We start from the raw sequence: 245717 nt of genomic DNA on the forward strand, positions 1-245717 counted from the left end.
AGGAAAAATAGACACTTTTCTAGCTCTTCTCAGCCTTGGCTCTCTCCCACTCTGAATTTTTCCTGGATAGGTGCCCGCCCCAGTGGTTGCTGGGCCAAAGCCCCCAACCCCAGGAACCCCTACTGGAAAACGGTGGAGGGAAGCAACTGAAAGCCTCAGTTTACCCCAACGAGCTCAACTTCTGCCCTTGCTTCCTGCTGCCAGGTGTCTGAGAAAAAATGGGCATCACTGGGACTGTCCCTGGGAAGTGCAGATGAGATTTTAAGCCCAGAGGTGAGGATTACTGGGTTGCTGAAACTTTCAGATCCCCAAACTTTGGAATCTTCCTTCTTTCTCTTAGGAAACATATAGGACTTCTACTTTGTGTTGGATGCTGGGAGGCTGGCAGGACCAAGGCAGACAGTTCAGACTTAGCCAGGGCAGTCAGGTGGGCTTCCTGAAGGAGGCGATAGGAGCTGAGTCCAAAGGAGGATGAGAGAGATGGGGAATGAAGAGCCATGTTGGGGAGGAGGCTGAGGGGAAGAAGTTCCGAGTCCTCTTGGGTTCCTCCCTCTTCCTCACTCCCCAAGTCCTGTGTCATTGCATCCAAAATGCCTCTCAAGCCCTTCTATTGCTCTCCAGCTCCACAGCCCCTGTCCTGGTCCCGGGCCCCATGTCGCTCTCCTAGTCTAATGCAGTCATCTTCTCCATGGTCCCCCTGAGCCATTCCTGTCCAGAGTGCATCATTCTCCACAAGACAGTCAGAGGGATTTTTTTTTATCCTCACCTGAGGACATTTTTTGCATTTATCTTCAGATAGAGCGGGAGGGAGAGAGGGAGGAAGAGGGAGAGAGAAACATCGACGTGACAGAGACACATGGAGTGGTTGCCACCCACACGACCCCAACCAGGGCCGGGGAAAAGCTGCAACCGAAGTACGTGCCCTTAGCAGGAACCAAACCCGGGACTATCTGGTTTGCGGGCCGATGCTCTAACCGCTGAGCCAAACCGGCCAGGGCAGAGGGACCTTTTTAAAGGTTAAATCAGATCATCTCACTTGCTGACTCATGACCAGCTTGGTCTTGGTCACTGCTGTGTCCCCAGCACTGCATAGAACCTGGTACACAGTAGGTGCTCAATAAAGTTAGCTGAATAAATAGGCCAATGAGAGTCAAGACCCATGAGCTCAGTTCTTCTTGGGGGTTTGGAGGTTTGGTAGCTGGAGCTGAGCTTGTCCCAGGAAGGGCAAGAAGGGTAAAAGGAGCATAGTGTGGGGTCTGTGAGCGCAGTGCCCGCCGTCAGCACCTCCACACACTGGCGACAGCATCACTTGAGTTGCTAACCCTGGTGGCAATGATGGAATTGCCACTGGCTGAGGTCATTCACACACCCCTCCACTGTCGCCATCTGGTTTTTCCTCCATAACAGTTTTTCTTTTCTTTTTTTAAAAAACTGCGGTAAACTATACATAATGATATTTATTGTTTCAGCCATTTGTGAAACACATTCACATTATTGTGCAGCCGTCCCCACCGTCCAGCTCCAAAACTTTCTTATTTTCCCAAACTGGAACTCTATCCCATTAAACTAACTTCCCATTACACACCCCCACCCCAGCCCCTGGCACCCACCATTTATCTCCTGTCTCTATGGATCTGACTCCTCTAGGGACCTCCTATGAGTGAAATCACACAGTATTTGTCTTTTTTTTTTTTTTAATCATCCTCACCCGAGGACATTTTTCCATTCTTTGTTCAGATAGAGTGGGAGGGAGAGAGAGGAACAGAGAGAGAGAGAAACATCGATGTGAAAGGGACACATCGAGTGGTCGCCACCCGCACAACCAACCAGGGCCGGGGACAAACTGCAACCGAGGTACATGCCCTTAGCGGGATGGAACCCGGGTCTCTCCGGACCGCAGGCCGATGCTCTAACCGCTGAGCCAAACCGGCCAGGGCCAGTATTTGTCTTTTTGTGTCTGACATATTTCACTGAGCATAGTGTCCTCAAGGTCCATCCATGTTGTAGTGTGTGTCAAAGCTTCCTTCCTTTTTTTTTTTTTTTATCCTCTCCCAATTGCATTTATCTTCAGATACAGGAGGAGGGAGAGAGGAGGGAAGAGAGAGAGAGAGAGAAACATCAATATGGTAGAGACACATCGACTGGTTGCCACCCACACGACCCCAAGTGGGGCTGGGGACAAACTGCAACAAAGGTAAGTACCCTTAGCGAGAACTGAACCCAGGTCTCCCTGGACCGTGGGCCAATGCTCTAACCGCTGAGCCAAACCGGCCAGGGCAACTTCCTTCCTTTTTAAGACTGAATAATATTCCATTGTCTGGATGAATCACGTTGTGTTTCCACCTTTTTTTATCCTCACCTGAAGATAATTGTGGATAATGCTGGTATGAACATAGGTGTGCAAAGATCTGTTTCTGACATACAAGTATCTGTTCTAGCTGTCTGCTTTTATTCCTGTTGACAACACCTTGAACAATGTCAAGAGCATCAAAGCTCCTCACAACTTCTAAGAGAGGACTAGGGTTGGAGGGAAAGCGTTCAGAGGAAGAAATGTGGATTTTCAGAACCTCAAAGGAAGTGAGAAGGAAACCCATCTCAATTAAGTAACCTGAATGTGCCAGGCCCTGGCATCTTTTGAAACATCCTCACATTATACAACTTGCTCACAGCTGGGAAATGACAAAGCTGAGGTTTGGACCCCAGCTTGCAGAGGGCACCTAGTCCACCACCTGCTTGTTTGCCTCTAATGACGGGCAGCTCACCACTCCATCACCAACTCAAAAATGAATTAATAAGATAATCTTTGAAGACAAAAGCTGGGTGACAAAGAGCTGCCCTCTTGGAGAAAGGGACATTGGCCAAGCACAATAAGGATCTTTCCAAGCAGAAGGAGCAGCAGTGTAAAGGCTCTAAGGCTGGACTGTGACTTACTGGAGGAACAGAGAGGAGGCAGAGATCTGTGTGGCTGAAGCAGAGTGATGGGGGCAGAGGGTGGCCCTGAGGGGACTTCTGAATGAAGGGGGCAAAGGACCAGCTCATAGCCTAGGCTCCTAGACACACGCACTGAGACAAAACTACCATTGGCCTTCCCCATGGCTGCTTCTGCCCTCCAGCCCCCATTCATGCTTATGTCCCTGAGATTTCTGGATAACAAACATTTACTGAGTACCTACTGTGTGCCAGGGTTGTTCTAGTTCATAGGAATCCAGCAGGGAACAAATGGTGCTGTGGGAGAGACAATATACAATGTTTGAGTGTGGAAAATAAAATGAAGAGAAACGAAGCAAGATAAGAGGAAAGAAAGGATGAGGTGTTGCTGTAGATGCAGAGGTCAGGGTGGCCTCCTGCAGAGGTGACATTTGAGCTGAGACTTGGAGGAAGTGGGGGTTATATTAAAATTTGTGGGGAGAGCATTCCAGGCAGAGAGAACTGCAAGTGCAAAGGCCCTGGGGCAGGACAGGCTCAGTACAAAATTATACATTCAGAGACTCCATTAAACCCTTAACAGCTGTATTTCCAACACTTCGGAGTGATGCCTCCTCCTTTAGGATGCCCCCCTAGAGATTCTCAGTGCTTCCAGATGAGAGTGGCACTCATGGTGGGGCTAAAGAAACAAGGAAGGAAGGGTCCATCCCAGATTCGGATGTGCCTAGAAAGGGGGGCAGGAAGGAGGTCGCTTAGACCCCATTCACTCAGCCAGGTCCCAAGTCATGAGCCTTCCAAGCTAGAGGGTCCCTGAAGCCATGGAAATATAAAAAGTGTGGGGTTCGACCCTGGCCAATATGCTCAGTGGTTAGAGCATTAGCCCATGCACCAAAAGGTCTTGGATTCGATGCCCGGTCAAGGACATGTACCTGGGTTGCAGGTCTGAGATCCCTGGCCCTGGTCAGGACATATGTGGAAGGCAGCCAATCACTGTGCCTCTTTCACATCAATCTCTCTCTCCCTTTCTCTCTCTCTCTCTCCCTCTCTCTCTCTCTCCCTCCCTCCCTCTCTCTCTCTCTCTCTCCCTCCCACTCTCTAAAAATCAGTGGAAAAAAATATCCATGGGTAAGGATCAACAACAAAAAGTATGGGGTTCCAATTCCAGCTTCATTTCCTGGCTGAATAGCAAAGCCGTTTCTCTCCAGGCCTCAGTTTCCACACCTGAAAATGGGATAACAGTAGCTTTGTTCAAGGATTCTGGGGCTGCATATCGTAGATGCTCCATAAATGTTAGCTCAACATGCGGCATTTTCTGGGCAAGAGGCTTACGGGTACTGTGTAGTCTCTGGAAAGGTCCCCATCCACTCTGGGCACCAGTTACACGGAAATCCTTCAGGAACTCCAGGAGAGTATTTGAACTTGGGAAAGGGTCCAAGAGAAAACCCCCGTCTCCCCTGCGAAGATGCAAGGGTAAAGGGCAGGGGCACTAACGGGTAAGGACCCAGAGGCACACGCAAACCTACCCCCCATTCCCCCTCCACACACACACACACACATACACCGCGGACTCCAGGCGGTTAGCTCTGTGGAGGGACCAGCTGGGCGGATTTAGCCGGCGCATCTGCCACCCGAGCAGCTGCAGTTCTGGGGGGGCTGGAGGGGGATTTGGGACGAGGGAAAAATCTGTCCGAGGAGAATCGTGTCTGCGCCGCCCAGCTGCCAGCTCAGGCTGGGAAGACACCCCAAATCCACCAGGACCCGGGACCCTCCCCTACGGCGGCCGCCCCCACGTGCCTTTGGGGAAGGGGGCATCCGGGAGGCCCTGACGTCACAGGAGGCCTCAGCCAATCGGAGCTGCCTTTTCTGAGCCCCAAGGGGATTCCCGGGCCACAGAGGGACTTGGGGCGCGACCCAGCAATGAAGACCCTCAACCTGGGATTGAAAGAGGGCCAGCACCTGGTCGGGGAAACCGAGGCTGGGACCTGCCCGAGAGGAGGCGGACCCGGTGTGCCGCTGCCCACGGGCCAGGCTCCAGCAGGGCCCAGAGAGGGGCAGGGATAGGCGGGAGTCACACAGCGGGGCAGCGAGGCGGGGAGCACGGATGGGTGGCGCGCAGGCAGCGGGGCAGGGTTTTCCTTCCCCGCTGGCGCCAGGCACCAGGGACGGGCTCTGCCTCGGCTCATCTTGGGGCCCCAAGGCCTTCTGATCCCCTCCAGGTCTCTCCCGGCCCCCTCCGACCCCGGGCCGCAGCAGGGCTGCGCTGGGCTGAAGGTGTCAGTGGCCGCGGACGCCCGCAAAACCTGCACTGGAGTCCTCCCGGGTCGGAACAGGACGGAAGTGCAGTGCTGCCCAACCGGCAGCTCAGGTGGGGAAACTGAGGCCCAGAGGGGCGGAGCTTTGCTTAAAGTCACACAATTAGTACGGTGCTGCTGGCTCTGGTGACCTCGGGTGAGGCCCTGCCCCTCCCCGGGCCTCCTTGGCTCGCCCGGAGGGGGAGTTGTGAACTTCCTGCCACTGTCCTCCAGGTCAGGGCTCAGACAATCAGGAGCCCAGGGCGGGGGAATGAGCAGCCGGGCCTGACCTTGCCTTGGTCCAAGGCATGAAAGACCCATTCATGGCGGCTGAAGACTGAGTGGCAGCTGAGCTGGCCCTCGGGGGTGGGGCATCCTTCAGGGCCTTTTTCCAAGCAGGTCCCTCTGCCTAGTATTCCCTTCCCACCCCATACCCCATATGCTTTGCCAAATCCATCTATTGTCCTTCTATGCTTCCCCAAATCACCTTCTCATGGTCCTCGTGGCCCCACCCAGCCACAGTGCTTTCGTCCATCTCAGCCTTGGTTCCTCCATCTCCCCTGCCAGATTGAAGGCAGGCAGCTGTTCTGTCTTGTTGACTGCTCAGCCCAGGGCCTGCTACGCAGTAGGTGCTAAATAAAAATTTGTTGAAGGAATAGGCTGCAGGAGAGGGAGGGCATGTGTGTGTGGGGTGCACAGCACAGGTAATGGTGTGGAGGTGGGAAGGGGAGCAGAGCCTGGCTGCCACCTGGAGATGCTGTGTCTTAGCCCCCTCCTTTGGTGACAGGCCTATCTCCCCAGATGGGCAGGACACAGGGGTGGGGCTGGATGCTGGCAGGTGCAGGCCGATTTGCCTGGGACCTTGGCTCTGCCGGAAAGGAAAGCGGGTCAGGACAGAACCACTGGCAAGAAGGCTGAGGTTTGTGGTCACCAGGATGGCCTCTGGGCAAATGCCTAAGCCCAGGAAGAACTGGGTTGTTCAGGATCCCGTGTGTCCCAGGGGGCAGGGTTCAAGTTTTGATGCCATACAGGGAAACCAGACAGCCTGTGTGAACCCCAGGACTGTTGGGGTCCATGGATGGCATCACATGGGTAAGGCCCACATAAAGGGTGCTTTATAACCCGAAGCAAGAGGACAATGCTCTCTTCCCATCTGCCTGTGCCCTTGGGCAAGCTCCTTGGCCTCTGTGCTTCGGTTTCCCATCTATGGGAGCCTCATGGGGCTGCCCTGAGGAGTGAATGAGGTGACTTATGCATCAAGGCTCAGAAGTGGCCCCAGCATACAGTAGGTGTGCAAGATATGTCTCTAGATAAATACATAATACTAAAATGTTTATTGAGCCCTGGCCGGTTTGGCTCAGCAGTAAAGAGTGTTGGCCTGCGGTCCAGAGAGACCCAGGTTTGGTTCCTGCTAAGGGCACGTACTTCGGTTGCAGTTTGTCCCCGGCCCTGGTTGGGTCGTGCAGGTGGCAACCACTCGATGTGTCCCTTTCACATCGATGTTCCTCTCTCTCTCTCTTCCTCCCACTCTACCTGAACAAAAAATGGAAAAATGTCCTTGAGTGAGGATAAAAAATAATAATAATAAATAAATAAATAAAATAAAATGTTTATTGAGTGCCTGCTGTAAACTGGAGATGCTGGAGGGACAAATGGGGGAGACATACATGGTCACACCCACATAGGGAGGTACTTTAGACAGACAGGGACACTGAGGCCCTGAGAGGGGCTCCCACTGTCCTAGGGTCATAGAGGGTCGGGGAGGTCTGGACTCAGAAAACCAGTTTATACTGAAGTCCCAAAGGCAGGAGGCAGGAATGCTCCTCATGGGTCCAGGGGGAGCTGCAACCCTCTAGGAACCCCTTTCTGTGCCAGGCCCCACAGGACGCTGTGACAGAGGACAGCCTATGTATCATGATCACTGCAGCCAGCTGGCTCGGGTTCAAATCCCACTTTCTTACTAGGTGACTCGTTTTCCTCACATGTCTGCTGAGTGTTAAACTTAATGCTTGTATATTGAATAAATGACTTCTTATGAAGGAGGCCATGTGGACCACAGGGGTTTCTGACACCAACCCCGTCATCCACGGTTGTGATTGGGGATGGATCCTGGGAATGTGAATCTATCTGGCCAGAGTGAACCCGAACAGGAAGTCGGGGGGTAGAGGGGGTGCGCAATTAAGCGTCCCACCCGGACAAAATCAGGGAGCCTTCTCTTGGGTCTCTCTCCCACCCCCGCCCCTGTCCCCAGCGCCTCGGGCCGCCCACCCGGCTCCGCCCTCCGTTCCGCGCAGCCTTGGATCCGGGCCGCATTTTGCGCGGCTCCGGCCCGGTTTTGGGGGGGGAGAGGTGGCCGGCGGGGGGCGGGGGGCGGAGGTGGCTAGCCGCGAGTCGCAGCGGCCGCCGCGGCTGGCGGAGAAAATGCGGCCGCGGCGCGCCCCTGGTCCGGCCACCGCGCAGCGCCCCCCCGGGAGCCGAAGCCAGCGCGCGGGGAGCCGGGGCTGAGCCCCCTCCCCCAGCGCAGCGCCGCGGCTCGGGGGCGGGGGAGCGCGCGCCCCCAGCCCCCTCCCCACCCGGGATGCCCGGCTGAGCCGGCTCCGCCAGGACAGGTGCGTGCACCGACCCCCCCTTCCCCCCACCCGCACCCTCCCGCCCTCGCGCTCCCTCCCGCGCACTCGCGTCGGCCGCCGCTCCGAGGTAAGCGCCCTGGGGCTCCAGCGAGAGGGGGCTGGGGAGACACTGCCTTGGGGGTGTCTGTCGGCACGCAGCTGGGGGGCTGAATTGTTGGCTGGGGCGGCCCGGTCAGGCGCTATAATTTGGGAGGGCTGAGGACCCCGCCACTGGGAGGGTGACGGATTTGGAGCCGGGAGGGTGTTTGTGAAGCACCATAACAGGAGGATCTGTCAGCAAAGCAACTGGGGAGGGGGCTAGATTTTAGAGGTGGTCGCTATATGGAGGGTTATAGTGGGGTTCAGTAGCAACGCTTTGAAGAGGCCGGATTTGGGCCTGGGGTGTTGAATGAGGCTCCATAATGGGGGTGTCCAGTAACACCGCAGCTGGGGGGGGGGCTGGATGTTGACTGGGGGCCTGTATGTGAGCTATAATGGGGGTTCTGTTGGCACTGCAGCGGGTGGAGATTTTGTTCAGGGGGGTGGGCATAGGAGACAATAATGGGGGCTGAGGGCTGCGCCGCTGGGAAGCTGGATTGGGCCCAGGTTGGGGGTTCAGGGTAGGCAGGGGGCCTGCTGGCCAGGGAGGGGGGCTGGGGTAGGGGGGGCGGAACCCTGAGGGCCAAGTCGAGGGCCCCCCAGGGCTGGGGTGGTGATCCCAGCGCCCGTGAGGCCCCTCCATCCCACTTCACCATCAGCCACCGCACCTTGGATGCCCCTGAGCACCTCTCCAGCCTTCTTCCTGGCCCAGATCGAGTCCAGGGCCCCGGCCACATGGGAGGGACCGTGGTGGGCAGAGAGAGCCGGTCTGGATACCCCTCCCTGCAGTGGGAACCCTGAGAGTTCAGGGGGACCCCCAAGAGCTGACAAAAGGACAAAGAAAGCATCTCTCTCTGAGAGTGCCAGGCAGGGTGGAGGGCACCGAGTGTGGCCCCCCTCCTGCTGGTGCTAATTGCTCCCCAGGGCGGGGGTCACGTGTCCCTCTGTCCTGCTCTCTACTTCCCAGGCATCCTCTATTTGGAGCCACCTCCCATAGAGGGGTGCCATAGGGAACCCCTGTCCCTGCCCGGGATGTATAGACACTGAAGCTTGAAGTATTTGCAAGAGTCCTGGGACTGGGTCAGTTCACACACTCTCGGCCCCTTTTAGGCCCCCTCTGGCTGAGATCTTTGGCATCCTCCCCGTGAGGTTGTCATCTTTGACCCCCAAACCCAAAGGGAACGGGGCTTAGGGTTCAGGGGTCTGGATTTGGATTTAAGGAGGAAGGAGGGGGAAACCAATGGCTGGGGCTACAGAAGGGACTCCTATCTCATTTGCAAAATTACATTTCTCTGGGTTCCCTCAGCTTCTCAAGGGGTCCAAAATCAAAGTTCAGTACCCTCTGAAATCCCCTCCCCCGTAAACTCCCTCTGCCCCCATTCCCTTCCCCATATCCTAGTAAACACCGTTTCTTTCAAGGATAACAATTTCAGATGTATCTGGGCAGTTGCTGAAACTCTATTTTGAGAGAGTACAGGATGTGGGGAGATGGATGGGGGTCGAGGTGGGATCAGGACTCACCTGAGGGGAGGACCCAAGCTCTACAGGAAGGCTAGGGGTCGATGGGTCCCATAGGATGCTGGGTAGGTGGCAGCCAGCCAGAAGCCTCATTAAACTATAGTGTGTCCACCCTGTACTGGCTCATTCCCAAGAGCAGATTGGGAAACTGAGGCCCAGGGAGGCAGCAGAGGGAGAAGAGAGAAGCCAGGCCTCTCTGCTCCTGGGATTGCTAGATGGGGTCAGAGGAAAGGTGTCCCCACATGAAACCCAAATGCTCTCCCAAAGGTTACCCTGAAGCCCACTCCTCTGTCCACCCTGGACTATACAGAAATTAGATCTGGAGCTTCCAACACCCCACCCCTCTCAAAAAAAAAAAAAAAATTCATCATAGAGGAAAAGGCAGGAGCCTGAGAGGTGTGGCCTTAGACGGGTCTCCAGCCCTCTCTGGGCTGCAGTGTCCCCGGGAGATGCTCTTTGGATTTAGGAGCTAAGTGGAGGGAGATGAGGCAGAAAGAGGTCACATAAGAATGCCCTGGATTTGTAACCTCTCCACTCTCCTTCCACTTTCCACAGGTCCTCAGGGTCCTGTCGCCTTCCCTGTTTGAGGTGAGAAGGTGTCTGAGCCAGCTGAGGTATTGAGTCACCTAGGAGGGGCCATTCTTCCTCTAGGCTTCAATGTTTGCCTCTGTCCACTAGGCGAAGAAGGTGCTAGAGATTTGCACTGTAGAAGAGTTTAGTATCTGAGTGGCAGCCCAGGGCTTGTGAAAGGAGTTGCTGGGGTTACCTGGGGCTGGACCTGCAAGATAAAAATCAAACTGTCCTTGGAAAGGTGACCCTGACGTCATCTGGCGGGACGAAGAGCTGGGTCCCAAGGGGCTGAAGGACATGCCGGTTGCTGCCCGTCTCCTGGGATGGAGGGTGTCCCTAGCTGAACCTAGGGTATGGCCCTGTACTCTGTGACTGGCCCTTTGCCAGGTGATGCTGGGGACCCAGAGAGGACTCAGCCAGGGTCATGACAGGTGGAAGCAAGGAAGGCTGCCTGGAGGAAGGGATGCTGGCACTGGGCTTGAAAGATGAAAAGGATGTTGCCAGAAGAAGAGGGAGACAGGGATTCCAGGTGGAAGGAGCAGCAAGGATAGCCACTTCATGGTGAGTTATGGGAGTCCTGAGTGGCTGGACTATTTTAAGGGTGAGAGACAATGAATAATGAGGCCTGAGAGGTGGCAGGGGCTGTGAATGCCAAGCTGAGGAGCAGGCTTTGTCCCAAAGAGAAAAGGGAGCCATAGAAGGTTTTAGAGCAGGAGGGTGAATGGGCATCATTTCAGAATTTAAGCAATAGTGAGGAAGAGTAGTTAGCATGAGACAGGCTCCTGGAAACCAAGTTAGCTGCTTGGAGCAGTGGTAAACCACCCGTCCTGGGAGGCAGGCTAGTGGAGTTAGATAGCCATCTTTCCAGAATCCTGGAAAAATAATTCTGGTATTGGTTAGGCCCAGGTGACCCTCCAGATTTCTTCTAAATTTCCAGGTAGTATGGGTTTTCTGAACTGGAATGTTTAAGATACCATGATTCTGAAATCCTAAGTCATTTAACGGGCTGCAGATTCTCAAACTGATTCCTCTAAGACCTAGCAGCGACTGGGGTTGATTGTGGGTGGAGCCTCACTTAGCAGAAATAGAGAAACTGAGGCTCAAGGCAGCCCCCAACAGACACAGGCAAGAGCCAGGATTTGGTATATGGCCTGAGGTCTGGACCTGAGCCACAAAATGATCTTTTATTTTCATGGTCATTTGTCACCTGTCCTTCAGGAATGTCCAGATAAAGTGGCAGGCATTAAACACTAAGGAGGTGACTTGGGAGGACAGGACCCTCTATTATTGCTTTGGGCAAGGATATGGGCCCCCCATCAGCCGCACTCCATGACCCTTCACTGTCTGGCTCCAGGGTCCAAAGGTGGCTACCCCAGGGCCTGCAGGAAGGGAGGTGCTGTCTAGTAAGGACTACATTTCCCAGAATCCACCTTGGTCCAGGCTGAGCCAGCATTCCAAGGGCAGACCTAGGAGAGAACTTCCCAAATGCAGGAGTCCAGTAAGGATTGTGTTCTCCGGCAGCCCTGTCCAAGGCAGATGGGGAGATCAGTCACTCAACAAATGCCTCCAGTGGCCTCCATGCACTGTGTCTCATGCTGGGTGACACTGGGATCACAGAGAGGGAGGCTTTAGCTCTGGTTGGCTCTGGTGGGGAGGAGACAGGCAGGCATTGGCCCTCTGCACATGGGGTCAGGGCCTGGGCAGGATGAGCAAATGGGACTGGTGAAAGCAGGTTCTGCCCAGTGGATTGAAGATGATGCGCTTTGGAGGGGCATTGCAGCTAGGACCATGATGAATGTGTAGGAGTTCACCAGGTGACCACATATTCTCTGATAGTTTCAAAAGAACCTTCTTCCTTCTCTAGAGTAAGAGTCTTTGGGCAGTTGAAATAGCCACTCTGAAGTATTGCCCTTAGAGATTGCCACAGCAGTCAGGTCAAACTTACGTAAGTTCGAGTCCATCCCTTCACTCACTCACTCACTCACTCATGCCCCCTTCTCTGAACCTCAGTTTCCCCATCAGTAAAACACAGATGCTATTCTTTTTCTCTTTGGGTTCAACATTTAAACAAGAGGATGCAGGCAAAATGCCAGACATAGTCCTGTTGTTGTTGTTTTTACCCCAGAAAAGGGAATTACTTTGAAAAGCAGAAATTGTGGTCTCTGGCCCTGACTGCAATGGCCCTGACTTGCTTTCATTTGATAAGGTGACAGATGTGTAATGTGCACCTACTATGTGCCAGGCACTAGGGACCCAGCAAAGACCAAGGCTGACTGGGCCCTGCCCTTGACATGCTCACAGCCCAGTGGAGATATGGACACTAACTAGAGAGAGAAAGTAAATCAAGTATCATGAGTGCTCTGAAGACAGTAATATTGGATGTCATAGCTGAGAAGGGCAGAGCTGATGGAGTAGGGAGGGTGTCTCTGAGAAGGTGGCATTTGAGCTGAGACTTGGAAAATGAGGATCCAGTCATTCAGAGATCTGGAGGAATAGCATTCCAGGAAGAGGGCACAGCCTGTTCAAAGGCCCTGGGGCAGGCATGTGCCTGGCACGTTGGAGGAACAGGGAGAAGATCCATTTGGCTGGAGCAGAGTGAGTGAAGGGGAGAGAGGGAGGAGGTAAGAGCAGGGAGGGGACAGTGTGGGGATAGGATGTACAGGGTCTTGTGAGGGAGGTGGGAGCCCTGAGGGCTGTGGGCAGAGAAGAGTGGAACCTGACTCAGGTAACCACAGATGCCTCTGGCTGCTGCAAGAACTACGGTGGGTAGCAAGGGCCAGCACTGTGGGTGAGGTTGGGGTGACTGCACTGGTCCAGGTGAGTGATGATGGGGGCTGGCCGGGTTGAGGCAGTAGAGGGTGAACGGTGGTGGATGTGGTGAGGGACTGAGAGCCCCTTTCTCTGTGGGCTGGTAGTGCTATGATTAAAAGTGTTGGGTCTGGACCAGATGATCTGGGTTTAAATTCAAGCTGGCCATTTCCTAGCTGTGCAACCTTGGGCACATCACTTACCCACTCTGGGCCTCAATTTCCTCACCTGTAAAATGGTGAGAAGAACCCCTCTCACCTACCCCAACGGTATTGGAACACAGTAGATGCTCCATAAGTTTTGCTGTTATTTCCCTTTGACTGTCTAATCCCCAGGGTCCGGGGAAAGACATGAGGTACACATTGGATGGCAAATTCCCTGAGATCCCCCAGTAAAACCTGGGCCCCCAATGTTTTTCTCCATTGATCCACATTTCTCATGACCCAGAGCCCATGTCGCTCTGCCAATGATTCTGCCATTCCTGAGCTGTGACTCACTAGGACTTGTGGTTTGCTCTGACCCCAGGGCCTTCCCTGGGGACCTATTTCCCGCTTTTGTCTTCTTCAAGTTCATTGGCCAGGTCTTCCGTTCCCAGCAGCACTTGACATAGCCCTGCCTGCCTCCAGCCCAGCATCTCAGTGGTATCCCCCTGCCTTTCTGCCTGTCACATTTGGGAACCCCTGTGTCCTGCCAGGCAGGGCCTCTGAGAGAGGTGGTGACTGGAGGAATTCTGGGTGGGGGCTCAGCCTGGGGTAGAGGAGGGCTCCCAGAACCACAAGTGAGAGGGGCTGAGGTCTCCACCTTCTGCTCCCCGATGGAGGACACCAAGGGCAGGGACCAGATCTCTGTGTTCTCCCTAAAATGGAGCCCTGAAAGCCAAGTCTTCCTTCCTTCCTCGGTCTCCCAAGACTGGTCCCCAAGAGCAGGGCCTAACTGTATTTCTTCCAAATTGGGGCTGAGGGCAGGGCCCATCTTCCCTCAGGCCTGCCCAGGGCACCCCCCCCACTTGGGAATCTGTGGGTGTCCAGACCACCAGCCCCAGCCTGGATTCCCTAGGAGCCCCCTGCCTCCCTGGGTGGTCTGTTTCCGAGCCCCCTAATGACTCCCTGGGTTTAATGACACTTTAATTTCCTTGAAATGGTCTCAGCATCACCAAGAAAGCATCCCCCTCTTCCCCATTCCTAATTACAAGTTGCTGCTTCCGATTTGCCTCCTGGTGGCCCAATTTCCAAACAGTGATTAAAATTAATTACCCGGGAGTACCCTCTCCCCATCTGGACCGAGAGCCCAGGGACCTGCCCATGCCCCCCATTCGAGGTCCTGCCTCTGCCACCTGGTCTCCTCTCTGGTTCCCTGAGTGGCCTGGGGACAGGACAGCCTCTCTGGGTCTTCACTTGTTTATCCTCAAAATGTTCATTCAGACTGTGCGGCCTCATAGACAGATGGCACGTTGTGGGCGCTCAGTAAATGTCAGCAAGAGGCAGTATAACCACATGCCTGGGTTCAAATGCTGGCTGTATCCTTCTGTGCTGTGCGACCTTAGCCAAGTGACTGAGCCTCTCTGAATCTGTTTTTCATCGGTAAAACAGGGGTGATGGAGTTCATAATGTGAAGGGCTTGGCCCAGTACCATGCACGTGCATAGTAGGGGCTTCATAAAATCTTAGTTTAAATCCCTGCTCTGCTGGGCTGCTATAGGATAGATATGCTCAGGTACTCTGAGTACTATCCTCTTCAAAAGATGCTCAGGCTCTGGCCAGTTTGGCTCAGCGGTTAGAGGGTCAGCCTGCAGACCAGAGAGTCCCAGGTTCGGTTTCCGCTGGGGGCACATACCTCGGTTGCAGTTTGTCCCCAGCCCCGGTTGGGGTCATGCAGGTGGCAGCCACTAGATGTGTCTCTCTCACATCGATGTTTCTCTCTCTCTCCCCCGCTCTATCTGAAGATAAATGCAAAAAAATATTTGGGCGAGGATAAGAAAAAAACAAAAACAGAGAGATGCTCAGCAACCTGGCCAGTTTGGCTCAGTGGTAAGAGCGTCAGCCTGTGAACCAATGAATCACAGGTTCGATTCCGGTCAAGGGCATGTACCTCAGTTGCGGTTCATCTCTGGTCCTGGTCAGGTCATGTGGGAGGCAACCAGTCATTGTGGCTCTATCACATCGATGTTTCTCTCTGTCTCTCTCTTTTTCTCTCCCTCCCACCCTATCTGATGAGAAATAGAAAAACATCCTCGGGTGAGGAATAAAAAAAAAGAAATGCTCAGCATTAATTGAATGCAGACTGCATGCCCAGCTTGGTGCCAAGCTCTTGACACACAGTCCTGGTCATGGCTCAACCCCTGGCCGTGTTGGCACACAGTCGGTGCTCAGGAAATAAATGTATCCTTGCAGCTCTTTTATAAGATGTTTATGGGACATTCAATCAGCCAGTGTTTGTTGAGCACCTACTCTGTGCCAGACCCCTGCCATCATGGAGCTGACATTTTCATCCTGATTCACAGAGGAGGATGCAAGTCCGAGAGGGGGAGGATGTAACCCAAGGCTGCACAGCAGTCAGTAGTTTATTGAGCACCCACTATGTGTACCTTATTTACTCCTCGTGATAACCAGATGGTGATGGTTATCATGATGGAGAAACTGGGAGGAGGGTAGAAGATGGAGTAGGATGCTGGCCGCCTCCCCAGGCTGGGGAGACCTGAGTTAAGAAAGAGCGTATTCGGTGTCAAGGGGGTCTCTCCACAGCCGCCCCACCATGCCCAGGGCCCCAGGAACACTCTCTGGCTGCTCAGCCAAGTTCCTAGACAGCTCCAGAGCCCAGCTAGGCTGCAACAGGGGCGACTGAGGCAGCTGGAAGAGGCAGCTGTAAGCAGAGCCGGTAACTGGACCTGGATGGTGCAGGGGTCTGGCTGCCAGGCCAGGTTACTCGATCTCCTCGATCTCCTCGGGCGACGCCGGCCCCGGAGCTGGAATCCTGGGATGGCTGGGCTGACAGGAGCTCCTTCTGTGGAACTGGAGATGGGCGTCTCGCCCCAATCTTTGCCGTGGCAAATGGAGAAATGGGCTCCGAGGCTGACCTGGGGTCACTGAGTTCCTGCCACGATACAGAGGCCCAGGCAGAGCTAGCTGCTGGCCCAAGGTCATCCAGCAAGGTCACTTCATATAAAGTGAACATGTGGACCAGGCCCTGTTCTAATGCCTTATTTTACAGAAGGGGAAATCGTCTTGCCTGGAAGAGGGAGAGGATCCCAGGAGTCCTACCCCCGCCCTCCGGGACCTTTTTGCTGTTTCTTTGGTGGTCCCGTTACTGTGCACTGGTCACGTGACCAGACGTTCATCTAGAACTGGACCACTGCTCTAGATGTGGCCACTAGGAAATTTAAAAGGACACGTGTGTGTGCATGGTTTTCTGTTGGACGTTGTTGGTCTACGATATGTTCTTTCAACCCTGAAGCAACATTTAAAAGTTGGACTTACAGTCACCCATAGTTTATAGATGGGGAAACTGAGGCCCAAAGAGGGGAAGTGACCGTCAGAGGTCTTGTGACTGATAAAAAGCAGAGCCAGGATTTGAACGTAGACCATGTATTTTGGAGACGGGGCTGTTACCCTGAGGCTCTTGGCTGGCACTGTTGTCTGTCCAGCCCTCATTCGGGGCCTGTTTCCCCACCGGGCAGTGAGAGGGGGCTGGGCTGGGCGGGGCGGGGCAGGAGGGCGGGCAGATGGCCTGTGAACAGTTCATTGGGGCCCTCGGAAATGGACAGCCAGAAAGTCATCAATATGGGGTGCAGACCAAAGCCCTCTGGGCGTGTGCACACACTGTGTGGGCTGCTCACCACTGCTGGGGCACATGCCTGTTCTGGGGTTGTGTCCATGGATATGTGTGAACACAGACACCATAACATGTGCTGCACTTCAGGGCCTGTGGACATGTGCGGGGGGACCCACCTGCCTGTGGACACCTGTGCATGTTGCGGAGGTGATGAACGAAGTGGAACCAGGCAAGAGGTCCGATTTGGGTTCAACTCCTTGTGCTGACACTTAGTTCATCAACATACAACAAGCCATAATTGAGCACCAATGGTGTGCCAGACACCATGGGGACATGTCACTGGCCAGGATACACACAGGCCTGCCCTCACTATTTAGGGGGGCAGAAAGGCTCGGAATGAGCTATTACATGGGTGATTATTTTATTTGGGAGAATCTGTGCATAAGTAGATTCTCTGAATTATGGCGCACACAGGTCTCTGGAGATCTTGCTAAAATGCAGGCTCTGGTTGGGCGGGTCTGGGATGAGGCACAGGACTCTGCATTCTAATAGCTCTCAAATGAGGCTAGGCTGCTGGTCCAAGGACCATATTTGGAGAAGCAAAGGGTCTAAAGGACCCTTTGAAAGTGTGACACCAGTTGGGGGCAGGGGTGACATGGGGAGGGGAGAGGCTGCTGGAGTCCGGGGTGATGGGTGTAGAGGGGACTCTCTGAGGAGGCAGCATTTCAGCAAAGATCTGAAATAAAGAAGGAGTCTGTGGGTATCTGAAAGAAGAGGCTTTTGGGTGTGGGGGGACATCCTGTGCAAAGGCCCTGGGGCAGAGCTGTGCCTGGCATGATGGAGGAATAGCAAGGAGGCCCTGTGGCTGGAGCAGAGTGAGCAAGGAGGAGTGAGGGCAGGTAGGGGCAGATGAAGGCAGGTCATACAAGGCCTTGTGGGCCACTGGGAGTACTTGGGCTTTTACCCTGAGGAAGGTGGGAGTCCTGGAGGGCTGTGAGCAGAGAGGTGACATAGCCCTGACATAGGTGCTCACATGAGCCCCCTGGTGACTGCTGCAGGGAAAACAGGCTGGGGGAGCAAGGGCTGGACCAGGGTGGAGGATACTACCCTGGTCCGCGGGAGATGATGGGGGCTAACCAGGGGGTGGACTGAGAAGAGGGGAGAATTCTGGATAAATTTGAAGGCAGAGCTCACAGGACTTGATGGCATTGGATGTGAGGGTCAGAGAATGAGGCGGGGGCGGGGGGGGGGGTGAGGAGGGGAGAGCAGCGGGGGCGGGGTGTTGGAGGGAGTTGGAGAGTGATTCCTGGGTATGGCCTGAGCCTGCAGCTGAAACAGCCAGGGCCAAGGAAGCACCGGTAGGGGTCAGTCAGGAGTTCAATTTGATCTGTATGTTCAGCACCTTCCAGTGAAAATCCTGACAGGGTTTCTGTTTTATCTGTTGTTTGTTTTGGAACGTAACAGCTCATCCTAAAATTTGTACTGAAGCCATGGGCTTCAAGAGTAGCCCGGTGTGGCTCAGTGGATTGATGCCGTCCCAAAGACTGCGAGGTTGCCAGTTTGATTTCCAGTCAGGGCACATGCCCAGGTTTCTGGCTAGATCCCCAGTGGGGGGCATGCAGGAGGCAGCTGATCAATGCTTCTCTCTCACATTGATGTTCTATCTCTCTCTTCCTTCCTCTATCTCTAATTAAAAAAAAAAAAAAAGAGCAGCCCAGACCTGCGGGCCAGAATTAGTGGGAGAAATGTTCCGGAAGGGAATTCAAACCTATGACAGAACTTATAGTAACTAAGGCAGTGTAATACCTGAGAAGTCGCTCCAGAGGCCACTTAATGATGGAAGGAGATGAAGTAGGATGGCCTTAAGGAATTTCCATCTCTGCCTCAGTTTCCTCATCTGTAAAATGGGATTGCCCGCTAGGAGTTGGAGTGATGGATGAGGGTTCAAGCTGACAGGCCCAGCCACAGCCTGAGCCCTTCTGGGTAGGAGCTATTGCTTTATCAATTTATGACCATTCTTCTCCCCCCCGGGCATGGATGCCTACCCCAAGGCTGCAGGCCGGAAGCATGTCCCCTCTACAGGCATGCAGACATGTGGGTGCATGGGTGCCCTGCATGCTATAGGGTACACATGCTGGCCACACACTTCCCTGCCTGGTGGCAGCTCCCGGTGACCAGGTGCTGGGGCAGGTGGTGGGGCGGCTTCCAGGCAGGCGGGCGCCAGGCGGCTGCTCGCAGAGGCTCCTCGAGTTTCATGGAGAGAAGCAGATGGTCTTAGGGGAGCTGGGGGAGGTGCTGAGGCCTCCAGTAACCCCAGGTGGGGGGGGGTAAACTGAGGCCAGGTGCAGTGGGTTGGCCCTGAAGTGGTCCAGACTCCCCCAAAAGAGTATGTGGGGTTCAGTTCTGTATTGTTGTCAGTATAACTAACATGAAAAGACATAAAGCATCACCTCACATTCATTAAGATGGCTATTGTCAAAAATCAGACAATGAGAAATGATGGCAAGGATGTGGAGAAATTGGAACACGATGCACTGTTGGTGAGAATGTAAAATGGTAGAGCCACTGTGGAAACAGTATGGCATTTTCTAAAAAAAAAAATCCCCAAAGAGAATTACCATACGATCCAGCAATTTCACTTCTGGGTACATACCCAAAAGAATTGGAAGCTGCCCTGGCCGGTTTGGCTCAGCGGTTAGAGCATCGGCCTGCGGTCCTGAGAGACCCGGGTTCGGTTCCCGCTAAGGGCACGTACCTCGGTTGCAGTTTGTCCCCGGCCCTGGTCGGTTGTGCGGGTGGCAGCCACTCGATGTGTTCCTTTCACGTCGATGTTTCTCTCTCTCTCTCTGTTCCTCTCTCTCCCTCCCACTCTACCTGAACAAAAAATGGAAAAATGTCCTCTGGTGAGGATAAAAAAAAAAAAAGAATTGGAAGCAGAGTCTCCAAGAGATATTTGCACATCCATGCTCACAGCAGTATTATTCACAGTAGCCAAGAGGTGGAAGCAACCCAAGTGTCCATCCACAGATAATGGATAAACGGAATATGATCTATTCACATGCTGTTGTTATTCAGCCTTAAAAAGGAAGAAATTCTGATGTGCTACAACATGGACAAACCTTGAGGATATTATGCTCAGTGAAATAAACCAGACACAGAAGTATAAATACTGTGTGATTCCACTCATAAGAGGTCCCTAGAGGAGTCAGATCCATAGAGACAGAAAGTAAATGGTGGGTACCAGGGGTGGAGCGCAGGGGAGGGGATTGGAGTTAGTGTTTAATGGGGACTGAGTTTTAATTTGGGAAGGTGGGATGGATGGTGGAGACAGCTGGACAACATTGTGAATGGACTTCATGCCACATAACAGGACACTTAAAAAATGGTTATGATAAATTGTATGTTATATATATTTTATCACAGTGTAAAAAATGTTTCAAAAAAGGCACAGAGCAGACAGAGCACCTGAGAAGTCAGTTACCTGGGCTGGTGTAGGGGAGGAAGGTGGGGCAGGCAAGAGTGGAACTGGCAGTAAAGTTGGGGGGGCGTGAATGCCAGGCAGTGGCCGGGGCCTGGATCTGGGGTCATTGAGAGCCAAGGGAGACTGAGGAGCCGGGGAGGAGCCAGGGAAGGAAACTCTTAAGGAAGGAATGCCGTGTCTGTGCACACGTGGGATCAGGATGTCCTCTGAGTCACAAATCCTGGAAGTTCAAAGTCATGGAGAGGAAGCTCTGATGGTCCACACAGGCCTTCCTGTTTTGGCCCTGAAGGCAGGCACTCCAGGGCCAAAGCACCTCCAGGGGCTCAGAGTTTCCTATGAGGCCCCAGGCAAGGCTGAGAAATGTCCCTGCTGCGGAGATGGGGAAAGTAAAGCATGGGGCTGTCCAGGACTTCTCCGAAGGACAAGGCCGGGAGTTTCTTATTCGGGGGGTCCGGACTGCACCCCTTTCTGGAAGGGGTATGGAGGGCTAGATTCCAGAGGGTGAGTTCTACAAACACTTCCACCAACCAGATTAGTGTGGGGAGAGCGGGCTCCACTCCACATGCCTGAAGGTTCTTTAAATTCCTTTGAATGGGAGGGGGACACAGGCCCCTGGAGAGGTAGCGAGGCACCTGTCACGGGGACTGGAGCAGAGGACAGAAAGGCGGAGTCCAGAAGGAAGTCAGACTTACCGGGGCCTCTGAGGTCCCTGGCCAGCTGGAAGATCCTGTGATCTAAAGTACCGCAATTCCCAGGTTGTGGTTTATATACTTAAGACCTTGAATTTCTTTGAGCCTTTTAGTTTAAGATATTTATGTTTTAATTTTAGCTTTTGAGGCTAATTTTTTAAAATCTCTTTTGAAATGTATCTATCGTCATTATTATTAATTTTTAATTATTTAAAATCATTTAATTTTACCATGATTTAAATATTCTTCTTATTAATTTTTGTTAGAAACAGTTTCCTGAGTTTTCACTGATATATGGTAAGAAGATTGTTCTGGTAATTAAACAAGCACTGGTATTATTATTGTTAGTGCCAAGATTGCTGTTATTTTAAATGATTATCCCAACGGGGAATTTTTCTGGGAATTGAAAATCCAGGCCGCTGCGACTCACAAGCGCCATCTGGCGGCGGATGCAGACCATGCCGCTCACCGTCCCACCCCTCGCCCGCAGGTGTCACCTCCCGTCGCCCCGACCTCGCCATGCGGACCCCGCGAGTGCCCCCTCCCCTCCTGGCTCTATTGCTCCTGCTGCTGCTACTGGGGGGAGCCCACGGACTTTTCCCGGAGGAGCCGCCACCGCTTAGCGTGGCCCCCAGGGACTGTAAGTGGAGATCCTGAGGGAGGGGGCGTCCAGAGGGAGGGTCTTGTTCACCAGCTGAGCCTGCTTTCCCCCCACGCCCCAGGGACTCACTAGGCCAGGCTTACCCTGGCCCTGAATCACACTCCTCTCTTCCCCTTCCCTCAGACCTGAACCACTATCCCGTGTTCGTGGGCAGTGGGCCAGGACGCCTGACCCCGGCAGAGGGCACCGAGGACCTCAACATCCAGCGGATCCTGCGGGTCAACAGGACGCTGTTCATTGGGGACAGGTATGGGGTGTGTCTGGCAGAGTGTGCAGAGGGTAGGGAGCAGGTGGAAGCTTTCAGGGGAGTTTTCATGATGGGGCCTACTGTTTGGCTGGAATGTGAATGTGTGTACCTGGGGTGGGACTTTTAAGGGTGCTGAACTCTGGGTGTGGTTGGAGCTGGGTGCCTGCTATGGTGTGTTAGCAGATGGGGACACTGGTCAGAATTCACTGGGTGACTACAGAGGGTGCTGAGGAGGTGACATTTGATTTGAAACCTAAATGGTGAGGAGTCAGCCGTGAGGAAATTTAGAGGAGGGGGAGACATCCATGCAGAGGACACAGCATGTGCAAAGGCCAGGAGTATACCTGGCAGTTAGAACAACGGGGAAGCCTGCACAGCTGGAGCAGAGTGAGTGAGGGGAGAGGGAGGAGGTGAGGGTAGGGAGGAGACAAAGGCAGGTCTCCCGGCCTCCTGGCTTGAAGGGAAGACTTGGAGTTTTACCTGGAGAGATGTGGGAGCCCTGGAGGGCTGTAGGTAAAGGGAGGGAACTGATTTAGGTGCTCACAGTCAGCTTCTGGTGGCTTCTTTGGGGAGGACAGACTGTGGGTGGGGGCAAGTTGGAGGAGCCTGAGCTGGTCCAGATGGGAGACGATGGGGCTGGAAGAGGGCGGTGGCCATGGAGAGGGTGAGAAGTCAGTGAATTCTCAATAGACATTAAAGGCAAAAGAGACAGCTGATGTGTTGGATGTGGGAGGGGAGGAGAAAAGGGGAGTCGAGGGTGACTTCCAAGTTATGGTCTGCACCCCTAGAAGGACAGAGGAAGGTCAGAGTTGGAAGACAGAGGGAGGAGGGGTAGCAAGTTTGCGGGAACAGTTGGGCTCAGAATGACCACATTGAATGTGAAATGCCTGTGAGACCTCCACCTGGCAATGTTGAAGAGCAGCTGGGCCCCCGAATCTGGAACTCAGAGGAGGCCCAAGCTGGAGACAGGACTGGGCATTGTCATGAGGGGCCACCCAGGAGGGGTGTGGGTAGGGGAGAGAAGAGGCTAGAGAGAGTCTGAAAGGTAAGAGGGAAGCCTGGTGAGTTTGGGGGCGGGGCCCTTGTGAGAACTGAGTTCCCAGGAACCTGCAAATCAGACACTGTAGAGAGGGGGAGGAGGACAGAGAAGTGACTGCTGTACTTCATACCAGTTGGGCAATGACCTTGGCCAGGGCAGGTTTCCGTGCCATGAGGGGAAGAGGGTGAGCCTGGAGTAGACAGGTGCTGAGTGAGGCAGTGGTGTAAAGGTATTGGACCATTCATCATTGTGCGTGTAGCCCCCAGGCTGTTGGGTGTGTAAGCCGGAGGTGGCGTGTTAAAGTATAAGGGTGTGCTAGGACTTATGAGTCTTTTTAGAGCATGAGGACATGTGTTAGGGCATGTGCAAGCATGTGAGGCCATGTTCAGTGTTGGAGTTGCTCTTGGCAGAGGCGTTGTAATGCCCCTAAATGTTATGTGTTGGAGACCATGCCTGCCACCAGGGAGATGGAACGTGGGGAGGGTGAAGCCCCCCAATCTCACCGTCTGCACTCCTCCCTCAGGGACAACCTGTACCGGGTAGAACTGGAACCTCCCACCTCCATGGAGCTTCGGTACCAGAGGGTGAGGAGGGGGAGCAGGTGTGAGGGGAAGGGACAAGCCTTGAGGCTCCCACCATAGGGAGTTGGCATTGCTGTGGGGTGCAAGGTGGATTCGGGCCTACCTGGCGGGGATTCCTAGGGCTGTTGGAGACCCCTTACCCCTCACCAGCTTCCTGTGCCCACAGAAGCTTACCTGGCGCTCCAACCCCAGCGACATCAACGTGTGTCGGATGAAGGGCAAGCAGGAGGTGAGTGGGCCCTGATCACTCCCCCAATCAGCCACGCCCACGTGCAAGCCACGCCCCAACTCAGCCTAGCCCCACCCAAGGCAAAATCCCCCTTCATCCCAGGCCTTGGCGATGCCCAGAGCTTGGCCACGACCCCCAAATGGTCCTCAGTCATGGCCACGTCCGTAGACCAGGTCTTCCCATAGCCCCACCCCTTCAATGGCAGATGAAAAGTAGGTGTTTCCCAGTTCTGGCCCCTCCTTTAGTCATGGCCATGCCCCGACCCTGTCCTATTTTAGCTGTGACCACGCCCCTGATGTGGTCCCAGACTTAGACACGCCCACATCCCTGCCCCTCCCTGTTAAGTCCTCACTTCAGTTCTAGCTCTCCCTCTGCCCTAGCCACGCCCACACACATGACCACGCCCACTTTGGTTTCTCTTCCCTACCCAACCCAGGGCGAGTGTCGAAACTTTGTTAAGGTGCTGCTACTTCGGGATGAATCCACCCTCTTTGTGTGTGGTTCCAATGCCTTCAACCCTGTGTGCGCCAACTACAGTGTGAGTCTCTTACCTTTGAAGTCCTGGCCACCCAGGTCCAATTTACGGAACTTTGGTCACCTGCTCTCCACTAGCTGTGCCCTTTCCCCAGCCCACATAACCTCCTACAGGAAGCCTTACTGGACATGTCCTCCTGGCCTCCTCACCCAGAGCTCAAGAGGAAGCATCCAAAGGAGGCTGTATGGGATGGGGTTAGGAAGCCCTAGTTACTTCACCTGTGACCCAGTAACAGAATTACCTAGAATCAACTCTTAGACTCATTTAGAGATCAACAGACTGAGCCCCAGAGAGAGTTAAGTGATCAAGTCACTTGGCATCCAAGATAAACAGGATTCCCCTTGGAGTGGGGTTATGGGGAAGCCAGGGGGCTGCCAGGCGTGGCCAGGAGCTATGTCACTCAGGCCCTGTCCCCCTGCAGATAGACACACTACAGCCTCTGGGGGACAACATCAGTGGCATGGCCCGCTGTCCATATGACCCCAAACATGCCAACGTCGCCCTCTTCTCTGGTGAGTGCCCCCCCAACTCTGACCATCTGATGGGGATACAGCCCCAAGCAAGGCATGGCATTTTCCACTCTTGGAGTTGGGGTCATTTTGAAGGTGGCTGGGAGGCTGTCTGTTGAACTGTAAAACAGGCAGCATCTCAGTCTGGGGTCAGGGCTCAGTGGGAGTTGGGGTTCAGCTGGGCTCAGGGCCTCAGCAGGGTTGGGACTCAGCCTGGGCTCAAGGTTTAGATGGGGTCAGGGCTCAGCCTAGAGAAAGGACCTCACTTGGGCTCAGTGAGGTAGACTGAGTCTCGGAAGATGGAGTACTGACCTACACAGCCTCGGAGGTTGGGCTCCGAGACCCAACCTCACCTGCTTTCCCCCATCACTCCCATTCAGAAGGAATGCTCTTCACAGCTACCGTCACCGACTTCCTAGCTATTGACGCTGTCATCTACCGCAGCCTTGGAGACCGGCCCACACTGCGCACCGTAAAACACGACTCCAAGTGGTTTAAAGGTGGGATGGACATTCATTGAATCCCCCCACCGTCCCACCAGAATAAGAGTCCCAGAAGAGACAGGGAGGGGACTCCCATCTCATCTTTGGAACCTACTGGCCTTTTTTAAAGATAAAGCTAGAGGGAAGAGTGGCCCTGGGTGGGTAGTTCATTGGTTAGAGCATTGTCCCTATACGCCAAGGTTGTGGTTTTCATCCCCCATCAGGGCACATGCAAGAATCAACTGAATGCATAAATAAGTGGAACAATCTATTGGAATTTCTCTCTCTCTCTCTCTCTCTCTCTCCCTCCCTCTCTCAGTCTCTTTCTCTCCCTCCCTCTCTTCTTCCCTCCCTTCCTTCTCTCTCTCTAAAATGAAATTTAAAAGCTGGAGAAAAGATAGAAGTTGGATCTAAAGTAGAACTTGGAGGGAATGGGTGACTTGGAAGCCCAAAGTGCAACCACTGGAGGGGTATAGCAGGACCCCAGCTCTTTAACACATGAGCGAGATGGGGACAAAAATAGTAGATGTTGTTTGTGGAGAGTAGACACCTGATTTTAGGATTCTGACACTCACCCCTCGCCTCAGAATCCCAAAACTTTGAGCCTATTTTCTTTTGCCTGGGTATGTGATGTCCCCCCTTCACCATAAAAGCAGCCACGCAGCCTGATGTGTTCCCAGCTCCAGACGCACCTTTCTCATGTCGGGCTGGGTTCTGACCCCTCCTCTCCCACAGAGCCCTACTTTGTGCATGCAGTGGAGTGGGGCAGCCACATCTACTTCTTCTTCCGGGAGATCGCGATGGAATTTAACTACCTGGAGAAGGTAAAGCCCTGTTTCCCCTCCCAGAGCGGCCCAGGCGGGGGGGCATGGAGCTGAGAGGCATCCATTCATCCACACATCCATCTGTTCATTATCTCCTTCAAATCATTCATGTATCCACCCACCCACTCATTCTTCCATCCTCTACCTACCTATCCATTGCAGCAGCCAGACAGTTAAGTGCAGAGACACATATTTACCACTCATGTGATCTTGGGCTGGTCACTTCCTTTTCTCTGTGCCTCAGTTTCTCCATCTACACAATGGGGATACCAGCAGGCCCTCCTTTACAGAGCTTTGGGAGGAAAGTAAGAGATGATGAGAATAAAGTGCCAGGTGCACAGTGGATGGTCTGTAAGTGTATATGACTGTGATTACGACTGTCGCATTGCTGTGATCCTCCCTGTCATCCTCACATTTCCACTGGGGAATCTGGTGCCCAGAGGGGTACAGTGACCGGCCTGGACCCTGCAATGAGCCTGGCCCAGGCTCCCCATCCCAGCCTGGGTGGTGGGCAGTGTGGCCTTCGGAACACAGGGCTCAGGCTCCGTCTGTCCACTGTCATGCCAGGTGGTGGTGTCCCGCGTGGCCCGGGTGTGCAAGAATGATGTGGGGGGCTCCCCTCGCGTGCTGGAGAAGCAGTGGACATCCTTCCTGAAGGCGCGGCTCAACTGCTCTGTGCCTGGGGACTCCCACTTCTACTTCAATGTGCTGCAGGCTGTCACGGGGGTAGTCAGCCTGGGGGGCCGGCCCATGGTCCTGGCCATTTTCTCCACCCCTAGCAACAGGTCAGTGGGAGTTGACGGGACTGAACTGGGAGCACCAGGTGGGCATACGTGGAGAAGCCCCACATTCACTCGTCTATTCCCCGGGTCTTGGGCTGGGCAAGACTGGGCCCCCAGGAGGCCTCGGCCCCAGACTGCAGTAGGACAAAGCCACATTGACCCTCCAGGATCCTTTGGTCAGAACTGGGCAGATGGGGGACATCAGTACCCACTGTCTTTGAAGGAGGGGGTCAGAGAGAGCTACCTGGAGGAGGGGGCATTGGAACCAGGCTTCAGTGGGTGTGAGATAGAAGAAAAGGGAAGAGCATTCCAAGTTGAAGGAACAGCATGTGCCAACCCGTGAGGCTACAATGAACTTGGTGTGTTTAAACAGTCGGGAGGAACCCATGTGGCTGGAATGGAGGGAGCAAAGGGGAGAGTGGACAGTACAAGGGCAGGGAGGTGACAGGCTGCAGGGAGGAGCCTGAGTTTTATCCTAGGAGTACTAGGGAGCTATGGGAGAGTGAGGAGCAGAAGAAGGAATGGGTTGTAAGGGGCAAGAGTGGTGTCTGGGAGACTGAACATTCAGGCAAGCAACAGTGGAGGCCAGGACAGGGGTGCTTGTGGAGGAGCTGAAATAGGATCCCGTCTGAGCCCTGTTCAGGAAGCAGAGTGACCAGAGGGGGCAGGTGGGTGACATCTCTGGCCCAGAGAACCAAGCATCTGACAGCTCTGGAGGACAAGGACTTCTCCACACTTGCCTGAGACGGGGTCCTGCTCACTGCTCCCTTTCATCTAACCTCCCCAGCATCCCTGGCTCCGCAGTCTGCGCCTTTGACATGACACAGGTGGCTGCCGTGTTTGAAGGCCGCTTCCGTGAGCAGAAGTCCCCTGAGTCCATTTGGACACCTGTGCCAGAGGATCAGGTGCCACGGCCCCGGTGAGAGCCCCCTCCATCCTGAGACAGGTGCCTCGGTTGGGTCCTGTTCCCACAGCTGAAGGCCAGGGACTCCCAGCCTGTTATTCAGCTGTTGCCGAGTTCAGCTGTACCCATTACACAGATGAGGGAAGCTGAGGCCCTTGGAGCAGGGTAGTGGGTCCCATGGAGAATCAGAGCCCCTATATGGGGACCCGCAAACTGCCTGACCACCCCTTCATTCCCACCCAGGCCTGGGTGCTGTGCAGCTCCCGGCATGCAGTACAACGCCTCTAGCGCCTTCCCTGATGAGATCCTCAGCTTTGTCAAGACCCACCCCCTGATGGACGAGGCAGTGCCCTCACTGGGCCATGCGCCCTGGATAGTGCGGACTCTGACACGGTCAGTTCCCACATGTGGCTGAGGTCCTAGTGGGGCAGAGGGTGCAGATGAAAGCCCAGGGCAGGGTGGTGGGTAGGGAGGGGGGCGGGGCTGACTGTGGAATGAGGGGAGGATGGAGAGCAGTATTGCTAGAGACAGTATGCAGCTCTGAGGACTGACCAGGGAGGGCACAGAGGGATGGAGAGACAGACAGACAGACAGGGAGACAGAGAGAGACACAGAGAAGGAGACAGACACACAGAGAGAGACACAGAGACACAGATATACATACAGGGAGACAGAGACAGAGAGACACAGGAGACAGACACAGAGAGGGAGAGAGACACACAGAAAGAGACAGGGAGATACAGGGAGACAGAGACACAGAGATATAGAGAGGGAGAGAGAGACACAAAAGGAGACAGAGACACAGAGAGGGAGACAGACACACAGAAAGTCTGAGAAGTTCAGGGAGAGAGAGACAGGCCCAAGTGAGAGCCCAGTTTGGGGTTCTGTTTTCTAGAGGAGGGTGATGTATACTCATGTAGCCACACATGTGCCCACCTTGCTTAGTATGGGTGGTGTCTCTGTATCTGTCTGGTGAAGGTGGACCAAAAGGGCTGTGGGGCCAGACTGACCCCTCCTGCCCTGGCCACAGGCACCAGCTGACTCGAGTGGCTGTGGATGTGGGCGCCGGCCCCTGGGGCAACCAGACTGTCGTCTTCCTGGGCTCTGAGGCAGGCACCATCCTCAAGTTCCTCGTCTGGCCCAACGCCAGTGCCTTGGGCACCTCTGGGCCCAGTGTCTTCCTTGAGGAGTTCGAGACCTACCGGCCAGACAGGTGGGGCCAGCAGAGGTCAGGAGGTTGGGCCAGTGGACGGGGAGATGGGGCACAACCCTTGAGTCTTACTGATCTCACCCCCAGGTGTGGACGGTCTGGTGGCAGTGAAACAGGGCAACGGCTGCTGAGCCTGGAGTTGGATGTGACCTCAGGAGGCCTGCTGGCAGCCTTCCCCCACTGTGTGGTCCGTGTGCCTGTGGCCCGCTGCCAGCAGTACTCAGGGTGCATGAAGTGAGTGCCCCCTGGGCCCACGGCTGGGGGGGTGTCGGGGGAATTGAGGGGAGATGAGCATGGAATGAGGGGAAGAGCTGAGTTTGAGTTAAGGGCCCATCCTGACTTGTTGAAAGATGCGTGGGGCAGAGGGCACAGCATGTGCAAAGGCCCTGGAACAGGACCATGTCTGAGGTTTTAGAAGTATAGTGAGGAGGCCCATGTGGCTGGAGAGGTGTCAGTGAAGGAGGAGGAGAGGGCAGGGAGAGGTTGGGGGCAGGTCATGCAGGGCCTTGTGGGCCATCGGGGAGACCTGGGCTTTTACCCCAAGGAAGGTAGGTGCCCTAGAGGACTCTGGGCAAAGCAGGAGTGGGACCTGAGTGACATGTTTAAGAGCAGCAGGAGCAGAAGCTGAGGACCAGGGAGGTGGCTGTTTCCCTACCTCTAAAATGGGTGGAAAGTCAGATGCAAAGCACTGGCACTCCTGAGCTGTATGAGCCCTCCACAGAGGACCATGCCCGTCCCCACCGTCCTGGCAGCAGAGATCCATTGCACAGGGCTGGGACACAGACCCTGGGCAGGCCCCCTGGGCTCCACTCCTGCTCTGCTGCTCAGGCAAAAGTGAACTTCCCCGAGCCTCAGTCTTCTTATCTGTAAAATGGAGACTGAATAGCCTGCACCGCAGAGATGTGTGGCCAAGACTCCCGAGCTGACACTAGGAGGCACTGTGCAGGCTGTGGTTGATGGATCTTCCGGTCCCTTTGCTCTAGGAACTGCATTGGCAGTCAGGACCCCTACTGCGGGTGGGCCCCTGATGGTTCCTGTATCTTCCTCAGCCCTGGCACCAGGTACTGGGGAAGGGGAGGGTGGAGGAGGTGTCTGACCTGCCTGATGATCGGGGCTCCCCCTGCCCCCCTCAGTCTCTATGAGAGGGGCTTCTGCTGACTGTGTCTGTCTTACCCCCATTAGGGCCACCTTTGAGCAGGACGTGTCCGGGGCTAGCACCTCAGGCTTAGGGGACTGCACAGGTAAGTGGGGGGAAGGGAGGAGACCTGGGGACCCTCCCCTGGGGTTCTCATGTCCTTTGCAGCACATGTCCAGATGGGTGAGGGGAGGGGACTAGCTTTGGAAGGGCAGGGGGGTCCATTTCCAGGTAGGGAGATAGTTGAGAGACTAAGAAAGGCCAAGAGACAGACAGATGGACAAACTGGGGACAAACAGATGCCAGGGACAGACAGATGTATGGACAGGCTTTGAAATAGAGATAATGAGAGACAGATGCTGGAGACAGATGCCAAGAACAAATGGACAGAGAGGCTTTAAGGTGACAGAGATCACAGGACAGACAGATGAACAGACTTAGAGGACAAACCCCAGAGAAACAGAGATGCTAAGAGACAGGCTTTGGAAGGAACAAGAGACATCACGGGAAGACAAACAGACTTCGAGAGGACAGACAGATGGGCAGACAAGCCTAAGGTGGCCAGAGGTGTGGACACTGCTGTCCCCCAGCTGGCCCCTCTCACACAGCCCTCTTGGCCAGGACTCCTGCGGGCCAGCCTCTCGGAGGAACGCGCCGGGCTGGTATCAGTGAACCTACTGGTGACATCGTCAGTGGCAGCTTTTGTGGTGGGTGCTGTGGTGTCGGGCTTCAGCGTGGGCTGGTACGTGGGCCTCCGTGAGCGGCGAGAGCTGGCCCGCCGCAAGGACAAGGAGGCCATCCTGGGCCACGGGGGCAGCGAGGCCGTGCTGAGCGTGAGCCGGCTGGGCGAGCGCCGGGCAGGTGGCCCTGGCGGCCGGGGCGGGGGTGGTGGTGGAGCTGGGGGACCCCCTGAGGCCCTGCTGGCCCCCTTAATGCAGAATGGGTGGGCCAAGGCCACACTGCTGCAGGGTGGCCCCCATGACCTGGACTCAGGGCTGCTACCCACGCCGGAGCAGACGCCACTGCCCCAGAAGCGCCTGCCCACCCCGCACCCCCACACTCTGGGTCCCCGCGCCTGGGAGCACAGCCACCCCCTGCTCCCCGCCTCGGCCTCCTCCTCCCTGCTGCTGCTGGCCCCCGCCAGGCCCCCGGAGCAGCTGCCCGCGCCCGGCCGGGCCTCCCACGGCGACTTCCCGCTCACGCCCCACGCCAGCCCGGACCGCCGGCGGGTGGTGTCAGCGCCCACGGGCCCCTTGGACCCAAACACAGCCTCTGACAGCCTCCCGCGGCCCTGGAGCCCCCCGCCCACGGGCAGCCTTCGGAGGCCCGGCCCGCACGCGCCAGCGGCCGCCGCCCTGCGCCGCACGCACACGTTCAACAGCGGCGAGGGCCGGCCGGGCGAGCACCACCGCGGCCGCCACAGCCGGCCCAGCACGGACTTGGCCCACCTCCTCGCTTATGGCGGGACAGACAGGACTGCACCCCCTGTGCCCTAGGCTGGGGTCCCCAGATGCCTCGGCTGCGCCAGCCACCGGAACAGGAGCGAAAGATCCGGCTTAACTCCGAGTGGGTGCTCAAGACCCCCACCCCGGTGCACGGGAGGAGGGCCTCCCCACACGGAAGCACAACGGCTCGGCCTCCCACCTGACCGGCCGCGGGACAGGAGGCGGTTTTGGGGGGGCGGGAGGATGTGCTATGGATTTGAGGTTGACCTTCTGTGCGTGGGTTTGGGTTTGTTTCCAATTTACGATTTTTTTTTTTTTTTTTTGCAGTTTTCTACCCAATTGCACAACTCCGTTCTTGGGGTGGTGGCTGAGGGCTTGGAGGTGGTGGGATGAGGAGGGGGCCACAGCTGCAGACCCAAGTGCCCCCCCTCCAGGTCCCTCCTTGACCTAGGCTCCTGGCGTGTGTGAGTGTGTGTGTGTGTGCATGCAATGTTCGTGTGCAAGGGGCCGGGAAGGAGAGGGAGGTGTGCGTGTGGATGCCCACAAGGGCTGCTGCCTGCGTGTGCCGGGGGGTGGGCACTCATGCAGGGTGCGTGTCTGTGTGTGAGTGCGGCAGCCCCAGCGGCCTGGGCGTTGGCTGAGCCAACACAGGGGCTTCCAGAAGGCCAGGGGGGCCTACAAGGTGCCGGTTAGGAATTTGAGGGGAGACAGATAGGAGGCTTCAGGGAGAGGGGCTAAGAGGGCCTGCCCATAAGTCACACTGGCAACAGCTTTGTAAAAGCCTGGGAGACAGCAAAGGTGGGTGGGCCCCCCTGTAAATATGGCCCTAGGGTGGTCAGAGGGTCCCACACCACCTGTCCCCTTGTGACCGTCCCTTTGATCTCCAGCTGACCATGCATGCCAGCTGAGTGGCCAGCTGAGACCTGGACCCTCTCTGGAATTTGCCTCCCCAAACCCCTCCCCATCAATAAAACTGTTTACAACCACCGGCCCCCAAGGCTCTGGGTCTGCTCTGTCTCCCAGGGGTGGGACCTGGGCAGTGGCATGGCCCCGCACAGTTGCAAGATCACGGCTGGGTCACAGCAGCCAACAGAACTCTGGGGCACTGATTGTGGGAATGCAGAGAATTGGAGGGGGGTCTCTGTCTTCATATGGATGGGGGCTAGTTTCTGATTGGTCCTTCAGCAAATATTGTGCATCTACTATGTGCCAGGCACTGGGGACAAAGACCCCCCTGTCCTCATGGAGCTCACAGCTTAGTGGGAGATTGACCACTTACTAGTAAATTAGGACTTGATTTGAAGTAGTCATATGTGTAATGAAATAAAAGCCAGATAATGTGCTAGGTAGAGGTTACTGGGGGAGGGGAGAAGGGGTGGTCAAGGAGGTAACATTTGAGCTGAGACAGGTGAGAAGGGACAGCCCTGGGGAGATGTGCAGATAGAGCCTTCCAGGCAGAGGGAAGAGCCAGTGCAAAGGCCCTGAGGTGGGAATTCACTTGGAGGAATAGGGAGGCAGCCAGTGTAGCTGGAGCAGTCGGTGAAGGAAGATCAGGTGGAGATGAAGAGGGAGAGGAGCATAGGGCCCCAAGTTGGCAGGGCCTCACAGGTGAGGAGTACATTTTTTAAACTGTGGTAAAATATGCATAAATGCACATAAATTCAAATGTGCCATTTGAGCCTTTTTAAAGTGTTCAGTTCAGTGGCATGAAGCCCATTTACACTGTTGGACAAGCCCCACCATCCATCTCCAGCACTTTCTCATCTTCCCAAACTAAAACTTCATCCTCATTAAATACTAACTCCTCATCCCACACCCATTTGCACAGCCTTATGAATTTTATTTCATTAAACAATTTATTTATTGATTGATTTTAGAGAGAGAGGGAGAGAGAGAAACATCAATGAGAGATAACATCGATTGGCTGCCTCCTGCATGCCCCCCACTGGGTATCAGACCCACAACCTGGGCATGTGCCCTGACCGGGAATCGAACCTGCAACCTCTTGGTGCATGGGTTGATGCTCAACCACTGAGCCACACTGGCCGGGCAACAGCCTTATGAATTTTATTTTAAGTTGGACAGGAAGCCACCAGAGGGTTTTAAGCAGGGAATATGATCTGATTTCATTTTAAGATATCACTTTAGTGTTATATCATTATAGTTCACAATCCTTCCTTCCAGCCCATGTCAATTAAGCATCTACTGTGTTAACAAGACAGATTCTGTTTCCTCTGGTCACGAAGGAAACTGATAATAAACAAAGAATTCACAAAATATTATGACAGCATCTAACAGCTCCTCCTGAATCTGTGTGTGTCTGTTTTTTTCACCTTGAGATATAATTGACATATAACATTGTGTATGTTTCAGGTGCACAATTTGATGGTTTGATATACATGTATATTGCAAGATGATCACCTCTATAAGATTAACATATCCATTAACTCACACAGTTACCTTTTAGGATATGATCAGAACATTTAATATCTACTCTCTTAGCAACTTTCAAATATACAGTAGTTTTATCAACTGTAGTCACCATGCTGTACATTAGATCCTCAGAACTTACTCATAATTGCCAGTTTGTATCCTTAGACCAACATCTCCTTATTACCACCCCCCCAGCCCCTGGCAAAAACCATTCTATCGGTTTCTACAAGTTTATTCTTTTTATTTTATTTATTTATTTTATTTATTTATTTATGTTTATCCTCACCCGAGGACTTTTTTTTTTTTTTTCATTTATCTTCAGATAGAGCAGGAGAGAGAGGGAGGAAGAGAGAGAGAGAGAAACATCAATGTGGGAGAGACACATCGACTGGCTGCCACCCACACGACCCCAACGGGGGTGAGGACAAACGGCAACTGAGGTACATGCCCCTAGCGGGAACCGAACCCAGGTCTCTGGTCCACAGGCCGATGCTCTAACCGCTGAGCCAAACCGGCCAGGGCAATTTTATTTTTTTCTTTATTGATTTTAGAAAGAGAGAAAGGGAGAGGGAGAGAGAGAAACATCGATGAGAGAGAACATTGATTGGCAGCCTCCTGCATGCCTCCCACTGGGGATTTGGCCCACAACCTGGGCATGTGCCCTGACTGGGAATTGAACTGGTGACCTCTTGGTGCATGGGTCAACACTCAACCACTGAGCCACACCAGCAGGGCAAGTTTATTCTTTTTAGATTCCACATATAAGTGAGATCACATAGTATTTGTCTTTCTCTGTCTGACTTATTTCACTTAGCATAGTGCCCTGAAGTTTCATCCATGTTGTTGCAAATGGCATGCGTTTCATTTTATGGCTGAGTGATATTCCTCTGTGTGTGTGTGTGTGTGTGTGTGAGAGAGAGAGAGAGAGAGAGAGAGAGAGAGAGAGATTAATGCTGCAGTAACTATGGAGGAGCAGATGTCTAAAGATAGTGATTTCATTTACTTCGGATGGTATGGCAGCTCCATCTTTAATTTTCTGAGGAACCCCCATATTGTTCTCCACAGTGGCTGCAGCAATTTACATCCTCAACAGTGCACAGGGTTCCCTTTTCTCTACATCCTCTCCAACACTTGTTATTTCTTGTCTTGTTGATAATAGCCATTCCAACAGGTGTAAGGTGATAGCTCATGGTGGTTTTTTTTTATCCTCACCAGTGGACATTTTTCCATTTTTTTGTTCAGAGAAAGCAGGAAGGAGAAAGGGAGGAAGAGAGAGAGAGAGAGAGAAACATTGATGTGAGACGCATCGAGTGGCTGCCTCTCACATGACCCCAACCAGGGCCGGGGAGAAACTGCAACAGAAGTACGTGCCCTTAGCGGGAACCAAACCCTGATCTCTCCAGACCACAGGCTGATGCTCTAACTGCTAAGCCAAATCGGCCAGGGCTCATGGTGGTTTTGATTTGCATTTCCCTGCTGATTGGTGATGTTGAGCCTCTTTTCATATATCTGTTGGCCATTTGTATGTCTTCTTTAGAAAAATATTTATTCAGGTCCTTTGCCCCTTTTGGTGTGTGTCTTTTTTATGTGGCTGTTGCTGTAGGTCTGCCATTCTGTCCTGTGTGTTCTGCTCTGTCGGTGTCTCTGTTAGGTTCTGTCTATGTATGCTTGCCTTCTCTGGGTCAGTATCTATGTCTGTGGATTCATTTGTGTCTACCTGTCATTCTTTATCTGTACCTGTCACTGTCAGCCTGCATGATTGTCTCTGACTGAGCCTGTGTGCTCACTAAGACAGAACTCAGTCATTCTCACAGCTGAACAGGGAAAAACCCTTCAGAGATGGGACAGGAAGAAAAGGCCATAGCCAGGTGTGACAGATAAAAATAACAAAACACACCTGAATTTTCACTTTTTATTTTTTTAATCCTTACCCGAGGATACTTTTTTTCCCGTTTATCTTCAGATAGAGTGGGAGAGAGAGAGAAACATCAATGCAAGAGAACCATCAACTGGCTGCCTCCTGCACGACCCCAACCAGGGCAGGGGACAAACTGCAACCAACGTATGTGCCCTTGACCAAAATTGAGCCTGTGACTCTTTGGTATGTGGGTGAACACTCTAACTGCTGAGCCAAACTGGCCAGGGCCACACCTGAATTTTTAGAACTTGACCAGAATGAAAGTCCCGAATAGCCAAATCCATGAGATGCAGCCAAAACCATTTTTAAAGGGCAATGTGTAGCTTCTGAATGCATTCATTAGTAAACAAATGATCCAAAACAAATAGTGCATCCACTTAGGATGAAGAAAGAAAAAGCAACACCTGAAACCTATATAATTTTACTAAACCAATGTGATCCCAATAAATTCAGTTTTTTTAAAAAGCACCTGGCTGACATGGCTCGGGTTGAGCATCGACCTATACACTAGGAGTTCTTTGGTTCGATTCCTGCTCAGGGCACATGCCCGGGTTGCCGGCTCGATCCCCTTATAGAGGGTGTGCAGGAAGCAGCCAATCGATGTTTCCCTCATCATCGATGTCTCTTTCTCTCTCTCCCTCTCCCTTCCTCTTTCTGAAATCAATAAAAACATTTTTAAAAAAAAAAAAAAGATCAGATGTGGCTTTTGGACATTGAATTCAACTTCACAGATGGGGAGACAGAGGCCAAGAAAAGTTAAGCTACTTGCCCAGTCACAAAGCATAGCAGTCCTAGCACAGCTTGAATTCAGAAATAGATTTCGTCTCTCCCAGCTCATTGTTCAAAGACTGCGAAGAATTCTGGCATCACTCGCGTTTAAACTCTATTTTTAAAAAATTATTTCAATAAAAATATATCCAACAACATGTCATAAATTCAAGAAGTGTTTTTTGTTCTCTTCACTGCACTTCCTGGTTGGTCAGATGAGTCATAAACAATACCTCTTGCTCAAATACCTGTCCCCATCCTCCAGGACCGGCACCTTGCAAGCCTGACCCAAGCTTGATTCTGGGATTAGGCCGGGAGAGTGGGGACTCAGCTCCAGAGACTCTTGGTGCCCTCTTCCCAGTAGCAGAAATCAGGGGAAGGAAAACTGGGCAGAAGGGAGGACTAAAGGGGTGAGCAGCCCCTCTGCTGTCCTCCCCCTGCCAGGAAACAATTTTGCAATCCTGACCCCTCCCTTTCCCATGCCTGGCTCAGGTTCAGCCCCTATCAGGAACAGGATGTGGGTGGGGACTTCCCTGTGGTTGGTGCCCCTTCCTCTAGCCCAAGCAGGTGTAAGGCCAACTCACCAGACCAAAGGAATCTAGATGGAAAAGAGAGAGGCCACCATGTCCTCTTGGAGCCCAGAGCGAAACCAGAGGTAAGTCCCCACCCTGCTGTTCCTGGGCAGGCTTAGACAACAGGCAGCGCATGGACATTCCGTCTGACCGCTGAGATCACAGGGCCGACTAGGCCTACTGGCTGGAACAGACCAACACTAGGCTCTAACTAGACCAGCTTGCTCCCATACACACACTTACCTGCAGACGCCCCAGGCAGGGAGTGGGAGCCCATCCCCCGACATCAGAGGTCTGCTGGAAGTGGACGGGAAGGAACAGAAGCCCCAGCCCTCCAAGGGTTACAGTGCCAACTGTAAATCTCCCAATCTCAAGGCCAGATGCCCGCCCCAGACCTGCTTTGGGCACTTCCCATGTTCAGAGTCCTGTTTGCTCCTGGAGCTCTGGTTTGTACCCAAGTGCTTGAAGCAAGGTGGAGCTGGACACAGATAATGTAACCTGGTTTAGTCAGGGCCGGACAGAAAGAGCAGGAGCACAGAGGGGGAAACTGAGAGTTCTACTTGGGAAAGTCAGAGAAAGCTTCATGAGAAAGGGGGTATTGGAGTTGGGGGCTTTGCAGGATGGGTAGGAGTTCACTGGCTCTTCCTTTAAAACAGGAAGAGGAGGAGGAGGAGGTGACTGCACTAGTCCAGAGGCGCATTGAGGAGGCATGGTTCTGGGGGGTGAAAGTGGATGGAAAGAAGTGGGCATATTCTGTGGATATTTTCGCTGAGCTGAGTATATTTTTATTTCGGCTCATAAAACACCTTCTGTCATTGCTTGCAGCCCAAGGGGCCTGGACCCCCATTTTTCTAGAACCCTGTTCCTTCTGCTACTAATTGTGGCCCCCTTAGCCCAAGGGGTCACCCCAGACCCTGAAGCCTGCCAAGTGTTCCAGTCAGACAACGGCAGCTCCATCAACTGCCACCCACCTGCCAAAGTCCCCCAATACTTCCCAGCCGACACCATTTACCTGTCTGTGGAGTTCTTCAACCTCACCCAGCTGCCACCTGACACCCTCCAGGGCATCCCTAACCTCCAGGAACTGCACCTTTCCAGCAATGGGCTGGAGAGCCTCTCAGCCAACTTTCTGTTGCCTGTGCCTCAGCTGAAGGTGCTCGATCTAACCCACAACGCCCTGACCAGGCTGCCCCCAGGCCTCTTCTGGGGCTCAGCCGCCCTCCACACCCTGGTGCTGAAGGAAAACCAGCTGGAAGTCCTGGAAACCTTGTGGCTGCATGGCCTGAAAGCCCTGAGGCATCTGGACCTATCCGGGAACCACCTCCGGACACTGCCCCCCGGGCTGCTGGCCAATTTCACCGACCTACGCATCCTTGACCTTGGCAATAACCAGCTGGAGACTTTGCCCCCTGACCTTCTGAGGGGCCCAGTGAAGTTGGAACGGCTGCATCTGGAGGGCAACAGATTACGAGTACTCGAAGAGGGCCTGCTGGTACCCCAGCCAAACCTGCGCTACCTTTTCCTGAATGACAACCAGCTGACCATGGTGGCGGCCAGCGCCTTCCGAGGTCTGAAGCAGCTGGACATGCTGGACCTCTCCAACAACTCACTGACCAGCGTGCCCAAGGGGCTCTGGACATCCCTGGGGCAGCCTGGGGCAGCCCGGGATATGAAGGATGGTTTTGACATCTCCGGTAACCCCTGGATCTGCGACCAGAACTTGGACGACCTCTATCAGTGGCTTGTGGACAATAAAGACAAGATGTTCTTCCGAAATAACACATGCTGCACTGAGCCTACAGCTATGAAGGGCCAGACACTCCTGGCCGCAGCCATGTCCCATGTGAAGCCTACGGCTGGGGTAGAGATGGGTGGGAACAGCCTGGCAGAACACTGCACCCCACTAGGCAATTAATCCTCTTGTAAGGGTGAGGCAGGCTTTCCATCATTGCCAGACCCATTTTGCCCATGCTTCCCAAAACACCTCTTAGGCTTGCCAACATCCTTGCCTTTGCTCAAGCTGTACCCTCTTCCAGGAGTGCCCGCCCCATTTCCCAGATCTCTGGGAGATCTCTGGTGTCCCAAGTCCCTCAGCTCCCTTTCCCTCTCTCTGGCACAGTCCTGACCACACTGAAGCTGTCTCTATCTGGCTCTGCCTCCCCCAGTTTGGGGGGCTCTTTAAGTACAGGGCCTGGGGCTGAGTTGCCTCTTACTCATCACTCAGTTAAGTGTCGGACCTGAGGAGTTTAATAAATAATTGTCAAGCAGAATTGGACAAATTGGCATTCACTGTATTCCTGCACCTCCCAAGTCAACTTCCTAAGTCTCCAGGATGGACGTAGAAAAAAAGGGTTTGGGGTGCTGGACTTGAAATCCAAAATGGGTGGCAACTGGGATCTAATGGCCCGTTGCTGCTTCTCCTTCTCCCTCCTAGTCTGAGGCTTAACTGGGAATAAAACCCTGACCATTGCCCAGTGTATCATTTTACTGGTGGATTTCTGCCAAAGCTTGTGCCCTGGGGAAGGCTTAAATTAAACCAGATTGCTTCAGGTCTCCAAACAATTTGTCATGCTGGCCAGTGATAACCCAGGGGGCAGCCACCCAGGGCAAGTGTGGGCAGGCTGGATAGGGCTGAACAGATGGGGAAGAAGCCCAGGGGGCTGTGTTCTCACAACTCAGAACCTGGAGCCACCCGCTAACACAATGCTGGGCATAGTGAGGGCCAGGGTCAGATCTGGGGGCCTGGGGATGTTTGGGCCATGATCAGTTTTTTCAGCCCCCTGGAAGGAGTGTCATGCCCACACTAGTGATCATTCCAGGTGTGATGATGAAAAATCCAGGGTCTGGAGCCTGGCAGAGCTAGGTTTAAATCAAATCCCTCAATCACTGTGGGATCCAGGGGTTGAAGCATTCTGAACCTCAGTTTGCTCATCTGTAAAACAGGGATCTGAGGGAATGGGCTGGCCTGGCTCCTAGTTTAGTTAAGTGGCAGATTTTTAAAAATAGAAAGAGCCCTGGCCAGGTAACTCGGTTGGTTAGAGCATCGTCCTAATATGCCAAGGTTGGGGGTTCGATCCCTAGTCGGGGCACATGCAAGAATCAACCAATGAATGCACAGATGAGTGGAATAACAAATCAAAGCCTCTCTTTCTCTCTCTCTTAAATAAATATATATATTTTTAAATAAAAGGACATGAAGGACTTGCCCAAGGTCACTGGGGGAGGAGCTGGGGGCTGTGATCGCCCTCCACTGTCTCCGCGGCAACAGCCGCAAGGGTGACAAATGGCCAAACCTGGCCCACGGAAGTAGCTCAATCCTTGGGCATCCGGCGTCCCCAAGTTGCTTTGGCAACCGCAAAGCGCTCGGGGAGGACCAGGGAACAGTGGGGGTCCCGGAGCCCCGCCCCTAGGACACGCCCCCATACAACCTCTCCCCATTGGCCGGCCCCCGGAGGCTCCGCCTCCCGAGCTACTATAAGGCGGGCGGGGCTGGCAGGGGGCGGAGACTGGAGCGGGAGTCTGGGGTCCGCGGCGGTACCCGGGGCTGAGGCGGCGTGCGGCCAGGTGAGTGTCAGGCGGGTGGAGTCAGGAGCACCCCGTAGGTTCGGCGGCCCCGAATTGGGTGGACAGGCGAAGGTCCAGTGGCGTGGGGAGAGGAGTGGGGTGACAGGCCAGAGCAGGTGGATGAGACCCTTCGCCCAGTTGGCTGAAGCTCAGGACCCAGTTGGGCGGGGACCACAGCTCTGAAGGCCCGGGGTGGGTATGAACAGCAGGCAGGGAGTGTGAGGTCGAACTCCCTACTCTGAGTCAGCTTAAGCTGAGTGACCTTGGGCCCAGCGTGGACCGCTGTGTGCATCCGTTTCCCTGTCAACCTGACTTGGTTTATTGGGATTCTACAGTAACCACCTGCATCTCGGTGGGGGGCTGCTTGTGCAGTTCTGTCCCCAGAAGGGGCCACAGGGACCTCCCCTACTTTGCAGAAGAGGAAACAGCCCAGAGAAGTGAAGGCACTTGCCCAAAGTCACACAGCAGGTAGTGTCAGAATTCAAACCCTGAGCCCATGCTTTGAATCACTACAGGGCCCCCACCGTGCCAGAGGCTCTCTAGTGTGCACCTACTGTGTGTAGAGTCCTGTGCATGCACTGTCTGTGCTCCTCATGACATTCTGAGGTAGGTATCATTTCCTCACTTTTCGGATGAGGAAACTGAGACCCCAAGAAGGAACAAGACTTACTGGAGTTACAGAGGCCAGCCAGCCAGAACCCAGGAGGGAGCTGGGTGGGCTGGCCCCCCTCACTCTGTCCTGCCCCCCAGGGTGATCCTGTTTGCAGCAGGCATGTCAGAAGATGAGGCAGCTCAGGCCCACAGACCCAGCTTGTGTGAGCAGGACCAGCAGGTGAGAGGCTGCACCTCCTATGGAGCAGGACAAGGGGAAGGAGGGGGGAAGTCCCTCCCTGGACAGCTGCAGGCTGGGTACCCCTCCCACCTCTATCTTCGCTACAAGTGCCTCACTCGTAGGATGTTTTGGACCATGGAGGCTGGCATCTCTGCACTTCCTACCCATTTCCCAGAGAGGCACATCGAGGCCCAGGTCGGGGAGCGTTTCTCCAAGCACACCCAGCTGGCTTACCTGGCCTCTGCCCATCTTTCCCTCTCCCACCTCTGGGTCTCCACCTACATCTCCCTGTTTCTGTGTCCACCACCATGGCACTCAACAACAATAGAGTATTCACAGCATCTACTCTGCATCAGTCACTGTTCCAAATGCTTCACATACATTGGCTCCTAGAGGTCCTATCACAGCCCTAGAAACCCTTTGTACAGACGGGGGACCAAGGCACCAAGCAGTTCACTCGCCCAAGCTCTCACAGCTCAGAGGTGGCTGAACCAGAACTGAATGCAGGAAGTTTTGCCCCAGAGGCTGTGTGCCACCACTCTTTCAGGATACACTCTATGTATGCTATTGAGAACAGGAACCTGTGAGCACCTTCATGTGGGTTTCCTCTGCTGGACACTGCCAAGTGCTCAGTACACTTTCCCCAATCCTCGGGCCAACACCTCATTCTGGCCCATAGAGAGGAAATGGGCAAAAGTGTGACTGAGCCTTTCTCCTCCCTGGAGGCCCTTCTGATGCTGTCCCTTCCTACAGAACGTCGTACACCGAGTTGTGGCCCTGCCCCTGGTCAGGGCCACGTGCACTGCTGTCTCTGGTGCATATAGCGCAGCCAAGGATAGACATCCGCTACTGGGTTCTGCCTGCCGCCTGGCCGAACACTGCGTGGGCAGCCTCACCACCAGCGCCCTGGACCATGCCCAGCCACTGCTCAGCCACCTGCAGCCTCAGCGTGAGTCCCCCTGGCCGGAGAGTCCTGTGGTTGCCTCATGGTTCCACCCTCTCACGCTCCATCCACATGGCATGCCCTAGGGTGGACTGCTTGACCTGGGTGTCCCTCCTCAGTCTTACCTACCCTCTGTGCCTTTGGTCTGCCTGCCTGTTCTCCCCGCCAACCTGTGTCATCCTCGTTCAGTGCTTCCACCGGTGCCTTCCCAATCCCTCTGTCTGTCCCACCTCCCCTCTACCTGTTGATGTAACATGTTTTATTGCCCGGCCATCATCTGTCCTCAGAGGTTTACTTGTGGCCCCCTCCTTCTGTCCTCAATCCATCTGTCTTGAAGTCCTTCTCCATTGTTGGTTAGGTTGTTATGCCTTGGGTCCCCTTTGCCTGTCCAACCTCCCCAATCTATCCGTCTCTGCCTTCACCTGTTCTGAGCCCTGTATCTTTCTAGACCTGTGACCAGCTCAGGAGTCCAACCTGACAACCTGATGGGGTTGGGGCAAAAAGACTCTTGACTGAAGAATAGGGTCGCCTGAGGATCTCAGCCTAGGGCCTCCCCGCCTCCTTCTTAGCTAGCCTGAATGACTTTGAGCCTGCTCACTAGGGCATCTGAGCTGAGCATGAGTGTGGAGTCACCTTGGTGCTGGCAGAAGCCTGTGACAGGCAGAGGTGGGGAAAGCAGAGGAGGCAGGGAACAGCCAAATGGCCCACCCATACCCTCAGGGGCTCCTGTCCCTCAGGGAACCAGCCAGGTCACCCCTGCCAGGAAGGCCTTTGGTCTCTCCCTTTCTGTCTCTCTCCCTTCCTCCTTTCTCTCTTTTTCCCCTGCTTCTGCCTTTAGCACTCCCTCCTTCTATGTCCCTCAGTGTCCCTATCTCCCTTGTCATCTCCCAGATTCTCACTCCCTGCCTTTCTTTCTCTCTCTCTCTTTCTCCAGTCGCTACAATGAATGATCTTGCCTGCAGGGGTCTGGACAAGCTGGAGGAGAAGCTACCTTTTCTCCAGCAGCCTTCGGAGATGGTACAGCACCAGACTATGGGGACCTGCAGGGTGGAAGGGGGAGGAAGGAGGGCCGCCTCCTCCCAGACCTGGCCTGAATGCCTCTGCCAGCTGGACTCTGGGACCAAATCAGGCCTTGGTCAACTCAAAAAAAAATCAGCCAGATTAAAATAATCGGCACCCAGCCTTGGGCCGTATGGCCCAGACAGGGCACACACCTGGGTTGCAGGCTCAATCCCTGGTAGAGGGCATGCAGGATGCAGCTGATCAAAGTTCCACTCTCACATCGATGTTTCTCTCTCTCCCCCATCCGTGCCTCTCTCTCTCTAAAAAATCAATAAAAATATTTTTGACAAATCAGCACCCATATTTATCAAGAACTTAATATGTGCCAGTAGTTGCTGGTAATGCCCTCAACCACCCTGTAAGAGAGAAATTTTCTTTTCCTCCAATTTATAGAGGGGAAATTGAGGCCCAGAGCTGGGCAGGGACTAGGGATCCTTGACCCCCAGCCCCAGGGACCAGGGAAGAGAGCCAGAAATGGACAGCACCTGGATCAGGGGTCCCTCCCTCCAGGTCGTGACCTCAGCCAAGGATGCAGTGGCCAGCAGTATGACAGGCGTGGTGGGCCTGGCACGGCAGAGTCGGCGCTGGAGTGTGGAGCTAAAGCGTTCCATGAGCCATGCTGTGGACGTCGTGCTGGGCAAGTCAGAGGAGCTGGTGGACCACTTCCTGCCCATGACCGAGGAGGAACTCTGTGAGGCTGGTGCCCTCCCCACCCCGCCCCTGAATGTTCCTGCCCAGTCCCCATCCCCGGAGGTTACAGATTAGAGAGGTTCAGAACTCACTCAAGGCCACAACAGACCAGCAGGAAAGTGCAGCAGGAGCCCAGCCCTGACCTCCCTTTCTGCTTCCATGGCCCCTAGCCCACATCTACTAGAAACCAGGCCACCCAGATCCCAAGGGCGAAAGTGGCTTAAAGACTCGAGAGGGCCATGGTCTCAAACTGGTAGCCTCCGAATTGTATTATCTGACCTGTACAATGCCTTTAAAATGGTTTAATTCATTGCATGCATTTAACAATTAGATTTTGCCCTACGAATCCCAATTTCTGGCTTGCCTTGAAAAACTGAACACTTGGGTTGAATAATGTCTTAAAGCTCACCTTTCTCCAATGTTCTAATATTGTCTGCTGGCCCTGGAGCCAATCTGACGTCTTAACCCCTGCTTTATGGCACTGGAGGAACATGTTGACGTACTTCCTCCTCAGCAGAAAGGCTGTGAGGCAGTTATGAAGCACCTACTGTGTGCCAGGCACTTGTGATATCTTCTTTAAAAGGCAGTCTATTAGAGTGGTTAAGAATAGTCTAGAGCCCAGCCGGTGTAGCTCAGTGGTTGGACGTGGTCCCGTGCACCAAGAGGTCACTGGTACCATTCCTGGTCAGGGCACATGCCTGGGTTGCTGGCTCTATTCTCAGTAGGGGGTGCGCACGAGGCAGCTGATGGATGTTTTTTCTCATCAGTGTTTCTCTCTCCCTGTTCCTCTCCTTTCCTCTTTCTAAAAATCAATAAAAACATATTTTTTAAAAGTTTAGAGCCAGAGTGCCTAGTTCTGGTTCTGGCATGCTGTGCAACCTCACCGCTCTCTGCCTCAGTTTTCCCCGTCTGTGAAATAGAGCTAATAATAATGCCTACATCATAGGGTTCAAGGAAGACTGAATGAGTTGCCATTGATACAGGGAAACTATAAATCTGGGAGCCCATGGGCTTGTCCACCCAGAAGGAAGGTGAACAGATGTGGAGATGGTGTCCACACTGATCCCCTCTCCCCCATCCTGTCCTGCAGTGGCGCTGGCGGCTGAAGCTGAGGGCCCAGAGGTGGGCTCGGTGGAAGAGCAGAGGAGACATCAGGGCTACTTTGTGCGCCTGGGCTCCCTGTCAGCACGGCTCCGCCACCTGGCATATGAGCACTCTCTGGGGAAACTGAGGCAGAAGAAACATCATGCCCAGGACACACTGGCCCAGCTGCAGGAGACACTGGAGCTGGTGAGAGCCCTGTGTCTGCCCCCCCCCTCCCCATAATGCAGACCAGCAAGCTTGGATTCAATGCCAGCTGAGTACCTGGTCCCGTGCTAGACTGAAGCAGGAGGCAGAACTGGTCTCAGCTGCCTCTAGCTGTGTGTGTTCAGGGCTGGGGAAGAGGGGTGCCTGGGGCTGGGGAAGCTCAGGGGGTGCTAAGACAGCCTGGGGAATAAGGAAGGGGTTTTGTGGAGAAGTAGGAGCTGGAATTTATAGGCAGTTAAGGGAGGTCTGGAAAGGGACCTGTCATCAGTTCCAATTCCCTCCATCCTTTAGGTTCCAGCTCACACCCAGCCTCTTCCCTCATTGTCCATCCCTCCCTGCTCCAAAGGCACATGACCGCTCCTGCTTACTGGGCTAAGTTCAGATGTCCCAATGTGCTTATCCCACATCCTCTCTCCCCATCTCAACTGCCAGCAACTCCATATTCTCAAACCCTCCCACATCCAACATATCAGCCATACTATCAGCTCTGCCCTCAAAGTCTATCCTGAATCTGCCCACATTTCCTCCCTCCTCTTCCTCCATCCACCTGGGTCCAGCCTCCACGCTTGCTCATCTGGTCCCCCAGCTCTCCTCCTAGACCTGTCTGTCCTTCCCACAGCAGCCAACAGAGGGCGCCTGTGAGCACCTGAGTAGGTTTATTTCATGGGCATAATGTCCTCAAGGTTCATCCATTTTGTAGCAACGTCAGAATTTCCTTCCTTTTTATGGCTCAATAGTATTCCACTGTACAGATGGGCCACAATTAATTTCCATTAATCTTTTAATACACTCCCTGGCCTGGGTACTGAAGGCACAGTGCTTCTTCAGGACACTCACCGTCCAGTCAGGGGATCAGGGTCATCATGGGGGGAACAGGGTAGGTGCTGTGGGACCCAGAGGAGGGATCTACCCAGCCAGGAGGGGAGGAGGAAAGGCTTCCTGGGGGTAGGGGGTGGAGGGTGACGTCTACATTGAGACTTGAACTGGCGTGAACCAGGAAAGGAGATGAGGTGGAGGGAAGAGTGTACCTGGCAGAGGGACCAGCATGAGCAAATGCCTGGTCTGAGCTTCATGGGAACCACAAGTCACAGGATCTGCCAGAGATCAGAGGAGACAATGAACAAGCTGGTGAGGCTGGATCAGCAGGTGCAGAAGATTGCTCACAGGAGGTGTTCCCTAAATGCTTATTGAGGCCAAGCTAGGATTGGTCCTGGCTCCTCCGGCCCCCCAAATCCTTCACCTCTGATGAACACTTCTCCGGTCCCCACAGATTGACCTCGTGCGGTGTGGGATGACCCCCACTGCCCCGGCTAACCCTGGGAAAGTGCACGAGCTGTGGGGGGGCTGGGGTCTGAGCACCCTGGAGAACGGCCGCCGTCGCAGCCAGGTAAGATGGTAGGATGGTAGGGAGTGGTTCTGGATCTGCATGGGTTGCCAGGGGCCAGGCCTGAACTGTGTCTAACCAACTGCTGAAGTCAGCTGGTTGGAGTGTCCATGGGGAAACTGAGGTAAGTTGACAGTCCTATTGTGTGCCCACAGGAGAAATTAAGGCAGGGCTTGGTCTCATTGTGTGCATGGAGGAAACTGAGGCAGGATGATGCAGTCCTATTAGGTGTCCGCTGGATAAACTGAGGCAGGGAAAGTCTCATTGTGAGTCCTGTAGGGAAACCTTCCCCCGATTCCAGCTTTTGGGGAGGCAGGGCTGTCTTGCTGTGTCCATGGGTGAAAAAGAGGCAGGGCTCAGTCCCAATGTGTGCCTGCGGGGGAAACCACTGCATGGTGACAGTTTCATTGTGTGTCTATGGGGAAACTGAGGCAGAGTGACAGTCCTGGTGTGTCCATGAGTAAACAGGAAGGACAGAGGTCTCAGCACCTGTCCATCTGGAACACCGAGGCCCCACCTTGCCCCTCCCCTCCCCGCAGGCAGAGCTGGAAACGCTGGTACTGTCCCGAAGTCTGATGCAGGAGCTACAGAACTCGGTGGACGCACTGGAGACCAGTGTGCGGGGCCTGCCCCCAGGTGCCCAGGAGAAGGTGTCTGAGGTGCGGCGCAGCGTGGATGCCCTGCAGGCTGCCTTCGCTGATGCACGCTGCTTTGGGGACGTGCCGGCATCAGCGTTGGCTGAGGGCCGGGGCAGAGTGGCTCGGGCTCATGCCTGTGTGGATGAGCTGCTCGAGCTGGTGGTGCAAGCCATGCCACTGCCCTGGCTTGTGGGGCCCTTCTCGCCCATCCTCATAGAGCGGTCAGAGCCTCTACCTGACCTGGAGAACCTGGTGGACGAGGTCGTGGGGAGCCCGGACCCCCGCTGGGCACATCTGGACTGGCCCGCCCAGCAGAGAGCCTGGCAGGCCCAGCACGGGAACGGGACAGGTCTCCCAGAGGACATTCCAGAGGAGCCTGAGCCCCCCAGCTGCCCCAAGCACACCTTGATGCCAGAGCTGGACTTCTGACAGGATGGAGCCTCGCAGCCACAGAGGCAGCAGGAAGCTGCCCTACACCTCCATGTCCTGCTGGCCCCTAGTGGCCATGCAGAAGCACTTACAGCCAATGCCTTGACCTTGGCGCAGGCTCGGAGTTGGGGGTTCTGGTGGAATTCTGAATCTAGATCAGCTTCACTGATATCAGACCCTCCCCATCTTTCCCTTGGACATATGGGGACATGAACCTAATTCAGGTCTGACTAGTCCCCAGTTGGGTTCATCTATCTTTGGTCACCTGTTCCTTTACCCCAAGAAGCTGATCAAAACTCCTCAAAACACAAGCATTTTGCCAAATGCTTCTATTTGGAGCTTTGAAAAGTGAGCATTCCCCCTGCTCACCCAGCTTGTACATCCTGGACTGAGGGATCCCCAGAGAGTCTATGTTGCACCAGCTGAGCCTGCCAGACCCACTTGCTTTGCTGTTTGGGGTATGCTCTCCAGAATAAAGGTGCTTCGTGTTGTCCAAAGGCCCATGGCCTCTGTTCTGGCTGGGGTGAGTTTCAGTTGCAGGGTGCCTGGGGGCCTCGAAGGTGTGTGACTGCATGGAACAGCCAGGGTCTGAGATTTGAAAGAAGCCCCCCTCCAACCTGCCATCCTGTCTGCACTCCCACCTTTAGTGCCCAGCCCACCTGGGTTAAGCATTGCCCCTTCCGATGTAGCTTCCTGGAATGCAAGTTCACACTTCGGCATAAATGAATGTCTTGGAAACTACAGGCAGCAGGATCTTGAAGAGAGTTAGATGAGTCAGCCCCTCATATGCTCACCTCCCTGGACCCACAGTTGCTGATCTTGCTGTTGGTTGCTCCATTCGTCAGGATTGGTAAGACACAGGCAGGGCAAGGGCCACGGGCCAGTCTCATGGGGGCCCTCCTATCCTCTGACCACATTCTTGGCTGCCCCTCAGACACCCTGGTGGCCAGGCAGGGTGTTGGGAAACCACAGCGTGATTCGGTGAGGTCAGGGTGGCCCCTGGCTTCCCTGGAACCCAGCCCAGGGGCAACTCTGGGAGCCCTGACTACTCCCCACTGATTGAATTCACTTCCCTGCCCCTGCTCCCCGTTGCCCTAGGATTGAGTCCCAGCCTTGCCTACAGGTGGGTAGGCAAGTGACTTCTCCTCTCCGAACCCCTTTTCTCTGCAAAATGGGCAAGTCATGCTTAATCCTAGTATAACCTCACCCACAGAAGCTATTATTCACCCATTCGACAAATATTTATAGAGCACCTGCTGGGTGTCAGGCAGTTCTCCACCTTGGGGACATGGCAGTGAACAAAATGGATAAAATTCTTGTCCTCTATGACCTGATAACACAGTAAGAGACAGGCAAGTAATAAAAATAAGTAAATTATTTTTCTTAGTGTTAGTAGAACGATAAGAAAAATAAAAGGGAAGCACAATGGGGAGTCTGTGGGCATTCGAGGAGAGATGTATATTTTTAAATAGGAGAGGGGGTCCAGGAAGGCCTCTCTGAGCAGGTGACATATGAGCAAAGACTGAAGAACATTCCAGGCAGGAGGCACAGCCTGTTCAAAAGCCCTGGGGCAGGAACTTGCCTGGCCCATTGGAGAAACGACGAGGCCTGTGTAGCTGAAGCAGAATGAGGGGGAGAAAGGGAGAACATGAGAGCAAGGAGAGGACAGGAGCAGGTCATCCAGGGTCTATGGGCCTTTACCCTAAAGGAGGGGGGAGCCCTGGAGGGCTATGGGCAGAAAGGGGATGAAACCTAATTTGATGTTTATGATCATTTTTATTATATATTTTTCTTTATTGATTTTAGAAAGAAAGGGAGAGGGAGAGATAGAAACATTGATGAGAGAGAACATCGATCGGCCACCTCCTGCATGCCCCGCCACTGGAGATTGTGCCCACAACCTGGGCATGTGCCCTGACCGGGAATCAAATTAGCAACCTCTTGGTGCATGGGTCAATGCTCAACCACTAAGCCACACTGGTTGGGCCATTTTTGATGGGTTCCCTGCCTCACTGCACTGTGGCAGCCCTGAGGGGAGGGACATACCCATTGGGAGGGTCCAACCCCCCAACATCACCTTTAGGAAATGTTGACTGGAAGAGAGAGGTTGGGGGATCCCTTCTGTTCCTTGTCTGGCAAACACAGTGACAGCTCCAAGGAGACAAACTAGGGGTCATCAGACCCAACAACGGGACCCTTCCTTCTCCCAGCTCAGAGCCCAGAGCTACCAGCTGGGTCTCTCCCCAATCCCCACCAGCAACAACTGTGGTTCCCAAGGGGCAGGCTGTGGGGAAAACAGCCCAGGGAGGGCATGGCAATCACTCCTCTGCTCATCTGTATGTATACCCATCCACAGACAGCCCGCTCTACACACAGGCTCAGGGTCTGGGTCTGGGTCTGGATCTTGTCTGCCATTTCCTGGCTCTGTGACCTCAGACACAAAATACACCCTCCAAGAAGCCACCTTAGATTGGCCAGAGCTTACCAAGTCTGTTTCTCACTCTTAGGATGCCCCCAACTCTATTGGTGCTCTGTTTTGATCTGTTTTGTCCCCTTTGTCAAGGGAAGTCCCTTCCAGAGAGTGACATGTCCTCTCCTTGCTGAGGATAGACGTTGCTCCTCTCTGCCTACACAATGTTAACCTAATGTCTGTTGAGCACCTGTTGGGTGCCAGGCACAGGGATAAACAGGTCACATGTGTGACCTCATTTCACACTCACAACCATTCTATGAGTCGGCCCATTTAACCAAACATTTAGTAAGTACCAACTGTGTGCCAGGTACTGTCCTATTGCAGGGAACATGGGGAGGGAGGGAGGAGGTGTGTGGATGTCTGGGGAAATGTGCTGTAGGCAAAAGACATAGCCCATGCAAAGGCTCTAAGGCAGGACCATGCCCAGAGGTTTGGAGGAATAGCAAGGAGGCCCCTGTGGCTGGAGTGATCGAAGAGGAGAGAGCCAGAGGAAATGAAGGGCAGAACATTGTGGGCCCCAGTGAGGAGTCTGGAGGGAAAACTGAGGCGAAGGCATCTCAGTAGAGCTGAGATATGAACTATGCCCATCTCATGGATGGAAAGAGTGGGCCAAGAGGGCACACTGGCTGTGTCTCAGGGACATAAGACGGCCCATGAATCACTCAGCTTGGTGGGGGAGGGTGCTGTGGGCCGAGGTAGCCCAGTACTGAGAGCAGGGCAAAGGTGCTGGGCCCGGGGCCCACGCACGCTGGGCTGGACAGGCAAGCACGTGACCCTCCAGGGCCCTCCCTTAGCAGGCTGGCTGCCTGCCTCTGCCGGCCAGGCCTGCGCCTGCCCCAGACCCTATAAGGCCTGGGAGCGGAAAGCAGAGCCAGCTGCCAGCTGCGCCGCCAGTCACTCCAAAGGACCCTCACACAGTCCAGGTGAGCAATGCCAGGGTGAGGCAAGGTCTCCAGGTGGGTGTCTGGGAATGTCTGGGGATATCGGTGTGGGGCAGGAAGTAATGGAGCCCCCATTTATGAACCATCTCTGCCCCCTTTCAGCTGCTTAGAGTATTAACATGTCTGCTCAAGAGGAAAGAGGCCGGGAGTCCTCCAAACCCAAGGGCAAGGTGAGAAGTACGGGAGGTGGGGATCCTTGTTAAGGCCTGGAGACCCCCTAGAACCTTGGGAAGGTGACCTTGGGTCTGGGAGGCACTTTCCAGGTGGGGTGGAAGGGCGCTGAGAGCCCGGGTGCTAACTCTTCTCTCCGGTCCCAAGCTGGGGGCGGGGGTGAGGTCTTCATGCAGACCTCAACTTCTTTCCTACTTTGTGACTTTGGGCTAGCCACAACCCCTCTCTGAGCCTCAGTTTCCCCAGTTGTGAAATAGAGGCTGTGGGAGAAAGCCTTGGAGACTTGAAGGATGACCTTTTCCTCCGTCCATGGGAGACCGGCTGCATCTGCCCATTGTCCGGACAAAGAAACTGAGGCTTGAAACTCGAGGTCACCCAAAAACAAGGGCCTGAGGAGGTGTAGGCCAGGGTTGTCCAATATTTCCCCCACCCCACCCCATCCCACTATGGCCTGGCCCAGCTCATGCTGCCCCCTCCCCACACAGACCCTGAGCAGCTTCTTGGGGTTCCTGCCTGGCTTCAGTTCCTCCCGGAACCAGGTGGCCAACGCTCACAGCTCAGCAAGAGAAGCCCAGCCTGCAGCTGATCCCACAGGTGCTCCCACCCCCAAGACCACCCATCCCCAGGCCCAGAGTGAGTACACAGTTCCGTAGGGTAGGGGACCCCAGCAATAGGAAACCCCCTAGCAGGGACCTCTGGCCACTCTGAGATGTTTCATATGTGCCTGTGTCATCTTAATAGACACTATAAAACTGGCAACACTCATTTAGCACCAGATGGGGAAACTGAGGCATGAATATGGTGGGTGAGTGGCCCAAAGTGGCATAACCAGCAAAAGTGGGGATGTGAACACAGCCGAAGTACCACCCATGCTCTCCATCACCCCCACCTCCCATCAGCCGTTTCTGATACCCGTGGACCTGGGCCTGGGTGTTCTGCACGCAGACCTTATTGGGGATGGTGATCCTGGTTCCCAAAGAGGGACAGGGGCTTCCCTGGGATGGCAGAGCCCGGGGGTCTCCCCACCCTCCAATTACTCAGCCAGGGTACTCAGGGCACATAGGGAACTGGTGCAGGGGGCCCAGAGTTGAGGTGGCTGCCTGGGCTGGGCGTCACTCTGGGCCCAGAGCCCTTGGCAGCTGACTTCTGCTCCACATACCCAAGCCTGACAGGCAACAGCCAGCTGTAGCAGGGGTGGGGCAGCACCCTGACTCCTCTCCCTGCAACCTCCCTGGGTGGGCTGGATCCAGGACCCAGGCAGAGGAAAACACCAGGGAGCCCCTTGGTTCCAGGGGGCTGAGGCCTTGGGGGGGTCAAAGGGAGCCAAGCCTATGGCCATAGATGTCACCTCCTGCTGTCCCTGGCGGGGTGGCTGGGACATTCCTGGCCTTTCAGGCTGTGCCTGACAATTGCGCAATGGGCACCAAGGCAGCTGATGCCAGCCCGCTTCCATCGCCTTCCCTGGGGTGCCTGACCAGCTCCTGTCCCCACAGCAGCTACTGACCCGAAGCAGATGGCCAGGGAGGTGGAGGAGCTGCCGTCGCCTTCAGACAAGGTGAGTGGCTCTCAGAGCCTGGTCGGATGGCCTCTGTCTCCCTCAGGGATGTTTTGGTTCCTGCCCAAGGAGAGCGCAGACACCCCTGTATGTCCTACTATGGGATTCCAGACAGATCCTCCCCTTCCGAGCCTCCACTTCCACATCTGTGAAATGGGTGCAGCACCGCCCTACTGCCCAGCATGGTCAGGTTCCAAACAGACTACAGAGAGCCCCTCGCTCTCTGTCTAGCATGATGCGACCCAAACAATGGCAACTCACTCACCATATGTCAGGTTCTGAGCACTGCTTTATACATGCTGCTCAACAGTTAATCCTCCCAACCACCCTGTGAGGGGATAAACAGTATCCCACACAAGAGCTGAGGCACACAGAAGTGGAGCCACCTATCAAAGGTCATATAGCAGGATGTGGCAGCTTGGGATTTGAACCCAGGGGCAGTCAGAGGCTGAACTACACCAATGCCACATCCACCCCTGGTCCTGAATACATGGGGACCAACATGCTATTCTGTCCCCAGGGGCTGACAGAAGCCAGCTGAGGCCACAGCAGGGTGGCAGAGCCCTGACAAGAATTCTGCCACCGAGCACATGCCCCCACTCTGGTCTTCCTAATCTCCCTCTGCCCTCAGCTCAACCAGATCTTAGTATTTCAGAAGGCAAAGAATCTCGACGTTAAAACAGACCCTTTATCCCCTCTTCATTTATGTACTTCTCTGCTCCTCTCCGCTCATGCTGAGTGCCTACTACCTGCAAAGTGCTTTAGGTACCTTGATTCGTTTCCTCCACAATCCTTGAAGGAGGTGCTGTTTTAATCACTATTTTTCAGAAATTGGCTCAGAGAAGGGATGTGGTTTTCACATAGCAAGTGCAGGAAAGAGCTGGGATTTGAACCTGGGTCTTTGAATCCCACCTCCCACCACCCACAGAGCCCAAGGTGCCCACTTGATTCAATAGTGGGCTGGAGGCCCTGGCTGGTTTGGCTCAGCGGTTAGAGCGTCAGCCTGCGGTACGGAGAGACCGGGTTTGGTTCCCGCTAAAGGCACATACTTCGGTTGCAGTTTGTCCCCCGCCCTGGTTGGTCGTGCGGGTGGCAGCCACTCGATGTGTCCCTTCACGTCGATGTTTCTCTCTCTCTCTCTTCCTCTCTCTCCCTCCCACTCTACCTGTACAAAAAAAAAAAAAAAATAGTGGGCTGGAGGCAGGTAATGAGAATAAAATTCAGAGCTTCTCAATGTCAGTATTGTGACCATTTGGGGCAGGATCATTCTTGGTTGTGGGGCTGTCCTGGGCACTGTGGGGTGCTGCACAGCATCCCAGGTCTCCACTCAATCAATGCAAGTAACGCCCTGTCATCTCAGTCACAACAATCACAGATGTCCCCAGACATCAACCAACATCCCCCGAGGGGGCATGATTGCCTGAGTGAGAACCACTGAATTAAAAATAGCACACTCATGTCTGAACCTGAGTGGTGGCAACCCTGAGGCCATCACAACCCTTTGGTAGTGTGCTTGACTAGAGACAACTGCTATCGGGTAGGTTAAAAATATGAAAGCTATCAACAATTTCCTATGGCTTGAACCCAATACGTGCCACTTGCCCCTTAAGTTTTTGGTTACTACTTTTCTTTTCTTTTTAATCTTCACCCGAGGACATTTTTCCATTTTTAGTTCAGACAGAGTGGGAGAGAGAGAGAGGAAGAGAGAGAGAGAGAGACAGAGAGAGAGAGAGAGAGAGATTAACGTGAAAGGGACACATCGAGTGGCTGCCTCCCGCACGACCCAACCAGGGCCGGGGACAAGCTGCAACAGAGGTACATGCCCTTAGCGGGAATGGAACCCGAGCCTCTCTGGACCGCAGGTCAACGCTCCAACCGCTGAGCCTAACTGGCCAGGGCTTGGTTACTACTTTTCCAAATGTTCATCTCCTTCTCTTAGTAACTAATAACAATTTGGTCTCTCCACTATAATGGGGAAACCAGGCTCAAATTCTGATAAAAATGAACAAATATATGTAATTCAAGCTTGCTGGTCCCAAGCCAAGGCACCTTGTCTGTCCAGGGTTCCAGAGGTGTAAGGACCCACTGTCAGCAACGGGGATCTTGCATCAAGGGAGTAATCTGACAGCGATGGAGCTTGTTGAGGCTGTGTCCTGGAAGGCCATGGGTACATCAGGGGTGGGAATGAGGAGGCACAGCCTCTGCTGATAGATACTACTTACCAGGTCCATCAGGAACCAGGCTGGCAGAAGGCTGCCTCCCAGCTCTGCTCTGACCACACATGTCCTTTCTCCTCAGATGATCTCTGGGGCGAAGGACCTGGTGTGCTCCACGATGACCAAAACCAAAGACGCCATCTCGTCCGGAGTGGCCAATGTGATGGACTCAGCTAAAGGTGTGGTCCAGGGAGGTCTTGACATGACCGGACCTGTGCTCACGGGAACCAAGGAGGCTGTGGCCAGTGGGGTCGCAGGGGCAGTGGGTATGGCCAAAGGGACCTGTCAAACTGGTGTGGACACCACAAAGACTATGCTGACCAACACCAAGAACACAATCTACAGTGGAGTGACAGGTGCAGTGAACATGGCCACAGGAGCTGTCCAGGGGGGCTTGGACACCTCAAAGGCTGTCCTCACAAGTACCAAAGACACAGTGTCCACTGGCCTCACTGGGGCAATGGGTGTGGCCAAGAGTGCCGTCCAGACAGGTGTGGACACCTCCAAAACCATCCTCACTGGCACCAAGGACACAGTGTCCACTGGCCTCACTGGGGCAGTCGGTGTGGCCAAGGGTGCCATCCAAACTGGCATGGACACCACCAAGACTGTCTTGACTGGCACCAAAGACACTGTGTCCACTGGCCTCACCGGGGCGGTGGGTGTGGCAAAGGGTGCCGTCCAAACTGGCATGGACACCTCCAAGACAATCCTGACTGGCACCAAAGACACCGTGTCCACTGGCCTCACCGGGGCAGTGGGTGTGGCCAAGGGTGCCATCCAAACTGGCATGGACACCACCAAGACCGTCTTGACTGGCACCAAAGACACAGTGTCCACTGGGATCACTGGGGCAGTCGGTGTGGCCAAGGGTGCCATCCAAACTGGCATGGACACCACCAAGACCGTCTTGACTGGCACCAAAGACACAGTGTCCACTGGCCTCACTGGGGCAGTGGGTGTGGCCAAGGGTGTCGTCCAGACAGGTGTGGACACCTCAAAGACCATCCTGACTGGCACCAAAGACACAGTGTCCACTGGCCTCACTGGGGCAGTGGGTATGGCCAAAGGTGCCATTCAAACTGGCATGGACACCACCAAGACCATCTTGACTGGCACCAAAGACACAGTGTCCACTGGCCTCACTGGGGCAGTGGGTGTGGCGAAGGGTGCCATCCAAACTGGCATGGACACCACTAAGACTGTCCTGGCCGGCACCAAAGACACAGTGTCCACTGGGATCACCGGGGCAGTGGGTGTGGCCAAGGGTGCCGTCCAGACTGGTGTGAACACCTCCAAGACTGTCCTGACCGGCACCAAGGATACAGTGTCCACTGGCCTCACTGGGGCAGTGGGTATGGCCAAGAGTGCCGTCCAGACTGGTGTGAACACCTCCAAGACTGTCCTGACCGGCACCAAAGACACAGTGTCCACTGGCCTCACCGGGGCAGTGGGTGTGGCCAAGGGTGCCATCCAAACTGGCATGGACACCACTAAGACTGTCCTGGCCGGCACCAAAGACACAGTGTCCACTGGGATCACCGGGGCAGTGGGTGTGGCCAAGGGTGCCATCCAAACTGGCATGGACACCACCAAGACCGTCTTGACTGGCACCAAAGACACAGTGTCCACTGGCCTCACTGGGGCAGTGGGTGTGGCCAAGGGTGTCGTCCAGACAGGTGTGGACACCTCAAAGACCATCCTGACTGGCACCAAAGACACAGTGTCCACTGGCCTCACTGGGGCAGTGGGTATGGCCAAAGGTGCCATTCAAACTGGCATGGACACCACCAAGACCATCTTGACTGGCACCAAAGACACAGTGTCCACTGGCCTCACTGGGGCAGTGGGTGTGGCGAAGGGTGCCATCCAAACTGGCATGGACACCACTAAGACTGTCCTGGCTGGCACCAAAGACACAGTGTCCACTGGGATCACCGGGGCAGTGGGTGTGGCCAAGGGTGCCGTCCAGACTGGTGTGAACACCTCCAAGACTGTCCTGACCGGCACCAAGGATACAGTGTCCACTGGCCTCACTGGGGCAATGGGTGTGGCCAAGGGTGCCATCCAAACTGGCATGGACACCACCAAGACCGTCTTGACTGGCACCAAAGACACAGTGTCCACTGGGATCACTGGCGCAATGGGAGTGGCCAAGGGTGCCGTCCAGACTGGTGTGAACACCTCCAAGACTGTCCTGACCGGCACCAAGGATACAGTGTCCACTGGCCTCACTGGGGCAATGGGTGTGGCCAAGGGTGCCATCCAAACTGGCATGGACACCACCAAGACTGTCTTGACTGGCACCAAAGACACAGTGTCCACTGGCCTCACCGGGGCAGTGGGTATGGCCAAGGGTGCCATCCAAACTGGCATGGACACCACTAAGACCGTCTTGACTGGCACCAAAGATACAGTGTCCACTGGCCTCACTGGCGCAATGGGAGTGGCCAAGGGTGCCGTCCAGACTGGTGTGAACACCTCCAAGACTGTCCTGACTGGCACCAAGGACACAGTGTCCACTGGCCTCACTGGGGCAATGGGTGTGGCCAAGGGTGCCATCCAAACTGGCATGGACACCACTAAGACCGTCTTGACTGGCACCAAAGATACAGTGTCCACTGGCCTCACTGGGGCAATGGGTGTGGCCAAGGGTGCCGTCCAGACTGGTGTGAACACCTCCAAGACTGTCCTGACCGGCACCAAGGACACAGTGTCCACTGGCCTCACTGGGGCAATGGGTATGGCCAAGGGTGCCATCCAAACTGGCATGGACACCACTAAGACCGTCTTGACTGGCACCAAAGACACAGTGTCCACTGGCCTCACTGGCGCAGTGGGTGTGGCCAAGGGTGTCGTCCAGACAGGTGTGGACACCTCAAAGACCATCCTTACTGGCACCAAGGACACTGTATCCACTGGCCTCACTGGGGCAGTGGGTGTGGCCAAGGGTGTCGTCCAGACAGGTGTGGACACCACCAAGACCGTCTTGACTGGCACCAAAGACACAGTGTCCACTGGGATCACCGGGGCAGTGGGTATGGCCAAGGGTGCCATCCAAACTGGCATGGACACCACTAAGACCGTCTTGACTGGCACCAAAGATACAGTGTCCACTGGCCTCACTGGGGCAGTGGGTATGGCCAAGAATGCCGTCCAGACTGGTGTGAACACCTCCAAGACTGTCCTGACCGGCACCAAGGACACAGTGTCCACTGGCCTCACTGGGGCAATGGGTGTGGCCAAGGGTGCCATCCAAACTGGCATGGACACCACCAAGACCGTCTTGACTGGCACCAAAGACACAGTGTCCACTGGCCTCACAGGGGCGGTGGGTACGGCCAAGGGTGCCATTCAAACTGGCATGGACACCTCCAAGACCATCCTGACTGGCACCAAAGACACAGTGTCCACTGGCCTCACTGGGGCGGTGGGTTTGGCCAAGGGTGCCATTCACACTGGCATGGACACCACTAAGACCGTCTTGACTGGCACCAAAGACACCGTGTCCACTGGCCTCACTGGGGCAGTGGGTGTGGCCAAGAGTGCCGTCCAGACAGGCGTGGACACCACCAAGACCATCCTCACTGGCACCAAGGACACTGTGTCCACTGGGATCACCGCGGCAGTGGGTGTGGCCAAGGGTGCCATCCAAACTGGCATGGACACCTCTAAAACCATCCTGACAGGCACCAAAGACACAGTGTCCACTGGCGTCACTGGAACAATGGGTGTGGTCAAGAGTGCTGTCCAGACGGGTGTGGACACCTCCAAGACCATTCTGACTGGCACGAAGGACACCATACAGAATTGGTTACCTGGAGCCGAGGAAAGCTCCTGTGGTGGACTCATCAATGACTGGGACATGGACAAATGTGGGGAACAAACTGTACTAAGCACCCTGCAGGCTTCATCCTGCAATGTCTCCAGCCTCCCAGACACACACTGTGCAGGCCACGACCGTGCCAGAGAAGCCACTGCCAGCAGCCAGGGCCTTGTTTCCACTGTGGTACCATTCCAACAAGGCTCCACCCTGGGCCCGGAGGATGTGGGCTGCATGGCCACCATATGCGGACATGAAGGTGTCACGGGCTCTACAACACTGCTGGAGGAGCTGGGGGAGATCTTCCACCCAATGAATGCCGAGGAGCAAGGTGAGAATAGGACAAGCAGGGTCCCAGGTCCTAGTGGGGGCTGGCATCTTCTAACCCAAGACCTGGATGTTCTCAGTGTCCTCTTGGGTTAAGTAAGTCCGTCTTCCCTTCCAGCTCAGTTGGCGGCTTCTGAGCCTGGGCCCAGGGTACCCGCAGCAGACCAGAGCAGTTACTTCGTGCGTCTGGGCGACCTGGCCCACAGCTTCCGCCAGCGGGCTTTTGAGCATGCCATGAGCCACCTGCAGCACAGCCAGTTCCAGGCCAGGGCCACACTGGCTCAGCTTGAGGACTCCTTTAGGCTGGTAAGTCTTCCCCTCTCCAGGGTGCCTTTCTCAGAATTATCTCCCCATGGCTTCCCCATGCCAACATCTGTCAGCCACTAAGACAGCTACAGACTGCTCTCACAGGGCTTATGTCCCAGAGAGGGAGACAGACAACCAAACCAAATATAGTAGTTCCCCCTTATCTTTGGGAGATACATTCCAAGACCTCCTGTGGATGCCTGAAACCAGGGATAGAACCGAACCCAATATACACTGCTTTTTCCTACACATACATATCTACGGTAAGGTTTAATTTATAATTTAGGCACAGTGAGAGATAATAGTAAAATAGAACAATCATAACATATTGTAAAAAAAAGTGATATTAATGTGCCATTAAGTAAAATTAAGTAAAGGTGACTTGCCCTGGCCAGTTTGGCTCAGCGGTTGGAGCGTCAGCCCACGGACCAAGGAGTCGTAGGTTTGATTCTGGTCAAGGGCAGGTACCTCGGTTGCAGTTCAGTCCCTGGCCCTGGTCGGGGTTGTGTAAGAGACAACCAATCAGTTTGTCTCACTCACATCAATGTCTCTCTCACTCTCCCCAACTCTGTCTGAAGATAAATGAAAAAAAAAAGTATCCTCGGGTGAATATTTAAAAAAATAATTAAACAAGGGTAACTTGAACATGAGCACTGTGATACCCCAATGGTTGATTTGGTAACTGATATGGCTACTGTGTGACTAACAGGCGGGCAGCATCTCCAGAGTGAAGACACTGGACAAAGAGATGTCATGCCCCAGGTGTGACAGAGTGGGGCCATGCGAGATTTCATCACACTATTCAGAACAGGAGCCATTTAAAAATTATGAATTGTTTATTTCTGGAATTTTCCATGTAATATCTTTGGACTGTGGTTGACCGCGGGAACTGAAACTGAAGATAGGAGGGACTGCTGTAGGATTACTGTAAGAGGGGATGCAAAGAAGGAAACAAGACAACCATGCAGAGGGTCTGGGTTGAGCAGGACAACGTCCCTTTGAGCCACATCATGAATATCAAGGAGAGAGCCATGCAGAGTTGGGAGAAGTGGGGACCATAAGAACAGAGTGCCTAGCCCTGGCCCCGTAGCTCAGTTGGTTAGAGCATCATCCCGATACGCCAAAGTTGCAGGTTTGATCCTTGGTCAGGGCACATACAAGACTCAACCAATGAGTGCATAAATAAGGGGAGCAACAAATCAATGTTTCTCTCTCTCTCAAATCAATAACAAACTGGGCTCAAGGAGCAGAAAGGCAGCTGGAGTGACAGTGAAGTAAAGGTGGGGATAGGGCAGGAAAAGCCCAGGGATCTAGGGTTCAGGGATGTGCAGAAATTGTGACGGAGTGTCAGCAGGAGATGAGGTCTGAGACACCCTGGGGGCAGACCATGCAGACCATGGTGAGGTGTTGGTTTCATCCAACAGGCACTGGGGAGGCATGGAAGGGCTTTGAGCTGGGGGGTGGGTGACAAGATCTCATTATCTGTTATTTGATCTCCCTGAAGACTTCATTGGGAATTTGGATTGTTGCCACTTGACAAGAGAAGATAAACCCATCATGGCACAGCTGACTCTAAATTTGTGGCCTTCCCATCATGCCACACAAAGGTCTAGACATGAGGCTCCAGGCCAGGCCAGGGAGTACCCACCCCAGCCCCTTGTGCTGCTCCGGGGGAGTGTGTGAAAGGTCCCTGCCAAAAGCCTTCATTTCTCTGGGCTCTTTACAGATTAAAAAGATCCAGCAGGCTCCAGAAGGACAGCTGTGGCCAGAACTGAGTCTCAGAGGTGGAGTGGAGAAAGCCAGTACCCAAGAGGTATGTACAAGTGGCCAAGGCTCCCAAGGTCTTCTCCTCTCTGACCCCCGCTCACCTCTCTCCCTCCTCCCACAGGTGCCAGATGTGGGGGCTCTGTCCAAGGCCTGTGGACTCATCCAGCAGCTCCATGTGGCCTACAGCACCCTGGCCTCTGGCCTCCAGGGCCTCCCAGCTGAGCTCCAGCAGCGGGTCCGGCAGGCGCGGCACAGCCTCTGTGAGCTCTATGGCGTCGTCTCCTCTGCCAGCTCCATCGCAGAGCTGCCAGCTGAGTGCCTGGCCCAGAGCCATGAGAGTGTCGGCCAGGCCTGGCAAGGGCTGGAGAAGCTGCTGGAGAGCGTGCAGCACAGTCCCCCGCTCAGCTGGCTGGTAGGGCCTTTTGACCTGCACCCCAGTGGGCAGAAACTATAGGTCCTCCTCAGAGCCTCCCCAGCCCCAAACCAGCCCCAACTCCCCGAAACTCTGGACCCTGCTGGCAGGTGTACGAAGGACTTTCTGCATTAAGCACACTATGCTCACAGCTCTGGGACTGCACCATCCACCCTTCTTCCCAAGCACAGCTGGCCCTAGGAGCCCAGGGTTGCTAAGACTACTGACAGAGGACCTGCACTTGAAGATCCTGAGCAAGCATTCCAGTTAGGAAAGAAAAGTGAAATGTGCCTGAGTCTAGAAGATTCTCCACTCAGGAGCCCCCACTAGGAGCCTGATTTATCTTTGTGGGGGGTGAGGGTCTTCTGCCCGTCTGGGCCTTCAGCTACCAGCTTGGCAGGTGGTCCTGCTCCTCGATCCTTGCTCTGAAAGCATCTACCCCAGACTTTAGCAAACACCTTGCACCAGAATATACCAGAATGCCACCACCATCCTGAGGCAGGGTCCCACTGCCTTTGCTGACCCCAGTGTGGCCAAAAGAAGGGGCTTCATGAAGACATAGTCACCAGCAGCCACCCCATCCCCAAGTTTTGCGGAAGCCAGCCTTTGAGGACTACATTGCTTCGGGGGTGGCGGGGGGTTTACAAATCAAGCCCTTTCCTGCTTGATCCGCTTGCCTACCTGCCCAGCCCTGCAAGCAAATCACATCACAGAGCTGAAGTTCTGGTCCCAGGGCCCAGAGACTTCCCATGGCCAAATAAAAGGCTTCCCCACAGGGGACAGGGCCCTAGGAAGTATGTGACAAAATGTGCTGAATGATCCTTCAGGTCTTGGTAATGTGCTCCAGGCTGGAGACCAGGGCCTGCAATGGTTTGGGAGTGTCCCCTGTAATCCCAGCCACAGATGTCCAAGCTCCCTGCCCCTGTACCCAGATGTGAAAACTCAGGATGTTCATCCAAGAACTACTCCCTCATTGGCCTCGGCCTCTTTCCAGCTGGGAGCTACACGTCAGAATACCATCAGCCCAAGCCATGTCGCACTCCCACCTTCCCAGAACCTGCACCATGCTGACAGCACACCCCACACTGCACCCTCTTCTCAGAAATTATCAGGTGCTCTGAGCTCAAAGATGAATGAACCAGCTCTCCCCAAGGGTTACCAAAGGCTGCCAGGATCTGGGAGGGACTCTGAACTGGGGTGCTGTGTCTGGCTCGACAGGAACAAGTCGGGGAACCTGCCGAGACTTTCTTTCCTTGGCCTCCATCACATAAGGTTATCAGAGGTGAAGACACTGGGAATTCAGCTATTCACAGAAACTCAGCAAAGTGACTTGACTGCAAATCCGGCCAAACCAAATAGGGGGTGGGCAGGGCTCAAGAAGTCTCCCACCACACCACGGTCTCCCTCTCAGCTAGGATGGGGGGACTCACACAGGACAGGGGAACACAAGAGAGACCACTGTTTAACCAGACACTACTGTGTGCAAGTACCCGGCTAGGAGCCACACATGCACACCCCCGCCCCCATCTAAATCCACAACAGCCCTGTGAGGCTGGAGTCATCCCCTATCCAGGTGAGAAAAGAGAAGCCCAGGGTGGGGGTACTACTTGCCCAAGGTCACACAGTGAGGCCTGTCCCCGGTGTTTATGCTCTCTGAACGTGCAGACAACAGACAGCCCACAGAACCCTTCCTGGCCTGAATGCCCTGAACTGGCAGTGCCAGGCACTCAGAGTCTTGCCTTGCGGGGTGGGGTAGGGGGTGTGAAGTGGGCGAGAGAGAAAATGATTGAGTCAGTAAAGCAAGACAGTGGCTTTTGGGGGAAACATGGTAGCCACTGTCCCGGACCTACCCTCCCAGCCTCTGCTCCTCCTTCCTGGGTACTGGGCAGCCAAACCCAGGACATCAAACCACAGCCTCCGTTTGAGCCTCAAAGTTCAGAGTTTTATTTTCCTTTATTATTTTTGGAAAGGCCTTGCTCCCACCCCACTCCTTCACCATCAGCCCTGCGGGGCCGGGAACACCATTAAAACCAAGCTCACATTCACTGTATAGGGTGACACTATGGCTTAAAACCCTTCGTCCCCAAATGGGCCCCTGACAGCTACAGACATTTCCCCAATTCCAGCCCAGCTGCACCAGTAACACTAGAAAACCAAGCCAATAAAAGTGATTTTTTTTCATTAAAAAAACCCTTTATAGTCATTTCATGTCGGTTGGAAATCACAGAAATTGGACAGAAAAAAAAAAAAACCCGAGGGACAAATACAAATGAAGAACATAGCATTTCCCCAACAGTTTTCTGCTCCCTGGGCGGCCGGGAAGGAGTGGGGCAGGCCTACGGGCATCTACATGACGGGCGGGGCCTGGCCGCCGGGCTGCCCGGGGCTCAGCTGTCCTCGTCGTCCAGGGACTCAGAGTCCACGTGCGCCCTCTGGCGCTCCTGCCGGTCCTTCCCGGGCCCGTCCAGGTCGGGGCCCTCCCTCGTGCTGCTGGTGAAGCACAGCACGATGGGGGTGAGCAGATTGCCCTCCTGTCTGTCTGTCTATGTCCATCTACCACTGACAGTCTAAAAGCCCTATGTTCCTCCCGCCGTGCCCAGTGCAGTGGGTTGTATTGTATAGTCTGGGGTTCTCAGCATGGCCATATAACAGACTCAAGGGTGCTTGTGAAAGAGACTGCCTGCACCCACTCCTGGGGAGTCAGGAGGAAGCCAGTCCCTAGGGTCTGACCCAGGGCAGCTCAGCTCCCTTGATTGGGGGTCTGGGGATCTGCTAAGGTGGGGGATGGGAGGCCAGCACATGGGGGCCAAGTCCCTGGGACCATGACCAGGACAAGCAGCCCATGGGGAGCAACCCAGACATTAGGGTGCTTTCTCAGCAAGTCACCCACCCTTTTTTTTTTTTAGAAAGTCACCCCCAATGCCACAGCCCCCAGGGACACTTACTCATTGTGTAACAAGTCTTCAGAGGAGCCCCCCACCGGCCCCTCTTCCGAGTTCTGTCCTTCCTCCTGCTCCTTGTCCTCTGTGTTCCCACTCTTCTGGGATGTGGCCTCACCATTCACTGAGGCTGAGAGATCTGGGGGAAGAAAGGGGATCGTAGGACAAATGTGGTGCTATCAACTGGGACCCCTATCCCCTTCCCATTGAGACTGGGTGGGAGAATAGCCAGCTTTTGGACAGGGGACCCTCGAACCTCCTGAAGGGTCCTGGCCCCATGTACCAGTCACCTCTACCTCTGTGCCTCCCAGTCACATGGGGGTAGTCAGCTCCATCAGGCCACAGCTGGCTGCAAGTGCTTCTGCAGCCGGCCCAGGCCCCTGAAGAAGGGAGGAGCCAGGAAATGAGTGCCAAGGCTGGGTCAGAAAAAAGGAAAAAGATGCCCTCTCTAGGCTATCCCTGAGGCTTCTTCAAATGAGCCAACTTGATGCTAGTCTGAAGGGCTGCTCCAAGCATTCGAGGCCAATGTCCCTGTCAGAAACGTCCTTTTTCTCCTCTCAGCTCATCCATGACCATCCAGCTCCAGCCCAAGGCCTGTGCCCCCTAGGCATGCTCACACACTCTCAGCCAGCACACACACACACACAGCCTCCTACACTACCTGGCTCTGAGGGCCCAGAGCCCGTGAGCAACACAGGTGTGTGTGTACCAGACACCAGCTGCCTTGGGGACATGACCAGGCTTGCGCAGAGAGCACCAGCAGGACACACCACCATGGTCATCAGGGGAAGGGCCCAAGCAGCTCCTCACCAGCACTGGCCTCATCCTCTGCCCTCTCTGATGGGACCTCCTCTCCAACCAGAGCCTCCTCAGCCTTCTCTGCTTCAGCCTGCTCCTTCTCTGCTCCAGTTCTGGCCGCCTTCTGGATGGCCTCAATCTTTGGTCCCAGGACCCGTGACTTCAGGCGGGTATAGACTTCCGCAGCCTTCTCCATTACCTCCTTGTTGGCCTTGTAACGGCGAATCTGCCCACCAAGAGGCCTGACTCAGACAGTGCAGCTGGCCTTACCCCCCACCCAAGACCCTCCCTACTGCTGCCACCACCTCAGCACCTCCCATGGAGACTGGCACTTCCCCTAGCCAGTCCACCGGCTTTCTCCTCACCAACCAAGGGTAGCTGTGGCCAAGAACACAGGTTCCCCAAGCAGACTCCAGCCTTCTTGGATCCACCTGCCCCTAGTTTCTTGCACCCCTGGGCTCCAACCATACCTTTTTCAACGTGGCCACCACATCAGTGTTCTTCTGGAGGATATGAGAGGTCACCTGCAGGGTCCCAAGCTCCTCTAGTGCATTCAAACACCTCTTCACATCCTGCAGGGTGGGAAAGTAAGAAGGAGGGACAGCACCTAGGCAACCCAATAGGTCAGAGGAGGACACCCTGGGGTTTTTCCTGCGGGGAGAGCTGAGTGATGGGGAACCCCAGGGGCAGCAGAAAGACCCAGATTGGAGGATTCTTGGAGTCTACCCACAGTGCCACCTGGCGGGGATGCCAAGCAATGCACCCCAGGATGGCCCTAGCTAGGTGACAGACAATAGAAACAAGAACCCCTGGGCCCCATCCATCCTGAGGAACCCTGGATTTGTCTCAATTTCTGGAGACGTCTAAGGGAGCTCCAGACATGAGAGGGTGGCAGGGACTGCTTCACTTAGGAAAATTGGCTCCCCATGACCCCAAGGTGGGTCTTACCGGATTATCAACTTTCAGGGCGAACTTGATCTCGCTGTGTAGTTTCTGAAGCTTCTCCTCCACGGAAGGTTCTGTGGCCAGGATAGAATGCACTGCCTGGGCCTAAGCCCCCACACCCAGATGTGGCCAAGGACCTGCCTAAGTACTGCTATGGTGACAGAAGCAACCTTCCCTCCTCCCGACCTCAGCAACCTTGGGCTGCAAGACCTCAGGCAGCGACCGGGACAGCTGGGCCCTCACCTTTCTTCTTCTCAACCTTCCTGTCCGGTGGGAACCCTTCTGACCGCTTCCGGGTTCGTTCCACCTTCACGGGCCTGTGAAGACTCACTCCCCTTAGGCCTCTGACCAAAATCCACAAAGCCACCCTGCCCCAACCACTGCCATCCTCCCCAAGGGGCTGGAGCTGCAGAAGGAAACCTGGAAGCTGGGAGGAGGGGGTCAGGGACCATCATGACTTGGTCTAAGATAGGCACCTAGGACAAACCGTGTAAAATTCCAAAATTCTCTATTTTTTTTTTAATCCTCACACAAGGATATTTTTCTATTTATCTTCAGACAGTGTGGGGGTTGGGGGGAACATCAATGTGAGAGACACACATCAATCGGTTGTCTCCCACATGACCCCAAGTGGGGGTGGGGCCCTAACCAGAATCGAACCTGTGATTCTTTGGTCTGTGGGCCAACACTAACTGCTGAGCCAAACCAGTCAGGGCATTTGTTTATTTTTTTATGTGGCTGAGGGTTAGTAGCTAGTATGTAAAACCTAGTGAATGAGTTACTAAAAGGCCCTCCAGTTGGACACTCATAGACAACAGCAACACTCATTAACATGATTCCAGTTCTATACTCTACTCGGCAGTCAAGCTGCCAAGTTCCTAGCAGGCAAATTCCAGCCAATGACTGGAATTCCACTTAAAAATGTCAGGGAGATGCACCATCCCCCCACCTCACTGGGCCTAACTTAAAAAGCCTGAGAAACATTGGTCTGAGGAGAGTTCCCACCTTTGGCCCTCCTGACACTGGGGCCAGGTCACTCTCTGTGGGGGACATCCTGGACACTGTGGTGTGTTGAGCAGTATCTGTGGCCCCCACTCCCTCTATGTCACCAACACCCCAGTCAAGGACCACAATCCTAAACAGGTGACATTTCAACTGGATCTTTCCACCAAACTAAATTTGGAAGCTGGGCCCCTCCCATGAGGAGTGAGAAGTCCCTAGGAGGCTGAGAACCTGGGGACCAGAACAGGTCTTGGGGAGCTGTAGTGGGACAGGCTAAGTGAGTGCTGACCTGGATCGGGGCTTCTCCTCAGGGCGCCCTTTCTTCTCTTTCTGGCTGGGTCTCTTCGTGGGCTCTGCGCTTTGTGGCTGTAACTTCTTAGCTGATTTCTTCACCTAGAGCAGCAAAACAGAGGGGCTGGAGTGGCAGGGACTTGCTCTGAACTCCTGAATTGTCCCCATTGGATAATACAGCATGACACTTCCTCCTACCACTTTCACACTGCTGGGAGCTGGTGGAATGGACAGGGTGGAATGGGAAAGATCCCTGTGTCCAATCCATCCCCCAGCAGCAGATCTCAGGCTCTGAAAGGACTGCCCAACAATGGGGCAGCCCTACAAATTCCTCCTCCTGAGCAGGACACTTCCTGAGGCAGGGAACTTGGTTCCCCCTTTGCGACAGAGAGAGAGAGACTAGGAGAGAATGGGGTGTTGTTAGGCTTTCCCCATTCCCACATCAAGTGGGATCCTTGAGTCAGTCTAGAACGCGATGGGCCTTGGAAGTCAGACTCTCGGATTCAGGCCCACCACATATGGTGCTTGATAGTCACCACTGCCCCTTGCTGGCATCAGAGTCCTCCTAACTGCTCCCACGCCCACCTCACAAGCCATTACCCCATTGTGACCAGAGGACACATTTGGACATCTGAGTCAGGTCCACTGCTTGTCTGCATATAGCCCTTTGGGTCTCCCACCTCCCCCAGGGTAAAAGCCCAAGTCATCCCCAAAGCCCACAAGGCCCTGCACAGCCTGTCTCCATTCCTCCCCTGCCCTCACCTTCTCTCTCCCTGGCTCACTCTGATCCAGCCATACAGGCCTTGTTCTTCCTCCAACCTGCCAGGCATGGCCCTGCCCCAAGGCCTTTGTACAGGCTATGCCTGCAGTTTAGGATGCTCTTCCACCAGGTATCTTCCTAGATCACCTCTCACTTAATTCAGATCCCTACATAAGTGTCACCTTCTCAAAAGAAGCCTTTAGGGTCTATCCCATTTAAAATAGAAACCCTCCCACCCCAACATTTCATGTTCTTCCCATTACCTTCTTCTTCTTCTTAGCACAGAACGCTCTGGAATAGTACCATGTAACATCTTAATGTTGTCTACTCTCCCCCTCCCGCGGATGTCACCTCCTTAACAGCAGGGGTTTCTATGGCACCCATTGCTTTACTGCCATACCCCTGACACCCAGAACAGTGTCTAGAACACAGTAGGTACTCAATAAATGGGCTGAACAAAGGAATGGACTTGCCTGAAGGGGTGGGTGTTAGAGAGAAGCCTCCTCAGTCACCCGTGTTTCCCCACCACCCTCCATAGGGCCCCCATGACCCCTGCCAGGCTGGGCACACCTCTCTCTCCAGCTCAGCCTCGGGCTCTGAGTCGGAGGAGGACTGGGGCCCCCGTCCCCGACCCTTCCGGCCGCGCTGCTTTCTGACGGGCTCTTCTTCATCCCGGACTTCATCGCCGCTGCTGCCTCCACTGCCCCCGTGCAGGGCCTCCCCGCGCTCGGCCCGCTCTCGCCTCCGTTCCTTCTCCTCCTTCTCCTGCTCCCGCAGACGCCGCAGCTCCTCCTCCTGCTCTCGGCGCCGCCGGGCCTCCAGTTCACGTCGCCGTTCCTCGTCACGGCGCTTCCACTCACTGATTCGGTCTACCTCCTCACTGTCACTGGGGGTGCAGGCCAATTAGGGTGGTCCTGGGCCTCAGGAGGCACTGCTCCAGACCCACCCACAGCCTGGCTGAGGACGCTGCTAGACACAACCCAGTGCTGTCACCTACCTGTCACTGCTTGAGCTGCTCGGAGGCCGTTCAGGCTTCGGTTTCCGCCCACGGGGTTTTGGGGGAGGCTTCTCAACTACAAAAAAGGAAGGGGGGTGGCCTTCTCCCGCATCATCCTCCAGGTGGAGAAGGGGAACTCCACAGACCAACCCAGAGGCAAGGGCCCATGTGAACCCAAGGAACCAGGTGGGGACCAGTGCCAGCAATCCTACCTGGTTTCCTGCTTCTGGGAGGTTTCTTTACTGACACGTCGGAATCCGAGGAGGATGAGGAGGCCAAAGAGGAGGAGGAGGCCGACCTGGTCATGGCCACTGGCTCACCCTTAGCCCCTTCTGATTCTGGTTTGGAGTCTGAGTCAGAAGCCGAGGGTGGCTTCTGGGAGAGGATGAGGTGTGGAGGTGAAAAGGCAAAGCTCAGCATCTCCTGTAGCCTCCCAACCCATGAAAATTTGCCTTCCCCAAATTAGGAAAGCTTCTTTTAGACCTAGAGTCACAGGCAGCCCTGGATATGCCTACAGCTGCCTGATCCTTCACCTTGGTCACAGTGTATAATCTCCCCAGACCACCCTCTTCCTGGGTGAAGTGTGTGTGGGGGGGTCAAATGAGATACATGGGATTTTTCCCAGTGGCAAGAGGCTTTTATTATTATTTTTTTTTTTTTTTTATCCTCACCCGAGGATATTTTTCCATTTTTTGTACAGATAGAGTGGGAGGGAGAGAGAGGAAGGGAGAGAGAAACATCGACGTGAAGGGACACATCGAGTGGCTGCCACCCGCACGACCAACCAGGGCTGGGGACAAAATGCAACCGAGGTACATGCCCTTAGCGGGAACTGAACCCGGGTCTCTCCGGACCGCAGGCCGACGCTCTAACCGCTGAGCCAAACTGGCCAGGGCGCAAGAGGCTTTTAAATGCCACCAAATCCTGCCTGGAGGTCCAACCAGATGAGTTGCTCTCTTCCACTATCTCTGCCTCTGAGCAATCCTGGGCCCTGGCACACACTTGTACATGCATATTCATCCACATGTACATGCACATACAACACATACACTTGTACACAACTTGCACATAACTCTTACACATGCCAAACACACTTGTACACTTGTATACACTACACATGCATGCTCATACAGGCATGCACATGTTCATACATGCACAAGCACACACAACACAAACACAACACACTCATAACACACAATACAGCTGTACATACATGAGACACACTCATACATACATGCACATAAAACACACACAGATTTCTCCCTCTCTCTCTGTCTCTCATACACACGCTCAGGTCCCAGGAAAGGCCTCACATACTTGAGTTGGGGCCAAAGTTATGTGCTCAGGGTAACATCCTAAGGCATGGACTCAGGCAGATCTGGTGGCCCCTAAGGGTGATTGCTGGTCAGGGAGCCACATGCACCCGTAAAACATGAGCCTGTTTTGTGGGGCCCCGTGTCCCCAGAAGAGGCAGTGAGGTGTGCTGAGGGTACAGGGGTGCAGTCCTGGTTTTGCCCCAACCTGTTACATGGAGCACCTAACAGTGCTTCACTCCCTTCTGATGCCAACACTCCATCTTGCTTTCCAAATAGGCCTGTAAACTCTGGTCAAGAGCAGTGGCAGCCAGGTCATCTCCTGCTCAGGGAAGGGCTCTGCACACAGGGTACTCAGAAACTACAGGCTGAAGGCCATCAGTGAAGCCAGAAGTCCCCTGGGGTCTCCTGTGGCCTATGTCCTATCCTCCCCCAAAAAAGACCAACTCTAATCATGGACAGTGGTTGGTGACCTTGGAGAGAAGCTCTAAGAGTTTCTCCCAGGTGAGTATGAAAAAACAAACAAACATACCTCTACCTTTTTCTTCCGTCCAGCCAGGGGGCCCCGCTTTGGCACCCGGACCATAGCTTTCTTCTCAGGGGTGAAGTCCTGGGCAGAGAGAAGGGAACTGAATAGGGTCCCACTGGCTGGCCACTGCTCGGTTCCCACCTGTGCATCTCTCCCCTATCCACCCAAGGAGCCAACCACCTGCTCACCTGATCACTGGTCTTTTCTGACTCAGATGAGCTTTCAGAGTTCTCCTCCTCGGATGGAGACACACTAGCTTGATCCAGGTCACTGGAGGCCTTCCGGGCTCGTTTTGAGACTGACATCTGGAGGGAGAACAACCCAAACAGATCAGGAACCAGGAAAGTGCATGTGCTCAGCAGAGCTGTCTCCCACCTGACCCCTCTTAGCTCAGGGAAGAGCTGAGATTCTAGAACCTTTGTAAGAGCAACAGAGACCCTTCAAGAATCTGATAAAAAAACAGGAATCTTAGCCCAGCCGGTGTGGCTCAGTGGCTGAGCACTGACGCATGCACCAAGAGGTCACTGGTTCAATTCCTGATCAGGGCACATGCCCAGGTTGTGGGCCAAATTCCCAGTGGGAGCATGCAGGATGCGGCCAATCAATGTTCTCTCTCATCGATGTTTCTTTCTCTCTCCCTCTCCCTTCCTCTCTCTATAAAAACAATAAAGAGCCCCGGCCAGTTTGGCTCAGCAGTTAGAGCGTTGCTCTGCAGACCAATGAGTTGTGGGTTCGATTCCAGTCAAGGGCATGTACCTCAGTTGCCTCTCGCATGACCCCAACCAGGGCCAGGGACCAAACCACAACTGAGGCACATGCCCTTGACCAGACTCAAACCCGCGACTCTTTGGTCCCGGCCCAACACTCTAACCACTGAGCCAAATCGGTCAGGGCAATAAGGGCTTTTTATTTTTTAATTTTTTTTTCTTTATTGATAATTGAGAGAAAGAGGAAGGGAGAGGGAGAGAGAGAAAGAAACATTGGTGAGGGAGAAGATTGATTGGCTGCCTCCTGAATGTCCCCCACTGGGAATCAGGCCCACATTCTGGGCATGTGACCTGACCAGGAATCAGTTGATGCTCAACCACTGAGCCACACTGGTCAGGCAATGGGGGCTTTTAAAAAATATATTTTTAGGTTGATTTTGAGAGGGAGAAAAAAATCAATAAAGGGAAAAAAATTAAAAACAAAAAGTCCTTGGGTGAAGATTCAAACATAAATAAATAAAAACCACTATCAAGTATAAATAAAAAAGTTGGGGGGAAACTAAATGCTCCAAATCTTTTTGTTAATCCTCACCGGAGGACATTTTTGCATTCATCTTCAGATAGAGCGGGGGAGAAGGGGGAAGAGAGAGAGAGAAACATCCATGTGAGAGAGACACACCGAGTGGTCGCCACTCACACAACCCCAACCTGGGTCAGGGACAAACCGCAACCAAGGCACATGCCCTCAGTGAGAACCGAACCCGGGACTCTCTGGTCCACAAGCTGACGCTCTAACTGCTAAGCCAAACTGGCCATGGCTAAATGCCCCAAATCTTTTTTTTTTCTTTTATCCTCACCTGAGGACATTTTTCCATTTTTTGTTCAGATAGAGTGGGAGGGAGAGAAAGGAAGAGAGAGAGAAAGTGAGAAACATCAACATGAAAGGGACACATCGAGTGGCTGCCTCCCGCACGACCCAACCAGGGCCGGGGACAAACTGCAACCGAGGTACGTGCCCTTAGCAGGAACCTCTTAACAGTTTTCAGTACAATTCGGAGGTGTACCTGCCCCACCCCATCCTTACCTTCAAGGCTGATGCCTTTCGCTTCAGGCTGCTGTTGTCACTGCTCTTGTCTGAGTCCGAATCACTCTCCATCCTGTCGCTGGTGGCTGCAGCAGTCACAGCTGTGACAGCCATTACTCCTCTGTCCTCGTCGTCCTCACTCCTGCCTGCCGGGTCAGCCTCAGGGGCCTCACTGTCAGAGGAACTCACCGGCTGGGGCACAGGGGACAGACACAGTGAGTCACCCCCCGGCTTGGGTGGATTTCCTAACTAGGACAGCGACCCAGAGGACAGCACCCACCAGTGGCAGTGTCTCAAAAGCCAGGGCCTCCTCACTTTCCCAGTGGGGTAACTGAGGCCCAGAAAGCCCTGAGAACTGAGGCAGGGGGTTGAGATGGACAAAACTAGGATTCGAGCACTGTGGAATTCAAGATCAAACCCTGGGCAAGTGACTTAAGCTTAAACCTCTCTGTGCCTCAGTTTCCACATCAAAGCAATGAGGATGCCACTGTTTTGGCCTCACAGGACTATGACAAGGATGAGACACAAGTGATATGTGACATACTTAGGACAGTGCCCAGACTGGCAAGAGGTCCATCAGGCTGACTTTTTAGTAGTAGTAGTAGTAGTAGAATTAGTATTCTCCTAATTAAGAGAAGATAGCTGACCTAGAACAGGACCTCTGGGCTTGAACTTAAAGGCACTGTGATTTCTGTTTTAACCCAAATTCCCACTCAGGCAGTGTCAGCCTCAAAGATAGTAAATGCTTATATGGCACTTCGTCTGTACGAACCACAGGCCAGGCTCATTTACAACTCAGTCACTTTTGGGAACAGGTGCTGGGTGCCAGGCACTGTACTAGGTAGGTGGTGAGCACACAGATATGAACAGGTCATGGTCCCTGCCCCTGAGGAGCTTACAATCTAGTGGTGGAAACATAGCCACTTGGACAGACCAATGTCACACTGTGGTGATGGTAGTAAGGAAAATATCAGCACATGGGTGGGAAAGAATTGAAGAGAGGTGAGTGTCAAGTGGTGGGAGTATTTTGCACTGGGAGGGGGACCCTCAGAGGACATGACATTTTAGCTGAGGGGTCGTCCCAAGCATGCAAAGGGATAGAGGACAGACACATTTGGGAAGAAAGGATTGGCATAAGTGAAGGTTCCCATAAGGAACCTGGACAGGTAGGGGGCACAGCGAAGGAGAAGCAAACAGCAGCAGAGAGGCTGGGAGGTTAGGCCGGGCCAGATCATGCAGGAGTTATCAAGGCTCGAGATCAGGCAGATGGCACAATGATAGTCAGGCCACAAGGCTTTCTCGGGTCCCTTTTTAAACTTCTTCTGGATGTTTTATGTTTGTGGGAGGAAAATGGATGGGCCCCGGTCGTATTCAGCCATCATTCATTCATCCAATGAACGTCACAGAATACCTACTATGTGCCCGGCCCTGTGCTGGGTGCTGGGGCTAGAGATGAGTAAGACAGTGTCCCTGCCCTTGGGGAGCTCATAGTCTAATGGGGAGACAGACAAGTAAACGCACAGTTACAACACAGCATGAGGGGGGCACCCAGCCAAGTCCAAGAGTAAAACCTGACCAGGTTTTTTTCATGGCAGGTACCTCTTTTCTAAATAACTGATTATTTTTTTAAGAACAAAATTTAGAGTCTTAAAAGCCACATTCTCTGGAAATAACCCAAATGTCTATATACTGATGAATAAATAAAATGTGGGATAGCTACAGAATGGAATACTGTTCAGCCATAAAAAGGAATGAAGCTCAGATACATGCTAACCAACATGAGTGAACCCTGAAAGCATGCTGAGAAGCCAGACACAAAGGACCAAATATATGATTCCATTCACATGAAATGTCCAGAACACACAAATTCATCAAAACAGAAAGTGGGTTAGTAGTTCCTAGGGTTTGGGGGAGCAGAGAATTGGGGGTGGCTGCTAATGAGGAATGAAGTTTCTTTGTGAGGTGATGAGAATGTTCTGGAATTAGATAGTAGTGATGGATGCACAACATTGTGAAAGTAGTAAAAGCCACTGTAGTGTATGTTTTAAAATTATGAATTTTATGCTATGTGAATTTCACCCCAATTAAGAAAAAAGGACATTACCCAAAAAAAGCCACATTCTCTTGGTGTGGTGATAGTTGGGGTTCAATGGATTAGAGGAGGGCATGCACGCTGGCCAAGAAAAAAGCAAGGAGGACCAAAAGGGCATGAGAGGACGGGAGAGGACTCTCCAGGGCTGTACCAACAGGACATACTAAGTAAGACTAGAGTGAGGAGCAAGAAGAGGCAGAGGTTAGTGTGGCTGGGTGGCCAGGAGGAGATAAGAGGGGTCATGAACAGCTGGACAGAGGTAGAGGCCAAGTCTTGGCAGCATATCAAAATGGAAACGTGAAGAGAATGAAAATATAAGTGTGGGTGCCAGAGCTGGACCAGGAATAGCAATAACACAGGAGGGGCCAAGCAGAGTAAGTGGCTGGGAAGGGACTCAGTCCATCATTACTCCCCACTCCATGCTCACTCATGTATAAAGCCCATTCTTCCCCCACCGAGAAATTGAAGCCCTCACAGCCTTCACCACAATCCCTATTTAACAGAAGACAAAAATGAAAATCAGGTGTTGATAGGACTTGGCAGCTCAGCATCAAACACCTTTTACCTCCCTTGGGTCATTGTGCCCAAGGGCCTTAAGCAGGTCTGTATGTCTGACAAGATTAAAAAGTACAATATTAAGTAGATCAAGGTCCAAACCTAAAATGCTAGAAGAATCACGCCTTCACGGTGGGTTTCTATCACACCTGTCCTCTAAGACTAAGGAACACCACTGATGAATACAGAAGAGAGATGCTTGCCCTGGCCGGTTTGGCTCAGCGGTTAGAGCGTCGGCCTGCGGTCCGGAGAGACCCGGGTTCGGTTCCCACTAAGGGCACGTACCTTGGTTGCAGTTTGTCCCCAACCCTGGTTGGGTCGTGTGGGTGGCAACCACTCGATGTGTCGCTTTCACGTCGATGTTTCTCTCTCTCTCTCTCTCTCCCACTCACTCTATCTGAACAAAATATCGAAAAATGTCCTCGGGTGAGGATAAAAAAAAAAAAAAAAACAGAAGAGAGATGCTATCCCATTTTTGCCTCTTGGAGAGTAAGTGACTGACTGGCTGGTCCAAAGAACTTTTGCAAGCGTTAGTTCAGTGCAAACCACCCGACACTGAACTCATCACTTCTCTCTCTCTGTATGTGTAATTTATGGGAGCTGTCATCCTATTTTGCAGGTGAGAAAAAAGGCAGTTTGACAAGATCACACAGCAGGTAAGTGACAGAGATGGTTGCAAGGCAAGTCTACCTTGGCCACTAAACCTGGGTCCTGCACACAGCTAGTGCTTATTAGATCCTTCCTTGCTTCTAAGGAGCACTTGATCAACTGTGATCCGATTTGTGCCTCCATGGCCCATCAGGTGATTGGGATGAATGGACATGGTCCACAATTAGGGAAACCAAGTCTCTGGGAAGTAAGTGACTTGTCCTACATTCTGCTTGAGGGTAAAGCCAGGAACTCTGATCTGGGTCAGCCCATTGGATCTGTGTGCCTGCCAGCAAAGATTTTGGGAACTCTGATACATGTGGAGAAGTTTGGGGGACATCTCCACACCAAGTGGCTGAGTGAGATGAGCATTCATTTCTCTGTCTTTTCTTTATTTTTTTAATCCTCACCAGAGGACATTTTTCCATTTATCTTCAGACAGAGAGGGGGAGAGAGAGGGAGGAAAAGAGAGAGAGACACATCGAGTGGTTGCCACCCATACACCCCCAACCAGAGCCAGGGACGAACTGTAACCGAGGTATGTGCCCTTAGCAGGAACGGAACCCAGGTCTCTCTTGTCCGCGGGCCAACATTCTAACCGCTGAGCCAAACTGGCCAGGGCTCTCTCACTGTCTTAATGGATCTGGAGGTGAATGAGGTAGAAAGGGAAGGTCAAGCCCTGGCCAGTTTGGCTCAGCGGTTAGAGTGTCGGCCTGCGGTCCGGAGAGACCCGGGTTCGGTTCCCGCTAAGGGCATGTACTTCGGTTGCAGTTTGTCCCCGGCCCTGGTTGGTCGTGCGGGTGGCAGCCACTCGATGTGTCCCTTCACGTCGATGTTTCTCTCTCCCCCCCCCCCCCCCACTCTATCTGTACAAAAAATGGAAAAATATCCTCGGGTGAGGATAAAAAAAAAAAAAAAAAGAAAGGGAAGGTCAAAACCAGTCTGGCCTCCTCATTCCCAACTACTATCTTGCACTTACTATATGACTGCTAAGTACCTGATACGCATTTGCTCACTTGAACCCAAGTCCAGATGCCCACACAGCATGACTCTTAACCTCACATCCCACCATGTAGAGGTTATTCTCGGGGCACTCCTCCTTCTCCAGGCCCTCACTTCCATCTGCCAGAGGGAAAAGAATTTCACCCTGGGAGGCAGTAGGCCTAGGTATTAGTTCCAGCTCAGCTCTGACCAGCTTGAGAATCCTGGAGAGATCCCCTTACCTCTTCCTCTATTGGAGACCAGATGTATTAACTGGAATCCTTCTAGGTTTTTTTTTTAATCCTCACCCGAGGACATTTTTTTCATTTTTTGTTGTTGTTGTTGTTGTTCAGATAGAGTGGGAGGAAGAGAGAGAGAAACATCGACGTGAAAGGGATATATCAAGTGGTTGCCACCCACATGACCCAACCAGGGCCGGGGACAAACTGCAACCGAGGTACGTGCCCTTAGCGGGAACCAAACCCAGGTCTCTCTGGACCACAGGTCGACACTCTAACCGCTGAGCCAAACCGGCCAGGGCGGAATCCTTCTAGGTTAATAGTGTTCAACCAGCAGTGATTTTGTCCCCCACTTGGTAATGTCAGGAGACATTCTGATTATCATGATGGGGTGCTCCTGGCATTCAGTGCATGGGGGCCAGAGATGCTGCTCAACACCCCATGGTGCCCAGTACACCCCCACAAAAAATGATATGATCCGAATGTTGAAAAACCCTGGTCTGGGTTTAAGTGGTCTCAGATTCCATCTGGGTCCTTCTGGGAAATCAAGTGAACTCTCTGAGCCTTAGTATGTTCTTCTGTAAAATGGAAAAAATGCCACTGGCTCACCCCACTCTCAGGATTACTGTGTGGACCTAAAGACAAATGAAGTTGGAACCATACCAAGATACCATTTTCCCCCTCCCGGCTTGGCAAGGGATGTGGAACAGGCCTTGCCATATACTCCTGGTAGGAACACCAGATGAGTTGAGATTGAAAAGAATCAGGCTATTCTCAGCATGTTGCAGTAGACTAGTCGTCAAGACATATTATTGCGGGGGATAAAGCAAAGTACAGGACTATATACTTTAAAAAAGAAAGCTAGCCCAGCTGGTGTGGCTCACTGGTTGAGCATCAACCCATGCATCAAGAGGTCACTGGTTCGATTCCCAGTCAGAGCACATGCCCAGGTTTCAAGCTCAATCCCCAGTAGGCAGTGGACAAGAAGCAGCCCAATGAATGTTTCTCTCTCTCATAGATGTTTCTAACTCTCCCTCCTCCTTTCTCTCTAAAAAAAAAAAATCAATAAAAACCTATTTTTAAAAAAAAGAAAACTACATAGGGTTTTATGTGAATAAAGAATCTTGGAAGAATATATAAGAAGCTAGTAGTTATGACTGTCTTGAGAGGAAATGAAAACAGAGTGACCAGGAGGCAGGACTGACTTTTCACTATACGCCCCTTTTATACCTTTTCAGTTTTGTACCACATGTCTGTATTCCCATTCAAAATGTAAAAATAGCCCTGGCCGGTTTGGCTCAGCGGTTAGAGTGTCGGCCTGCGGTACAGAGAGACCCGGGTTCGGTTCCCGCTAAGGGCATGTACCTCGGTTGCAGTTTGTCCCCGGCCCTGGTTGGTCGTGCGGGTGGCAGCCACTCGATGTGTCCCTTCACAACGATGTTTCTTTCTCTCTCTCTTCCTCTCTCTCCCTCCTGCTCTATCTGAACAAAAAAAAAAAAATGTAAAAATAAACTGCATCTTAGAGGATGAAAAACAAGACTGCTCGGGTATCCATAAAGCAATGATTCTAAAAGTCTGTCTGTGAACTGGCTCTATGAGAAGCATTTAGGATGATGCATGGGAAGAAAAACCCCAAGGTCCCCACGCCTCAGCCCTAAACTAGTACACCTAAACCTCGAGGGGTGGGGTCCAGAGATCTACATTTTAAACCGATGTTCCACCTATAGGCATAGACTGGTTAGAGAACCAAATAGCAGTGTTAAGCTCTCACACTAGGAGCTCCTTCCTAACTTGGGGAGCCTGTATGTTTAATGTCAAGGTCACATCATTTTTGAGTTCTGTTTCCTCGAGGGCAGGCATCCACACAGTACTTCGCAAGCTGTGGGTGTGCAATAAATATTAAGTAGAGTGATGATTCACCAGGCGGCAATAAGCTTAAGATGTAACAGAACAGAACTTGAGGTGGGGCCAGAAAAATGTCTCATGAAACTCAACTACCTTAAAGACTTTCCTATCCTTTTACCTGAGATAGGGACATGCAAAGCACCAGAAAATGGTGGGTATCAAAGAGGGGAGACCTCTGTCTCCCAGACCTATCATGGGAGGTAAAAAGTCAAATGCCCCCCAATATGCATTAAATGTGAGCCTGGTCTATCTATTGAGTGAGCCCTGAATTCTGGGCCATGAGCTCCTGGGAGAAAGAAGTGTACCTGAGTCATCCTGAATTCCTGGTCCCTAGCTGTGTGAAGGTGTCAGTACAGGAGTGTCTGCTGGATCAGTGGGTGGACTGAACCACATGAGAGGCACACCCAGACCATTTCAAGACCCGAAGTTCTCAAGCAGAACCAGGCCCCACAGAACTACTCAATCCTTTGCTCACACAAACCAAACCCTCTCCGACTCCTGCTTCCCTCCCTACAGACCTTGCCGGAAGTGCTTTTCCTCCCTACAAGCCATGCTCTGCCCGCTTTGGTCAATTCACTCCCAGTCAACCTTAAGTCCACCCCTCCTGAGACTGGGCTAGTCCACCTTCCCATACCACCCACAGAAACCCCAAAAGCAGTGGTTAACAGCAGGGTGGAGAACCTCAGACCAGCCTCCCCTCATCTGCATCTCACCTGAAAATATCCAGAGCAAGGCACTCCCCTGCCATCCTTCTGCAGCCTTCCATGTCTTTTTATGAATTTAACTTCAACTTTTCTAGATCCTTCCCTTTCCCTGAATGTTTCCAGATACCGACTCGCCACTAAGATGTCATCTTTATGATTTTTGGCATTTTTTTTCCCACCCAAACAACTCTCACATCTACTAACTGCTGCCTTTTTCCGAGTCTAAAATCTGGCAGTAATGGAAAAATTGGGAGTTATTATTTAAAAAAAAAAAAGTTTTCCTTAGAAAACAAAAGGTTTTATAGGAGCTCTAACAACATTATTATAAATTCACACTAATCCTAGAGCAGTGGGTCTCACAAGGGGTGAGCCCGCACCCCTCCAACCCACCCAAGGAACACTAGGTAATATCTGAGGACATGCTTGGTTGGACAAGTGGTCTGGGGAGGATGCTCCTGGCAACAAGTGGGTGGGAGGCAGAAATGCTGCTTAATACTCCACAGTGCCCAGGACGGCCCCCCAAAGAGAATGATCCAGTCCAGATTGTCAATAGTACCAAGGGGCAGGAGCCCTGCCCCAGAGGCCTCTCCTTTTTCTATAAGACAAGCTAAGGCTACTTCTAGTCTCCAATGAATATGAGCACTGCCTGTCTTGGCTCTGCAGACCCCGCGCCAGTTGTCCCCAACCCCCAGGTACTCACCAGAGGGGCACTGTAACTGGCGTGGGGATTGTTCTGGATCTCCCACAGTCCCTCATTGAAGCCTTTCCTCTTGTTTGGTTTCCCGTACTTATCTTTCCACTTGTCGTAGGGAAACAGATCCTTGGGTCCCAGGAAGGCTCTGGAGAGAGAAACCACAGCTGGTCCCAGGTGAGCCAGGCCACCGTAGGAGGCACCAAAGGGGGAAAAAAATTAAGCCCAGTGAGGGACACTTACGTTTCATGTGTACCAAAGAAGAAGATGGGGTACTTGTTGGGTGGGGGCTTCACAGCACCATCAGCAATGTCATCGATCTGCAGTGAGAGGCTGGTAAGGGGGTGGCTGAGGAGCATGGCAGCTTCACCCACTAACCCAGAAAATAGCCAAGTTATTTAAGGGAAAGCATGCTGGGAGAAGGGAAACTGTCAACCTAGTAGGATGCATCACCTTCCTGTTAGGCATCTGCATTCCTCTGTGTACCCTTCCCCCCATTGCATTTCTATCCCCTCCTCCACACACAGGATACTCTCTCTGCCCCCCAAGGTAGGTGCTTCACCTGAGCAAAGCCAAAAATAGTCCTCTGAGCAGCCAGTGGGTGGGGCCAAACTCAGCTTCTATGAACTACCAGGATCCTCCCACAGGACCCCCTCCCTCAAAGAGGGATTGGGGTGGTGGGATGGTTGGTTTCTCAGAGGCTGCAGCAGGCAGCTCCAAGGATGCAAGGGAGGAGGGGGGCTGCAGGAGACAGGCCCTGAGCATCCAGGAAGTCCCACCCTCTCCCTACAGGCCCATGGGCTCCAGCAGCTGTCAGTCACCTCCCCACAGGAGGCTAGCTGCCCCTTCACTTCCAATCAGGTGCTTGGAAATGGTCAGGGCTTAAGAGAGCAGGCTGGAGGGGGGTTGGAGAGGGAGAAGCTGGTACTCTAGAAAGAAGGGAAGTGGCCATAAAGTTTCATTGCTCTGGTGTCCTCTAAGAAAATAACCTTGAGCAAATCAGGTTAAAATGGGTTCTTTGGTCCCCATTAATTTCATAACATCCCCTTCAACTCCTGGGGGCTGCTGAGATCTTCGCTGGTCCCCTCATCCAGCTTCCTTCTCCAGCTTTACAGGCCACTTTTCAAATCCTTGGCCCTGGGCTGTAGGCTGTGGATCTGTGACATCCATCCCAAGCATCACACTCCCACACAGAAGCATCCCCAAACTCCATCACCCTGAGCTGATGCCTGGCTCAACATGCCTTCCAGGCCATCTTCGGCTCTGGCCTCACCCAGGACCCACCTCTGAGCCTGAGGCCCAGACATCCTAGTAGCAGCACCAGCTCCAGTCTGCTCTCTGGGCATTGGTCCCTGAGCCTCTCCTAACATCCTATGGTGGCCTCCCTGCACCCAAACACTCAGCTCCAAGTGTTGACCTTCTGCTTACTTCTGCCCAGAGGGAAAGAGGGTCCAGGCTGAAATCTCCAGCCATCCTATAGGACTGCTCTGGCAACTCCTGCACTCCTACTCCAGTCAAATCTCTAGCCTCATCCTTTCACTGTCCCCTGCTGCAGCCTGAGCCTCACTCCCCACCCTCAAATTCCTTCAGTCCTACCAAACATATCCCAACGATATCAGCCCTGGGGCAACCTTAGCCCTAAGATCTGGGGTTGACAATAACCTCTGGATCCTCTTCCACACTGACCTGCCCTGGACAATGCCTGGAACTCCACTCTGCCTATCTGATAAGGGACCCTAGGCTCAGGACTCCCCTTCAGATCTCAATGGAACCCTTAGACCATCTGGGTCCTTGGGATCACAGCTTCCTCCAAAAGGGATCCCCTTGGCCCAGCACCCTTCCCTCATATGCTCTCTATTTTTGGACTGCTCCCCCTTTGCAGGAGGCCAGTCTCTGATTCAAACATCTGGGAGAACCACCCCACCCTAAGCTCTCCCTCCATCCCAAGCCCCAACCAGCCTCTTCCACCAGGCTTTGTCTGGGGTGGAGTGATCCCGCAAACAAATCTTATTCCAACCTCTGGTACCTGATGTCCCAGACATTATTAGATCAAGTCCTCTCAGCTCCAGTGACCTTATGAACAGAGCCCCTAGCTCTATTTCCAGCCCTCACCTCCCTCAGCCTTGACCCTCAATCCTCCTTTACTGCACCCCTCATCTTTAGCCACCCTCACACATGGCCCCAGAGCCCCCGCCCCTCAAAACTTGGCTTCTCAAGGAGTCCCCAATCTTTCAGTGTGACATCCCCTTTCCATCAGTTTGATCCCTCTCCTCAAATCTCACGTTCCTCAGCTTCCCTCACACTCATGGACCTCCTTCAAACTTGAACCACGTCCGCTCAGGGCCCAGATCGCTCAAACACAACGTCCCTCAGCTATGGGATCCCCGGAGTGCAGGTCTCCCAGCCTGGGGCTCCCAGACCCCTGCCGCACTTTCTTCAGGCCTGGGACAACCAGACCTCAAGTTTCGCGGGTCCCCGAGGCTCGGGGGCCCCAGAACACCAACGCGCAAGTACCTCAGGCCTGGGATGCCCCGGACTCCACACGCGGGTCCCTCACGTCAGGGGACACCCCCAGACCCTAGACGCGCGGGTGCCCCAGGCCCATGGTCCCTTAGACCCCCCCACCCCAGTACATAAGGCCCGAAGCTCCCAGGCACCCGACGTGGGGGTATTTCAGGCCCGGGACATCCAGAAATCCAGGAACGCGGGTTCCTCACCATGGGCCTCCCAGAACCCCGGCGCGCGAGTCCCTCAGGCCCGGGTCCCCTACTGCCCCACCCCCCGCCTGGCACATCTCCCGCGCGGCCTCACCCGGGCCGGCCAGTGCGGGTAGCCCTTCATTTTGGCAAACACCAAGTCCCCGGGCTTGAAGGCGTGCGGCATGCTGGCGGCGGGAAGCCAAGCCCGCGAGAGGCAGCGGCAGCGGCGGCGGCGGCGGCAGCGGCGGCGGCGGCAGCGGCAGCGGGAGGCGAAGCCGGGGGCGGGAGCTGGAAGCGAAGGGGGCGGAGACGGTCGCTTGGGCAGCGGGCCGACGCGTGCTTATTGGGCTGCGCTGTGCCGCCGGATGTCCCACCTTCCTGCCATCACCGGCGGGAGACGCGGTCGCTCATAACCACGTGCCGGGATAGAGGAGCGCGGGGACCAATGAAAACAAGGCTTGGAGAACAAGTTAACGGGATTGGATAACGGGTAAAGCCAAGGGGCGTGACTCAGGGGCCTAATAGAAGGGGGAGGAGGTTATGGGAGGTGAGAGGGGAAAGGGGGAAGGAGGGAAACGAAGGCGGTCAGGGAGCCTAGAGAAGAGCTGCTGGGCTCCTTCTGGGCGGAGCTTAGGGTAGAGGAGCGGACCATGGACGGCCACAGTAGGAGGGGTCTTATGTAGGAGGCAGGCCATTGGATACCACAGAATAGATGGCCCAATCAGTGTAGGCGGCGGGTCATTTGATAGCCTCTCGCTCTCATAGGCAGGGCTTGAAAGAGAGCTGCAGGCCATTGGATACCATAAGAGAAGCGTCTCAAGGTAGGGGGCGACCATTGACTACCACAGGAGGCGTGGCTTAAGCATCTGTCCGCCATTGGATCTCCTACGAGAGGAGGGTAAGGCAAAATACAGAGGTGCCACGGCCTACCCCCCCAGGGGGCGGGGCTCAGGAGAAGGAGCGAACCCAGAAGGGGGTTCATAGGTTTAACAACCATAAAATGTGCAGAACTTAGGAAAAGTTTATTGAACACCATGTGCCAGAGCTACAAAGTACTCAATATAGATATTAATTTATTCAAGAAAAGTGTTTTGAGCATTGTGTGGCCAAGTTACTGAATGTCTCTGTGCCTCAATCTCCCCACCTGTAAAATGGAACTCATAATGTTAGTGATCTTATAGAGGCACTAGGATTAAATAACTTCATGCCTAAGGCGCTGGAAACTGTCTGGCATTAGGTAATACTGGGAGCATTAGATATTGTTAGCCTGCCCTTAAAGAATTCAATATAATTAGGATCCCTGTGTTAAACAAAATATGTAATTTCCATACCTGAAAGTCTTAACAGAAAAGGTTTAGTCCTGGCCAATGTGGCTCAGTTGGTTGGGCAGCCTCCAGAGCACCAAAAGGTTGCTGGTTTGTTTTCTGGTCAGGGCACACAGGTCAGGGCTCATGTCCTCCCTGGTAGGGGGCCTGCAGGAGGCAGCCAATCGATGTTTCCCTCTCACATCAATATTTCTCTCTCTCTTTCTCTCCCTTCCACTCTCTCTATAAATCTTTTTTTTTTTTTAATCTTTAAAAAAAGGAAAAAGAGCCCTGGCCCGTTTTCTCAGTGGTTAGAGCATCAGCCCACACACCAAAGAGTCATGGGATTGATTCCTGGTCAAGGGCACATACCTGGCTTGCATGTTCATCCCTGGAGGAGGCATGCAGGAGGCAACCAATCTATGTATCTTTCTCTCACATCAATGTTTCTCCCTCTCTTCTTCTCTCTCTCCCTCCACTCTTTATTGATCAATGGAAAAAATATCCAGTAAGGATTAACCAAAAGAAAGAAAGAAAGAAAGAGTTTATTAGACCATTGCTAGTAAAAAAAAAAAAAAAAAAAATAGAAGAATTAGAAGGAGGAGGAAAAAGAAGGAAAAGGAGGACGATAAGGAGAAGAGGAAGAAGAAGAGAACCATCTTGGGTATGGAGTCTAAACCACCAGCAGCACAGATAGGTAGGAAAGACAGGACAATCCATTTGGAGTCTGCAAACATTTTTATGCATCAAGTAGGGAAAAGGGAGAAGAAAAATGAAAGAATTTACATTAGTTTTAGGCAAAAGGGTGGGAGAAAGTGAAGCAGGACTCAGGGCTAGTTCTTGGATAGACACAGCAAAGTCCTTAAAATTCATGTGTAAAGAAGAAGCAGGGGCTCCTAGGGTTCTATTATCTGGCTATTATCTCTTTTATAGATAATCTGAAAAATATCCTCCTGGAAGTTAATAATTCCAACATACACTAAGGAGTGTGAGTAATCTTTCCCTTCTCCATAGTCTTCTATATCTTGAAATGCCCAGAAAGAAAACAGATTGGAAAATGGGGCTCCCTGGGCACCCTTGCTAGGTTTCTTTGAATCAAGAAAGCCAGGGGACCCTGGCCGGTTTGGCTCAGCGGTTAGAGCGTCGGCGTGCAGTCAAGAGAGACCTGGGTTCGGTTCCCGCTAAGGGCATGTACTTCAGTTGCAGTTTGTCCCCGGCCTTGGTTGGGTCGTGCGGGTGGCACCCACTCAATGTGTCCCTTTCACGTCAATATTTCTCTCTCTCTCTCTCTCTCTTCCCCTCTTTCCCTCCCGCTCTGTCTGAATAAAACTGGAAAAATGTACTCGGGTGAAGATAAAAAAAAAGAAAGACAGGGGGTCCGGCTGGTGTGGCTCAGTTGACCCATGCACCAAGAGTACATTCCCGGTCAGGACACATGCCAAGTTGTGGGCCAGATCCCCAGTGGGGAGCAAGCAGGAGGTGGCCAATCAATGTTCTCTCTCATCAATGTTTCTATCTCTCTTTTCCTCTCACTTCCTCTCTCTCTAAAATCAATAAAGGAAAACAAAAATTTTTTAAGAAAGGCAAAGGGTGTAGCTTAGTGGTTAAGCATCAACCCATGTACCAAGAGGCTGCCGGTTCGATTCCTGGTCAAGACACATGCCCAGGTTGTGGGCCAAGTCCTCAGTGGGGGGGCATGCAGGAGGCGGACAATCGATGTTCTCTCTCATTGATGTTTCTCTCTCTCTCCCTCTCCCTTCCTCTCTCTCTAAAATCAATCAAAAGGGAAAAAAATGTTTAAATAAAAAATAAATAAATAAATAAATAAATAAATAAAAGAAAGGCAGGGAAGCCCTGATCAAATAGCTCTGTTGGTTAGAACATCCTCCCAATACGCCAAGGTTTTGGATTTGATCCCTGATCACATGCAAGAATCAACTTATGAATGCATCAATAAGTGGAACAACAAATCAGTCTCTCTCTATTCAAAATCAAAATCAACAAAATAAAATTAAATTGAAACATAATAAAATAAAGTAAAATAAAATAAAGAAAGACAGTCCCGCTGGTGTGGCTCAGTAGTTGAGTATCGACCCATGCACCAAGAGGTTGCTGGTTGGATTCCAGGTCAGGGCACATGCCCAGGTTGTGGGCCCCATCCCCAGTTGGGGGCATACAGGAGGCAGCCAATCAATGTTCTCTCTCATCGATGTTTCTCTCTCTTTCCTTCTCCCTTCCTCTCTCTCTAAAATCAATACAGAAAAAAAAATTTTAATTACACATAGACTTACCATATGACCAAGCAATTCAATCTCTACCCAAGAGAAATAAAAATGAACATTCACACAAAAACTTCTACACTCACAGTCATAGCAGCATTATTTATAACAGCCCAAAGGAGGAAATAACCCAAATGTCCATCAATGGCTAAATGAATAAATCAAATGTAGTATATTCTTATGATGAATAATACTCAGCAATAAAAGAAAATGAGCCCTGGTTGGTTTTGCTCAGTGGTGAGAGTGTTAGTCCATGGACCAGAGAGTCGTGGGTTCCCGGTCAGGGTATGATTCCTGCCCTGGTCAGGGTCATGAGGGAGGCACATCTTTCAAGATAGAATAGATCGGTGGTTGGTTGTCTTGGGCTGGGAGCAGGAATCCAAAGTGACTGCAAATGGGTATGATGTCTCTGTTTAGGGTGAAAAAAGTGTTTTAAAATTAGATCGTGATGCCCTGGCTGGTTTGACTCAGCAGTTGGCCCACAGACCAGAGTCGCAGGTTCGATTCCAGTCAAGGGCACATACCTCGGTTGTGGTTTGTCCCTGGGCCTGGCCCGGGTCATGTGGGAGACAACCAGTCGATGTGTCTCTCTCACATCAATGTTTCTCTCTATCTCCTTTCTTTTTTTTTTATCCTCACCTGAGAACATTTTTGCATTTATCTTCAGATAGAGTGGGAGGGAGAGAGAGAGGAAGAGAGAAACATCAATGTGAGAGAGACACATTGATTCGCTGCCACCCACACAACCCCAACCAGGGCCGGGGACAAACCGCAACCAAGGCACGTGCCCTTAGCGGGATCGGAACCTGGTCTCTCTGGTCTGCGGGCCAACACTCCAACTGCTGAGCCAAACTGGCCAGGGCTCTCTCTATCTCCTTTCCTACCTTTCACTCTGACTAGAAATCAATGGGGAAAATATCTTTGGGAGAGGATTAACAAAAACAAATAAAACAACTTTATAAATAATAATAACTAACATTTATTGAGCAGCTACTATGTTCCAGACCACGCTATATAGTTTGTATTTAACATGGTTAATTTTATTCCCACATCAGTTGTTATTTTTCACCCCTACTTTCCAGATGGGGAAACTGAGGAAGAGGAGTAGCATCAGTAGGGGTTGGAACTGGTGAGTGTCAGACTCCATCTTCCCTAGAGCTCCTCCCCACCTGAGCTATGAGGGTAACATGTTAATTTATTGCAGGCTTGCTCAGAGCCAGGGGAAGTTCCCATCTCATTTATTCTCCCCAGGAGCTAGTCAGAAATGTAGAGTCCCAGCCTCCTCAAGAAAGGATGCATCATCATCTGCATTTAAACAAACTCTCCATAGGATTTGAAAAGCACCTCACTGAAGTGAGATTGGGGTCTGATGGTCCTGGGCTGGATTTCTACCCCTGCAATCTGTGAGGATATGTTTGAAACTTTACAACTTTTCGTATAAATTGGAACAAATATCAGTACTTCTTTTCTTTTCTTTCTTTCTTTTTTTTAATACTCACCTGAGTATATTTTTCTATTTAGAGTGGGAAGGAGAGCAAGAGAGGGAGAAAGAAATATCAATCTGACAATCACACATCTACTGGTTGCCTCCTGCATGACCCCGAGCAGGGCCAGGACAAACCGCAACCGAGGTACGTGCTCTTGACCGAAATCGAACCCGTGCCTCATTGGTCTGAGGGCCAACGCTCTAACCATTGAGCCAAACCATCCAGGGCTAATAGCAATACTTCTTTTTGAGGGTTATTTGGCCTAGGGGTTGTAATAATTTCTTACTGTTTCTGTAACTAATTACCATAAACTTTTGGCTTCAAACAATGAGCATTTATTTTTACCCTTATGGAAGTCAGAAGTCCAAAATGGGTCTCACTGGGCTGAAATCCAGGTGTTGATAGAATTGCAGTGCTTCTGGAGGCGCTAGGGAAGAATCTGCATTTGCCAGCTTCTAGAAGTTACCTGCATTCCTTGGCTCATGGCTCCTTCCACCATCTTCAAAGCCACAACAGTGAGTGCAGTCCTCATATCTTTTCCATTTCCATCTTCACATCTCCCCTTACCCTCCTGCCTCCTCCTCATAAGGACGCTGTGATTACATGGGGCCCATCCAAATAATCCAGGATTATCTCAAGGTCCTTAATCACATCTGCAGCATCTCTTTTGCCACAAACATTACCATATTCCCAGTTTCTCAACTTTAGGGGCCACTATTCTGCTGACCACAGAGGTTTTATGAGTATGGACCCTATGTAGGGTTGAAGTCCTAGCTCTGCTGCTTAAAAGTTGGGTGACCTTGAGCATGTGACACTATTTCTCTGGGCCTCGGTTTACTCATCTGAAAAATGGAAGTCACAACCTTGCTTAATTTATAAACAGAGCTGCTTGAAGACTGTGAAAATTACACATAGAATATGTGCCAAGCCCTCAGCAAACTGCCTGGCACGTAGTATGCACTCAGTAACTATTACCAATGATTATTATAAGAGAGAGAGAGGCTTCAGGCTCAAAATAAATTTCATCCAGCCCAGGAAATTAATCTGGGAGGGCTTCCTTAAAGAAGAGGATTGAGTTAGACAGACGGGGAACAGGTCTATTCCAGCTGAGGGGACTGCCTGGACAAGGGACTTGAGGTGAGCTATAAATAGTTCCAGGTAGAGGCAGAGAGGGAAAAGTGGGTGGTGACAAGGATGAGGCTTCTTAGACCCTCAGGAATCTCAGGATCTTGAATGCCAGGCTGAGAAGCCCTATAGGACTTCTCTCTCAGGGAAAGGGATGGGTCCTGACCACTGTCTGGCTATGTGACTTTGGGCCAATCTCTTTACTATCTACTTGAGATTATAAAGGATATGATCCTTTATTTCACAGTGCTAAACTGTAATTTTCAATATTTCAAACATTTCAAAAAGATGAAAAGTATAGCCCTGGCTGGTTTGGTTCAGCAGTTAGAGCGTCGGCCTGCAGTCCAGAGAGACCCAGGTTCAGTTCCCGCTAAGGGCATGTACCTTGGTTGCAGTTTGTCCCCAGCCCTGGTTGGGTCGTGCAGGTGGTAACCACTCGATGTGTCCCTTTCACGTCGATGTTTCTCTCTCTCTCTCTCTCTCTCTCTCTCTCTCTCTCTCTCCCTCCCACTCTATCTGAACAAAAACAAAAACAACAGAAAAAAAAAAAAAGTATAGCACAATGAACATGGTATGTCCTTCTGTTAGTTAGCTATTGCTGCATAACAAATTACCCCAAAACATAATCGCTTAAGACAACAAACATTTGTTATCTCACAAATTTGTCATCCTGAGAGTCAGGAATCTGGGCATCCTGGCTCAGGGTCTCTCATGAAACTGTAATCAAGATATCTGCTAGGGCTGCCTCATCTGAAGGCTTGACTGGGACTGAAAGAAGCCCTTCTAAGGTGGCTCCCTCACATGGCTGGTGGCAGTAGGCCTGAGTTCCTCACCAATGGACCTTTCCACAGCACTGCCTGAGCCTCCTCACATGACAACTGGCTTCCCCAGAGTGAGTGATCCCAGACACTGAGCTTGTCTTTTTTATCTAGTCTCAAAGCTCTACACTATCACTTCTGCCCTTTTCTATTTGTTAAAAGCAAGTTGCTAAGTCCAGCCCACACTCAAGGGGAGGGGAATTAGGCTCCACCTTTGGAAGGGAGGAGTGAATTTATGGACATATTTTAAAACTACCACTACCCTAGCCCAGCCGGTTGAACACTGGTTGAACATTGGCCCATGCACCAAGAGGTCGCTGTTTCGATTCCCGGTCAGGGCACATGCCCAGATTGTGGGCCAAATCCCCAGTGGAGGGCATGCAGGAGGCGGCCAATTAGTGATCTCTCTCGTTGATGTTACTATCTCTCTCTCTCTCTCAAAAAAAAATCAATAAAGGAAAACAAAAATGACCACTATCCTAAAAATGTGCTTTATATGTGTGTGTATATGAGCACATATATAATATATATAATAGATACACACAGTTGACCCTTGAACAATGTGAGAGTTAGTGGTGCCAACCAGCCAAGCAGTCAAACTTCACTAATAACCTTTTTAAATCCTCACTTGGGAACATTTTTTGCATTTATCTTCAGATAGAGCGGGAGAGAGAGAGGGAGAGAGAGAGAGAGAGAGAGAGAGAGAGAGAGAGAGAGAGAGAAACAGAAACATCGACGTGAGAGAGACACATTGACTGGCTGCCACCCACATGACCCCAGCCAGGGCCGGGGACAAACTGCAACCAAGGTACACGCCCTTAGCGGCAACTGAACCCGGGACTCTTTGGTCCACGGGCTGTGCCAAACTGGCCAGGGCCATGAATAACTTTTTTAAAACAGATTTTTTTCTTTATTGATTTTAGAGAGAGAGAAAGGGAGAGGGAGAGAGATAGAAACATCAATGAGAGATAACATAGATTGGCCACCTCCTGCATGCTGCCTACTGGAGACTGGGCCCACAACCTGGGCATGTGCCCTGACCGGGAATTGAACCGGCAACCTCTTGGTGCATGGGTTGATGCTCAACCACTGAGCCACACCAGCCAGGCCTCCATGAATAAGTTTTGATTCCCCCCAAACACTTAACTATTAATAGCTTACTGTTAACAGGAATCCTTAATGATAACAAACAGTTAATTAACACATATCTTGTAAGTTACATGTGTTATGTACTGTATTCTTTTATTTTTACATACTGTATTCTTATAGTAAAGTAAGCTAGAGAAAAGAAAGTTTAAAAAATTATAAGAGCCCTGGCCAGTTTGGCTCAGCGGTTAGAGTGTCTGCCTGCGGTCTGGAGAGACCTGAGTTCGGTTCCCACTAAGGGCACATACCTCAGTTGCAGTTTGTCCCCGGCCCTGGTTGGGTCGTGTGGGTGGCAACCACTTGAAGTGTCCTTTTCACATCAACGTTTCTCTCTCTCTCCCTTTCTCCCACTCTATCTGAACAAAATATCGAAAAATGTCCTCAGGTGAGGATAAAAAAAATTATAAGAAAAAATACACTTACAATATTTACCCCCAAAAAATATATAAGTGGACTTGCACATTTCAAACCTGTGTTGTTCAAGGGTCAACTGTATGTAGATTTTTTGTTTTTGTTTTTGTTTTTGTTTAAAATCCAATTTTTAAACATGTTTCTATTGATTTTTTTTTAAAGAGAGAGGGAGGGAGAGATAGAAACATCAATATGAGAGAGAAACTTCAATCAGCTGTCTCTAGCACACTCCATACTGGGGATCGAGCCTGCAACCCAGGCACATGCCCTGACTGGGAATCAAATTAGGACCTCTCAGTCCACGGGACGACTCTCAATCCACTGAGCCACATCAGCCAGGCATTTTTTTTGTGTGTGTAATAGTAGTTTACTTTTATTCACATCTTGTTGCCATTAAAGTTTAATTCATAAAGACATTTTTGCGATTCTAACATCCTTTGCCTCTCATCATCTCTTACAAATGAATTCCCACCACATAGCAGAAGTATTAGAAGTTATATTTGCAGCCCTGGCCGGTTTGGCTCAGCGGTTAGAGCCTCAGCCTGCGGTCCTGAGAGACCTGGGTTCGGTTCCCGCTAAGGGCGCATACCTAGGTTGCAGTTTGTCCCCGGCCCTGGTCGGTTGTGCGGGTGGCAGCCACTCGATGTGTTCCTTTCGCATCGATGTTTCTCTCTCTCTCTCTGTTCCTTTCTCTCCCTCCCACTCTACCTGAACAAAAAAAAATGGAAAAATGTCCTCGGGTGAGGATAAAAAAAAAAAAAAAGAAGTTATATTTGCAAATGGAGCATATTAAGCATTTTTAAACCTTTAAAATATGGCTAATGAACAATTTTACACAGCAGGGTACCTATTAATATGTTACATATTAACAGATCGATGGTACCATATGGACAATCAGATTTCCTTGATATTAAAGATGGAGTTGGCATTTTTGTCAAGTCCTTTTAAACCTATTAGCAGAGTTCCTATAGTATGGAATTTCACTTTATAAAGTAGATCTTAACTATATTATTTTTAAATCAAACCAGAAACTAGAACCAGCTCTGGGCAAACACTAATCATTACTGTATGCATCACGTAAACTGTTTGCTAATGAGTGTCTATACAGATACTCTTAACTAAGAAAAGTAAAACAAATTCTTATTCTGGATATACATCAAAATCTAGATGATTTTTGTATAGTAACATTTATATAAAAAATTTTCAGCCAGGCATTTTTTTAAAATGTTTTTTCTTTATTGATTTTAAGGGGAGAGGAAGGGAGAGGGAGAGAGAAATAGAAACATCAATGAGAGAGAACACTGATTGGCTGCCTCCTGCATTCCCCCCACTGGGGATCAGACCCACAACATGGGCATATGCCCTGATCAGGAATCAAACCAGTGACCTCTCAGACCATTGGATGACGTTCAATCCACTGAGCCACATTGGCCGGACTAGATTTGTTTTTAAACATTTGAAAGTTTCATACATCATGACACTTCACCCCTAAATATTTCAGCATTTCCTAAGAATAAGAACTTTTTATTATATAAGCACCAAATCTTTAATACACCAAAGAAAATTCATAGAGCCCTGGCCGGTTTGGCTCAGCGGTTAGAGCGTCGGCCTGCGGTCCCGAGAGACCCGGGTTCGGTTCCCGCTAAGGGCACGTACCTCCATTGCAGTTTGTCCCCGGCCCTGGTTGGTCGTGTGGGTGGCAGCCACTCGATGTGTCCCTTTCACATCGATGTTTCTCTCTCTCTTCCTCTCTCCCCCTCCCACTCTACCTGAACAAAAAATAGAAAAATGTCCTCAGGTGAGGATAAAAAAAAAAAAAAAAAAAACAGAAAAAAAAAAAGAAAATTCATAGTTATTCCATGATACTGTTTAATATTCAGTCCATTTCAAATTGTCATCATTGTTCTAAGAAGTCTTTTTAGCTTTTTTTTTTTTAACCGGGATCAAATCAAGGTTCACACATTGCATTAAATGCTATGTTTCTCTAAAGTTTAGAGAAAACTGTGGGTCACTTAAGACATAGCAAAATTACAGTTATGAATTAGCAACAAAAATAATTTTATGGTTGGGGGTCACCACAACATGAGGAACTGTATTAAAGGGTCGCGGCATTAGGAAGGTTGAGAACCCTTTTAATTAGAGTGTTTTTATTTCACAACATAGACTTAAAATTTTTTTTTATTGATTGATTTTCAAGAGAGAGAGGAAGGGGGGAAAGAGAGAAACATCAATTTGTTGCTCCACATATTTATGCATTCATTGGCTGATTATTGTATGTGCCCTGACTGGGGATTGAACCTGAAATCTTGGTGTATAGGAATGACACTCTAACCAACTGAGCTGCCCATCCAGGGCACAACATTGACTTTTTGTTGTTCCTCACCCAAGGATATTTTTTTAGATAGAGTGCAAGGAAGGCGGGGGGGGGGGGGGGAGAGGGGGAGAGAGAGACAGACAGACAGACAGACAGACATCGATGTGAGAGACATCAATTGGTTGCCTCCCGCACTACCCCTACTGGGGGCACTACCCCTACTGGGGTACTACCACTACTGGGGGCAGGATCAAACTCACAACCCAGGTATACTGCCTGGACCGGAAATCAAATCTTCGACCCTTTGGTCTGTAGGCTAACGCTCTCACCGCTGAGCCAAACTGGCCAGGGCACAAATTTGACTTTTTTAAGGAACCAAACCAATTGGCTTAGAGAATGTGTCACATGCTGGATTTGTCTGTTTCCTCATGATGTGTTTCATTTGTTTCTTCTCCCCTTGTAGTTCCTATGACTGAGGCCTAGAAGTTTAATCCAATTGCCTTGTGTTTTGTTTTTTGGTATTTTTTTTTTGGTGGTATGTGCCCCTAGTGGGAACTGAACCTGGGACTCTCTGGTCCGCAGGCCGACGCTCAACTGCTGAGCCAAACTGGCCAGGGCTTGCCTTGTATTTTTAAATATTATTTTCTTTTAAAAAATGTTTATAGCCCTGGCCGGTTTGGCTCAGCGGTTAGAGCATTGGCCCGCAGACCAGAGAGTCCCAGGTTTGGTTCCCACTAAGGGCACATATCTCAGTTGTGGTTTGTCAGCCGGTCGATGTGTCTCTCTCTTTCACCCCTCTCTCCCTCCCACTCTATCTGAAGATAAATGCAAAAAATGTCCTCGGGTGAGGATAAAAAAAATGTTTATAAGTGATTTTAGAGAGAGAGGATGCAAGAGGGAGAGCTAGAAACATCAATCTGCTGCCTCCTGCATGCCCCCTACTGGTGATTGAGCTTGAAACCCGGGCATGTGCCCTGACCAGGAATCGAACCTGAAACCTCTTGTTGCATGGGACAATGCTCAACCCACTGAGCCACAATGGCTGGGCTTAAATATTATTTTCTATTATAAAAGGCACAGAGCTCCATTCCATAAAATATATTCCATAAAATTTGGAGACTAGGGGGGAAAAGGGAGAAAATTCCCTATGATCCTCCCAACCCAAATAATCAATGTTAGAATTTTGCCCCTTATCCCCGTCTTGTTTTTCCATAGCAGGCTTTCTACATACTGTAAACAGGTGGGCAGACAGCATCATCTATTGAAATTTTACCCAGTGCTCTAGTGTGGTAGGAAGCCTTCAAGGTGGGTCCCAGTGATCTTTGCCTCCTGGTATTGACATTATTGTGAAGTCCCCTCCCACACTGTACCAGGGTGAGTCTGTATGACCAATACAAATGGCAGAAATTATTGTATGGCAAGTTTAATATTAAATTATAAAAAGACTGCAGCGCCCAGCTGGTGTGGCTCACTGGTTGAGCATCGACCCATGCACAAAGAGGTCGCTGGTTTGATTCCCGGTCAGGGCACATGCCCAGATTGTGGGCCAAATCCCCAGTGGGGAACATGCAGGAGGCAGCCAATTGATGTTCTCTCTCATTGATGTTTCTATCTCTCCCTCCCTCTCCCTTCCTGTCTCTCTAAGATCAATAAAGAAGAAAAAAAAAGAAATAAAAATCATCTGTAATTCTATTTAAAAACAAGAATACTGTAGCGCGCTCTCTCTCTCTCTCTCTCTCTCTCTCTCTCTCTCTCTCTCTCTCGGAATCCAGCTGCCATGTTGTAAGGACACTCTAACCCTCTGTAGAAAAGTTCATATAGCATATAGAAAGGACTCAGGAATCTAGTCAAGAGCCAGCAAGGAACTGAAGCCTGCCAACAATCATTTGAGTGAGCTTTGAAGTAGACCCTCCTTCAGTCAAGCTTTTAGGTGAGACTGTAGCCCCAGCCAACAGCTTGAAAGTGTTGAGCCAGAACCACCCAGCTAAGCCACTCCTAAGTCCTGATGCACAGAAATTATGAGATGTTTGTTATTGTAAGATGCTAAATTTGGGGATAATTTGTTATGTAGCAATTACTATTATTCCTGTATTTAGTTCCCATATTCACATTTTCTGGTGGTTATAGAATATTCCATAGAGGGGATGATCAGACATTACTTGCTTTTAGCAAAGAATCTACTCTCAGACCCTTCACTCACCCTGCTCCAGCCATGTTCCTTGAATAAGCCATCACCTTAAGACCCTTCCCTTTGCTCTTCCCTCTGCCTGGAATGATCTTCTCCCAGGTATCCCTGTGGTTTGATTCCTTGTCTCCTTCACGGGTCTATATTCAAATGTCAGACCTTACTTAGCCTATCTAAAAGAGAATTCCCGTAACTCTTGATTCCTTTCTCCTATTGTACTTTTTTCCTACTGTATATTTCTTTTCTTTTTTAATTTTTTTTTTTTTTACTGATATATTAGAGAAACAGAGGAAGGGAGAGGGAGACAGAGATGGAAACACTGATGAGAAAGAACATCGACTGGCCGCCTCCTGCATGCTCCACACAGGGGCCCTGATCGGGAATCGAACAGGCGACCTCTTAGTGCATGGGTTGATGCTCTACCACTGAGCCACACAGGCCAGGCATTTTCTTTTTTTTTTACCCTCACCCGAGGACATTTTTGCATTTATCTTCAGATAGAGCGGGAGGGAGAGAGGGAGGAAAAGAGAGAGAGAAACATCGATGTGAGAGAGACACATCGACTGGTTGCCACCCACACAACCTCAACAAACTGCAACCGAGGTATGTGCCCTTAGCAGGAACTGATTCCAGGACTCTCTGGTCCGCAGTCCAATGCTCTAACCACTGAGCCAAACCGGCCAGGGCAGTTTTCTTTTTTTTAAAGATTTTATTTTATTTTTTTTATCCTCACCTGAGAATATTTTTCCATTCATCTTCAGATAGAGTGGGAGGGAGGAAGAGAGAGGGAGAGAAATATCAACATGAGAGAGACAAATTGACTGGCTGCCTCCTACAAGACCCCGGCCAAGGCCAGGGCCAACCACAGCAGAGGTACATGCCCTTGACCGGAATCGAACCCGAAACTCATTGGTCTGCTGGCCAATGCTCTAACTGCTGAGCCAAACCAGCCAGGGGCCTACTGTATATGTCTTTTTTTTTTTTTTTTTTTTTTTTGGTACATGCCCCTAGTGGGAACCGAACCCGGGACTCTCTGGTCTGCAGGCCAATGCTCCAATGGCTGAGCCAAACCAGCTAGGGCATGTATATTTCTTAATAGAAGTGAGTACTACCAGGCACTATTTACTTGTTTAATAGCTGTGTCTCTATTTGACTGTGAGCTCCTCCAGAGCAGGATCCTGCCTGTCTTGTTCCCTGCTATGACTCTCCTGGCCTGACACATAGTAGATACTCAGTTAATGTTTGGGGAATGACTGCTCTCACATTCTGCCACATGGAGAAAATACTGCCATTACAATTGCTATCTAAAGTATATATGTGTGAGTACCTGTGTATACTTTTTTTGCTGGGGTATTTATTTATTTATTTTAAATATGTTTTTGTTGATTTTTTTTTTTTTAGAGAGAGAGAGGAAGGGAGAAGTAGAAACATCGATGTTAATGAGACATATAGATCGGCTGCCTCCTGAAAGCCTCCTGCTGGGGATCCAGCCAGTAAGCCAGGCAAGTACCCTGACAGGGAATCAAACCTGGACTCTCAGTCCATAGGAGGACGCTCAACCCACCGAGCCACACTGGCTGGCCTGCTGGAGTATTTATTTATTAAAATTTTTTTTTTTCTGCCCTGGCCGGTTTGGCGCAGCAGTTAAAGTGTCAGCCTGTGGTCCAGAGAGACCTGGGTTCGGTTCCCGCTAAGGGCACGGACCTCGGTTGCAGTTTGTCCCTGGCCCCAGTTGGGGTTGTGCAGGAAGCAGCCATTCAATGTGTCCCTTTCACGTGGATGTTTCTCTCTCTCCCTCTCTTCCTCTCTTTCCTTCCCACTCTATCTGAACAAAAATGGAAAAATGTCCTCGGGTGAGGATTAAAAAAAAATTGTCTTTATTCATTTTTAGAGAGAGAGGAAGGGAGAGGAAGAGAGGGATAGAAACATTGATGAGAGAGAACATCGATTGGTCACCTCCTGCATGCCCCCCACTGGGGATCGGGCCCACAACCTGGGTATATGATCGAGGGGATCAAACCGGTGACCTCTTGGTGCATGGGTCGATGCTCAAACACTGAGCCACAAAGGCCGGGCATGCTGGAGTATTTATTTAAAAGCACATCTCAGATGTCATTCCACCCATAAATACCTCAGAATACATCTCTAAATAAAGCATACTTAAACATGGCTACCATGACATGATCACCGTTAGCAAAATTAACAGTAGCTCCTTTATATCATCTAATGTTCAGACACATTCAAATGTCCGTGGTCTCAAAACTGTCCTTTTCCTGTGCCTGACCCTCTTATTTGATGTTGCAAACTGCCCTCACTCTGTCTTCTATTCCTGTTTTTCACTTTTTCTCCATAGCACTTAACACCATCTACCCTACCATAGATTTTATTTATCATGTTGTCTGCCCCTCCCCAAGCCCATAGAAAACATCATGAGCTCTGCGAGGTCAGGGACTTTTGCCTGTTTTTCTCATTGATGATATAGAGCCCACTCTCAAGAAATATTAAAGGAGTAAAACATAAAGCCGGCCATGTATTGAGCCTTCCAGTTGCATTATCATGCGTACAGTCTTCCTAGAAAACGGGTGGTATTCTTATCCCCATTTCATAAATAGGAAACTGAAGTTCAGGAAGGTTAAGAGGGATGGCGGGATACTGGAATGACCACGGAGCTGGGTTGTGAGGGCCTTGAATGCTTCCTACAATTGAATTGGGACTTTATCACATAAGCGCTGGGGAGCCAGGGAAGGTTGTGAGCAGGGCCAGCGCTTCTTCCGTGGGGTCAAGTCGGCCTGTCCCTCCTCTCCTGTTACCCCTTGGGGAACGCGGTGGAAGGTGCCCAAGCACAGCCAGCATCCAGAAGCGCGCTCGTCGCCCCTGGCAACAGAGTCCGGGGGGAAAAGCCACCGAGACGGAGCCCGGGAGTGCAGAGCGGTCGCCGCAGGCCAGGGAAGCGCGAAAAACTGAGAAGGCGTGCCAGGCCGATTGTCACGTGTTGGGGTCCGGGGAGGCGGGACTTCCGGTAGTGCCTTATGCCCTCCCCCTTCCCCCCTGGTTGTTGGCTCTTACCAACTCCACTGGGCCCTGCGCCCCCCGCCCCCCTCCGCGGCCCCGGGCCGCCGAGCCTGCCGCCACCATGAAGAAGTTCTTCCAGGAGATCAAGACTGACATCAAGTTTAAGAGCGCAGGTTCCGGACAGAAGCTCACGGAGTCGGTGGGGTGCGTGACGGCGTCTGGGACGTGAGGCCCGGGGTCGGAGACGGCCTCCGAAGGCCAGAGAGGGCGAGGGGGTGAGGAGGGCAGGCCGGGTAGGGGAGAGATCTCTAGGGCAGGGGCACAGGGAGCGAGCGGGTGGGAGTAAGGGAAAGGGGAGACCTCCGGGGGCGGAGTGGGAGGGGCGAAGCCTTAGCGGGCGGGGCAGGAGGAGGGGACGAGGGGGCGGGGCTGCAGGGTGAGGTGGGTGAACCCGGAGACCCAGAAAAGGAGACACCAGGGGCCGAAGAAGGACCCCAGTGGAGGCATGTAGATTTGGGGGAATCTAAGTGACGGGGATTGGGGCCTGAGCCTGGAGAAGCAGAGTCCAGAGGCTTAGTGACCATGGTGTAAGGGGTCTGGGCCCTGATTCTGGAACGCAAGGGAGGACTGGATGAGAGCCTGGGAGGCCAGGGAGTCTGAGGCATTGTTGAAAGGGTAGGCAGGGATTTTGGAGGTCTCAGTGAATTGGAAAGGGCTACGAGGGGCCTAAGAAGGTCTGGGAGGAGAATGGAGGCTGGGAGTGGGGTAAGTCGTGTGTGTGTGTGTGTGTGTGTGTGTGTGTGTGTGTCTCTGTCTGTGATGGGAAGGAGATGGGGGCCTTGTGGGTGATGGTTGAGTTGAGTTAAAAGGGGGGCTCTTGGGAGTTCTGTAAGGGTAGGGGAGGTGGTGCGCACACCTTTAGGCTGTTGTGAGCTTTCTGGGGAGGACTTGGAGATGGGAAGAGCCAGTGCCATGGAGGGGACAGTGAAACAGTGGGGCAGGTGAGGATGCTAGACTGTCAGGGCTGGTGAGCTGAGAAGGAAGCTCCACTGGGTATGGAATTAGCAAAAGGAATCTGGGAAATGCTGGGGCTGCTGCAGGGAGCTACAGGGGGATCTATGGGGACTGGGGGGGTGGTGATTGAGAAAAGACCCCAGCCAGGGCAGGGGTCTGTGAGGAATAATAGAAGGGATTGTGAAGAGTTAGGGGCTGGGAGGGTAGGAGGAGAGGCATGGAGAAGGACAGGAAGGGGTGGTGAGGGAATCATGAGGTGGGTGAGGGAGAGTGGGTGCAGGACAAGGACCTCAGGGCATGTCATAAGTATTGGGGGTTCCTGAGATTCTTGAGAGGGGAGCACTGAATGGGACCAAGGAGGCCCATGAGGGCCAGGTCCATTAGTAAGGGAGGAAATCACAGCAGACAAAATCAGGTCCTGGGAACCTGAGTGGGGTATGGGGGGCCAGGGAGAGTGGTGGACAAGACAAAGGGGTCCATTCATTTAACAAGTGGTAGGTGGAGATTGGGGCTGGGGCAGCTGGCACTGTGTGACAGGAAGAAAGTAGGGGCCTTGTGGGTGATTGTTGTGCCAGACTGGAGGCCTGGGAGGAGAGGGGAAGGAAGTAATTTGTAGTTGCAGGTTTTTGTGACATGCCTGGAGTGGGATGGGAGAATCAGGGTGTGCTGGAGGGTGTGTCAGGCACTGTCAGTACCAGGGAGACAAAATTCCCCTTCTCTCAGCGCTTGCCCTCTAGTGGGGGAAGATGGAAAAAGAAACCAATACATGAATGATGAAAGATTAGGTGGTGCATGGGGCCATGAAAAGAAGAAGCAGGGGCAGGGGATAGTGAGTACTGTGGGGGTGAGGGGGTACCTTTATATGGTCTAGGAATGCCTCTCTGAGAAGGTGACATGTGAGCCAAGAGCTGGATGAGGTAAGATTTAGCCATGTGGAAATCAACCCCCCCCCCTTTCTCTCTCTCTCTCTCTCTCACACACACACACGCACACGCACACGCACACGCACACGCACACAGCTTCTTTACCCTGTCCCAGACTTCCTTTCCTCATCCCACCCCCAGATGGAACATTCTGGACAGAAGGCACAGGAAGTGCAAAGGCCCTGTGGCAGGAACAAGTTAGCCCTGTGTGAGCAACAGCAAGGAGACCGGTGTAGATAGAGAAGAGTGAACCAGGGAGATGGGCAGGTTGTGCATGGCCCGTGGGGATGTGGGTGGCTTTAGGATTCTGTTGTACAGGCGTTGGGAGGACTTGGTGCAGAGGTATGATAAGCACTGACTTAGGTTTTAGAGAGATCCCTCTGGCTGCCCAGCGGATCCATGAAGGGGGTGGGTGAGGTATTTTGGGAAGTGGCTTTTTTATATATGTTTTGTTGATATTGTTTGTTTGTTTGTTTGTTTTAAAGACAGAGGCCCTGGCCAGTTTGGCTCAGCGGTTGAACGTCGGCCTGCGGACCAGAGAGTCCCGGGTTCGGTTTCTGCTAGGGGCACGTACCACCAAAAAAAAAAAGACAGAGGAAGGGAGAGGGAGAGGGACAGAAACATCGATGAGAGAAAAACATCGATCAGTTGCCTCCTGCACACCCCCTACTAGGGATTGAACCCACAACCCAAGCATGGGCCCTGACCAAGAATTGAACCGGCAACCTCTTGGTGCATGGGACAGTGCTCAACCAACTGAGCCACACTGGCTGGGTAGAAAGTGGCATTTTTATAGAAAGATCAGAATATCACATGGGACTCAGGTGCATCTATGTGATTCATTTTTTTCTTCAACATGAGGTTCTTAGCTGTGGGGAGGACTGACAAGAACGGCAGGAATGGGCAGGAAGCAGGTCCCAGAGGCCTTGGAACAAGAGGGGCTGCCCGCCCGCATATCTGAAAAGAGTGGGAGGATTGAGGTCATGAACTGAGAGCCTTGGCTCCTTGGAAGGTGTTACAGACTTAGCACAGATGATCCCAATTACTGGGTCCTGGAGACTTAAGGAAGAAGGTAGGCAAGGTAGGTAAGACCAGGGTGGGAGGAATGCTTTCTCTGCTGGGACATTCAAAACCAGCTCATTTTCCTGCTAAGTAGATTATGAAGCCCTTCATCCCCAGGGGTTATCACAACACTGTTTCCCAGGGTAGAGGTGAGATTAAACCAGATCTTTATACCATGCTTAACCCAGGGCTTATGTGGTATCTGAGCTTCTGTGACCCTATAGGACTTGCAAAAGAAGATCTTAAGACCACCCTCAGGGGGATGTTGGTATGAGGAATAAACACTATGTGCTACCTGGCACACAGTAGGAGCTCAGTTAATGAAATTGCAAGTGTGCCCTGGCCAGTGTGGCTCAGTTGGTTGGGTGTCATCCAATGCACCGAAAGGTTGCTGGTTGGATTCCCACTCAGGGCATATATACAGGTTGTGGGCTTGGTCCCTGGTAGGGGACATACAGGAGGCAGCTGATGGATGTTTCATTCTCACATAGATGTTTTTCTCACTCTCTTACTCTTTCTCTAAAAATCAATAAACTACTGTTTAAAAAAGGAAGAAAGAGCCTGGCTGGTTTGGCTCAGCAGTTAGAGCATCAGCCCGTGGACCAATGAGTCACAGGTTCAGTTCCGGTCAAAGGCACGTACCTTGGTTGCAGTTTGTACCTGGCCCCAGTTGGGGTCGTGTGGGTGGTAGCCAGTTGATGTGTCTCTCTCACATCAATGTTTCTCTCTCTCTCTTCCTCCCTCTCTCCCTCCCGCTCTATCTGAAGATAAATGCAAAAATGTCCTCGGGTGAGGATTTAAAAAAAAAACAAGAAAGAAACTGCAGCTGATAATATGGGTCAAGATTCTTACTTAGGAGGGAGTGAGGAGAGGAATGACACCTTTGAGTCACATCAGTTCCTGAAGACATTAAGGTGCTGTCACACATGCTTTACCAAGATGGCCCCCATGTGGGCATGGGTGCTGTAACCCGTTGCCCCTATTTAACAGATGATGCCTCTGAGGCCCAGGCCAGTGCAGGACTTGCTCAAAGGGGAGAGCTGGGAATGAAATTACCATCTGCCTCCAGGGCTTTCATGTGTTAGAACCTTATGGTGGCCATGGGGGAGTGGGGATATCCCTGGGAAAAAGGGACATACCTGGCTGAGGAGGCAGGAGTAGAAATGGGAGAGGGGCAGAGGTTCTTCTGTCTGACCTCTATCACCTCACTTTCCCTATGTCTCTCCCCAGGGAGAAGGCCCCCAAAGAAAAGTCCAACCAGCTGGCGCTCCGGCAGCCCCGCCAGGGACCCACCAATGAGGCACAGATGGCAGCCGCAGCGGCCCTGGCCCGGCTTGAGCAGAAGCAGCCGAGGGCCCGGGGCCCCACATCACAGGACTTCATCCGGAACCAGGGTGAGCTGTGCTGTCCTTGGGCTGCAGTGGGGGCAGGTGAGGGGAGGTGGAAGTGAGGCCTCTGCCCCTCTGTCTTTGAAGCCTGTCTGTGGCTGTTCACAGGCCCCAGATCCTGTGCTTAGCCTTGGATGAAAATAATTATATAACCAATGACTTCGAGGGGCTTTAAAATCATAGTAGCGACAGTGGGGAAATTCAGGGTGAAAAGGAGCAAGGGTCTGATGTGGTCTGGGTGATGAGGTTGAAGAGGGGAGGGAGGAGAAGGAAAAAGTCAAAAGTAATCATCAGATGGTCAGGTGAAGCCTGGGGGCGTGAAGCATTGTTGCAGGAAGATGGGCCAGGACCTAAAGCTAGAAAAAGGACTAGAACTTGACCCACTTGAGGGCCACTCCCAGAGGAGCCACACGCTGACCCATTTCTGCCTCTCTCTCCAGTGAGAAAGGAACTTCGAACTGAAGCCACTGTCAGTGGGAGCTCGGAGGCCCCAGGGACTAACATGGTAAAAGCATCCACGTGGCAGCATGACACCCCAAGGGGTGGCCTGGAGCAGGGGAACTGGGACCCCGCCCCCCAAGTTCTTGCTTGCGTTTGTCTAATTAGTCATTTCCTCATTACCAGCCAAGTGCCCAGCCCTGGGCTGTAAGCACCTGGTGGTGGGAGCAGCAGGGAGGAATGCAGAAGAGAATCAGGATGGATAGAGGTTGCCATTGGCCTGGGGGAACCCTGCCTTAAAAGGTGGTGGTGGGCTGCGGTTGAGTGCAGTGTTGACTGGAACCTCCACGCTCAGCACCTAATGATGCCAGGCTTGGGTGCCAAGGGTAGGACTGGACCCCATTAGCTTGTTGGTCCCCCCGCCAACTCTGTAACTGAAATGTCTGTTATAGTCATACTTTTCAGAAGAGGAAACAGGTTCAGGGAGGTGAAGGCAGTTGTCCTCATTCATGCATCTCAAAATCGGCAGGGGCAGAATGGGAACCCCAGTCTGTGGGACTTCAAAGCCAGTACCCTTAGCACTGCCCTCCGCAGCCTTCTTGGGCGGTAGGAGGGCTCTGTGGAGACCAGTGTAATCAGAGGCCATCCTGAAGGAGAGCTCTGCAGAAAGGGTATTCCTAGCATTTTAACCCTCGAATTGTCACTAGATTTTAGAGGGGAAGAGATCCTAGATATTGCCTAAGATTTGAGGCTCAGAGAAAGGCCAAACTTGTCCAGGGCACCATGACTTGATCCTCACCACAAAGCCCCTTCTCTACCAGGTAGCAGGGACAGGAACAGCAAACGCCATTGATTGAGCACTGTGTTCGAAGTGCTCAATGCCTTGTTTCATGCCTTGTTGAATTCTGAGCTAGTACTGCAGAGACGTTTCACAGACCAGAAAACAGCCTTAGAGGGGCTTGCTCATGGGCCAAGGTGTTTAATGGTAAAGGGGACAGCGTTGGGATCAGGGATGTTTGACTCCCAGGCCATGCTTTCAGGGCTGTGGCACTCAGTGAGTTGGGGTGGCCTCTGTCCACACTCTAGGCTCAGATACTTTCATCCCCATCCCCCCAGGTACCTGAGCCCAAAGAGGAAGTCTCTACTCACCTGGTGGTGCCTGGAGTGTACTTCACCTGCCCGCTTACAGGGGCCATCCTGAGGAAGGACCAGCGAGACACCCGAATCAAAGAGGCCATTCTCTCAGTGAGTGGAGGCCCCATGCTCCTGTCTCTCACCTAGAGGTTGCAGGGTCAGAGCTGCCTTCAATAAGCCCCAGTAAGGCCGGTGGTACAGATGCTAGTGTATATCACCTGTGTATATTGTGTCTGTTGTCACTTCTTCAAATAGGTAATGCTTACATGTGGTAAGCAGAATCCAAAAGGGTAGTCAGACAAAAGCCGCCTTCTACCCACCTCCCAGCCACCCTCCCAGGAGGCAACCTCTGTGGGTGGTTTAAGTCCCTCTTCAGAGACATTTCAAATACGTACAAACTACTGACGTACTTGTATATCCTTCACTTGTTTTGTTTTTCATAAAAGGTAACATACTGCTCATGCTTAACGTAGGAACTGCCAGCTATTATATCAGTACAAGAAGAACTCCAATGTTATATTTTTCTCCTAAAACTGAATTTGGAAATAATTTCAAACTTAAAGAAAAATTGCAAGAACAAAAAGAACACCCGGATATCTTTGCCCTGGGTCTGGGTTTCTCATTAACCATCATAACAGATTACTACAAACTATGGGCTTTAGATGCACATGTCTAGTCCCTTAGAATTCTGGAAGTCACAGCCTGATGTGACTCTCACTAGCGGCAGGAGGGCTGTGCTCCCTTTGGAAGCTCTGTGACATTCCATTTCCTGTCCTTTTCCGGCTTCCAGGCCACCTGTATTCTGTGGCTCCTTCTTTCATCTTCATAGCCATGGTGCCAAACCAAGTCTTTGTCCAGCTACCATCTCTCCTGGAGGGCTCTTGTGATTACCCTGGGCCCACCTGGATTGTCCAGGCTAATGTCCTATTTTAAGGTCTGCTGATCAGTAGCCATAATTGTGTTGCATAATCTGGGCTGTTGATAACTCCCTCTTCCCTAGAGATGAGGGCAGGGCTGAGGCCCAGGATGGAGTCATTAAAGAGCTTTTCTCTGTCTTTTCTGCTGAGCACATATAGTTGAGTTCCCTTCAGTTAAATGCTACCGGCCAGTCCACCATGAAACCATTATTAGTATTATTACTCCTGCCTCCTGAGCAGTAAGGCCTCCAGGCTGTGAGGTAAGCACTTTCTCTTATGCTTTCCTCACTCCTCCCAGCACTTCTCCACTGACCCAGTAGCTGCCTCCATCATGAAGATCCACACGTTCAACAAAGACAGGGACAGGGTGAAGCTGGGCGTGGACACCATTGCCAAGTGAGTTGGTGCCCTTTCCCCCACTGGGGTGCCAGGCCTTTGGGCCTTTAGCATGACCTGCTGAGAGGGCCCTGAAGGAGCCTGGCATGGGGAGTGAGGCCTGGCCCCACCCTTCACTGCCCCTGAGCCCATGAGGAAGGGGCTTGGCTTATTTGGACCTCCGTTTATCTGTCTGTAAAACAAAGGAGTTTACTGAATTGGGGATTTCAAACCCTGGCTTCGCTTTGGGATCATCGGAGGAATGCACAGGAGGTGGGTTCCCACCCGACTCCCCTGACTGAACACATCTGGGGGTGCTGGAAGTCCCATTTTGCTCACGAGTCCCCAAGCCAACACTGGTGGCCCATTGGCCCTGGTGGCCTGTTATTCTGACTCTGTCCACTTCACCCTGCTACTGTGGTCCATTGGTGTGCTCCAGGGGAAGAAGGACCCAGGAACAGGCACAGCAGTGGGCTCCAGGTGGGCAGTGGTGGGGGCATGGGTGTCCTATGCTGGCCCAGGCTGTTGGCACCAGGGATCAGGCTCCATGAGGTGTCCGGTGTCCGAGATGTGATGGCATTCCCCTGCCCTGCCACCTATCACTCTTACCACCAACTTAGATGTGGCTCTGAGCTGCTGTAGGAGGTAGAGAGGAATCAGACAACTCTTTCCCTGTTCCCCAATTCCCAATTCTGCCCTAGATACCTGGATAATATCCACCTGCACCCCGAGGAGGAGAAATACCGAAAGATCAAGCTGCAGAACAAGGTGTTCCAGGTGAGAGCTGTGTTGAGTGACTTTTAGCCTGCATCGCCAGTGTGGCTGGGCCTCCAGTCACACAGGGCCCAGTCTGGCGGTGAGCCAGGGGGCCGGCTTCTCCAGGGGCTTCAGGTTGGGCAGAGTGGCAGGTAGAGAGGGGATTTTATGAACATAGATCATACATGATATCTATATTTAATATGCATTCTCCATCACCTGTGATGTGTTTTGACTTTTCTATAGTTGGGATCATATCAGCACTGGGGAGATTTCTTACACAAACACAGACTTCTGGCTTCTGTGGAGAAATCAAGGAGTACCTCTACCCTGGCCCATGTTACCTGTGCTGCTGGCAGGGCACCCACTGCCCTCCCAGCATCATTCGCAGCCCTGCTCTCATTTTTGGGACACCCCTCCCTGCTGTTCTTTGGCTCTTTAGTTCTTCTGCACCCCGGTTGTTGACCTTTGGGGTCCTACACCGTCTGTGACCAGCTGTGACAACCTCTCCTTTAGGCAGCTTTGGTGGAGTTCATCCTGTCCAGTGAGCAGCAGCCACTCCAAAACGGGATGCTGGGCCTGGTGGGATGGGTTAGGCAGTGATGCTGGTGGGGCTTGAGGAGGCCCAAGGACCCTGCATGACTTCTGGCTCTGCTTCCAGGAGCGTATTAACTGCCTGGAAGGGACCCATGAGTTTTTTGAGGCCATTGGCTTCCAGAAGGCATTGTTGCCAGTTCCAGATCAGGGTAAGCTGGGTAGAGAAGGACCTTGGCTAAATCAGGTGGTGCGGGTGTGAGGGCCTAGCTTGGGGTCTTCCTGCTGTAGTACAGTGACATCACAGTGACAATCCTGTGTGTCCCAGAGAGCCCCGAAGAGTTCTACGTGCTAAGCAAGACCGCCCTGGCCCAGCTACAGAGCCTGGAGAGGCACAAGGAGCAGCTGCTGTGTGCCGAGCCTGTGCGGGCCACACTGGCCCGCCAGCGCCGTGTCTTCCAGCCCTCGCCCCTGGCTTCCCAGTTTGACCTGCCCTCTGACTTCTTCAACATCACAGCCGAGGAGGCCAAACGAGAGCAGAAGCTCAGGTCTGAGGCAGTGGAGAGGCTGAGCATGCTGCGGACCAAGGCCATGCGGGAGAAGGAGGAGCAGAGGGAGATGCGCAAGTACACTTACACACTGCTGCGTGTTCGCCTCCCAGACGGCTGCCTCCTCCAGGGTGTGTGCTGCCTGCTGGGCAGGGAAGGGCCTGGGAGGTGGTGTCTGTGCTGATTTGGCTGATCTGGGTGTGGTGTAATAACTGCATCTGTGGGTTTGCTGTGCCTTCAGCAGGCGTGGAAGGCCTCTCTGGTCTAGACTCATCTGGGCTCAGCTCAGCTTGTCTGGGCTGAGGGGTTCCCATGATCTCCAACCCCATTCTGACTGTTCCATTCCTCAGGGACCTTTTATGCCCGGGAGCGGGTGGCAGCACTGTATAGCTTTGTCCGGGAGGCCTTGCAGAGTGACTGGCTGCCCTTCGAGCTGCTGGCCTCGTGTGGGCAGAAATTGTCAGAGGACGAGAACTTGGCCTTCAATGAGTGTGGGCTGGTGAGTGACAAGCTACCGTATGCTGGATCTCTGGGTTCTCATTGAACCCACATATACTCTCCATGAGGGCAGTGCTCTTCAGTATGGGGTGGTGCTAGAAGGGATCCCAGGACCAGGCTCCCTGGGTTTCAGTCCTATCTTTCTTTTTACTAGCAGTGTGACCTTGAGTAAGGAACTTCTCCGTGCCTCAGTTTTCCACCTTTGAAATGGGAAGGAAGGTGGCAAGTGTGTTATTTCCAGTCCTTTTCGGAGCAGGACCTAGATGGGATTGGAAATGTGGGGATTTACTAATGCAGGGAGACCAGGAAGGAAGGTGGCCTGGGCAGGAGGTCCTGATTGCTGCCCAGCACTGAGAGCCTTAGCCAGGTCAGGAGGTGTCCCTGAACCCAGGTCCTCTGTAGGAGGGGCCACTGCTTCAGGAATGGGCTGTGTGATGGCCATCACTGGTGTCACTGGTGGGGAGTAGCCCTGGAAGTGTGGCCCTGGCTCCAGCACAAAGATTTGAATGTGAAGACATGAGCTCTGTCAGGTAAAGGCCAGAACAAGTCTGAGGCTTCTCGTCCCACCACAGGTGCCCTCAGCCCTTCTAACCTTCTCGTGGGACATGGCGGTGCTAGAGGACATCAAGGCTGCAGGGGCTGAGCCAGACTCATCTATCCTGAAACCCGAGCTCCTGTTGACCATCGAGAAGCTCTAGTGAAATAAAAGCAGGGTTGGCTTTAGCCCCCATAGCTCTGTCTCATGCTCTCCTGCTTCCTCCACCACTACTCATGTCCTCATTCTTCCTCCACTACAAGGCCTCCCAGCCTCCTCTGGGACTGTTTGCTCAGCCCTTGGGCAGGAGAGAGCCACCGGTTGACCTTTGACCGCCACCCAGAGGGCTTTCAGGGGACAGCTGCTGTGCTGTCCTTGGTAGCACTGGGTCTAAGCCTTTTCTAGCTGCTATTAACCTAGTTAGCAGAACCCCAGACATGACAGACTTGGGTGCCTCTCTGGGCAGGAGAGTGGGCTTGCAGCATGGGCCTGGGCCCCATGTGCTATGGCACAGGCACCCACGGCTGACCCTGAGGCTGCCCCGTGGGGCTCCTGGCGATGGTGGCATAAGATGGAGATGCTGAGCTTGTCAGGACAGAGTTCTGTAATACTAAATTCTGAATCCAAATAAACAGGCTGTTTGACTAGTCTCCTGGTGGTGAATTCCAGCTGTGTAAGGTAGGTCAGTAGCTATAGTCACCCAGCGGATGGTCCACCTTGCTGAGGGAGGGTGCCCCAGGGACCCTGGGCTGTGGGGCCAGGACCTCTTAGGCCCTGCAGAAAGTTCCCATAGACGTCCATCCATGTCCTCACCCCTGGAACCTGTGTGTGTTACTTTATGTGACAAAAGGAACTTTGTGTGTGATTAAGGACCTTGAGATGGAAGATTGAGGTTTTCTTAGACAGGCCCAGTGTCATACAGGAATTCTTATATATGGAAGGAAAAGCAGAATAGATGGGAAGAACTACACTGAAGGTTTCAATGATGGAATAAGGAGCCAAGAGCCAGTGGCCTCTTAAAGCTGGAAAAGGCACAGAAATGGATTCCCCCTGGAGCTTCCAGAAGGAACCAGCCCTGTTCACACCTGCATTTTAAAGTAGTGAGATGCACCTGGCCAGTGTGGCTCCGTGGTTGAGCGTCAACCCATGCATCTAGAGGTTGCCAGTTAGATTACTGGTCAGGGCACATGCCCAGGTTGTGGGCCCAATCGCCCTGTGGGGGGCATGCAGGAGGCGGCTAATCGATATTCTCTCATCGATGTTTCTATCTCCCTCTCCCTTCCTCTCTCTCTGAAATAATAAAGGGAAAAAATTTTTTTTTAAATAGTGAGATCCATGACAGACATGATACCCAGAACTGTAAGAACAAGTTTGTTGTTTTAAGCCACCATTTGTAGTGATACATTACAGCTACAGGGAACTAAAACAGGGAAACCCAGGCCTGGAGCCTCCAAGGTACTCATCCCTGGTCATACCCAGGCTGGGAGATGCCCCCTCAACCATTCACCTGGATTGTCCCCTCCCTCTCACCACCAGGTGGGCTGCTGGCTCCAGTTCCTGCTAGATTCTTCCCTGCTTGGAGGCCTGGCAGCTGGTCCTCTGGCCACTGCCAGCTGAGTGACAGACTTGAAGCTTCAAGGCCCCAAATGTAATTTTTTTAATCCTCACCTGAGGATATTTTTCCATTTATTCTTCAGGTAGAGTGGGAGGAAGGGAGAGAGAGAAACATTGACATGAGAGAAACACATTGACTGGCCTATTCCCTCATGACCCCAACCAGGGCCCAACACTAAACCACAACCGAGGTACGTGCCCTTGACCGTAATCAAACCCGCAACTCTTCTGTCCAGGGCTGACGCTCTTAACTGCTGAATCAAACCGGCCAGGGCCCCAAATGCGATTTTACTTTATTTTTATTTATTCAAATTTTTTTTAATTGATTTTAGAGAGAGAGGAAGGGAGGGACAAAGATGGAAACATCGATGAGAGAGAACATGAATTGGCTGCCTCCTACATGCCCCTCACTGGGGATGGAGCCCATAACCTGGGCCCATGCCCTGACTGGGAATTGAACTGGGGACCTCTTGGTGCATGGGTCAGTGCTCAACCACAGAGCCACACCGGCTGGGCCCAAACGTGATTTTAAAAGCTAAAGTTCTTTGTAAGCCCCTCAGCAAGCAAGTTGCCTCCATTCATTCCCTTGCCTCACACATGGCCACCAGAAGATGTTGGACCCAGGCCCATTTCCTTTGCTATTGTATCTTGGGAACTCAGTATGGCCTCGTCCTGTTACTTAGGTATTACGTCCCCTTCCTGTCCCCAACTGCTGCTAGAACTCAACTGCAAGTTGTCAGATACCCAACTAAAACAGGCTTATGGGGACTTAACAGTCATGTCACAGGTGTAACACACATGCCTCTATCTATCCTGTGCACATGCCTGTATTCAGCTGTACCCTGCCTCCAGCAGGAGGTCCTGGCCAGGGCTCATGTCCTCACTCTGCAACTAGGATGTTTCTCAGCCCCACCCCTATGGGGCCCCTGAAGAATCAGGGTCTTTGTGGGAGCTAAAAACCTAGGAGGGAGTCTTGGCGGCCACACAGCAACAGGGCTGAGTTGCTGTCTGGCTGTATCCAGCTGGTAAGAACTGTTCTGCACACTCATATGCCTGTTGGCTCTTTACCTGTAGGGGAAGTAGGAACAAAACTTAATATGAGCCCTGGCCGGTTTGGCTCAGCAGTTAGTGTCAACCTGCAGTCCAGAGAGACCCGGGTTCAGTTCCCGCTAAGGGTGCTACCTTGGTTGCAGTTTGTCCCTGGCCCTGGTTGGTTGTGTGGGTGGCAGCCACTCGATGTGTTCCCTTCACGTCGATGTTTCTCTCTCTCTCCCTCCCACTCTACCTGAACAAAAAACCCCACAAAAACATGAGGGGTGGGTAGGACAGGAGTCCCAATTGGAGTGTGTGAACTTTGCCAAAATCTCAGCTTCCTGAAGCCTTCGTGTGCTCAAATGCCTCTGTTGGGCTATCAGTGCCCCAATGTGGGGTCGCTCCAGGACCTCGAAGACCAGGGCTCCAGCATCTTCAGCTGGCCCCACTCAGTTTCAGTACTCTCCTGTGGTGTGTGTGGCTGACCCAGAAGTCCATCTGGAAGCCAGGATTCAGGTCTTTGAGATGGAGAAATGCCCTGCTCACCTCCCAAGGGGCAGGAGGAACTGATGGGCACAAGCACCTGCTAAGAAGCCACACCCTGAACTAGGTCATCAGGGAGGTGGATTTCACAACAAAGAGATGGGACAGGGCTTTTGTAAGGTGGAAAGCTTGATACACATGCCACAGTACCACACATGGGGTATAAGGAATGGATACCTAACAGCACAGCACAGGGCACCAGGCTCAGGCCACAGCTGCAGGCACACACACCCACTCACAGAAACGATGTGTTGAAAAGATGACAGACACACCAGGTCAGGGCTAGACAATAAGTTTATACACATCCATATCAGTCCCGGTGCCACATTACACCAGCAGGGCTCCAATTCATTTATAAACATTTCATTTCATCATAGTGCCTGCTCAGGATCCTTAGGGCACAATTAGGATTCCCTGTACAGGCTAACATATTGCGATAATGCTTTATTAAAGGGAAGATTAATACACAGCTTTGGGGAAAATTTTTACAAATATCAGAAAGAATAAATCAAGCATCCTATATACTTTCCAACCCTTGAGGGGGCATATGCGAAGCAGGACAAAGTGCTCTTTACACAGGAATCGTAGGACTTTCAAGTATCTGGGAAGCATCTGAGAAAACCCTAACCATTCTATACACATACACATATACACACACGCACATATACACACACACACACACACCAGCCAGTTGGGGTACTCAAGAGGGGCTGAGTGAGCTGCAGGGTGTGGAGTTCTTGCTTGCGTCCATTCCCATAGGCCTTCCAGCTTCAGGAGTGGATCCACACGGGTCCTGGACCTCTGCAAAGGCAAGAGAGGTAGGGGCTTTAGTGGCTGTACCCCTGTCACTGGAGTCTGAAACAGTTCTGGGAGTTTTCTTAGGGTAACACCTCCCAATCCAACTGTGGTTAGAGAAGGGGCATGGCTGTAGTCACCAGACCCATCCCCCTTTTCTTGACAGATGTCCTCCCTCACTGCCCTCAGCCAGAACCTGTCCCCTCTTCAGCTCATTCAGGAAGAGAGAAATCTGGCCCCGAAGCCTCATGGCAAAGGGGAGGAAACTAGGATACCAAGGCCAAGTGGCTCTGTCAAGGATCACCAGACTTAAGGCTCCCTGAGCCTGGCATCACTGATACCTTCCTTTTCCCTGGCGAAGCTCAGTTCAGAGGCACCTCACTGGTGCCCGGACCCCACCTTCTGGACTCTTCCTCCCTGACACCTCCCATCCACCTCAGCGGCAACGAACATTCAGTTCTTTGGTTTCCTAAATGTAGCTGAGAAAACCAAGTCAGATCCTGGACTGGACCCAACTGCCCACCTCCACGGTTAGACTAGTCCACCAAGTACCTTTCAGAGTCTTAACTCCCATAAAGTACAAAAGAGAGCCAGTGAAAGTGAGGGGGTGTGTACTCTTCCTCCTGCTGACAGCCTGCATGAGGAGGGTTCTGGGGCCATTCTCACCAGCAACATCCGAGATATCCATCATCACACAATCACCATCCTCTTCTTCCTCTTCCTCTGTGTCTGCCTGGAAGCCATCCAGGTCCTCAGCTCCAACCTGAACAGACAAGGGGGCACAAGCCGTCAGCATGGGTGCTTCAGGGCAGATCAATATGTGACCCCTCCCACTACATACATACACACTTCTGACCTCCTTTACCATTTTAGGCAACACTCTGGAGGAGTCCATTTGATAGCGGATGACCAAAGGAAACCTTGGGGAGTTTCCTCCAATGAACCAATTCAGAGCCTCTAAAAACTATCACCATCATATTTACCTTATTACAAAAATAATTTGTGAACTGTTTTTCAATTAGAAAGAATTCCGGTCCTGGCCGGTGTGGCTCAGTGTTGTCATGGGTTCGAAGGACACATACCTGGGTTGCAGGTTCAATCCTCAGCCCCACCCAGGGCATGAGTGGGAGGCAATCAATCAATATGTCTCTCTCACATCGATGTTTTTTTCTCTCTCTCTAAAATAATCTTAAAAAAAAAAAAAAAACCCTCACCCTAGCAGCACTATTTACAATAGCTAAGATCTGGAAACAGCCCAAATGTCCATCAGTAGACAAATGTATAAAAAAGCTGTGGTAAAAGAAACAACCATCAAAATAGAAAGGCAACCCACTGTATGGTAGAACATCATTGCCAATGATACATAAGATAAGGGGTTAATTTCCAAAATATATAGAGTACTCATACAACTCAACAAAAGGAAGACAAAGAACCCCATTAAAAAATGGGCAGAGGAGCTGAATAGACACCTCTCTAAACAGGAAATACAAATGGCCAAAAGACATATGAAGAAATTCTCAACATCACTAATCATCAGAGAGATGCAAATTAAAACAACAATGAGGTATCACCTCACACCTGTCAGAATGGCCGCCATCAACAAACTATCAAACAAGTGTTGGTGAGGGTATGGAGAAAAGGGGACTCTAGTGCACTGCTGGTGGGAATGCAGACTGGTGCAGCCACTATGGAAAACAATATGGTGTTACCTCAAAAAATTAAAAATTGAACTTCCATTTGATCCAGTGATCCCACCTCTAGGAATATACCCTAAGAAGCCTAAAACACCAATCAGAAAGAATATATGTACCCCCATGTTCACAGCAGCACTATTTACAATAGCTAAGATCTGGAAACAGCCCAAGTGTCCATCAGTAGATGAATGGATAAAAAAGCTGTGGTACATATACACAATGGAGTACTATGCAGCTGTAAGAAAGAAAGATGTCTTATCCTTTGAGACGACATGGAAGGACCTGGAAAGTATTATCCTAAGCGAAACAAGCCAAGCAGAAAAAGACAAGTACCACATGATCTCACTTATTTGTGGACTATAATACACATAACAGTCTGAGGAATAGGGTAGACCCAGAAACATGGAAGTAGGGTACAGACTTACAATCCCCAGAAGAAGGGAGGGAGAGGAGAGGGAAGAGATAAACCACAGAACTTATATGCATGTATGCATAACCAATGGACATGAACAACAAAACTGGGGATGGGGCGGGGGGAATGGGGAGGAGGGTGTCAATGGGGTAAAAAAGAAACAAAAATAAAATTAAACATAAAAAAAAAAAGAGAGAGAGAAGGCCAAAGTATGGACAAACTTCTCTCCAATAATAAACAGAAGTGGCTACCATGTGCCAGGAACTCTTAAAAAAAAAAAAAAAAAAAAAAAAAAGCTGTGGTACACATACACGATGGAGTACTATGCAGCTGTAAGAAAGAAAGATCTCTTATCCTTTGAGACGACATGGAGGGACCTGGAAAGTATTATCCTAAGCGAAACAAGCCAAACTGAGAAAGACAAGTATCATATGATCTCACTTATTTGTGGAATATAATGAACATAACAGTCTGAGGAATGGGATAGTCCCAGAGACGTGGAGGTGGGGTACAGACTGACAATCCCCAGAAGAGGGGGTGGTTGGGAGAGATAAACCACAGAACTTATATGCATGTATGCATGAACAATGGACATGGACAACAAAGCTGGGGACAGGGCGGGGGAAGGGGGGAATCAGTGGGGGAAAAAGGAGAAACATCTCTAACAAAAATAAACAAACAAACCCCCTTACCCGAGGATATTTTTCCATTGATTTTTAGACAAGAGTGAAAGGGCGGGGTGGGGGTGGGGGTGGGGAGAGAGACACATCCACTGGTTGCCTCCTATAAAACCCTGACCAGGGCCAGGGATCGAACCTTCAACCCAGATACATGTCCTGACCAGGAACTGAACCTGTGACCTTTCAGACCATGGGCCGATGCTCTAACGGCTGAGCCAAACCAACCAGGGCAACTCTCTCTAAAAGTCAATGGAAAAAATATCCTCGAGTGAGGATTAACAACAGCAACAAAAAAAAATCTGGGTTTCTGCTTTGGTTTGAAAAAGAAATAGATAATGCACACACTTTCTCAGAATTTATTATTTGAAATAAATGACTGAGAGCCCAGTCAGTCAGTGCTTTCTCTGTCCCTTGTACCTTATACTTGACAACTCTCAATTTATGCTTAGACCAGTTTGGCCAGTGAGGGTACCATCTAGATAACTGTGGACAGAAGTCCGGAGGGACAGGGGAGAGAGCAGGAAGGCCTCTACTGGGGCTAGAATTTCCAACTAGATTTCTGGGCCATTTTCATAGGCATTCAGCAGAGGGGACAAAGACAAGGTGGAAAAGTAGTAGGACTGATTTTAAACATCAACTATCCACACAAGTGTGTACTCTCTCTGTACATGAACAAAGGGAAGCAGTAGAGGAGGAAGGAACAGACTTTTCAACAGACAGGCTACTTCTAAAAATACTTAAAAATTCCTCTGCTACAAAAATCTCCATTTGCCTAGAAAAGAGACGACAGAGCAACAAGGTTTGCACATTGGCTTCCTGGCCTAGCCAGCAGACTGGGCTCAAATTTGTGGCATCATCAGTTCCTGGTGTGTACGTTCCACACCAGGGCTACTCAGTGGCTGGAGCATCACTGAGACAGGAATGGTCCCCAGAGCCAAAGCAGCAGCTGCCACCAGAGGATCCTGAGGGTGATTTCTAACAACCTGTTCTAAAGAACTGATTGACTGCCTGGCTGGTGTGGTTCAGTGGGTGAGCGTCGACCCATGCACCAAGAGATCGTTGGTTGGATTCCCAGTCAGGGCACATACCCAGGTTGTGGGCCTGATCCCCAGTGGGGGGCATGCAGGAGGCGGCCAACCGCTATTCTCTCTCATGAATGTTTCTCTCTCTCTCTCTAAAAATCAATAAAGGAAAAAAAAAAAAAAAACATAAAAAACTGATTGACTAAGAAGAGCAAACAACCCAGGTCACAGCTATGAGGATGTGGGGGTGCTCATTTGGATCTGTTAAGCAAAGGAAGAGAGGGATTTCTTCATAGCCTCCCCTAGTCACTGGGCCTTCCAGACAGGAAACAAAAGTATAGAGGAACCACTATCTATAACCCTCCAGACATAGGACAGGCTATAAAATATTTTACAGTGGAAATTTAGGATAATGCCCTGAATCTACTGTGCTGAGCTGTCAGCAGCTTATTGTAATGGGAAAGCTTGTCACCCCACTGTCACTGCTGCATGTGGTGGATGCAGAGATGGAAAAGGGGGAACATGTGAAACGGGCAGGAGTTAGAAAGATATTTAGCAACTGCCAAGAACTACAGCAGTGTAACACCTGTTCTTTTAGTTTTGTTTTGATCATAGATATATTTGACTGGAAAGTGGAATTAGAACCTCTCCCCATTTAAAATAAAACTAAGGCTCACAGATCTGAGTCTCCCTGGTGCCAAAGACACTTGGTGGCAGAGCTGATCTCTCACCCTAGGCTGTTCATCTAACTAGATCATAATACGTTATAAACCTAGGGTTTATGATGATTTTTGAACTCTAAATGAACATTTAAAAATTATCAACAACAGCCCTAGCTGGTTTGGCTCAGCAGTTAGAGTGTCAGCCCATGGACCGAAGGGTCTCAGGTGCGATCCCTGGCCCAGGTCAGGGTAGTGCTGGAGGCGACCAATCGATGTGTCTTTCTCACACTGACGTTTCTCTCTCTCTCTCCCTCCCCCTCCCTCCCTTCCACTCTCTCTGAAAATCAATGGAAAAAAATATCCATGGGTGAGCATTAAAAAAAAAAAAAAAAAATCTTGACAACAAAGCTTAATTCACTTAAGATATTCACACACATTTATAGTTTAGCCTACAACTACTTCTGACGGTGCAGAAATACCAGTCAGCAGCTTTACCAAAATGTAGGAGGAAGCATTCCACCTGCTCCTCCAATCTTCCCTTCTAGAAAGTTGTAACTGTCTCCCACTTTGTGTAGGCCTTCCTCATGCATCCCCCTGGGCCAAGATGGTGGTGGTCAGGTCTCACTTCACAGCCTCTCTTGCAATTCACAGTGGCTGTGCTTAAGCATTTTGGTGAGAAAGATACAGGTGGAATGTGGCTGGGATGGGTGTCCCTTTCCAGCCAAATAAATAGGTTCATCCATCTTCATCCTGCTGGCTGGCCACACACTAAGGAGGAAGCAGGAAAAAGGAGGACCTGGCTACTGGACTGGGATGTTACACGAGCTCAGGACTTGTTGCTAGAGACAAACCCCCAGAACACAGAGGCTCTGTTACCTAAGCCTGGACATAGTCCTGGGGACCCAGGGCTGTTAAGCAGGGTGTCCCAGCTTGAGCATTCCAAGGGGCAGCAGTGAGGCTGCCTGCCCAAAGAACCCCTCCCAGTTTCCTGGAGCCTTTCCAAAGGACTCCCTGAGAAGGGGCTTTAAAATGCAGACTTGAGCCCCCTACCACTTACTGAACTAGGGTTATGAAGGCCAGCATACCCAGATCTCCTAAGGTTTTATTATTATTATTTTTTTAATCCTCACCCGAGGACATTTTTGCATTTATCTTCAGATAGAGCAGGAGAGAGAGAGGGAGAAAGAGAGCGAGAGAGAGAGAGAGACATTGATGTGAGAGAGACACATCGAGTGGTTGCCACCCACATGACCCAACCAGGGCCGGGGACAAACTGCAACCAAGGTACGTGCCCTTAGCGGGAACCGAACCTGGGGCTCTCCGGTCCACAGGCCAACGCTCTAACTGCTGAGCCAAACCAGGCAGGGCTCTCCTAAGGTTTTAACCTCCTCCTGGGCAGTGCTTCTGCAATAGGGAATGGAGTCCGTACCAATTGCATAGGACTGCTGTAGCGTATGTATCATCTGGTGACATGCCCTGTTTCACTGATTCCCAAGCACGCACTTTCTGACCTAGGAGAACACACCCTGACTTAATTTCTTTCCTGGAGGCTCAACTAGTGAATGAAGTTTCTTACCAACGAAATGCAGGAATTCACATAAAGTGCCTAGCATAGTGCCTGGTATATAATGGGCAAAACCACCGTTTTCCATGTAGGGAAACACAGGCTATGAACACAAACAAGGACAACCATGAAAGAAGCGAAGCTCAGGAATACAGCTGTGCCCCCACACAAAACCATGCAGAATTCCACACCACCCCAATGAAACAGACAACAGCACAGAGGTGCCTGAGGGAGGGCTGATGAGGCGGAGGGCTGCGAACACTACTTAGTTCACACAAAGGGTGTCTTCCAGCACTACCCATTTTTAAATCGGGGGTCCCCACCTTGTTTCTACCAGAATAGCCACATAAGGGTTCCTTCTAAGACTGGGTTAACAATAAGATTAACCACAAAAGGTTCTGTGTGGCTCAAACACCTAATGGATCTAATGAAGCCCATTATTTCAGGCAGAGGCCCAGGGAGGAAAGTGTTTGGCGGTCTGGGGCCTGTCTCCTCACCCAGCGGGCTCCCCACGGCACTAAGCTGCAACCACAGGCAGAGCTGTGCACACAAGTGCACATGGACAGCCCTGGGCAGTGTTACACAGTGTTAGAGCATTGGCCCATGCACCAAAGGGTCGCAGGTCCAATCCCTGACCCCTGTTAGGGCACATGCAGGAGGCAACCAATGATGCCTCTCTCTCACATCGATATTTCTCTCTCTTCCCCTCCCTACATCCCTTCCACTCTTTTTTTCTTTATTGATCTCAGAGAGAGGGAGGAGAGAGAAACATCAATGAGAGAGATCATCGATTAGCCACCTCCTACATGGCCCCCATTGGGATTGGGGCCCACAACCTGGGCATGTGCCCTGACCTGGAATCGAATCGGCAACCTCTTGGTGCATGAGTCGACACCAAGTCACTGAGCCACACCAGCCAGGCCCTTCCACACTTAAAAAAAAAAAAATCAATGGAAAAAATATCCTTGGGTGAGGATTAACAACAACTAAAAAAGTACACAAGGACAGCAGCTCTGGAGAGTGACAGTTGACATGATGGTCCTCTTGTGACAATACAAAGGCCAGACAAAATTCCAGGAGCTATTTCTCTTGCCCCCTCGCCTTCATAGTAACTCATGTCAGAGGATCAGAGGGCAGAAGCAGGGAGTAAAAAGGGCGTACACAGTCTCTCCTCTGTCACACTGCTATAGCCTTCAGAGCTCAGCTCCCAGAGCAACACCACCCTCTAAAGAAGGCTCTGGATATGAGCGGGAGACACAGCTCTTATCACACCTTCATTAAGATCTGTAACTGTGAGATGCCCACCTAAAGTGAGGACCCACCCTGGCCGGTTTGGCTCAGTGGTTAGAGCATTGGCCTGCGGTCCAGAGAGACTCAGGTTCGGTTCCCACTAAGAGCAAATACCTCAGTTGCAGTTTGTCCCTGGCCCTGGTTGGGTCATGAGGGAGGCAGCCACTCAATGTGTCCCTTTCACGTCAATGTTTCTCTCTCTCCCCTTCCCACTCTATTTGAACAAAAAGTGGAAAAATGTCCTTGGGTGAGGATAAAAATAAATAAATAAATAAATAAAGTGAGGACCCTAAACTGAGGGAGCCATCAAGCCACAAAAAGATACGGAGGAACCTTAAATGCATATAAGTGAAAAAGCCAACTTGAAAAGCCTACATATTGTTGAGTCCAACAACGTGACATCTGGAAAAAACAAAACTATGGAGATAGTAAAAGGATCAGTGGTTGCCCTGGCTGGTTTAGTTCAATGGCTAGAGTGTTGACCTGTGGACCAAAGGGTCTCAGGTTTGATTCCTGGTCAGGGTCACGTGCCTGGGTTGCAGGTTAGGTCCCTGGCCCCAGTCGGGGTGCATGTGGAAGGCAACCGATCGATGTCTCTCTCTCTCTCTTAATCAATAGAAAAATATCCTTGGGTGAAAAGTAACCAAAAACACCCAAAAGAGCCCTGGCCGGTTTGGGTCAGCAGTTAGAGCATTAGCCCATGGACAAGAGAGTCACGGGTTCGATTCTAGTCATGGGCACGTACCTTGGTTGCAGTTTGTCCCTGGCCCTAGTTGGAGCCGTGCAGGAGGCAGCCAGTCGATGTGTCTCTCTCACATCAATGTTTGTTTCTCCCTCCCTCCCTTCCCACTCTATCTGAAAATAAACAGAAAAATATCCTCAGGTGAGGATTAAAAAAATAAAACAAAACCCCAAGATTAGTGGTTGCCAGAGATTAGGAGGGTGGGAGGATGAATAGGCAGATCAGAGGATTTTTAGGGCAATGAAACAGATCTGTATGACACTGTAATGGTGGATTCATGTCATTACACATTTGTCCAAACCCATAGAATGTACACCAAGAGTGAACCGTAATGTTAATTATGGACTTTGAATGCTAATGATGTGTCAATGTGAGTTCATCAACTCCAACAAGCACAGGGTTCTGGTAGTGGATGTTGATGGGGGAGTAATATGAGCAACCTCTGTACCTTTCCCTCAATTTCAGACAAATTTATTCCCTCAACTTTGCTGTGAATCTAAAACTGCTCTAAAAAACAAACTTTATTAAAAATAGAAAAATTACTTTGGGGGGCCCTTAAGCACTCCACTGCTCACCTGCCCATCATGCCTGCGCTTCTTCATAAACTGGGTGATGCACATGCTTCCTGCTGACTTCCTCTTCAGGGAGATGGGTGTTCCCTGGCTGGGGCCTGCAGCGGGGACGCTGCCACTGTCCTCCTTGGTGGCTGAAGGGACCATGGTGATGTAACTCCACTGGCAGGGCACAGGCAGGTGCTCCTGATCAAAGCTCTTCAGCACTTGCGAGTGGACATACCAGCACATCCTGAAATCAGGTCTCTTCTCATACACTGAGTTCTCGGAAATAATACGCTTGAGCCTGGCCTTGGAGGGGACAGCATTGTCCTCGCCGGTGGTGGGGGTTTGTGGGCGGGAAGAGCCTGGGCTTGGAGGGCTGGCGGAGCTGCTCTCAGGACTGCTAGTGTCCTTGCTGAGCAGTCCTTGGCGGCAGCACTCCTGGAATTCCCGGATGATCACTTTGCTTCCGTTCACATTCCCATGCAGCAGCGGGAGCAACTGGGCCAAGACTGGCAGAGAGAGAGAAGGGGACATAGGTGGGTGTCAGTCATGGGGAGAAAAGCAATAAACACTGTACATGTTTCCTGAACCTGTCACCAAGATTGTGGGACACAATCTGCTTCAAATGGCTTTTTAAGGATAGATTTAAGACACATGAACTTGCTCCAGAAGAGATTCTGTGAAGCCCAAACCTCACAAGGCAGATTCATTCAGATACATTATCATGTCTGACTTTATACACTTGTGTTTCCTTAGTAATGGTCATCATGCTCTCATCTGAGTCACTGGTCACTTCCAGCTCTGAAGAGTGAGGAGGCACAGGAGTTAGAGATGACAGTGAACCTGAGCCAAGCACTGTGGGCTGTGTCTCTGTTGGTAAAACGGGCTAATTAAACTCGATGCCTTGTAATGCTGCTGTGACTATCAGAAAAGGAACAAATGTGCCCAGCAAGTGCTGGCCTTTGTGATTTGTTGAAAGAACTTCTACATTATTAATTCACTTGACTAAAAAGTCTCCTGCCCTCAGCCTTGGACTGACCTGGGCTTTGGAGCAAGTGGGAGCCTGACCCCTTTCCACCCCTGCCCCAAGCCAGCACTCACTGTGCTGGTCCCTCTTCTTTCTCTTCGAGGCCTTGGGTGTCTGTTCCTCCTCGGAGAGGACTGTCTCTAGAAGGCATGCCGTGAACTGCTCTAACACCTTCAGGTCGGCGCTGCCATCCCTGTCTGCCGCCCAGACGCAGCCGATCTTCACGGGCTGGAGCACCCGGAACCGCTTTCCCTTGGCTAAAAACTCATCCCACTCCTTGGCCTTCAGCTTCTGGCGGACCTTGTGGTTCTCGGGGTCGGCACACTCCTTGCAGATGAGAGAGCAGATGCTTACACAGGGTTCCTCCTCCCCTCCTCCCTAGGCTCTGCAGTCCCAGCCTTGGGGACGGTGAAGGAAAGAGCATGTGGGTGCAGTTATTCACAGAGTCAGGGCCAGGACAGAAACATCTTCATGGCTCCCACTGTGTCCTAGTTGTCCCTTTTCTAACATTACAGGAGATGAAACATAGATATTTTTTTCTAGATTAAATGGTAACTGGCACATTTGGTGTTTTAGAAGCATCTATCTTGTCTGATTCTGACTGATAAGTCACAAGTATTCAAGAGGCCTCTCATCTCCACTCTTGATTTTCAGGTTAACAATGTTATCTCGGGAGCTGTTGAATTAACTAGAAATCACATGCCCAGTTTAGCCACTGGGCCGGGCATCTCCCACACCAGATGATACCACTAAGACTGATGTGCTTATGGGTATGAGACACCAGCCTGCCTCATTGGCCAGAAATGTATACAGGACACATGCCCGTCAAATCTGACTGAGAGAAAATCATTCCCAAGTGTATCATACCTATCACTGTTTCTCCACTATCCCAACACCACAATTGACAGGCCTTTGGAACCCTAAAAATGGCTTACTCAAAAGTGCAACGTTTGTGGCAAAATTTAAAATGTTGCTGTTGGTGGTGGTGGAGTAAACTCCAAGGCAAATGGAGGAACATTCTGGAGAGAGAGAAACGTCTGTATTTTACATGGGGTGGTTGTTTCACAAATGTTGCCAATTATTAAAACGCAAACTAATTAAAATCTATGTTAATTACACTTCAGCTAAACAAATGTTTAAAAAAAAAGTTTGATGAGCTGACCCATGAACCAGTCACTTTCTGAAACGAGTTTCTTCTCACACCCTCCCATGATTGTGAATTTTCTCTCACCTTTGCAAATTCTCCCACCCTTTCAGACAAACTCCAGCTCAAGGCCTAGAATTCCCACAAACAACCACACATTGGGGCTCACCTTCATGGCTATGAAGAATGAGATACCTGTGGGATCGGCCATGGATGGGCTGGGACCCATCGGCACAGTCCCCAGGTCAGCAGCCACCTAGTTCCGGCCCCTAACTGAGCTTGTCTCTTAGCTGGTCACCTCCTCGTGCACCTACTCACCTCAGTCACTCCCTCATCCTCAGATAGGTACCCATGGGGCACAAAAAAACCATCATCATCATCTTCATCTTCTCCTACTTCATCGTCATCATCCTCAAAAAAAAAAAAAAAAAAGTATGTTCAGATGTGGACACAGAATACATGCTGCATTAAAAATTTAAACCTGACCCTGGCCAGTTTTTCTCAGTGGTTAGAGCATCAGCCTGCAGACCAAAGAGTTGCAGATACAATTCCAGTCAAGGGCACATACCTCAGTTGCAGTTTGTCCCCAGCCCTGGTCAAGGTTGTGCAGAAGGCAACCAGTCGATGTGTCCCTCTCATGTAGATGTCTCTCTTTCTGCCTCCCTCCCACTCTATCTAAAGATAAAATAAAAAAATATCCTCGGGTGAGAATTGAAAAAAAAAAAAATTTAAATCTGTGTATGTCTAAGGAAGGAAAAAAAGCCATCTACCGATCTGTTGTTCCTAGACACTATGAGGATCAACCCAAACCCCATGAACGAATCCCATTATATTGCAGTGTGTGTGGTGGGGGATGGTGGTGAGGGCCAGGCAGAATGCAAACAAGTAAAGTTGCTCAGTAAGGCAAAAGGGAGTAGTGAGGACCTGGGTGAACCAGACTGTGGGTGTGCTCCATCTATAAAGTGTGACAATGCTCGGTAACAACCCGCTACTGCCAAGTGGGCACGTTAGTGTTGCCAAATAAGGTATTTCAAGAGAAGTTGTGAATCCAGATGTGAACCATTGGCCAACATTTTTAGACAACTCTGCAGGTGACACAGAAACTGTATAAATGAATCCAGCCTAGGGCTGCTGCAGTCCTCTGATGGAAGCTGCGATCATTCCAGGTCTACACTCACCCCTTCACTGTGAGACAGAGACTCTCCTGGCTCCTCCTCTTCCCATTCATCATCACTGTCCACCTCGTAGTCCAGGAGCTTCTGGGAAAACAGACATGAAGTGCGTCATTGCCATCTCTTAGGGTTGGGAGGAAAAGGCAGAGCAGATAAGCTAGAATACTTACAGAATGAATGCAAACAGTGTCAAGGCAAACTGAGGAAACATGTAAAGATAGGAGGGTCTAGACCACTGGCACTTCTGCTTGCATGCTCACCCTGTCTTGGGCCCAGGGGTCCCTTGGATGGATGACTGTTGTTGTCTTATTCCACGTCCCCCAATATGCTGGTCGGTGATTCTCAGAAAACTGCAGGAGCTTCATCCTACCAAACCTCTTCCTCTCAGGAACACCATCTGCTTTGCTGCTTTCCACAATCACCATGTCACTGAGAAGTAAGATACTGCGCTCAGTTATGTGCGTCCCCGGCAACGCGGTCACCCAGTCTTCCCAGGGAAGCAAGCCACCTACAGTCTACAAAGGCAGGTAACCAGCCCTGGCTGGTTTGGCTCAGCAGTTAGAGTGTCAGCCTGCGGTCCAGAGAGACCCGGGTTCGGTTCCCGCTAGGGGCATGTACCTTGGTTGCAGTTTGTCCCCCGCCCTGGTTGGGTCGTGCAGGTGGCAACCACTCAATATGTCCCTTTCACGTCAATGTTTCTCTCTCTCCCTCCCACTTTATCTGAACAAAATAATAAAAAATGTCCTCGGGTGGATTAAAAAAAAAGGTAGATAACTATTAAGCAGCAGCACCACCTGCTCCTGAAGAAGGCTAAGGAACATTTACTCCAGAGACACAAAGCAAGGATGAGGGAGAAACAGAAGTGCCACCACACTGCTGCCCCATGGCATGTCCGAGAGCAGGGTCATTGAGAGAGTAAGTGAATCAGCAAGAACAAGGGGAGTACCCCTCCAGGGAGGCCAACATGGAAATGGATCCCTCCCAGAAAAAAATGGGACGCTGGGACAGGCAGTCTGCACTCCAAAAGCACACCAGAGAGATTTTGGAGGCCCACAGGAATCCAGGAAAGGTCAGACAAAGCACTGAAGTTAGGGCCTGAGACCTGGAAGGGAGACGACTGGCCCAAGGCCACAATGGGTCAGCAGTGGACCAGAATCCAGAGCTTCACCAACTATGCTCTGACTTCACCAATGAGCAAAGGGCGGTCTTCCCGGTCACTAACCTGTTAAAAATGTCCTCATTCCGGTTAGAAACCACAGTGGGTCCGGACCTGAGGGGCCGCCGACCTTTTAGATCTTTCAGGAAGGAGAAGTCACCACTCTGTTGCTGTAGGAGCTGGTCTAACTGATCACAGAGGTCTTGGTCAAAGGTGGTCCGACAGCGAGGGGCAAGGACCATGTTCTCTTTAATTTCAAAAGGGGCAAACTTCCCACAGGAGCCGGCAAGGGTCTGAAATGGAGAGAGGTGATGGCACACCTGGGTTAGATGCCACTCAACAGAGGCACGAATGAGCACAGCATGTTGCATTTTAGATTCATCCAGGCGATTAAGTCAAAGGAGAGATATTGTGTGATTACATTACCACGAGTTTCTGGAACAGGCAAAATTACAGGGACAGAGCAGTGGTGGTCAGGGACTGGTAGGAAAAGGAGGAAACCAGCTACATGGGAACCATCAGGAATAGTGGAAACACTGCCAAAACTCATTCAACAGTACACCTGGAAATGGCAAATTTTACAGTAAATTATACCTCAATAAATATGACTTTTTCTTTTTTTTGTTAATCCTCATCTGAGGACATTTTTTCCATTGACTTTTAGAAAGAGCAGAAGAGAGAAAGGGAAGGAGAGAAACATCGATGTGAGACAGACACATCTACTGGTTGCCTCCATGCACCCCAACTGGGCTGGGGTTGAACTTGCAACCCAGGTACATGCCCTTGACTGAGAATCAAACCCGCCAACCCTTGGTTTGCGGGCCAATACTCTAACCACTGAGCCAAACCGGCCAGGGCTCTAACTTTTCTTTAAAAAAAACACACACAAAAAAAAACAGTGAAACCTGAGCTCTGAGGTGAGGAAACCAAGATCTGGAGAGTGACCAGCTTACTGATAGCCACAACCATGACGATACAAGATGAACTTCAACACAGGGCCAATTTCAACACTAAAGGCGGACATAAACCTGAAACACTGATGTCTGTGTCCTAAGAACCACCACTGTAAATTCTGGGAGGTTTGAGTTCCCTGCTCAGGCTCCTTCAGCGTCTTTAATGTCTGTGTCAGTGGGTCCCAAAACTGGCAGCACATGAGGGCATGGGATGTCAGAAGGACAGTCAACATCTATGAAATTCGACGTAAAAGCCAGCATTTCACCTCAGCAAGGAAAGAAGAGCTGGGGCCAGTAGCCCACATCAGGGCTCCACAACGGGGTAAACCAGGGACTGTCAGAAAATCTGACACCCATAGCAGGCCTGTGGTGTTCTCTAAAGCTCCCTGGCGATGCCATATGCATCCGAGGCCAAGAACCAGCTGACTGTTCTCACTAATGAGCAGGTACTGGGAACACTGGGCATCCATATGGGAAAAAGGGCCATGCCCCACGCCACAGGCATAGAGAATTCAGCTAGGCTAAAAAATTAGACATAAAAAAAAACAAAACCTGCTCTTTCTGCCGCCATCTTGGTTCCACGTTCACTGCACAAAATGCCCGGTGAAGCCACAGAAACTGTCCCTGCTACAGAGCAAGAGCTGCCACAGCCCCAGGCTGAGACAGGATCTGGAACAGAGTTTGACAGTGATGAATCAGTACCAGAGTTCAAGGAACAAGATTCCACACAGGCAACCATGCAATAAGTCCAGCTGGCGGCGGCAGCTGAAATCAATGAAGAACTAGTCAGTAAAACACAACAGAGCCAGAGTGAAAAGAAGGCACGAAAGGCTATGTCCAAACTGGGTCTTCGACAGGTTACAGGGGTTATACTAGGGTCACTATCCAGAAATCGAAGAACATCCTCTTTGTCATCACAAAACCAGATGTCTACAAGAACCCAACTTCAGATGTCTACATAGTTTTTGGGGAAGCCAAGATCGAGGATTTATCTCAGCAAGCACAGCTAGCAGTTGCTGAGAAATTCAAAGTTCAAGGTGAAGCTGTCTCAAACATTCAAGAAAATACACAGACTCCAACTGTACAAGAGGAGAGTGAAGAGGAGGAGGTTGATGAAACAGGCGTGGAAGTTAAGGACATAGAATTGGTCATGTCACAAGCAAATGTGTCGAGAGCAAAGGCAGTCCGAGCCCTGAAGAACCATAGTAATGATATTGTAAATGCTATTATGGAATTAACGATGTAACCACCTAAAAAGGACAACCTCTTTGTGTGTGTGTGTGTTTCTAGAGAGTTACTGCAGCTTGGTTTGAAATTTGTACTGTTTCTATCATTAATAAAGTTATGACTTCTTGTGGGATGAAAAAAACAAAAAAAACAACAAAACCTAAAACCAAAACAAATAAGCTGCGCCCCCCCAAATTAGAATGCATCTACTATTATAGGGTAGCTAAGACTTTCCAACCAAAAGCCAATTACCATAAAAGAATAAAAACACTGACATTAAAACAAAAAATTAGCCTGGCCGGTGTGGCTCAGTGGTTAAGCGTTGACCCATGCACCAAGAGATCGCTGGTTCGACTCCCGGTCAGGGCACATGCCCAGATTGTGGGCTAAACGCCCAGTGGGGGGCATGCGGGAGGCAGCCAATCGATGTTCTCTTTCATTGATGTTTCTCTCTCTCTCTAAAATTAAATAAAAACAAATTTAAAAAAACAAAAACAAGCGCCCTGGCTGGTTTGGCTCAGCGGTTAGAGCGTCGGCCTGCGGTCCAGAGAGACCCGGGTTTGGTTTCTGCTAAGGGCACGTACCTCGGTTGCAGTTTGTCCCCAGCCCTGTTTGGGTTGTGTGGGTGGCGGCCACTTGATGTGCCCCTTTCACGTTGATGTTTCTCTTTCTCTCTCTGTCCCTCCCACTCTATCTGAACAAAAAATGGAAAAATGTCCTCGGGTGAGGATAAGGAAAAAAAAAAACCAAGAAATTACAACAAAAGACACCATACAAGTTGAAAGACTAAAATATTTGTGGTGTATATCACCAAGGACAAAAATCCTGGTTATATAAATAACTCCTAGAGATCAGGGCAAAAAGCCAAACCTGTAAAGAAATAAAATGGCAAACAAACTAAAAAAGATGCTCAACTACACTAGACATCATGGAAAAATGTAAAGTGAAACAAAAATATCAGTTTTTTACCTATCAGTTGGCTAAGTTAAAAGAAAAGTCATGCCCTGGCCGGCATGGCTCACTTGCTTGGGTGTTGTCCCATGTACCAAAAGATTGCCAGTTCGATTCTTGGTCGGGACACATACCCAGGTTGCAGGTTCAGTCGCCAGTCGAGGTGTTTACAGGAGGCAGCCAATTGATGTTTCTCTCCCTCCCACCCTCCTTCTCTAAAATCAATAAAAAACATATTTAAAAAGAAAAAAAGAAAAGTGATCATATCCAGTACTAGTGGCAGGTAGGGAAGATTGTATTTTTGTTTGTTTGGGGGAATGTATTTTTGTTTGTTTTGTTTGTTTGGGAGGGCACTTGGACAGTAACTAATATAATCTCGCTAAAGTGTGTACCCTTGGACCTAGCAGCAAGCCTACCTCCGGGTGGTTGTCCTAAAGAAAGGCACCCAAGCCCTGGCCGGTTTGGCTCAGCGGTTAGAGCGTCGGCCTGCGGTCCTGAGAGACCCGGGTTCGGTTCCCGCTAAGGGCACGTACCTCGGTTGCGGTTTGTCCCCGGCCCTGGTCGGTTGTGCGGGTGGCAGCCACTCGATGTGTCCCTTTCACGTCGATGTTTCTCTCTCTCTCTCTCTCTGTTCCTCTCTCTCCCTCCCACTCTACCTGAACAAAAAATGGAAAAATGTCCTCGGGTGAGGACCAAAAAAAAAAAAAAAAAAGAAAGGCACCCAAGCAAAGAGGCAAGTGAGTGACATTCACAGCACGAAGGACCGAGATCAACAGGAGAATGGATCTATACATTGTGATACCATGCACATTATGAAACATTATGCAGCAACAAAAAAGATTAAAGTAGCTCTGGCTTGTTTGGCTCAGCAGTTAGAGCGTCAGCCCATGGACCAAAGAGTCAAGGGCACATACCTCGGTTGCAGTTTGGTCCCTGGCCCTGGTCAGGGTTGAGAGGGAGTCAACCAATCGATGTGTCTCTCTCAGGTCAATATCTCACTCTCTCCCCCTCCCACTCTATTTGAAGATAAATGGAAAAGTATCCTCAAATGAAAAAAAAAAAAGATTGTAGTAGACCAAAATGAGCCGACCAGGCAAGAATCCAAGTTACAGCAATGCAAACAAAGCAGTAACATCATAAATTCAGAGTTATCCTGATTTATGTGTATACAAATACACAAATATAAAAAGGGATCTACATGCAAAAAGATCTGAAAGGACACCCTTACACTGAAGGAGATGGATTACCTCTGGAGCATGGAGGATGGAAGGAAGGGGGTCCCCTGGGATCTGCACAAGCAGATGCTAGTTCAGAGGGTGACTGGATGCTAGACTGGGAAAGTGGAATTCTAGGCTCTTGTTTTATGCTTAATCTTGCTTCCCCCTCTTGTGCATAAAATCCTGAGGGTAAGGACTAGATCTTCTTTTATACCTTTTCACACAGCTCCTCACACAAAACTGTTCACGAAGCAATTCCTAAAAAGGTCCACTTTTTGCCTTTTCAAGGACATAGCAAGAACCTCCAGGTTCTATCAGAAATAGAAACTCCCTGTGTAAGTGAAGGCCCCTGGTCAGAAGACACCCTTTTATTTTTCCAAAGGGAAGAGCCTGACAGACAAAAAGCAAGGCCAAATAAAACTGCTGCTCACCTTGGGGGCCTGTGGAGTCTTTGGTTTCTGGAAGAACCTCGTGATTTCTGCTTTCTCTGCTTTAATGCGCTGCAATTTAATAGAAGATGAGGAAATGAAAAAAATGGTGTGTGTTTTCAAACACGCAAAGGCCCCTAGAACTTAAAGCCCAAGCATTTTTTCATTGAAAGCATTATTTTGATGTTAACTCTCAAAACCCATCAACTCCCACCTGGGACCCAAGCAAATTCAAAGGATGAGGCTCTTGTGGACCGAAGGGCTAGGGCATTAAGCCAGCAGGCACATGACATGTCAGCAAGACAACAAGCTATAGGAGCACATGTACACACACATGCCAGTCCCTGTAGGACCACTGGGCATCCCATGACCTAGGGAACATGGGCAACAATAGGCAAAAACCCCGTTTATGACAATTCCAGGGTCCATTTCTCCAACAGATTGGAATATGGAGGTTCTAGGAGGATGTCTACCTTTTCTTCTTCTCTCAACCGTTTCTCCTCTTCCTTTTTCCTCTTCTCCTCCAGCTTAGCCCTGTGGGACATGAAATTTAGTTTCAGCCAACCAGAGCCCAGTGCACACAAAGCCTGTGTTCCCACATAAGAACCCAAGAGTCAGTTAGGGGTCTACACAGATGTCCCTGGAAGACAGAGGCAGGAGAGGGGAAGAGGGCAACAGGACAGAGGTTCTTTCATCCCTTCCTTGGGGAAGATACAGAAAGGGAGGGAAGGGGGCAGAGGCCTGTCCCAAGTGCTCAGGCTGCCCTGAAGAGGACACTCACTCCAGGGCCTCCTGCCGCTCCTTACGCCGCTCCTCCTTGAGCCGCTGCTTCTCTGCCTTCTCCTTTTCTTCCTTCTCCCTTTTTTCACGCCTCTCCTTCTCCTTCAGCTCCTTCTCTTCCTCCCTCCTCTTTCTGGCTTCTTCTTTGGCCCGCTTGGCCTCCTCCTTCAGCTTCTCCTTTTCCTCTTTTTCAGCCCGTAACTTTAGCTGCTTGCCCAAACGCTCCTTATCCTGCAGTCAAGAGACAATTCAACAGCTGTGTCCCCCGAAGAACTCCCAGGAAAGGTCAGGTCAGCATCATGGGGATGATGAGTTCAAACAGAAAGGGGAAGAATGAAGGAACTGGCTCTAGAAGCCTGATGGTTAACATCCTTACATGGAAGTGCTTTTTTCCATCACATTTCCTTCTGTTGTGAAAACTAACTTTTGTCATAAGACCTTATGGGCCATTCAAAATAAGATTCAGTTAAAATACCTTCTTCATATGTGAAGCAGAGTTAATTTTTTACTTAATTTAAAAAGGTTAAATAAGTACCCCTGGGCTGCATATGCAGGATGCCTGCTATTCATTTGAGTTCCAGTGATTTAATGAGAAATCTGTGATAAAACCCTGGCCAGGTAGGTCAGTTGGTGAGAGCGTCTGCCCAATACACCAAGGTTGCAGGTTCGATCCCCGGTCAGGGCACATACAAGAATCAACCAATGAATGCATAAATAAGTGGAAAACAAATCGATGTTTTGCTCTTTCTAACCCCCCCCCGAATCAATCAATACTTTTTTTTTTAAATGTGGTAAAATAAAGACACGGAAACACTGACAGGTTTTACCTCCTTGCCTTTATAACAAAAGCATTTTTCTTCCATACCCCCCAATACCATACCAGATGACAAGGTTTGCTTTATTTCTTTTTTCTCTATTGGTTTTAGAGAGAGGAAGGGAGGGAGAGAGAGATATAGAAACATAGATGAGAGAGAACATCAATTGGCCACCTCCTACATGCTCCCCATTGGGGATTTGGCCCACAACCCGGGCATGTACCCTGACTGGGAATTGAACTGGAGACTTCTTGGTGTATGGATCGGTGCTCAACCACTGAGCCACATCAGCCAGGCTACTTTATTTCTTTTAAAATAGATGACTGGATGAGGCAAGGATAGGGAACCTGATAGGTAGAGTCTTAAAACAATGGCAAATAGATGAGAACACATAAAAAATAAAAGAAAAAAATTATTTTTAATCTTTAAAACAATTTCCCAGAATCTCAAAAGGATAAATGTGAAGAATGGACAAAGAGCAATTCGCATTACTAAGGAGAAAATAGCTAGTGTCTTTGAAATTTGTTAAAGTGGTAATGCCTTGTTTTAACACATCAATACCTCCTTCCAAAGAACTGGCATGTGGCCTGAGACACTGAGTTATTACAGAATCTTGAATTCATGTGACCGAAAACAGAAAGCCTTTAACAAAGCACAGGGCAAGTTTCAAAGACCATTACATTACCACCAAAGATGGTCTTCCCAAGGTGAGGAGCCTGACAACTCCTCTTTGGGTCTGGGTGCATGATTAGGCCTTGTCTCTAGAGAATATTCTACCCTCTGCCCTGATAACCCTTTGGTTGCTTTTTTTTCCTTCTCTTAAATCCTCACCCGAAGATATTTTTCTATTTATCTTCAGATAGAGTAGGAGAGAAAGGGAGAGAGAAACATCAATATGAGAGGGACACACGAACTGGTTGCCTCCTGCACGACCCTGACCAGGGCTGGGGACAAACTGCAACTGGGGTATGTGCCCTTGACCAGAATCGAACCCGAGACTCTTTGGTCCACAAGCCGATGCTCTACCACTGAGCAAAACTGCCCAGGGCACCCTTTGGTTGCTTTAATACAAGCCATGGAGGCCATTAGAGATGTTTGAATGTTCAATTCTCACCAAGTATCCTCAGCAACCTCACCTGACACATAGGATTCTTAAGAAGGTGCCTGGTCTGGATCTAGTAACAAGACTAGCAGCTCCCCACTGTTCAATAAGACAGAAGGCTCTGGAAATCATGGGTTGATCAGTACAACCAGGTCTCTACAACCATACTTGAGTCCCATCTTCACTCCCACCCACGTGTGGCCAACTCTGAAATCCCAATGGAGAATGAGACAAACTCTATAGCCATCAAAATGAGGCCTACAAAAGTCGAACACAGCCATAAGATGGACAGCACATGAAACATCCATGAACACACAGCCAAATGTCATCAGTGCCCATTCCATGAGCTGGCATGGGAGGGGAGAAGCCCAATGGCCTTCTCTGTTCTTCACGGAAATAAGAAAGAAGGTCCCTGAACTGCTGTGTGTGAAATGTGGTGATCCCCAGATAACAGAATCCATGACTCACATTGTTACCACTAAGTAACAATCACCCAACAAGTGTAGGGGGCACTAAAATGCTACAGCATGTAAGAAGTAATGGAACCTAAATTGATTTGTAGGAGCCTAGGATGCAAGGAAAGGGACAAGGTGCTGTTTTGGTTGTTGTTAATCCTCACTCAAGGATATTTTTTCCATGGATTTTTAGATAAGAGTGGAAGGGAGGGAGGGAGAGAGAGAGAAAAACATCAATGTAAAAGAGACACAGCGATCGGTTGCCTCCCGCGCTACTACAACTGGGGCTGGGATTGAACCTGCAACCCAGGTATGTGCCCTTGACCAGGACTCAAACCTGAGACCCTTAGGTCTGCCAGCTAACACTCTAACCGCTCACCCAAACTGACTAGGGCAGGGACTAGGTTCTTGTGAAGAAAATTTTAAACTACAATAAGATACACAATTATTATTGTGATAATAATAATAGCTTAGAAAAGCTACATGCAAAGCTTTAAGCTTCAACAAAGCTTAAAATGATGTAATCTACGATGCCCAGTTATGTCAATGAAGCAAGAGTCACAGTGAGGGTCAGGATAAGCTGGGAGAGGTAAAAACTGGGTTGAGGAAGTGCAAAGGGCTTAGCTTATATTTAATGCAAAAGCACAGTGGGTTAGTTTCTATTTCAGGGAAAATGTCTTACTCTTTGTAGTCTCATCTTGTTCTTCTCAGCAGAACCTTTGATCAATTTCTTAGTTATCTGAAATGAAAGACATTTATCTTTATTGTTGTTTTTTTCCTTTATTGATTTTATAGAGGGGGGAGGGAGAAAAAGAAAGAGGGGGAAACATTGATGAGAGAACATGGACTGGCTGCCTTCTGCATGCCCCTCACTGGGGATTTGGCCAACCTGGGCATATGCCCTGACCAGGAATTGAACCAGTGACCTCTTGGTGCATGGGCTGATGTTCAAGCACTGAGCCACACCAGCCGGACAAAGACAGTTATCTTTAAATGTGGGCTGTTTCAGTCACTTTAACATATTGTACAGTCCTTGGGGCTAGGGAAGAAGGGAACAAGTGACCCATACTATTAAGGACTTCTTTGCAAAACAAGAAAAATGAAAAATTTCCAGGTGACCAGTTTCCACTATACAGAACCAAAATGTCTTAGTGGGATTATAAACTCCAATAAAGTACACATGTGTGCATCTGGGGATGAGAGGGGAGATGGGGAAGGCAGATGACACAAATGACACAGAGTAGTAACATTTGTAGCCAACTAGAGAGTACATACCTTGGTCAAAGAGGATGGAGCTCTTACAGGCAATTTCCAAGAGAGAACTGTCAATTTTATGTACATTCTATAGGTACCATCTAAGAACTAATACTATGTGCCCTGGACGGTTTGGCTCAGCGGTTAGAGTGTCAGCCCACGGACCAGAAAGTCCCAAGTTCAGTTCCCTTTAAGGGTACGTATCTAAGTTGCAGTTTGTCCCTGGCCCTGGTTGGGGTCATGTGGGTGGCAACCACTTATTGTGTCTCTCTCATGTCAATGTTTCTCTCTCTCTTCCTCCCTTTCTCCCTCCCAGTCTATCTGAAGATAAATGCAAAAATGTCCTCGGGCGAGGATAAAAAAAATAAGAAGTGTCCTGGCCAGTTTGGCTCAGCAATTAGAGCGTTGGCCTGTGGACCAGAGTCCCGGGTTCAGTTCCCACTAGGGGCGCGCACCAAAAAAATAAATAAAAACTAACACTATATGAATCAAATAAAATGTTTATGGGCTGGATTCCCATGGGTCACCAATCTGTACTTTCTGCCTGGTGCAGTTCTGTTTTTAGAATGTGGAATGAACGGTGAAAAAAAGTTAAATTGCCAGAATCTATATGTTTTAGAGCATAATATTCTCTATCACCCTGCTTCAAACTGAGAGTGGTGACAAGGACTTCCCAAGACACATGTTGGATTCATGCACCATGCTGGCCAAATGGCCTCAGATTAAAGTATGAACAAGAATTCAGATTATTGGCCCAAGTTCTCTCCAGAGCAGGGAGTCCTGATAACCAAACCATTAGGTTGAAGAGCAGTGGAGAGTTCAGACTTGGACAGGTAAACGAAAAATGAGAATGAAGCGAAGCTGGAAAACCAAAGGTCCATTTCTCTTAAGAGGGCTTGATAATATCGACAAAACTATGGAACTGTGATTTCTCTACCCGAGAAAGCCTCAGCCCTGACTAAGATCTCTTGCAGAATAAAATTTAGATTAATAAACTCAAGGCATCCTTCTTACTTGACATACCAAGATTTTTCTGGACTCAGAGAAAAGGCTGAGTAGTCATCTGAAAGCCACGTGTTGGCAGGAGCTCCAATGCCACAGAGACTGTGCCCAAGTGAGCATATGCCAACTGAAATGTCGGTTACCAAAGCTGTCTTAACAAAATCTTAAGAAAAAGCACCTGCCTCTTCAGAATCCACTTTATCTACCAAGTCTGCGGGCTTCACCCCCAGAGCAAAGGATTTAACAGCAGAATTTGTAAGTTTCTATATCTCTATGTCATTGTCCTTTATGTTCAAAGATTATAGTGAACGTGATTGCCAGATTCCTATATACATTTTTGGGGGTGGTGAGGAACACACTTAGTCTTGCCCATAGTTGTGGAATTTCAGCTGCAACATCTAGTGCCTTTTACATTGCTTCCCCTTTGCTGTGAGTCCGGGAATACTAGAGTTAACATGACTATCAGGAGCTGCCTTAATAACATCCAACAACCTCAGCAATTACGATTTAATATAAAACCAGTATCTCTACTGCTTTACTAGACATTTGGGAGAACCTTATTGGTTTAATTTTATCTTTGTGACATATGGCACAAGTATTTATAGAACTCTTTCAAAAGCATGTGCCATACATTTTATCTATCTGGAACACTGCTGCCAAAAACAAGACCCAGGATCTCAGAAGGAGGCTGAAATGCACACCAGCTACCTCTAGTCAAGGCAGATTTAACTGTCTGTGCATTAAAATTCCTACATTTAATTTATGAGACTATTCTCAGAGCCTGGTCACTCTGCTCTCCTTATACATAAGGAGATCTCATTTCTAAGCTCAGAGCAGATTATCAGTAGCAAATGAGGTGAGGAGAGCCTGATATGGATGGGCTCAGCAACAGCAGCTGAAAATCTAACAGAAGGCAGAACGCAGAGGGGAAAGAACACAACTCAAATTGGTCCAGCCATATTTAAGTGCAAGGGGAGGGGACATGGGGTAGGGGGAATAATTCAGTGGGAGCCCACAAATCTACTGAACAACTCCAGGAAACATGTAGAAGGAAGTTCATTATAATTACTGTTCTGTTGAGGCTGAGAATTTGAGACAACAGAGATATTCATCATGCATCTGACTTTGTGAAATGCAATATATCCACACCATAGGCAATTAAAAAAAGATACCTCTTCCTATCCCAATATAAAAAATGAGATATCCTCCACTGAAAAAGAAACAAATTTATAGTATACACACACTAAAGGAAACAAATGATACTGTAAAGATGATAATAATGGCAATCCGGGGAAGAAAAAGGGGGCCAAAGGTGACTATCATGTTTTAATAATGGTTTTTAAACATGAATAATTTAATACTTGTAAAATTAAAATTATATGGGAAAAAGTTCCAGTGATCTGGGCTCATTTGTACAAAGACAAGGCAGAGATTCCAATAACACAACTGTATCAACATTATCATTCATGGAATAATTTGCACATCTCATTGCAAACAAAATTGGGAAGTAGTTCTACCCCAAATGGTAAAAAGCTCTAACGCTAGTCAAAAAAGGTGTTCTAAACTATTGTTTTCCAAAGTGAGAGTCTCTAGATCCCTGGGAAGGGACAGCAGGACCTGCATTTTAACAAGCTCCCCACAAGGAAAAAATAAACCCAAAACAATACACAAAATAGAGGGCGAGTACCTAGGAGCTCCCAAACATAGCCGTACCAACTCCAGGAGTAATAGAGCACAGTAAAAACCACACGTTACATGGAAACCACATTTTACATGGTAATATGAAACAATCCGTCAGCTTCCAGTAAGTGTTTGGCTATAATCTGGAAAGGAGGTGGAGAGGGAAAATGGAAAAAAAAAAAAAAATATTCCCCATAGTAACAGGGATCAGGAAAATCTCAAACGCCAAGGCAGGGAAGGCTATCCAAGTTACATACAAACAAAAGGTACAAGCAAATCAGGAAATCCAGTACTCCCCAAAAGTAGGGAGATAATCTAGAAAGGTGTGTGTGCATGCATGTGTGCGTGGTTGGAGGTGGTCTTTAGCTTGGCTCTCAGAAAGTCTTGCCATCATAGCACTCAGATGCTCCTAATAACTTCACTTCACTCTCAAACCTTTGGTGTCACCCATCAGGAGGCTTTACTTCCAACCTTGCAATGGAATAGCCCACCTAGGGCAATTTTCTGCCACAGGCTCTGGGGCAGCCTGATTCTTCACCACTTGCAGTATAAATGTATTTGCAAAGCTGTGATAACAATGCCTTCTAGAGCATTTCAAAACTCCAAGCTTGTGTTAAAAGTAAGGCCTAGTATCTCAGGTGCATGATTTCCTAAACTTGGTTCCTGTGCTCAGCTGTCTTAGAGACGTTTGGGCCAGTGGGGAGAAGTAAAATTGTTTCATAACAATGCCCAACTATGTGACCTCCCAGTTTTCAGGCTTGGCTATGGGTGTAAAATAAACTTAATGAAGCTATTAAGAAGAATGGAAATGTGTAATGTCCTATTCTCCAGGCTAACTGGCTGTGACACATCACATGACAAAGTAGTTCTGTAAAGGATTAGCAGCAGTCTGAATGGATTTCAACCAACTATGTGAACCAAACAATATGGATGCCAGAAAGAGGAACTCAAAGTCTAATCCTGAGAGTCTGAGTAACAATTCAGGTGGAAGTTTAAAATGTACATCCATCTGCCACACTGAGAAGCTTAGAAGAAAAAAAGATTGCTCCACTCTTGACTGATATTGTGAACCTACAGTTTTTCCTATAGTCAAGAGATGAAAAACAAGAAATGGAATCATTTAGAATAATTAGTTCCTTAGAAATCAAATTTCAGAAAGTGATCAAGGTGGGTGGTTTATGGTCAAATTAAGTAGGTGGATATTAAATAACCCACCTAGATCAAATTTTATATACACCCCCCCCCCCAAGATGGCCCTGTCAGGTTTGGCTCAAATTAAGTAGGTAGATATTAAATAACCCACCCAGATCCAATTTTATACCCCGCCCCCTAAGATGGCCCTGTTGGGTTTGGCTCTGTAGTCGGCCCGTGGCTCAAATTAAGTAGGTAGATATTAAATAACCCACCCAGATCCAATTTTACACACACACACACACACACACACACAACACAACACCCCTAAGATGGCCCTGTAGGGTTTGGCTCCGTAGTCGGCCTGTGGACCAGAGTCTCAGGTTCGATTCCAGTCAAGGGCACATACCTTGGTTGTAGTTCGATCCTTGGCCCTGGTTGGGGTCGTGTGGGAGGCAACCAATCAATGTATCTCTCTCACATCGATATTTCTCTCTCTCTCCCCCTCCCACTCTATCTGAAAATCAATGGAAAAATATGCTCGGGTGAGGATTAAAAACAAAAACAAAAACCTAAGATGAACAAAGTTCCACAAAACCAAACCAAAACACCATTAGACACACTCTGGGATTCTTGACTGATTTTGTCAGTTTTATCCACAAGACCTTAAGGACAGATGAGAACAGTGACATTTGCCATTGTGCTGGTCAGACACCAGTAACAAAGTCATCCTTCCCAGATCCTTAAAAATGGTGCCAGCTTTTTCCTGTTGCTCTGAGTAAGGTTTTTAAGATGGGTGGCCTTGCTGACAAGAGCTGACTCTACAGAATTCCCCATTATAGTCTTCCTGCTGTCTTGGGTTTTCTTCACCAACATTGATTGACTCTTTATCATCCTGTTAGAAATCTGTGTTTACAGGAAAAAGTAATGGAGGGAGCTGAAGCCAAAGTGTGACACGAAGAGTTACTGTTGTCTGCTTACTACCATCATTTCCTAAAACGGCTAAATTGACCAGACCACTAACTAGGTGTGAACAACAAAGGCTACCAGAATGGCCCGGACACACTGGTGGTTAATTCAGCTACCAACACATTCCAATATACTGTACACATTACTGACTACCTCTAATGGTCTTTGATGTCAAAAAGAATATTCTGTATCAGAAGTTACAAGACCTAGTTTGTGGCCCCACTCATTCAGTCACTAACCACCTGAGAGACAGTGTCCCCAAGTGAAAAGGGGGAATGGGACTAGACTAGAAGTACCATCAGCACTAACATACTGGGATTTGGGGAGATACTCACTCTGCGGACAGGGGTGGGGAAGGGACTGAGACTGCTGTGTTTATTTTCAGAAGCAGACTGCCCCTCAGGTGAGCTGGTAGGAGACGAAGAGCTCAGGGACGAATGGCTGAGGACAGAGTCTTCTTCCGGGCCAGACTCCAGCATCATGCTCTGAGAGGGCATGCCCTGGTCCAGAGGGGTTGTTGGAGACTTGGCTCCAGGTTTTATGCCCAGAATATCCTGCAAGACCACCACGGGCACCTTCCCTTTGAACAAGATGCCCCCAGCTTCGCTCCAACAGTCCTGGTCCTTCTCTGAGCAAGTTCTTAGACCATCTGTAAACTTGGGGCAGCTCTGAGGTGCTTTTTGTGCATCTCCACTCCTCTCTGTGCCCCCTGAGCCAGTACCCTCCTCTTCTGTTTTGCACAGAATGTCTAAAAGGGTCTCTTCAGGAAATGCTAGCTTGTCCTTCTGACTAGCCTTCGGCAGTCCCTCATCTCCAGCTTCTTCTCTGACCCTATTTACAGCCTCCTCCAAGGAGGTACAGGCTACAGAATTTAGTTTACTATAGGCTACAATGTCATCTGGTTGGTCACTCGAGTCCTCTGTCAAATCAATGATGACTGTGGTCTCTCCAATATTGGTTTCAACTCTACTTCTTAAAAAGTTATCTAAGGGACCCTTCCCATTGACAAGTTTTGGCCTAAAATCTATGTCAGAACCCAAATGAAAACTGTTTTCCAAATTGTCCAAAGAGGTTTCCATATCAGGGACTTGACTTTGCGCAGGAGCACTTGGAGAACTATTTGTGTTGTCCGACTCATTCTCAGTTTTCCCCTTTGGGGCAAGATTCAGGCGCTTGAAGGGAAGTCGAGCTGAAATAAGAGATAAAGAGACCATCTTTATAGTGCAAGTGTGAAGAGTGACAGTTAATATTTTAAAATTCCATATGCTTAAAAAACTATCAACCTTGCTGAGTTTCAAGTGGGGGGATTTCATACTTTGTCTATGAAGCATTCATACCCTTGGGTCCTATGATTTGCCCCTAATCACTTATGCTCAGGAAACTATTGCCCTTAACATAATTCCTACCACCATGAAACTTATTATCAGTTGTGACAGAAGACAAATTACTATGGGGAAAAACTAGATACCAAGTTTTAAAAACCAGAAGGCATGGTTTTTAACTCAACTCAGCCACTAATTTGGCCTCAGTGTACAAACACCCTTATTTTCTTTGGCAGAATTCTATGGTTTTATTAACACAAATACAATGTGTATACAATCTGTCTATTCATTTTCTTCGCTGTGCAGCCTGGCATTGGGATTGGGGATTCTGATGGCCAACTGGGCTGCTCTTTCCACAATTGCTTTGCGGGTCTTCAACAGGTTGTAAGCAATCTCAGCACAGTAAGATTTGATGCACGTGAGCAGCCCTTCAAGCTTCTTGACATTGTAGACCAGAAACTTACAAAAGGCACTGGGCAGCATGTGCTTTGTTTTCTTTATGCCCCCATAACCAATGTTGGGCATCAAGATCTGGCTTTTGAGCCCTGGCTGGTTTGGCTCAGCAGTTGGAGTGTCAGCCCGTGGACCAGAGAGGCCTGGGTTTGGTTCCCGCTAAGGGCACGTGCCTCGGTTGCAGTTTGTCTCCTGGCCCCGACTGAGGTCATGTGGGTGACAGCCGCTCAATGTGTCTTTCTCACATCGATATTTCTCTCTCTCTCTTCCTTCCTCTCTCCCTCCTGCTCTATCTCAAGATAAATGCAAAAAAAACAAAAAACAAAAAAAACCCTGGCTTTTGAATCTTCTGCATACCCTATTGTCAATGCCTCTGGGTTTCCACCAGTTCCACTTCATTTTGACATATCAATCTGACTGATGCCGGATGAACTTCTTGGTCCTCTTTTCGACAATCTTGGGTTTCACAAGGGGTCTGAGAGCAGTCATGGTGCAGAGTAGGAGATGGTTGCTACCTACAGAGGCAGCGCTGAGGAAGAGCTAAACGAACTCCCTTTTTGCACAAAAGAATTTGGGGACATTTATCTTCCTGTACAATAATGGTTTAATTGGGGCAGCTGTGCCCGCTAGGGAACATCTAGCAATATCTGGAGACATTATTGGTTGTCATGACTTGGGGGAAGAGATCAGGGATGCTGCTAAACGCTCTACAATATACAGGACAGCCCCCACTCCCCCAAAATTACAGTGTCAATACGGCTGAAGTACAGAAAGGCTGCTGCAAAGGTAGTGACATCTGTATTTGCTCCTGGGAACCCAGGGAAACAGTATTATAATAAAATGGATTCCCAGGCTTCCAAATGTAAAGTGCAACTGTTTTTCTCCCCTCCATCCCCCTTGATACTGCTGCTAAGGACCCCAACAGACGACCTCTGCTCAAGGAGAATTAAAAATATAATTGACGAGACAATGAAGAATATAATTAGGAAAAAATATTTAACCCATTCCCAGATAGTTACCTTGTATTAACTTCTTGACTGGAAAAGCTGGTCTGTCTTTGCAATCCATTGCTGTGAATTAAGAATCAAAGGACAAATTATTAAATGCTAGAGATAATGAAGGAGCAAATACATAAGTAGCACTCATTATGTACAAAGTGGCTGTCCAGTAGGAGTGATTTTGCCACCCTAACCCTGGGGAGCTGGTAAAGTTTAGGGATACTTTTAGTTGTCATAACTTGGGGGAAGGGTGCTACAGTGCTAAATATCCTACAATGCACAGGACAGTCCATCATGACCATGAATTATTTGGCTCAAAATATTACTAGATTAAGAAATCCTGCCCTGGACACAGTCACACTTTCTTGGTTTATTTTCCTTGTGGCATTTATCACTCTGAAACTTATACTGCTTATTATGTTTCCTCCTACAGAATGCCAGCTCTATAACGGCAGAGAGACTTGTACTACACTGTACCTGGAACACCTAACTTGGGATATGGCACATGGGGAGAAGTCAATGAATACAGTAACAGCAATAATGAAGAGGGGAATGAGTAAAAGTAGAGATGAGAGAAAACACTGTATCACCAAAGGCACTATTAATAGGATCTCAAAACATCTACCTTCAATCCAACCAGTTCTATAAAATTAGAATTGGGCCCTGGCCGGTTTGGCTCAGCGGTTGGAGCATCGGCCTGTGATTCAGAGAGACCCGGGTTCGGTTCCTGCTAAGGGTACATACCTCGGTTGCAATTTGTCCCCGGCCCTGGTTGGTCGTGCAGGTGGCAGCCACTCCATGTGTCCCTTTCACGTTGATGTTTCTCTCTCTCTACCCCCCCCCACTCTAGCTGAACAAAAAAATGGAAAAAAATGTCCTCGGGTGAGGATTAAAAAAAAAAAAAATTAGAATTGGGTTTATTTTCTTTTAAAATAAAGTTTATGCTCGGCCGGTGTGGCTCGGTGGTTGAGCATCACCCATGCACCAAGAGGTCGCCGGTTCAATTCCCGGTGAGGGCACATGCCCAGGTTGTGCGTCCGATCCCCCAGTGGGGGGCATGCAGGAGGCAGCCAATCGATGTTATTTCTCATCAATGTTTCTCTCTCTCTCCTTGTCACTTTCTCTCTCTTTAAATTCAATAAAGGAAAAAAAATGCCCCAGCCGGTTTGGCTCAGGGTTAGAGCATCGGCCCACAGACCAGAGAGTCCCAGGTTTGGTTCCTAAGGGCACGTACTTGGTTGCAGTTTGTCCCAGGCCTCGGTTGGGGTAGTGTGGGTGGCAGCCACTTGATGTGTCTCTCTCACATCAATGCTTCTCTCTTCCTCCCTCCCACTCTATCTGAAGATAAATGCAAAAAAATATCCTCGGGTTAGAATAAAAAAAAAAAGAAAAAAATTAAAATAAAGTTTATTAAGGTAATACAACCTAAAGCATTTTGAGCTTGCCAGGCAGAAGCTAAAGTGTTGTCAAAAAATAATAATGGAATCTCTGGCCAGTGTGGCTCAGTTGGTTGGAGCGTCATGCTGTACTCTGAAAGGCTGAAGGTTCACTCCCCAGTCGGGGCACATGCTCAGAGACAACTGATCAATGTTTCTCTCTCACATCAATATTTCTCACACTGATGTTTCTTTCTCTCTCTCTCTCCCTCCATCCCTTCCTCCCTCTAAAATCAATTTAAAAAGTATTATAATAACGAAAAGTTCTCCTGCACCAAAAAAAAAAGCATCTAGTAATATCAAAGCAGATGCAGAAAGGACCGTAAATAAAACCTTTAAATAGAATAAATTTAGAAGCTCATACCTGCCAGGAAAGCTGGCTTGGAAAAATCTAGTTTATTTTGGGCAATCACCTATGTTTTGTAAAATTACGTACAAGGGAACCTTTTTTGTTGTTATTGTTGTTAATCCTCACCCGAGGATATTTTTCCCACTGGTTTTAGAGAGTGGAAGGAAGGGAGGGGAGGAAGAAAGAGAGAAACATCAATGTGAGAGAGACATTGATTGACTGCCTACTGCACATGCCCCAACCAGAGCGGGGGATCAAACCTGCAACCAAGGTATGTGCCCCTGACCAGGAATCAAACCTGAGACCCTTTGGTGCGCAGGCTAATGCTCTAACCACTGAACCACATTAGCCAGGCTACAAGTTAATATTTTAAAAGTAGACCAGGGTTTTCTGAAAAACTCAGCAGTCCATAGATGAAACTGCCCTCCCCTCTTCCAAGCTTGAAATATAAGGTACCCAGAAGACTTATAATTCCTTTCTACCTATTTCAAGACAATACCATTCCCCCGTTTCCAATTACCAAAATCATGGATTCCCATCTCACACCCCCAACTGAAGGATACACAATCTTTAGCCACTTAAATTTATTTTATTTTTATTTTTATTTTTTTTTTCATTTTTATCCTCACCCGAGGACATTTTTCCATCTTTTGCACAGATAGAGTAGGAGGGAGAGAGAGGAAGAGAGAGAAACATCGACGTGAAAGGGACACATCGAGTGGCTGCCACCCGCACGACCAACCAGGGCCGGGGACAAACTGAAACCGAGGTACATGCCCTTAGCGGGAATTGAACCCGGGTCTCTCCGGACCGCAGGCCAATGCTCTAACCGCTGAGCCAAACCGGCCAGGGCTAGCCACTTAAATTTATTTTTGGGACAATCACAAGGATTTATTGGTGTGGTTGAGATATTAGCTTTGATGCAAGTGAAACAGAAGTGACCTGGGCCCAGAAGCAACCTCAGGTCAACCTAAAAGTCCAGTCCATCCAGGGATTTGGACTGTTCAAAGACACATACACAAATAACACACATTTGTGTATAAACTCACCAATGCTCTTTATTCTAATATTACATCCCTCCTAAATCTATATGGTATTAAAATATCCTTTCCCTTTGTAATAGTATTGTCATAGCAGGTGATGCGTTTTTTAGTTTTTTTTTTTACTTTTTAATTAAACACTCTTACTGGGTTAAATGACTATAGGCAACAATCGCCCCCCCCCAACTTTATAAGAATTTTACTTGGTGAAATCCCCAAATCTGGAAACAATTAGAGCAGTGGTTCTGCTCCCCCCCATCCCCAAGGGGCCCTTGGCAGTGCCTGGATACATTTGGTTGTCACAACTTAGGAGAAGGGGTTGCTATTGGCATCTAATGGGTGGAGGTTAGGGATGCCCCTTGACACCCTCAAGTACACAGGGGGGTCCCAAATGTCAATTTGAGTTGAGGTTAAGAAACCCTGAATTAGTCTAACTGAAGTCCCTGCCAATTGTTAGTTCAGTCAACCAACATATAGCGGGCACTTATTATGTGCCAAGCATTGTGCCAAGAGTTGGGGATAAAATGGAAATCAAGCCCGGGAGACCCCAGTCTAGTCTTCGTTGGTTCACCACCCTGTTTCCAGGACCTGCTAGGTGCCAGAAACCAACATCCCAAGACATTGGGAGGAGAAATACAGATCTTCACCTTGTATATTCAGCAAGATAAGAATCCGGGAGTTCCAGCTTCCTGACAATCCCCACCATCCAGGCCTTTTACCTGGACTTGCCCTGACCGCCAGACGCAGCTGTTCTGGTCTCCGAGCCCATGTGACCCCGGGCCTCAGTTTCCCACCCAGCCCGAGGGTCGCTGCAGGGTCCAACTTGCTCAGAGGACACAAACGGAACCTGCAGAGCTGACCTTTCGCCTCCCTGGGTCTCAGTTTCCTCTCCTGGCCACAATGACCGGTCACCGTAGAGGGCCCTGGAAGAACGTACTTAACGCGAAAGCACAGGGGGGAAAAATGGTTGCTGCCGCAACAATAACGTCAAGGAGGGCGCCCTTCGGGTCGCGAGGCCCTTCCTCGCGATTGCAACGACCCCACGAACCGAACACCAGGAGCAGAGAAGTGGCCCTAGGCCGGGAGGCCCGTCTAACCCCAACAACAGCTTCGGCCCGTACAGGCCGCTCGCCGCGCCCCCATTAGCCCTTCCCGGGCCTGAACCAACCTGAGGCCGCTCCCCTGGCGCCCTGAGCCCCGCAGTCTGGCTCTTCCATCATCGTCCCGGCGGTGGCTCAGGGTCTCCTCGGGCGGCGGAGGCGCGGGCTACCCTGCGGCGGCGGCTCCTGCTCGCCCTCCCGCCCGCGCCGCTGCTGCCGCGGCCGCCGCGCTCGTCGCGCTCGTATTTGGCGGGAACCGCGGCGACCCCCGCAGCCCGCGCGCCGATTGGACGAGGCCGTATCACGTGATGTCCCGCCTCGGGAAATGGGGAGCGCAGGAAGCATCCTCGCGAGATCCGTGGTTTCCATTCCTCCCCATAGCTCCTTTATTGATATTCCCTCCGAGGAGCGGGCTTTCTCTCGGTGGCCCGGTGGGAAGAAGGTGTTCTGCCATTGGGGATGGGATGTGTCAAGCCAAGAGGTCCACACTGTGATTGGCTAAGTGAGTGGGATAGGTCAATAGGAGGAGGGAGGACCAGGCTCTTACGTCATGACGAAACTTTTTACGTAGGGCTCCGGTGACAACCTGAAACTGCAGTTTAGGTGATGAGTTTTAGGTGAATAAATTCTGAGTTTTTCCTAATTGGTCTTCTACTGAGTATAGTAACAGCAACTAAGATTATAAATTACTGCTTACTGGATTGAGCATCTGCCATGGACTGAGGGGTCCCGGTTAGATTCCAGTCAGGGCACATGCCTGGGTTGCTGGCTTGATCCCTAGTAGGGGGCTTGCGGTAGTCAGCTGATTGATGTTTCTCATATCAATGTTTATCTCTCTCTAAAAAAATCAATAAAAACATTAAAAAATAAATGGCAAATGACTTCACAGGGATTGCTAATTTAAATAAATAAAAAATGTAAATTACTTTAATTTTTTTTTCTTTATTGGTTTTAAAGAGAGAAAGGAAGGAAGAGGGAGAGGGAGAGACAGAAACAATGATGAGAGAGAACATCAACTGGCCCTCTCCTGCATGCTCCCCACTGGGGATTGGGCCCACAACCTGGGCATTTGTCCTGACCAGGAATTGAACCGGTGACCTCATGGTGCATGGGTGGACACTCCATCACTGGCCGGGCATAAATTACCTTTTTTTTTTTTATCCTCACTTGACATTTTTGCAGTTATCCTCAGATAGAGCAGGAGGGAAGAGGGTGGAAGAGAGAGAAAGAAACATCAACGTGAGAGAGACACATAGAGTGGCTTGCTTCCCACACGACCCCGACCGGGGCCAGGGACAAACTGCAACCAAGGTATGTGACCTTAGCAGGAACGGAACCTGGGACTCTCCACGGGCCAACGCTCTAACCGCTGAGCAAAACCGGCCAGGGCTTACTTTTTATATGAACAAAAATAAATAATATCTGGGCAGCACTTTAGAAGAATTTGATATGCACTAAATATATTCAGAGGGAATGGATGAAATAGATGTTTCTGGTTTAATCCTCAGGATTTTTGCACACGCTGTTTCCTCTGCCTGAAACTCTGCAGCTATTTTCCTGGCTAATTTTTTAAAATATTTTTTTCTTTATTGATTTTAGAGAGAGGAAGGGAGAGGTAGAGTCAGATAGAAACATCGATGAGAGATAACATCGATTGGCCCTCTCCTGCATGCCCCCCACTGGGGATTTGGCCCACAACCTGGGCAGGTACCCTGACCAGGAATGGAACCGGTGACCTCTTGGTGCATGGGTCATGCTCAACCACTGAGCCACACTGGCTGGGCTTCCTGGCTAATTTTTATCTAACTTTCAGATCTTAGACTGACACCTCAAAGAAGCCTTTTCTCCCATAACCCCAACAAAAAGTGCCTACAACATTGTTGTGTTTTTTTTAAATAAATTAGAGCTTATGTTTATTTGTTTGCATTGTGTTTGATTAGTGAATTAATTTCTATTTTTGTCATTAGCTCTATGAGGGCAGGGATCATTTATCACTGTATCCCCAAGACCTATAAATGACTGATACATTAGTAGTCAATAAATATTTGCATGAATGCCTAAATATCATTTGATTGCACTGTGTGATCATGTAGGTTAAAAGTCTCACAGAACAGAGACCTTCAGTGTTAGCCTGCAAACCTTAGAAATAGGTTTTCTTCAGCACAAATTTAATCTCAAACAGAGAAGACTAAAAGTGAGCCCAAGTTTGAAATTCTATTGGTGCTGTAGATTGGATAATTAAATCAATAGAATTGGTTGGAAGCAATATGGAGAAATTGAGAATTTGGGGACATCAGTTTGGGCTAGCATGTCTTATTCGAGGCCTCAGTTTCCTGATATGAACCATGAGGATGTTTCCCTCCTCTGATATTCTGGCACTATGCAATGATTTATTTGTTGTTGTTGTTATTATTTATTTATTTATTTATTTATTTATTGAGAGGAGTGGAGAGGAGAAGAGAGGAGAGACAGAGGGGAGGAGAGACTGGAGGAGAGGGGAGGGGAGAAGAGGAGAGGTGAGACAGAAGGGAGGAGAGGAGGAGAGAGGGGAGGGGAAGAGAGGGGAGATAGAGGGGAGGAGAGGAGAGGGGAGGGGATGGGAGGGAAGGAGACACTATACAATGATTTAGACCAGTGGATCACCATTGAGGGTCCCCATCATAATCATATGGGTGTTTTTTCAAACCATTCATAATAATCCCTTCAGGAGGGAGGTTGGGGCATGCATAGTCTGAAACAATCCACTGATCTAGTCCAGTACCTTCTGTTAGGCACTTGGAAACTTCCAGTAACCTTCTGCTTCAGAAAAATCACTCAAGCCCTGGCCAGTTTGGCTCAGCAGTTGAGCCTCGGCCTGTGGACCAGAGAGTCCTGGTTCCGTTCCCGCTAGGGGCACGTACCACCAAAAAAAAAAAATCACTCAAATCTGTCAGAGATTTCAGCACTGAAACTGAAAACACTTTAACTCTAGTCACTTTCTTGTTCCTCTTTTTGGAATCATTTACTCATTCTTACTCATTATTAATTTCCAACTCATTCAATACATTTTCATCAATAAGAGGTGATTTTTAAAAGTCACTATCAGTAAATATGGAGGAGGCGATATTCCAAGAAGATTCCTCTTTTAAACAGAAACAATAACAATGGGGGAAAAGATTAGGGAAGAATATGCAAGAGAGGAACAACATTAATGCCCACAGGCAACAGGTATTGTGGACTACAGAAGAGGGAAAGAGCTCCCGAAATCAGAGGGGGCCAAATTATGCAAGCTGTATAGGCCATATTAGAAAGTTGGGAGTGTGTTCCGAGGGCTGTCATTGAACTTTAAACAGGGGACTGTGGTCTGAATACTATTACAGAAGCATCTTTCTGGATTCCTGGTAGGGGATAAATTGAAGAGGACTATCCAAAGGTGGGCACACCAGAGAGAAAGCTGGTGGAATGATTTGGTCAGGGTGGAGGACAGTGGGGATAGTGGAAAGGAGGTAGAAACAACACTCTAATGTCTGACTTGAGCAACTGAATGGATGAACACGGGGCAGGGATCGGGGTGGGATGGTAGGGACTAAACTCATGGTGGAATTCAGTATAGCTGAGATTAGTTAACAGGTGTCTGGAGATTTATAAACCCAATCTCCCGACCTCTCCAGAAAGGTTTAAGCACCTTTCCTAAGACGTTAGAGCCACCTCCAGGACTACAGGGGTCGCTGCATTGCCACGGCCGCTCTAGACTCGCCCCCGGCCACTCGCTGGCAGAAGCTGCCTCTAACGCGGCAGGCGAAGTGCGCGTGCGCTATCCGGCCGGTAGGGTGCGCGCGCGTGCTCAGACTGGTCCGGCGCCGGAAGTGTGCGGTTGCCATGTAATATCCTGGCCGAGCGGGCGCGAGAGAGGCTGAGGCTGCGCCCGCGCGGGCGCGGAGCTGGCAAGAGGGCTGCGGAGGCGGTGCCGACGGGGCCAGCTGAGGCGCGCGGGGGCTTGGGGGCGCCCGGGAGCTTGTTGCTTGCACTGTTTCTCCGGTTCGCTGGGTCCCGACGGGAGGTCCGACTGCGAAAGGCAGAATGTCGGTGGCGGGGCTGAAGAAGCAGTTCTACAAGGCGAGCCAGGTGAGCGGAGGGCGAACTCCAGGGCCCCGGGCTTCCCGGAGTGAGGGACCAGGCTGGGCCCAGCTCTGGTTCGGGGTGGGACCCGGGACACCGAAGGGGCGGCGTTGGCGCGTGTTACTCGCAGAGTGGAGAGAGCCCAGGAAGGCCGGGGGGCTTCGTGCGAAGTGGCCCATCCTACCCACCATGTGGACTCCAGTCACCTCGAGAAGGGTGGCTAGACCCCTGGATGGGGCAGAGAAGACCCCAGAGGTTGCTCTGGGATGTGGATCCCTCCACCCCCTTCCTCCCCTCTAAAAGGGCAAGGACAAGGGAAGAAACAGGACTCTTGCCAGATAGCCCATGGGTAGGAAAAATTTGTGTGATTTGTGTGTAGAGCAGTTCTTCAAAAAACAACAAAAACCCTTTGGATGGACCTGGTACAAAGTTGAAAGGGTAGAGTAAAAAGTCAATTTCTCACTCCAGGCATTCTGACACCAGAAACAAGGACTGTCACTGACGCCTTATGTCTGTTTTCAAAGATATGTGTATGTGTATACCTTTCCTTTATAAACACACATAGGTAGTGTAGCATAGTCTACAAAGTCCTTTGTACTTTGAATTATTTGTTAAATGTGTCAGAAGTCTCCACCTTGGGTCACTTTCTGTTGGGAGGGGATGTTCTGGGCACTGTGGGGTGTTAAGCAACATCCCTGGGTTCCATTCCCTCAGTGACAGGAGCACCCCCAGTTGTGACAATCACAAATGTCTTCAGTTGCTGCCAAATGTCCCTGGGGGAACCCCCCTCCTACCCCTTTCCCCGGATTTACTGCACTAGAACATACCCCTAGAGTTTCTTGGATCTTTTTAATAGGTTTTTGGTATTCCATTCCATGAATTGTACCATAATTAATTTCACCAGTCCTCTACTGATGGATGTTTAGATAATTTTCAGTAGTTTTCTGCTAAAGTAAATAGACAGTGAATATCTTTACTCACAGAGAGGATTGGATTTATAGGATACATTTTCGTAAGTGGAATGCTGAATTCAAAAATATATGCGTTTTACATGTGACAGATTATATAGGTCTTTTAGAAAGACTGGACAAGAAGCCTAAGATTTCTTGAATCCCAGGTTACAAACCTTAGGTGTAGAGTTGGTGTGAATAGACTCCACGGAGTATGAGCAATAATTTTAGGAATTGTTTGGGCCATGTTGGCAAACCAGGCTGTACTCCTGATTTGAAGAGGTCTATTGTGGGGTGGGAGGAGGGGGGGAGAGGGATGACTCTCCAATAACACACAGTTGGTATCTTTTATCACTTAACGAGGAAAGTCACAATCCTAGTGCTTGTCTAGGGCTAAAGACATTTGGGGTCTGTCTGTAGACTCCAGATGATAGCTAAACCCTAAAGGAAGAGAGACTTAATCTAGAGGGATTCTAAGATTGTTGTTGAGAGTACAGCTCTTTGCCCAAAAAGGATGAAATTATGTGACCTGGCCCTTGGTTAGACCCTGCCCAGCGGGCATCTGACCTCCATGTGCTTCACTGGAGCACCTGGGAAAGCTGCTCACTGTCTTGGTCCCTGATGTAGTCCCTTCTGCAGGACTGATATCTCCATAGGTCTTGGAAGAATTCTAGGGCTACTTGATTCTCTCATATGGACAGGTCTCTGGAAAGTCCTCGATGCCCCACCCACAACTGGTGGTCCATCCCATCCTGAATTAGCTGGGCCTCTGAGGCCAGCCACTAGAGCTTTTTCTCTCAGGGGAAACAGGTTGGCCTGCATTCAGATCTCTGAGAAGTGCTTTGAAACCTGGAAAGCACAATGCACTGTAAGTTGGTGGTTTGGATCAATTTATTATTTGAGCCCTAGCCCCAAAGAATTGCTGCAGTGGCCACATCCTAATCTGAGAGTCATCTTGGCCACCTTGTCAATTCCACATTGAGTTGTGCTTTCAAGAATCACCCTGGCTGCCCTGGCTGGTATGACCTAGTGGTTAGAGTGTCAGCCCAAGGACCAGAGTCTTGGGTTTGAATCCAATCAAGGGCACATACCTTGGTTGCGGTTAGGTCCTCAGCCCTGGTCGGGGTCATTCGGGCGGCAACCAGTTGATATGTCTCTCTCACATCTCTCTCTCTCTCTCTCTCTCTCTCTCTCTCTCTCTCTCTCTCTCTCCTTCTCTCCCTCTCTCCCACTCTATCTGAAGATAAACAGAAAAATATCTGTGGGTGAGGATTAAAAAAAAAAAAGGCCCTGGCCGGTTTGGCTCAGCAGTTGGTCCGTGGTCCAGAGAGATCCGGGTTCGTTTTCCGCTAAGGGTGTGTACCTCGGTTGTAGTTTGTCCCTGGCCCTGGTTGGTTGTGCGGGTGGCAGCCACTCGATGTGTCCCTTTCACGTCAGTGTTTCTCTCTCTCTCTCTCTTCTTCTCTCTATCTGTACAAAAAATGGAAAAATGTCCTCGGGTGAGGATTTAAAAAAAAAGAATCACCCTGGCTATGTTCCATTCTCTTCTGCAATAGTTTCCACAGTCCTCCAGTATCTCCATTGTTCATCAGGCCGTGTCCATAGTTCTGTGTGTTTCTTTTTCTCCATCTTAGGAACACCCTCTTTTATTCTCTTCTGTTCCCTCAGAATAGGGTTGTCTCTTGAAGAGTAACATCTCTTGTTAATGTAGTAATTAGTATTTATTGAATTATCAGTGTGAACAGGCAATATGCTTTAAAGCAGTGGATCTCAACTAGCCTCAGTTATCTGGCCTAAGGGTTAATGTATTCTTTTTACACAAAAATATTTGCAGACATTTATCTTCCTGTAGAACAGCGCTTTTCAACCAGGGTCACTTCTGCCTTCCAGGGGACATTGGCAATATTGGGAGATATGTTGGTTGTCACAACTTGGATTGCTGCTGGTATCTACTGGGAAGAGGCCAGGGACGCTGCTCAACACCCTGTAATGCATTGGGCAGCTCCATATGACTAAGAATTCCCTGGTCCCAGATGTCAGTGGTGCCAGAGTTGAGAACCTGATTTAAGGTTTGAGAAAAGAGGACAATTATAAATAAATAAATAAATAGATCACATTTGGGCCATTCTTGTGGTAGCTGCCTGCTTTTCTCAGTTTTTAAAACAATGATAACCACATATACAGGTGTACAGATGGATATGTACATAAAACTCAGCATCCAGTTCCCAGATCTTTAGAACTCCAGAGTGTCTTTTGGCATCTGGTATTTTTGAGAAGGTATAAGCTTGCATCATTGCTTCTTAGCCAGGGGTGACTAACCCTGCCTTCTTTCATCTTCTCCCATGCACCTGCCTGGGGACATTTGACAATGTCTGAGACAGGTTTTGGTTGTCACTACTTGGGGAGAGGGTGCTACTGGCATCAAGTGGGTAGAAGTCAGGGATAGTTGCTAAACATCTTACAATGCACGGGACAGATCTCCTCACAACAAAAAATTATCAGGCCGTAAATGTCAGTAGCACCAAGGTTAAGAAATCCTGCTTTGAAACAGGTTCTTGATTACAAAGGCTTGTTAACAGTGTCGTTTATAAATTGTGAAATTGAAGCCAGGTGGATGTGTGAGCGAGCGCTAGATTGGGCGCCAGGAATAAAGAAACTTGGTTTCTAGCAGGTGAGGCTGTGATGTTAATTAAAATTTTCTAATTTTATTATGATACTAGTAACAAGCCAGTTACCAGTACAAGCATACCTGTTTTGTTGTACTTAGAGAAGTTTTGTGTTTTGCACGTTGAAGGCAAGCCACCCCACCCTACCCCACCCCACCCAATCCCAAGGAAAAGGATTATGACTTGCTTTATTGTGGTGCTGGCTTTATTGTGGTGGTCTGGAACTGAACCTACAGTATTTTCAAGGTCTGCCTATATCTGGCAGTATCTTGGAAAATTACATGCCATTTCATCTCAGGTGAAAACTTTCAGGTCTTGCATAAAATCAGTTTGGGTTTGAGTGGGAGGTTTGTGAGTTTTTACTTCTTATTATGAACTGACCCACTGTCTGAGTTGCGGGCCTGGGCTGAGGAAAGTTGAAGAATCTACAGAGGAGCCCAGCCGGTGTGGCTCAGTGGTTGAGCATCAACCCATACACCCAGAGGTTGCTGGTTCGATTCCAGGTCAGGGCACATGCCCAGGTTGTGGGCCCAATCCCCAGTGAGGGGCATGCAGGAGGCAGCCAGTCATTGTTCTCTCTTATTGACGTTTCCATCTCTCTCTAACATCAATACAGAAAAAAAAAAGAATCTATAGAGGAAAGCAATAAAAGAAATAAGCATCTGTCTTGGGCCATCATCATTTTGGCCCCTTCTGGCCTCCCTGTGTAGCGCCTACTCCCTCAGTAGCCATCTGGTGCTTAGGCAAGGCTAGAATTGCTTTTATATGCATATTTCTGGGAAATTAAGGAGGGTAAAGGAACCTTACTAGTGACATCCAGACTTAAAAGTTCACTCCTCATTGTGTTTGGGTGATATTAGTTTCCAGACTTAGACTGCTAACTAGTTTTCTAATAGCTCTTGGGGCTGGGTTGTATGGAGATCTGAGAGTGTAACTAGGGATAGAGCTGGCAACTGCCTGGAATGCTGGCCTGACTTTTTTTTTTTTTTTTTTTTTGTCTGAAAGGAGGGAGAGAGTTTGAACTGAAAGATTGTTTAGGTCTGAGCTAGGAGGAAAATTCACGACCATCATATCCCATAGCTTTGAAGTTTATTGAGTGCTTGCTCACTTTGTGCCCCTCCCCCACCTTTTGTGCCTAGAAGGAAAGATTGAACTTCCTGTGAGAGGTGTGGGGTTGGGGGAGGGCTGGGGGACGTAGGACCCCAACCTGTTAGAGTGTTTCTGGGGGATGTGGCTAGTGTTTGGAATGTCTGCAGATACTCCCTGCACTGATCTATTTTATAAACCTCAGTTTGTGGAATCGATGCTTTTGATTTCCTAGCAAAGTGTTTGGCCTGTTAAATAATAAACATGGAATGCTCTTAAAATACAAATATCTGGAACTTGTAACCTCTATACCTCAGCATATGAGTAAAAGTGTGGAACTCATGGGCTTCGAATGACAGGTGACAGATGGTCCCCACCACAGGTCCTTGAGCTCAGCAGCTGCAGTTCAACTCCAGAAGACCATCTTTCCTGGGCCAGCAGGCGTGGGAAGGGCTTTGGGCTGTTAGGATGTCCACTTGTGATTGGAACTGGGTTAAGTCTACTCTTACAGGAAGCCACCCTGCTGACTTAATCTGTAAGAAGACCCATGAATTAGTCTTGTCCCTGTGGGACCCTGGGTGGAGATGTTCTCATCCTGCTCCATCAGTGGACAGGCTAGCCCACTCCCCTCACTGCCTGGGTGGAGTAACCATCCTGTGTGGAGATACAGAAGAGGTTTGAGACTCTCCTTCCCTGGAGGAACCAGAGGCTTCTTTAAACCTCACTTCCACTCCCCCAGCCCCCACTTCCCAGGTATGTCTGTAAAAGCAGGTTAACCTGCCCTGGCTGAGTGGCTCAGTTGGTTAGAGTGTCATTCTGTACACCAAAAAGTTGGGAGTTTGATTCCTAGTCAGGGCACATACCTAAGTTTTGGGGTCGATCCCCAGGGTGCATAAGGGAGGCAACTGATCAAGGTTTCTCTCACATCGATGTTCTCTTCCTTCCTCTCTGAAACCAACAAAAACATATCCTCGTGCCCTGGCTGGTGGGTTCAGTGGTAGAGCGTTGTTCCTCACACCAAAGTGTCACAGATTTTATTCCTGGTCAAGGGCATGTACCTATGTTGCAGGTGTCTCTCTCATACAGATGTTGTGTGTGCACTCTCCGTCTCTCCCTCCTGCTCCCTCTGCCTCGTTCTCCCTCTCCCTCCCTCTCGTTCTCCCTCTTCCCTTCTCCCTCCCTGCCTTCCACGCTCTTTATTTTATTTTATTTATTTTTTATCCTCACCAGGGGACATTTTTCCATTTTTTGTTCAGGTAGAGTGGGAGGGAGAGAGAGGAACAGAGAGAGAGAGAGAAACATCGATGTGAAAGGAACACATCGAGTGGCTGCCACCCGCACAACCGACCAGGGCCGGGGACAAACTGCAACCGAGGTACGCGCCCTTAGCGGACACCGAACCCAGGTCTCTCAGGACCGCAGGCCGATGCTCTAACCGCTGAGCCAAACCGGCCAGGGCCTTCCACTCTCTTTAAAAATCAATGGAAAAAATATCCCCAGGTGAGGATTAACCCCAAAAATATATCTCCTCTGGTGAGGATTTTTAAAAAGCAGGTTAACTGACCCCTTTCACGGGACCCACTGTTCCCAGTCACAGAGGCTCTCTATCACCGTGCAGCATTCTGTGCATTCTTGTTATTAACAGACCAGGGGTCCTTAAGGGGTCATTACATTCACATTCTGATCCCACCACTGTGACTGCTGAATAGGCCAAAAGTTCAGCTCTGACTCAGAATCTTGTGTGTTTTAAAGACCAGTTCAAAAGGGGGGAAACAAAAAACAAAACAGTTCAAATGTCATGGAATCTAATTGCCCTGCTTATCTGGATGTGTTTTAAGGCAAAGCCATAGGACACTTAATTATATTCCATGTATCACTTAATAATAGCCAATGAGGTTAGAGGTTTCACAGTCTCTCAGTGTTCAGTTTCAGAAATTGAGGGCTGTCACATTTTTGAGACCCCAGAATTAGCAAAGACTTAGCAATGAGCCAAGAAAATCCTGCTGTTCACCCAGCTTTCCCTTCATGGAACCAACATCTGAGCGCTTAGTGCATTTGGAGCCTGAGCTCACCCTTTTGCACTTAAGTTGCCCACATGTGCGTCTGTTTGCTTTTTTCCTCAGAGGAAGACCTTGCAGGTTGTGACCAGGCTTGCCATTTGCCTCTGACATGTGTGTCCCCATAGGCCCGATAGCTCTGCCTTGGCCCCTATTTCAGCCCTTCTGCTTTTCAGTGCTGCTAATATTTTGGAACTGATCCAATCTGGAGAAATTTAATTTTTAATTTAGGACATGCAACCAACTTCCTCTTTAGGATTTCAGAGGCTATTGCATGTTTTAGCACTAGCATCTTCCTTTTCTGCTGGCTGGAGGCTAGAGGAGTGGCCAGGAGGAAAGTCAAATTGTTTGTTTCTGAGTTCCAAGGCTGGGTGAGGTTTCTAGCTTTAGTTTAGAGGGAGGGTTTAATGCTTAAACTTTCAAGCCACAGGCCTTTTTGCCCCAGGAGTTAGGAGCCCATTGAGGCAATTCTACACCCTGTGCTCAAGCCCTAATGGCCTTTTAATGTGCCTGGTGAAGTGTTAGGGGTGGTCTGTTCTGGTTCTCTTTCAAAGCTGTCCCTGAAAAGCTGTATGGAAGAATGTGTCAGAATGCAGCAGCAGCTGGCTTCTCTCTTCTCCCTTCCCTTCCTCCCTCTTTTTTCTCTCTCCACCCCTCTCCCTCCCCCTCCCTGGCCTTTCACAGGACTGGATTTGGCAGCCACTTCCCAGAAGACAGCTTCATCTTCCTTTTCTGCTCAGCTCCTAGAAAAACCTGCTGACTGGGCTCTGAGAGTGGGGTCAGGCGGACACTCCTGCCACAGCAGGAAAATAGCTGTGCGATTTCCTCTGAATAGTGCAGTTTCCTCTGGAGGACCTTACTCGGCATCTGTCCCCTGTCCGATTTGGAAAAGGCTGCTGTCTGGCTTCTGGGATTTCCACACCTGGCCATAAACACTTCCAGTGGGCATTATGCCTGGTGTATGAGACAACCGGCCCAGCTCAGTGACCATGGTCTCTGCAGCACTTGCTGTCACAGGAAATGCCCAGGGGTGTGAGATGCCCTCCCCATGCCAGGCAGCTCTTCCTGCCACTGGCCTGGTGAACATGAGTTCATCTTCCTTGTGTCCCTCCAGCCTTTTCACATAGTGTCTTCCCAAACCTCTGATCCCTCAGATCCCCCATCTCCCAGTTTCACGGATTCCTGTGTGACAACTTCTCAGTAGAGGACTGAGGTTGACTTGAGTGACCATTCTTTTGTCTTTGTCACTGGATTATAAGCTCTTTGCATTCAGGGACTGTTTTCTGCTTGCTGCTGCGTGCCCAGTGTTAAGCCTGGCCCCCACCTGTCCCAGGAGCTCAGTAAATACTGGAGAGATGTTTGCCTCACACGTGAATGAGCAGATGCTGCAGCATAGGTTGGGAGAGTGCAAAAGTGGAAGCAGTCAAGTCAGCATGTTTGGAGAAAGCAAAGGCCTGGGACACACCGGAAGAAGGATGTCCCCTGCTGACCTGGGTTCAGTTTAAGCTCCAACCTGGCATTCAGAACCTTCTGGAGTCCCCACCCTGGTCCCGGCTTCAATTCCTACCTCTCCCCTTCTAGGGCCACACTCTAGTCCTACCATTCTGCTTGGGCACACCCAGTTCCTGTATCTGCTCCACTCCTGTTGGAGGCTCTGCTCCTCTCTCTCACCTTTTCCAGCCAACCCAGGGTCCACTTCCTGGTTGCCTTTTAAAGCACTTTGTGTATCTTACTTTATCCTTGCCATCTCCCTAACCACCCACTTCTCCACCCTATGACTATCTGGTATGGTGGTATCCCACACATGTGCCACATGCCAAGCATATCCTCGCATCTTCTCATCAGAGGCCAGCTCCTGAGTGAGTAGAGCTGCCTGGGTGTTTGTGACAAACCCTGGTACCCTGGGTTATTGCTTGCTGACCATGTTGTCAGAAATGGCAGGTCCTTTTTTTTTTAATACTCACCTGAGGATATGCTTTTCATTGAGTCTAGAGAAATGGGGGGAGAAACATCAATGTGAGAAAGAAACATTGATCGGCTGCCTCCCACACGTGCCCCGACCAGAGATTGAACCCACAACCTGGGTATATGCCCTGATCTTTAATTGAACCCATGATCTTTCTGTGCACAGGATGACGCTCCAACCAAGTCACACAGACCTGGGTGGTGAGCTCCTTCCTAGAGTGGGGGTGGGGGCTCCCGGTAGTGTCCCTGGGGATGGCTCATCACCAGCCCCCACCTGGCTCCTTCTCAGGGCCTGGCAGAACCCCAGGTAAGTGGAATGACTGGTGAGGCTTTGGAGGACTCTATTGGGAAAAGGTTCAACTAGTTTAAAGGATTAGAAATCAAAACTCGAAGGTTTTCCCTTTGGCTTAGGATCTGCCTGCTTCCAGGTTGTGTGTTTGAGAGGGATCTGTACTTGGCTGGGGCAGAGGGGCCTGACCTGTGTCGCGTGCAGTGTCTATTGCCCAGACCCCAAGGCTAGTCCTAGACTCAGAGGTGCCCGGCCTGCTCAGAAACATAGTTTGTTGGCCTCTACCTTTTGCTAGAACACTCCCTGGCCTCCAGAAAGAAGTCTGCTCCCCAGGCCCACTGGACCTACCAACTTTAGCCTTGGTCGTTTGCCAGACCTGGCTTCCATACCTGCCTGCTATTTTCCCTCTTCTCTCATTTTCTCAGCCCACCACCAGCTCTTTTATTCCCTTTTCTCCCACCTTCCCCGCTTGTCCCAGTAGGCTCTTACTGTGGCCTTTTCATTCTCTCTCCTTCTCACCTTCCTGGTACCTGCCACCTCTCATGCATCTGTCCTCCAAATCTACATCTCTAGTCACTTTCAACCACCACCAAGATCAGGGACAGGGAACCTTTTTTCTGCCAAGGACCATTTGGATATTTATAACATCATTTGAGAGCCATACAAAATTATCAACTTAAAAATTAGCCTGCTATATTTGGTCAGGCTAATTTGGTGAGGCGTGTTATGTTAGCTGGTATAGATTTTGTGGGCCTTATACAGCCTGTGGGCTGGACGTTCCCCACCTCTGCTCTAGTTGGTGATCACTAACTATCCCAAGGGTACCTGGAATGCAAAATGCTCCTAGGTCCAGTGCACTGGAAGCCAGCCTTCTTACCTGCCCATTCCCATCCTCCTTTTCCTCTCCTTGACTCCATGTGAGAACCCTGACTCTCTTTGCCACCTTCTCCACATCTTCCTCCTTTTATATTGACTCAATTTTCAGATTTATTTTAAAGGCATGTTGACATTATTCCTTGCTATAACATATTTACCAAACCACGAAATACAACTGAAACAAAGCAAGGTAATCAATTTTTTTGGATACCTTACTTCTGAACCTGGGTCTGTTCTTTCTTTTTTTTTTTTTATCCTCACCCGAGGACATTTTTCCATTTTTTGTTCAGATAGAGCGGGAGGGAGAGAGAGGAAGAGAGAGAGAGAAACATCGACGTGAAGGGACACATCAAGTGGCTGCCACCCGCACGACCAACCAGGGCCAGGAACAAACTGCAACCGAGGTACGTGCCCTTAGCGGGAACCGAACCCGGGTCTCTGTACCGCAGGCCGACATTCCAACCACTGAGCCAAACTGGCCAGGGCTGTTCTTTCTTTTTAAAGAGTTGTTGAAACCTGGCTGCCATCAACAAATAATCAAACAACTAGTGTTGGCGGGGTGTAGAGAAAAGGGGACTCTAGTACGCTGCTGGTGGGAATGAAGACTGGTGCAGCCACTATGGAAAACACTATGGTGTTACCTCAAAAAATTAAAAATTGAATTGCCATTTGACCCAGTGATCCCACCTCTAGGAATATACCCTAAGAAGCCTGAAACACCAATCAGAAAGAACATATGTACCCCCATGTTCGTAGCAGCACTATTTACAATAGCTAAGATCTGGAAACAGCCCAAGTGTCCATCAGTAGACGAATGGATAAAAAAGCTGTGGTACATATACACAATGGGATACTATGCAGCTGTAAAAAAGGAAGATCTTGCCCTGGCCGGTTTGGCTCAGCGGTTAGAGCATCGGCCTGCGGTCCAGAGACAACCGGGTTTGGTTCCTGCTAAGGCTGCATACCTTGGTTGCGGTTTGTCCCTGGCCCTGGTTGATCAAGTGGGTGGCAGCCACTCGGTGTGTCCCTTTCACCTCGATGTTTCTCTCTCTCTCCCTCCCACTCTATCTGAACAAAAAATGGAAAAATGTCCTCGGGTGAGGATAAAAAAAAAAGAGAAAGAAAGAAAGAAAGATCTCTTATCCTTTGAGATGACATGGAGGGACCTAGAAAGTATTATCCTAAGCGAAACAAGCCAAGCAGAGAAAGACAAATATTACATGATCTCACTTATTTGTGGAATATAATGAACATAACAGTCTGAGGAATAGGGTAGACCCAGAGATGTGGAAGTAGGTACAGACTGACAACCCTCAGAAGAGGAGGTGATGGGGGGAGGGAAGAGATAAACCACAGAACTTATATGCATGTATACATAACCGATGGGTTGGGGGGATGGGGAGGAGGGTGTCAGTGGGGGGAAAAAAGAAGAAACATCTGTAACAAAAATTTAAAAATAAATAAATTTAAAAAAAGAGTTGTTGAAACCAGAACAGTGCCCACCTTGCCAGAATAAGGAGTTTCGAAGGAGCAGCGCTGTGAGGATAATTTTCTCACTTGTCCCTGTGTTACCTCTTGCACTTTAGAGAACATGATTCCCTGTAAACTACATTACCTTTATTTATTTAAAGAATAATAAAAATGCCCTGGCCAGTTTGGCTCAGCGGTTAGAGCATCAGCCTGCGGTTCGGAGAGACCCAGGTTTGGTTCCTGCTAAGGGCACGTACCTCGGTTGCAGTTTGTCCCTGGCGCTAATTGGGTTGTGCGGGTGGCAGCCACTCGATGTTTCTTTCACATCGATGTTTCTCTCTCTCCCTCCTACTCTTTCTGAACAAAAAATGGAAAAATGTCCTCAGGTGAGGATAAAAAAAAAAAAAGAATAAAAATGCAATCACACTGTCACCTTGTTGATTAAGTTAGGAGTTAAAGTTCTGTTGCTGTAGATCTGTCTGCATACGGACTTATATTCCAGAAGAGCCGCCCTTTTTCTGACACCTGCAGTTATTCATATAATTAATATTTACCTTTTAAGCTTTTTTATTGAATTTATTGGGGCAACACTGGTCAATAAAATTATATAGGTTTCAGGTGTACAGTTCTATAATACATCATCATCTTCTCTTGGCACATGCCAGCATTCCTCTCATAGTCTTCATGGAGAATCAGGAAATCCTGTGTACTTGAGTTAAGGCTCAGAAGATTAGGATGGATTCCCAAGTGTCTGGAAAGAGGCATGACAGTAACTGGCACAATCTAGTCTATATTCTTAGTCCTCAGACACTACCTTGTTGATAATTCAAATATCTTTCACCAGTACACCTCAATTCAACCTATATCTGTAAAGCAAAACAGCCGATCAGTGATTTTTCCGCTGTCATTTTGGACCTTAGCCCCAGGAATGAGAGGAGACTTGTGTCCTTAGGAAGCCCCTCAGGGAGGAACCTATAACTTTCCTTCCTCTGTTCACACCCAAGTCCCCTCCTTGTGCCCTGCCACCACCTCCCCAAGATGATGCCCCTTGGCCACCTTGGGCAGATGGTCAGGCATCCATCAACCTGATAGCCTCAGCTCATCAGAGCCGTGATTATCTAAAGATGGGCAGTTGGGTTGGCCAGTGGTTGAGCATCGACCCATGCACCAAGAGGACACCTGCCCAGGTTGTGGGCCCAATCCCCATTGGGGGGCATGCAGGAGGCAACCAATCAATGTCTCTCTCATCGATGTCTCTCTCTCTCTCTCCCTTTCACTTCCTCTCTGGCTAAAATCAATAAAGAAAGGAAAAATTAAAGATGGGCAGTTGGGCTGCTCTGGCCTTAGGCCAGCCTTTGTGGTTCAGAAGAGGCAGCTGAAGGAATAGGGACAGGATTTCTCCATCCCCTAACTTAACCTTCCTGGCCTAGCATTGTCCCCTATCCCTGTAGAGGTGGAGAGTCCTTGTTCTGCGTTAGTCTCTTGCTTCCTGCTGCCCTTAGAGTCAGCATTTCACCCTCAAGGAGTCTTTGAGCTCCTGCAGCTCCTCATTGATTGCAGAGTGGGTGTCTGGACAGGGTGACTACCCCAAAAGTTTGGCTTCAAGGTTCAGGATGTTGAAACAGAGATCATCTTTCCAAGCTCTGACATGTTTACTTCACAGTGGAAAAGCCTCATGCTTTTCTTTTCTGGGAGATTACTAATCAATTCCTATCTTCCCAGTGGACTTGAACAGCTGAATGTTCTCTCTAAGCCCCAGATCCCACTTTGTTCCAGAGCATTTCGTGTCCCTGTTTCAGCACTGGGAGGGCAGAAGGCACCAGTGAGCCTTTCTGTTTGTTTCTTCACCACCTCTGGACTGGTGTGTCCGGGAGTCCTAAGTGGGAAGTACAGAGATGGGGGAATGTGTGGGGAGGTGGAGGAGAACCTTTTGCCCAGTCTGAATCCAAGAGTCTGGAGATCCTAGAGGAGAGGGACATCCTTCCAAGAGGAAATTCACTTAGCTAGTTCACAGCCTGTTCACCGGGCCCACCAGCTAGCCACCCAGCACCAATAAGTCTTGACACACCCTTTTCTAGGAACCTTAAATTTGCATTTTATTTTATTTTTTAAATCAAATTTATTTATATTTTTATATATATAAATTTTTTTTAATCCTCACCTGAAGATATTTTTCCATTTATCATCAGATAGAGTGGGGGGCAGAGGTGAAGAGAAACATCGATGTGAGAGAGACACAGTGACTGGTTGCCTCCCCGCACGACCCTACCAGGGCCAGGGCCGAACTGCAACCAAGGTACTTGCCCTTGACCATAATCAAACCCAATACTCATTGGTCTGCAGGCTGAAGTTCTAACTGCTGAGCCAGACCCACTGGAGCTTCAATTTGCATTTTAAAGTGTCTCAGACTAGAAAGAGATACAAAGAATGATCAGCCTAATAGCCAAGTGCCCACCAGAACTTAAAGAGCAATATAGTTAGAGTCTTTTTATACCTTCACTGTATATGGAGTTATCACTGAAAAATGTGCAGTATTGTTTTGCAAGTTTACATCTCGTGTAAATGGTATCACATGGTTGTTTTGTTTTGTTTTTTATCCTCACCCAAGGACATTTTTCCATCTTTTGTACAGATAGAGTGGGAGGGAGAGAGAGGAAGAGAGAGAGAGAGAGAGAAACATCGACGTGAAGGGACACATCGAGTGGCTGCCACCTGCACGACCAACCAGGGCCGGGGACAAACTGCAACCGAAGTACATGCCCTTAGCGGGAACCGAACCCGGGTCTCTCCGGACCGCAGGCCAATACTCTAACCGCTGAGCCAAACCAGCCAGGGCACATGGTTGTTTTTTGAGTGTAACCGGCTTGCTTTGTTTAGCACTATTTGTGTTTTGTTCACACTGATTCCTGTGACTCTAGTTTATTTCCACAGGCATATAGCTCTCTTGGTGCAACTATACCACAGTGCTTTTATCCATCTCCCTGCCAGTGGGCATTTAGGATGTTTCCCAATTTTTGCTCTTTGAAACAGTGTGGCTATGAGCAATCTTGTAGATGTCCCCCTGGGCACATGTCTGAGAGTTTCTTTTGAGTCATACCTTGTTTAATGTAACCATATAGGTTTTCAGTGGTACCAGTCTGGGAAAAAAACCAACCTATTCAATTTTCATGGGCTCAATGTTGGTGAGGGTCATGTGTTTGAGCTCTCATAAAGGATGATATTTTCAACTGTGTTCCACGGGGTGGCATGTGCCCAGGGGCCTTGGCCAGGAAGTAGCATGAGTGGGGCAGGGGCTCAGTGTTAGCTCAGTGTGGTTCAGGGGGAACATGGGCTGTGGTCAGCCTAGGAAAGCCCACAGCCGCTGCCAACACCCAGAATCCTGTTTCTGCCCCGTGTCCTCCTCATAGTATTGATTTCTTCACTGGCCTGTTAATTCCTCAAGAACCCATGTTTTCTGTTTTGTTCTATTTAGTGAGACTAAGTTCACAGGCAACACCTGGCATCTTCTCAGGCTTGGATGTACAGTTGATCCTTGTTGTTTGTAGATTCTGTATGTGCAGTTTCACCTACTTGCTGAAATATATCTGTAACCACCAAATCAATATTTGTGGCACTTGCACAGACATATGCAGAGCAGCAAAACAATTTTTTAGTTTCCTGACACACTCTGCCTTTTTGTTGCAGCTCTTGTACGGTAAACCGGTACCTTTTCACTGTTTATTTAAGGATGCATTTTTATTTTTATTTTAATCCTCACCTGAGGATATTTTTTCATTTATCTTCAGACAGAGTGGGAGGGAGAGAGAAACATCAACGTGAGAGGGACACATTGATGGCTGCCTTCTGCACGGCCCTGACCAGGGCCGGTGACAAACCACAACCAAGGTACGTGCCCTTGGCTGGAATCAAACCCGAGACTCATTGGTCTGAGGGCTGACACTCTACCACTGAGCCAAACTGGCCAGGGCTATTTATTTTGTATTTTATTTATTTTTTCTTTATTGACTTTTATAGAGAGAGGAAGGGAGAGGGGGAAAGAGATAGAAGCATCGAGGAGAGAGAACATTGATTGGCTGCCTCCTGCATGCCCCCCACTGGGGATTGGGCCCACAACCTGGGCATGTGCCCTGACTGGGAATCGAACCGGTGGCCTCTTGGTGCATGGGTCAGTACTCAACCACTGAGCATCGCCGGCTGGGCTGGCCAGGGCTATTTAATAATGCATTTAAAAATTATATATGTTCTTATTGATTTTTGTAGAGTGAGAGGAAGGGAGAGACAGAAAAAAATCGAGGTGAGAGAGAAACGTCAATTGGCTGCCTCCTGTACGCTTCTCCATTGGAGATTAAGCTCACAAACCAGGCTTGTGCCTGGACAGGGAATCAAACTGGGACCTCTCAGTTCATGGGGTGATGCTCAGTCCACTGAGCCACACTGGACAGGCAATGCTATATTTGTGTGTACTTTTTTGTGGCTGTTTTCATTGTTTATTTATTTATTATTTTTTTAATCCTTTAGATAGAGTGGTTTTTTAACCCTTCAGATAGAGTGGGAGGGAGGGAGAGGAGGAGAAAGAGAGAAAAATATCGATGTGAGAGGAACACATCAACAGGTTGCCTCCTGCGCAACCCTGACTAGGGCCAGGGACAAACTGCAACCGAGGTATGTGCCCTTGACTGGAATCAAACCCACGACTCAATGGACTGTGGGCCAATGCTCTAACTGCTGAGCCAAACCATCCAGAGCTGTTTTCACTGTTTAAATTGGCCCCAAGCATAGAGCCGAAGTGCTATCTAGGGTTCCTAGTGCAAGAAGGCTGTGCTGTTCTTACAGAGAAGATACATGTATTTGAGAAGCTTTATTCAGGCATGAGTTATAGTGCTATCGGCTGAGTTCAGTGTTAATGAAGCAACAATGTATATTAAATAAGGTGTCTTTAAATAGAAATACACATAACACAAGGTTATGTAACCTAACCCAGTATTTTCTCCAAGAGCAGTGGTTCTGTATTTGCTACTTAAATGTTTGTGGTGACTTTATAGAACAGAACCACTATGAATAACAAGAGTCACTATAGTTCCTATGGGAGGTAGAATGCCCCTGACCCCCAAGGATGTTCCTGTCCTAATCTGTGGAACATATGGCTATGTTACCTTATGTGGCACAAGGGACTTTGCTGATTTAAATAAACAATGAAAACATCCACAAAAAAAGTACACACACACACACAAATACAGCATTGCCTGTCCAGTGTGGCTCAGTGGATTGAGCATCACCCCATGAATTAAGGGAATGAAGAATATGGACCTGCAGATGGAGAGAGCATTCTGGATCTAATCATAAGGACCCTTAGAAGTTTGAACCTTTTTCTGCTGTGGTCAGAGGGACATGTGACTATGGAAGACAGAAGCAGAAGAAAGGCAACACAAAGCCTTTGCTAGCTTTGAAGACGGAGGAAAGGGCTACAAGCCAAGGAATGCGGGTGGGCGCAAGAAGGCAGAAAAGGCATGGGAATCCATAGAATCTCCAGAAACGAAAATAGCCCTCCTGATACCCTGGTCTTAGCTGGTGAGATCCATGTTGGACCTCTGACCTCTTTAAGATTTTTATGTTATTTTTATGTTTTGGGTTGTGTTTTGTGTTTTATGTTTTATTTTATTATTTTTTAAAATTCTCACCAGAGGATACTTTTCCATTGATTTTCAGATACAGTGGGAGAGAGGGTGGCAGGGAGGGAGAGACGGAGGGAAAGAAAGAGAAACATAAATGTAAGAAAGACACATGGATTGGTTGCCTCCCGCAGGGCCTTGACTGGGACCAAGGATCAAACCTGCAACCCAGGTACCTTCCCCTTGACTGGGAATCAAACCTGTAACCCTTTGTTCCACAGGCCAATGCTCTAACCACTGAGCAAACTGCCAGGGCCTGCTAAAGATTTTCAGCTCAACCTTTAAGGGGGTGTGTGTGTGTGTGTGTGTGTGTGTGTGTGCGCGCGCGCGCTAGCACTTTATTAGCTCTTGTTTTCAACTTAATTGCTGAAGTCAGCAAGAAAATAGAACGCTTCCCTTTGCCAAGTTGACTTGATGGGTACGATGCTAACAGGTCTCCCCAGCTGTTTTCAGGTGCAGATGGCCCAACATCTGTTTCTAAGGCAGCACTTAGTCCTCTGTCCTCTGTGTTGGTGCAGATCCCTGTGTCCCCTTGTCTCTGCCTTTCCTCATATCACATCCATTTCTCCTTCTTGAGTTTAATTTAAACCCATTCTTCAAAGCCAAGTCCAGAATCGTCATCTTACAAATTCTCCATGGTCCCTCCCCACAGAAGAAAGTGGCTTCTCCTTGTAAATTCCTTATCAGAGGTCCTTATGTTATCATTTTTTGGGTGCATATATTTTTTTCTCTACATATACCTAGCACATATAAATAGTAAATATTTGTTGAGTGAATGAGAGTGACCTTCTCAAAAAGGGAGGTCTGTTATCTGACTTTGACCCCAAATGTTCAGATTAGGGCAGGAGAGTGTCCCAAATAAACAGGACCAGTACAGTGACACAGGGTCCTATGACAAATGCCCTGTAGGAAAAACCAGGGATGATTCACAGGGAGGTGACTGGGATGTTGGCTTTGAATTTAGACATAGGAAGGAGAAAGGAAAGGGGGATGGGATGCAGGGTTTCCTGGCAAGTACTGGAGCTGGGGCTTCTGGGTCACTGTCCTGCCCTATTGTGTTCTCATCCCTCCTCCTGGAGCCCAGACACTGTCTATCTGTGGGGTCACTTTATTCATGGGAGTGGTAGCTGCTATAGATGCTGGGTGCCTGGAGGAGGGACCCTGGCTGCTAAACCATCATCCTCGCGTGGAGAAAGATTTGAATATTCTTATGACTCCTAGCTTAGGAAGTGGCCACACCAGGTACCCATCACACTGTGACCGCAGAGAAGCAAGACCTGGGGACCAGGGCAGGGCAGCTTTTCTCCTGCAAAAAGGAAAAATAGAAGATGAAAAGTCATCTCTGTCCAGCTGGTGTGGCTCAGTGGTTGAGTGTTGACCCATGCACCAAGAGGTTGCTGGTTTGATTCCTGGTCAGGACACATGCCCAGGGTGTGAGCCAAATCCCCAGTGGGGGCAGGCAGGAGGCGGCCAGTCGATGTTCTCTCTCATTGATATTTCTGTCTCTCCCTTTCCCTTCCTCTCTCTAAATCAGTAAATGGAAAAAAAAATTTTAAAAACAAAAACAAAAGATTTTAAAAATGAAAAAAAAAGAAAGTAAAAGAAAAACCATCTTTGCTGAGGGGTACCTTGAGTCAGTACTGTACAGCCATCTTGGCAAATGCAGCAAGACCTTTTGACTTACTCCAGGGGGAATCCTCATACCCAGAGTGTAAGCACAGCTTTGTGGAATTGATTTGCACAAACTGGAAGGAAAGAGGGCAGGGTGTCCCAGAGGAGGCAGGAAGCATGTTAGTGAGGATGAAGGACAGAAAGTCACCTAGTGTGATCAGGGATTGCCAGCAGACCAGTTGTTTGAAAGAGGAGGGGTAGCTTGGAGACAGTTGTGCTCAGGTCAGACATGGTAACATTTTTGTACCGGATGCTGCTCTTGATGGATGGAGTCTGGGGGGATTTCCTACCCATCTTCCTTCAAAACAAGTCATTTTATCTCTTGGCACTTTGTTCCCTACCTTTCCTCCAAACAGAGCTTCACAAATATGTATCATGGTCGTCAATCAACAAATGTCCTTGATGCTGTGAGTTTCCTGGAGTCTGGTTTAGACCCCATTACTGATCTCTAAGGCTTTTTGGTACAGCGGAAGAGCAAGCAATCAACTCACTATCGACACATGTCCTGGTGTGTGGGGTGATGTGTGTGCAGAAATATAGATCCCTCGTAGGAGGGCTACCAGGATGTTGTGTTCCCTCTTCTTAACGAAGAGTTCAGCCCAGCCAGTGTGTCTCAGTGGTTAAGTGTTGACCCTGTACCAAGAGGTCACCAGATTGATTCCTGGTCGGGGCACATGCTCAGGTTGTGGGCCTGATCCCCAGTGGGGGGCATGCAGGAGGTGGCCAGTCAATGTTCTCTCTCATCAATGCTTCTATCTCTCTCCCTCTCCTTTTCTCTCTCTCTAAAAATCAATAAAGAGCCCTGGCCAGTTTGGCTCAGCGGTTAGAGCGTTGGCCTGCGGTCCGGAGAGACCCGGGTTCGGTTCCCGCTAAGGGCACGTACCTCGGTTGCAGTTTGTCCCCGGCCCTGGTTGGTCGTGCGGGTGGCAGCCACTCGATGTGTCCCTTTCACATCGATGTTTCTCTCTCTCTCTCTCTTCCTCTCTCTCCCTCCCACTCTATCTGTACAAAGAATGGAAAAAATGTCCTCGGGTGAGGATTAAAAATAAAAAATAAAAAATAAAAAAAAAATTAAAAATCAATAAAGAAAAAATATTAAAAAAAGAAGAAGAAGCCCTGGCCGGTTTGGCTCAGCGGTTAGAACATCAGCCTGCGGTCCCGAGAGACCCGGGTTCGGTTCCCGCTAAGGGCATGTACCTGGGTTGCAGTTTGTCCCCAGCCCTGGTCGGTCGTGCGGGTGGCAGCCACTTGATGTGTCCCTTTCACATCGATGTTTCTCTCTCTCTCTCTCCTCCTCTCTCTCCCTCCCACTCTACCTGAGCAAAAAATGCCCTCGGGTGAGGATAAAAAAAAAAAAAAAAAAGAAGAGTTCACACCAAACCTTCCACTCCAGAAACCCCAGCATTCCTATTGCCCATGTCCTGGACCCTGCCTCAAGCTACTTGCCCAAGGCCCTCTTCACCTCATTCCTTCCTCCTGAGGGCATCACACAGCCTAGGGCAGGCTCGTATTTGTAGGGCAGTTTGTGGTACTTAAAGCATGTTAACACCCAAGTCCCACAACACATCATTGTCATTACCTCATTTTAGAGTTAAAGAAACAGGTTCAAGGGGGCCCACATTCTTGCTTAAAGTCACAGCCTGGTGGACAGAGCTAGATCCAGTCCCTGTTCTGTGGTCCAAGCCCCTCCATTCCCTCTGTCATCCCCTGGTTTGCCTTGGGCCTCGGGCATACCTTTGTTTTGGCTTACTACTAACACACTTGAGAGCGAGCTTTTGGAGGGTGGGGCCTGCTTACTTATCTCAAAAGATAGTGATTGCCTGAGCACCTACTGGACACCAGGCCCGTGGTGCTCTACTAACTCAGTCACTGTAGCCAGCACTGCTGATGATGGCAAGTTAGTGTTTGGGGACAGGGTGTGTTTGGAGTGGGGAGGTGAGGCTGCCCCAGTGGAGTTGCTAGAATGAATTTGAGCCTCAGGAGGAGAAAGGGCCCCTGAGAACTGCTCTTCTCTGTCTGTGGCCTGAGGTAGGACCTGGGCACCTCGAAGTCTGGGTGCTCACCCATCACTGGGGCATGAGAGGTGGTGTCAGTGGACATGTGTCTGCATCCTTAGAAAGGAAAGGCTCACCCACTATTCACTGCAGGGTGGGTGGCAGCTGTGGGGCAGGAATAGTTTGCCCTGATGACCATCTGCAATGGCCCACCTGGACCTGGCAGCTCCTCCCTCCTTGGTCCCATTGGTTTCCTCCTGAGTGAGCTGAGGTTGGACAGTGATTCTGAGATTCCTTCCAGCTCCAGGTTTCTAAGACTGACTTTGCAGTTTAGAAGGGCATGTGACCCTGGACAAATAGGATGGGTTACAGATGAAAGTGTGGTCGTGTAGGGTGACAAGATGCTGGCACCGAATACATGGCACTAGCTCACAGTGCCCATCACTAACCCGTGGTAGGGGCTCGACTGCAGTGCCAGTGCCAAGAGTTGTCCCAGGATTGTGTTCTGCCCAGGTGCTGCTGGTAGCCACACCTAAAGAAACTGGTCTTGGTGACTGTGAGCCACCATGGCTGTGAGTCACCTGTCATCTGAGCCAGGTGAAAACACATTCCTTAGTGCCCACTCAGAGCTTCTGCCCCAGGCTGTCTGGTGGAGGAGATCCCAGGCCACCCTCTGTCCTTCCCAACAATCCACAGGGGACCTAAGTGTGTTCCCACACACACACCTCCCTGCTCCAACCTGGTGTGTGTTTTTAGGCCATTTCATTTTGGCCTTCATGACCTGTTTGCCTGTCAGCCTTCCTTTTCTGTGTCCTATCCTCCCTAACTGTAGACCCTTTGCTTTCATGGGGGTTCCTGTTGATAACAAACCAGCCACTTCTGGGTATGAGGTCCTCTGGATTCAAGCCACCCTAAGCCTGGCTTGCTTAGATTTTTTGTCTTTGCAGATTTTCCAGAACCTTTGCACTCTCTGGTGTGGTAGCCAGCTGTGGGCAGACCTTGGGCAGAGAGTAAGGGAGCTGGACAGGTAGCCTCCAGCCAGAGAGCCAGCCTAACTTGAACTTCCCATAAAGGAAGGTTGGGGATGGGGGGGTGGGCTTTCATCCAGCCATCTCCCCAGTTCACTGTCTTCCCAGAATTCAGCCACAGTGGAGTGATGGGATGAGATCAGATTTCCATGAGGCTGTATTAGCTAAGCGCTTCCTGAGTCTTAGATGCCATTGTGATCGCAGGTACTGCAGTGACCAGGTGCTCACTCTGAGTTCATAGTCCAGTGGGAGGAGGGCCGCAAAGAGGTGGGAATGAGGTGAGTACCTTTGTGGAACAGGAAACAGCCCGGGCGAACCTGGTCCAAGGTGAGGTCCAAAGGGGGCAGCTTGAGAGAGGAGGTGCCATGGTGTGGTGGGAGAGGTGGCCACCACCCAGGTCACCCCTGTCTGGGTAAGAAGGTGGGTGATGGAGAATGAGGAGGGCTTCCTGGAAGAGGTGGATTCTCAGACCTTTAAAAATGGAAGAGGTCTTAGAGATAGGGACATGGCATCTGTGTTCCAGAAAGCAGGGGCTCTGGGCTTTTAGGTTGGTCACTTGTTCACCCTAGCTTGTCATTGTTCGAGTACCTTTAGCCCTTCACTGACACTTGTACTGAATATCTACAGCCTATTGTGCAGTAGGCTGTGGTCACAATTTTTAATGCAGAGGCTGTTCTGGTGCCTTGTAAAGGCTGGGCAGACCTGTGCCTCACAGGATTTCTAAGCCCTATTTCCTTTCTCTTCCTGAAGAGCCACTTTTGCATCAGCTTTGCCATCGATAACAGATTAGTTTGCAAAAACACCCCATCATTTCTGTGCATAAGCATAGCAGTCATGCTTTGCTATAGACCCGCCACCAGCAGCTCCTCACAGTGAACCCAGCTCGCTATTAGTGGTATGGAGCTGATGCTGCCCTGCCAGGCAGGTCCCAGGGGGTGTATTGCCTCATTTGTTTGTGGATTGGGTGTTTCTTTTTATAAGTTTTTATCTGAAATTGATTTTCCCAGTTGTATGACATGCAGCCCTCCTGCCTTGTCTCCAAGATAAGAAAATAAAATGCATGAGGCTGATGTGTATCTAGACATATTAGCTCTGGCAAGAGGTCCAGATGCAACTTGTTCCTAGGAGATGAGCCTCAATTGATTGCTGGCATCTCAGTCAGAAGTAAAGACCCTCGGCACAGCCAGGGGCACTGACTTGGATTGGGCCTGCTCCCAGGGGCCTGAGACATGGCCTCACACTTGCTGGAATACTCTCCTAAAGTGGTGGGACCCAATCCTGAGCACTGGCCCTCAGTCTCCCACAATTGTTATCGGCCCCCTTGTCCTGCCAGGCCACTGACAGACCTGGCCAGTCTCTGAAAATGAGGAAATAGATCAGAGAGGTTCAGGGCAGCCCTTAGAGCTGGTGATTAAGACTGGGGACCTAGTTACCTGTACTGTCTGGCTTGGGGTCACATACACACACAAACACACGCTACACTACCTGGCCTTGGGCAAGACACGTCACTTCCTAGAGCCTTAGTTGTCCCATTTATAAGGTGGAGACACTTGCCCAGAGGCTGTAGCTGGACCCTGTGGGCACAGGAGGTCCTGACGGCTCTGTTCCTTCCTCTTGGGGTTTTCAAGGATGACAAAAGGGCCAGTGGGGCAGCAGGTCCAAGGAGCTATGTAGTGTCTGCTATGTCTCGTAGAAGTATTAAAAAATACAGATTCTTTGATCTCTTCTCAGCTCCAGCAGGCCTGCCTCCTACTGTAAGCCATAAGGGCTTCGATTAGAAGCTGGCTTTCTTCACCTGAGGGAATGTAGAGCCCATGGCCACAGATCTCTTTCAGCCTTCAGGTCCTCCTGTACTACTGCTCCTTCGTTTGTTAGTCACTCCTTTGGGAGATGAGGAAAGGGCCTCCCAGAAAGGAAGGGGCTTGGTCACAGCCCACACTCCCCTCTGACCCTGTCCAAGAGCACACACTCTTTGTGGGGGCAGACGAGCCAGCAAGAAGAGTTGGCCCTTCAGGGTGATTTGAGTGTAGGGCGTTAGGCCAGCCATTCTGTCAGATGGAATCCACTCCATGCACAGTGCTGGGCGATGTGCTTGGTGACAGCAGAAAGCACATGTGGGGTGACTCAGGAGCTTGCCTTTGGCTACTGGAGACAAATGTGGGATGCATGGCATGCAGAGTTAGAACTTGAGAGTGCTCTGAAAGGTGTGGGCAGCTCTAATGGGAAGTCGTGCCCAAGCTGAAGCCTCTGACCTCACAGTCCTACTCTGGGTTAGGCCAAGCAGAACTGACAGGCAGGGTACGAGGGGGAAAAGTCTGGGGGCCGTGGTGCAAAGCCTGGACAGTAGTCTGGAGAGGGCGGTAGGCCCCAACGCACAGAGGGTTCTGGACAGGAGGCCGGGGCAAGGTCTAGGAGGGAAGACCAGCCAAGAGACTGCCCAGGGGTCCTGGCGAATAAACTGATGCAAGTTCAAGCCATGGTGGGGGTAGGCCTGGTTCAGGTGGGCAGAGGAGCTCCCAGGGGTCCTCATGAAGGATTGCAGGGTTACAGCTGGTGGCACATTGTAAGGCCTCAGCAGAAAAGCAGTATGACAACAGCATGAGGAGTGGGCCAGGCACTTGCAGAGGTCTGGCAACTTTGCTTACAACAAAGAAAAATTCTCAGCCTGGAGCTGAAGGAGCAGCTATCTCAGTTTCTGCCCTGGAGGAACCTGTGGCTGCGGGTACTGAGACCTACAAAAGGGCTTTACAGTGAGGACTTGGCTGCACCTGGGTTATGTCTAGAGGAGCTTTGTCATCTGGCTCACCACTTCCTCTAAAATCAGTTCTTTCCAATGGCCAGTTTCTGCTTTGCTGTCAGTGCCCATGCCATGTCCAGCTCAGACTTTTGAATTAAGCCAGACAGAAGACTTGGAGAGAATTTTTCTTGCTTAAACCCCACTCCCACCCCATTTTAACAGCATGTGCCAGGCCAGGAAGCTGTAGTTGAGGTTTCATGTGTCAGTCAGCTCACTGCCTTCCAGATAGCAAAGCATGTATCATCTCGTGCCAGCCCAGAGTCCTATTCTCAAACTGGAGGAGTCAGGAGCCAGGCATATGTGCCAGGAGGTGGGGAGCTTGCGCCACCCTGACATGTGATATAAATGGTCAGTACTGCCAGTATTGGGAAACTACCTAGACTGTGAGAGACCAGGTCTGACCAAGGCCTCTATGCCAGCCTCCTCTCCACAGCAACAGCCAGTCCCCCATGCTCCCCGACCCCTGGCTGGGAGACCCAGCAGCTGGCTTGTCCCTGCAACCTGGGGGACCTGAGGCCTGAGGGTTCTGCATCTGAGCCAGTATCTCAGCCACCACTCCCAGGCCTGAGCTGCTGCCCCTTCTGCTGAGAAAATGCCTTGGGCTTCAAAAGCCACCCTCCTTCTGCCAGAAGTAGGTTCCTAACAAACCTGTGACACTCTGCACATGGAGGTGTGTCTGTGGGCCTGTGTCTGCCCCTTGGGACCCGATCTGGTGGTCACAGTGCCCAATTTGGGGTTTCCACATGAAAAGTAACTTTAGAAGCTTTTTCCTAGTTGATCATTTCTACCACTTCCGTTCACGAAGCTGTTTATTTAAAATATATTTAGCTTTGATCTCTGGGTGGAGAGGAAATGTGTGCCCAGAGGCATGAAGGGTACCAGCAAATCCAGGGAAATTTCAGAGTTCCCAGTGTGCCAAAGTAAGTCCTGACTTGTCAGAACACCTCCCTCCGTAGGGTTTAACAAAGGGGTGGTGACTTTCTGTGTCAGTCAGCTCCACAAGTATTTAGAGCGTCAGTCTTCCTGCTTACCTATCTCCTTGGGTTGAGAGGTTGATTTCTACCTCCGATTCCTCCCAGTCAAGGTATGAAGGTTCATTTGGGCACAAATGGTGTTTTTGTGGCCTCTACTTGTGTGACGCCTCTTCCTGAATGGCCCAGTCCCACATCGGTGGTCTTCACTCTCAAAAGCCATGAGGGAGCTCCTAGCTGCCTGGAATCAGAGTGCTGCACCTATCAGCAAGCATTTCCTAATTGAACCATTCACCAAGGCCTCAACTTTGGAAATCATTCTGAGTATCTTGGTGACATCGGGGTCACTGAGGATTTCCAGGCAGGGACAGACACATTGAGAACAGGAGACTTCAAGGCAGCCAGTGCACTGTGCATAGACCTCCCCAAGAAGCATGCTTGGCTCACCTTTCCAGAAAGAGTCTGGTTAGCCAAAGAGCAAGCCATCTCGTGTCTCGGCCAGTGTTTCCGAGTTGGGGGTCCAGGAGTGCAAGGAGAGAGGGAGATCAAGAAGGCCAGTGGCTTCATATGTCAGCCTGGCAACAGACCAGCCGGGGCCCTGCCCATGTCATGGACTCTCTGAGTCACGAGACAAAGACTGTAATGGAAACCAGAGAGGTTGCTCAGAGGTGTTTGGCACACGTCTCTTCAGATATTAGGAAGCCAGAAGGGAGGAGAGTCACATTTGGATTTAGAGGCAAACGGGTCCTCCCTCCTTCCCTTTCTGTCCCTTTGACAGCATCATAACTCAGGAATTTCTCAGCCCTGCCCAGGATCATCACAGTTGCCTCTTGGGGCCTTCCAAGTCCAGCACTCTGCACATGGGGCGCAGCCCTTGGAAGCCCCACCCACTTCCGGCTGGGCCCTGCGCAGGCCCCAGGCTTCACCCCATTCCATTGTTGACCAGTTTTCCAGTTTGGGGCGCAGCACATGATGGACTGTCCAGTCTGGCAGGTCTGGGCACAGCTCCCACCTCCTCCACTTTTGGCTGCACGGCCTTTAAATTCTTTCATCTCTCATCCCTCAGTTTCCTCATCTGTGAAATGGGTGTGCTGGTCCCTGCATTGTTGTTGCGTAAGCGTGACAATGACATCTTACAGGATCATGACTACATGGTGCCTGGCACATGATGGATCAGGAATGGTGGCACTTGTGCCCCTGAACTTGCATCTCACCCAGAATACCCTCTGCCAACCTGGCTAGGCTCTGCCTGTTAGGACACCCTGCCTTGCCTTTGAGGTCCAGTGTGGATAGCACTGGTCTGTGCGGCCCACCCAGACAGGAGCACATCCCTCTGCCATGTTGGTATGTTTACATCTCCTTGCAGCTCTTGTCACATCACGTTTTTCTCTGATGTTCTTGTCTCCCTCACCAGAGGGATGCCCCTCGAGGCTGTCTCACCTCTGGGCCACTGTCTCCGTGCCTATTGCTCTGGCTGATGAAAGGGATGCTCCATAGCCTGGCGTGGAAAGTGTCACCCTCATGCATTCATAGACAGGCAGGGAGAAGTCAGGCAGAGGCAAGAGGGGAAGCCTGCCCCCAGGAGACCCCAGTGTTACCCAGTCATAGAGTACTGCACATGGCCGCCCAGAGCATGATGTCTGGACGAGGTGTGAGGACACTGAGCAAGGAACGTGGAGCCCCCATTTTGGACAGCAAAGCCAAGCCCCAAGCAACCCTGTTTATCTCCCCTTCTCCCCACTACTCCATGCCAGCTCCCTCCTCCTCCTCTTTTTTTTTTTTTTTGGTTAATTCTCACCTGAGGATATTTTTCCTTTTTTTTTTTTTAAATAGAGTAGAAAGGAGGGATGTGGGGGAGAGAGAGAAACTCGATGTGAGAGACACATCGATTGGCTACCTCCTGCATGACCCTGAACCTGCAACCCAGGTATGTGCCCTTGACTGGACTTGAACCTATGATCTTTTGGTCAGCGGACCAATGCTCAAACTACTGAGCTAAAGCAGCCAGGGCTGCTCCTCCTCTCTTTTTTTTTTCCTTAAAACTCCTAATTCATTAAAGTGAATTTTCTGCCTTGGTCACAGAGCCTGCACATCAGCCAGTTTATTTCCCGTGTGGTATCAATCAGGGTTTTCTGCTGAGATGACTCGATTATGAGGCCTGTGGATGGTGCCACAGTCCACTTGGCAGGATTCAAATTGCGCCTTCAGCTGCTACCAAGTGGCCACCACAGATGTGCCTGTGCAGTGAGGGGCATCATCCAGCACCCCTGGGTAAAGGCTCCTGCTTCACTCTTCCAGTGGCTGCCCTGACGGGTCTGGGAATACAGCATCTTCTCAGTTCCTTTTGTGGACTGTTCTGTTGCACATTCTCTTTCTCTCCTGTGTGTCAGAGTTCTTGCTTCTTTCCATAGGTGGCCAAAGATCTAGAATGCTGAAAGTCGCCAGTCTTTGAAATCTCGTAGATGCTGTGAGGTGAAGCCCCACCTCCAGTCTAGGCCTGCTCACTTCCCAGGTGCCTGGTTCACAGGTGTCATTGTCAGACAGTGCAAGCGCCTGAAATAGGCCTGACTGATTCTGCCCTTTGAAGTCACTGGGCATGTTATTGTAAATATGACCATTCAGAGTCCATGTGGGATAAGGCCTGGGGGTTCCTGGGAGAGCAGCCTGAGTGAGTTGGGCATTTGGGAACGTGAAAAGGACTGGGGTCTCTATTACTCTCTCACTAGCCACCTGTGTAGTCTAAGCACAGTTTGAACTTACGGAGAAATGGAGCTGTGAACTTTATCCTGCCATGGAAGGGTCTACCTAGAGAGCATCCTGACCCCTGAGCATCCAGGGTTGGCTGCTTACCCTCAGGCAGCCCCTAAAAGAGCTGCACTGTACACCCAAAGCTACTTCCTTGTAACCCACACATGGCTCCCAGCTCTGCCTGTGGACCACTCAGTTCCCCTCTCTGCTGGGTCCCAGTCATGCCTCCTGGGGAGCTCCACACTCGGCACTGTACCCTTTTGTTGCTGTTGCTGGGTTGGCACGTGGCTTCTTGGGTTTTCCCATGTTTCCTTTTGACCTCTTGTTGTCATCTCATCCGTTTGTGCTGGTTCTAAGACTGAGCCTTGGAGAGCAGGGACAAGGGGGACTTGAGCTCAAAGCTCCCAGGTTGGGTGGGGTGGGGACACTGGTAGGAGCCTGGTAGTTCCTCTAAGGCCTCCTGGGTACCTGAGCACATGGATGGCCAAGTAAACCTAGCCCTGAGTGGGGGACCAGCAGAGCTGTTCAGAAAGCTTGGGAAAACTGAGTCCTGGATTCCAGGAGAACTGAGGAGGTCTGGAAGAAGCTACAGGGGCTCTTCCCTGGGAGAGCTGTTCCCTTCAGTGCCCTGCACTGAGCGAGCTGTCTGGCCCTGGTGCCCTTGGCCCGTAAGGTGTGGTTTTAAGCACCAGTGCTTCAGCCCCCCTCCCAGTTCACCAGAAGAGTGTCTCACGTCAGGCGGCTAGCTCACTTCCTTCTCTGGCAACCACCAAATTTGAGAACGTCCTATTTTCCCATAATCAAAAGAAGCGAAACTGTCTCAGGAAATAAAGTGAAACACCCCTAAAACACCTATGGCAGACAGAGTCTTTTCTTTATGAAGTCATTAGCAGAAACTGGAGGGCAGCCCTTGCCTCTCCTGTGATGTACCAGAAGATGGTGCTCCGAAGAGCACAGCCAGCAGGTCCAAGTGGTGACAGTCCCTGGGCCAGCCCCATACACCAACCTTGCCCTGCTTCCTTCTACCCCCCCCCCCCTGCAGTGGTCACCTCTCTCGCCTGTGCCCAGTTAGTTTCCTCCTGGACTCCCAGGGTATAGCCAAGTTGAAAACCACTAACTTTCAGGGGCACAAGGTCCCTTTCCTTCTTGACTTCTGGGGGGAGGGGGACAGCTAAATACAGACAGGCTAGGCCTGCCCTGGAGTTCTGCTGAATCCCCATAGAGGGCCAAGACACTTGGGAAAGGTGACAAGACACATGGGAAAAGTGACAAGACACGTGGTCAGAGGTGTGGACAGTGTGGGTACCCAGTGCTTATCGTACACCAGGCACACTCCTGAGCACACACACATGCAGCAGGCCACCGAAGCTGGGATGTTGCCCTGTGAGTGCATACTTGTCACCTCATTTTACAGTGGAAAAAACTGAGGCCTAGTAAAGCCAGTTATTTATGACCACACAGGTAGAAGGTGGCAAACCTGTCCTTGAATGCCAGTAATCTGGCTGCTCCTGCAGGCTGGCAGCCACTAAGCATCTTCATGGGCCCCAGGAGAGGTTTTCATGTGTGGGTGGGAAACTTCTGCTGGTTATCAGGAAATGTAGTGAGTGCGTCTGTGTATGTGCCATGTGTGCATGAGTGCCTGTGACTAAAACATGAGAAATTGAACATCACATTCTGCTGTTCAGATTTGTGTGCATGCACACACATGTGTGAGAAATTACTTCCAGGCACCATAACATTTGGCCCACAGAGCAAGTCTCTCCCTCCCTCTCAGCTCTTGTCAAACATGGCATTTCCCATGTTCACTCAGCCATAGGACCTCCTTTCCACTGCAGACCTGCTTGCCTTTCAGGTGCCAGCCCTGCCTCCCCCAGAGGATGCATTTTAGGGGATTTGCCATACCCAGTGGTCTCTGAGATTCCTACCAAGGGAAAGTGCCCCCGCCCTCATTGAAGGAGTGTTTGGATTTGGAGCCAGGGCACTTGGCCACCAGTCTTGCCCTTGGTTGCTGCATTCAGCATCCCTGGGGAGCCATCATGCCTGTTCTGATCCCTTGACCTCCCAGCAGCAATGGAAAGCATCCTGGCGCCTTGTCTCCTCCTTTTCTGAAACTAACTCTCTTACCTCCTTTTGTTCCCCAGCTGGTCAGTGAGAAGGTCGGAGGGGCTGAAGGGACCAAGCTTGACGATGACTTCAAAGAAATGGAGAAGGTAATGGGGAAAGTGGTATGCCCTGTCTAATGCCTGGCACTATTTACCGAGACCCTCATGAGGCCCAGCTCTGACATCTGGTGTGGGTAGGGGAATGAGGCTTATCAGGATGGACTAGGTAGGTATCAGGCATCCCACAGCCCTGGTCAGGCAACGGGGACACAGTGTAATGAAAACAGGGCGGCCAGGCAGCCCTCACAGCAGTGGGTAGTTCTTACGTGGGCTCTGAGGCAGGCAGGGACTAGGGAGCAGGGCAAGGACTATCCAGGGGCCCCTGGTTTGGCCTTGGGCACCCCGGTGGTTTTGAAACCGCACATGCTGCCTCTCTTTACAGAAGGTGGATGTTACCAGCAAGGCTGTGGTGGAAGTGCTGGCCAGAACCATTGAATATCTGCAGCCCAACCCAGGTAGGGGCACCAGCTAGCTGCAAGTTCTTCCGGTTACCACAGCATGAAGAAGGAATGTAAGGGATCACAAAACTGAAATGTCATGGAGTGGGTGGATTTTAGGCATGGCTGAATCCAGGGATCTAAAGGATGTACTTGGGGCCATGCATTTCCTTTTTGCATCATCTGGCAGCTCTTTCTTGTGTCATTCCCAGACTTAAATCATCACTGCAGCTAACAGTGCCAGCAGAAAGGAGCATCTTCCCCCACCCCCAACTGATTCATTGAACAAATTTGAATTGGGTTCTCATCCTAGTTTGCCAGGCCCCAGCTACGTGCCCACCTTTGGAGCATGAAGTGGGGTCTCCTAGGATGAGAGGGAAATGGGGACCCTCCCTCAAGGAAAATCCAAATGCTAGTTCCCATAGTAGGAGGCAATGGATGTAGCAAACCCAGGCATCTCCATTCAAGGCCTGTGCCAGGACAGACCCAAGTGGGCAGAGGTGTGCGCACAGTTCCTCCCCCAACTCAGGCAGATATCCACGTGTGGGATGCCTGTACCTGCCCACCACCACTTCTCTAGGGTGCTACTCCACCAAGCCATAGAGGGGAGGGGCTCAATCAGAGCCATGCTCCAGGATGAGGAGGCCCTGAGGTCTCCTGAGGAGCTGATCACTCCCACCCACTGCCCATGATCCTTTGTGGCCAAGAAGAGCAGAAGAGGGCAAGTCTGCTCAGGCTTTGTCTCATAGCCTGGTTGTCAGCAGGCATGGCAACCAAGGTTCCTTGGGCCAAGGGAGTACTTTAGAAATACATTGGCCTTGGGGGAGAGGGGTCGCACCCAGGCCAGAGAGAGGCAGCTGGCAGATCTGGCCAAACCCAGGCCTGGTGGCTCCTGGAGAGACTACCCACATGCCCACCTGGCCCATTCTGTTCCAGCCTCGCGGGCCAAGCTGACAATGCTCAACACAGTATCCAAGATCCGTGGGCAGGTGAAGAATCCTGGCTACCCGCAGTCGGAGGGCCTGCTTGGCGAATGCATGATTCGTCATGGGAAGGAGCTGGGTGGCGAGTCCAACTTCGGTAAGGGCAGGCATGAAGGACTCAGGCCTCCGGCCTCAGCAGAGTTGCATGGGTAGGCAGCCAGGCAGAGGGAGGAAAGGCCAGAGCTTCCCCACACTGGTGAGCAGGAGGTCACTCCCCTCCCATAGCTCCAGAATCTTCTGTAGTGCTGGCCGGTCCCTGGATGAAAGCAACTGAAGCTTCTGAGAAAGCCCCTCTGTGTCCCCCATGGGGATGAGGGAGAATCCCAACCCTGCCTGAAGTGTTAAGGCTTAGGGAAGCCCCCCACCCCTCATGCCACAGCTTGTTCAGGGCAAATATGGTCCCTTGTAAAAGTGTGGAAGGGCAGATTGTCCCACACCACTGTGGCTCAGATTCAGACTACGGTCTGTTGCTCTGAATTCTGGTCCAGGTCCTTAGCTTTGGGGTCAGTTTAGAAGTTGGGGGTGTCTTGGCCCCATAGGCCAAGGCATCCCATCATGACTTCTTCCCCCACCCCTCCCCTTCCACAGGTGATGCCCTTCTGGATGCAGGGGAGTCCATGAAGTGCCTGGCTGAGGTAAAGGACTCCCTGGACATAGAGGTCAAGCAGAATTTCATCGATCCCCTCCAGAACCTGTGCGACAAAGACCTGAAGGAGATCCAGGTACACCTTGATGGCTTGTCCCTCACCCCCACTCCGAGTATAGCCCTCAGGGATCCCTCACAGCTCCCTCACTCAGACAGTGAGCCTCTTTCCTTCCTGGGCCCCACCTTGGTCCACCTCCGTGCATACTTGCAGTGAGAAGGGCTGCAGGGCATTGGGTTGGCCCTGCAGTGTGACCCTCATCCCTGTCCCCAGCACCACCTGAAGAAGCTGGAGGGCCGCCGCCTAGACTTTGACTATAAGAAGAAGCGGCAGGGCAAGATCCCCGATGAGGAGCTGCGCCAGGCCCTGGAGAAGTTCGAAGAGTCCAAGGAGGTGGCCGAGACCAGCATGCACAACCTCCTGGAGACTGACGTATGTCCATGGGCCTGGGGACCACCCTTGGGAAGCCCTTAAAATGAGGAGGCCAGCAGGGATGCCAGCTTCCACAAGGGCTCAATGCCCGTTTAGAGGGTAAAGGAAATGGAGGGGGAACAAGGACTGGAAGTGGGCAGCACTGGCACCCTGAGTCTTTGGGTCTTTTCAGGCCCTTCACTGTTCTTCAGCTGCAGTTCAAAGGTCCTCTGGGCACCAGTGCCTGGAGCAGTCTGAGAGACTTCTTGCAGGAGCTAGAGTGGAGATGGGGGTTAGAGGGCAGCCCCCTCTTCAGCTCTGGCTGGTTGCTTACAGATTGAGCAGGTGAGCCAGCTCTCTGCCCTGGTGGACGCCCAGCTGGAATACCACCGGCAGGCTGTGCAGATTCTGGACGAGCTGGCTAACAAGCTGAAACGAAGGTGAGCTCCTTCCCACTCTGTGCTGGCCAGGGAAAGCCTTGTGGTTGTGGGGTCCTTGGAAACCTGGAGTCCCTGCTGTGAATTCCTGAGCTGGCCATTGAGATTGCCTGCACACCTCCCCCTAACAGCCCAGCCTGTCCAGAGCCTAGTGGCTGGCTTTTCGTAATCTCTGGGCTGTGAGGGTGGGAGTTGGGGTCCCACAAGGGAACATGATCTCCTCGGGCTTGTCCTGGCCTCTGAAGGAGTGGCTGGGGAACGGAAGACAGCCTGAAGGGACAGGAGGCAGCTCACCCAGGGCTGACCCCACTTCCTCCACTGCCAGTCTCCTTGGTTGGCAGTGGTTTGGGGCCAAGGGGCTTCAGCAGGACCCAGCTGACCAGCAATCTGAAAAAATACTCGATTCTGGGGCTACAGCCCAGGGTGTCCCCCAGATTTCCGTGTGTTGTGTCCACCTCACAACCTCCCCAGCGCCCCACTGCCCATGTGGCAGCAGCACCCTGGGTCATGCAGGTTCTGCAGCTGCTCACACTTCCCCCTTCACTGGCAGGATGCGGGAAGCCTCTTCGCGCCCTAAGCGCGAGTATAAGCCCAAGCCTCGGGAGCCCTTTGACCTTGGAGAGCCTGAACAGTCTAACGGTGGCTTCCCCTGCGCCCCGGCCCCCAAGATCACAGGTAAGGAGTGGGAGGGGTCCACACTGTCTCAGGTCCTCAGAGATAGACCCCAGCCTGCTGCCCATCCAAATGGTAGGGCCAGGTGCCTCCTGCCCACCCCCTGGCCCTCTGCAAAAGGGGTCCCCAGAGATGGGACCCAGGCCCCAGCCCAGCACTCTCAGCCCACCTGTGTGTTTTGTTTACAAGCAGCCTCATCATCCTTCCGATCTTCCGACAAGCCTATCCGGACCCCCAGCAGGAGCATGCGTGAGTCCCCCTGCCTCAGTTTATAACAGTGCCTTCCAGTCTGTTCTGGAAGGTCTTTCTGACTCCCCTTTTCTGGTAGAAGTGGGCAGCTGCTGTGGTTGGTCCTCTCAGTCCCTCAAGCAGGGAAGGAGCTAGGCACCCTGTGGCAGGCCTCTGCCTCTGTGGGCCTCAGCCTCCCCGTGCAAAACAGGCTGCTAAGAGCGTCCAGAGCACCCAGTGACTAGGTTTTCTGAGCAGCAGCCTGAGGGCAATGGGCTCTGATCATCCCGTCATCCTAATGGCACTGTGTGTTCCCAACTCTTCCCAGGAGCATTGTGGGAACCACTTACAGCCCTTTCCATCCTTCATGTCACTTGTTTCTTATTCCCAACAATCCTGGGGAGCAAGAGGAAGGAGCAGCTCTCCTTAGGGGAAACAGGCACAGCGAGGCAGCAGGAGCGGGTGGGGTCTGAACCTGGACACACAGAATTTACACTCATCTTCTGCCCACCCCAGCGCCCTTGGACCAGCCAAGCTGCAAGGCACTATATGACTTTGAGCCTGAGAATGATGGGGAGCTGGGCTTCCACGAGGGTGACATCATCACGCTGACCAACCAGATCGACGAGAACTGGTACGAGGGCATGCTCCATGGCCAGTCGGGCTTCTTCCCCCTGAGCTATGTGGAGGTGCTGGTGCCCCTGCCTCAGTGACAGCATCAGCCTGCCCACCCTCTGTCCAGATCGCCTGTATTCCACTTGGCCCGAAGCGCAGCAAGGGTAGTGCTCCTCCCAGGGCCTCCTGAGGTATTTCTGGGGCACTAGGGACTTGAGGCCGCAGGGCCAGGCGGGGAGCCAGGGGCCCTGTTTACACTAGTCCTCACCCATAGTGGTGGGGGGGGCTCCCCTCCCCACTCCATGTAGCCGTCTGGGGCTCCACCGCCCTGAGGGGGTTAACACTAAGGTGCTCTTAGAAACACTAACTTCATCCTGCCTCCTCCAGGACTGGTAACTCTGGGTGGTCCCCTCCACTCAAAGACACACACTTCTCCTCTGTCCCCTTCACACTGGGGCCCAGCCCACTCTGACCCACCCTTACTGTGAGCAAATTTTCTGAAAGTGTGATGGGGTAGTCCAAGCAGGACCCTTGGCCCAGGCTCATCAACCTGCTTTTAAATTCCCCCAAAACACTCCTTGTCAGGCACCTGCATGCCCACAGATGCCACCTATCTAGGAGGGCTCCCCCAGGGATCCTCGGGCTGGGTCCCTATGGACAGGCCCTCTCCTCAGCTGCAGTGTACTGAACCCCACACATCCATGCCCACCACCCTACCCCGGGCTCCCTCTGCCCCCACCTGCAGGGTGCCCTATCCCCAACCAAGCACATGGAACGTTTCTCTCTGGCACAAGCTGCCACTACCAACTATGCACGCGCACACACTGACACCCCACACACGGGACCATGGGAGCCCCCAGTTTCCACTCTGCTGATGGTCAAGCACAAAGGCTTTGATGAATGAATGTTCCCAGACCCCTGGCTGCTGGGGTCATCCTGGGGCGGGTCACAGGGCCTCCCCCATCCCAAGCTGGCTGCCGTCCCCCTGTTGACAGTGTTCCCAACTGTCTCCTCCAGACCAAGGTAGGCAGCTGCCCAGACCAGCAGGGCCCAGACCAGCAGGGCCCAGCCCTGCATCCGCTTCCCCTCTTTCCTAATCTGAAATTGGCTCAGTCAGGGGACCTCAGGCCCAGTTCACATTCCCTTCCTTCAGTGACCCTGCACAGCCCCGTGACACCAGGCTCTGCTCTTCCCCAAGGCCCCCCTCCCCACTGTCGGTGGGAGAGACACAGGCATCCGGACCAAGACAAGCAGCATAGCCTTGGTCACAGTCTAGGGCAGATGGAAATGTAATCCTGATTTTTTTTTTAAAAAAAGTATTAAATGTCTCTTTCTACAGTCTCTTGCCTGGTTGTGCAGGGCAGGCCTTCTGCTCACTGGGACACCCACAGACCTCCTGAGGGGTCTCTGGTCAGGACATGGCCTACATGGCTGCCCACCCAAAGGCCCCTACCCAGAGCCCACTCCTGGAGTGGGCACCAGCCCCACAGCAAGTCCAGGAAGGGTGGTTGTCATGTATCCAATCACCAGCATGGGAGGTATGTTCCCAAGACTCCCCTCCCCACAGCCCCAGGACAGGACAACAGCTGCGTGAACACTCCACTGCCCAGACAGCAGCCTGCACTCCCAGCAGCAAGTGCTGGGGACCCCACTTCAGGGCGAGACACACGCCTGGCTGTTTGCTTCTCTTTTCTTTATTATATGAGCTGCTGCCATCGCACAGCTCAGTCCCACAGGAATGGAGCAACACAGTTGCAAACAAAGCCCCTAAACCTGTTCCCCCTCACCCAGAGCTTCCAGGAGTGTGGTGTGGGGGTGTGCTCAGAGTCTGACCAGGAGGCCTCTCAGGTCCTCAGAGGCCAGTGCCCTCAGTTCCCTTGCTTGAGGATGCTGTAAACCTGCTCCAGCACATGGCACAGGCCCTGGTCTTTGGGCATTCTGCTGGCCAGGGAGATCTGAAACAAGCAGGACTGGTGCCTCAGGACTATGCCCAGCAGTCCTGGCCTGGCCTGGCATCCCACTCCTGCCCCACCCCCTCCCAAGGCCCAAGTGCTACCATCTGGCAGAGGGGTTACCTACCCAAGGTACACTGTGGTGTCCCTAAAGCAATGCTTTCTTTTTAACAGAAGGGGTGTTGAGTAACTTAAGGCCCAGTTGACTAAAGTTTGAGGTGAAGGGGTCATTTGCATTTTCCAAATCCTGCTGTCACCCCCGCCTGGATCCCACGCCTGCTGAGAGCCACCCAGCTCTGGGGCCTCAAAGACAGCAGATGGCCACTCCCACCAGAAGCCCAGTGCCTGGGTGGGAGGTGACCAGGAACAAGTTGTAGCCCTAGTCAGTTTTCTTTAAAAGGTTGAACAAAAGCAAATGTGTGAAACTGTGTTTCTGTGCAAAGCAAGTTGAATGTCTTCTGAGAATGCCTTAAGCAGGAAATAAGTCAGACACACAGAGGAGGCCACCAGAAGCCTCATTTAAATGTCCCACTACCTGTGGGGCCAGTGTACACGTTCACAACACCTGCTGCTCTCAAGGCTCTAAATAGGTCAGAACCTCCACACGCTCTGTGGGTGCCCACAGAATGAACTGGGGTCCAGAGCAGCTTCTCCAGCTGGGCTGTCCCAAGGTCCTGGGGTCTAAGGGACTTTAACATTTCATCTACATTTTGATGGTGATTTTTTTCCTCCTCCCATCCCCACTTAGCAGTGTTAATTTCCAGCTGAAATACTTTTGTACAGAACAAGTTAGGAAATCACTGTTTCTCAGGCTGCTCATGGATATATTCTTGGGGGTTCCCCAAGAACTGTCTTCCTACTGGAGGGTTTCACATGGGCTTTGGGTAGAAGTCTTACCTTCAGCTTGTCAAGGTAGGTGTGCTCCTGGTTCCAGGGCTCCTGGAACCTCACCAGGTCAGGGGCACCCTTGTAGAACTCCACCAGCAGCATCTACAGGACAGGGTGTGGTTGGGACCCCTCACTCTCGTCTCCCCACACCAGGCACTGGGATCCAGCAGTGAACAGGACAGGCACTGCCGATACCTATCATGAGGGCTGTGAGGCTAATGCAACAAGCAGACAGTACCGCTCACCACGAGCGAGACCACTCAGGAGTGCCACCCAGTAGATGGAAGGGAGCTAGCAGGTTTCTGGAGGGGGAGAGGGAACTCCCCCAGAGGCCCAGGGAGGCAGGCTGAACGTGATTCTTTATTTCACACAGGCCTGACATAGCTCTCTGCTAGAGCCTCATTCTAATAATATCCGTGAAATCATAGGTATAGCGAACTAGCTCCGTTTTTTAAATACCTGTTAAGCCACGGGCATTATAAACCACTTAGGTAACACCTGAAGTGCTCCATGTGTCTCCACTTGGAAAAACTGTGGCAGGTGCAGAGGTCCTAGATGGAGCATCTCTAGTGTGTTCCAGAACAAGTAGGAGACCTGGTGGGTGAGCAGGTGGTCGAGGGGGTTGCTGCTGCAAGGACCTGGGACTTGATTCTAAGAACCACAGGTGATTATCTTCAGAGAGGAGCCTGACCAGGGCCCTCATGTGACACATTTAGCCATGGCTTCCTTGTCCTGTGTGTCCAGCTAGGCACTTTCAGCCCCTGCCCGCCCCTAGGGGTGGGGTACACCCACCCTACCTGAGAGTGAGCTCACCATCTCGTGAAGAATGTCGTTAGTCAGGAAGCTGTCTGGGACATAAGCCATCTCCACGTCCATGGGGATACCATAGTCACTGGGCCTTTGCTGGCAGAGACACCAGCCAGTCACCACCAGCTACCCCAAAGCCTCTCACCCCATGACCCACACCCAGCACGTCGACCCTTGGCCTTCCCAAGGAGCACTGCCTACCTCAGGGGGTGGCATCACCCAGAAGGGGGAGATCTTGGACTCAGGGCCTGGGTTGCCAGAGTAGTAAGGAGCTGCAGGAGGAGTGAGGGGGGCTGGGTCGGCCAGCTGGCAGGGAGGGCCCTCAAGGTCCAGAAGGGAGATGCATGCGTGCCCACATTCAAACACCTTCCCCCAGCAGGGACTTACAGCAGAGCAGGGCAAGACAGGGCTGGAAACCATTGCTGGAGCCCTGCAGCCGCAGCTGGTAGTCCATCTGCGTGTCGATGTCCTGCAGCGACGGCAGCGCAGGGCTGTGTGGGTGGCTGTGGTACCAGCCCACCAGGGACAGGCCCCGCAGGAGCAGGCTCTGGTAAATCTGGGGGCAGAGGCAGGGAGCTGGGGGCCCTACCAGCCTTGTGTTCCCACCAATCCCTGCAGCCAGTACTGCTGGCACCATCAGCCCCATGTGTAGGCAGCACATAATGAGAACGTGCTATGTACCAGGCCTATGGACATAACAGGGGCCAAGAGAGACCCTACCCCTCCCTAACAGAGTCCAGTGAGCAGATGGTCAACAAATACATAAAAAAGATGCACCTGTCATGAAGCAAAGGTAAAAGTTCTGTTCCCTGCTGTCCCCAACTCATGAAACAACGCCGGGCACATAGTATATGTTCAATAAAATAGTTAAATAAAGAGGTGGATATGCATGCATGTGAGCAGGCACGGGCATTCCCAGATGCCTTCAAGTGGAAGCAAGCAGGGGCAGAAAGAGAACCATTCTCACTAAATCAACATCTATTCACCTGTCCAAGGAACACAGATGGGGCCACAAGCAGGTGGGTATAGAGCACAGCATAGTGCCAAGTGCATACTAAGAAACATGAGAAAGCATTACTAAGAATGGCATGGCCGGTGTGGCTCAGTGATTGAGTGTCCACCCATACACCAAAAGATCGCCAGTTCGATTCCCAGTCAGGGCACATGCCCAAGTTGTGGGCCCGATTCCCAGTGGGGTGCATGTCGGAGGTGGCCAATCGATGTTCTCTCTCATCAATGTTTCTCTCTCTCCCCCTCTCCCTTCCTCTCTCTTTAAAATCAATAAAGGGGAAAAAAATGGCAGTTAAAATGTATCCAACCCTTACTAGGTGCCAAGTGGGGACGGGGTCACACACACTCATTTGCACATTTTTTGAGCATTGACTCTGCTAGCTGCCTGGACACAGTAGCCAGGAGAGCTGTGTCCACTCAGCCCACCCCAGAATGCTCCACCCAGTGTGTTCCCTCACCTCCTCTTCTATGGTGGCAGAAGTATCCACGTCCCCCAGCCGGCTGCGACAGGGGAAGGCTCGCAACACTGTGAGCACTGCACAGAGCAGGGAGAAGGCATGGACATCGGCCCAGCCCCCAACATCCCCCTGCCCACTTGGCCCCAAATACCCACTCTGGCTGTTGATGTCCCAGCGGCCCCCCAGGTACCCCACGACCTCGCTGCGAGTTAGGTGGCTGTGGAAGTCCTGGGGAAGAGGTAACATCAGAAGTCATGCTCAGGCTGCACCCAGACCCAACTCCATCCTGGGAGTCCAGGGCCCTTGTAATGGGCAAGGGCCAGCCCTCCCACCTCTTCCTTCATTCAAACATTGAGCATCTGTGAGCAAAGTCCCCACCCACATGGAGCTGACATTCCAGGATCCTCCCTCCTTCCAAAGCACCCCAGCCCTCTGCCCAGACCTGGGAGCCCCTGGCCCACAAGGGACAAGGTAGGAGCTGGGCACACACCAGCAGGAACAGCACGTTGCTGGAGATGGCCACATTGAATGGCTGGAACTTGTTGATGGCTGCAAAGGATGTTACTTCCACCAGGGTATGGGGATTCCTGTAGGAGCCAGAGGGTCCCACAGCTTCAGAAACCCCTAGACTGGCTCCTGAGCCCATCCTACCCCAAGCCAGCTCTGAGGATATGAGGCCTTGTCCCCCCAACCCCCCTCCCGGCCAATCCTGACAAGAGCTCGTGTAAACAGGATGGTGTGGTGGACGTGGCAAATCTGACCTGGCAGAGTCACGACTGCCCAACATGCAGTATCGCACTGGTACCCGGATCTTGTTTTCCACTCGCTTCCCCAGGGGTGTAGCCTCTGCCCGGTGGGGTTAAGGAAAAAAGGGCAACGTCAGTCCCTCCCCAGCCTTGAACTGGAAAACAAGACAAGGCAACCCGAGAAAGAAACCCCAGAAACAGCCTTAAAAATAAGGCAGTGGAGCCCTGGCTGGTTTGCTCAGCGGTTAGAGCGTCGGCCCTGCGAACTAGAGTCCCAGGTTCGGTTCCTGCTAAGGGCACTTACCTTGGTTGCAGTTTGTCCCTGGCCCCTGTTGGGGTCATGTGGGTGACAACCTGTCGATTTGTCTCTCTCACGTGGATGTTTCTCTCTCTCTTCCCCCCTCTCTCCCTCCTGTTCTATCTGAAGATAAATGCAAAAATGTCCTCGAGTGAGGATTAAAATAAATAAGGCAGTGCTGCCCTGGCTGGTTTGGCTCAGTGGACCATGCACCGAAGGGTCAGGGATTTGATTCCCAGTCAAGGGCGAGTACCTGGGATGCAAGTTTGAAGCCAATCGATGTCTCTCTCATCAGTGTGCCTGCCTGCCTGCCTGCCTTTATCTATCTCTCCCCACCCCTTCCACGCTCTCTGAAAATCAATGGAAAAAATATCCAGTGAGGATTAACAAAAAAAATAAAATAAGGCAGTGGGACTGGAAAATCAGGTGGCAGGTTGACAAGTTGGACAGAGATTTAAAATCAGGTGAAGGGCTCAGGAAATCAGGTAAGGACTTCAGAAAACCAGGGGGGTGGAGGGGGGCAGGATTAGGCAGCAAGTTTAGAAATCAGACAACAAGGCAAAGAAATCCTACTGGGGAACAAAGAAATCAGGCAGCACATTAAGAAAGTGGGCAGTGGGATCAAGAAATCCAGCATTAGAGCTTAAGAAGTCAGTGAGAGTGAAATTTGTGGGCTGGGAAGTCAGCCAGGTATCTTGGGGACGCTGAGGAAAAGGCCAGACTTGTGCTCAGCCTCCTCCTGCACCTGAGTTCTGCATGCCACCTGCCCTGCCTCTTCCCCTCCCTCAGGCCTCTCACCAGGGTGGGCAGGCTCTGATGGGCCCTTCGCAGGTGGTCTTCGACTTTTATCCTCCGCTGAGACGCCTGTCAGAACCTCTTCCTCCTCTTCCTCCATCAGCAGCTCCTCCTCCTCCCCTTCACTGGCTGGGCTCTGGTGGGGTGGGGGTGAGGACAGCGACAGCACCCTCAGCTGAGCGCACCCCACCCTCCCCAAGTTCCACCCAGACCGCGGGCCCGCCTGTCTTGCGCCCCTGCCGTTGCCCCAGGTGTCCACTAGAGGGAGGGGGTGAGCGGAGGCGGCCTAAGGCTGTGGTGCAGCACAGGCCTGGGCTCCTTGTGGCTGACTCAGGTTTGAATCCTGAACAAGCTGTATGACTTTAGGCAAGCGCCCTAACCTCTATGAGCTCTATGAGCTCTATGGTCATCTGTAAAACAGCACAATGACCTCTAGCCCAATAGCATTGGCAGCTGGGTGAAATAGGTTAAAGTGTGTGAAGAATTTAGCATATGCCCTGTTTCATCCATTGAGCAAGTGTGCACTTTGCAAGGATTATGTTTACATTATCTCACTAACCTCTCCTCTTGCTTTCTCCTATACTTCCCTTGCCAAGGTGACCTCTCTGTGTCACATCTGTCTCTGTCCTTCTCCCTCGCCCAGCAGCATCTGACCCAACCAGTATCCCTTCCTCCTGGGAACTCCTCAGGGACCCTGAACTCACCCAGATTCTGTGGCCCCTACAGGGTCCCCTCAGCCTCCCCATCTCCCCCTCATTGCCCAGGACTGGATCCTGGGGCTTCTTTCCTCAGGACTGCCTGGCCCACTCTCAGGGCTCTAACTCTGCCTATACCCTGATGACACCACAGTCCTGTCTCCATCCTGGGGTTCCCCTGAGCTCCAGACTCGGAGTCCAGCTGCCCCTCAACGTCCCCACACAGGGGGTTCACATTCAATAAAGCCATGATGTACCCGACTGTCCCCCCACAAATCTCCGCCCTTCTCAGATCCCCACATCTCTGATGAGAGCAACCCCATTCACCCACTTGCTCAGAACAAAACTCAACACCAATATCTAATCCATCTGCAAATCCCATCAAATCCACTTTTAAAATTAGCCAGAACATGACCACTTCTTCTCCACCTCAATGGCCAGTCTGGTCCACCCCATCATCGCCCACCTGGACCAGTATCCATGTCAGGTCCTACACCCCCCTTACTCAGACAGTCTTCAAAAACAGGTCTCGCCCTGGCTGGTTTGGCTCAGCAGTTAGAGTGTCGGCCTGCGGTCCAGAGAGACCCGGGTTCGGTTCCCGCTAAGGCCATGTACCTCGGTTGCAGTTTGTCCCCGGCCCAGGTTGGGTCGTGTGGATGGCAACCACTCAATGTGTCCCTTTCACGTCGATGTTTCTCTCTCTCTCTGTTCCTCTCTCTCCCTCCCACTCTATCTGAACAAAAAATGAAAAAAAAAAAAACAAAACTGAGGTCTCCCAGAAAAGAAGGAATTCTGCCTCAAGACTGCAGCACCAAGTCCTGAGTTTCCAGCCTGTCAGTGGCCCTACAAATTTAAGACTTGCCAGCAAGATATATATACATATATTTAATCTACCTAAATATGTCTAACACACATGGTACTGTTATCATTTCCATTTTATATATCATAAAGACTAAGGCTTAATACAAGAGGCTAAAAGGACGAACCTCATCGGCGGCAGCTGCAGGCACATGGAGCTGGTGTCGCCGGAGCCAGGCGGCCTTGTACTTGTCCAGTTTCTGGCCCTTGTACTTGACGGAGGCCCAGCCACAGCCTGACTTCTTGGCCGGGTTCACCAGCTTCTTGCAGTGGGTGGCCCAGGCACTGGGTGAATTGAACACCTGCCCTGTTTCCTGCCACACGATCCTCCCATCCGGCTGCAGGTCCCCCATGAACTTCTTCCCCTGCAGTAACAGTGGGCTGGCTGGGCCCAGGACCTGGTACCCACCAAGTCCTCTTCCAGGAAGTCCTCCCCGATCCCATGCTGGTCCCAGGGCTTAGCACCCACTTCCCACTTCAGTACCCCTTCCAAGAAGCTTTCTATCTTATGTGCTTTCCAGTACTCCTATGTCCACTGTTACAGTCCTGATCAGCTTGGATCAAAACAACCCAATTATGTGTCCCCCCTTCCCCTCACTGGACTGCGAGCCCTCAAAAGGCTGGGACAAGGTCTTTCTTGATCATTGCTGTGTCCCTAATACACAACATACAGCCTGGTATACAGCAGGTGCTCAATTCACAAATTACACCATTCACAAACCGAACAACAATAGTAATAACAGCAAACACAAAGCACTTACTTTGTAGCAGGCACCTAGCTGAGCGCTTTATTCATTTAATCCTCATACAATCCCATAGGAGAAAAAAAAAATCCCACTTACAAATGAGGAAACTAGGATACTAGGATACTGAGAGGTTGAGCAAGGTCACACAGCCAAGAAAGCAGTGGTATCCTCTCTGAGCCCCAGTTTCTCCTTTGTAGAATGGGGTGTTTGGTGAACGATGTCCCCCCACCCAGGAGGGTTCATGCTGGGACTGGATGTTCGGTGCCTCAGTTTCCCCTCCCCATTCCCAGGCTCTGCCTGCTGCAAGGGAGCTCTGGGCCTCGGTTTACCTTCTTGCCCCAGGTGGGATGGGATGGGGGGTGGGTAGTGCTCACCAAGTAGTAGATAGACAGCACCCCAGTGCCAGGCTCTAGTTGCGCGTCTTTTAGCAGCACCCGCAATGTGACCGCGCGCCTGGTGAGCGCGCCCCCCGGCCCGCCACCGCCTCCTGCTCCCGCTCCTCCTCCACTGCCGCCGCCGCCGCCGCCGCCGCCGCCGCCGCCGCCGCCGCCGCCGCCGCGCGTTCCGCTTGCTCCAGCCGGCTTCTCCGGGTCTTCGGCCTCCGCTTCATCCTCGTCCTCATCCAGTGCCTCCTCGCCCGCGCCGCCCGCCGGGGACAGTGGTTCCGGAGCTGCAAGCAGCGACAGGCTGCAGCGGGGCTATGCACCCCTAGTCTGTCCACCCACCCCGCCCGGCGCCTCGCCAACTCCCCCGTCGTACCTGCCATGGCTGCAGCTCCAACCCCGCGCCCCGCTTCTTTCTTCCCGGCACGTGACGCAGCTCCGCCCCAATTCGGGGGGCGACCCAGCCATTGGCCGCCGTCGGTGGGCGGGTGGGGGGCCCAGCTCGCTGGTGCGAGCGGGTAAACTGAGGCCCGGGCCTGGGCATTTGGAACTGGGAGTCGGGAGCTCTACCTTCCGGGACAGTTGGGAAGCTGAGGCCACTCTCCATGGGAAAGGGTGGTAATCGAGAGCTCATAGGTACAAATGAGGAAACTGAGGCGCCGGACTTCTGTTTTCAGGGGACTAGTGACTCCACCCGAGGCCACCTCCTATAGGATTAAGGTCTGGGACGGGGCGGGGGGGGGGGGGGCGCGGGGAGTTCAGCCCACTAGGAAGAGGGGGGAAAGCAGAGGTCCGCAGCTACTAATATGTATTTTTATTGATATTTAGAGAGAGGGGAAGGGAAAGACATAGACACATCCATGGGCTGCCTCCTGCATGCCCCCCACTGGGGATCAAGCCCGCAACCTGGGCATGTGCCCTGACCGGGAATCAAACCAGTGACCCCTTGATTCATGGGTCAACTACTCAGCCACCGAACCACACCGGCTAGCGGCAGCTATTTCTCTTGAGGGACATACAGGCCTTGGTCAGTGGGCCCAGGAGAGAAACAAGCGTTGGGAGAACGAGCAACTAAGCTCTGGGGCTGCAGGCCAGGATGCGAAGCAGCCCTGCCCGGCGAGTCTAATTCGCCCAAGCCCGGCTGCAATCTTTAAAGCGTTAATATCCACCTTTCCGGTGGGCCCTCTGCTAATTGATTCCTCTATAGGACCAGAGTGGGGTACGCCAATCAATCGTCGGAGATTTATTTCATCTTTAACCAATAAACAGTAGCCGTTTGATTTTCTGTCCTATCAGTTGTTAAACAGCTGCTTCCGCCGAACTCCGATTGAGCCAATAGACAGCCGTCGCTCTCGGCCAATCATCAGGACCCCACAGCCTCAGTTACCCAACCAGTCGTTGGGCTTGGTGCTAAACCAGTCAATCAGCTCCCGGATCAAAACCTGCGTCTTGGGTCTGGGGCGGCCCCAACCTCCTAGCAAACCGACCGGGGGGCGGAGCCGGGGTGGATTTGCGCTTGGTGGCTGCAACCCTGTCCTTTGTTCCAGGCCCTTGTTCTGGGACCTTTGCTCCATAACTCAGCGCCACCTCCCAGCGCCGGATCTCCCCAATCCCTCGTAGGGTTAAAAAGCCCGGGTCGGGGCTCCCCAAAGCTGTGGGGAGCCATTGGCTCGGCTCAGCCGCAAATGGGTTTACCCGGACCCCAGTCTGGAAGAGGACACAGGGCTTTGGCGGCGTGGGCGGGGGCGTCCAGCCAGGGTGGTGTGGAATCAGACCGGACCTGACTCCAAATCCTGCTGTACCACTGCACACCTCTGGGACTTTGGCCAAGTGGCTCCACCTCTCTTGTCTCCCTCTGGGGATAATAATTCCACTTCAGGGTTAGGAATCAGGGCTTACATGTTGTAAGAGCTGGATAAATATGAAGTTTAAAAAAATTTTTTTTTTCTTTATTGCTGTTAGAGAGAGGAAGGGAGAGGGAGAGATAGCAACATCTGTGAGAGAGAACATAGATTGGCCACCTCCTGCATGCCCCTCACTGGGGATCAGGCCCACAACCTAGGCATATGCCCTGACTGGGAATCGAAACCGGAACCACTTGGTGCATGGGTCGATGCTCAACCACTGAGCCACACTGGTTGTGTATTATTATTATATTACCTTTTTGTCCAGCCCAGGCCTCCTTTTGGAGTTCCCCATATCTCCCACCATGGCTCCTGCCACCAATTGGTCATTACCTTGCTCCCCAAAGTCTAGCTTCAGTTTATTCCCCCATGTCCTTGCCCACTTATCCTTCAATTCTCTTCCAAAACCTAGGGCCATACCTCTCTCATCTGGACCCTTGCTATCTCTTTCAGGCTTAGGCCTCCATACTAACTGCACACACTGTCCATCTTCCACCCCTGCCTCAAGGGGATCTTTCTAAAATGCAACTATGATCACCTCCTTTCCGAGCTCATCCTTCAATGGCTCTCCATTGCCTTTTTAAAAAATCCTCACCTGATGATATTTTTTTCTTTCTCTCTTTTTTTTTTATCCTCACCCGAGAACACTTTTCCATTTTTGTTTAGAGTGGGAGGGAGAGAGAGGAAGAGAGAGAGAGAAAAACATCGATGTGAAAGGGACACATCTAGTGGTTGCCTCCCGCATGACCTGACCAGGGCTGGAGACCGAACCAAAACTAAGGTACAAGCCCTTGACCAGAATCAAACCCACGACTCTTTGGTTAGCAGAGCAAAGCTCTAACCACTGAGCAAAACCGGCCAGGGCCCCATTGCCTTTGATAAGTAAACTTAAAATTAACCACTGTGACCTTCTTAACCCTTTATGGCATATTCTCAACTTTATTAGACAATTCAAGATGAACCCAGTTAGGGCACATACAAGAAGCAACCAATGATCAGGAGGAGGGTGCCAATGGGGGGAAAAAGGAGAAGCATCTGTAACAATAACAACAACAAAGACAAAAAAAGAAGCAACTAATGAATGCATAAACAAGTGGAACAACAAATCGATGTTTCTCTCTCTCTGTAAAATTCAATTAAAAAAATTTTTTTACTCTCCATAGTCAGATGAATTCTACCAAAGTTTCAAAGAAGAATTAACACCACTGTTTTTTTTTTATCCTCACCCGAGGATATTTTTCCATTTTTTGTTTAGGTAGAGTGGCAGGGGGAGAGAGAGAGAGAGAGAGAGAGAGAGAGAGACATCAATGTGAAAGGGACACATCCCGCACGACTAACCAGGGCCGGGGACAATCTGCAACCAAGGTACGCACCCTTAGCGGGAACCGAACCCGAGTCTCTCTGGACTGCAGGCCAACGCTCTAACCGCTGAGCCAAATCGGCCAGGGTGAATTAACACCACTTTTACATAACCTCTTCCAGAACATTGAAGAGGAGGGAACACTTCCAATTCATTCGATGAAACTAGCATTAATTACCATGATACTAAAACCAGATAAGGATGGTCCAAAGAAAAAAAATTAAAGACAATATCCTTCATGAATAGGAACAGGAAAATCCTTAACAAAGTATTAGGAAACAAAATTCAGCAATATATGAAAAAAATTATGCACCATGGTCAAGTGATGCTTATGCCAGGGATGCAAGGTAGGTTCAGTATTCAAAAGTAAGTGTTAACCGCCATACTTCACAGGCTGTGGTGGACAGAATAATGGTTCCCTAAAGATGTTCCTATCCTAATCCCTAGAACCTGTGAATATGTGAGGTTACATGGTGAAGAGAATTTAAGATTGCAGATGGAATTAAAGTTGCTGATCAGCTGACTTTAAAATACAGAGATTATCCCAATGTAATCACAAGGGTCCTTAAAAATGGAAGAGAAAGTCAGGGAGAGGTACAATGGAAGAAGTTGGGAATGACATGATGTGAGGATTTTACCTGTGTTACTGGCCTTGTAGATGAGAAAGGGGATCTAGAAGACGGAAAGACAAGAAAACATTTATCCTTTGCGCCTCCAGCAAGAGATGTAGCCATGCCAATACCTTGATTTTAGCTTTGGGAGGTCCTTGTAGAATTTCTAATCTATAGAGCTGTAAGATAATACATTTTTGTTGTTTTAAGCCCCTAACTGTGCTGTAAACTTGTTACAGCGGCCATAGAAAACAAATACATTGGCCTGGTCTGTGTGGCTCAGTGGTTGAGTGTCGACCCATGCACCAAGAGGTTGCTGGTTCAATTCCCGGTCAGGGCACATGCCCAGGTTGTGGGCCCGATCCCCAGTGTGGTGCATGCAGGAGGCGGCCAATCAATGTTCTCTCTCATCAATGTTTCTATCTCTCTCTCTCCCTTCCTCTCTCTCTAAAATCAATAAACAAAAAATTATTTAAAAATAGCCCTGGCTGGTTTGGCTGCAGTTAGAGTGTTGGCCCACGGACCAGAGAGTCCTGGATTCAGATCCTGCTAAGGGCATGTACCTCGGTTGCTGTTCATCCTCCGTCCAGTTTGGGGTCATGTAGATGGCAACCAGTCGATGTGTCTCTCTCACATCAGTGTTTCTCTCTCCCTCTGCTCTATCTGAAAATAAATGCAAAAATGTCTTTGGGTGAGGATAAAAAGATAAAGAAAGAAAGAAAACAAATACATTGGCTGAAGAAGAAAAGAACACAATCATATCAACAGATACAGAAAAAGCATTTGACAAAATTCAACACCCACTTATAATAAAAAAAAATTACAATAAAAAATAAATAATAAAACTAGAAAGAGAGGAAGAGAGGAAGGGCAGAGAGATACCACCTCAACTTAGTGGAGAACATCTAGAAACGTCAGTTAACATTGTACCTAATGGTTAAAGGTGAAATGTTTCCCCTTAAGATTGGAAACATGGCAAAGATGTCCACTCTCACCATTCTTATTCAACATAGTACTGAAAGTTCTAGCCAGCATAATAAAGTACAAAAAGGAAATAAAAGCAGTACAGGTTGCCCAGCTGTGGCTCAGTGGCTGATCATCAACCCATGCACCAAGAGGTCACCGGTTCAATTCCCGGTCAGGGCACATGCCCAGGTTGTGGGCCCAATCCTAGTGGGGGCATGCAGGAGGCAGCCAATAGATGTTCTCTCTGATTGATGTTTCTCTCTCTCTCTCTTGCCCTTCCTCTCTTTCTAAAATCAATAAAGAAAAAAGGGAAAAGAAAAAAAAAGCAGTACAGCCTGGCCAGTTTGGCTCAGCGGTTAGAGCGTCGGCCTGCGGTCCGGAGAGACCCGGGTTCGGTTTCCGCTAAGGGCACGTACCTCGGCTGCAGTTTGTCCCCGGCCCTGGTCGGTTGTGCGGGTGGCAGCCACTCGATGTGTTCCTTTCACATCGATGTTTCTCTCTCCCTCTCTGTTCCTCTCTCTCCCTCCCACTCTACCTGAACAAAAAATGGAAAAATGTCCTCGGGTGAGGATAAAAAAAAAAAAAAAAAAAAAAGCAGTACAACTTGGCAAGGAAGAAACAAAACTAGCCTAATTTGGCCTGGCCCGTGGTTGAGCATCCACCCATGCACCAAGAGGTCACCAGTTTGATTGCCCAGGTTGTGGGCCCAATCCCCAGTGGGGGACATGCAGGAGGCAGCCAACTGATGTTCTCTCTCATTGATATTTCTTTCTATCTCTCTCTCTCCCTCTCCCTTTCTCTCTCTCTAAAGTCAGTAAAGAAAAAAAATTACAATAAAAAATAAATAATAAAACTAGCCCCCTTAGAAAAAAAAAAAACTAGCCCAATTTGCAAGTGACATAATGGTCTACGTACAAAATCCCAAGAATTCTATAACAAATGCCCCTAAATTTATAAATGAACAAGTTAGCAAGGTTGAAGGATACAAGATCAACACACAAAAATCAACTGCATGTCTGTATACTATCAATAAATATGTGAAAATTGAAATTAAAATTATAAGGCCAGCCTGGCCAGTGCGGCTCAGTGGATTGAGTGTCCTCCCATGGACAGAGGGGTCCCGGTTCAATTCCTGTTGCAGGCTTGGTCCCCTGTAGGAGGCATGCAGGAGGCAGCCAATTGATGCTTCTCTTTCACATCGAGATGTTTCTCTCTCTCTCTCTCTCCCGTCCTCTCTAAAAAAAAATCAATAAAAACGTGTGTGTGTATATATATATATATATATATATATATATATATATATATATAACTTTTGAGGGGCTATAAATCTGGCAAAATAGGTACAGGACTTGTACACTGAAAACTACACAACACTGATTTAAAAAATCAAAGATTTAAATAACTGAAGAGACAGATCATGTCCATGGACTGGAAGTATTGACATAATAAAGATGTCACATCTCCCCCAACTGATATACAAGTTTAGTGCAACTCCTGTCAGAACTCCAGGAAGATTTTGGGGTAGATTTAGGCAAGATTATTCTAATGTCCAGACAGCCTAACAGGCATCCTCCCAGTGCACAGTCACCCAGTCTCTGCTCCTCACTGAAAGCCTTCCAGTGGCTTCCTCTCCTATTCCATGTCTCCAGCATGGCCTCCCTGCCCCCTGACCTCTGGGAGAGACCAGAGAGGCTGGGACTTCCCTAGGATCCTTGGACCTGCCCAGGCCCAGCCTCCACCCAGCACTGGCAGGGGAGGGAGCCCGGGAGCTGACAGAAGAGAGGAAATTCCCTTGGAACCTGTTTCTCTGCTTCCTGGCCCAGCTTGGGTGCCAGAGGGAGAGGCCAGGCCAAAGACCTGGCCTGCCATGGCCTCGGCCCTGAGCCCACCACGGGTCCCCAAGCCCAAGTATGTCCTGCCCTCACACTACCATGAGAGCTTTCTGGAGAAGAAAGGACCCCGTGACCGGGTAAGGTGGGGCAGGGAACCTGGCATTGCTGGGCAGCCTGGCAGGTGAGGTACCTCTCTGAGCCTCGATCTCCCCACCTAGCCAAGGAGGGCAGGGTGGGTGCTGGATGGGGCAGGGCATGGGCTGGTGGCTAGGAAGGGTTCTGTCTATTTGTCTCTCTGTCTCTGGCTTTCCCTGTGTTTCTGACTCTTACTTACTTGATCTCTTTCGCTTTCAATTTGTCTCTCCCAGCCTGTATTTGTTTGTGTCTCTCCGGGTCTCAGTCTCTCTTTCTGTCAGTAAGATACAAATAGGATCAGGACTTCCTCCTGGAAATGAGGAATTAATCAGTTCCCCTTCCCTCAGCCTTGAATTAACTTTGTGAACCTCAGCAACAGGGGACAAGACTGGGATAGTTCTATGTGGGGACAGTAAGAGCTGGTGGGTGCCACATTCAGGACAGATACTATGGAACAATGTATGCGTGCATGCACGTATTTTTGTGTGTCTTACTGGAATAAAGCTCAGCTTCTTGATTCCCACTAAGGCCCCATCTCTTCCTTCCCACTCCCTATATTCATTGATCTTCTGTTATAACCCAAACCAACCAAACATTGCTTTTCCTGCACACCTTCCTGCCTTTGTCATTGCAGTTCCCTCCTCCTCTCCTTGTGCCTCCATAAGCCCAAATCCCCTCCAGCCTAGAAGGCATCAAGAGGCAGTGGATCACAGTGGTTAAGTCCATGGGCCAAGAGTTCAAGACCCAAATTTACATCCATGATCCACGTCTTTCTGACTCCCAGGCCTTCTACAAGTGACTCTCCACCTTCGTGCCTCAGTTTTCTCTGTTATAAAATGGGTAGGATAGGGCCATAGTCACATTTACCAGAAAGGGGTAGCCCTTAGCCAGCCAAGGACTTGGCTCCAGGCAAGCACTGGCACTTTACATTAACAGCCTCTGAGGTAGGTGTCATTAGTATCACCATTTTATAGGTGAGGAAACTGAGGTGCAAAGAACTTAAATAACTTGTTCAATGGCACACAGCTGGTACATAACAAAACAGGTCTGACTATACTGAGTTCATCACTTATTACTTTATTCCAAGTGCCTGGAACAGTGCCTGGTAAAAAGTAGGTCCTCATTCAATGTTAGTTAAATGTATAGATGTATCTATGGATGGGTGGATGATTGAGTGAATAACAGCTGTCAATATAAGCACTATCCTCAGCATTACAGACTAATTGAAGTGATTCCTCCTTCAGGAAGTCTTCCCAGATTTCCCAGTTGGAGCACCACTCTCCTCCTCTGTGATCTCATGCTCCAGGGTCTGTCCCTCTCCAGGGGGCCTAATTTTTTTCTCTGGAGGATTTTAGTATCTGTGCTTTCTCTATCCTCTGGAACATGATATATTTAGAAACAGAAGTTATATCCCACTTATTATTTTGCCTGGAATAGGGCTCGTTGCAGAGTCGTTGCTCAGGGAATATTTGGTGAAAAAACCCTAGAATCTTACAATCTGAGCTGTACTAACTCCTGAGACCTCCAGAGAGTTAGGACATTTGTAGTTCAGAATCCTGGGGGGAATATCCTGAATCTGCAGACCTCCTAGAGTTCAGAACTGGTTAATTCTGAGACTATGGACTCAACATCTATCCAAAGACCTTGCACCTAGGAGATGTCAATAAATATTTATGAGGTAAATAAGGGGACAGGGAGATATGTGTGTGTGTGTGTGGATATGTGCACGGGATATGTGCACATGGGTGGATGGGTCAACAGATGTATGTGTGGGTGGATGGATGGAGCATCATAATCCAGTTAGCTCACCTGACTCCTAGAAAAGCCCCCTCCATAGATTAGGTGACTGATCTGGGTACTCCATCCCATCAAGGTTCCCTTTGGTCATTTGTCGGAGAATAACAGATCCCTAGAGCCTGGGCCATGAGTGAAGAGGGCCTCCCTAAGGCAACATTTGATCAAAGACCCAAAGCAGGTAGTGAAAGAAACTATGTGAAGATCTGGGGGAAGAGTGTTCAGGCAGAGAGAACAGCCAGTGCAAAGGTCCTAAGGTAACAATGGGTGTGTTGGAGGTACCCAGTTTGCCAGCTCACATCCTTCTCTTTCTCCCCCTCTGTTCCCCAGGATTATAAGAAGTTCTGGGCTGGCCTCCACGGCCTTACTCTCTATTTCTACAACAGCAATCGGGACTCCCAGGTAAGGATGGTTATGAGGGCTCAAGAGCTGGCCCGTCCTTGACCCCAGGGACTCAGCAGAGGGTGTAGGTGGCAAACTAGAGGGCCTGAGGGACCACAGGTCTGGTGCTCAGATGCCTGCTTCTGTGCCCACAGCATGTGGAGAAGCTAGACCTTGCAGCATTTGTGAAACTCACAGATGAAGCTCCCTGGGGGAGTTCCCATGACCCTAGTACACATTTCAACTTGGTCCTCCGGAACCAGGAGATCAAATTCAAGGTAGGTCCCTTGAGGGGTGGGATGAGGCTGATGGGAGACCCTGCTTCTTCATTACACCCACCATTAACACACACTATCAAGGAGTCATACAGAGTCTAACACTGGGTTGGTGACACTCGGCAAGTCACTTTCCTCAACTGCAAAATAGGATAATATGTGTAAAGTGCCCAGAACAAGATCTGATCCACAAGAATTATGACTACTATCATTCACTCTTTCAACAAACATAAGTGAGCACCTACTATGTACCAGACCCTCTTCTACTTGCACAGCAGTGAACAATTAAAAATCCCTGCCCCTGAGGAATCCACAGTCTAGTGATGGAAGCACACAATCAACAACATCAATGTGTAAAATATATGGAGTGTGAGATGGCATTATATGCTAGGGAGACAAGTGCTAAAGGAAGGTGAATGCAATGTTAAATTGTGGTATAATCAGGGAAGGCCTTACTAAGGATCTGAAGGAGGTGAGGGAACCAGCAGTGTAAATATCTGTGAACTGGCTCTTCAGCAGAGGGAACAGCACATGCAAAGGTCCTGAGGTAGGACTATGCCTGTTATTTTAGAGGAACAATGGTGAAAGCAGAGTGAGCAATGGGGGAAACAGGGAGGAGGTAAGAGCAGGGAGGGGACTGGGCAGGTCATGCAGAGTCTTGTGGGCCATGGAGAGGGCTTGGGCTTCTACCCTGAGGGAGGTAGGAGGCCTGGGAGGGTTTAAAGGAGGTACATGATCTAATTTGTGTTTTTTCAGTGTTGGTGTAATGACATTAAAGAATAACATTCCATATAACTAAGGACTTATATTTAGACATCATCCTAAATTAACCTGTCTTAACTCATTTAATATTCAAAACAGCCCTTGGAAACATGACCTGTTCAATTCCTCACTCCCATTTCACAGATGAATATCACAGATGAATACACCGGGCCTAATCAACATGGACTTTTTCTTTCCTTCCCTAGGTAGAGAGCCTGGAGTCTCGCGAGATGTGGAAAGGCTTCATACTGACAGTGGTGGAGGTCAGGATGGTCGCCCTCTGCCCCTCTCTCTCCTATTCCCCAGTAGTCCTCAGAAATCCTCTTTTTTTCTTTCCATCCTTCAAGCCCTAGAGTATATAGCACACTGGTTTCAAACTGGTGTCCTACAAACTAAATGTAGTCCATAAACACCATTTGTTTTGCCAGCAAGTGCTAATTTAAGTCAGCTGCCATCACTTAAGTACCAGGATTTTAGTCAACATTCCTAATTTCTTTTTTACTCATTTGTTCCGTCTGATCCCTATAGCCTATAGAGCTTGATACTCTAGGTCTAGCATCTGCTCTGTCCTCCTCCCCATCACTGAAGTAAGTCTCTCTCCCCATCCTCTCCAAAACCTCTTTGCCCCTGAAGGTGTAGGGCAGCTCTGGAGCCCGCAGACCCAGGTTCCCATCTTGGCTCTGTCTGCACTCTGCCCTCAGCTTGCCCCTCTGTGACATGGGCACAGCTGCCCTTTCCACAGCTGCCCTAATCGCCCCTCAGCTCCGTGTCCCGTCCAACTTGACCCTGCTGCCCGGACACCTGTACATGATGGCCGAGGCCCTGGCCAAAGAGGAGGCGCGTCGCGCGCTGGAGATGCCCTCGTGAGTGCCCCGGCCAGCCCAAGGGGCTGAGGGGTGGGGCGGGGCCGAGGGTGGGCTGTGAGTGGGGTCACGGGTCGGGTCTTAAATACAGGGCTGCATCCGGGCTAGAGAGGTGATTAGGTTCCATTCTGGGAGCCGGACTTGGTGCTTGGGGCTGGTCTGGGCCTCTAGCGGAGGGTCTAGGTGCCTGTAGGACCGGACTGAGTCTCCGGAAACGGAACCTGGGCCGGGGGCAGAGCAGGGTCTTCTGGAGCAGGGGATGAGGTAGGGTCCCCGGAGGCGGCGGTTCTAAGTGCCTCGGGGAGGGTCCAGGTCTCCGGGGGAGAGTCCAGGCGCCTAGAAGGCGTGGCTGGTTGCCCGAGACCTGGTAGTGAGCGGGAGCACGTGACTCAGTGTCGGGAGCGGAGTTGTGCGCGGGGGCGGGGCTGTGTCCAGGGCGGGTTACGTCCGGGTGGTCTGGGTCTCTGGGGACAAGGCCTGTCCTGTGTGGGACGCGACCCTCCCCAGGTGCTTCATAAAGGTGAGCCGGCTAGACGCACAACTGCTTCTGGAGCGCTACCCCGAATGCGGGAACTTGCTGCTGCGACCCAGCGGGGACAACAGTGACGGAGTGTCTGTCACGACGCGCCAGACGCTCAACGGGTGCGTAAGCGCAGCTGCGGAGCCGGGAAGGAGGGGCAGGGGAGGGTCGAAGGAGGGGCGTGCGTGGGGCGTGGTCATAGGAGCGGAACCGGATCCTAGAACAAGTCAGCCTGAGGACCAGGAGGGAGCTGGGACAGGGGAGGACTTGGGGGCGGGACCAGGAGGTCACGGAACGTAGGATCCTGAGTCTGGCCCGCCCAGGTGTAGGCTTATGGGCGGAGTCACGTCCAAGGTGGAGTTAAACCCGGGGGCGGAGCCAGGAAGAAGGGCGGTAGCTTCCTTGGGGTGTAGCCTATCGCAACCAGGTTCTCCCTGGGGATAGTATCAGGATTAGGCAGAATCTTTTCTGGGGGTGGAGTTAGTCGTGGGCCTGGTCTACCCAGAGAGTCCCGCCAGGACAGGGCGTGGTCCGTGTGCAGAGATGAGGGAGGGGGTTAGGCCCTTCATGGGGGCGGGCAAAGGATGAGGGGCGGGGTCTGCCTTGGCCTGAGCCAGGATGCCCAGTTGCTCGCTCCTGTGCAGGACACCCGTGGTCCGGCACTACAAGGTGAAGCGTGAGGGCCCTAAGTACATCATTGATGTCGAGGAGCCGGTGAGCATTGGGGCGGGGTCTCGGGAAGCACACTGGCGGGGTCCACACCCCTTTCCCAGCGGCTCTAACCAGACCCCACATCCGCCCCCAGATCTCCTGCGCCTCACTCCAAGCAGTGGTCGACTATTTCGTGTTGCAAACCAAGAAGACGCTGGTGCCCTTCCTACTGGACGATGACTATGAGAAGGTGCTAGGTGGGTGAGGCTTCAAGGGACTCAGGGGTCCAGTCCTTGAGTCACACATCTCCCTGATGGGGACACCCTTGGGTTGGCCCGGGCCGCCACGCCTCCTCCAGGCAGCCCTCTCTGTTCTAGGTTACGTGGAGGCGGATAAAGAGAACGGCGAGAGTGTGTGGGTGGCACCCTCGGTACCCGAGGTCCTCTGCCCAGGTGATGCCCCTCCCCAAGGCAGCCACTGGGGCACAGTGGGGAGAAACCTAGGACCGACATGGCACCTCCGTGCCTAACCTTGTACCCAGAAATTACCCAGACCCTGCCCTCTGGGAACTTCCAGGTTGTAGAGGGGTCAGAGTTGGACAGACACTCCCAACCCTGTGAGGTTGGAACTGGGGCACTGCAGTACCTAGAGTTGGGGAGAAGGAGGGGTAGATTTGGAGGAAGGCATCCTGGAGGGGGACAGAAGGTGCACTTGGAGTAAGAACTACCCAGAGATGGGAAATCGGGGTGGGTGTTGGGAAAGGGATGTGAGGCAGTCCAGCTTATGGAGCAGGAGGAAGAGGCTGGAAGCAATATGACCCACCCCTGGCTGGGTAGATACTGGGGGCCCCACGTACACAATAGACATATGTGTACCCATACATACACATATGCCATAATCACCAACATGGACTGTGTCCACCTGAATGATTGGAAGCTCTTATGTAGATAACACCTCCACACATGCATGAATACATGTCATGATTCCATCCTGTCTAGCACACATACATACCTTAAGCCACAATCACATGTGTACAGCACAAGTTCAGACATTTACAGACACATGAATGTACACACGAATAGAGACAAGTACCCCAGCACAGACCTTAGCATCCATGCATTGTCATACATATATACAGATTTATATATATTCTACTTATACAGACTCACCCAGTGTACATGTTTATGCTACACAGGGACACAAACATGCAGACTTATAAATGTGCACTGGCCAGTTTGGCTCAGCGATTAGAGCGTCAGCCCATGGACCAGACAGACTTATAAATGTGCATATGTACAGACACACATGCACAGGGACACCTGTATCCAGGTATGCACACACACATTCCTGTTCAGAAGCACATAGACCCACCCTGAGGTATCCCTGAACCTTATGGGTCCCAAAAATTACTGCCATTTCCCACCAGGTCCTGCATCCCCTGCCAGTGGCCCAAAGCAGCTGCCGCCTGTGCCCGTCATGCCTGTGCCCAGCCAGCACAAGCTGCCCCCGCTACAGAACCCGGATGAGAACTATGTGATCCCCATTGGAGATACTCCAGCTGCCGACTATGAGAATGGGGATGGTGGGTGGGGGACTGAGAAGGGGTGGCTGAGAAGAACAGGGGGAGCAGGTTCACGGTCAAATGCAACACGCCATGTCTTTGTCCATGCAGTGCCTTCCCCTGCTTGGCTGGGGGCCCTGAAGCCCAAGAAGTGTCACCCAGCCCCAAAGGTTCAGGCAAAGCCTACAAAACCACCCACTGCACTTAAGCCAGGTAGGGGACCCTCTTCCCCGGCCCCTCCCCAATAGAGGGCAAGTTTCAGCCTTTATCTGCCTTCTCCTCCAGAGCCCAAAGGCCTTACCAGCGGCCTGGCTAAGAAGCTGGCCGTCAGCTCAGCACAGGCTCTCTTCTCCACAACAGGTGAGGGCCTGGGGGGGCCGATGCAGGGGGTGGGTGCTTCACAGGCATGCGACCTGTGTAGTCACACAGGATCCAATACTCCAAAGGACCTGCACTTGGTTTAATGTTCTGCTGTCTCCATCTCAGAATCATTCCTGCCTCTTGAACACATTTTCATCTTGCACTGGGCCCCACACATTCTGTGGCCAGTCCTGGGTGGGTGGGGGCGGAGCAGCATGGACTGGGGATTCCCTACGCAGCTGAAGCCTAGGGTGCCCACCCCCCAGGGTTGGCCAATGTGACAGCAGAACTGGAAGAGAAACTTCAGAGACGGCGGGCACTGGAGCACTCAGCCGGGCTTGCTGGGGATCAGCAGGCCAATCTTGGAGCTTGGCATGTCAGCCAGGTGGATCCCTCCTCCCAGAATTAAAGTTCAAGTGACCCCAGAGCCCATGAATGTGACTTGGCTTACACTGAGGTGCTTATGAGGTGCCTGCCCACAGCTGGCTCCATTCACTCCTAAAGATCCTCAGCTCAGCAAAACTGCGACCTGACTTTGCCAGAAAAGCCCATTTTACAGCTGGGAAAGCTAAGGTCCAGAGAGGGCTGGGGCACAGCCAGTGCCACTCAGCTCCAAAGAACCAGCAGCACAACCAGCCAGTGTTTGACCTTTATTAGGAAGTGAGGTGGGGAGGAGGGCCTGCCCTGGTGCCTGCTTTCTGTTGGTCACCCAAGCAGCAAATGAGAGGAGGGTGACTGGCTGAAACAGTCGAGGCCTGGTGGTGGCCCCCAAAATCAGCCTGGCTGGATGCAATGGCCTAGGTGAGGCTAGTGTTGGAGCTGCTGGTGGCACTGCCTCGCTTCTGCAGGCAGCGCACGGAGCTGGGGACCTGTAGGCCTGTTGTCACCTGGAAGCTGCCACACCAAACCTGGGAGACAGGGAGGGGAAAGAAGAGGCTCAGCAGCAAAGTCAGCAACCAGAGCCATGCCCCCATCCCAGGCAATGGCAGGGACCTTACTGTGAAAGCAGGCAGCAGTGGCTGAGTAAACTTGGCCTTGAAAGTGTGCAGCAGCTGTTTGGTGCGGGCGTTGTAGAAGGACAGGAGGCCTGGGTGGAGGGCAGAGGGACAGGGGACTGGTAAGAGGATTTGCAGCAGAGAGACCAGACAGGCAGAGGTGACGAGATGCCAGCAGGGTCACCTTGGTGGAAGTCGCAGTGTACGCCCAGGCAGTCAGGCACGGGGGCATCCAGCACCTTGGCCTTGTTGGCATGCTTGGCGGTGAAGCTGACCTGCAGCCAGTTGTTGATGTGCAGGCACCAGGATGCCGCTGTCTTCCCTAGCTGCTCGAAGCGGCCCAGGCTGCGGTAGGCCACCCCCACGCCGAAAGCCTTGCTGTCTGGCTCATAGTGCACCTCCCAGTAATGTTCCCCGCCATCAATCAGCGTGTCCCCTGTGGGGCAGGGTATACAGTGGGAACTGTGTAGTACAGTTGACCTTTGTTTATCATGGTTAATCAGTTCCAGCCTCTATCACGATAAATGAATTACCATGAAGTAGAATTCTTTCTTTATATACAGTCCTCCCTCGCCACTTCGCGCCTCGACATTATTGAAACAACTGTGATAGAGTGAAGCTGCAAAAGTTGAGGCGCAAAGTGACGAGGGAGGACTGTATAGGGTCCCAGGTGCTCTTCCACAAAGGTACAGCCACCTAGGTAATCCCCAGACCACAGCTATTCCCTTCAGATACTCCTCGGTCCTTAGCTATTCTCCAGGATTCATCAACTCCCTCTAGATACTAAGTCCAGATTCTCTATAAGCTTCCACTAGTCCTTTCAAAATCTCTACAAGTTCAAGCTACTCCTTCCAGATACTTCCAGGCCTCAGAAACGTCTTCCAATTCCTCTCTATGTTCAGTTACTCCTCAGTCCTCAGTTCTTCCCAGAATCTAGATAATCCCCAAACCCTGGCAGACTCCAACTATTCCCATGGGCCTCAAGTACTACTGGAGTCTAGATGCTCTTCGAGACTCTGGACTCCTTACTGCTGTTTCTGAATCAAGATTCTTCCTAGACCCTCAGCTTGCTCCTGGTGGAGACAAGGTTCTTCCAGGCCCCAGCTTTTCCTGGGGCTCAAATGCCCTCCAGATGTTAGCTGAATCCTGAGTCCACATCCTTTCCAGATCCAGATTCTTGCTACCTCAGCTACTCAATCCAGCTATTCTGGAGTTTCAGCTTCTCCAAATACTCCTGCCCCACCCAGATCTGGGCTCATTTCCATCTGAAAGCTCAGCTCCTCCCCAGACAGAGGACTAACCTCCAGTTACATTTCTTCTCCAGGCCTGCTCCTCCCTGACCTCAGCTACTCTCACAACCACAACTAATCTATTTATCTTCCAGGGGTTAGATAGCTCCCTCTCAAATCTCAGACACTCTACAGATACCGCCACACATTCCCCTACTTCTTCTCCAAACCACAACTCTGGATAATCCCAGATGCTTTCCAGAAAATCCAAATCCTCCACAGAAGCTTAACTTCTCCTCAGGCCTTAGCTTATCCCTAGAACCCAGCTATATCCTATCTTCCCCTACCCTCTACCCACCCCACCCCTACCCCCGGATGATACTGACTACTCTGTCTTTTTCAAACCTCAGCCTCTTTTTCAAGCCCTTTTCTGGATAGTGGTGGTTTCCCCAAACTCCAGTTCCTTCATGGACTCCAGCTTCTCCTTCAAGGATCTAATCACTCCTGTGGTGCTAACCATTTCTCCAGTCCTATGTATTCTCTGAACTTTTCTGACACCAGCTATCCTCTCTGACTCTTCCACACACCCTTAGCCTTGCTTCAACTCCTCCACAAACCTAGCTGTTCTATAGACAATCATTATTTCCAGCTACATCCCAAATCCCAGCTACTCCCTAAGTCCCAACTATCTAACAGACCCCAGGAAATCTCCCCTCAAGCTCCTGACCAGCCACTCCCAAATCCAGAGCCTCTTTCCTCAGCTCTATAAGCTCTGGCTCCCCCCAATAATCACTCTTCCCAAACCTTCCCATTCTCCCAGCACCACAACACGTTATTGGGACCATTCCCAGAGAAGCTTTGTTGATGGCTGCCTCAGTTTCTCCAGCCAAAGGAACTCTCTCCCACACCTCACCATCAGAATCCTGACCAGAGTTCCCTCCCGACTTCTCCCCTCCTTACCCAGCACCGTGTAGGACTCAGCTGTGAAGCGATCCCGTCCCCCACGACCTGAGGGTATCCTCTTGGGAGATGGAGTACCTCTGTGGGTGACAGGAAGGGGAGGGCTCAATTCAACCCTCACCTCCCCTATAGGAGTGCTTCTCTGGTCTAGCCCAGCCACTGTGGACTTTTTGTCAGTCCTTGACAGTATTTGGTTCTTTTCATACACTGGGCCCCTCATGTCAGAACATGCCTCTATCCTTCCTCATCTGGAGAACTCCTATTCAACCAACCATCAATACCCAGTTTAAAGTCTCCTCTCTCTTGATTCATTATTTTGGCTCCCCAGCTCCATGTCCCTCCGCCCCAGCCTTGACCACACTGGGTTGTGTGTTCATGTCTATCTTGATCTCCTCTACCAGAGGGGAGGGGAGGGGGCGGGCTACCTGGCTGGGGAGTTGACGGGAGACGCTGTCCGCCCCTTGCCATCTTTCTCGCGAGCCTTGATATCTTGCACCTTCCCACCCATGGCGTCCCATTCCACGGAGAGATCATCCACCCGCAGGTTCTGGTGGGATGTGGATGCATCCAGGCGGAACATGAACGCTGGGGCCGGGCAGATGTGGGAGTCACAGAGATGGGGAAACCCGGGGAGACACAGAGAGACAGACAGTGACCAAGACAGACCATGACAGGGACAGAGAACAGAAAAAGACAAAGAAACAGACCAAGACAGAGAGAGAGAGAGAGACCAACAGACAGAGTCTCAGAGACAAGACAGATACAGAGATGACAAGCAGAAAGACACTGAAAGATACAAAATGGAGAAAAATGGAGGGGACAGACCACACAGCCAGAGGAGTAAAGGCCAAGGGCTTTTTGCCTAAAGGTTTCCCAGGTCTAGAGCCATTTTCAAACCACTTGTGCTGCCCTGTGCTTCCACTGGGGATTAATCCCAGGAAAGGGGCTGGACTACAGTATGACAGAGTTAAGCAAGACTGCAAAAGGACTTCCTATCAGGTCATGCAAAGTTGTTACTATGGGAGGCTAAGAAATTTATTTGTCTTCACTATTGATATACCCTTCCCAACTCTATAGAGCACTTACCCATTTTTTGGGAGAGAGAGAGAGAGAGAAAGAAAGAGAGAGAGAGAGAATCATCCACGTATAAAGGGATCAACAGCAAAAGCATAGGGTAAAAGGAAGTTTATAACAGACTCTGTGGACTAAGCTCTGAGCTTTCTGACAGCCAAGGCAAAAAGCGCCACAAAATCCTGACTAGAAGATTCTCATTTCACCCCAGTCCCTGGGGCCCCAGGAGTGAAGGGTTATAGAGCTGGAGCCAGGGTAGGTATGGGATCCAGTTACCTGGTGTCTCCAGAGTCACCGGCTCGGAGAACTCGCCTGCAACTGCCTTATTACAGGCCTTCACACGGAAATTCATGTATTTCATGTCAAATTTGAGACCTAGGAGACAATGGAGGAAACTCAATATCATAGAATTTAAACAATAGGTTAGAGACCCCTGTGTCCCACAGTAAACCTACCACCCCTCATTCTTTTTTTTTTTTTTTTTTTTTTATCCTCACCCGAGGACATTTTTCCATTTTTTATTCAGACATAGCAGGAGGGAGAGAGAGAGAGAAACATAGACGTAAAAGGGACACATCAAGTGGCTGCCACCCATACAACCCAACCAGGGCCTGGGACAAACTGCAACCGAAGTACATACCCTTAGCGGGAACCGAACCCGGGGCTCTCTGGACCGTAGGCCAATGCTCTAACTGCTGAGCAAAACCGGCCAGGGCCACCACCCCTCATTGTAAGGAGCACCTTACAAATGAAATTCCTGAGAAAACTTACCCGCATACACCTGCAGGACTACGAATTACTTGGCTCCACACCCAATCCAGACTGGCCAATCCGAATGCTTTATGGCTGAACCATAGCAGTTAGTTTAGGGATAGGCAAATAACCCAAACTGGCCAGTCAGAATCTTCCCCAGGACTTTGGTTGGTATTATAGGGAGCAGAGCAGAGTAGCTTTTTCTCTGGACTGTCCAGCTCAGAGGAAATGCCTCCTGGGAAAATTTGTCAGTGCTCTTGGCAAGCCTCCTTGAGAATACAGGCCCCAGAGCCAACAAATGCAGAAAACAGAAGTGACCGAGTTATTTGCTGGAACCTCTGGATCTAGCCACATCTGGTTACTTATTAAAGATTTTCCCTACCACTAGGATATATCTCACCCTCCCTTTCTGTCCTCCTTTTTTTTTTTTTTTTTTTTTTATCCTCACCGAGGACATTTTTCCATTTTTTATTCAGAGAGGGATGGAGGGAGAGAGAGAGAGAAACATCGACGTGAAAGGGACACATTGACTGTCTGCCACCCACATGACCCAACCAGGGCCGGGGACAAACTGCAACCGAGGTACATGCCCTTAGTGGGAGCCGAACCCGGGTCTCTCTGGACCGCAGGCTGACACTCGAACCACTTAACCAAACCAACCAGGGCTTCTTCTTTTCTTATTAGTTTCTTCCAATCTTAAAATATAAAAAGCAGCCTGGCTGGTGTGGCTCAGTGAATTGAGCATCGTCCCATGCACCAAGAGGCTGCTGGTTTGATTCCCTGTCAAGGCTCATGCCCAGGTTGTAGGCTTGATCCCCAGTAGGGGGCGTGCAGAAGGCAGCTGATAGATGTTTCTCATCAATGTTTCTATCTCTTCCTCTCCCTTACTCTCTCTCTAAAACCAATAAAACATTTAACAATAAATCAAATTTTTAAAAAAGCAGCTATCAAGCTGTTTTCCCCCTTGTTAAACCTCTTTGGAGAGCTTAGGAACACCCGCTACTCCCACCTCCTCCTCCCTCTGGCCTTGTCAGTCCCCATCTTGCAGGACCTCCTAGCTGACCACTCTTTCCCTCCCGGAACACTGTCTTTCACTGGAGCCACAGCAGTGCCCCCTTCTGGCTGCCCCTTCTGGTTGCTCCCCCTCGGTCTTTGCAGGCTCCTCCCTCCCTTGCCACCTCTTTCAGGTGTCCACCCAAACTGCCTCACTCTTTGGATTCCCTTTGAATTCAGCAGTTTGCTCAGCAGTGCCATCTACTGCTCCAGAGCTGAGACTACCACCCAGAGGCTTGGTTTCAAATATGGAAGGTCTAGACTAGCTTACTGTGTGCCTGCCTCAGTTTCCTATTCTGTAAACCAGCAATCGTATTCCCCATGCCGAGCAGGGTTCACATGAGGATGAGTCCAGGAATGGAAATCATAAACACTTAACCAAACAATGAGATACTAGGTTGATTGCAAATAACCACATAGGTTATTTCCACACCTTTTAATGGATTCAACTTCTCACCCTGAGGAACTAACTTACTAGGAATTTTATAAAAGACAAGAGGGTGTGGCTATGAAAAGGATGCATCGGAAAGCCTGTGACAGAGCAGACCTATACCTTGATTGTGGTGGCAGGGACAAGAATTTACACATGGGTAGAATTGTTTATGGGATTATACACATAGACACAAATGAGGGCATGTGAAACTGGCGAAATGTGAATCAACACTGAATGGAGCCATGTCCATTTCCTGGTTTTGATACTGAACGACAGCTATGTAAGCTGCCATTACTGGAAAAAGCGGCACATATGCAGACAATGGACCATTATTCAGCTACCAAAAAAGGAAGGAATTCTGACACCCACTACAACATGGATGAACCTGGAAGACGCTCAAATAAATAAACCAGTTACAAAAGGATAAATACTGTATGAGTCCACTCATATGTGGTGCTTATAGTCATAAAAATCATAAGAAGAGAAAGTCAAATGGGGGGATCCGGGGGCTGGGGGAGGAGAAATGGGAGTTAGTGTTCAATGGGGACAGAGTTTCAGTTTTACAAGATGAGAAGTTATGGACAGGGTGATGGTTGTACAACAATGTGAATGTACTTAATGCCACTGAGCTGTGCACTCCAAAATGGTTAAGATGGTAAATGTTATGTGTATTTTACCATAATAAGAAAGATTGAGGGAAAATGGGATGTGTTTACTTTGACTCCCATGCAAAGGATAAGCCAGTAACTTCTCAGGCCCTCTTGCAGGCTGATGACTTTTCTTTTGTGCAATTAGCATACTTATTATTAACCATGATGCTAATTATAGACAAGGAACAGGCTGATTACAGGCCAAGAGCTCTGGTGCTAGTTATCTTATCAGCAAGGCTCTCTCCACCCGAGGCTTTCCCTGACTCAGGAGGGCTTCAGAAACTCATTGGGGACCCCCGACTTTTCTTCCATCAGACCCTCCCCAACCAGCTGGGTGGATTCCCCCAAGCTTTCAGCTTTCCTATAACTGCCAAGGAAATCCCCAAATACTGAAATGGTGGCCCCGGAACAGCTCCACGAGGGGAGGGATTTTTGTCTGCGTTCTCAGTACTGCAAGGACAGCGCTTGGAACTCAGTAAACTAGAATGAATGAATGAATGAATGAATGAGTGAATGATTGCTGGAGAGTAGAGATGAGATGCAGTTAGAGGGTATCTTATCCCTCTAGGTTCTTTCATCTGTAAAATAGTGATAAGCTTGCCTGTTACATGTGGATAAAATGCTTAGCACACAGTGAGCCCTCAATAAATAGTGCCGTTTCTGTCATCAATATCCTTCTCGTTATTACTACTTCCTGCTACTCCTGATTAGTCCAACCAGGCTGCTCTCACACCCTATGAGTATTGGGGATCATCCACCAACCTCCAGTTGGCTGATAGGGAAAAGGGAGCCAGGAGGCACTGAGCAGCAGAGGGTTTGGCAGCTGGGCGGAGCCACCCTTACCCGTCAGGGTGTACTCCGTCTGCCGGATGCCCTCCACAACCATCCAGGGCTGGTCCTCCTTGAGACGGGGCGGGCCCTCGAAGTTGGTCCGCCGGTACTCCAGCACATAGTGATCAATCTTGCTGTCCTCGTCTGGCATGCGCCACACCAGTGTCACACAGTTGTCTGCCACCAGGGACTCAGCCAGGTTGATCACAGGGGCGCTGGGGACTGACCAGGACAGAGATTCAACCAACAAATAGCTGGGCCTTTGCAGGATTCCACCATTCAGAGGTAGAACCTTTCCAGAATTCTCTACCAACTAGGGGCATGGCCTTCACGGAACTCCACCACTGGGGGGTGAGGCCTTCCAGGGCTCTGCCACCAGGGGCAGGGCTTCCTCGGGACTCCACCCTGCAGTGTGGCCTCCTCATGGCACTAGGGGGCTTCTTCATGGCTCCACCCATAGGGGATTCTTGGGGTTCCTACAGCTGGCTGTCAGCCTTACTCCAGGCCTTGTCTCGGGGCCTCCCAGACTCCCCAGCCACTTCTCTGAAACCCTGGTGAGTTCCCCTCTCACCAGGCAGGAACTTGAGTGCCTGTAGCATCCTCCTCTCCTGTGCAAAGTCCACCATGAGGTGACTCATGTTGTCACTGACCTTGGCTTTCAATGACAGCCGGAAGGCGGGGGCCATTGTCACGCTGCAGGGAAGGAAGTGGAGGCAGCCTGCTGGCAGGCATCTCAGAGGGCCCACGCCTGGTCCTCTGAGGTGTGGGGGTGACTCCCTCCCCCTTGTTCTGGTCCAGTGTTCTGGGCCAAGGGACCCTCACCTGGGTGACCCCACCTTCATACCAGGGGCGGGGCACTGGGGTGGGGGCCAGATCCAGTATCTTACCCATCTTTCAGTTGCTTGGCAGCCTAGAAAGAGGACAGAATAAAAGTCAAAGACTTGTCTCGGCTGAATTAGAAAGCCACTGTACAGAGAGGAAGACTGAGGCCCAGCGTGGCAGCCATTTGCCAAAGGCCCCCAGCACTGGGGCAGAAACCCTGGGCTGTGCCCTGAAGGGATAGACGGGCAAAGAAACGCTCCTACCCCTACCCTCACCTCCTGTCCAGTGCCCAGAACACACAGTTGGCAGATTTAGGAAATAAAAATACAGGACAGCCAGTTAATTTACATTTTAGATCAATAATGAATTATTTTTTAGTATAGGTATGTCCTATCCTATGTTTATGACACATGTATACAGTAAGTCCTCACTTAATGTTGTCAATAGGTTCTTAGGAACTGCGACTTTCAGCAAAATAACATGTAATAAAATCAACTTTATCATAAACTAATTGATATAAACAAGAGATACATTCCTACACTCTATTTCTGGTCATAAAAACATCAATAAACTTCTTAAGGATCCCAAACACTTCTAATATTAAACACTAAAATAAATGTGTGCTATATATCTATTTAAGAAAGATTAATAAAAACAAGAAAGAGAGCCCAGCCGGTGCGGCTCAGTGGTTGAGCATCGACCCATGCACCAAGAGGTCACCAGTTCGATTCCCGGTCAGGGCACATGCCCAGGTTGTGGACCAAATCCCCAGTGGGGAGCATGCAGGAGGCGGCCGATCGATGTTCTTTCTCATCGATGTTTCTATCTCTCTCTCCCTCTCCGTTCCTCTCTCTCTAAAATCAATAAAGAAAAAAAATTTTTTTTAAAGGAAAAGAAAAGAATGATTTTACAACCTACTGATTCCAGTTCAGGATTGCGGGTGGCTGGACCCTCTCCCAGCAACTCGGGGCACCAGGTAGGAACCCACCCTGGACAAGACACCTTTCCATCACAGGGCGCACTCACACCCATCCCACATTCAGTTCTGACTGGGACAATATAGACATGTCTAGTCACCTCCTGTGCACAGCTCTGGGATACAGGAGGACTGAAGTCCCTGGAGAAAACCCACAAAGGTATGGAGAGAACATGCACTCCACACAGAGAGTGGCCCCAGCCAGGATGTTTTTTTCCTCATCAATGTTATAACAAAATGACTTTGAACAAAACAACATTATTCAAGGACCTGCTGTACTAAATATCACACAGGGTATGTTATACTGAGGAATTACTCATTGTTAAATTTCAGATAAATAATAGACTTATTTTAGTATAAATATGTCTCATGCAACATTTGGGAAATACTTATACTAAACATTTGCATGGGATATACTTATACTAAAAAAATTATTTGGTGTTAAATTTGAACTTCAAATTAACACATAATTACTTAATATTATTATTATTTAAATTTTCTATTTATTGATTTTCAGAGAGAGAGAGAGAAGAACGAGAGAGAAACATTGATTTGTTGTTCCACCAATCCATGCATTCACTGGTTGATTCTTTTTTTTTTATCCTCACCAGAGAACATTTTTCCATTTTTGTTCAGATAGAGTGGGAGGGAGAGAGAGGAAGAGAGAGAGAGAGAAAGAAACATTGACATGCAAGGAACACATCGAGTGGCTGCCTCCCACACGGCCCCAACCAGGGCCAGGGATGAATCGAAACCAAGGAATTGACTGGAATTGAACCTGCGACTCATTGATCCACAGGCCAATGCTCTAACGGCTGAGCCAAACTGGCCAGGGCCACTGGTTGATTTTTGAATGTCCCCTGAGCAGAGATTGAATCCACAACCTTGACCATTGTAACAATGCTCCAACCGAGCCACCCGGCCAGGGCCAGTAATTTTTTTTTAGTATAAGTATATCCCAAAGATCACATGGTACATACTTACGCTAAATATTGCATGGGCCATACTTTACTAAAAAATGACTCATAATGGATATGAAATGCAAATGTAACTGATGTCCTGTATTTTAACTGGCAGCCCTACCAGCATGGCTTCTGAGGCCCCACCTGAGGAAAGTCCTCGCTGTCTGTGGCCTGCAGGGTCTGGTTGGCTGTCTCCAGAAGCTCCTCAGAACTCTCCAGGGCCCGCGTGCAGGCAGCCAGCTGGTTCTGTGGGTAGCAGGGCACTGAGGAAGGAAACATCTCACCCCAGTGCATCAAACCCTCCCAGGCCTCCCCACTGCCTTTGGGATCCAGGGTACCACACAGTTCTCCAACTCCAGGTGGGAGAGGGATGCTAGAGAAAGGTTAGGTGTTGCTACTGGCAGAACATCAGAATCACCTGGGGATCTCTTCCTGAAAAACTCACATACCCAGGCCACACCTGAGCCCCAGTGCTCACCGTCCCCTGGAGATGGGAATCTGGGATGTTAGGAAGTTGCCGAGGAGGTTTCAATGCAGCCCCAGTGATCCCACAGGAGCCATGGGGTGTGTTTGGCCATTATATCTGGAGACCAATGGGAAGGGCTGAGAAACTGGAGTTGCTAGATGAGGACAGGAGGGAGGAAGAGCCAGATGGGGGGGGGGGGTGCTGTGCCAATGGAGAGGAGAGGGTGGAATGGACAGGGGATCAAGAGGTAGGTGGGGAATTGATGAGTCCTGGTCAGGAAGGGGACAGGCAAGAGACCAGGGAAAGAGGAGGTGAGGCCAACAGCATCAGGGTGTCTGGCTCTGGACACTGGGAACACTTGGGGGGGCATCTCCAAGAAGGGGCACAGGAAAAGGAGCAGGGTTGGAGAAAGACATGAAGCCAGATGGGCTCTGTTGAATCTGAGGGGTGTAGTGGGGATGGCATCTGGGCAGGGGTCTTGGAGAATCCTCTGAAACACAAACCTGCAGCTCATAGGTTCGGCTGGCACGGTCCTGTTTTATCTTCATGAGCATCCCCTCCTTCAGCTCCTCCAGAAGGGAGAAGAGGGACTGGAACTCCGCCTCCAGGTCTTCCTGCACCTTGGCCGAGTTTGCCTTGGAGAGACAGTTTTAGGTCTGAATAGCCAAAGCCCAGGCTCAGATGGGGAAACTGAGGCCCGGACATGACAGCCAGACCCAGAGTTCCATGGGCATCAGCAGCAATAGGCTAGCTCACAGGGCTGCCCCCTCTCTCCCTTCCATCCACCTGCCCTCACCTCTATGTTCAGCAGCATCTGCTTGAGGGAGTAGATAAAACTCTGAATCTCTTCATTCTTCACAGCCAGCGTGGTGATGATCTTCCGAAGAGCCTCCTGCCCCCATCGGAAGCACGCACACACACAAGGCCAGTAAGCCCTCAGCCTGGCCCAGCTCCCTAACCTGGGGCTCCCCACTCCACCCTCCAAAGATCCAGGGAGATGTGGAGCCACCATGCCAATAAGCTTGGACATTCACCAGGGGTCAGGCCCTGGGTGAAGCTCTGGCCCTACCTTCCCTCGCCCAGCAGGTGGGCACCCTAAAGACGCCCATTTTACAGGAGAGGAAACCGAGGCACAGAGAGAGCCTCTCAGTAAGGCCGAGCACCCTGGGCGGGAGCACAAAGCCTTCAACCTATATCCTAAGGGCGGGGCAGGGTTGGGGTGAGTGGATAGCTTGGGGAAGAAAACCCCAGAGGAAAATGATGCCTGCAGAAAATGGGCTAACCTGGGGAGGAGGAGACCCTTGGAAAAGGGATTAGCAAGAAGGGACGAAGCTGAGGAAACGAGGTGCCGGAGAGCCCAGGTAAGTGGAGAAGAGAAATGGTCTGGAGGAGGGGATGCCAGGAGGGAATGCTGGAAGGGAAGGAGGCGGGGTGGGAATATCCTGCTGGGGCCTTTAGCTCTGACCCAGGCTTTGGACGGGTCTGTTTTCTGGGGAAGCAGGGTCGGTGGAGTCACCTGTGCTGAGCTGGTGGGGCGCCCTCGGGGGCGGGGGCCGGGACACCTGGTCCGCAGTCCGGATGGAAGGCGTGCGGGATGAGGTCAAGGTTGTGTCCGGGACACTGGGCGGAGGTAGGAGGCATGGAGGGGATATATGTGGACCCAGGCAAAGATGATGAGGGGTCTGGGCCAACGTGGAGGGCTGCGTTACCAATGGAGGGACTAGACTGGGCCAGGTTGCGGCAGAGGTGGGGCCTGCGCTGCAGAGCAGCTGGGGGCGGGGGCAGGGAGGGCGCTGCGGCATCATCTGGTCCCTTCCCTTTGGGTATCCCCGAGGCGCGTCCCTCCACTACCCGCCCAGGTCTTACCCTCTGGTCCTCCATGGCTGCAGCCCAGCTCGTCCCGGCCCGGCCCGCGGGCCTCGCTTACTCTTCTAGTCCCCAAGCTGCCTTTGCCGCTGCCGGGAGCCAATGGCCTGCCCAGTCCTCGCCACCGCTACCGCGCCCCCATTCAGCGCTCCATCACTAGCCGCAGCGCGCAGGCGCGCCCCCGACCCCGCGCGGCAGGCTGGGAAATGCAGTCCCACGCTGGGGTGTCGGAGACCGGGAACCCCCATCCCCCACCCTCCCAAGACCCCACCCTCCCAAGACCCCACCCTCCCACGACCCCACCACCCACCCACCCACCCCCCTCCAAATTCCACCCCCACGTCCCCACCCGGAGCCTGGGACGCACTAGGCAACTTTGGTAATTGGTAGTGATGGCTGAGCTGGAGAGAGCCCGGAGCTGGGAGACAGATGGGTTCCATCCCAAGCCCTGCCCTGTGACCTAGAGCCCATCCTAGTCCTCTTGCTGCCTCAGACTCCCCATTGGATCATCCATACTGCTGCTCAAACTGGAATTCTACCGAGAATTGGCCCCTGATATCTGGCCCCTGACTACTCACAACCTTGTATTTACTGAAAATCAAAGGCTTTTGCCCAAGCGGATGTTTAGCCTTCCAATGTCTTCTTTTTCTCCGAGATCTGAATTCTGTTATTCCATCTCCCACTGCTCCCCTTCCTCACTGTGGATCACCTGCCCTTCCAATGTGCCCCCTCCCCCAGGCCAGGTGTGTTAATATAGAGTCTTCCAGAAAGATCTCCACTCAATAGAACACATTCCCACTCATATATGCATACTGCCTTTCAGATTAAAAAGCAAAGCTTTGGGAAACTGAGGCAAAATGTGGCTGGAAGTGGAGCCCCATGCAGCATTGGCCCCCAAACATCTGCCTTTGTAAATGAGGCAGAGATTGTGGCAAGAAGTCTGTAAAATGGGAGGGGTAGAGGGCCTGATGGGCCAGGAATGGGGTCGTGGGCACAGCCCTGGTCCTTCTGGTGCAGTTCTGGGGTGAGTTCTTGGGCCTCTCTCCCCTCTGCACCTCCTTCTGTTATCCATCACTCAAGCTACCTGTCCCTCCCACTCAAAGACCCTCTAAACCTTAGTCTCCCCACTCTGCCAAATAAGGTCCTTCTCTCTCTGATACTCAGAGCCTCAGGAGAGTTGAAGGAGTCTAGCCAGGGTCCTCAGAGGGGGCCTCTAGGATAAAATTTAAACTATGACCTACATACCAGCCTTGTGTGATTTGGCCCCACTGGCCTCTCTCAGCTCCACATCACTCCCTCTGCATTTCCGCCCTCGCCCTTGGCCAGCCTGCTGGCTTGTCTTTCTTTTCTTTATTTCCAGCACACCAAGCTTGATCCCACCTCTGGGACTTTGTATATGCTGTTCCTTCTGCCTGAAACACTCTTCCTTGGGTCTCATTTCTCTAGTGTCAGCTGCAATTGTGTCTCAAATGCCAGGAGCTTAACATAAATTCGCCCCTTCTGGGGGATCGAACAGGCGCCAAAAGCAAGCTCTTGTTTTCTACTCAGCCCTCTTCTGTCAGTGTCCCACATCTTGTTCAAAAGCCACCGCCATCCACCAGTCCCTCAGGCTAACCTAGGGAATCCACCATCACCCTCTTTCCTTCTGTCCTAATCCAGTTATTCTTGCAGTTCTTTTGGGGCCACCCTCAAAAATCTATTCAGAGTCTCTCCAGGGTCTGGCCCCCATGACTGCTCACCTGAACCCTCATCTCCTGGCTGCCTCTGCCCACCCCCCCATCCCATAGTTTGTTCTTACTGTGCAGTCAGGGTGATCTTCTTAAACTTACATTGGACCATGTTTCCTTCCTGCTCTGCCAGTGCCCATCACACTTAGGTGAAAAAGCAAACTGCACCCCTTTCTCCATCTCCACCTCTCTACCCCCACCAAGCCCCACCCCTGTGGCCCAGAAGGCCTTGTATAAGCCAAGTCCGGCTGACTCTCTGATCTCACCCCCTTCCTCTCTTCCCCTGATCTCTCTGTTACAGTCACATGGGCCTCCTTGCTGTTCCTCCCACTCACCAACCACAGTCCCGCCTCAGGACCTTTTCTCAGGCTGTTCCCTCTGCCTGAAATACTCTTCTTCCATATCTTCCTTCCTTCCTATGACTGGCTACTTTTTACCATTCAGATCCCTGCTCAAATGTCACCTTCTCCAAGAGACCTTCCTTGACCATCCTCCAAAAGTAATTCTCACCTCATCCTTATCCCCTATGGCCACTCCCCGCTCCTTTCCTCCATCCTGATTCTGATTTCACAACTTTCTGTGTCTCTCTCCACCAGGGACCATCAGCTCCACGAGGACAGAGGTTTTTGTCTGTCTCAGTCACCCTTGTGTCTATGTCCACGGTGTCCGGAACAGGGCCTGGCACACACAAAGTGAAGTTTGTGTGGCTGAAAGCTGGTCATATCATAAAGTCCATCTTGATATTTCACAAGTGCTGAGAGAGTTATACCCATTTCACAGGTGAGGCCATTGAACTTCAGCAAGGAGAAGTGGGCTTGCAAAAGATCGCACAGACAGCAAGGTCTTAACCTCTTACTGCCTCACCCCAGTGAGCTGGGTCTATGAGTAAGACACACAAGCATACACACACACGGAGAAAGGCCTCACTCACCTCTTCTGTCAAGGAGCCACAGGCCTGAGTGTGCAACAGGGGCCCAATTTGCTGCAGGTGAGACAGAACAGCCAGGTGACCTTGATCTGTCAGGTGGTACAGTCTCAGGCCTGAGAGCAGCTCCTTGTCAAGTGGACCAAGGATGCTGTTACCTTGTGCCCGCCATACATCACCCACAGTGACCTTGGCCTGGAGGTCTGTGGGCTCAGGGATGGCTCTGCTGGCGGCTACCTGGCACTCTCACCCTGCAGCTGGACTACATGAGTGTCGACAACAGTGGGAACTACTAGTGCTGGGTAGCCATGGAGATTTCTGAGTTAGTGGAGGCCAAGGGCAATGGAATGTAGCTCCTGGTAGAGCCAGGAATGAGAGCAAGTAGGGAGAAGAGGTGGGGACTTGGAGCTTCTAAAATCTCAAACAGCTAGAAACATAAACTCTAAATTCAAATCAGATTCTTAGGAACAGAAATCCTGCAAATACAAGAACATCAAATTCTAAATCATAGAACTCAAGACATGTTCAAACTTATAACTTTAGACCGGGGCTCCGGCAAACTTTTCTGTAAAGGGCCACATAGTAATTATTTTCTGTTTTGTGAATCAGGTGGTCCAGTTGCAACTACTCCACTCTGCCCTTGTAGCATGAAAGCCCCTGTAAAGGGTAGTAGGTAAATGGCAGGGCTGGGTTCCAATAAAACTTTATTTGAGCTCTGGCCGGTGTGGCTCAGTTGATTGGGTATCTTCCCAGGCACTGAGAGGTTGCCCGTCCGAGTCCTGGTCAGGTGCCCAGGTTGCGGGCTTGATCCCTGGTGGGGGCGTGAAGGAGGCAGCTGATCAATGTTTCTCTCTCTCTCCCCCTTCCTTTTCTCTAAACCAATAAAAAAAATTAAAACACACACACACACAACTTTATTTGAAGAAACAAGCAGTGGGTTGAATTTGATCTGCAGGCTGTAGAGTTGGCTGAACTAAGTTCTGGAATATCACAGTCATAAAGACTCTTGAATACATATAATTCTGGAGTTTTTATTAAAAACAATTCCAGCCCAGCTGGTGTGGCTTAGTGGTTGAGCATTGACCCATGCACCAAGAGGTCTCTGGTTCCATTCCCGGTCAGGGCACATGTCCAGGTTGTGGGCCCAGTCCCCAGTGGGGGGCATGCAGGAGGTGGCCAGTCGTTCTCTCTCATTGATGTTTCTCTCTAAAATCAATAAAGAAAACGAAAACAAAAACAAAAAAATTCCAGAATCTTTCTTTTCAACGTGTCATTAAAGCATATCCTATATACAGAGGAATATACAGCTCAATGAATGTCAATCTGTTCTGGCTGCTATAACAAAATACTGCAGACTAGGCGCTTTATAAACAATGGAAATTTATTTCCATAATTCTGGAGGCTGGAAGTCCAAGATCAAAGTACCAGCGTGTTGTGTTCTGGTGAGGAACCTCTTCCTGGTTCATAGGCAGCATCTTCTCACTGTGTTCTCACATGGCAGAAGGGCAAGTCCATGGGGGCCACACCCTCATGAACTAATCACATCCAAAAGGCACCTCCTAATACCATCATCCTTGGTGGTTAGAATTCAACAAATGCACTTGGAGGAGTGCATATTCAGACTAAAGCAATTGATTTTCATAGCCAGAGCTCACCTATACACCCTCCCCCAGCTCAAGAAATACATGTCCAGCCTCCTCGAACCGGCCTCACAGCTACCCCCCCCCCAACACGATCCAGATTTCTAGCAGCATGGATCCATTTTACTGGTTTTCTGTTTTATTCAAATGGAAGCATAGCGTATATTCTCTTTGGTGTCTGACTTTTTTGTTTGTTTGTTTGTTTGTTTGGTACGTGCCCCTAGCAGGAACCAAACCCAGGACTCTGGTCCACAGGCCAACGTTCTAACTGCTGAGCCAAACCAGCCAGGGCTACGTCTGACTTCTTTTGCTTCACATGATGTCTGGAAGATTCATCCATGTGAGTGCATGTAGCAGAGGCTTGTTCTTTTTCCTTGCAGTAGAGTATTCCAATAGATGACTCCTATGCCATTTATCAGCCCGGTTTCCTACTGACGGCATTTGGGCAGCTTTGGGTTTTGACTCTTCTGAACAAGGCTGCAGTGAACAATCTAGAACGTGTCTTTTGGTCAGCATACATACACATTTCGGTTGTACCTAGGCCAATTCTAGAATCGTGAACCACAAAATAGACTTGCTGTTCTAGAATCCTAGGGCCATAAAATTATTGTCTCTTAGAACTATAGCATGTGTAGGGTGGTGAATACACAATACAACATACAGATACTGTATTATAGAATTGTACACTTGAAACCTATATAATTTTATTAAGCAATATCACCTCAATAAATTCAATTAAAAAGTGAAAACAAACAGTCCAGCCAGTGTGGCTCAATGGTTGAGCGTCGACCCATGCACCAAGAGGTCGCTGGTTCGATTCCCAGTCAGGGCGCATGCCCAGGTTGTGGGTCCAATCCCCAGTGGGGGGGCATGCTGGAGGCAGCCAATCAATGTTCTCTTTCATCGATGTTTCTTTCTTTTTTTTTTGGTATGTGCCCCTAGCAGGAACCGAACCCGGGACTCTCTGGCCTGCATGCCGATGCTCAACCGCTGAGCCAAACTGGCCAGGGCTTTCATCAATGTTTTTATCTCTCTCTCCCTCTCACTTCCTCTCTCTCTAAAATCAATAAAGGGGAAAAAATTTTTTAAGTAAAAACAAACAAGCAAAATAAACACTGCAGACTTGAAAAAAAAGAACTAAAGTATGCCCTGGCTGGTTTGGCTCAGCAGTTGGAGCATCGGCCTGTGGACCAGAGAGTCCTGGGTTCGGTTCCTGCTAGGGGCACATACCAAAAAAAAAAGAACTAAGTATTTGTTCTCATTAGGGCAGATCACTTTTAAGGAGGCAAAAATTGGTTCTTGGGGAGCAAAGAAAATCTTACTCTTTCTGTGTATTAAGCACAGATATGCATATAATGCACAAACAGATTTACAGTATATCTGTGGTATTAAATTTTCATGGGGGAAGAAATTAAAATTTTTTCAAGTCTCAAGGGAGTGACAATAAAAAAATTATTGAGGCCCTGGCCAGTTTGGCTCAGCAGTTAAAGCGTCAGCCTGCGGTCCAGAGAGACCCTGGTTTGGTTCCCGCTAAGGGCATGTACCTCAGTTACAGTTTGTCCCCAACCATGAATGGGTCAGGCTAGTGGCAGCCACTCGATGTGTCTCTTTCACGTTGATGTTTCTTTCTTTCTCTCTCTCTCTCTCTCTCACCCTCTCTCTCTATCTGAACAAAATATCGAAAAATGTCCTCGGGTGAGGATAAAAAAAAAATGGTTGAGGAACACTGAAATAAAGGAATGAATGATTCTAGAATCTTAGAACTGCAGTATCTCTCTCTCTTTTTTTTTTTTGTATCCTCACCCGAGGACACTTGCATTCATCTTCAGATAGAGTGAGTGGAGAGGGAGGAAGAGAGAGAGAAACATTGATGTGAAGGGACACATCGAGTGGCTGCCACCCACACGACCAACCAGGGCCGGGGACAAACTGCAACTGAGGTACGTGCCCTTAGCGGGAACCAAACCCAGGTCTCTCTGGACCGTGGGCTGATGCTCCAACCGCTGAGCCAAACTGGCCAGGGCAGAACTGCAGTATCTTAAACAGTTTAAGCAGACAGATTCTTAGAATTTTGCAATCTCAGAGTAAGAGCAGAGAATTCTAGACTCCAGAATTGAAAGCCACTGACTCTCCAAGCTGGAAAGAACTCTCTGGATCAGCAAAGACAGCTGCCTCGGTTTACAGATGAGAAAGCTGAGGCCCAGAGAGGGTCAAGACGTATCCAGTGATGCACACAAGCCAGTGATACGGCTAGCTTTCTTTTTTTTTTTTTTTTTATCCTCACCCGAGGATATTTTTCCTTTTTTTTTTTTGTACAGATAGAGTGGGATGGAGAGAGAGGAAGGGAGAGAGAGAGAGAAACATCAATGTGAAGGGACACATCGAGTGGCTGCCACCCGCACGACCAACCAGGGCTGGGGACAAACTGCAACCGAAGTACGTGCCCTTAGCGGGAACCGAACCCGGGTCTCTCCGGACTGCAGGCCGACGCTCTAAATGCTGAGCCAAACTGGCCAGGGCACGGCCAGCTTTCTTTCAAGCCCGGTTCACACACTCCCCATCTCTGCATAGTACCCCTTACAGGCCAAACCTTGAGCAGGGGCTGGAGACCCACGCTGACTCAGACAGGGCTCACACTTTCTCGGTGGTTTCTATTGGCCTCAGGCACATGCCCAGCACCCACCAGGCAGAATGGAGCACCACCCTGGCTCCCAGCCCCGAGATGCTGGTTCTCCAGCTGGCAGGACCCGCGCACTGCCTACCTCCAGGGCAGTGTGTTATGGCTGTCCTGCCACCCCGTACCCCTCCAGTGATGAGGGGGCCAATTACTAATTAGCAGAGGCACCAGGCTGTGAGTTGTTGGCAGCTGTGAGAGAACAGGTGGGCACGGGTCCAGCTCCACACAGCTGGCTTTCCCACCCCTGAACAGTTGCTTCACAGTCCCCAGGGACCGCTGCCAATGTTTGAACATGAAGATGAAGGGGTTGGTGCTGCTGGGCTTCAGCTGCAGCAGAAGGAACCTTTGGCTGGGGGTCGTGTCAATTACACAGACCTGGAAGCACATCCCCACCCTGCCATTCACTTGCTGAGTGACCTTAGGCAGGTCATTGATCCCTCGTGATCAGGGTGATGGCGGCCACCACGAGGATGATTGGAGCTCTTGATCGAGGTGACAGAACTCAAGATGAAAAAAATCCATTTGGCAATTATTCCAGCAAGATAGGAATGTTAGCTTCGTCTTTCAGAAGATGAAACAGGTTTAGAGCCAGCACCTGCCCAAACTCAAACAGCATGTTAGCACCGTGAAGGCTGGGAGGCTCTGACCCCCAACGGTGCAGGAGGCTGGACTGGAGCATGAGCAATCCCAGACGGGTTTCTTCTCGCAGGTGGCCTGCTGTGGAACCAAACCAGATCTCTGGCTTCCCAGGTGAGCCTCACCTGGTGTCCCTCCCCCCTCCCCCACCTCCTGCCTTCTTCCCAGGACTCTCTGTGCTGCTGGTAGGGGCATGGCCATGGCTGTGTCTCGCTGGGCGCTGGGCTCTGGGGCCGCCTCTTGGGGCACAAAGACCCAGGTAAGGGGGCAGGTAGCTGCGCCAGGGCAGATGGTTCCTGAGGCCCGGCCATCCACTTGTGACCCCTCCTCCCCATGGCAGAGGTGGGAACTGCAGCCACTTGGTGAGGATGGACTGTGTCCCCGTCTACTACTTCTAGGAGGGAGGCGGGGTTGGGGGATGAAAAGAGGGGAATAGATGGAGAAGGCTACCCCCTACATCCATGCTTTTCAGAAGCAGAGACAAAGCCCCCAGAAGTGAGCTGGAAAAAGCCAAGCTCTCTAAAGTGACTGCCCCTTCTTAGTCTTTGTCATCCCTCCTGAAGAGGTAATGCCCTTTATAGCAACTTCCTGTACTGGCCCAGGGGGCCCCCAAGAAGACTGAGGCATGGCCTGTGGAGGGAAGGTGCTGGGCGTCCCCCAGGAGGGCCAGCGAGTCCATAGCTTCTATCCCATCTCGTTTCCCCACCCTCAACCCCTCAGTGGCATCTGGCCCCCAAACCTTGCCCAGCCCCAGTCACCCTATTTCTACAGGCTGAGTGTCTTCTGGCCCAGGGTCCTCTGAAGTGTGAAGAGGCGTCACAACCGGTCAGAACTGGTTCCGGTGGTGTCAGGGAGCCCAGCAGCCCGTCCTGAGACCCTGTCCTTATTTCTTTGACCATGGACCTCTCCCTTGCCCCCAGAATAACCAATCAAGGCTTATGAAGAAGGCAAATCCAGACCCTGTGGTGACTTGAGGGAGCTAAAAAGATTCGAGGGGTCATCTGGGGGCCCCAGGATCCCCAGGGATGGCTGGAGAGGTCCACTGTGGCAATGGTGCTCTGTGACAACTCGTCAGCTCCCCCTTCTTATCCTTGGAGGGACATGTCCACTTAGCAGAAAAGTGATGCCCCACCTCCAAATAGTGCCCTGAGCTGGAAGCCGCAGTCCCCAGCTTTATCTCCCCCCAGGTACGCTTGGAGATGGGGGTGAGGAGGGAGATCGGGACTCCCTGGCATTTATCAGCCTCCAAGGTCTCCTGCCCAACAGTCACCTTGAAGTGACACCAGCTGGGCCTGGCTCCCCTCCCCCACTTCTGCTGTTTCCATGGGGACAGATGTCCTTTCAGCAGCAGCATCAGGCCTCAGCTGCCCACCCCAAAGGGGAGGAAGGGCTGGGTGGGGGCGGGGCTGGCCTGAGAGCCCTCTCTGGGTTTCTTTATCTTTTTTATCTGTGGGGCTCCACTGTCAACAGCTTTCGGAATCTTGGTCCCCCCTGTGAGCAATTCAGCTTCCAACCCCAGCTCTGTCCCCAAAACGAGGAGCTGGGGATGCCTTTCTCCCTCCAAGTGTTGGTCTTTTTCATCCTTCCCAGGGGGCTGGGATCCCGGCCTCCCAGTAAGGACACTTGAAATACACAATAACTTATTTATTTTCCAGGCCAGAGGACTTGCAGACACAATCTCGGACCCTAGAATCCAGAAGGGGGCTAAGAAGGCAGCCCGTAGAAGACTCAGGGCCTGGGAGAGTAGGAAGTCTCTCCTCCTGGCCTCCTCCAGGACTGGAAAGGCCTCCAGCATTTGCAGCCAGTGAATCTCAGCCTCACGGAGCAGGGCAGGGGGCAGAGGCCGCAGGGCAGGGGCTCTGCGTGACCACCGGGTACAGCAGGGCCAGGTGCTCGGCGCCCTGCACAGGCAGCGGGCGTGAGCTGTAATGGAGCACCAGCTCGGGCACACTGGCGAAGGGGCCGCTGTGCTGACCCAGCACCAACTGGTTCTCTCGGGTCCTCGAAAACTTCAGATGCAGGAAGCCCTGGCTGCTTCTGGGGAATGGCATCATATGGGGCCTTGAGCACCCCAGACCCCAGCACACTCCAACCCTGAAGCCACCCCCACCTGGCCCCTAGGACCTGGGGCTGGTATCCCCAAATATTTGCAGTAAACAGCTAGTTGGTACCAAGGTGTTGGCTTGCTCCACACAGCAGGAATGCCTTCTATGCTTGTCACTTATCTAGGCAGGACAGAGGTCCTGCCAGGGGACAGTTCCCCCCACCCCCAGACATGACCTGCACTTTCTCTCCAAACCTCCTGACCCCTGGTGCAACCCTGCCTGACCTCCCCACTAGTTAACCCCCAGTCTGAGGTACCTTTCCTTTCTGTCTCTGGTGGGTGGAATGATGTAGAACCTGGGGATCATTTTATCAACATCGTTAATATGAATCAAGTACTTCCTGTTTCTGGGGCACTGTTCTCAACATTTTTTCATGTATTTCTTTCCATTTAATCATTGCAGTATTACCGTGAAGTTGATGCTATTACCCTCCTTTCATAAACGAGGAAACCAAGGCCCAGAGAGGCTGAATAATTTAGCTAGTCATACAGCTAGAAAGTGGTAGAAGCAGGATTTGAACCTGCCTCCAAAGCCCTCTTCAATCTTTTAGCAATCTCACACTCAGATACCTAGTAGAATCTTAGGAGTGTTGTATAATCAGACACACTTAGAATCTTAGGCAGAGAAGCACATAGAACCAGGCTCTCAAACTCAAATGCCTGCAGGGCTACTCAGATTCTGGCCCCATACAGACACAAGTGAATATATATTTTAACTTTTGGACTGGGGGAGTCCAAAGAAAATTGATATCTGGTTCTCCATCTCACCCAAGTCCTAGATCTACTGTATGGCTTCCACTCCATCTTCTTGCATACCTCCAGTGACGGGGAGTTCATTCTCAGAAGGAACCTTGCCTGTGGTCTCCCTGGAAGCCCTACCCACTGGTCCCATGAGTCCCACTCACTGGCCTGAAAGCCATGCCCACTGGCTACTGGGGCTACATCCTTCTGCTCCCACTGAATTAACCCGAAAACGTGACACATGCGGTCCTGTGACCTTCGGTTCCTCCAAGAGGCTGGGGTCTCACCTGAGGGACAGGGAGCAGTCTTGGGGGTTGGTCTCGCTGAACCGCACAAGGTAGCTGCCTTCCTTGCAGAGCAAGAGGAGGTTTTCGGCATCTGCCCGGCTCAGAGGGCCATGAAACCATCTGGGGTGTGGGGGCAGATGTCTCAGGAAGGGCGACCCCCCTTCAAACACACCACGGGGTCTGGTACAGGCACAGCTGGTTAAAGGGCTTTTGACCTCCAGGCAATCGAGAGAAAAATTCCCTTGGGTTTCTCAAGAGGAGCCTGGTTCCCCCAGGGAGGCAGCTGAGCCCAGTCAGTGTGGAGCTGCTCTGGCCAATTCAACAGTTACACATGACCTTGATCTTAACAGCCTCCCTGGGCTGGATAGTTCAGCCCGCTCCTTACTTCCCCAACTTAAATCAATTGCGTATCACTTTTACAAGATTTGCCACATCCTGTATCCTCACCCACCTGTACCATTCTTTACTTAATATTTTTTCTTTAACATGCTCGGAGAGAGGTAGCCATTGTGAGCAAGGTGTCAGAGACAGATGAGCATCAGGGACTTTGTGGTTGTTTGTATGGAAAGAAAATTGAAAAGAGAATAAACTTCTCACCCTATGCTGTAGTGTTAATTAGCCAGGGTTTATGCCCACCTACAAGGCTTGGAATGACTGTGATAAACACACCCACAGGGCTGGGGTCTGGGTGGGGCTTAGAGAGTTCCTCAAGGGCTGCTAGGCTGGAGGGACACAGAGAAGACCCAAGCCCTCCCAGCTCGTGCACCTTGCCCCAGCCCAAAGTTGGAACCTCTTCAAAATCCTATTCTTGCCCTCGCCTGTTTGGCTCAGCGGTTGGAGCGTCGGCCTGCGAACCAGAGAGACCCAGGTTTGGTTCCCGATAGGGGCACGTACCAAAAACAATAAAACCCTATTCTTCCCAGTCCTACCCTGGGGATGAGAATGGTTTCTGTCTCTGTTCTCAGTTTTTATAAGCTTCACCCAAGTGAAGGGAGGAAATCCCTCTGTACTGAGCTACGTACCATCTTGGGGTTTTAAGCGCAAGACTCAGAGAAATTAAGTGCTCAAGGTCGCACGGCTAGGAGATACAGAGCAGGGATTTGAACCTGGAGTCTGATGCCAGAGGGACCTGAGACTCCATCTGATTCTGCTTTGCATCTAGCTAAGTGGTCTGGCGCACAGCAGGCACTGGCGCCCAGTGAAGAGTAATTGAAGAAATGAACGAATGAAAAAGAAATGAATGAAAGAACGAACGAACCGGCTCCCCTAATCCGGGCAATTTGTAGCTGGTATGGGGCCGGGAGGGATTCAACCCAGCTTTTCCATCTTCAGTTTCCCCACTCACGGCTGTTTCTCCAGGGGCAGGGCGGGGTCCACGCGCTCTGCAGGATGGGGGCTTCTGGGTGGGGGTCTCCGGAGCTCCTTGGCTGAGCCTGGGGTCCTTTCCCACTCTGGACTGTCAAACTGCACTGGAGGGGGAGGGTTAGAGAGTAAAGTTTAAGTCCAACCTACCTGGGGGGCGAGGTGGGAACAAGCCAATGGAGTCCAGAAGAGGAGAGGCCAGGGCCCAATTGGTATGGGAACAACAGATTGGCTTTCAGAGGAAAGGAGTGTAGTCATCCATAAGTCTAGTGGCATAGAAGGCCGGGGCAGTTTCATGAGTGACAAATCAGAGAGCAGGGGTCATGGCTAAAGGGGTGGGTTGGAATTTTGCCCCATTCCCAGCAAATCATAGAACAAGATAACAATCCCCAATATACAGACAAGTAAACTGAGGCACTGAGTTCAAATTCCCCTCCCTGTCATTACAACTTATGGGCAAATTTGGGTTCGCACAACTCTTACTGGTCCAAGTTATTTTATTTCTTAAAGCTAATTTTAGTCCTTGACTTAAAAAAAAAAAAAAGCTGATCTTATTGTTACTCCTTTTATAGAAGAGGAAACTGAGATTCACAGACTTGTCCAAGCTTACCCAAGTCTAACTGATGATAGCTACAAAGAAATGCTATTCTCGCCCTGGCCGGTTTGGCTCAGGGGTTAGTGTGTCGGCCCGTGGACCAGAGAGACGCAGGTTTGGTTCCTGCTAAGGGCACATAGGTTACAGTTTGTCCCCAGCCCCGTTTGGGGTCATGTGGGTGGCAGCCAGTTGATGTGTCTCTCTCACATCGATGTTTTTCTCTCTCTCTTCCTTCCTCTCTCCCTCCCGCTCTATCTGAAGATAAATGCAAAAATGTCCTCTGGTGAGGATTAAAAAAAAGAAAAGAAAGAAAGAAATGCTACTCTCTCCCCCCAACAACTCCTATGTAATTGAGCATTTTATAGCACTCAATTTCCAAGAACCCTATTCAGTAGATACCATAATGATTCCCATTTTACAGGTAGAGAAACTGAGACTCAGGGAGATAAAATGGTTTGCCCAAGTAAGTGACACAAACCCAGGTCAAAGCCTTTCCCTTCACTATACTGAGCAGAATGAGTAGGCCCTATTGCATTCTAAAGGGTGTTTCAGTTTCCAAGGAAGACAGTTTCTTCCTTGGAAGAGAAATCTATGGCTATCAGTCATTCACAATTCAGTGAAAATTAACAAACTAACCAAGTGGCAGATAATTGGAGTCTACTTTGTAAGTTAAAACAGGGGATGTGCCCTGGCCAGTTTGGCTCAGCGGTTAGAGCGTCGGCCCGCGGACCAGAGAGTCCCAAGTTCGGTTCCCGCTAAAGGTATGTACTGGTTGCAGTTTGTCCCCAGCCCCGGTTGAGGTTGAGTGGGTGGCAACCCGACAGTCGATGTGTCTCTCTCACGATGTGTCTCTCTCACATCAATGTTTCTGTCTCTCTTTCCCCCTTCTCTCCCTCCTGCTCTATCTGAAGATAAATGCAAATAATGTCCTTGGATGAGGATTAAAAAAAAAAAAAAACAGAAGAAAAAAAAACCCAGGGGATGTGACCAGAGCAGGAAATAGAGGGACTCAGACATTTAGAAGTCCAGGCCTGCGTCAGAGAAGCACCTGCAAATGCCTTGGAGATGTGGTCTTTCTTCCACTCCCAGGGCTGATCATACTCATCTGCTGGCCGTTCATCTTCCTGGGGCAGCCGGCTCTGTCGAGGCTTCTGCCCTGAAAGGGGCCTGTGTCCTGGCTCCCCATCCTGCTCCTCATAGGGAGTGTCATACAGCTGCACTGCCCTGCAAGGCAGATCTGGGAGGCGGGGGACACTGGTCAGATCCCACTCCCACTCCCACCTGGGACCCTGTCACCCTCCCCCAAGCCCTGCTTACTCACCACTCATAACCCGCTGGGCATCATAGGGTTCCATGTAGCCATCATCTGGGGGTGGGGGATGTGGCTGGGCATCAAAGGGGTCTGAGTACTCAGTGTCAACTTCCAACTGGGGAGAGAAGGAAGGGGGTTCACAGGCCCAGGGGGACCAAGCCTGGCTCTGGATACTCCCTGCTTGGTGATGGTACACCCCTGCCGGCCTTCTCTGGGCCATCTGACACAAACCTTCATGCAGTTCTCTTTTGGAGGGTGGGAGCAGGGAGGGAGTAACCCGTGAATGTTTACAGACAGATGCTAGCTTCCCTTGCTCCCTTCCTTCACACAGTTCTGATCCTTCCCGACACAGATCCCTTGCCTCCCTTCTTCAATAATTTTAATGTTTATCAGCTGCCAGTACTGTTCAAAAGGCTTTACATATATTGACTTGTCATATGAACACCCAGTATGCACATTGACCCCATTTGACAGATGAGGAAACCGAGGCACAGAGAGGGTAAGTGACTGGATCAGGGTCACAGAACTGATTTTGATCCCAGGTCCCGGCCTCCTCCTCCCTTTCTCTGTGCCATCAACCCAACACAGTCTCTCCTAATCCTCCCCAAATCCTTCTCTGTCTCCATTGAGGGTTTGCAGTGATCCTCTCTAAGACAAATACTACAAAAAGCATGAACATTGGAGGCAGGTCTGGAGCTAGAGCCATGTGACCTTGAGCAAGTTGCTTCTCTATTTTTCTGTGAGCCTCAGTTTCCACTTCTGTAAAATGGGAACAGCAGAGGAATTTCAAAGAGCAGGGTTGAGAATGTTTAAGAGGGGTGTGGGGAGTGAATTGCTCAGATCTGTTTTAGGAAGCTCCCTCCAGCTGCCAAGAGGAAGGAAAGCGGAGGGAAGAGGACTGGAGAGAGAAATCAGGCAGTAGGAGGTCAGGAGGACAATGCAGGGCAGTCAGAGAGACTGGTGTGACCAGCACTGTGTACTGAAAAGGGATAGACAGCAAACTTCACCCAGCAGGTGAAGGACTGGGGAGTATCTGGCTAGCACCCTAGCCTGCCCCTGGAGTCACACATTAAACATGCTCCCCAAAGTCCAGGGGCCCAGCCTTGCCCTCCCCACCCAGTCTCCTGGGCACCCAGCTTCCGACACTTAGCCACGCACCTCTGCCCCTGCACTGCCCAGCAAGACCTTGGCTCGGGCCACGTCGGCCATGTCGGCTGCCTCTACCTTGATGAGCCGGTGCTTGGGAGAGTCGTACTTTGAGTCCCCGGGGCCCGCAGGGTCTGGCTCCAGGCGGCTGTCCGCGTCCTCATAAGGGTCCTCGAAGTCCAGATTCTTCTGTTCCAGGTAGGCCCGCAGGATGTCGCTTTCCGTGTAGTCGGGAGTGGGTGGCTGCGGAGGGGGTCTCCGACCGCCAAAGCTCAGGTAGTCCCGTAGCCACTTGGCCATTTGGGCCCGCAGCACCCCAAACCTGGCTACTATCAGAGGGGGACCCCTCCTCAGCAAAGCCCCCAGGAAGGTAGAGGAGGAAGGGGAGGAGTGGGAGGAGGAGGAAGAAGATCAGGTGTGCCCCTTGGCTGGGCTCAGAAGGGGTAAAAAGGGGAGAAAAAGGAGGAGACAGAGGAGGGAGGAAGCGCCAAAGCCCACCTTAGCCGGGCTCTGAAAAGCCCGCGGGGGAAGACGGTGATCCGCGGGGCCCCGACCGCCGTGCGTGGGGTCGTCCGGCCAGGGCGAGGGGCATCCGCCGCAGCGCGTGGAGTTTCTGCGGGCAGTGAGGTCCCTGTGTGCAACTCTGCCTCCGGGAAGCTCGGGGATCCCTCCTGGGGTCCAGGGGTCGAGGAAAGCGCCGCCTGCGGACGCCCCGAACCCTGGCTCAGTCCGGACGCCCGGGTTCTCAGTGCAGCGGGCGGGCTCCCCCGGGGCGCGGGCGCCCTGCCCAAAGTTGGGCCGCCGGGACCTTGACCCCGACGCGGTGCATCTTTTGTGGCGCCCCCCACCGTTCCGGGGGGAGCCACATCCCTCGGCCCCCCGCCCCGCCGCCTCGATCCGGCCCCGCCACCGGCACAAAGGGAAATAAAACCTCCTGCAATAACCCTGCCCGTTTTCGGAGACTTGACACGCCGCCGGCGGCGCGCAGCCCAGAGGGGGACTTCGGGGAGGGGTGCGCAGGCGGACGCCCCCGTCCCCACCAGCCTCCGGCCGGTCCGGGCAGCTACGTTACGGGTTCTCCGTTCTCCACCTCCCTCTCCGCACCTTTCCCCACTCCCTCCCCTCCTCCTGCGTTCCCTTCGGAGGTGACTGAGACCTTCGGCTGTTCTGGGGAGGCAGGGGAGCCGCTGCCCACGCAGGGAGGGGGATGCGAGGCAGGCGTCTCGGGCCGAGGCCGCGGCAGCTGAAGGAACGCGGCCCGGAGGGCAGAGGCTGGCCGGCGCGAGCAGGAGCGCGGGAGGTGGGAGCCGACAGGGGCTGACCTTCAGGAGTGTGAGAGGTGCAGAGGCGGGTGGGGGAGAGGGAGGGAGGTGGAAATTGGCCGGGAAATGGGGGGCTGGACTTGACCACGAGACGGGCGAATTGACCAGCAGAGGGGGCGAGAGTGACCACTATTGAGGGTTCAAATTGAACCAGGATCCGGCAGCGAAACTGACCAGGAGATTGGAGGGGTGGGAATTGTTGCAGAGGTCACCCGCAGCGAGATGGACGCCGCTGAAGAGGGAGGGAGGCAATGGAAGGGACAGGGATCTGGCTTCCCCTCCCCCAAGAGGGTCTTCTCGGTACCCCGCTCCCTAGGGGGACAAATTGCAGGATGGGGGAAGAGGGTTGAGGCAGCTGGCCAGGGGAAGGGAGATGGTATCTGTGCCTGGCGAGTGTCCTCAGCATCTGTCCCTTTGTGGCTTCTGGGGGTGGAGGCAGGGAGGGGGACAGAAAGGAGAGGGGTCGCCTGGCCTGGCTGCCTGTTGGCAGCTGCAGCTGTCTGGGGGCGAGGACACTAGAGGTTGGGGGGAGTAAGAGGCACATGGAGCTTCTGACCTCATCAGAGCAAACGCATTTTTTTCTTTCCCCATAAGGGGGCTTGCTCAGTTCCCCTAATATTGGGGTAAGAAGGGGGCGGTCAGGAAGGATGGGACCCCAGATTTCCTTCTCCCAGCCCCCCAGGGTGGGCGGGTGCCTATAGCTTGGAGGGGAGGGAGGACCAAACCTAAGTCAGAACCAACAGTGCTGTGAGCGGCCCCCAGGGAAGAACAGTGGGGCTGGGGCCATGTCCACGCTGTCTGCACTTTGCTTTCCTGGCTTGAAAAATGGGGCTTCTAATAGTAAACCCCAAGGAGCTAGAGGAAGGATTGCCAGAGAAAGTTGAGTTATTTTTCCCTGATGGGGAAACTAGGCACAGAGAGGGGGAAGGACTTGCTCAGAGCCACTCCACAGCTCATTTCTCCCTGGATGCCATGATGTGGCCTGGCTTGGGGTGGCATTAGAGACCCACCAGAGTCTCAATGGAATCAATGGTTCTCCCACTGCTGGCTCCATTTTCCAGATGGGAAAACTGAGGTCCACAGCTGACAAGGCAAAGCATCTAACAGCAGCAGGGGCTTGCTTCCCTGTGTCCTCTTTCCTGCTTTGGCTGTGTCGCCCAACAAACCTGTTGAACTCAGTCCTCCTTCAGAAGCACATTCATTCAGCCTCCCAACCCCCAACCTGCCCACTCTGACCAGAGACTAGGCAGCATCCCTGGGGACTGTCCCTGAGCACAGCAGGTAATAGCCCTGTGTTCTGTCAGCCGCCAGGTAATTCTGGGCTCTGCTCAGGCTCTGGGACGAGCTGATGACAGATCTCATCACATCCAAGTCCTCACCCAGTCTGATAAATACCCGGCGTCTGAGGTATAAATATTTGAAAGGGGCCTTCTAATTACAGTTTGTGTCAGGAATAGCAATGAGAGGCCCCGGAGGCGGAATCAAACGGCCGTTTGACTTTCCTGGGCTTTTGAGCTGGCTTCTCCTGGGGCTACCCCTCCACCCAAGGCAAGGAGCAGGGAGGGGGTGTGGGGAAGAGCTGCAGGAGGTGGACTGGAAAACAGCCAGGTTGAGGGTCCTGCGACCTTGAGATGTGACCTGTAGAGCCACATAACCTCTTAGGTTTTGGCTTTCTGATTGGAGAGGAAGGAACCTTGGAGCAATGCCCCCAGGGGGGCTACTGGGTGGACAAAGGGAAGGAGGTGGGTGGCTGAGGCAGGCGACCTCTCTTCCCTCAAGGAGTTAAAGAGGGGGGCCCTCCCTGGTGGGGCTTAGCCCGCCTGACCTTGGGTAGTGATCTGAACTGTTCTCCCATCTTCGAAATGGGAGCTTAACAGCTAACCTCTGTTGAGCACTTATTTCCTGGCATTGTTTGGGGCACATTTAAAAATATATATATATTTCTTTTTTTTCAAAGAAGAGTTTATTGATTTTTAGAGAGAGAGGAAGAGAAACATCAATGTGAGAGTGCCACATCCATCTGATGCCTCCTACCCTCCCCGCACAAGGGATCGAGCTCATAACCTGGGTGCCCTGACTGGCAACCCTTTGGTGCACGGGACAACACCTAACCACTGGGCCACACCAGCCAGGGCGAGGGGGCACTTTTTTTAAATATATAATTCACATACCCTACAATTTACCCACTTAAAGTGTACATTTCAGTGGGTTTTAGTATGTCCAGAAGATTGTGTAACCTTCACCATTATCTAATTCTTGAACATTTTATTACCAAATTAGCAGTAACTTTTTATTCTCCCCAAATCTCTAGTCCATGGTAACCATGAATCTACTTCCTGTCACTGTGGATTTGCCTGTTCTGGACACTTCACATAAATGGAATTACATACTGTGTGGCCTTTTGCATCTGGCCTTTCTCACTGAGCATCATGTTCTCAAGGTTCATCCACGTTGTAGTCAGTGACAGTGCTTCACTCCTTTTCAGGGCTGAGTCATATTCCAGTGTATGGAGCAAAGAGGCGCTCAATATATGTTTAGGGTGGATGGGACCTCAGGAAGGAGCTGGATGGGGACCCTGGCTGGGGGCTGTGCCTTCCCTTCTGTCCCCCCGACACCCCTGCTGACCATCAAGTCTGGAGTGGGGATGGGAGCCAAAGTACCAGGACAGAGGGGACCAGGAAGGGATGGCTCACTGCTGATCTGATGGAGGAGGCATGACCCTGCCTTAGGAGCTCCTAGTCTGACAGGAGAGACAATCTCTGCCCCCAGCAGCTCCTTGACACAGTCATACCTTAATGCAGTCTGATGAGAGAGACATGATCAATGTGTGCATGTCTTAGGCTCTCAGGGGAGGCATGACCCTACCCTCTGAGGCACCCAGTGTGATGAGAGAGACATGGCCCTACCGCTGAGGAAGGAGACATAAACCTATCATGCCCTTTGAAGTACCTGGTCTGATGGAAGAAATACACACTTCCTTTCAAGGGTTACCAGTCTAATGGAGGAAACGTGGTCGTGGCTCAGGACCCCAGCCTGATGGAGGAGGCATGAGCCTGCCTTCAGGGGTCCCAGAGTGAAGGGAGAGGCATAGCCCTGATTGGGGAAGCCCAGCCCAGTCCCTGGAGGCTCCCAGTCAACAGGGTATGGTGATCAAAGGTGTATATAGGCTTGGAGCCTTGCAGTTTTATTTTTATTTTCCTAGTATTATTGTTATTTTTAGTCCTCAACCGAGGACATTTTTTTTAAAAATATTTTTTTCTTTATTGACTTTAGAGAGAGAGGAAGGGAGAGGGATAGAGAGATAAAAACATCAATGAGAGAGAACATCGATTGGCCGCCTCCTGCATGTCCCCCACTGGGGATTTGGCCCACAACCTGGGCAAGTGCCCTGATTGGGAATCGAACCCACGACCTCTGGGTGCATGTCAACCACTGAGCCACACCGGCTGGATACCGAGGACATTTTTCCCACTGATTTTTAGAGAGAAACATCAATACGAGAGACACATCAAGTAGTTGCCTCCTGCATGCACCCCAACCGGGGTTGGGGGTTGAACTCACTACTGGTACGTGCCCTTGACCTGGAATTGAATCTGTGATCCTTTGATGTGCAGGCCGCGACTCTAACCACTGGCCCACACTGACCAGGATTTATTTTTATATTTTTGTTTTAGAAAGAGGTAGAGAGAAAAACACCGATGTGCCCTGGCCAGTTTGGCTCAGTGGTTAGAGAGTTGGCCTGAGGTCCAGAGAGACCCGGGTTCGGTTCCTGTTAAGGACATGTGCCTTGGATGCAGTTTGTTCCCGGCCCTGGTTGGGTTGTGTGGGTGGCAGCCACTCGATGTGTCCCTTTTACGTCGATGTTTCTCTCTCTCTCTCTCTCTCCTTCCCACTCTATCTGAACAAAAAATGGAAAAATGTCCTCAGGTGGGGATAAAAAGAAAAAAAAAGAAAAACACCAATGTGGGAAAGATCAGCTTCCTCCCACACACGTGTGGACCAGGGACTGAACCCATAACCTGGGTATGTGTCCTGCCAGCTTTTGGTGTACAGGACGACGCTCCAACCAACTGAGCCACAGCAGCCAGGGCAGAGCCTTGCAGTTTTTTTTTATCCTCACCCGAGGACATTTTTCCATTTTTTGTTCAGGTAGAGTGGGAGGGAGAGAGAGGAACAGAGAGAGAGAGAGAAACATCTATGTGAAAGGGACACATCAAGTGGCTGCCACCCGCACGACCGACCAGGGCCGGGGACAAACTGCAACCAAGGTACATGCCCTTAGCGGGAACCGAACCCGGGTCTCTCAGGACCGCAGGCCAACGCTCTAACCGCTGAGCCAAACCGGCCAGGGCAAGCCTTGCAGTTTTAAACCCAGGTCCTGCCCTGGCCAGTTTGACTCAGCAGTTAGAGCATCACCCCGCGGACCAATGAGTTGCGGGTTCAATTCCGGTCAAGGGCACGTACCTTGGTTGCAGTTCGTCCGGGCCCTGGTGGGGTCATGAGGTTGGTAACCGGTTGGTAGATGTGGCTCTATCATATGGATGTCTCTCTCTCTCTCTCTCTCTCTCTCTCTCTCTCTCTCTCTCTCTCTCCCTCCCTTCCTCCCACTCTGTCTTATAATAAGTAGAAAAATATCTTTGAGTGAGGAATAATAAATAAATAAATAAATAAATAAACAAACAAACAAACCCAGGTCCTGCCCTTCACTAGCTGAACCCTCGGCGCCTCCCTCCACGGGCAGCCCTGGGCATGTGCCCAAGGGGTAGGCAGGAGCTGTGGTGTGGAGGGGGTGTGGTGCAGGGCCTGGCCTGCCTGAGAGCCGCCCCTCCTCCCCTTTGTGAAGCCCAGGCTCAGGCAGCAGGGCTCCAGCAGGAGGGGCAGCACCGCCACCCCAGTCCCTCCACCCCAGTCCCTCCGATGTGCTCCAGCAGCCAGGCAGGTCCCAGGGAAGTTGATGGAGATTCTGGATGAGGCCTGACAGCTCCCAAGAACCAGATGACAGACACGGGCTCATGGGAAAAGGGGACTGTCAGCAGTGATGGGGGAAGGGTAGTCTCCAGATAATAAGTGGGGGGTGGGTGGCTTCAGGGGAGAAGAAGGAAGGGCAGGGGGTGGAGGAGCAGACAGAGGCCCAGGAGAATCTGCACATACAACAGACCCCAAATGTATTGCTGTCCCTCTGCTCCCTCGGCCCTGGGAACCACCACAAGGGTTTTGGGGTCCAAGAGCAAAACTGCTTCCAGATCATGGGGTGGGAGAAAGAAGTGTAGGAGCCCGGGCAGTGCTGCCCAGTGGTTGAGCATCGACCCAGGCACCAAGAGGTCGCCAGTTCGATTCCTGGTCAGGGCACGTGCCCAGGTTGTGGGCCTGATCCCCCATGGGAGGCATGCAGGAGGCGGCCAGTCAATATTCTCTCTCATTGATGTTTCTATCTCTCTCCTTCTCCCTTCTTCTCTCTAAAATCAATAAAGAAAACAAAAAGCCTGAAGGGAAAAGAAGAATTAACGAAACACTACCAGTGGCAGGTGGAGGACTAGGAAGTGGTGACAGAACGCAGGCAGAACCAAGGGCCTCCCTGGGCCTCGTTCCCTCATCTGTGAATGGGGAGACGCCCGCTCAGTCAAGCCACAAACATTTATTGAACACCCACTAAGTGCCTGGATGGTCTTAGCTGCTGGGGACATAGTCATCAACATGACACCTACCCTTGAAAATCTAGCCCCCCAAAACCCCAGCCTCCTGGTGGTCACACCATGTGCAATCCCCTCCCCTTGCATGTGGCTGGGACCTGAGGCCTGCGTCTAATCAGTGGAACGTGGCAAAATTGATGTCACTCCCAGGAGACTGAGCTCTTCTGCTGGTCTTTAAAAGCCAGCAGACAGAGGTCTGTAGGCAAGGAGTTGGGGCAACCCCATGAG

The 245717-nt window shown here is 50.9% G+C and overlaps 12 protein-coding genes and 1 pseudogene across 34 annotated transcripts; 8 read left to right on the plus strand and 5 right to left on the minus strand.

The window, feature by feature from the left end:
* Nucleotides 1-7796: 7796 nt before the first annotated feature.
* Nucleotides 7797-32325, plus strand: SEMA6B (semaphorin 6B). 2 transcript variants are annotated; one of them, XM_036240314.1, is made up of 17 exons: nt 7797-7825; nt 21248-21397; nt 21542-21665; nt 23228-23288; nt 23452-23514; nt 23951-24052; nt 24471-24561; nt 24939-25058; nt 25776-25864; nt 26432-26649; nt 27434-27565; nt 27794-27943; nt 28581-28763; nt 28848-28994; nt 29744-29821; nt 29943-30001; nt 30517-32325. In XM_036240314.1, exons 2-17 carry the CDS (start codon nt 21277-21279, stop codon nt 31389-31391), a joined length of 2613 nt encoding a protein of 870 aa, XP_036096207.1. In that variant the 5' UTR covers nt 7797-7825; nt 21248-21276; the 3' UTR covers nt 31392-32325. The 2 variants fall into 2 exon arrangements, with proteins under 2 accessions (XP_036096207.1, XP_036096208.1); XM_036240315.1 differs by lacking the exon at nt 7797-7825 and adding an exon at nt 20517-20569.
* Nucleotides 32326-37067: 4742 nt separating this feature from the next.
* Nucleotides 37068-40066, plus strand: LRG1 (leucine rich alpha-2-glycoprotein 1). The gene is made up of 2 exons (XM_036240316.1): nt 37068-37114; nt 37857-40066. The coding sequence occupies exons 1-2, from the start codon at nt 37083-37085 to the stop codon at nt 38944-38946; spliced, it is 1122 nt and encodes a 373-aa protein (XP_036096209.1). The 5' UTR covers nt 37068-37082; the 3' UTR covers nt 38947-40066.
* Nucleotides 40067-40542: 476 nt separating this feature from the next.
* On the plus strand, nt 40543-48364 carry PLIN5 (perilipin 5). Of its 2 annotated transcripts, XM_036282012.1 has the most exons (9): nt 40543-40595; nt 41111-41201; nt 41346-41427; nt 42181-42376; nt 43305-43387; nt 43943-44123; nt 45213-45412; nt 46701-46817; nt 47354-48364. In XM_036282012.1, the coding sequence occupies exons 3-9, from the start codon at nt 41368-41370 to the stop codon at nt 47879-47881; spliced, it is 1365 nt and encodes a 454-aa protein (XP_036137905.1). In that variant the 5' UTR covers nt 40543-40595; nt 41111-41201; nt 41346-41367; the 3' UTR covers nt 47882-48364. The 2 variants fall into 2 exon arrangements, with proteins under 2 accessions (XP_036137905.1, XP_036137906.1); XM_036282013.1 differs by lacking the exon at nt 41111-41201 and having other exon boundaries at nt 40555-40595.
* Nucleotides 46485-83965, minus strand: HDGFL2 (HDGF like 2). Of its 3 annotated transcripts, none has more exons than XM_036282011.1 (16): nt 83864-83965; nt 81296-81372; nt 81062-81200; nt 73238-73429; nt 71635-71751; nt 71450-71527; nt 69817-69979; nt 69605-69680; nt 69178-69493; nt 67846-67949; nt 66798-66871; nt 66558-66628; nt 66080-66181; nt 65622-65835; nt 64818-64950; nt 46485-46524 (listed from the first exon to the last, which is right to left on the minus strand). In XM_036282011.1, exons 1-16 carry the CDS (start codon nt 83933-83935, stop codon nt 46500-46502), a joined length of 1953 nt encoding a protein of 650 aa, XP_036137904.1. In that variant the 5' UTR covers nt 83936-83965; the 3' UTR covers nt 46485-46499. The 3 variants fall into 3 exon arrangements, with proteins under 3 accessions (XP_036137904.1, XP_036137903.1, XP_036137902.1); XM_036282010.1 differs by lacking the exon at nt 46485-46524 and adding an exon at nt 62431-64359; XM_036282009.1 differs by lacking the exon at nt 46485-46524 and adding an exon at nt 62431-64362.
* Nucleotides 51213-61928, plus strand: PLIN4 (perilipin 4). 4 transcript variants are annotated; one of them, XM_036282004.1, is made up of 8 exons: nt 51213-51277; nt 51398-51465; nt 51952-52099; nt 52960-53021; nt 55320-59391; nt 59506-59693; nt 61420-61506; nt 61582-61928. In XM_036282004.1, exons 2-8 carry the CDS (start codon nt 51415-51417, stop codon nt 61912-61914), a joined length of 4941 nt encoding a protein of 1646 aa, XP_036137897.1. In that variant the 5' UTR covers nt 51213-51277; nt 51398-51414; the 3' UTR covers nt 61915-61928. The 4 variants fall into 4 exon arrangements, with proteins under 4 accessions (XP_036137897.1, XP_036137898.1, XP_036137899.1 ...); XM_036282005.1 differs by having other exon boundaries at nt 52963-53021; XM_036282006.1 differs by having other exon boundaries at nt 51952-52060.
* Nucleotides 83966-99873: 15908 nt separating the features above from the next.
* On the plus strand, nt 99874-110584 carry UBXN6 (UBX domain protein 6). Of its 5 annotated transcripts, none has more exons than XM_036241765.1 (10): nt 99874-100036; nt 104062-104225; nt 104660-104724; nt 105774-105902; nt 107007-107104; nt 107785-107860; nt 108501-108585; nt 108702-109052; nt 109272-109420; nt 109992-110584. In XM_036241765.1, the coding sequence occupies exons 1-10, from the start codon at nt 99954-99956 to the stop codon at nt 110115-110117; spliced, it is 1326 nt and encodes a 441-aa protein (XP_036097658.1). In that variant the 5' UTR covers nt 99874-99953; the 3' UTR covers nt 110118-110584. The 5 variants fall into 5 exon arrangements, with proteins under 5 accessions (XP_036097658.1, XP_036097660.1, XP_036097661.1 ...); XM_036241767.1 differs by having other exon boundaries at nt 108891-109052; XM_036241768.1 differs by having other exon boundaries at nt 100035-100107.
* A 2847-nt stretch (nt 110585-113431) lies between these two features.
* On the minus strand, nt 113432-147865 carry CHAF1A (chromatin assembly factor 1 subunit A). Of its 2 annotated transcripts, none has more exons than XM_036241171.1 (15): nt 147791-147865; nt 143819-143869; nt 141360-142213; nt 135671-135727; nt 132618-132847; nt 132310-132370; nt 131840-131908; nt 127127-127353; nt 126165-126333; nt 125911-125988; nt 125051-125143; nt 123663-123915; nt 122580-123070; nt 114605-114701; nt 113432-113944 (listed from the first exon to the last, which is right to left on the minus strand). In XM_036241171.1, exons 1-15 carry the CDS (start codon nt 147840-147842, stop codon nt 113844-113846), a joined length of 2883 nt encoding a protein of 960 aa, XP_036097064.1. In that variant the 5' UTR covers nt 147843-147865; the 3' UTR covers nt 113432-113843. The 2 variants fall into 2 exon arrangements, with proteins under 2 accessions (XP_036097064.1, XP_036097063.1); XM_036241170.1 differs by having other exon boundaries at nt 125911-125991.
* LOC118615895 lies at nt 128585-129274 on the plus strand (annotated as a pseudogene).
* A 3719-nt stretch (nt 147866-151584) lies between the features above and the next one.
* SH3GL1 (SH3 domain containing GRB2 like 1, endophilin A2) lies at nt 151585-187963 on the plus strand. Of its 4 annotated transcripts, none has more exons than XM_036239672.1 (10): nt 151585-151826; nt 182199-182267; nt 182602-182674; nt 183593-183736; nt 184228-184361; nt 184557-184715; nt 185031-185134; nt 185682-185806; nt 185996-186052; nt 186548-187963. In XM_036239672.1, exons 1-10 carry the CDS (start codon nt 151782-151784, stop codon nt 186742-186744), a joined length of 1107 nt encoding a protein of 368 aa, XP_036095565.1. In that variant the 5' UTR covers nt 151585-151781; the 3' UTR covers nt 186745-187963. The 4 variants fall into 4 exon arrangements, with proteins under 4 accessions (XP_036095565.1, XP_036095564.1, XP_036095567.1 ...); XM_036239671.1 differs by having other exon boundaries at nt 151638-151826; nt 185993-186052; XM_036239674.1 differs by having other exon boundaries at nt 151638-151826; nt 185031-185039; nt 185800-185806.
* Nucleotides 187964-188169: 206 nt separating this feature from the next.
* Nucleotides 188170-196704, minus strand: MPND (MPN domain containing). 4 transcript variants are annotated; one of them, XM_036239678.1, is made up of 13 exons: nt 196660-196704; nt 196275-196570; nt 195283-195519; nt 193605-193737; nt 192524-192608; nt 192205-192349; nt 191918-191990; nt 191763-191839; nt 190681-190849; nt 190495-190565; nt 190300-190389; nt 189496-189588; nt 188170-188601 (listed from the first exon to the last, which is right to left on the minus strand). In XM_036239678.1, the coding sequence occupies exons 1-13, from the start codon at nt 196664-196666 to the stop codon at nt 188515-188517; spliced, it is 1563 nt and encodes a 520-aa protein (XP_036095571.1). In that variant the 5' UTR covers nt 196667-196704; the 3' UTR covers nt 188170-188514. The 4 variants fall into 4 exon arrangements, with proteins under 4 accessions (XP_036095571.1, XP_036095569.1, XP_036095568.1 ...); XM_036239679.1 differs by having other exon boundaries at nt 188171-188601; nt 192253-192349; XM_036239676.1 differs by having other exon boundaries at nt 191763-191990; nt 192253-192349.
* Nucleotides 196705-202956: 6252 nt separating this feature from the next.
* Nucleotides 202957-210678, plus strand: STAP2 (signal transducing adaptor family member 2). Of its 2 annotated transcripts, XM_036240859.1 has the most exons (13): nt 202957-203093; nt 205216-205287; nt 205422-205544; nt 206510-206566; nt 207066-207166; nt 207674-207808; nt 208331-208400; nt 208492-208594; nt 208715-208789; nt 209764-209919; nt 210010-210111; nt 210184-210258; nt 210525-210678. In XM_036240859.1, exons 1-13 carry the CDS (start codon nt 202992-202994, stop codon nt 210665-210667), a joined length of 1314 nt encoding a protein of 437 aa, XP_036096752.1. In that variant the 5' UTR covers nt 202957-202991; the 3' UTR covers nt 210668-210678. The 2 variants fall into 2 exon arrangements, with proteins under 2 accessions (XP_036096752.1, XP_036096753.1); XM_036240860.1 differs by lacking the exon at nt 208715-208789.
* A 215-nt stretch (nt 210679-210893) lies between these two features.
* On the minus strand, nt 210894-223497 carry FSD1 (fibronectin type III and SPRY domain containing 1). 2 transcript variants are annotated; one of them, XM_036240412.1, is made up of 13 exons: nt 223326-223497; nt 222256-222351; nt 221963-222094; nt 221138-221239; nt 219121-219143; nt 218805-218926; nt 218246-218455; nt 214790-214888; nt 213868-214027; nt 213443-213522; nt 211438-211689; nt 211257-211345; nt 210894-211166 (listed from the first exon to the last, which is right to left on the minus strand). In XM_036240412.1, exons 1-13 carry the CDS (start codon nt 223338-223340, stop codon nt 211056-211058), a joined length of 1491 nt encoding a protein of 496 aa, XP_036096305.1. In that variant the 5' UTR covers nt 223341-223497; the 3' UTR covers nt 210894-211055. The 2 variants fall into 2 exon arrangements, with proteins under 2 accessions (XP_036096305.1, XP_036096306.1); XM_036240413.1 differs by having other exon boundaries at nt 211142-211166; nt 211529-211689; nt 223326-223382.
* A 9204-nt stretch (nt 223498-232701) lies between these two features.
* SHD (Src homology 2 domain containing transforming protein D) lies at nt 232702-239665 on the minus strand. Of its 3 annotated transcripts, XM_036241009.1 has the most exons (8): nt 239634-239665; nt 238976-239178; nt 238490-238806; nt 237341-237446; nt 237068-237256; nt 235408-235531; nt 234063-234182; nt 232702-232967 (listed from the first exon to the last, which is right to left on the minus strand). In XM_036241009.1, the coding sequence occupies exons 3-8, from the start codon at nt 238775-238777 to the stop codon at nt 232748-232750; spliced, it is 1047 nt and encodes a 348-aa protein (XP_036096902.1). In that variant the 5' UTR covers nt 238778-238806; nt 238976-239178; nt 239634-239665; the 3' UTR covers nt 232702-232747. The 3 variants fall into 3 exon arrangements, with proteins under 3 accessions (XP_036096902.1, XP_036096903.1, XP_036096901.1); XM_036241010.1 differs by lacking the exons at nt 238976-239178; nt 239634-239665 and having other exon boundaries at nt 232702-232964; nt 238490-238886; XM_036241008.1 differs by lacking the exons at nt 238976-239178; nt 239634-239665 and having other exon boundaries at nt 238490-238886.
* Between the last annotated feature and the right edge of the window lie 6052 nt (nt 239666-245717).

The sequence above is a fragment of the Molossus molossus genome, unplaced genomic scaffold, assembly GCF_014108415.1.
Source record: "Molossus molossus isolate mMolMol1 unplaced genomic scaffold, mMolMol1.p scaffold_m16_p_4, whole genome shotgun sequence".
Lineage (NCBI taxonomy): Eukaryota > Metazoa > Chordata > Mammalia > Chiroptera > Molossidae > Molossus > Molossus molossus.

Excerpts from the sequence above, each read along its gene's own strand:
- STAP2 (XM_036240859.1), top strand. The coding sequence starts at position 202,992 with ATGGCCTCGGCCCTGAGCCCACCACGGGTCCCCAAGCCCAAGTATGTC. Across the intron at positions 209,920-210,009 it reads CGACTATGAGAATGGGGATG|TGCCTTCCCCTGCTTGGCTG; the intron begins GTGGGTGGGGGA and ends TTGTCCATGCAG. Across the intron at positions 210,112-210,183 it reads ACCCACTGCACTTAAGCCAG|AGCCCAAAGGCCTTACCAGC; the intron begins GTAGGGGACCCT and ends CTTCTCCTCCAG.
- PLIN5 (XM_036282012.1), top strand. The coding sequence starts at position 41,368 with ATGTCAGAAGATGAGGCAGCTCAGGCCCACAGACCCAGCTTGTGTGAG. Across the intron at positions 42,377-43,304 it reads CAGCCACCTGCAGCCTCAGC|TCGCTACAATGAATGATCTT; the intron begins GTGAGTCCCCCT and ends CTCTTTCTCCAG. Across the intron at positions 44,124-45,212 it reads CATGACCGAGGAGGAACTCT|TGGCGCTGGCGGCTGAAGCT; the intron begins GTGAGGCTGGTG and ends CCTGTCCTGCAG.
- LRG1 (XM_036240316.1), top strand. The coding sequence starts at position 37,083 with ATGTCCTCTTGGAGCCCAGAGCGAAACCAGAG. Across the intron at positions 37,115-37,856 it reads AGCCCAGAGCGAAACCAGAG|CCCAAGGGGCCTGGACCCCC; the intron begins GTAAGTCCCCAC and ends CATTGCTTGCAG.
- FSD1 (XM_036240412.1), bottom strand. Across the intron at positions 219,144-221,137 it reads ACAGCGAGGACTTTCCTCAG|GCTGCCAAGCAACTGAAAGA; the intron begins GTGGGGCCTCAG and ends TCCTCTTTCTAG. Across the intron at positions 211,346-211,437 it reads ACACTGCGACTTCCACCAAG|GCCTCCTGTCCTTCTACAAC; the intron begins GTGACCCTGCTG and ends CCCTCCACCCAG.
- PLIN4 (XM_036282004.1), top strand. The coding sequence starts at position 51,415 with ATGTCTGCTCAAGAGGAAAGAGGCCGGGAGTCCTCCAAACCCAAGGGC. Across the intron at positions 53,022-55,319 it reads TGCCGTCGCCTTCAGACAAG|ATGATCTCTGGGGCGAAGGA; the intron begins GTGAGTGGCTCT and ends CTTTCTCCTCAG. Across the intron at positions 61,507-61,581 it reads AGAAAGCCAGTACCCAAGAG|GTGCCAGATGTGGGGGCTCT; the intron begins GTATGTACAAGT and ends CTCCTCCCACAG.
- CHAF1A (XM_036241170.1), bottom strand. The coding sequence starts at position 147,842 with ATGATGGAAGAGCCAGACTGCGGGGCTCAGGGCGCCAGGGGAGCGGCC. Across the intron at positions 135,728-141,359 it reads TCCCCACCCCTGTCCGCAGA|ATAACTAAGAAATTGATCAA; the intron begins GTGAGTATCTCC and ends CTTTCATTTCAG. Across the intron at positions 132,371-132,617 it reads GAGCGGCAGGAGGCCCTGGA|GGCTAAGCTGGAGGAGAAGA; the intron begins GTGAGTGTCCTC and ends CATGTCCCACAG.
- SEMA6B (XM_036240314.1), top strand. The coding sequence starts at position 21,277 with ATGCGGACCCCGCGAGTGCCCCCTCCCCTCCTGGCTCTATTGCTCCTG. Across the intron at positions 25,059-25,775 it reads CGACTCCAAGTGGTTTAAAG|AGCCCTACTTTGTGCATGCA; the intron begins GTGGGATGGACA and ends CCTCTCCCACAG. Across the intron at positions 27,944-28,580 it reads ATAGTGCGGACTCTGACACG|GCACCAGCTGACTCGAGTGG; the intron begins GTCAGTTCCCAC and ends CCCTGGCCACAG.
- SHD (XM_036241009.1), bottom strand. The coding sequence starts at position 238,777 with ATGGCCAAGTGGCTACGGGACTACCTGAGCTTTGGCGGTCGGAGACCC. Across the intron at positions 237,257-237,340 it reads TGCCCAGCGGGTTATGAGTG|ATCTGCCTTGCAGGGCAGTG; the intron begins GTGAGTAAGCAG and ends CCCGCCTCCCAG. Across the intron at positions 234,183-235,407 it reads CTGCCCCTGGAGAAACAGCC|ATGGTTTCATGGCCCTCTGA; the intron begins GTGAGTGGGGAA and ends CCCACACCCCAG.
- UBXN6 (XM_036241765.1), top strand. The coding sequence starts at position 99,954 with ATGAAGAAGTTCTTCCAGGAGATCAAGACTGACATCAAGTTTAAGAGC. Across the intron at positions 104,725-105,773 it reads AGGCCCCAGGGACTAACATG|GTACCTGAGCCCAAAGAGGA; the intron begins GTAAAAGCATCC and ends CCATCCCCCCAG. Across the intron at positions 107,861-108,500 it reads TGCAGAACAAGGTGTTCCAG|GAGCGTATTAACTGCCTGGA; the intron begins GTGAGAGCTGTG and ends CTCTGCTTCCAG.
- MPND (XM_036239675.1), bottom strand. Across the intron at positions 193,738-195,282 it reads CTGCAGCTGCCGCCGATGAG|AGCCCAGCCAGTGAAGGGGA; the intron begins GTTCGTCCTTTT and ends CCACCCCACCAG. Across the intron at positions 192,609-193,604 it reads ATCAGAGCCTGCCCACCCTG|AGGCTACACCCCTGGGGAAG; the intron begins GTGAGAGGCCTG and ends CCCACCGGGCAG.
- HDGFL2 (XM_036282009.1), bottom strand. The coding sequence starts at position 83,935 with ATGCCGCACGCCTTCAAGCCCGGGGACTTGGTGTTTGCCAAAATGAAG. Across the intron at positions 71,752-73,237 it reads GAAAGGCATCAGCCTTGAAG|ATGTCAGTCTCAAAACGAGC; the intron begins GTAAGGATGGGG and ends TTCTCCCTCCAG. Across the intron at positions 64,951-65,621 it reads AGAGGATGAGGCCAGTGCTG|ATCTCTCAGCCTCAGTGAAT; the intron begins GTGAGGAGCTGC and ends TTCTTCCCCCAG.
- SH3GL1 (XM_036239671.1), top strand. The coding sequence starts at position 151,782 with ATGTCGGTGGCGGGGCTGAAGAAGCAGTTCTACAAGGCGAGCCAG. Across the intron at positions 182,675-183,592 it reads ATATCTGCAGCCCAACCCAG|CCTCGCGGGCCAAGCTGACA; the intron begins GTAGGGGCACCA and ends ATTCTGTTCCAG. Across the intron at positions 184,362-184,556 it reads AAGACCTGAAGGAGATCCAG|CACCACCTGAAGAAGCTGGA; the intron begins GTACACCTTGAT and ends CCCTGTCCCCAG.